A 218,455-nucleotide genomic window follows, 5' to 3' on the forward strand; every position below is an offset into this window, starting at 1 on the left:
GGTGTGGGAGGTAGCGTGTGAGGTGTGGGAGGTAGCGTGTGAGGTGTGGGAGGTAGCGAGGGAGTGTGTGAGGTGTGTGAGGTAGCGTGTGAGGTGTGTAAGGTAGTGTGTGAGGTAGCGCGTGAGGTGTGTGAGGTAGCGCGTGAGGTGTGTGAGGTAGCGCGTGAGGTGTGTGAGGTAGCGCGTGAGGTGTGTGAGGTAGCGCGTGAGGTGTGTGAGGTAGCGCGTGAGGTGTGTGAGGTAGCGCGTGAGGTGTGTGAGGTAGCCCGTGAGGTGTGTGAGGTGGTGTGTGAGGTAGCGCGTGAGGTGTGGGAGGTGTGGGAGGTAGCGAGGGAGGTGTGTGAGGTGTGTGAGGTAGCGAGGGAGGTGTGTGAGGTGTGTGATGTAGCGCGTGAGGTGTGGGAGGTAGCGTGTGAGGTAGCGCGTGAGGTGTGTGAGGTAGCGAGGGAGGTGTGTGAGGTGTGGGAGGTAGCGCGTGAGGTGTGGGAGGTAGCGCGTGAGGTGTGGGAGGTAGCGCGTGAGGTGTGGGAGGTAGCGTGGGAGGTGTGGGAGGTAGCGCGTGAGGTGTGGGAGGTACGAAAATTAACCATGGTTTTACTACAGTTAAAACAAAAAAAACATGGTTACTGTAGTAAAACCATAGTAACTCCAAAATAACAATGGTTTTGACAATCATGTTTTTTAAAAACCATAGTAAAACCATAGTTAGTGTAGTAAAACCATGGTTTTGCTGATAGTAATCAATACACCAAGAAAAAAACATGGTTACTACACTTTTACCACAATATAACCATGGTTAATTTTTGTAAGAGGTAGCGCGTGAGGTGTGGGAGGAAGCGAGGGAGGTGTGTGAGGTGTGGGAGGTAGCGTGTGAGGTGTGTGAGGTACGAAAATTAACCATGGTTTTACTACAGTACAGTTAAAACCAAAAAAACATGGTTACTGTAGTAAAACCATAGTAACTCCAAAATAACAATGGTTTTGACAATCATGTTTTTTTAAAAACCATAGTAAAACCATAGTTAGTGTAGTAAAACCATGGTTTTGCTGATAGTAATCAATACACCAAAAAAACATGGTAACTACACTTTTACCACAATATAACCATGGTTAATTTTCGCAAAATGTAGCGCGGGAGATGTGGGAGATAGCCCATGAGATGTGTGAGGTGTGTGATGTAGCGCGTGAGGTGTGTGAGGTAGCGTGTGAGGTGTGGGAGGTAGAGCGTGAGGTGTGTGAGGTAGCGTGTGAGGTGTGGGAGGTAGCGCGTGAGGTGTGTGAGGTAGCGCGTGAGGTGTGTGAGGTAGCGTGTGAGGTGTGGGAGGTAGCGCGTGAGGCGCACGAAAGTGTGGGAGGTAGTGAGGGAGCTCTCCCTCACACGCAAAGATTTTACCCCATCTGGCTTTTTGTCAACATGTTGTTTAAGATGAAGACATTGCCTGTGTATTGTTGAGAAAATGTTCGGCCAATTTATATGAAATAACAATAAAATTCCAATAAAAAAGGGTTTGGGCGAACATCCTCATATTACAATACTATAATACAATGCCCCATGTTGTACTACTATAAAAAGCAATATCGCTACCAGTCAGAGAGATAACAAATACGTGTATTTTGAATTAAAGACATTGTAGAATCAAATTTTGTTTTGTATGGGATTGGAAACTCAATACCGCCCCTCTGTGGTTGCAGTGCTGAATTTGGTTATGTGATACACTACTACATGTTTGACCAGTCTCAACTGAAAATAACCTGCACTGACAGATCTTAAAATATGCCAGTGCCATTGTTTTGTCTCAAGCATCGTCTTTTTCTAAGACATGTTTAATAATGGAGTCATTCTTCGCTTGGGGTGGCGAATGAGAGGCAAAAATTGTAAAAATGCTTGTTTTCTATTAATAAAATGTAATGTTTGAAGTAGAAAGACAGTAATACCACAGACAAATTAGCCTAAATCCAGTTTGTTCTAAAATGGAGGCTGCCATCATGATGATTTCAAGATCAGGAGACATTTACGAAATATTAACAAGTATGTATTTATCAAAATTTTTATTAAAATATTTAAAATCTGCAAGTTATAAACATAACACCACAGACACTTATAAAGCACGACACATGAAATTGTCAGAAATTTCGCTAACTTTAAAGAAATTAATAAGAAAGAATGCACTCACCATGCACACCTCAGATACATCAACCAGCACCTGCAGTGACCTTTACACAGAGGAATTAGTCCAAATAGATTTCCCCCTTTTCTTAAAGGGACAACATCCATTGCTGTAACACCACAGACATGAGTTTGGGGGACACTACTTTTTTCTTAAATATTACAGAATATATACATTTTAAAACAATTTAATAAAATTGTACGTGTTAAATTACATTTATATTCACAATATAACCACTTAATGTGTTAAAAATGTCATATTGTTGCAATTACAATCCATGCTACCTCTCTAAGGTATTGCGGGAGCATGCATATTTTGTTACAAATGCAATCTCTCAAACTCAACTAAATATGTATTTTAAAACAAAAAAAAACGTGATAGTGCACTAATTGTGTTTATCCTACATAATTCAAACATGGAAACCTTTAATAATTTATTGTTATTTAAAGTTTATTTCAACTCTTGTAAATTATTATCCTGGCTAACACCAGACCAGTCTCACAGAGAATCCTTTCATTTATACCAGATGACGTATGTAATTCGTCAATTCAAGCATCAACAACTTTTATCGGGTACGTGCGCACACAGCTGAAAGCTATGCAACTAAACCGGTAGCTGTGTATTGATATTGAAAAGCAACACAACTGTGGCACTGTGACAACCATAGTAGGTAGGCTACAGGCATAATGACAATATGATATAAATGGTAAGTGGTATTTATTAATAAGTTAAATGGACTTTGTCGATGACGATGCACTGAAAAAAATAATTCATTCAGTTTATTCAATTTTTTTAAGGTAAGTGGTTGCAATCAATTTATTTAAGGTACATTTAAACAACAACAAAAAAAATGTTTGTTTAAATGTAGCTTAAATAAATTGATTGCAACCACTTACCTTAAATTTTTTTTAAATTGAATGAATAATTTTTTCCAGTGTGCCTTGCAGGTAGGTCCTATAAAACTCTGTGGCTATCATGTCTTGCCATATCCAAACATGCTTCTTGGATATAAGAATTGTTTAAAGCCAAAAGTTGCTCTTTTTAGAATAAACTTGCGTTCAAAACTACTTAGAATACTGTCTAAGGCTGCATCGAAAAGTATTTTTGCATCTGCTGCTTTGTTGGATAAACAAAACTGCTTCAGTGTGTCGCATAGACGTCGTCATCGTCTTGCTGCCCCCTCCCCGTTCTGTGATTGGTTCCATAGGGACATCATTTGCCACCACAAATAAAGATTGACACAAAAAATGCTTAAACATCTTAATTTGTCTAAAGCCTAAATCCTGGCTAAGCCTTTAAAATCAGGCCTATATAGACAAAAGTATTGGCTGCTCCTCTGGGATCTACATTATATGGTTTCCTTTTAAAAGTTTAAAAACTACATACACGTTGATCTATACGCAAAGCGAAGGAAGAGGAATTTGACATCAACAGTTCAACTAACCTGCTTTTTAATCTAGTGATAAACCAGTTGTCATCAGGAATGTACAACCCCAAATCAGAAAACTTGGGACACTGTAGAAATTGTGAGTAAAAAAGGAATAGAATAATTTTCAAATCTCATAAACTCATTTATTCACAATAGAATATAAATAACACATCAAATGTAGAAAGTGAGACATTTTGAAATGTCATGCCAAATATTAGCTCATTTTGAATTTCATGAGCTACACATTCCAAAAAAGTTGGGACAGGTAGCAATAAGAGGCCAGAAAAGTTAAATGTACATATAAGGAACAGCTGGAGGAGGACCAATGTTTAGGAATAGGAATGTTGTCCCATTCTTATCTAAAACAGGGTTCTAGTTGCTCAACTGTCTTAGGTCTTCTTTGTCGCATCTTCCTCTTTGTGATGCACCAAATGTTTTCTGTGGGTGACAGATCTGGACTGCAGGCTGGCCATTTCAGTACTCAGATCCTTCTTCTATGCAGTCTTGACGTTGTAATTGATGCAGTATGTGGTCTGGCATTGTCATGTTGGAAAATACAAGGTCTTCCCTGAGAGACGACGTCTGAATGGGAGCATATGTTGCTCTAAAACTTGGATAAACCTTTCAGCATTGATGGTGCCTTTCCAGATGTGTAAGCTGCCCATGCCACACGCACTCATGCAACCCCAAACCATCAGAGATGGAGGTTTCTGAAATGAGCGCTAATAACAACTTGGGATGTCATTGTCCTCTTTGGTCCGGATGAAATGGCGTCCCAGTTTTCCAAAAAGAACTTCAAATTTTGATTCGTCTGACCACAGAACAGTTTTCCACTTTGCCAAAGACTATTTTAAATGAGCCTTGGCCCAGAGAAACCGCCTGCGCTTCTGGGTCATGTTTAGATATGGCTTCTTGTTTGACCTATAGAGTTTTAGCCGACTAAGGCGAATGTCACGGTGGATTGTGTTCACCGACAATGTTTTCTGAAAGTATTCAAGAGCCCATGTTATGATTTCCATTACAGTAGCATTCCTGTATGTGATGCAGTGCCATCTAAGAGCCCGAAGATCATCAACAAGGCCGCCTTAATGCACGGGCTTACCTGGGCTGAAGCCCAGGGGCCTCCCAAGTTCAGGGGCCTCCCATGTTCGCGTTCATGATGAGCTGAAAAGGTCATATTGTTTTGTAATTTGTCAGGTTTTCTGTCAATCACTCTAATTGCACGTTGCATGGCTGCTGATTGGTCCGTGGTAACTTACCATGAAATAAAATATCAGACGTAACAGATTTTTCCATTCCGCATAATGTAATTAAGTGCGCGTTGTCAACTTGGCATTCCTGCATGTTAGATTGAGTGTGAACGAGAAACGGGAAATAATACACCATCAAATGAAAGAGAAATTTCAGAAATTTCATAATAAGCACTAGTGAGGTGCAGGTCTCTCTCTCTCTCTCTTTCGCGCGCGCGCTCACTCTCTCTGTGCTCGTGCAGCTGAGTCTCTGGCAAGCAGAAGTCTCTCTAAACGTGCACAAAAAACTGTGCCGCCAAATAAAGAAAGGAGTTCCCGCACATAATGCTGTTGGTTGTTATAAAGTTTAAGTTTACTCGCGTTTATATCAGTGACGCGTGCGCAGCTGGAGCGATGTAGTTTGACGCGAAGATAGCTCACAGTACACATCTGTTGGTTTAGAAAGACGAGAAAGAGACGCAACGGTAAAGGTGCAAGTCTAAAGTAAAGAGCGACAAGACCATCTCACATGATCATCCCCTGATAGCACCATTCATATATTTATAATCTCATTATCTAAAGATCTTATATACAGGTATGTTCCCTGTCTGGTTTGTGCATATTCATATTTGTTCGTTTTACATGCTTATGTATGCATAAATACTAAATACAATGCATACTATATCTTCAATACCCTACAAAATAAATAACTGATTAAAAAACAAAATTCTGTCTATAAAGACTTATCTTTTGTTATCATTAATGCATTTTCACTTTAAAACTAACTTTAACTTATTATATTTTTAAAACTATTTGTGAGCATTTAGTTAGTGAGTCGCAATTTTCTGCAAATTTGTATATTCCAAAAACAATAAAAACATCAAGCTTATAAACATATATACTTTCCCACATTTTGGTTTTATTATCACCACAAGTTGCTGTGTGTGTGGGTGTTAAATAAAGTGTCTTGTGTTTATGCTCAAGTGGGCTCAGTGATATGTTAATAACAATATATTATGGTGTTTTCTGGGTCAAAGAGGGAAAACTCACTGTTGTATGTCTCAAAAGAAACTAATGCATTTTGTGATGTAGATTACTTAGATATTACACTTAAAAAAAATCAAACTATAAATTTAGGGGATGGGGGGCCTCCAAAACCTTTCAGCCCCAGGGCCTCACATTAGGTTAAGGCGGCCCTGATCATCAAGTATGGTTTTCCAGCCTTGACCCTTACGCACAGAGATTGTTCCAGATTCTCTCAATCTTTGGATGATATTATGCACTGTAGATGATGATAACTTCAAACTCTTTGCAATTTTTCTCTGAGAAATGTTTCACCGCAGCATTGGGGGAATTGGTGATTCTCTGCCCATCTTGAGACACTGCCACTCTGACAGGCTATTTTATACCCAATCATGTTGCCAATTGACCTAATAAGTTGCAAATTAGTCCTTAAGCTGTTCCTTATATGTACATTTAAATTTTCCGGCCTCTTATTGCTACCTGTCCCAACTTTTTTTGGAATGTGTAACTATCATGAAATCCAAAATGAGCCAATATTTGGCATGACATTTCAAAATGTCTCACTTTCTACATTTGATATGTTATTTATAATCTATTGTGAATAAAATAAAAGTTTATGAGATTTGTAAATCATTCCATTCCTTTTTTACTCACAATTTCTACAGTGTCCCAACTTTTTCAGATTTGGGTTTGTAGCAATATATGCAGAAATGGCATTAAGAATCAATAAACATGTTTATCTATTCCAGTTACTCCAACCAAAACAAATATTCTAACATACAACATTTTAAAAAAAATCATATTTGTCGCAACAATTTTGGAAAGGACCTTTTATGTGCCAAAATGACTTCTACCCTGTGTACAAATCATTGGGTTTTGGTGATGATTGTTTGTGTTAGAGCCTGCAAGTCATAACAAAGGTGTTCAGCTGGCCTGGGTTCAGTCCTGGGCTTTATGAAGACAAGTCAAGTTCTTCCACACCTTGATTTGTACAAAGGAGCACTGTCATGTTGGAATTAAAAGGTGCTCTGCGTAATCTGTGTTTACTTCACTCAAATTAGCACCAGAACCGTAACACTAAACACATAGGGGTGGTTTCCCGGACAGAGATCAGCTTAAACCAGGACTAGGCCTTAGTTTAATTAGGAAATATAATTAGTTTTAATAAACATGCCTTACTAAAACCCTACTTGCGTGCATTTTGAAGCAAAAGAAAGGGCACAGGTGTATTTTAAGATATGTCAGTGCAAGTTGTTTTCAGTTTGGAGAGCTCTTACTTTTATTTTAGTCTAGGACTAGTCTAATGAGAAACCACCCCATATTGTTTTATAGAGACAGAGCGCAGCGTGACATAACCTGAAAACTAGGAGGAAACGTAGTCGGCGATCCACTTTTTTCTCCTTAAAGGCTGGGTTTTACGACTCAACAGCTTATAAAAACTTATTTCTGGATATTTTGGCTTGTTAGCTGTACATCTTGTCACACAGAAGCTTTTAGGCATTTTTCTGTTTTTTTTATAAGCCAGGAGGCGGCCTCTCGCAATACAAAGTCAATGGAGACGGTTGGATTTGTTTCCCCCCCGGTGGGCGTGGTTTTTAAATTTGCATAACTGCGCTCTGTCTCTATTGTATTCTAAGAGCATTAAACTAACAAACATTAATCTTTAATAACAATCATACTTGTTGGTACTCCCTGCACTTACTAAACTACATTCCACAAATCAACAGATGATTTAATATTTTGGCTAAACGTATGTGGTTTTTAAACAAGGCCCAGTGTGTGAGACTTCTGCACGCATACACTGGAATACTTCACAGAAAATGAAACTCATTTACTCACCCGCCGCTTGGCGCTTCAGTGTGGTTTCTTCATTTGTGACAGTGTATTGTGAGGGTTACACGCAGGGGCGCCATGCTTTTTTTAAGAGGGCACAGTGTGCACAGCTCACAGAAATGTGTGCATACACAGACATCAAACGAAATATTATAGAGCTTTCAGTCTTTTCCATGGCACTTACATTTCTAACAATTTGAGCGCATCTGCCTAATGCAAAACCTCAAAAATAAACGTGTTGACTAACTTTTATATCAAATACTATTCAATCGGACTAATGACATATTGGCATCATATTTGCATCTTAAACGGCATGTTTTGTTTATTTACGTTTGGTTTAATGACTTGTTTAATTGTGTCATATGCATTTTGCACACTGAAGCGCCAAGCGGCGGGTGAGTAAATCATTTTCTGTGAATTATTCCAGTGTATGCGTGCAGAAGTCTCACACACTGGGCCTTGTTTAAAAACCACATACGTTTAGCCAAAATATTAAATCATCTGTTGATTTGTGGAATGTAGTTTAGTAAGTGCAGGGAGTACCAACAAGTATGATCCAATTAATGTAATTTAACCCATAAACAACGAAAATGACATAAGCTATAGCCACGTGATTGAGTTTTACGTTCAATAATATTTAAAAAATATATGTTTAGATAAAATTATTAGAGGAATGGATTTTTGCATTCAATTTTACCTCATAAGCATGTGTGATTCCTCGCCCCCGAGAACTTTGGCGTTGTACCAAGAAGATGAATCTAAATCTCTACTAATTTAACGTTGAGACGGCCACATTTTGAACCATACATTTTCTACACAAAGGAGGTTAACTGCACCGTACTGGGGTTTAGAAATGTTGTGAGGGTTTCTTACACGTTTTAATTCCTCAGATAGTAAAATGCAACAGCAAGAGCTCGTGAGCTCGCTCTGATGCTATGACGTCTGCGACTGCGTGGACTGCAGCGCCTACCGCTAAAATAAAGTAATGTAACACGATCAAAACACTATCAAAATGGCAAAAATCTCTGAAAAGTGACAACGATGGAGCACAGAATTAATAATATTTTGCATATTAATCAGATTAAAAGACAAGTAACAGATTAATGGACGCCTCTTTGATTTTTTATGGGCATGCCTCTGGTTAAGTAGGAGCACATGTAAAAGTTGATATCTTCTGAAGTCAGGTGAAATCTCTGTGTAAAGAACAGATACAAATTACCTTAAATTATTACTCCCTTTTTAATGAACTTCTTCTCAAGGATTTTCATGACAAGCTCTCTGTCTGTGCCACACTGTAAATAGAGTGAAACTATAACAAATACCTTTTTAAACACTGAAAAAAAAATGGTTTCCCATGATAATTTTTTTTTTAATAATAAAAAACCTTTTTGGATCTAAGTAATTCAATTATGGATACCGGTTTTCTTAATTCCATCATGTGATACGTGTGAGTTTGAATCAAAGGTGTATGCGTGTATTTAAAGGTGGGCAATATTTTCTTTACTTTGTTCCTGTGTAGCTCAACCCTGCTCCTCATGAGCTACAAAGACAAAGAAGAAACACGATAAATGTTAACCTTGATGCACTGTAAGTTACTTTGGATAAAAGCGTCCACCAAATGCATAAATGTAGATTTTTATGTCACATGATGTTCCACACTTCATTAAAAGTTCTAGCTTATTTAAAACTGTCTGTACTGACGTGGAATACTGAAGGAATGCAAACATGCACGTATGTTGTTTTGCTGTCAGCACAGGTTTCATTGTAGTTTATGACATGCATTATTGGACAGATAAAATAACAAAAACAATCCCTAAAACAAAACATTGTCTGCATTGCGTACGTTTTAGACTGTACAATTTGCATATTTAAAAAAATGTAAAAATTCTGGCACTGCAGGATTTGATAAGTAAATAACCAAAGTCCTGTCACCTTATATGTTTAGGAAAAGCTAAGACCTTTGGATCATATTTCAAAACATTAACAAAAAATAAGAACCACCTTAAATTTTTGATCTCACAGAAAGTCGTGTTATAGTCGCAAAAATTGTATTAATTTATTTGTGTCCATAGCACGAAATTCAGCATTTTTCGTGCCTTGAGCACGGATGTCTTTTTCGTGTCACTTGCACGGCTTTCTATAAATAGTTTTTCGTGTGCGTGGCACGACTTTCTTTATCGTGTCATTTAATGTTTTGTTTTCTCTTTTTTTTACCTTATTTTTAAATCATTGTCACTTGGGGTTAGATTTGGGTTTTGGATGGGATGTATTGGTTTCTATTTCTAGTTCTAGTGATTCTAACCCCAAAAATAAGAAAATAGGAAAAAACTATGAAATAAACAATACATAAAATGAAACGAAACGAAAGTTGTGCTACGCATACGAAAAACTTATTATTTATAAAAATTTATCAAAAATGAACCCCTGCACATTTTTCCCATATACTGCTGTATGTACATTATACTGTTACCATTTATTGACTGATTGTTTTGTTTTATGTTTGTTTCTATTGTTGTATTTATGCCAAGTGCGATTGTTTGTACCATTTTATTTGCAAATAAGAAAATCAAAAGTGCAAATTGTAAAAAAATTTTTAATAAAGATTTAAGTTGTTCTCTTGCATGTGACAAAAAATATATAAAATGTATAATTTATAAAAAAACGGTGTTGCATTTTATTACATTAATTATTATATTATACAATTCTACAAATAATATTACAGTTTTTAAAGTACAAAAATTAAGTTATTTACAGTGACAAACAGAAGTTTAAAACTATAGTTTCATCAAGCCTAAGACGCCAGTTTAACCGTTGAGTTCATGCTTAATCCAAGTCCTAGATAGAGAGGTTTAGTGAATGTAGTTTGGACTCTGTGAATGAGTGTCATTGTATCAGAAACATTGTAGAAAGACAAGACGCCTGCGCTGTGATCTACATCCACTCCTATTTTACAACAGTTGCTTATTACTGGAAGATCTGTGACTTTTTTATTATGACAGAATGAGAATCTGGAAGGAGAGCAGAATAATCTCCAGGACTGATCATTATATCCAAATCGGCATTCATCACCCATTCCCTTTCGACCGATGCTCTTATATGACACTGATATAGACACGGCATTACTCCGAGTCAATTCAACTTCACAGTAACAGTGATCGCTCACGCTCTCTTTACACAACACTTGCTTCCAACCATGAAATCTGTCAGGATGTTCGGGGTATTTATAGGTGGTGTCCGTGTCTGTAATCGCTCTGTTCCCTTCAGACAGACGAAAGTTTTTATTTACTGTGTTTAGATCCAGAGTGAAGTGACGGAAATCTGGTAAAGATAAAGATATAATCTTATTAGTGTATGTGTCAGGATTAATATAACACTTTACTGAGATCAATAACTCATCTTCATGTTGATCACAATCAAACTTACATCTGAGAAAATTCTCTCGGTTTTCATCTAGTGTACTGGAAATGATTTGACATTTTATCACTATGAAAACAAAAAGACATCTGCCGTGTTAAATCCATGTCAAGAGTAAATTAAACCGATATTTATTGAATGAATAAATTATTGTGAAACAATGTACCTGTACTAGATATCATTTTGATTTCCTCTCTACAGAAACTCTGCAGTTTGTCTCTGAGTTTATTAAGAGATTTGTCAACATCATCATAACAGAGGAGAGTACTGACATCGATTCTGGGTAATTCTGAAGATCCAGAGACAGAAAGAGACTTGCAGCTCTACACAAAGAAACAAAAGATCAAATTACTTTACAAAACATCTTAAAAATATAAATGTTCATCTGTCAGCACAAAGTCAGGGTGGTTTACCCGGGCTTTATTGTGCAAAACAGTTATGCTTGCAAACACAGCTGAGGGAAATGTTAAAGACGTTTGTCTTGTTTCTTACCTGGAGGACATGAATTTGATCGTGATTTTGTGAAAGCTTCTCCAACTCAGCTTTTCTCCTCCTCAGATCTTTAATCTCCTGCTCCAGCTGTTTCAAGAGACCTTCAGCTTGACTCACAACAGCCTTTTCCTGATCTCTGATCAGCTGTGTCACCTCAGAGCGACTTCTCTCAATGCATGAGATGAGTTCAGTAAAGATCTTCTCACTCTTCTCCACTGCTGTCTGTGCAGAACGCTGTCACGACACAAACAATTCATTCATTTACATTTACTGAACATTTACGCACTTTTATCCAAAGCGACTACAATATTTATATATTCACTTCTTCTAAACACTCACCTTATGTGACTCTACAGCTTCTTTTAACTTCTCAAGTTCTTGCTCTCGCTGTTGAATCTTCTGCTGAACTTTTTTTTGCATTTGCCCCAAATGACCCTGTTGGACATTTAAAAAAAAAAAAAACTTTGAAACTTTAAACATCAGCAGCATACATTTTATGCATGTTTTGGTGTGAAGCATTTATAGAAATGTTCAAAAATAATATAATTTATAAAATGTAACTTGTATATACCTGTATCTTGGTCATTTTTGACACAGCTGTTACAGTGTGATGATTTCTGTGTTTATCTGTCATAAAAATACATTATTGGATAGTCAGTCAGTAAATCTCCAAACTTATTGTGTCATCTCCTGAAGTCGTCCTGTGTCATAAATCAAATTGTATTTCTTACCTTTAACTGAATTCTCATGTTGATGTTGACAATTAACACACGGCTCAGTGCAGACGTCACATCTCACATCATCTTGATTTGTAATCTTCTTCAGTTTCTGCACCATTTCAGCCAACAATACATTTGTAAATAAAACAGGTCTTGAAGCGAAGCTCTTTCTGCACTGTGGGCACCTGCAGGCTCCACTTTGTCCATCGTGATTCCAGTAGCATCCAATGCATCTCATACAGTAATTGTGTCCACATGGTATGGTCACTGGATCCTTGAGTAGATCAAGACAGATGGAGCATCTGAACTGCTCCTCAGCCCATAAAATACTGCTGTCTGCCATTTCACATGAGAGAAAGAGTTGTGTGAAGTACAGACTGAGTGAACGGGTTATATATCTCACCGTGTGTTTGTCTATGAAACAGGTTTTTTTCTGTTGGGCGTGTTGCAGATGTTTTTATTTACTGAACAGTCAATCAAATAATCCAGAGGAATGAAGTTTCTTACATAAGGTTCTTGTAAAGGCATTCAAATAAAAGCTATGCATTATTAAGTGTGCTGTTGTACCGGTGACAGCAATCTCTGCAGAAGAAGAAGAAATACATTTCACTATACACTATAGACACAAATGTTTGAGAAAATTGCATTTTAGTCACGAAATTTAAAAAATATTTTAGTTTAGTTTATTAAACTCTTTTAATATACAATATCCCTTAAATTCAAGTCCAAAGAATTTAAAAAATATTTATAAAAAAATGATGTGATGAGTACCCGTATTGCACCTGAATATTTGGATTTTTTATGCTTGGTCAAAGAATAAAAACTGATGACACATCTATGTGTTAAACAAGGGTCAGGATTTAATCTTTTAATCTTAATAATGTTGTTTTGTAGTGAAAACACCGGTGACGTCTGTGTACAGTGTGTGCTTTTACAATAATGATGTCATCTGTATCCGTGCATGTCAAATATGCAGTTTGATGTGTGAAGTCAGTCATGAAGCCTTGCGTTATCAGATTTTCAAGTACACTACAGTTTCAGCCTGGTCTCACGTAGTATTTACACATAACTTTAAAAAACATTTGTATGTTTAAATAGATACTAAAACGTACGATGTAGACGTATTTGCAACATTTAAATGAAGCATTATTATGTTAGCTAAAAACTTAAACTTAAAACATTTATGTATTTTTAATTCCATAAAGATTGCTGTATAATTTCCTTCAACCATTTTAGCGTTACCACCTTAACCCTATCCCAAACCTTAACCCCTAAACCCAAACCCTTTTTATTCAAAATGTTTAAATACATAATGTATTCTTTTTATATTATGCAACGTAGCGGACAGATATGTTTAGGAACATTTTAGTAACAATAGCAAAAATATAGCATTCAAAAGATATTTTAAGTCACTACAGTTCTACGCTAAAGTGACCAGATGTCCCCGTTTTCCAGTCCCATTTTTGGCTGTTCTGTCCCTGGAAAAGTCCCCATTTTACAGCACGTCCAACAAAACCAGCAAATACACTGAAAAACCTGATCAGCATGTAGCATGTAGTACCAGACCGGAGCAATCATGTAATGATTCTTTTCACCAGCAGAGGGGGCCGCGAGCTACACTGATTTCTTAGTTACGCGCCACTGATTTAGCGAAGAAGAATTTACTATGAGACACGTAGGCTGCGTCCGAAACCGCATACTGTATAGTAGGTACTGAATTAGATGAAGTACCTACTTAATTGCCGTTAAAACAGTAGGTACTGTATAGTATGAATCCTGGTAGTATGAATGAGATTCGGACGTACTACATCCGCCATCTTGCTACATCACGTGACATACGTCATCATCACGTCATGTCATTTCAGCGCGAAAACAGCCGCGTGCCTCTTCTTCTTCGTTGGATAACTCCTCGTCCGGGGCATCATGGGATAGTGAAGCGTCCATCGTATGCACACTGCAAAAAGTAGTAGGTCATCCAGGTACTTTTCGCATACTGTTTTTCGAATACTATGTATTCGGACATACTACTCGCCTCGCCTACTGCTTTTCGCGTACTATATAGTATGTAGTAGGCGGTTTCAGACGCAGCAATGAACTTAAGTTGTCATAAGATATGAAAAAAGTCATCGGGGGTTAAGGTAACTACTCATGTTAAATTAAAATAATAAACCAATGTAGTGAACTGAACACAGTATGGTTCTGTGCATTTGTTTTGTGTATGCTAAATGTGTTTACATTTTGCATTATTCCTTCTGTTCTTTAGGTTTACAATGCTATGAAATAAGCTGAAGTAGTACCTTAGAAGTAAGTTTTGATGAGGTATGTCATATTTGTGCACGGAATAAAAAAAAGGAAAAAATAGATTCAGGTTACAGAAATTGTTCAATGAATTGAATTAGAAACACTAAAAAAATTACTTTCTAAGCATTTTTTCGTGTTTTCAGTACAAATATAAAAAAATCTTAAAACAGGATTCATTTCCTTGATGACCAAAATGCATTTTTTTTAAATTTCAAACGTACACCAACGGATACGACGCAAATATGTCACAGGACGCAAAGAGCCAATGAGCATTTGATATCACTGTCGTAAAGCTTTTTGAGGCGCGAAATTTGAATTCAAATTTATATTAGCCTAGCGATCTGACTTTACGATGGCTGATGAGAACTCAGATCAAGATCGCTGAATTAAAGGCTGAATTTGGATTCTTCCTCGCAATCGTATGAATTTTAAAGATGTGGATTGCAGCAAATGAAAATAAGTAACATCTTTTGTGAATTTTGGTGTAATTGTTGCTTAATAGTAATAATAACGTATTGCATTGATAGAAGACAGCATAGGAGAATGCGTTTTTGTGTGTCATGGCAAAGAAACTAAATATAAAAAAATAGTTAAAGGCGCTCTAAGCGAATTGAAGCGTTTTAGACCATAAAACATTTTTTGTTACATACCGGAAACATCTCCTCACTATCTGCTTGCTGCCTGTCCGCTGATCAAACTGTAAAAAACCGCAATCTCTGTAGACAGCCCAGGCTTCACAAATGGCAATATCAACAAGTGGCCAAACCTAGCATCACAAAACAAAACAAAGTATTCGAGCCAATATACGACAAAAAGGATTTGGGGGTGGGGGGTTCGCATGAAAGCACGAAAGGAAGGGGGAGGGGGAGGAGTTAGCTACGCTCCGTCTGTTTGAAAACAGTTCAAACGTCAACAATAACTAACGTCTCGCAGATTCGCTTAGCGAGCCTTTAAATACAGAAATGTTATTAATTTTAAAGTTTTAATATGTTCAATTTTGTGAAATTCTCTGAATATCCTAATCATTTCATTAGGTAAATGGGTCTTAAATGATTAAGTCAGAAAATATGATTGAAAACACGTCTTTAATATGAGTAAGAAATGCCAAAGCCCGCAATTTTAATATTTATGAATAGGAATAACTTACATACAAATTTGTACGTTTGTAAAGCTGTAAATATAAAAATTAATGTACGTATTAGTCCTGTCAAAACGTCAATATTATACGTTTCAGTGTGTTTTAAACGTAAGTAAATGTACGTATACAACCACACTGAAATGTAAAAATACACACGTATTCTCTTGAGATCACGTTGTCTATTAGGACCTTTCTTTTACTGTCTATGATTAGGACGTTTTTGAAGTGTGCTGTCTCAGTTACAGCTTTTGTACATTTATTCTCATTATTGCATACATTAAGTTCATTGTGCAATTGGTCAAAGAACATCTGGTTTACATTTATGCGTGGAGAATGCCATGCTGAAATATGAGAAAATGACGTATTGCCACACTCACCTATGGTACACCGTTAAAGGTAAAAAGTTGACTAAGCAAAGACATAGAACTTATTTAACCTCCTAAGACCTGTATGTCTACATATGTGGACATGAATGTTTTTTATGTTTGTTTGCATCATAATACTTAATTCTGTGTAAGTGGAACCTGTTGTACACAAACATGGACAAATACACTGCTTTATGTTCTTAGAAAACAACTTGGTTATTATATTTATTGGTTCTTCCTAACCCCAAAATACCTGGTAGAAATCTGAAAAAAAAGACAAAACAAAACCCAGGTCTTGGGAAGTTAAGTTAAGCTCAGTAAACAGAACTCAAAATAGTGATCTTAAAAACTCTACTTGTTCATATTAGTAGAAAAACTGATTGACTAAAATTTCTCAACTAACTGTCACTTAAAATTGCAAGTTGCGTTGTAAAATTTGACTAAAGCTTGGAAACGCAATGACTTTAAAATTCTAAGTAAAGCTTACTATTATTTTTTGGGGCCGTGTCCTGGATAAGGTTTAGATTAATCCAGGACTTAGTTACATTAGGATATTTAAGTAGTTTTTACAAACAAACCTTACAAATAAACACTATTGGTGTGCCTATTGAGACAAAACAACGGCCCTGATATGTTAAGATATGTCTGTACAAAGTGTTTATAAATTAAAACAGCTCAAATATGCATTTTAGTCTGGGACTGCCCTGTCCGGGAAACCGCCCCATAAGATGGCAAACCTTCATAAACAATGTAAATCTATTCATTAAGTATAATTAACTAGTGGTGACTCAGAAGAGTTACTTAGTTTAAACTGTTAATAGGTTGACTGAATAAAAACACTCCTTCAATTTACACTGTTAAAAGTTAAAGGTGAAACTTAAAAAATAACTTCAGTTGGTAAATCCTAAACTTGCTACTGTAACTTGCTAAACAGCTAACTTGGTGTTCATAAACTGTAGTGTACTTGAAAATCTGATAATGCAAGGCTTCATGACTGACTTCTCCACAAAAACACACATCAAACTGCATATTTGACATGCACGGATACCATTGACATCATTATTGTAAAAGCACACACTGTACTGTACACTGGACGGTGTTTTCACTACAAAACAACATTATTAAGATTAAAAGATTATACCCCTGACCTTTGTTTAACACATCATGTGTCATCAGTTTTTATTCTTTGACCAAGCATAAAATCAAAATATTCAGCTGCAAGGGTGTATGGAGCGAGATATGCGTCTTTATTACATGTGATAAGTTAAATGATCTGAGAGAAATAAAACTATTTGAAAGAAAAAGTTATCACACTGATAGCAAAGAAGCATTTCGTGAGAAAAAAAAGAATATTTGAGAGAAAAAGTTTTCATACCAATAGCAAAAATAATAATATTTGAGACTAAAAAAAAGTTTTGAGAGAAAGTATTTTTTCATGATAGAACATAAAAATATAAATTTGAAAAAAATCTCTCAAGTATATGTTTTTTGCTATAAGTGTGTAAACATTTTCTCTAAAAAAAAGTGTTTCTATCAAAACGCTTTTCTTTGCTCTCGTGTCAGGATTTCGCTTTCTCTGTGAAAATTGTGTCATGGGCGGGGCCACGTTCCTATTGGCCAGTCGGGTAAGCATCGTCTTGTCTTGGGAATCGAACTGAATCATTACACCGTTGTTCGGTTCACCTAGATAGATGCCGTCTCTGCTTTTAATTGAGCACGGACACTCTAATGTTTGAGTAAGATGATGACACACAACTCGATGGATAGCTGGCTGAGCAAGTTCACAGCACTGAAGATTAAACATTAAAAAATGAAATGGTACTCTTATTCATGAATGAATGTGTATTATATTATTAGCTTGCTAATCGCTAATTAGCCATCATGCTAGGTAAACTTGCAAATGCCAAATGAATGTTTTGATTCACTCCTTATTTAGTGAGTAGTGATCTAGTTTCTACCTTTGCACTTCCTAGCCTCAAAGCACCTGAAGAGTAACTGCTTGTTCATCATATACAACCTCCTGTATAACTTTCAACCAACGTTATAGTGCATGGAAGGTGGCAATGCCACCCGTCCCGTGAAACACGGAATCGTCCCGTATTTACAGGCAAAATGACGAGTATCAAATCAATACGGGAAGCGATTTGTCCCGTATTTTACATATACTCTTAAAACGAATGTGTTAAATTGGGACATCTTTCTTATAAGGACAACACATCTAGTGTTTTATTTACATGAACTCAAAATCAATACGAAATAACACATAATGTGTTGAATAGTTTAACACAAAACAATGTGTTAAAATTAACACACACAGTGTTGTTACAAACATGTAAATGTGAATGAATGAATGAATGAATGAATGAATGAATGAATGAATTGTTTGTCTGTGTTGTGACAGTGTTCACAGACAGCAGTGGAGAAGAGTGAGAAGATCTTTACTGAACTCATCTCATGCATTGAGAGAAGTCACTTTGAGGTGACACAGCTGATCAGAGATCATGAGAAGACGAGCTAAAGGTCTCTTGAAACAGCTGGAGCAGGAGATTAAAGATCTGAGGAGGAGAAAATGTTCATTGTTATTCTGTGACAATAAATAAGTAAATTTAACCTAATGTTGGGAGACATGTTGACCAATCACCCACTGTATGTATATTAGCCAACAACCCTGAGTTTTACAACAACCAATCAGTACCAAATTCCTATATGCTTTGTCTCTCTGGATATTTAAGGGAATGGTTCAGCGGGTCTTTCTGTACATGGAAACTCACCCCCATGATGCTGTGTCTTTGATACAGCATCATGTATTTTATTTTACTTTGAGAAATCTGTAACCAGTTATTCATCATTTGCCAGGTATGCATTATTCTCATTTGATTATATTTGTTTCCTCGTATTTGAATTGGAATGTAAATTGGCTTCTGAATTATGTTTTTCCTACCTGGTCAATAAATTGTTATGTTTGATTTTATTCTGTGATGCTCTGTAAATGGATCGGCCCAATCCCAGTTAGATAGTGAATAATACATCGGCTGAGGATTTGTGAGATACGAATAGCAATTGGCGTTAGTTTAAGTGTACTTAGAAGTGTGGAGGCTGTGTTTCCGTTTAGAGTAACATTTCTGATTACTCTAAATAGGGTCAGCCTCAACCTCTGTTTATTTCAATATTATTCTATTCATTAATTTTGATTAGAAATAATTATTGTAATAATTAAGTGTCACCTCTAAGGGGACTAGTATGTTTAAAGTTGAGCACGCAGAGAGCGGCCACTTAAGCGTATAGTCCAACCTCTGGCAGCGACCAACACTGATTCGCTTACGACCGTTGACCAGTATATTAATTATGAGGCCCGTACTAGGATCATGTGCGACTGTGAGAACCGAATGAACAAGTGTAAAAACAGAGCTTTATCAGAATAAATAAACAAAAATCCATCTAAATTCTGTAAGTTTTAAAAGTAATAATCAATCCGATTTGTAATATAATATAAACTAAATTTTTGTCTTTGGAGTCAGATAAGAGATAAATATAACTAAATTACGTAACGCCAAAACGTGATCTGCAAAGCGCCGGAATAGACCGAACGCGCTATAATCCTTCGCCATGCCGTTTGGTTTCCGCCATTGGGCTAACGGATGGATGGTATATTGTTCACCCCCTTGCAAGCATAACTGTTTTGCCCAATAAAGCACTGGTAAACCACCCTGACATTGTGCTGACAGATGAACAACACTCATATTTGTCAGATGTTTTGTAAAGTAATTTGATCTTTTGTTTGTTTGTGTAGAGCTGCAAGTCTCTTTCTGTCTCTGGATCTTCAGAATTACCCAGAATCGATGTCAGTACTCTTCTCTCTTATGATGATGTTGACAAATCTCTTAATAAACTCAGAGACAAACTGCAGAGTTTCTGTAGAGAGGAAATCAAAATGATATCTAGTACAGGTACATTGTTTCACAATCATTTATTCATTCAATATAATATCGGTTTAATTTTCTCTTGACATGGCTTTAACACGGCAGATATCTTTTTGTTTTCATAGTGATAAAATGTCAAATCGTTTCCAGTCCACTAGATGAAAACCGAGAGGATTTTCTCAGATGTAAGTTTAAAACTATTTGATCTAACAAACAGATTATGATCAAGATGGAAATGAGTTATTGATCTTAGTAAAGTGTTATATTAATCCCGACACATACAGTAATAAGATTATATCTTTATCTTTACCAGATTTCCGTCACTTCACTCTGGATCTAAACACAGTAAATAAAAACTTTCGTCTGTCTGAAGGGAACAGAGCGATTACAGACACGGACACCACCTATAAATACCCCGAACATCCCGACAGATTTCATGGTTGGAAGCAAGTGTTGTGTAAAGAGAGCGTGAGCGATCACGGTTACTGTGAAGTTGAACTGACTCGGGGTAATGCCGTGTCTATATCAGTGTCATATAAGAGCATCGGTCGAAAGGGAATGGGTGATGAATGCAGATTTGGATATAATGATCAGTCCTGGAGATTATTCTGCTCTCCTTCCAGATTCTCATTCTGTCATAATAAAAAAGTCACAGATCTTCCAGTAATAAGCAACTGTTGTAAAATAGGAGTGGATGTAGATCACAGCGCAGGCATTTTGTCTTTCTACAATGTTTCTGATACAATGACACTCATTCACAGAGTCCAAACTACATTCACTAAACCTCTCTATCTAGGGCTTGGATTAAGCATGAACTCAACGGTTAAACTGGCATCTTTAACAATTTAAAAGATATAGAGATCATGTAAATAATGTTGGCATTAAATGTAATGTAAATGCAATATGATGTGATAAGTCTTTATCATATTTACAAATATGTCACAACTTCAGTGTTACACACACTTCTTAACATTTCATATACAGCATACAGATAATCCTCATATTGTGGAAATTAATTATTAATGATGCAAAATGTTATTAATGCTGCAGGATTTACACTTTAATCTTTTATTTTTGAATATACATAAATTGTAAATAAATAAATGTAAATGCAACATGATATATTTTTTTTTCTGGCTTTTTTATTTGCCAACACATAACTGAGTACAAGAACAACTTAAACCATCACTATATTCTCATGATTTGTTATTAGCATTGTTCTAAAATATGATCCAAATGTCTTAACTGGCATCGCCACACTGCTAGCACAACAACATATAAATATGTATTACAGAAGATACGTCAATACATTGCTAACATGAACTACTAATGAGCAATATAGTTTATCAACATATATTACCACAGACATCGGTTGTATGGCTTAATAATAACAATAAGTTAATATTCAAAATATTCTTGGCATGCCCTTACCTTAGTCACATACAAAGCAAACCAGGACTGCCTGTGGTTGCTGGCATCACTGTTGTCAGTGCCAGTAATCCCTTTGTCAAAGTTGTTTTGCCAGTCATAAGATCACAGATCCGAGGCCTCATTTATAAAATGCAGTGTAAACCAGCCTAAATTTGATCCGGTGTTTACAGAAATTTTGTGGGTTAAACTCAAAATGACAAATTTCTCAACTGCACATTCGAAAACTTAGCATCATACTATTCACAGCTAGTATTACTGTTAACTAGAAAAAGGCAAAAATATAGACCGTGGCAAAATGTATCATGACGGAAAACTAAAAACGCCACAGCTTCAGTTTGCAAAGCACTTTTGAAGTATATGGGGATAACTAATATTAGCTCATTTAAGACGGCAAATATTCTTATATATTTTGCAGACATGACTGCACTCAAACAGGCAAGCAAACAAATGAAAACATTAGCAAAAAAATACCTTATGAGCTTTCAGGCTGGATATTTGATGAAACAATGATTTTAAGTTTGCAGCTGCCTCTGCTAGGAAGGAAGTGAAACATGAAAACAAATCTTGTCCAGCAAGCTCTATATCGTAAATATGTATGTATTGTTTTTGTGAGTCAACAAAGATGTCTTTTGTCTTATTTGCTTTGTTCCAGTTTCTAATTAGCAGTACACCATTATGTGTCAGTCAACAGAAACTATTGAAATAGATCAGTAAATTCTTTACTGTTACACCTTCTCACAGGTATGAGAAAGGTTTAACAATAGCAGTAGATTATTTTGATTGTTTTACAAATATATTTATCAAATAATACTGTCAGTCAAACCTCTTAACTCCGCCCCCTGAGTGCAGTGAGCTGAAGTTGCACAGCAGAGCAGCTTAAAGTCTTGCAACGGTAAACAAATATCTTGTTGGAGTCGGGTGTGCCTCATAAATCTTGAAAAGTGAAACCTCTGGCTCTTTGATCGCCCCCTGGTGGCTGGCTGTAGTACAAGTCATAAACCCCGCCCTCTACATTTAAACGAATGGGACTCTGCTCTAAATAAAAAAAATATTTACACTTCCAATAAAAGTTTCTGAAAGATGGTTTGTAAATCACGCTGATATATGTTCAAGTGTTCATTGTTGTGATAAGTTTCATTTTAGCTAGTAATTTGATGCTGTAGAAACGGGGAGTGTCGTTATTATTGGCGTGGTTGAATTGGACGCGTGAGCGTTTGGGCAGAAGTTTAATACGGCGGCTCCGCTTCTCACTCCACGGATGATACCTTTTGCGCATGCCTTTGCTCCAAACTGATATTTTACATAACATGGCGGTGACCATGGTCGGACATTTTTAGCTTCAATTCATTACAATGGAGCGAGGCGACGTCGCGTCGTCCATCTTTTTTAACAGTCTATGGTTGGAGTACAATGCTGTCTCATTACGAAAGAAACACTAGTATGTCTCTAACGGAGCATGTTTTATAAATTTGAGCAGAGCCGGATTATCCATAGACAAGATTGGGCGAGTGGGCAATCAGGGGACACTAAGGGCTCCTAACTGTGACCAAATGTAGATTTTGATACAGCGCGAGCAGTTTTGCATGTGCAGGGCACTCATGACAACAATACGAAATGCAGGATCGGGTTTTTACCACTTCTTTGCATGACGCGTCTCAATCGTTTAACCGATGGGTCTACTCAGCCCGGGTAAAGTTAACACTCAGACTCACGGGACGACGCGCCTGTACGGGTTTAAAATTAGACATTGCAGAGATGAAAGATAGAGAGAACTTCTAGCAAACATTAACACCAAAAACATTACAGATCAGAAAGGTCTTAGACATCAGATGCCCAGTTAAGGAAAACTGGATAGAAGACGAGAAACGTGTAAAGGATACAATAATGTATATGTATAAACACATGACTGCAAATACTGTAGGCCTACAGTACAGACAACCACCCAGGAGGCAAAACGTTCCTTCCTAGTCAGAAAATATGACTGAAAACATGCAATTAATATGAGTAAGAAACGCCAATGCCCGCGATTTTAATATTTATGAATAGGAATAATTTACGTACAAATTTGTACGTTTGTAAAGCTGTAAATACGTAAATCATTTACCACTGAAGTTATTTTTTAAGTTTCACCTTTAACCTTTAAATGTGTTTATTCAGTCAACATATTAACAGTTCAACCTAAGTAACACTTCTGAGTCACCACATAATTATACTTAATGAATATATTTACATAGTTTATTAAGGTTTGCCAGCTATGGTGCGGTTTTCCGACATGGCAATCCCAGACTAAAATGCATGTTTGAGCTATCTTAATTTATAAACACCATTGTTCTGTCTCAAGAGGCACACCAATATTGTTTTTTGTAAGGTTTGTTTGTAAAAACTACTTAACTAGGGGTAGTCCTGGATTAATCTAAACCCTGTACAGGAAACCTCCCTGAAAAGTAATACAATGCTTTACTTAGAATTTTAAAGTAATTCGGTTTCCACGCTTTAGTAAAATCAGCTAATTATATTTTACAATGCAACTTGCAATTGTAACTCTTTCCCCGCCATTGACGAGTTATCTGGTCAGTTAAGAGAAAACGCTTCCCTGCCAATTCCGCAACTTTTACAACCCGGAAGTAACGCCTCACGTGAAAGAGAAAGACCTCCGTGTTTGTTTTAAAGGTCGCTATTCATCTGATTTCTATCAAAAGCCCTTCACAAAAATGGAATTATCTCAGCTTTTTGCTGTAAATATGTTGTTTTTGAAGAAACCTACCCATGTTTAAGAGGTGATTAAAACAGAACTAATAAAGGTAGGATGGAACGTTTTTTTTTTTTTTTTGCTTGAAAGCAGAGGGTCTGATCTTTAATTTGATGTATTGTATGTTTATTTATCTAAAAAAGAACATTTTCTGGAAGGCATTAAACTTTTGTGAAAATCATGAAACTTGGCAACTTTTTTTTAAATGCCCCAGAAATTTGACTAAATGTAAGGGTGTTTGTCTGTGTGTCTGTCTGTGTGTGCGCGCGCGTGCGTGCCTGTTTGTGATTTTGTCTTTTTGTGTGTGTCTGTGTCTTTATGTGTGTGTAAGTTTTACTGTGTCTTTGTGCGTGTGTGTGTGTGTGTGAGAGTCTGTGTGTGTGTGTGTGTGTGTGTACCTGGTAATTATCACGTTGTGGGGACCAATTGTCCCCACAAAGATAGGAATACCAGTGTTTTTGTGACCTTGTGGGGACATTTTGATGTCCCCATGAGGAAACAAGCTTATAAATCAAACAAGATGATGTTTATTGAAAATCTAAGGTACAAGAAAGGTTTTTGTGATGGTTGGGGTTAGGGAATGGGGCAGGTAAGGGGAATAGAATATACAGTTTGTATGGTATAAAATGCATTACGTCTATGGAATGTCCCCACAAAACATGGAAACCAGAATGTGTGTGTGTGTGTGTGTGTGTGTGTGTGTGTGGGGGGGGGGGGGGGGGGGCGGGGGGGGTGGGCATGCACACACCTGTGTGAGCATTTCACATCTTTGTTTTGCATCTGTGGCTGTTTTTTGCCAAATTCTGTCAAAAAATAGTCATACCTTTGTGTGTGTGTGTGTCTGTTTGTGTGTGATTGAGCATGTCTTTTCTATATTTCTGCATTTGTGCTCTAGTACCAGGCCTACCTTTCTGTGTCAAAATTTTCAGATTTATTCTGGATGCATTGATTTTATTTGATGAATAACAAGAATTCTTTTTTTTGCATTTCCGATTCATTTCAATAGGGGTCATTTTTACCCCCAAAGGGCCTCTTTTGGTGATTTTTTTACACCTCTTTAGAACGACCGAATCAGGCCCAGCTTTTTTTATATGAATCTTGACAGATAATCTGGAAAAGTCACAACATCTTATTCCACTGAGATGAAGGGAACCATGTTTTTTAATTAAATAAAAGTGGCTTAGGGGTAAGATTGACCCCGTGGGACTTATTAGGGTTAATGATGATATTGATCAAATGTAGCCTGTGCTTTTTTACTTACTATTATTTATCTTAAAGATAAGTTGTTATAACTTATAAAATATAGTTGAAATAAGTCAACATCATTAAATACATTGTAGCAACTAATCTCTTCAAGATAAATACATTCAAATGACTTGTAAATCTGATTTGATTAAACAAAACATTGAAGGCAGCAAATAATTTTTTACAATGCAGTTATGGTCTAAAGCAGAATAAGCTCTTTGTTTTGTCATGACTCACGTTCACACAACAATCCTAGTCAATTACCTTAAGTTTCCCTAATGACATTTGCATATACAAACAAATGGTTCATTTAATATTTGTTTTCCAACTATTTTACCAGTAAGATATGATTCACTGATGCACTTGACACAATGACATCATATCGTATGATTTTGATCTAAAGTACTGAACTGTGGTGGGGAAATGCAGAGACACTACACAGAATGTTGACAAGTGGTGAGTTGCTATAACTCATTAAAACAAGTTTAAATAGGGGAACATTTGGGTTTTGGAAAAAAAATAGTTTAGGGGAAACAGCTTTGATGAGGAGATGTAAACAGACTATTTTTACACATCAAGATACACTTCCGTATACATTAAAGGCGTAACAGTAAATCTATCATCTTATTCTTTGTTCACACAGAGCAACACAATAATTTACCACTATTGTTAAACCTTCTCATACCTTTGAAAAGGTGTAACCATTAAGGATTATTGATCTATTTCAATAGTTTTTGTTGACTGACACATAATGCAGTTTTACTAATCATTAGAAACAAATAAAACAAACAACATCTTTGTTCACTTACAAAAACAATACATACAGATTTATGATAGAGAGCTTGCTGGACAAGATGTGTTTTCATCTTTCACTTCCTTCCTAGCACAGACAAACCTCAGTACTCAAAGGGGTGACAGAGATAGAGCCAATAAACTAATGAAATTAAACATCACCGGTTGTTTAGCTAACTTACTCAGCAGACGTAAGAAAACTGTCTGTAGCAATTTAATTTCAATTACATTTTATTTATATAGCTATTTCCACAATTGTTCAGCTGTTTCAATGCAGCTTTACATGAATAAAAACAGGAGAAAACAAAGAAAAATCAGAGGACAACAAAAGTAGCGAAGTACAGCGGCTTAAGATCTATTCAGATGGGATTAGTTTTACGGGGGTAGATGGCGTAATGTAATTTTACCACAGGACGTCTGTAATATTGATGATCAATTTGCACAGGATTAGAAATCTCAGTAAACATTCAGAAATGGGAGGTGTAACTTGATTGCACATCTCTCTAGTCGCACGTGCACATTACTTTGCTTCCTGATATCACATGTGCAAACAACATGACACAGACGAGAAAAACTCGAAACACTGTGTTTAATTTCAGTTTGGGGAGAACGTCAGTTTCAGAATCAGTTCTGTGGCTCTGAAAAGTGATTTTGACTTTTTTAAAGTCTGTGTCATGGTATTCAGGAACTGAGTTTCCACTGACTTGTTTTTCCGCCTAGAACGCAGGTAAATGCTTCTTTAAGCGCTTTTATGTTTGAAAGAAACCCGCAAAATAACAGGAAATTATTAAATTTACAATATATTTTTACAGCTGATCTATTCGCACTGGATTAGTATTACCTGAGGTAATTTCTCCAGAACTTTTCTAAGTTCTAAGTTAAGTTAATGTCAGTTGACTCCTTAGGGGTTGAAAAAACTCCTAGAAGAAAAACCCTGTGGGAAAAAATTCATTGTGAGAAAAAATGCTTGAGAGAGAGCCAGACATAAACCCCATTCATACAGAGCTTTGGTCCCAGAAAATACCAGTAACATTTCTGTGTGAACCAAACACGTCCCGTAAATCTTCTGGGATCGTTGCCGGAAAGAGTAAGATACACGGAAAACCCTCTGTGTGAACAAGAAGCCGAAACAATGCCGTTTTGGGTGTCGTAGTGATGAAGAGCGTCATCACAACAAAAGTAATGGTTCAGCTCTTTAAAGCGTGAGATTAACATGCATATCAACATTCGCAGGAAGAAATGTTGCAAACTAGATCGAAGAAGTTATCAGGAATTGATGAATGAGACGCATAAATAATAACGCGCGTGACATTGTGAGGACGCGCGTCTCACGGCAACATGAAGTTGGTTCAACTCTTTAAAATGAGGGATTTACATGTAATACAACATTCACAATGAGAAATGTCAGCAAACTGGACTGATGTAGATCAGCTTGTCACTTACTGTGCTAAAGCGGAGATCATTCAGCAGCATAATAAAAAAATTAAAGTTAAACGAAGAGGTTTATAGTCGCTGGAGACTTAGGCGATCCAGTAGTAAAAATATATACTAACTCTTTTCCCGCCATTAACGAGTTAACTTGTCAATTAAGAGAAAATGCCTCCAATGGCGAGTTTTTCTGGCAATATGGCAATCCAAAAACACAATTATCTCAGCTTTTTGCTTAAAATTTTGTATTTTGTAAACCTACCCATATTTGATAAAAAAATAATAAATAAATGTAGGATGAAACTTTTTTGTTTGAAAGCAGAGGTTCTGTTCTTTCATTTGATATTTGATATTGTATGTTTATACACTCATCTAAAGGATTATTAAAAACACCTGTTCAATTTCTGTTCAATCAACCAATAACATAGCAGTTGCTTCAATGCATTTAGGGGTGTGGTCGTGGTCAAGATAATCTCCTGAACTCCAAACTAAATGTCAGAATGGGAAAGACAGGTGATTTAAGCAATTTTGAGCGTGGCATGGTTGTTGGTCCCGGACGGGCCGGTCTGAGTATTTCACAATCTGCTCAATTACTGGGATTTTCACGCACAACCATTTCAAGGGTTTAGAAAGAATGGTGTGCAAAGGGAAAAACATCCAGTATGCGGCAGTCCTGTGGGCGAAAATCCCTTGTTGATGCTAGAGGTCAGAGGAAAATGGGCCGACTGATTCAAGCTGATAGAAGAGCAACTTTGACCGAAATAACCACTCGTTACAACCGAGGTATGCAGCAAAGCATTTGTGAAGCCACAACACGCACAACCTTGAGGCAGATGGGCTACAACAGCAGAAGACCCCACTGGGTACAAATAGGAAAACGAGGCTACAATTTGCACAAGCTCACCAAAATTTGACAATTGAAGACTGGAAAAATGTTGCCTGGTCTGATGAGTCTCGATTTCTGTTGAGACATTCAGATGGTAGAGTCAGAGTTTGGCGTAAACAGAATGAGAACATGGATCCATAATGCCTTGTTACCACTGTGCAGGCTGGTGGTGGTGGTGTAATGGTGTGGGGGATGTTTTCTTGGCACACTTTAGGCCCCTTAGTGCCAATTGGGCATCGTTTAAATGCCACGGCCTACCTGAGCATTGTTTCTGACAATGTCCATCCCTTAATGACCACCATGTACCCATCCTCTGATGCCTACTTCCAGCAGGATAATGCACCATGTCACAAAGCTTGAATCATTTTAAATTGGTTTCTTGAACATGACAATGAGTTCACTGTACTAAAATGGCCTCCACAGTCTCCAGATCTCAACCCAATAGAGCATCTTTGGCATGTGGTGGAACGGGAGCTTCATGCCCTGGATGTGCATCCCACAAATCTCCATCAACTGCAAGATGCTATCCTATCAATATGGGCCAACATTTCTAAAGAATGCTTTCAGCACCTTGTTGAATCAATGCCACGTAGAATTAAGGCAGTTCTGAAGGCAAAAGGGGGTCAAACACAGTATTAGTATGGTGTTCCTAATAATCCTTTAGGTGAGTGTATATCAGGGCCATTGTTTTGTCTCAAGAGGCACACACCAATATTGTTTTTTGTAAGGTTTGTTTATAAAAACTACTTAAATGTTCTAATATAACAGGAAACCACCCCAAAAAGTAATACAATGCTTTACTTAGAATTTTAAAGTCATTCGGTTTTCATGCTTTCGTAAAAGCAGCTAATTAAATTTTACAATGCAACTTGCAATTTTAAGTGAAGGTTAGTTGAAACATTTAAGTCAACCAGTTTTTCTAGTAATATGAACAAGTAGAGTTGTTAAGATAACTATTTAAGTGCTGTTCACTTAGCTTAAATAAGTTGCTTAGTCAACTTTTTACCTTTAACAGTGTACTATTGTTTAGTGTGGTAATGCGTAATTTTCTCATATTTCACTATGGCACAATGTGTGCTCAACACAGGAATGTAAACCAGTTGTTCTTTGACCAGTTGCACAATGAACATATTGTAGGCAATAATAAGTCATTGTACTCTCAGAATAAAGGTACAAAAGCTGTAACTGAGACTGTACACTTCACAAACGTCCTAATACACTGTATGTGCTATTTAGGTACATATATGTGTACATTTGTTCATTGATTTAATGTTGTTGTGTTTTTTTTTTCATTTTTAGCTGATAATGGTATAGCTGTCTTCTAGGGGGACTTTAGACAAATTCATTGCAGCAAACAAAACTGGAACAAAAGAGTATCTGTTTAAAACACATATAACATGATGGGTTGTTTTAACCCATTGTTGGATCAAATATAACATTTTCTGGGTTTATTTCAACCCAGCTGCTGGGCTCGTCCCTTTTTGACCCAAAGCTGGTTTAAAAATAAACCAGCATTTTTTAGAATCTCTTCACAGTATATCCAGAAGAGATGAAGTAACAAAAACAAACATGATTTGATGTTTTTATTTGATTAACTAAAAATACCCAATTTTAGATGACGTAATCTCACATTTTGTCTATCCTTAATGTGTAGTCCATTAATAAATGCAGTCCATTTTACCATAAATAATATTAAGTTGAAATGACTTGTAAATCTGAGTTAATTAAACAAAACATTTAAGGCAGCAAATCATTTTTTACAATGCAGTTAGGCCTAAAGCAGAGTGCGCTCTTTGTTTATGACTCACTTTCACACAACAATCCTGGACAATTACCTTAAGTTTCCCTAATGACATTTGCTAATGACACTGTTTTCCAACTATTTTTACCAGTAAGATATGATTCACTAATGCAATTGATACAATGACATCAGCAGTGTTGTGCTCGTGAACGAACGCTCTCTCAGTTTATTGTCTTTCAATAGGGTGCCAGATTCCTATAGTCTTCCAGGCGAAAACCCGGCTAAAACACACTGTAAACAGGCCTTAATGTGTAGCGGAAAAACACCCAATCTGGCAACACGCCACCAGTCAGTGTTTCGCAGCTGCATGGTCATCAAAACAACACTGACTCTGGACTCTGCTGAAATCCCTGCCGTGCCACTCATAGGGCCCTATTTTAACGATCTGAAACGCAAGTGCGAAGCGCAAAGCGCAAGTGACTTTGTGGGCGGATCTTGGGCACTGTTGCTATTTTCCCGGCGGGAGAAATAACTCTTGCGCCAGGCGCAAATCAATAAGGGGTTGGTCTGAAGTAGGTTCATTATTCATAGGTGTGGTTTGGGCGTAACGTCAGCGTCGGTTAAACAGGCGTGGGAGGAAATAGCCGCAATTGTCTCATCAGCTGGCATCCCCATCGTTGCGCCAAGCGCTACAATGATGTCAGGAGACGGAGGAGTCCCAAGCTTGCCAGCATAAATCGGGCACGCCGTGTAACGGGAGGTGGATCTGCCTCTACACAGATCTGCGTCCACCCTCACCACTGAAAGGGTTTGGGGGCTTTGAAATCGGACCCAAGAAACGCAAGCAAGGTCCAACCCCAAAGAACACTTACAAATCAAGTTCATATACATTAAGGTTTCTTATGAAAACATTTTAATTATTATTTACATAAAATAATCGTAATACAGCCACACAACAAACTTATGAAAATATTTTAATCGTTATTTGCATGAGAATTTTAACGCAGCCACACAAAATAAATAAAAACTATCACCACAATGCTCACCACAATGATTTCCCTTATCTAATGTGTTAATATTTTTTTATTGTAACAAATTATGATTTGCAAAAATAACTGTTGCATCTGTGTAGATTAGATAATCAAAGTGGAACACGCCTCCTTTTTTGCGCTGAACCGCCCAGGGAGCGCAAGTTCATTCCCTAGTTTGCCAACGTGCGTCTGTGGAGGGAAAAACCCGCTGTGCGCCGGTGCAAAATACGAATGATACATGCGTCACTGACAAAGTCAATTGCGCTGGCTGCAAGATAGGGCCCATAGTGTTTAACATTAAATAACATCATATTTGTCCTAAACCGTTAACAATTAACATAGGCTGCTAACGCATATTCTGGATCTTGAAATAGACTCTAAGTTCACGCTATTTAACGTGCACGTGAGGTGTGCAATATCTGCGAGTTGTCCTACACGCGAGGCCTCGCAGCGCAGCGCTTCTCGCCCCGATTGCGACCCCTTGAAGCACCCGGCTAGCCTTTCAAGGTATGTGCAAGCAAATATAAAAATAAAAGACAGTCAATGCTAATGTAAACCCTGGTTGGATAAGGATTTAAAGCAGACATATCATGCTTTTAAATCTGTCCTTTTTACATATAAATCTTCTATTTGTGGTCTATGTAAAGTGAAACTGCAATGCTTGGGTCTGAATTCCTCATTATTATAGCCCCACAGGCCCCCTTTCTACCCCTTTTCTGATGTGCATCTGAGAGCAACTCGTTTTGGTACTGTCTTTTTAAATGCACGTCATACCCTGCCCCCTCTCCAGGTTGCAGAGGTGACACTCGGTTAAACTCCACCCCGTTCGGCCATTTTTGTAGTTTTATAGCAGAGATACGATTATCTAGCTGCACAGAAACTTTTTATTTACTCGTTATTCACAAAATGTCAACAACGGAAGACTTGTCCATCCAGCCTTATATGTTCGCGCCAGAGTCGGAAACGGACTGAGAGGAAAATGAAGACGACGAACCTGCAGAACAACGTCTTCATATGGAGGTATCGCAATGGTGTGAGGCTGCAGCCTCCGGAGGTCGCATATCTAGGCTGCATACGTCATCAAGACGGTCTTATTTCAGAATATTAACAATTATAAAGTTTACTATTATTCTTAGTTAATCGTAAGTTGTTGTAATATGCTCATGACTTGCAAATGTGATGCTCAGTTAACTTAAACCAGGCTTGATGCCCAAAAGCGATCTCCGCAGGCTACAGCCTTCGGAGTGAGAAACAGCACTGCTAAACCATGACCACCGTGTACTTTACTTTTTTACTTTAAGTTATAAACTGCTTACCGAAGTGCTCTGCTCGTCGTCTCCAAAGAAAGAAGTAATTGACCCCTCAATCAGACGAAGTCTATCGGCAAATCCTTCTTTATACTGGCGGAGATTGGTGAAGTAGTTATCCTTAAAGTGCCTCGGGCACACAAAAATGACTTTACCCACAGATGTGAGTACATTTCTTACGCTCTCGTAACTTCTGCATCCTTGAGCTTGGACTACAATATCGCAGCGAGAAATATAAAATGGCGGATTGCTCGTAGTGTTGGGCTGGAAGTCGATGTCCTTATTTAGCAGTTCCGCTGCAAATACTGTGACGTAATTGTTCAAAAAACGTAATAGATAATAGAAAAATCAGAACCGGTTGGAAAATATGACCAAAACAGAATATAAAGATATCAACAAAGCACCTGAAGAGACTAATTTCAACTTTTATGTACTTATAAACACTACAAATATACAACAAAATGCATTTAAGAGCCAAGAAAGTGGATTTAGCATGATATGTCTCCTTTAAAGTTGGATATGAAGAGGAAATCTGACGCATTCAGCTTCAGTGTTAAAACTGATAAAATAATTGCTGTCTGCGGTTCTATATGGGCTATAATGGCAATAAGTTTTGAAAAATAATATGGGAAAAAATAACTATAAATTAGTTCATTTTTGGAACTGTGAACTAGTTCAAAATTTTGAAATATGAACTATGAACTGAACTAGTTCTTTTACAATTTGTGAACGGTGAACTGAACTAGTTCATGTAGAAAGTGAACTTTCCCAACACTGGACATCAGATTTCGATCTAAAGTACTGCACCGTGGTGGGGAAATGCAGAGACACTACATTGAAATTTTTTGCTGCCATACATTTTAAAGTTTCATTATTAATAAATCTCAAGAAGAAAGTCAACTCATTGTTTTGTATGTTGACTAGTGGTAAGTTACTATAACTCATTTAAACAACTTTAAATAGGCGAAAATTTGGGTTTAGGGAAAAGGTTAGTTTAGGCGGAAAAGTTTTGAACAGCTTTGATAAAGAGATGTAAACAGACTATTTTTACATATCAAGATACACTTCCGTATACATTAAAGGTGTAACAGTAAATATATCATCTTATTCTTTGTTTACAAACAGCAACATAATAAAATTAGCTGAAATTATGCAGCTGGTTGCCAGTAACTTACTGTAGAAGATAAAGACAGAAAATGTTTCATGTTCATTTAATTTGTACAAACTGTTGCCAGTAAATAACATACATGTAAAATCTACAGTAAGTTCATGACAACCAGCTGCCAGTAATACTGTAATTTCTACACATTTTTTACAGTGTATTGTTAAACCTTCTCATACCTGTGAGAAGGTGTAACCGTAAGGGATTTACTGATCTATTTCCATAGTTTCTGTTGACTGACACATAATGAAGTTTTACTGAACAAAACAAATAAAACAAAAGAAATATTTGTTCACTTACAAAAACAATACATACATATTTATAATATAGAGCTTGCTGGACAAGATGTGTTTTCGTGTTTCACTTCCTTCCTAGCACAGACAAACCTCAGTACTCAAAGGAGTCACCAAGATAGAGCCAACAAACTAATCAAATTAAATATCATCTGTAGTTTAGCTAACTTACTAAGCAGACTCTAAATATGCAAAATATGATGAGCCCATGGCAACTGGCCCACCTTTACAGGTACTTACCCAGGCACCAACTGTGAGCCAATGGTATCGCTTCTTCTGTTTCTCTTCCTGGATCTACCCCTGACCACCACCACCAACTCTATGTCGTAGTTCACCCTTGAGTAGGTTGGCTCTGCCAATCCACCTCTCGCTCCATTCAGATCCACTGGGAAGCTGTTTCAGCCTGTTCTGTAACCTTGCCTAACAGCTGTTTTCTGGCCATACCTTTTAATACCCAGCATCCCCAGGGTTCTCCAGAGTGACTGCCCAGCAAAACCTCTACAGCCGACCTCCACTGGTAAATTCCAGGGCTTCCATCCATTTTGCTGGCTCTCAAGGATAATGTCTTGATATTTATTGCACTTATGCTGATGAGCCTCCTTCATTCTTTCTTCTCCGAGTACTGTTGGCTCTCTAAGCACCACCTGCTTAGTGCCCCTAGACCAGAGGACAACATCCGGTCTGAGGCTGGTGTGTGCTATCTCCTCTGGGAATTATAGCCGCCTCTTTAGATCTGTCTGCATCTTCCAGTCATTTGCTGAGGCCAAGACACCTCTACTCCTACGCCCTGTTGCAATGCCATAGATATGTACACTAGATGTCACCTTGGCTACGGCAGTTCATTGGACCGAATGCTTCAACTAGAGCTGCCATCTTGAAACAGGGGAATCCCGCATCAGCAGTAATGTTGCTGTTACAGCATAAATAATACCGCCAAAATGATAAAGTTCACTGCCAGGCGATATATTTTTTTATCAGGGGTCCCTTTCAAAGCCTACAGGTAATGGCCAGTTTGGACTACAGCCCTTTATTTCCCAATTGAATGATGTCAATAAAAGAGTTTTTGACCAAACACCGCCCACAGGAATACGTCAGTTGCCAGCTCAAACGGCTCTGATAAACTAAGCTGCTGTCAAATCACAACACACTAAACACTAAAGGGACTTCATAGCCTATAACAAGGAAGACATCAGCCCGTTTTTAGGACAGTGAAAAAACAAAGCGCTATAGAGATAAGTAAATTGTATGAATAATACTGCGTTTTTTTAACACTTGAAATATGAACACATGTTATATTGCTCACTGTAAACACAATCAAAGCTACAAAAACACAGGAAGAACTGGGCCATTAAAGAAAGCGGTTGGTAGTCATCGGCGAGAATTAAGGGGGTCGCACACAGGACGGGCAGCTCAGGGCTGCGCCGTTCTAAAAAATTGGACACATGGTTTTCTATGAGTATACGACTCAGACTCGGACTCGAGCTGTGCGACTCGTAAACAATGTTTATTTTTAGGAAACGTCTGATGAGCTCGCTGTCATAACAGTCCCTCCGTTACCTTCAACCTGCCCAGGACGTTACACGTGATGTATCTGCTCCGCGTGCGCAGCCGCGAACATACATGTCGACTGCACCAGCCGCTGCTGTGCCATTCATCTGAAGCTTTGGGTAGTGATGTGACGGATCCGCGGTTCGGCTCGCATGCGATTCGCGGATTAATATGCAATTTAAATAGGGTAAGTTTATCATTAACGTGTTTCTAAGGCTTGCAATTGTTTAAATGGTTAAACAATTTAACCGCAAAAAGGTGCTCAAGTGAGCAGATTTCTGTACGCACATGCGGTTAAGTGTGTCCGGTCCAGCTCCAGTCAGGTCCAGAGTTGCGCTACTTTGTGTCATACTGTAGTCCATTAACATACATTTGCTGAATAGAGCAATGAAAAACAATGTAACGTTTTTATGTGAAGCGACTGCGGCATCTTCTTCCTGAAGCGCTGTTTGGAATTCGCCCTCTGCCTGTGTTTGAGCACGCGTTTAAGTGCCCTCAGTAGTGCACATACAGAGAGAAGTGTTTCAAAAGTTAAGCCAACATAAAATCTTTCTTTTCTTGACAGGGCACATACACACAAAATGATCTCACAGTATTCTTTTTCTTATAAAAACATTTTTGTTTATGTCTTAAGAAACCAGTCAGAAACCAGTTTGGGCGAATTTGTTCTTAAAGAGACAGTAACCTCAACCCAAGACAATCAGAAAATTACTTCTATTGCTCTAAAAATAATAATAATAATATTTAATTTGTACAATAAAGACAGTGTTATTATCCATTTAATTTAATTTATGTACCTAATGCTAATTTTAGACCCTACTTAATGAGCAACTTTGTTCTTTTTTATAAATGTTTAGAATTTCTTTATTTGTTATTAGAGTTTTATTTGTTACAACGAGACTTGACTTGGACTCGAGCTCAAAGACTTCAGACTTGACTCGGACTCAAGCTCAGAGACTTGTGAGCATCTCTGGTAGACGCTATCTGACGAAGCTCGCGCTATTTAATGTGCCCTTCCGGTTTACGATGTACAGTATACCTCCGAGTTGTCCTAGACGTGACTCGACGCGATGCTAAGCTTCACGGCCGATGTGCGACCCCCTTAAGGCGATCCAGTAGTAAAAAATTTCTGGAAGACATTAAACTTTTGCGAAAATCATTAAAAAAGGCTGCCGCTGGTTGGCAACTTAAAAAAAAAATGCTGGTGGGGAAAGAGTTAAGTACTACATATTAAAAGCAGTTGCTGGTCACTGGTCAGACATCAGCTGGACATCATGATGATGGGAGCCCAGTAGATCACTGGTGTGATGAGGTTTACGGCAGCAGGAACTGGGTCTGTTAGCCTCAGAATCCTCAGGTTTGAGGACTTGACAGGGAAATAGAAACAAACGTCACGTCAGGCTCTAAGCACACTTATGTACTCATGCTTGTCTGCTTGTATAGTGGCAAAAAAGTCTAAGCTTGAATCTTCATAAGAAAAATACTCAGAAGACAAACGTTCCAGGTGCCAAACAAAAATTACTTTATTTGCTCAAGCCAACTGTAGCACTACGCCACCCCTTCAACATTAATTGAAAGAGAATACCTTGTTTAATGCACAGGCACAAAGTCAAAACCCTTTGGACTACTCAAAGTACAACAAAAAAGGTTTATTACAAATGATAGGGCAAAAATAATATACACAATTAAACAGACATGAAAGGATTTATTTAAATAAATTAATACCAAAATTAATCTCAGCTCTTAAAGATGTTAACCACCAGCTCAAAGCTCTCTATAGTAGCTGGTTCTTTTGTGTGTGGAAAACCTTCAAGGTATTAGGAAACATCAATTTCTTAATGACAGTAAAAAGAAAGAACCAAAAAAATCAATGGAAATAAACACCACAATTCAAATAGAAAACAACTCAAAACATAACCCTTCACTCATAACTTCAAAGAAAACCACAGCAAACATGGATCCCATACCCCAAAGGGATACACACACAGAATACAAGCACGGGTCGAGCTAATGACATAAGGCTGGGAAGATGGTCATCAATAAAAAAGAAACAAAGAAAAAAAAGATAACAGAACCCCAGCCAACCGGACTCGTACACAAACAGTTCACAATGTACACTTGCTGCCACCATGCAGCACACTTCTGAGACCGGCCGACCAGGGAACTAAACAAAAACAACACGGGAGAAACAGCAATCAACTTAACTAAAACAGAAAAAACAAACAAAAATTAACAATACATCATTTATTTTATTCAAACATTAACATTTTCTTAAACACCGTTACCAACTGCCCCATTTCATTTATTAGCTTAAAAGTAAGAAAACCAAAAACACAACTTTACCTTTATCAGCTACCCAAAAAGCAGCCAATCAGCATTCCAGGTTTTATCCACATCTAAAACACTACAAAAACACTAAACATTTAAAACCATGGTTACCAACTGTACACTCATTTTTATTTAAAAATATTAAATACATTTACCTTCATTGGCAAATAGCAGATATAACAATCAGTTGGTTTTTTGAACATTTATCCAGATCAGAGTATCAAAAACACCTTTCCAAAGAGAAATTCAAAATTAAACCTTTCATGCAATCTTATTTAAAAAACTAAGCAAAGCCCATATATTTACCTACACAGGCAGCAGTCAACATACCCAGTTAGCATTACTCAATTCATCTGCATCTAAATAAACAACCAGAATTTTCCCATACAATCAAAATAAATCCCCTTAAATAAACAATTCAACCAAAACAAAAATAATAAACTTGGCCTACCTCATCTGGGGCAAATTCACCACATAGCCAAACAAAGCAGCACCATCCCATGTGCTTTCAAAACAAGGCCCACATTTCAAGGCCTCTTGCCCAGTGCCTGCTTAAAAAGTCTTGGACTAATTAGCCAACCACACCCCCGTACTGATAGGCCTTGCCTGGCTACATTCTATCCCCCCCAAATGAATCGGCGACCCGACGATAACAATAAATAAATTCCCAAAATAACAAATTTATTCTTTAATCTGAATCTTCACTAACTGCTGCCACAGATCTTGGTAATCTATAAGGGTTTGAATGTTGACCTGCTGTACTTCTCTTTGGACGCCCCAAGCTCAACGGCTGCTCCCCAGAGACAAGCAAACACTCGGAGTGGTCCTCACTACCAGCACTTAAAGGGACAACCTCATCATCATTATGCAATACTACAATCGACACAGAATCACTATCCGAGGCAGAATCCCTCTCCAATGCAGAGTCAGTACCAGCCCCTCCGTTAGACACTTCACTAAGAACAGGAGGGCCCACATCTGACGCTCCAGGTTCATAAAATGCCTTACGCATTTCTGACCGATGCACCTGCTTCTCCGGCCCTTCCCGAGACAGCGGAGCGACCGAATATACTGCACTCTGCTCACCTGGTGCCCGAACAACCTTATATAAACATGAATCATACATGTCCTGGATTTTATTCCGCCCACGTTGATGGTTTCTTAAATAAACCAACTCACCCTCACAAAACCCTTTATCATTTATCCTACTCTTATGGCGCTGGTTACGTCGGGCAACCCTATCACTCAGCCTTTTTTGCACTTCCCCATATGCCACCTGGAGTCTATCCTGATGCTCCACAATCCACCTTTCAGGTACTTCCACTGTCATCTCCAATTGATTATTCAACAAAAAATCAACTGGCAATCTGGGTTCCGATCCAAACATAAGGAAATGTGGACTTACCCCTGTGGACTGATGCACTGTGGTGTTATATGCATAGACAAGCTGCGGCAAATGTTGAGGCCACTGCTTCTTTTTTTCAGGAGGTAAAGAACGCAATAGGTCATGTAGGGTTCGATTAAAACGTTCGCACTGCCCATTACCCTGTGGGTGGTAAGGGGTAGTGCGACTTTTCTGTATACCATACAGTTTACACAACTGGCGGATAAGATTGCTCTCAAAATTTCGTCCCTGATCAGAATGAAGGCGACGAGGCACTCCAAACAACTGAAACCAATTGCGGACCAAAACTTGAGCTACCGTACTTGCTCGCTGATCCCTTGTAGGAATAGCCTGAGTGAACTTAGAAAAAACATCTGTCAACACCAACACATTCTCTCTTCCATCACTCGCCGGCTCCAACATAGTAAAATCTACTGCTAGAATGTCATGGGGCTGGGACGCTTGCAGTGTACCCATAAAAGACCTCACCTTTGGTTGGACAGCTTTAGCCAGAACACACCTTTGGCACTCACGGCACCACTGCTCCACATCCTTCAACATTCCTGGCCAATAGCAACGACGCTTAACCAAATCAACAGTCCTATCTACCCCTTGGTGCCCATGACCATCATGTAAACTCGTAAACACCTCCTTTTGAAGGTTTTGAGGTAGCAATAACTGATAGATCTCTTGGTGGCCATCAGGTGAATGAATTAAACGATAAAGGCACCCATCCTTCACACGCAATCGATCCCATTGCCTAGACAACTCTTTCACTGCTCGACCCATTTCCACCAACTCTGAAGCCTGCAGAGGGGTACCCCCATCCCAAGCCTTCATAACAGGGCCAATAACAGGGTCTGCCTGTTGCAAAGACCGCAAATCTGATTGGGAGCGTCCAGGCAGTGCAGCGATTTCATTAATGCTTACCACCGCCTGTTCCAGAGGATGTATACCAACCTGCTCTCGTAGCGCTAATGGGACCTCTATACCTGGAAAAACATCTTTCATACTCTGACGAGATAATGCGTCTGCGTTTTGATTAACCCTACCAGGGCGATATTTTATAACAAAATTGAAAGAAGCCAACATGGATAGCCATCGTTGCTCCAGGGCACCCAACTTTGATGTCTGCAGATGACAGAGGGGGTTGTTGTCAGTATAAACCACAAACTCGTTTCCCAAAAGATATTCTCTGAATTTTTCACATACTGCCCATTTGAGAGCCAAACACTCCAACTTCATCGAGCTATAGTTCTCCATATTCCTCTCAGTCTTCCGTAAGCCTCTACTCGCATAGGCAATCGGGCGGAGCTTTCCCCCCTGCTCTTGGGACAACACTGCCCCCAGCCCCTGATGACTCGCATCAATCTCCAAAACAAATGGTTTCTTAAAATCAGCATAAGCAAGCACGGGTGCTGTAACAAGTTTTGTCTTCAACGTCTGAAAGCTGTACTCACACTCAGAATCCCACAGGGGACCCAATGGCAACCGTGGGGTTTTCCCTTTTCTCCTGTTACCACTCAATTTGGTTACCAGTGCATGCAGGGGCCTCGCTAGCTTGGCAAACCCCTCGATAAAACGTCGATAATAACTGGCGAACCCTAAAAATGATCGAAGGCCTGCCAAATGCTCTGGGCGACCCCAATCATTCACTGCTGCCACTTTCCCAGGGTCAGTAGCAACCCCCTGTTGGGATACAACATGACCTAGGTACTTTACCTGCTTCTGAAAAAAACTACACTTGTTTAGCTTAATCTTGAGACCCTCATGTTGCAACCGGACAAATACCTCTTCCAAACGTACCAAATGCTCTTGCACGGTAGACGAAAAAACAATAATATCGTCTAAGTACAATAACAAAGATTGGAACCGCCTATCTCCAAACATACGCTCCATGAGTCTCTGGAACGTTGCTGGGGCATTACAAAGCCCAAAAGGCATCCGATTGAACTCAAATAAGCCAAATGGGGTACAAAAAGCAGTCTTTGGTTTATCAGCCTCAGCCACTTGTACCTGATTGTACCCACTGGCTAGATCTAAAGTGGAAAACCACATTGCCCCAGTCAATGCATCCAGAGACTCTTCAATTCTAGGCAACGGGTATGCATCTTTCCTAGTCTTTGCATTAAGCTGCCGATAATCGACACACATCCTAATTGTTCCATCCTTTTTTTGTACCAAGACAATAGGAGAGGAATAAGGACTACTACTCTCCCTTATCACTTTACTATCCAGAAGCTGTTGGATATGGGCTCGCACTGACTCATACTGAGAAGGAGGGATTCGCCTATATGGCTGTCGAACTGGTTTATCATCCACCACAGGGATCTCATGTGTAATTAGTGATGAGCACCCTATGTCACCCTCACTTACAGAAAAGAGGGACTGGTACTTATTCAAAAGATGATTTGCCTGTCCTACTTCCTGTTCTGTCAGCCCTTCAAAATTAGAGCACTTTACCTCATCAACAGATACTTGTTCAGCCATCTGGAGATGAACATGGGCTGTATAAATATTCTCAGGAGAAATTGTTAAATTGGGCCCTTGGGTTTTTACTACTTTCACCACCTGAACAGTGCCTATAGTATGACGAGGTGCTACCCATACATCTACACTACCTACATTAACAATGGGGGCATATACTAACCCTCCCTCAGCATAGACTACAGATGGAGACAAAAGCAAGCCTTCTGGAAGAGCATTTTCTTCAGGCCCTAAAGGTTCTAACAAAAATTCAACTACAGCACCTGAAACCTGAGGACAAGTTACCGGGACCATGGTCATAGTAGCTGCAGCAACACAAATTGGGGCCTTACCCTGTGTTCTTACCTTATAAATAGAAGCGGGGCCTGAAATGGCTTCAATCTGTTGGCAACAACGAAGTGCCTGTCTCCAGGCAGGAGCAGCCGTTCGCACCTGAGGGACCTGAAAAAGCTCTGCACCATGTTTGTCAAATAAAATGGAGTAACATTCCTGAATAATATTCATACCTAGCACTGCAGGGATTTTTTCTTTCTGGGCATGCATACTGGGGGAACATGCGTCTTTTACAATCAAAATGCCTTTACTGGGTAAAGTAACACCAAATATACTAACATCCAGTTCTACATATCCCACACATGGAATATCCATGCCATTGGCAGCTTTCAAAGCCAACCATGCACACTCTTGAAGCCCCCCTTTACCCAAATCTGAAAAATTAAAATTAAAATAACTTTCAGTGACAGTGGTAACCATGGAGCCTGTGTCTAATAAACACAAAACATCAACAGTTCCCATTTTGACCCGCAAAGTTGGACAAGATCCTACCAAACTTGAAACTATACCTTGATCCAATTCTGAGCCCAATGTCCCCATCTCCAGCGTGTGGCTCTGCACCCTGGGGGGCACTAGTTTTCCGCCCCTGGTAACACACCAAAAGCTGTGCCAACACTGGAGTTTGGGACATCAGGAACACCAGTTTGAACTATATTAGTACAATATCTAGCAATATGGCCACCTTGATTACATTTAACACATATTGGTTGACCATCAGGTGTTCGACGGAACCTAGTACTTCTAGGGGGCCTAGTTACATTACTAGAACTTCCCTCTGTATTACTTAAGGTTTTCAAAATCAAATCCAGTTGTGCTTGTTGGCGTACAACCATATCTTTTAGCTCTGCAAACTCCGAACTAACCATTCTATTCTCTTCGCATGTAACAATAGCTTGGGTTTCCAGTGAGTGAGGAGCTACTCTACTAGGTCTATTTCGGATAGGTTGCCCCTCCTCCACCCACCGCATTGCCTCTTTGCGTAATTCAAGAAGCGTCCACAAAGGATTTTGCCTTACCAGTCTTTTAAGCTCCCTACGGAGAGTATGATCATATACATTCTCACAGAACTGGTCCCGTAGAACCACCTGATGGTCAGACATAGCATTAGGGTTAGCTTTTCGGATCCTATCCATCAAATCCATCAAAGCATGAGAAAACTCTTGAAAAGACTCCCCTTCTTTTTGCTTTCTATCAAAAAATTGTTGTTGTAAGGTAACATAAGAAAAGGAAGAACAATACAACTCACGCAAAACACTAAAAATCTGAGTTGAGTTCTCTCTAACTTCCGTAGACCTAAATTTAATTTCAGTCCGAGCTTCCCCCTCTAAATGATCATAAACAAACACAGCTTTGTCCCACTCTGACATGTGTCTCCCTCTAATACAACTTTCCACCTCTTCAATCCAATCTTCAATAGGCAGAGATCCCACTTTACCAGAAAATTTGGGACATTTTCTCTCCCTAGGCAAGTACAAAGCTTGTTCCCTCCTTTGTCCATTACCCTCAAGTGTTGAACTTGAAACACCACCTGCTGAAGCTCCATTTTGTGTCTGTTGTTTCAGTCTCTCATTTTCCACACGCAGTTGCTCCAACTGTTCCCGTAAGTTATCCAGCTCCTCTGCCATTGCTACAGCAGACTATCAGCTTACACAACAGCAGATCCTGTCCAGTGACAATATCAAGGTCCCACGAAGTCAATCGCTGTTTCTCCCTACAAAAACAATACCAAACAAAAAACACTACCTACTTCCCAGCCTACCAAAGAAATAAGTACATCTATACTGATCCGCCCTGCCGACTACGCCAAATTGTAGCACTACGCCACCCCTTCAACATTAATTGAAAGAGAATACCTTGTTTAATGCACAGGCACAAAGTCAAAACCCTTTGGACTACTCAAAGTACAACAAAAAAGGTTTATTACAAATGATAGGGCAAAAATAATATACACAATTAAACAGACATGAAAGGATTTATTTAAATAAATTAATACCAAAATTAATCTCAGCTCTTAAAGATGTTAACCACCAGCTCAAAGCTCTCTATAGTAGCTGGTTCTTTTGTGTGTGGAAAACCTTCAAGGTATTAGGAAACATCAATTTCTTAATGACAGTAAAAAGAAAGAACCAAAAAAATCAATGGAAATAAACACCACAATTCAAATAGAAAACAACTCAAAACATAACCCTTCACTCATAACTTCAAAGAAAACCACAGCAAACATGGATCCCATACCCCAAAGGGATACACACACAGAATACAAGCACGGGTCGAGCTAATGACATAAGGCTGGGAAGATGGTCATCAATAAAAAAGAAACAAAAAGAAAAAAAAGATAACAGAACCCCAGCCAACCGGACTCGTACACAAACAGTTCACAATGTACACTTGCTGCCACCATGCAGCACACTTCTGAGACCGGCCGACCAGGGAACTAAACAAAAACAACACGGGAGAAACAGCAATCAACTTAACTAAAACAGAAAAAACAAACAAAAATTAACAATACATCATTTATTTTATTCAAACATTAACATTTTCTTAAACACCGTTACCAACTGCCCCATTTCATTTATTAGCTTAAAAGTAAGAAAACCAAAAACACAACTTTACCTTTATCAGCTACCCAAAAAGCAGCCAATCAGCATTCCAGGTTTTATCCACATCTAAAACACTACAAAAACACTAAACATTTAAAACCATGGTTACCAACTGTACACTCATTTTTATTTAAAAATATTAAATACATTTACCTTCATTGGCAAATAGCAGATATAACAATCAGTTGGTTTTTTGAACATTTATCCAGATCAGAGTATCAAAAACACCTTTCCAAAGAGAAATTCAAAATTAAACCTTTCATGCAATCTTATTTAAAAAACTAAGCAAAGCCCATATATTTACCTACACAGGCAGCAGTCAACATACCCAGTTAGCATTACTCAATTCATCTGCATCTAAATAAACAACCAGAATTTTCCCATACAATCAAAATAAATCCCCTTAAATAAACAATTCAACCAAAACAAAAATAATAAACTTGGCCTACCTCATCTGGGGCAAATTCACCACATAGCCAAACAAAGCAGCACCATCCCATGTGCTTTCAAAACAAGGCCCACATTTCAAGGCCTCTTGCCCAGTGCCTGCTTAAAAAGTCTTGGACTAATTAGCCAACCACACCCCCGTACTGATAGGCCTTGCCTGGCTACACAACAAAGCATTTTTATTAAATTATCGTAAGATCAAATGTAGTATGGTTTCTACGAAGCATTTTTTTATGAGGCCCTTGGGCACTTTAAATTAATTATGAAACGAAAGTTAACTTAGGAAATGAAAGTCAAGCAAGAAATCAAAATGAAATGTTTAACTGGGTGTCATCATATCCTTGTGTAGAAACAATAGGCCAAGAATAATATTGATACAGTGTATGAGAAGAAATATACCCAACAAAAAACTAAAATACTTGCTGCAGGTTTTTGGAAATATAAGTATTGCTGCTCGTAAAGGATTTAAACATTGACAGGTGCTTTTTTATGTGTCAGTGACATTAATTAGGCATCGTTTAAATTTTAAGATAATTTGTGATTTAAAGATTTGACATCTATGCACGTTTTCTGTGCTCACGTTTGTTTTATGAATCACACATACACAATTTTGAGAAATGATCCTGAGATTTCTATACAGCATTTTATAAATGAGGCCTCGGATCTGTGATCTTATGACTGGCAAAACAACTTGTTTGACAAAGGGATTACTGGCACTGACAACAGTGATGCCAGCAACCACAGGCAGCCCTGGTAAGGGCATGCCAAGAATACTTTGAAAATTAACTTATTGTTATTATTAAGCCATACAACCGATATCTGTTGTAATATATGTTGATAAACTATATTGCTCATTGTTAGTTCATGTTAGCAATGTATTGACGTATCTTCTGTAATACATATTTATATGTTGTTGTGCTAGCAGTGTGGCAATGCCAGTTAAGACATTTGGATCATATTTTAGAACAATGCTAATAACAAATCATGAGAATATAGTGATGGTTTAAGTTGTTCTTGTACTCAGTTATGTGTGGGCAAAAAAAGCCAGTAGAAAAATATATCATGTTGCATTTACATTAATTTATTTACAATTTTAGGTACATTAAAAAAATAAAAATTTTAAGTTGAAAACCTGTACATTTTGCAGCATTAATAATTAATTTCCACAATATGAGGATTATCTGTATGCTGTATATGAAATGTTAAGAAGTGTATGTAACACTGAATTTGTTACATATTTGTAAATATGATAAAGACTTATCACATCATATTGCATTTACATTACATTTAGGCATTTAGGACAAAATTATTTACATGATCTCTATATCTTTTAAATGGTTAAAGACGCCAGTTTAACCGTTGAGTTCATGCTTAATCCAAGCCCTAGATAGAGAGGTTTAGTGAATGTAGTTTGGACTCTGTGAATGAGTGTCATTGTATCAGAAACATTGTAGAAAGACAAGACGCCTGCGCTGTGATCTACATCCAATCCTATTTTACAACAGTTGCTTATTACTGGAAGATCGGTGACTTTTTTATTATGACAGAATGAGAATCTGGAAGGAGAGCAGAATAATCTCCAGGACTGATCATTATATCCAAATCGGCATTCATCACCCATTCCCTTTCGACCGATGCTCTTATATGACACTGATATAGACACGGCATTACCCCGAGTCAGTTCAACTTCACAGTAACCGTGATCGCTCACGCTCTCTTTACACAACACTTGCTTCCAACCATGAAATCTGTCAGGATGTTCGGGGTATTTATAGGTGGTGTCCGTGTCTGTAATCGCTCTGTTCCCTTCAGACAGACGAAAGTTTTTATTTACTGTGTTTAGATCCAGAGTGAAGTGACGGAAATCTGGTAAAGATAAAGATATAATCTTATTACTGTATGTGTCGGGATTAATATAACACTTTACTAAGATCAATAACTCATCTCCATGTTGATCATAATCTGTTTGTTAGATTAAATAGTTTTAAACTTACATCTGAGAAAATCCTCTCGGTTTTCATCTAGTGGACTGGAAACGATTTGACATTTTATCACTATGAAAACAAAAAGATATCTGCCGTGTTAAATCCATGTCAAGAGAAAATTAAACCGATATTATATTGAATGAATAAATGATTGTGAAACAATGTACCTGTACTAGATATCATTTTGATTTCCTCTCTACAGAAACTTTGCAGTTTGTCTCTGAGTTTATTAAGAGATTTGTCAACATCATCATAAGAGAGGAGAGTACTGACATCGATTCTGGGTAATTCTGAAGATCCAGAGACAGAAAGAGATTTGCAGCTCTACACAAACAAACAAAAGATCAAATTACTTTACAAAACATCTTACAAACATGAGTGTGGTTCATCAACAAAATGCAGGAGCGTTTACCAGGGCTTTGCTTTTAAGACTTTCTCAATAGCTTCATTATAAAACAGTTATGCTTACAAACACAGCTGAGGGAAATGTTAAAGACGTTTGTCTTGTTTCTTACCTGGAGGACGTGAATTTGATCCTTATTTTGTGAAAGCTCCTCCAACTCGACTTTTCTCCTCCTCAGATCTTTAATCTCCTGCTCCAACTGTTTCAAGAGACCTTCAGCTTGACTCACAACCGTCTTTTCCTGATCTCTGATCAGCTGTGTCACCTCAAAGTGACTTCTCTCAATGCATGAGTTGAGTTCAGTAAAGATCTTCTCACTCTTCTCCACTGCTGTCTGTGCAGAACGCTGTCACGACACAAACGATTCATTCATTTACATTTACTGAACATTTACGCACTTTTATCCAAAGCGACTTAAAGTGCAATACAATATTCACTTCTCCTAAACACTCACCTTATGTGACTCTACAGCTTCTTTTAACTTCTCAAGTTCTTGCTCTCGCTGTTGAATCTTCTGCTGAACGTTTTTTTGCATTTGCCCCAAATGACCCTGTTGGAGAACAAAACAAACCTTAGAAATCTATGCATTCAGTGTTGTTTTATGATTGATTATGTGTAACATTTACAGAAATTTATTATATGTAAAATGTAACTTTATACCTGTATCTTGGTCATTTTTGTCCCAGATGGGACAGTGTGATGATTTCTGTGTTCATCTGTCATACAAATGCATTATTGGTTAGTCAGTCAGTGAACCTCCAGAAATGTATTGTGTTGACGATAAATCATCTCCTGAAATCATCCGGTGTCATAAATCAAATTGTATTTCTTACCTGAATTCTCATCTTGATTTGTAATCTTCTTCAGTTTCTGCACCATTTCAGCCAACAATACATTTGTAAATAAAACAGGTCTTGAAGCAAAGCTCTTTCTGCACTGTGGGCACCTGTAAGCTCCACTTTGTCCATCGTGATTCCAATAGCATCCAATGCATCTCATACAGTAATTGTGTCCACATGGTATGGTCACTGGATCCTTGAGTAGATCAAGACAGATGGAGCATCTGAACTGCTCCTCAGCCCATAAAATACTGCTGTCTGCCATTTCACGAGAGAGAGAGAGTTGTGTGAAGTACAGACTGATTGAACGGCTTATATACCTCCCTGGGTACATGCTTGAACAACAGGTTTTTCATATGGGAGGGTTCTCAGACGATTTGATCTGTATGACTCACATTGTTTGGTACACTGCCCACACACTAAGGCATGCGGGTTATTGCATAAAATGTGTATTTCACAGATAGACTAACTGCATATCTGTGAACTAATGGCCTACAACTAAACTCAGTGATGTCATCAAGCGGATGTCGCAGAAAACATGATGTACTAATATATGTGGTGGTGTGATGCTGTCTGTGCCACCCCTACTGAAAAATCCAGCTAAGACCAGCATAAGCTGCTGAGCTGGTTTTAGCTGGTCTCCCAGCTTGGTTTTAGCTGGTGTAGCAAGCTGGTCTAGCTGGACTAAGCTGGTCAGCCTTGAAGCTTAGACCACCTACTTCCACCTTAAACCAGCATGAAAATTCATGAAGTTGATGTTTTGGGTTCATAAAATGAAACATAACACAATCTACATATTTGGTACCAATATGTACCTCTGAAGTACTAATGTAACTTCTTTACATGCAAAGGTTTACTTTATAAAAGCGCATACGGGTTTAAAACGCGCGCACACAGAGGCATAAAGCGCACGTGTCTGAAACACGCACAATGATGCTCTCCACCAGTCTATTTATAACATTAATGCATTCTACTGTATTCACAGTTACAGCAGTCGAGCTATTTATAGAAATAGTAAGGTTGATTTGATCAGCAGGCTCTTCCTGACGAGACGATTGGGACTTTTAAAGGGAATTTTTTTTTAACTGGAATGTAAACCAGCTGTACAATTAACTTATTGTATGCTATGCAATAATGAGACGTTGCACTCCCAGAATAAATCTGTCACTGCGACTTTACAAAGGTGTTATTACTATTTAAGTGTTTGGTACCAGTCTGTGCTTTTAACTTCTTTAACTCTGGGACCCTGTACCGGGTCCAGAATTATCTTATTTTGATTTAATATAAAATATTCCTGTAATTTGTAATGGTCTATCATGGACCCAGTACCACATATGAGATACTGTTTGAAAGCTTAGAGTCTCTACTTTCTGCAGATATGCACCACTTTGAGATATCTTTTACTGTAAGAAAGTTATTAACACTTAATTTACACTATCACCCCCCCACAATTTTTTATATGATTTTAATATTCACGTATTTCATATTTTTCAAGTATGACCAACATAGGCAAGTCTTATATCAAATGAAAGCTCTCATTCTCAGGAATAAGGCTACATCGTTATTTTTGTTCTATTATTATCACATATTCAACAATCGTCGAATGAATAATGAGGTAAAATATGGTCTTTTGTAAAACTCAGGAAACCTGAGTGTGAACTGCCTCAGATAGCACAGATAGCCACAAATGCTACACCATCTTTTATCTTAGGTCCTACTCTAAACAATGAGTCCATTCACAGCATTTTCTTTGGTTGTGTTCATTAATAATCCCTTGCTATTTATTATATGTGCAAAACAAAAAATTAATATTTATATGAAAAATGTATTTTCACACCCTTCAGTAAAATGAGAATAACTTTTGAATGCGACATGCTAAAGAGTTCATTCTTTTTTTGGGTGTTTACTGTCTGCTGCTGGTAACAACCAGAACTGTCTGCAGTCTGCTAGAGCACACAGAACCAGAGTTATACACTTCAAAGACAGTATTTACAACATAAAAAAAGAAAATTTGGTGTTTCATCATATGAAAAACAACATAAATAACAATACTTGTCACAAACAGCAGCTTTTTATTTAACTTCAAAGGGTTTTCTTTAAAATTATATAAAGATATTGCATTTATTCCACTGTATGTGGTTATGGGAGCACTTCAAAGATTTTTAGGCAGAAATTTAATAGAAAAAGGGTATTATTCCTCCCTTCAGTTGGAGTAAAATAACTTTTGGATTTATTATGATAGAGAAAAAATTCCTTTTTCCTCTGTAAGCTGGCAATTGCTGGAATCAAACAAAACTGTCTGTAGGTTTCGTTACCACTCAGGGCCAGAGTTATACACTTTTAAATACAGACTTTAGAAAAAAAACATCAAAAAGCGCCTAATTATTTTTGTGTTTATTAGAGGACTGACAACACATACAACCATGTTGACCACTTTTAACAGTGTTTTATGTAATTTCAAAGGGTTTCCTGTAAAATGATACCAAACTTTTGTATGTGCACCACTGCATGTGGGTATGGGAAGCTTTTGAAATTGGGTAGGCCAAATCCAGGCGGAAATCCCCAAAATAGCCTCAGAGTGTAAGAAGTTAAAGTATACTAATATGCACTTTTTAGGTATTGCTGAACTTTTTAAAAGCGTACCGCCCCAGTAAAAGCTTTTTATGTTTTCTCTGAGGGTGTGCAGGTGTCATTTCACACATACTCAGACAGCAGGTGTCATCTGCTTTCTGCGTACTGATGTCTGCTGTCCGTTCTCACTTACTCAAACATAAAAGTTGTTTACTAACTAACAATTACATAGTGTAAATTTCAACATTGAGTAACATCAGCAGGTCATCGGGTTAAATGAGTCATTTAAGATTATAATACTGATTATATAGGCTACTGATGACATATCCTCCCTAAATAAACATAGAATTGTTGCAAATTGTTGTCACAATGGATCTGCTAAGATGAGCATAGCAGTGTAGTTTAAAAACAGACTTTAAAAAAGATATAAGAAATCAAGTAGCTAATTGCATTAAAATAATAAGGTGTGTAAGTAGATTACTTAAGCTTCACAACATTATTGTTTATTAAATACAATGTTTAATTTTTATAAAATATACCTATATTTAGAAAAATGTATGCGGTTGCTTATTTTATCTGAGGCTGGCACATATAATTATAGATACCTAGTGCTTTCCTAACAGGTAAGTGTCTTTCTTTATATAACATAATGCCTGAAAAGAAAGGTGAGAAGAACAAAAGTTGATGGCAATATTTGTAAAATATATATTATATATATACCCTAATACATTTAGTGACGTCATTAAACGGAAGTTCCTTCTATTCAAAGGGGCTTTGTTCACATATTCATACAATTAATCCAATTAAATAAATAATTAAATAATAAACGACTTCATTCTGGGGGGGACTTGTTCCTTTTTCTGTCGCTGGGGTGGTACCCTAAAAGGTGCCTTATGGTACCTTTATGGGTATACAACAAATTGTAATGTTGTACGCTATGGGGTACAATATTATACCCTAAGGACCAATTGTGTACCTTAAGGAACAATTTTGTACCAGTTAAATTTTAGGGGTACAAAACAGTTAACTGTACCTTTAAAGGTACACAATAGATCCTTGAGGAACAGTAATGTACCTCAAAAGGTACAACATTGTATTATGTTTATATACCTGTAAAGGTACAAAACGGTACCTTGGGGTACCACCCCAGCGACAAAAAAAGGTACAGTTTTGAACTTTTTTTTTCTGACAGTGTAGCTTACATTTTTTTTTGCTGCCTTAAAAGGTATAAGCAAGACAGACTATTTTCACATATAGCCTAGGGATAGCCATACTTCCATTAAAGGCATTGAAAGAGTACACCTGTCAGAATTGGCAGGACTGATTTAACTTATTACACTCTAAAAAAACGGTGCTATATAGCACCAAAAGTGGTTCTTTGCTCGTAATCATATGTAACCCTATTGTTATGATACTTTGTACAATCTTACTGCTGCACAGAAGATCCTTGACTCTCAGTGTTAGACTTATAGTATGAATTATACTGACCCTTTTTCTATGGTTATGTCAATGCTTTACCACTGAAGAAAACATATACATGTATAAGCCTCCAAAATGTATTACACCACTTAGTGTTTGAAAGGTAAGAGAATGTAAAGTTTATTTAAAGAAAACAAAATAAAGTAAACCAAAAAGATATAAACAAATGAAATAAACTGGGTAAAAATAAACAATTATTTGAAAATGATTCTCACATAAAAAAACAAAATACCTCGTAGTATTCTTAGAAGTAAATCACTCTTCAACAAGCTCTGTGCTTCAAGGTACAGATAATATATCAACTGGGTTTCCTTCAAAATGAACCCCGAACATTTGTTTCAAGCCCAATAAAAACAGCAATAGGCTATTTCCACAGATTAAACACCAAAACAGTTAGTAAATAAAATAACAGTTTAGAAATCTGGCATACAAAACCCGTTTCATTCACAATAGTTAAAGGAACCGATTGGAAAATACCGATTCAATGTTCGATTCCTTTGAACGATTCTTTTGTTCAGACGACTCACTTTTGAATAAAATGATCAAGGTCCGAAATTCCCCAAAATACCGAAAACTCCGAGTGAGATTTGCTTGTAGGGGTGCAAGTAAACGTTACTGAGACACTTTTAAAATGTTCATCAATCGCAGAGGAAGACTTAACTGTTAGGCCTGATTTCAGTACTCACGAATCACGATCCATACGACACGATCCATACGACACGATCCATACGACACGATCCAGTGACAAATGCCGATCGTCCGATGTTGTTTCACTCAAGAAAAACTCTGTTCAAGAGACAAACAAATGTTGACACACGTGCAGATAAGGGGACTCCAGAGTTGCAGTGAGTCGAGTAATAGAGGATTCGTCCAGCTACTGATCTCACGTGGCTGCCACCCGAAACCTTGCTCCACGTGCAGAATGCGGACACGCAAAAGTCGTATGGACACAGTAAATGAACTCGGCTGGGTCGCTAAACACTGTCACTTCAAAGTTTCTCTTAAGCAAAATAAAGAAACACAGTTTGTCATCAATTTCTTAAGCTCCGTGAGCACAACGCCCATACATCGTTCCCCTTGTCTTCTTCTCTCCTTTTCTCTCTCTCGCGCTCTCTCTAGCATATCCAGTATCGCCCTCTATGGGAGAAAACAGTCTCTTCACATCACACTGGAGCGTATTCTGATTGGATACCATGAACAACATATTCAACAGGGAAAATAAGAAGACAAAACAACATTTCCATTTTACACAGTATATTAAAAACAAATACAATAGAAAAGAAACTTTAGTAACAAACATTTACATTTTTTTAAGGGTGTTACACATAGAAGAACAGTTTTTAGTGCCATATAGCACCGGTGAAGCACCAGTGAAGCACCTGTGTAGAACCATATAGTGCTATCTAGAACCATATGTGGTGCTATATGGCCCCTATTTGGTTCTACACAGGTGCAACACAGGTGCTTCACCGGTGCTATATGGGACTAAAAACGGTTCTTCTATGATTACGAGCAAAGAACCACTTTTGGTGCTATATAGCACCGTTTGTTTTTAGAGTGTTAGTTCCTGTTTACACATAATCGTTTACTGTAAATTAATCAATCAGTCAACTAAAAATGCTGGGTAATTTCCTCATACGGAAAAAAATAAATGTATTCGGCCAAAAGTAGGTCTTAAACATAATACATTCAAACTGACCATCAGAAGACCACCTTTAACCCCCACTGTACTGGATACATGACTCTACCAATAGTACCAATATGTAGTACCTCTGAAGTGCTAATGCAACTTCTTTACGTGTTTACTTTTTAAAAGCGCATACGGGTCCGAAACGCGTACACACAGGTGCACGCGCGTGTCTGGATGCTCTCTACCAGTCTCTTTATAATTCATGACAACTGTCATTAAATGCTTTCAGATTGTATTTACAGTTACAGCAGTCAAATGATTTGTGGAAACAGTAAGGTGGATTTGATCAACAGGCTCTTCCTGACAAGACGATTGGGACTTTTAGAGGGATTTTTTTAACTGACTGCAACTAATTGATTAACAATGATCCCCATTTAAACAAGCCAAGGTGACGCTAACTCTGCCCAAAGAGTCCTTTACCGTGTCGATTGCATAAGACTCAAACTTTTTCAGCGTGTGGCCCCCTTTGTGTACGGTGCATTCCTTCGTGGCCCCCCCAAAGAAAATGTATGTAAAAAAACCTGTTCTTAAACTTCACATTTTATTTAAACAAAACATTAAACTATACAAAGTAGTGCTGCCTTATTTTTTTAGGTTTAATTTCACAGAATTCATGATAAATTAATGTATTTTATAAAAATGTCATAAAACTGGGGCCCCCCTGGCACCATCTCGTGGCCCCCCTGGGGGCCCCGGACCCCAGTTGGAGAACCACTGGCATAAGACACGCACCCCTGCGCGCACACACACACGTGCATAAAAAGCTCCAAATCGCGCATACAGCGATGCGTTATTCAGTACACTCTTAATGAATGTGTTAAAATCAATTACGTAGTGTCAATTTCAACCGATACCCACAATGGTAGAAAAACAGGTGAGTACAGAAACATCAGCAGGTCATCAGGTTAAATGAGTCATTTAAGATTTTATTACTCACTATACTGATGATATATCCTCCCTAAGTAAAAATAAATTGTTGCAATTTGTTTCACAATGGATCTGCTAAGGTGAGCATAGCAGTAGTTCAAAAGCAGACTTTAAAGAAATCAAGTGTAAGAAATCAAGTAAGTCCTATTACATTAAAATATAAGGTGTGTAAGTAGATTACTTAAGCTACACATCATTCATATTGTTTATCAAATACAATGTTTAATTTGTATAAAATATACCTATATTTAGATAAATATATGCGGTTGCCCATTTTATCTGGCTGGCAGATATATTGATAGACACCATAAGTAGTGCTTGCCTTTACCATGAACTATTGTACAGGTATATGGTACAGGTAAGTGTCTTTCTTTATATTAGCCTACATAATGCCTGAAAAGACGTGTGAGAAGAATAAAAGAAGATGGCTACATTTGTAAAAAAAAATCTAATTTTAGCATGAACTGATGCTAATGTGATCCCACATTTTGTCTATCATTAAAGAATATTATGCAATATAGTTTATAGTTAATATAGTTATAGTTTAATATAATGATATTCATATTTATTCATTTATATGTAGAGTGTACTTTTTGTTTTTTTCAGAGTGTAGCCTAATCACTGACTCATTGGGTTAATTACTGTAAAATTTCCCTAATGGCATCTAGAAATAAATTGTTCAAATAACCAGAATAGTCTTCAGTCTATATTTAGAGTAAGATACTTCCGTACCCTAATAAATTTAGTGACGTCATACAGTTCCTTGTATTCAAAGGGGCTTTGTTCAAATATTCATACAACTGACCCAATTAAATAATATTAGACAACTTCATTCTAAAGTGGGGTAGGGGGACTCTAGCGTACCTTTTTTGCTGCCTCATGGTTTAATCAAACTGGCAAACTGAACCAAGATAGACTATTTTCACATATAGCCTAAGGGATACTTCCATTAAAGGCACGTAACAAGTACACCAGAATTGGCAGGACTGATTTATTTTATTAGTTCCTGTTTACACATAATCGTTTACTGTTAATCAGTAAACTAAAAATGCTGGGTAATTTTCCTCGTATGGAAAAAAATTATTTGGTCAAAAGTCTTTTAATTAAATATATTTTTTAATTAGAAAATATATTTAATTTTAACCTTTACATATACATTTCAAATTTTACCCATACGGCAAAAATATATTTTTTCCTGGCCAAATATAAAATATAAAATTACAAGTATATGGTTGCAATTGAAAATATATTTAATTTTAATTATTTCAAACCTGTTTTGTTTACAGGTTTGTAACATACAAAGTTTTCTTCAAATGTGAATATAAATGCCTTAAAATATAAAAAAATGTATTGGCGAAAAAAAAAATTTTTGTAAACATATTTCTAAATATATATTTCCGTACACATATATATATATATATTTGGCCATTTTTTGTATATTTTGAATTTAAATATATTTCAAATACTATTTTGCTGTATGGGTCAATACAACATTGAGTCAAAAAGCAACAGAGCTGTTTAGTTAAAAGGGGGTTGTGTAACAGTCAGTTACATGAAAAGGTACACTCTAAAAAAAATCCGTACAAAAACGGAAAAAGTACTGTGTAAATATGAAGGAACTTTCCGTATTTATGTTTTACAGGCGTTTATCTGTTTTTTATAACATGTTGCATTATGGGTGCAACAACTCCTGCTGCAATCTTTCACTTTTGCCTCTCTATCACCATCTCTGTTTGAAACCTAAAATTACAACTTGCTTGCAGAGTTATTTTCTAACATGGATGATGTTTAACTTCTAAACAACTGCTGTTAGAACAAGATAGAAGTGTTCAACTATTCCAGCATACATATGTGATTTAGTAGACAAATCTTCTTTCTGACGTGACGTGTAAGTCAAATGGATATTTACCACAACATTTATAACATTAAATCTACAGTTTGTGTTTGTTTTAGATTCATTTGAAGTCACCACTATGGTGATTAGTGTTCCCTTTAGTTAGGCTTTTGTCCCTTGACCTTCCAGAACTGACTCTGCTCTTTAAACATTGCAATAATGTATTTTTGCTTGTAGCAATTACAGCTTGTTTGTTGCTTGAGGAAGGAGAATTGTCTATGATGTCATCTAAGCTTGGTTGTTTTTATGTTATGCTACCTAGCATTTAAATATGAAATAATAAAATAAGAATAAAGAACTGAAATGTATAAGAGTGACACTCTATGCTGATCTAAAAACACACTGTATTGAATAAGATTGCTGCAGATGTGTCAGCTGTGGTTTTTGCTTCAGAGACATCAACACTTTGGATACAAATCTCAACAATGGTGAGAGTAAATGTTTTCCACAATCCTGGTACCCAGCATGCATTGCGGCATGAAGCTTTGTTGTTGATTGTCATTGTTGCGTTTCATAGGCGGATTGAAGTGTCCCTAAAGGCTACGGACAATGTTCTGAAAATCTACGGACAGTGTTCTATAAATCTACAGAATGTTCAATTTTTGAATAAACAGAAATGTCTGTAAACATAACGGAAAATGTGCAGTTAATTTTCTGCCAGGACATTATCCGTTTTTTTACGGATTATTTTTTTAGAGTGTAGACTCCTTACTAGCCCTAACTATAGTTGGTCAGACTAGTCCTTAAGACCCTTGAATGGCTAAGGTGCGGTATTGTTTTTTGTAAAGTATGTTTGTAAAAACTTTAATGTCCTAATAAAACTAAAGCCTTGTCCTAGATAAATCTAAACCCTATGCAGGAAACTGCCCCTGTATGTTTTAAGCATCTGGCCACTGCAGTTTAGCTAACTTACTCATGAGAGTTTAGAAAACTGGTCATAGCAATAAATGTATAGTAGTTTATGCTAAAGCACATCTGATAATGCAATACACACTTACATTTATTCATTTGGCAGATGCTTTTATCCAAAACGACTTACAAATTAGCATTTGATAATTTGTCTAAGAAGCCAACAAGAAGAAACTGAACTATAAATTCTATTGGGTAAATATTACACAAAAAAACATGTTGGGTTAATAAATAAACCTATGCTGGGTTGTTTCAATGCAATGCAACCCAAAATAGGTTTGTTTATTTATAACTCAAGATGAGTTAAAAATAACCCATCAGAATTTACAGTGTGTAAAAACTGTCACCTAATAAATAGTTTGAAAGCTAACGGCGCCAAATTATTTGCTTGCAAGACGGAAAGAAAACTGCTTAACATGCTTTACATAATCTAAATACTATCAATAGCAGAAGACTCAACGACAATATTTAAACATCTGTTTAGTAAAATCTGAATACTGAAACTAAGGAGATGTGACAAGATATATAAAAAATATATTTCAAGTGCAAAACACTTTTCTCTGTAGTAGCCTAAGTGGATTAGCTTTCTGCTTCTTATACTTTGGCACTTAATGCAGATAATAAACTAATCAGTGTTTTTTTTTATGCAACACCAGCACAAATCGCATGGTAATTTAACTTTTATATTAAAGGTGTTACATATCTAGCCCCTAAGCTTTGGAATGATTTACCAAATAATGTTCGAGAATCAGACACAGATGATCAATTTAAGTCTAAGCTAAAGACATTCTTCTTTAACAAAGTATTCACATAAAATGTCAAGTAAATGTACCTATCCCGCAATAGCTAGTTTGTCCAGAACAAAGCATTCACATAACTCATCTGGGTAATATACTTATGCTGCAATAGGTAGCCTGTCTGGAAGCGAGCAGATTTTAAACCACAATACTGTATGACACTTGCATTACATGCGAACGGCCCCTACACTAATAGGATTCTGTTTGTCTTCGAGGACAATAAGACAAACAGACCCAGTTCTTGCTGCTGTGAAGTTCATCACATCACTGATCTACTGGCTGTCCTTCAACGTGATGCCCAGCCGGTCCCCGACCAACGACCACCGGCTGAACCAGTTTAATCCCCTTACCCGTTTCCTATCCCTATCGTGTTTATATATATACATATATATTAATCTCTCACAGGGTTTTTCTCCTAGGGTTTTTTCATCTCCGGGAGAGTCAGCCAACATTGGCTTAACTTAGCACTTTACTGTATACGTTACATTATTTCTACACTCGCTTGTATGGTTTATTCTTAGCCGCCGTTGTCTTCTTCTTATATTATCTATAGATTATTCTGTGTTTTCCCTACATCTATTCATGTAAAACTGCTTTGAAACAATTAACAATTGTGAAAAGCGCTATATAAATAAAACTGAATTGAAATGGCATTAGATTCCAACACATCAAATGTCTTTTGTATGCAAACCTTTTTTTGTATGCTTTTTACAATCTAACCTATAAATAGACTATTAAGCTTAAGGTGTTGGAGCTGTCAACTAATGCATTAACTTGGAAGCTTTGTCTCTCTTTTGTATTGACATTGAGCCTCAGGTGATGAGCAGAAATGCAGATTACTGTAATATTGAGCCAAACATGCTGATCAGAAGAGAAAACCTCTTCCTTATAATCTTCCTTATAATATAATGAAGGTGAGGTGCATACCAGGAATCCGCCTCCTCTTCATTGTTTAATTTACACTGAAAAATGTTGTGCTACCTTACATTTTGAGGTTTAATCAAACTGGATATTTGGAATATATAACAAAAATTCACTAAACACTTTATGTTTAAAAAATCTGACAGAATCTAATGTCATCCTATAGACGGTTTCGGCAGTAACAACATAAACGGCTCTCTTGGAACAAATGTAACTTCCGGTAAACTCCGCAAAGATTCAATAACAACAAAGTCCTTTAAGATTAGTTTATTCTGATAACAAGCAAAATAAACATCAAGTAGATTACCTTAGTTCAAATCAAGCATATTAAGTAACTACACTGGAGTGTGTTTCCCAAAACTTAGTTAGCAACTAGTTATTCATAGTTCATAGTCATGTGTGCAGGATCGTGATGGTACACATGTTTTGTGTGACAGCACATGGCCTTTTGTTTGGGTAGTGTGACAGCACATGGACTTTTGTTTGGGTAGTGTGCTGCCATGTCTTTTCTCTGCCCCGCCCCCTTGAAGCCTTGTTAATTATTAATTATTGGTTCCCTGCTGAAAAAAACAGCATCAAACCAGCATGGAAATTATGCTGGTCTATGCTGGTTTGCTAGGGTGGCCATTCGTGCCAGTTCCGCCGGACACATCCCAAACAGGATTTTGGGTGCGTTCTCCCAAAGTCGCGTTGGTAGACCGCATACGTCATCAAGGTTTAATATTTCGGGTTCCATTTCAGAAAAGCAACCATTACATTTCAAGGTAACAATGAAACTACAATGATTGTATGTCTTAAAAGAAATAAATCTTAATTTTCTAATGTATTTTAACTGAAATGTGAGATCGGGGTGATGACGTATGTGTATCCGGAGAACGCACCCGAAATCCTGTTCGGGACATGTCCAGTGGAACTGGCACGAATGGCCACCCTAGCAAACCAGCACCAAAACACAACATATGCTGGTCTTGCTGGTATGCTGTTTTTTTAACTCCCCGCACCTGACCTTCCCACATTATCTTCTTGTTTAGTTTCTCTCTATTTCTATGCCCTTGTATCTCTTGTCCATTGCAATTCATTTTGCATGTTGTTTCAGTCTGTGCTCGAGTCAAGTCTATTTTAGTGTTTGATCTGCCCTACTGAAAAATCCAGCCAAGACCAGCAAAAGTTGGTAGCTGGTTTTAGCTGGTTTAAGGTGGCAGGAGCTGGTGGGTCAGCTGGTCTTCCAGCCTGACCAGCTAAGTCGAGCTATCCCTACTAAAAAAATCCAGCAAAGACCAGCATAAACTGGTAGCTGGTTTAAGGTGGCAGTAGATAGTCTAAGCTGGTTCTTTCAGCCTGGCAAACTGGTCAAGCTGGTGGGTCAGCTGGTCCTCCAGCCTGACGAGCTAAGTCCAGAACAAAACACAACTAGACCAGCTTAAAAAGTGACCAAAACACAGCTAGACCAGCTTGCTACACCAGCAATACCAGTTAAAACAGGCTGGGAGACCAGCTTAAACCAGCTCACCAGCTTATGGTGGTCTTAGCTGGATTTTTCAGTAGGGTTCTTCCCGTCTAGTTCTTGTTTATGTATTTGCTCCCGAGCTCGTGGGTCTTTTGTTTCTGTTGTGGTCTCCGTTTACCCGTCATCGCCTGCACTTGGGTTCTCTCTTGAAATTCATGACAACAACAACTATGAACATTGTACAAAAAAGTTCAAGTGTAAAAGTAGAGCTCTTAAACTTCTTTTGTTTATAACTGTTTAACTTTCATAAATTGTTACATTTCAAGTATACACATCAAATAGCCAGTCTTCTACAAATGACTAACAGTGCACTTCATGTTTTCTTTTTTTATATATTTTAAAGATATATAGGATAAACCGGCTTTCCATTGTACACTAAATCCAGACATGACTGTCGGGAGTTCGCCCCTAGTGGCAGTCGTAATGAAATTTAAGTTTAATCATAAATCTGTGTGATGGGAGATAAACTCATTCCAGCAATTTTTTAATTTACGAATGTATTTATACTCTATGACTTAAGTAATTCATCGTTTTTAAAGTTTTAGCCTACTGATAAAGTAAAACAAAAAAGGATGAATAATTTTAACCTTGCACACAGTGTTTTAATTTGAACACATTGAAATACATCACCGTACTTATCGGCGTGTTACATCTATGTTTATCTTTAATGCATCCAAAGCACGAATTGTATCAGGTAATTACGCACCCACAGATGGTTGGCACCCCACGCAGTCCCTTTCGACTCTCTTTCCGTGTTTTCGGCCGTAATTTGTCGTGTGGGCCTACAGTGTAAAGGTAAAAGTAACCACGTTGATTTTAAATCAGACAAAGATGACCGGCGGGCCGGATAAAGATGATTGGAGGGCCGCACTTGTTGACTAACCCTGGTGTAAATATTGTACAGGCCTACATGTGTATGAAAGAGACCGTTGCTTCACTTTACCAGCAGAGGTCGCTGTTGGACTGCAATAGAGCTCATTCCTAATCCTGTACATAACTTTATTCCTCCATCATGAAATCTTGTAATCCTCTTTTTTCTTTATTTTTCAAATATGTGAGATCTGTCTGCCAGGCTCTAATATCAGAAACTGTAAACAAATCGAAATATATGTAGTTAGGCTATGATGTGTTTTTAACCTCAGTTCTCAAAGGGTACCAAGTTTAAATTGAAGCATAAGCGTCACTTTAGCCACTTCCATAAACTGTACTGACTAGTCTTTAGTTAGTCATTTTTTTTATATAGACTGGTCCTGTACAGGCCATGCCTAATCTCATCTCTGACTGCTGGTCTTCAATCATCATTATTGGATAAACTTTTTAGTGTTTATGGTATTAACATAAAATTAACCTAAAAAATAACCAAAGAGTTTGGATATTTTTCCTATTTAAAACTTGACTCGTCTGTAGTTACTTTATGTACTAAGACCGCCGTAAAATTAAAAGTTGCTATTTTTAGTGATATTACACACTGCCCAAAAATAGTCCCCTGCCATTTGAAAGTTACTAAGGGGACTATTTTCGGCTGGTGCGTAATATCATTGCGCCTCCTGCAGCCATTTTACAGCAGCAAAGTCTTTGATTATTACGCCAGAATAAGAGTATAGTTCCTAGACATATCTAGAAAATCACAACTTTTAATTTTACGTCGGTCTTAGTACACGATTTATCTACAGAAGAGTCAAGTTTTAAATAGGAAAAATATTGAAACTCTTTGGTTATTGTTTTAGCGCGATGCTAATGGTCTAATCAGATTCAATGGATTATGCTAAGCTATGCTAAAAGTAGTAAGGCCAGACCAGAGACCGGCTGAATGGATTCCAAAAAGGTAAAAATCAAACGTTTAACTGGAAACTGGAGCTGGAAATGAGCATATTTTCAAAAAAAAGTGGAGTGTCCCTTTAAAGAAAATTAAGTCACAAACATAATTTTTAAAATTACAATCTGGGCATGGTACAAACTGTACTTTTGACTCAAATTAGTATTTTAAAAAAGATGTTTGGGCGGTTTTGGTAAATAACCGTAGTAGTTCAACTCCGCTGTGTCTTAAATTGAACAAATCTTTGTTGTATATTCAGCTTTTTTACTTTGGATAGATTACAATGCAGCCCACAGTTTTCCTCAAGGGGGCAGTGTTGTTCCAGGGTCTAAAATCAACCTCAGGATGAGATGTACAATGTGATACTGTTACAGTCAGATGAGGGATATTTACCAATGGACAAATTATTACAAATGATGTCTACTTAGCCACTCAACAATTCTGCTGCAAATATCCTCCATTATGAAACAGAATGATAGTAGGTCAACGTTTGTGGACTTCTTTGAACTTTGCACTTTTATGCTCCATAGCTATCTTGTATCTTAGCAACAACGAGTTATGCATTAACCTCCTACAATCAGACCGTATTGATCTCACAGTCAGAATGATCTTTAATGGCTTTAGCGATAGCTAAGTATATTTACAATTGACATTTCTCCTGCCCGTCTATAATCTTTGGTCTAAAAAAGGTATCAGCATAATGTTGCTTCTTATCAATCGTTACAATCACTACAATGCTCTAAAATGCTGAGTACGTAGACAGCTCACTAAGTTTTGGAACAGAGCCTTATGCTGTTTAATAAACCTGAAAAGTACTAGTGGAAATATTTAACAAGTTCTTCAGAGGTCCCACGCTGTGTTTTATTTTCAGACATTCACACATCATCATAAACCAGCGTCTCACTGGAGATGTAATGATAGTGAGACATTTTCTACCCTGGGTTCAACAGCATCCATCACTCCTCCCTGGGCATCATGGGAAATGTGTTCTCTGTGTTAACAAAGACCTTTCTAAAAATACTCTCTCGACTGACAGAGCTAATGTTTTAGGCATGTTAAACTGAACTGGATCTCAACTGAGAGCAAGGAAAACATTGATAAATGCAATATTAAAATACAAACGATACCCACCGTGACCCATGTAAATAATATTGATTGTATATGTCCAAATTCTGTATAATTGTGTAACTGATAATTGCTTTTGTTAATGCATTTAATTTACCTACTTTATTTATACTACTTAACCACATATTGCTAGAACAACTCGTAAATGTAATTAGTATCATCAGTCACTTCTCATACAAGTTAGTTAGTACAATCCTGCAACCCGTGATATTTCACAGGAGGGTCGGATGATGCCAGGTGGGTTTAGCAGAGGTCTTTGTGTTTGGGAATGTTCTCTGGTTTGACTGATGAAAGGATGTTACTATTGGGAAACCTCAAAGGCGGTGTGGCCGTCTTTCACCAGCCTCCTATAATTACCTCAATAACCTCCCACAGACTTTAGAATGAGCTCTCAGATATTGATTTCCTTGAAACAAATGGTGCCTTCCAACTCTGGATGCTCCTGTGTGAATTTATTTATCGTTTCTTTTAAACATGAGCAATCCCTGGTCCAAAAATCCTGCAGGAATGCCAGTGTAATTCCAAGCATAATTTGAAACTGATCCAAAAGGAATTCTTTAAAAAAAGATCCTGCTGGATTAACTGAAATTTCCAAGGATTCTTAGAAGCTTCCTCTTTGATCCCTTTAGGATTTCATGCAAGTGATGTTTATAATTAAAGTATTTTTTGTTTAAATATAATAAACAGCAGCATTCAGGTGAACATATTCAAAGTTATTGTAAAATATAAAATTTTATATGACATCTTATAAAAAACTTTTAAAGGATTTTGTTTACACACTTGTTTTAGTCAAGAGCTGGATGCATCAGTCGGGATTTCGGAAAACATTGGACAAGTCAAAAACACATCCATAAATGTTTCTGCAAGAGAATGACATTGTATGTTTTACATGCACACCAGTGGCGGCCGCTGAAGACTTTTTTTGAGGGCGCTCGATGCGAAATTCGTCAAACATGTATGTAGCCCATCATGTGTGTGGTTCGTAATTTCAAAATATGTGTTCTCCGCGTCAAGTGAACATGTGTGCATCACATGTCTTGTAAATATAAGCGCTTGCTGCAGACGCGTCTAAAGGGTTTATGATAAAAGAGACGTTCGCGTTTGCCAAATACTCGCATAATCTCATGCGTAATCAGAGTTTACTGTTAAGGGAGTGTCTTGCGTGTATTTTGTAAACGTGAGCGTCTCTTTTATCATAAACGGTTTTGACGCGTGTGCAGCAGGCACTTATTTTGACTAAACCCGTGATGCACATGGTTCACATGATGCAACAAACACATATTTTGAAAACACAAGCAACACACGACACTCCGAACACTTATTTTGAATTTGTGCCCCTCGGTCACGAGCTGCCACTGATGCATACTTTATATCTGCAAAAAAAATGCATGTGTAAAAGTGTAAATAAAGCCTTTGATTTCATAAGGTGTTAATTAGTTTCTTTTTTATTATTAAAATATGGTATCAGTATAATGAAAATTAAACATTTTCAAACAGAGCTCTTATAATTTTATTCTGGAGACGTCAGCTGATGCGATGAATGTGAGAAGTGAAATCAGAGAACTTTGTTAAAGTGATAATGAGCTACAAAATTATTTCATTAATCTTATCTCACATCTTTATCCTCCCATACCCTCCCTGACAGCAGGCTGCGGACCGAAATTACAAACCAAAATGGCCGCCCATGACTCATCAGATTTTGTTTAGGTTTTTCTGAAAGCTGATTGGCTTTGAAATCCAGTGGCTTTAATTTGGCACATACAGAGAAGCACATTTCAAAGGTTGTTAGTATATCAGTTTGTTTGGGTAGCTTATTTGTTATTTGCTTGGAAATTAGACCTATGAAAATCTGGTTTCCCTTTTAATAATTTACATGTTAAATATACATAATATAAGTAAAGTTAATTGTACATAATTTTACATTTACATAAGTGCAATGTGGGACTTTGAGAAGCATCTCTTGACAGAAATCCTATATAATACACCACTACATTATCAGCAGTTAATAAAGACCTTACAAAATTAACCGTAATTTTTATTACAAGTCGCCATTTTGCACCATCATGTTTCTACAGTAGCCTTAAATGGACAAACTATAGATCGCATGTTGTCACTACATTGACTTGTTTGTTTTGTGGCAGCTACCGTAGCCTCAATATGCGTTTCGAAAAGGAGGGGTGAGCTGAGCCATTGGTTGCAATTCACAATATCACCATTAGATGCCACTTAAAGTCCAACATTGCACCTTTAATTTAAATAATATTAAAGGGACATTCCACTTTAAAAAAAAAAAATGTGCTCATTTTCCAGCTCCCCTACAGTTAAACATTTGATTCTTACCGTTTTGGAATCCATTCAGCTGACCTCTGGGTCTGGGGGTACCACTTTTAGCATAGCTTAGCACAATCCATTGAATCTGATTAGACCATTAGCATTGCGCTATAAATAATCAAAGACTTTTTCAAACTCTCAAACTGGCGTAATAATCAGTGACTTTGCTACTGTAACATGGCTGCAGCAGGCGTAGTGATATTACCCACTGCCCGAAAATAGTCCCCTTGGTTACTTTCAATAGCAGGGGGCTATTTTCGGGCAGTGCGTAATATCACTACGCCTGCTGCAGCCATGTTACAGCAGCAAAGTCACTGATTATTACGCCAGGATGAGAGTATAGTTCCTAGATATATCTGCCTAGAAAATCGCAACTTTTAATTTTCTGTCGGTCTTAGTACACGATGTAACTACAGAAGAGTCAAGTTTTAAAAAGGAAAAATTTCGAAACTCTTTGGTTATTTTTTAACGTGATGCTAATGGTCTAATCAGATTCAATGGATTGTGCTAAGCTATGCTAAAAGTGCAAGTAAATTCTTTCTTATTATTACTTACTTATAAAGACAAGACATAGTTGTGCTAATGCAATCATAAATGCTGTCATTTATTTCAATGCAGGCACAGAGTATGAACAGACCAATGACTGTATCAAAACTGCTTTACGAAATACATACTGTACAAACTAACTTTATGGTCAACATTAACTACTTCCAAAATTTCTCAATCGACACCCACCTAACTTACAAATCCAACATCCTGGTAACATGTGTGATCGTCTCATAAATAGGATCATTTCAACATCAAGACAGCATATGCCTTTAAAATAGATGATGTGACTCAACTAATGAATCATCGAAAACTTCTGGTCTGTATTGTATGTTAGTTAAAGCGAGTTTTTGTTCTGCATTCTTCTTCTGTGAGACAAAAGTCTGCATCTCCTGCACAGACCCGAGGGCAAACGTCTTAATGTGGACAAGCTGTGTTTCTACCATTGGGACGTTTTCTCATTTGCAGTTTCTAAGTTGCAGGAAAGATTCCTCTGAGGGAATTATTTAAAATGATCATCTTTTGTTCCCTTGGGGAGAAACCAAAGACCGAGCTTTTATTTACACCATAACAATAGGAGAAAACAAATCATCTACCATACCATGACTGTCCAGAACAATTGTATAAATTCTACCCTAAAATCAGCCCATTTATAAATGTTGTCATGCCTGTTTATGCAGCTATATTGATATATGTAAATTAATATATGTATTATTGTTATACTATATGAAGAGCTTATGCAAAAGCTAAGCCACCTCTATCTAAAATGGACCTTAATAAATTGCGAATGTGGCAGACACATAATTCGTACGTATTTTACAAGGTAGTTTGTATTAATTCGTACGACCACATTAGTAAATTTTGGTACTATTTGCTTTCACCCCTTTGGCGTCCTTAATTATAATATTATTATTATTATTATTATTATTATTATTTGTTACATTTATATAGTGCCTTTTTGCAGACCTCAAAGCGATTTACATATATAATCGTTCGTTTTTTTATACAATTTACTTCGTATGAGTTTATACGAATTAGCCAACTAGTAAACAATGTATGAATTCTCATGAGATCAGGCAGGCGCCTCCTAATATGTGATTCAGTTTCTTCATTTTTACATTCTGATATTCATTCTTTGCAACGTTTCTAGTTGAATCTTTAGTGATTTTGCAAACTGTTTCCTATGTCTCATCTGAAGAAGTGGATTTTTTTTGCATGCACTTAGAGGGTTTTGCAGTGACAGTCAAATTTGTTAAATATCAATGAAATACAAAAGTGACATTTGTAAAAAAAAATACATTGTCATTAAAGTGAATTATTGAACGTAAACATAAGAGCCTGATTAAAAAAATGTACAGTACAAAAAAACATGTCAGACACATTCTTCATATGTCGTCTACTAAAAAGGTTTACAAAATAATATTTACCTAAATGCTGCAAGTTTCCTTACGCATTTTAGCTTTTTTAGCTTAAGTTGCTATTTGGTTTCTAAATGCAAAACACATACAGTTTATATGACCAGAGTCTTGACGATCATTTTATATACAGTACATGTAAAAACTGCAAGTAAAGTATATAAGCCTATATATAAGGTTTTAGAAGACTAATTGCTTATGCTGATACGAATGTAAAACTCTTTTTTAAAGTGGTTTGATATATTTTTAGCTCCTTCTTTCAGACTCCTCCAATCACTCCTCACTCTATCACTGAGGACTCAAAGGAGGTGTTGTGTCAAAGGTCAACCATAGTATACCATGACCTTTAACATTTGGGTTTCAACATGTGGAGTCACATTTTTAGTACTGACAGATGAAACCAGACCTCATTTGAAATAAAAACCTCTTGAATTAATGCTCGACTTGTTCTGCTCGTTTTTAAGTGACCAAAGGTTGGGTATATAATTTATTATGAACTTCTCCAGTGAAAGCAGATTCTAACTCTATAAGTATTTCAGTGTGAACTATTTATTTAATTCAGTGTTGTTAATGTTATAAAAATGTAACATTATCATCAGTTTGAAAGACACCATAGATCATAAAATAACCATGATATGCAACACAAATGTAAAGATGATGTGCTTCAATAGGATCATAAGATCACAGGGTTACTGTATATTATAACTTTAACAACACTGCATCAACTTGCTGATACAGCTGGAAAAAAAATGACTTTAACAACACCCTAAAAAAAATAATTCAACTTAAAGGTGCAGTGTGTAATTTTTAGAAGGATCTTTTGACAGAAATGCAAAATATTATACAAAACCATATTATCAGGGGTGTATAAAGACCTTTCATAATGAACCGTTATGTGTTTGTTATCTTAGAATGAGACGTTTTTATTTACATACACCGAGGGTCCCCCTTACATGGAAGTCGCCATTTTGGGCCGCCATGTTTCTACAGAAGCCCTTAACAAACTTTTTTTACTAAGTTGTCTCCAACGATGACATGTTTGTCCGGTGGTGGCTACAGTAGCTTCTCTATGTGTTTCAAAAGCAAGGGGTGAGCAGTGGACTGAGCCGTTGGTTGCAATTCACTACCTCACCACTAGATGCCACTAAAATGTACACACTGCACCTTTAAAAATGCACTTTATGTGAAAAATTTTAAGGGACACTTTTTTAATAATTTTCCCGTTCCCCTAGAGTTAAACATTTGATGTTTTACCATTTTGGAATCCATTCAGCTGATCTCCAGGTCTGGTGGTACCACTTTTAGCATAGCTTAGCACAATCCATTGAATCTGATTAGAAATAACCAAAAGTTTCGAAATTTTTCCAATTCAAAACATGACTCTTCTGTAGTTACATCGTGTACTAAGACCAACGGAAAATTAAAAGTTGTGATTTTCTAGGCCGATATGACTAGGAACTATACTCTCATTCTGGCGTAATAATCAAGGACTTTGCTGCCGTACCATGGCTGCAGGAGGCAGAATGATATTACGCAGCATCCAAAAATAAGTTGGCACCCTTGGTAACTTTCAATATTAACTTAAAATTTCCCGTCGGTCTTAGTACACAATGTAAATACAGAAAAGTCAAGTTTTAAATAGGAAAAATATCGAAACTCTTTGGTTATTGTTTAGGCGCGATGCTAATGGTCTAATCAGATTCAATGGATTATGCTAAAAGTGTTAGCGCCAGACCCGGAGATCGGCTGAATGGATTCCAAAACGGGGCAGCTGGAAAATAAGCCTTATTAAAAAAAAGTTAAGTGTCCCTTAATAAAGTTGAAAGAATTAACTTTTCAACTTTATGTGTTATCAATTGAAGTAATTTTTTAAGTTGATCCAACTTTTCACTCACAGTGAACTTATAGAATTTGTTTTCAAACACACTTGACTTTTACAGTATTTAGCAATATTTACTTTAGCTCATGCCTGCTGTTGTAAACCACCAATAGCTTTATGGGTACGATGCCAGGTCACACCTGAACTGAGTCAAATTGACAGGTACATTCATAGATTCTCTTGAGCTTAGTCACCATGTAAACATCACAGTTTTGTAATGAATGTGGCTCTTTCACAACTCCCATATAAGAAACCTTTAAGAGCTCCACGTGTGCCTTGGTTGTTTTTAAAACTTTCACAGGGTAATCCCCCGATCACCGTTTTAGCTTTCCATCTCTCAACACCGGCTTTCTTTCAGACAGTACAGTAGTGTCTCGTGTTGCCCTTTTAAGTGTGGCAGCTAAAACTACAACTTATGGAAAATGAAATGCTTTACAAGCTTTGCACACAGTAAGAACATCAGCTTGTTTGGCAAAAGATCAGAGAGATTTACTGTATGTCTCATGTCAAAACAAAACTTCAAGGGTTTATTTCACAGATGGCACCTCTGTAAGCTTTCTAACACAGAAGTTACATTATAAACCCAATATAGAAGTTATCAATAATTATTATTAAATACAATAATTATGGGACAATAGCTAAATCGCTTTATATGATTTATAAATTTCAAATAAAAATAAAACTATCCCTCATGAATTTTGTACTTGTTTTTACCGTATTGTAATTATGTTGTTGTAGCGCTTTGGTTGTGTGAAAAGCGCAATATAATAAATCAAACTTTTGTACCATCTTGTACCTTTTTTCTGAGAGTGTAAGCAACCATCAGCAATCATTGATAGGCCGATATTAATAGCTTCCTCAAATAAAATAATAAAAAATGTGTTTTGCCTTTACAGTGTATTGCTTTGAATATAAACCGTGTCATGTCATACAGGGCCCTTTGAACCAGGAAACAGTGACTCTGTAACAAACCGGTTTGTTTTGCCCTGCAGTAACAGAAATGCTATCTCTGAAGCCTTCGAGATGTTTAATAACGCTGCCTTGCTAATTTTAGGTGAACTCCAAGCTAATAAAATCTCTCTAAGAGGGCCAAAAAACACAAACCAGAGACTTGCAAGCCTCCAGGGTACCAAATGATGACAAAACAGATACAATATCCTGGTGAACAAATAAACTCTCAAGTGAATCCTGCACAGGTGAGGTTGAATAGAATTCCCCTTTCCATATGTAAAGCGCTTTAAGGGGCGATTCACATATCGCGTCTTTTGTGCACTCAAGTTTGTAATTTCAAATGTAGGCGAACGGCATGCGCGCTCATAATGGAAGCGATGTGGTGCGTCGCGCTTGTTTCTTTCCAGGTGCATCCGCACCGCATAAAGATAAAAACATTTCAAATTTTCACAATGCCGCAAGAGCACCACAGGTCATGTGACAAAACCCTACGTGCCTAGCGCTTTTCACACGTTTTTAGGTGCGACATGTGAACAGCCCCTTAAGGTGCATTGTGTAACTTTAAGAGGGATTTATTGACAGAAATGCAAAATAGATACATATTAAACATGTTTTTATTATCTTAGAATGAGCTGTTTTATCTGCAAACACCACGGGCCCCCTTACATGAAAGTTGCTGTCATGTTTCTACAGAGCACGTTTCGTTCCTACGTTGTCGCGTTAACCAATCAGGAGCTTACTCTACTAGAGCGCAGTCGCAGAAGCCCCTCCAATGACGCAAATTTCCATGTGAAAGTCTCGATGACTAGAATTTAACGTGTGGCTTTCATGCGCGAATGAAGCGAGTAAACTCAAAATGTTCAAACGGCAAACTAGACGCGGTAAACGCAAATTTGACGCCTCAAACGTGGCTGGTGTGAATCCACGGTCAGATGACGACATGTTTGTGCTGTGGCAGCTACTATATGCGTTTTGAAATTGAGGGATGAGCTGGTTGCAATTAATAATCTCACCACTAGATGCTGCTAAAATTTACACAAAACACCTTTACATGCTGCAGAAAGTGCTATAGACCGTTTCAGCAGTAACAACATAAACAAGCGGCTGTCGCGGTCCGCACGTAACTTCCGGTAAACTCCGCTAAGCATAAATAACAACAAAGTTCTTTAAACGTAGTTTATTTATATAACAAGCAAAAAACAACACATAGATTACCTAGGAAACCAAAACATTTGTTATTTTCGACGAGGCATTCGTTCAAGAGATCAGTTTAGTAACAAGTCAGACCATTAAAAAAACGAAACCGGAAGTAAGGTTCGGATCCAGACGTGTATCACGTGCGTCCGATGAAACCGTCTATATAAATGTAACAAATTATTCAATACACTTCCAAAATAAAATTGAGATGATATAATACCTTGGTATCTTCCAAGAAAGAAAACAATCTCCTGCCTAAATACTTACACATAATATATATATACATTGATAAGCGCTAAAATGGGTTTTTCGCACCAAGCATTTTAATGGGCTTTGGAAATTATATTTTTGGCTTTAGTTGCAGGAGCTTGAAATCTTTTAAAGCATGAAGGAAAACTCAGACTGTTAAACATGTCACATACAGAACAAACATTATCCACCAAAAATTCAGTTTCTAAAAAGTAATACTGGACTCAAATTCAATTTGTCTCCCGGGTCACATGATTCTATCTTATTAAGGGGCATGTCAAAATGTTCAGGCTAAATTGTAATTTTTAGCTCACTGTGACCCCGTGACATCTCTTTGTGACCTCTTCTGGCTGTCAGACTGACCTGAGAACAGTATTAGACAGGAGCTGTGAGGGCCAGGATAATCAGCTTTGTCCCTCACTCAACTGCACCTTTAATAAGACTATTGATCTCAGGAACCATCGAGCTGACAGTGGATCAGGGGACGACGGCCTGTTTACAGGATTTCATTTGTCTGGAAACAATCGCTGTTATTAAGAACTGGTGCATGTGCAAAATGACTGAAAGAGTAGACAATAACTACAGTACTATTCAAATATTAAATTTCAACATTTGAACAGCATAGGAACATGAGTGCATGAAAGTGAATGAAATATATTATTTCAACAACAATCATTTATTCTCAAACACTAGTTACGAGGAGACGCCTGTCTTCTGCCTCAGGCAAGAGAATTTGGAAGAATTCAGCACACTGTTACATAACCACCTCAATCACACAGATGTGATTAGTTTTTCTCCGAAAAAACGTAACTATGACACATCTCTTTCATAACACCCGCTGTCAGTAAGACTAAATGTGGAGGAGAGCGAGGGAGGCTGAAACTCAGAGTGGGTCAAACATATAAGACTAAACCAAGAGATTTAAACCAAATAGGCTTTGGCTGTGGAACTAAATGTAATGTTCCAGCTGGAAGAGCATCATAACTAACCATAACAGTTATAACCACCACAACAATCCCGATCATAACATTACAATCACAACCATCACAATCATAACCATCACAACAATCCAACTAGTAACCATCACAATCATATCCATTACAACCATCATACTCATAACCATCAGAACAATCCAAATAGTAACCATCACACTCCTAACCATCAGAACAATCTAAATAGTAACCATCACAATTATAAAAAACACAACGATCACAATCATAACCATCACAATAATAACTATCTTAACCACCAGAATCATAAGTAACCATCACAATCACCAAAACAATAATCATCACAACCATCACAATCTATAACCATTATGACCAACACAAAAATAACCATCATAACCACCAAAATCATAAACATCACAATAATCAAAACAATAATCATCACAACCTATAACTATCACAACCAACAACATAATAACCACCAAAATTATAACCATCACAATCACCTAAATGATAACAACAACAACCATCACAATCAAATCCATCACAACAATCCAAATAGTAACCATCACAATCACAACCATCACAACTATCACACTCATAACCATCAAACAATCCAAACAGTAACCATCACTATCATAACCATCACAACAATCCAAATAGTAACTATCCCAATCATAACCATCACAACAGTCACAATAATAACCATCACAAACATCACAATCATATAACCATCACAACAGTCACACTCCAAATCATCAGAACAATCCAAACAGTAACCATCACAATTATAACAATCACAATCATAACCATCACAAAAATAACTATCTTAACCCAATCACCAAAATAATCAGCATTATAACCATCACAATCACTAAAAAAATAATCATCACAACCATCACAATCTATAACCACCACGACCAACACAATAATAACCATCATAACCACCAAAATCAGAAACATCACAATAATCAAAAAATTACCATCACATCCTATAACTATCACAACCAACACAATAATAACCATAATAACCACCAAAATTATAACAATCACCAAAACAAGAATCATCACAAACATCACAATAATAACCAGCATAACCAACACAATAATAACCAGCATAACCACCAAAATTATAACCATCTCAATCACCAAAACAATAATTATCACAAACATCACAATCTATCACTGTCACAACCAACACAATAATAACAACCATAACCACCAAAATTATAACCATCACAATCACCAAAATAATAATTATATTAACCAAACCATCACAATCAAATCCATCACAGCAATCCTAGTAATAAACATCACAATCAAAACCATTGCAACAATCACAATCATAACCATAACTACCAAAATTATAACCATCACAATCACCGAAACAATAATCATCACAACATCATAATCTATAACTATCACAATCAACACAATAATAACCATCATAACCACCACAATTAAAAAAACATCACAATCACCAAAACCATAATCATCAAAACGATCACAAACTATAACTATCCCAATCAACACAATTATAACCATCATAACCACCAAAATTATAACCATCACAATCACCAAAACAATAATCATCACAAACATCACAATCTATCATTATCACAACCAACACAATAATAACAACCATAACCACCAAAATTATAATCATCACAATCACCAAAATAATAATTATAACAACCATCACAATCAAATCCATCACAACAATCCTAGTAATAAACATCACAATCAAAACCATTGCAACAATCACAATCATAACCATCACAATCACAAAAAAACAATAATCATCACAATCGTCATAATCTATAACTATCACAATCAACACAATAATAACCAGCATAAACACCAAAATCATAACAATCACCAAAATAATGGTTATAACCACCATCACAATCATAACATTCACGGCCATCACAATCTATAACCATCATGCCTATCACAATCATAACCATCACAACAATCACAAATTATCTCCTGTGCTACAAATCTTCTGTGCTTTCCCAAACTAAAGCTGCTCCCATTGGACGCTGTCCACCAAATACTGATGTATGAGTCAAAACAGTGGCTCAGTGTATTCCTGGAAGAGAAATAAATCATTTCACTTTAATATCTCAACAGCCATAAGATCAAAAGACTTTTGCTGCACCACCCTGCTCCTTAAATTTTACTCATCAGATAAAGACCCCAGTATTCTCAATTTGTCACAAACTGTGCTCATATTTGCCAAGATATTACTGAGTATACACTTAACAGATTTCGTATTTCAGTATGATATATCCAAACACATTCAATTTATCAGTCAGTACTTTAACTGTATGTCAAAAATTTACTCATTTGTGAATTGCATACAGGTGAAATGTACTGTCAGTCTGGTGGATTTGCTCACACAGCCACATTGTTAACCTGCCAATCCATAACGTTGGAAAAGTGTGAACTGCTATAAAACTTGAGCATAAGTAATACGAATTTTTAAGGATACTTTTTCTTAATTTTGTCAATGTAGCTACTTTCAGTGTCAAGGAAAATGATTTTACCAAATATATTGCAGTTTAGAGTCAAAAATGCCATGCAGCAATGTGCGATAACTGCCAAATAGACACATTTACTATAAGTAAATGTAATTTCTTTAATTCTTTAGAAAATATCAGTAACTACATACAGTATGTTTACTAATAAGATAAAGTGTGGAGAAGTCTTTAACTTCATTTACAAGTGTCTAGGACTTTCACAATATCCCACACAATCAGGTTTATTGACTTGGCTTACAAGAGGCACACAGCGGCCGCCGATCGGCTAAAGAGCATACGTTCACCTCTTACTCCATCAATCAATCATCTGTTACCGGCCTTCGGAAACATAAATAAGCAACTTGTCAACAAGCTCCAGGGAGAAACAGAACTGTATCATGAATCTATATGGGTTAGGGGCTAGGGGGGGGGGTATTTGGACGGAGAAAATGAAGTCCCTTTTAACAGCTGCAAAAATGTGCAGATTGATCCAAAATAAAGTATTTTACTCACTATTTTCCCACTCGGTTCGAGTGCTTAATTAATGCATTGTGTACATTTGTTAGAAACCGTGCATAACTAAATAAAGGCTCTCATCTTTTTAATGGTTAAAAATGTTTTTCTCAATGTTTGCAGCTTAACTCAGACAACACAGAGACTCCTGTATGAAAAAGAAAAGCAGTAAAAGAGCAGAAAAGAATGAGAAAGGGAGGAAAATGTGGCTGTGTAACTTAACTTAAAGTGGCTGAATTTCTAACCCCTCCATGAAATCCCTCACAGGAGGTCGGCGGAGCAGCAGCAACAGAGTAATCTTTTCAAAAGACTGGATATGAGCGCACGCCAAGAAAGAAAGCCAACTATTTTTTTCATTTGGACCTGGCCCGCCAATGACCCTCCCGTCAGAAAGAGATGGAGCTTTAAAAAACAAAAGTGCTGGCACGTAACCGAACGAGTGGGTTGGGGGAACCGCATGTGTAGTGTGACAAACATCTGCGTCGGCTTCCTGCAGAGCAGAAGCAACAATGAACAGTTGATATTGTTTAAGTTAAACAAGAACGGTTGACGCTAGCCATGCAGTGTAAACAGACGATTCGCTCCTCTTTCAGATTAGATATCCTTCCTTTTAAAACACATCTCCACCGAGGACTTTCTTTGAGTCGCTGCCAAACTGACAAAGAGGGTTTTGAGCAAATAAAGTTACACACAAGTGAAAAAACCTGGAGAGAGGGCAGGACACGTGCTTGGGCGTTTGAGGCTGCCGTGGTTTTGCAGATCCTACAAAAACACACATAAAATTCAACAAGCAGGAGCCAGATATCTTGTGTGTGTGTGATGTACTGAAGCTTTGGAATGACTCAGGAGTTCCAATGACCGGCCCCATTTTTTACAGGGAGGAGGAGTCGACAGAGAAGCCCTCCGGTGTTCCCGCTTAAAACAGTGCACGTATCTGCCAGACGTCTGCCCTCAATTATCCTCCCACAAAGCTGCTAGAATCCTGTCAAGAAGAAAAAAATTCGACCGGGCGGGATGTTTGATGTTGCCACGCAATGTTTGACAGAGAACAGGACGGGTTTGAGAAGAAAGGTCTGTGTGAACTTGCCTGCCCCTGTTCAACATTTGGAAACAAGACTCGAGGAAACAATCCAATGGATTAAAAGCAGCTGTTCAGTTGAAAAAACATCATTTTAAATAGGGCCGCATGTGCCAAAAGAGTCAAACAATGTCACACGCTTACGGGGTGTCCTGAGTTAAACTATAGTTTAACAAAAATCTATGGTTGTGCTACAAAAATGGTTACCCTTTAATCGGGCATACACATCATACGCATCACATTCTTCGCTTAATATTACTTGTTGGATTTAACGTTTAAGGCAAATTTCTTAGCTCTAGTTTAATTTTTTTATTTGCGCGGAAGATGAGTTTGAGGCAAATAGCGCATGTTTGCGGCAATCGCCACCCAATTTTCTGCATTTTGCATTTTGTCTTTGCAATGACTTTGTTTGTAATCTACTTGCGCAAATCGTTAAATTATCATTTGGTGTGTACGCCCCATCAAAAGTGAAAGTTGGATCTACTTAAACAAATTACTTTAATTGGTAAAACTTAAAAAATGTAAGCTTTTTTAAAGGAATAGTACATTTAAAAAAAAAATCCAGATAATTTACTCACCACCATGTCATCCAAAATGTTGATGTCTTTCTTTGTTCAATCGAGAAGAAATTATGTTTTTTGAGGAAAACATTGCAGGATTATACTCATTTTAATGGACTTTAATAGAGCCCAACACTTAACAGTTTTTTCAACGGAGTTTCAAAGGACTATAAACGATCCCAAACGAGGCATAAGGGTCTTATCTAGCAAAACGATTATCATTTGTGACAAGAAAAAACGCTTAGGTTACTCACGTAACCCCGGTTCCCTGAAATAACGGGAACGAAGCATTGCGTCAGTTTGCTGACGCTATGGGGGGAAACTCCTGTTTACTCCGTGATTGAAGCCTATTGGTTAACGTCTGTAGAAAATACAGACCAATGACGTTTGAGCCCGCGCGGGGGCGTGGCACACGTCCCTATATAAGCCGGTGAAATACGTCAAGAGCTCATTATTATTCGACTGAAGCGCGCAGCCGAATAACACTCGCTGCGTAGACGTTTGTAGCACGGCCAGCGACGCAATGCTTCGTTCCCGTTATTTCAGGGAACCGGGGTTACGTGAGTAACCTAAGCGTTCCCTTTCAATATGGTTCACTTCGCATTGCGTCAGTTTGCTGACGCTATGGGGGAACGTAATCCCATCCCGCCGTGCATACACAACGGACTGAGGTGCCCTTACCGGAGAGACACTGCATGTGGCCATAACCCAGCATATACATAGCTCTAGCGAGCGCAAGTGTAAGCACCATATATGAGACAGTAATACGCATACAGTGAAGTTTCTAAACGCACCATGATGCATATACAATAGAGCACAAGACGGCGGGTTCTCCGAGCGCGCCGCGAGCTGTGCATGAATTATTAATAGGTAGCCATGACGGTGAGCTAACAACGCACCGTGAAGGCATACAGAAACGCAGTCGCGTGAATCATTAAGCCGATAAGACCTGTGCTTGTAAGGCAGGGACATCCAGGCTATAAAATCTGACAAACGTAGACGGCGAGGACCAGCCGGCCGCGTTACAAATGTCAACGATAGAAATCCCCGTAGACCAAGCCCAAGATGAAGCCATACCCCTCGTGGAGTGAGCTTTTAAACCAACTGGACAATGTTCATTCAGGGAGGCGTAAGCCAAAGCAATGGCTTCGACGATCCATTTAGATAGCCTCTGTTTAGTGAGCGGCATACCTAAGGAATGTTGCGCGAAGCTTACGAACAGCTGATCTGACTTGCGGTATGAGGCAGAACGGTCCGTGTATATTCTTAACGCTCTGACGGGGCAGAGCGTGTTCGGGGTTTGTTCGCCGTCCGCCGTCGGAAGGGCGAGAAGTGAAACCACCTGAACTCTAAATGGCGTGGTCAAAACTTTAGGAATGTATCCCGCTCTCGGTCTAAGGATCACTTTGCTATCGTTAGGACCGAATTTCCAGACACGACGGGTCAATTGAAAACGCGTGTAAATCGCCCACTCGTTTAACCGATGCCAACGCCAGGAGGAGAGCGGTTTTAAACGAGAGAGCGCGCAGGTCAGCCTGTTCGAGGGGCTCGAAAGGGGGACCGCGCAGCGCTTTCAGGACCGTGGACAGATCCCAAGACGGGACCGTGTTAGGTCGCGGTGGGTTTAGTCTGCGAGCGCCTCTGAGGAATTTAATGATGAGATCATGTTTTCCCACGGTGCGACCGGCGATAAGGGCGTGATTCGCCGTTATCGCCGCCACATACACTTTAAGCGTCGAGGGCGCGCGACCGCTGTCCAGCATTTCCTGCAGAAAGGAGAGAATATGCTCCACTTCACAGGTGTTTGGGTTTAAGTCTTTCGTCGTGCACCAGTCAGAAAAAATAGACCACTTTTGAGCGTAAAGGCGCCTGGTAGATGGGGCCCTAGCTTCAGTTAGAGTATTTAACACTCGTCCTGAAAGGCGTGATGGTTGCCGTTCAGAGACCAAACGTGTAGATTCCATAGCTCCGGCTGTGGATGCCATATCGTCCCTCTCGCCTGAGATAGGAGGTCTTTCCTCAGCGGTACTGGCCATGGTGCTGATGTTTTCAGCTGCCATAGGTCGGGGAGCCACGGTTGATTGTGCCAAAACGGGGCGACCAGAATTATCGCGCATTTCGTCTCTCTTATCCTCTGAAGGACCTGTGGTAACAGAGCCACCGGAGGAAAAGCATACAGAAGACACGCCGGCCATGCTTGCGACAGGGCATCGTGATGTCTCGAGAAGAAGATCGGGCAATGCGCGTTCTCGTCTGATGCAAACAGATCGATCTCCGCCCGGCCGAAGACGGTCCATATTCTCTCGACCGTCTGAGGATGCAGTCTCCATTCTCCCGGCGGCGGACCGTTGCGCGAGAGAATGTCTGCACCCGTATTGGCTACACCCGGTACGTGAGTCGCCTTTAACGAACGTACGTTCGCGTGAGCCCATAATAAAAGCTGTTTCGCCAGCCTGGATAGGGAGCGAGATCTCAGCCCTCCTTGGTGGTTTATGAACGAAACCACCGTCATACTGTCCGACCGCACTAGAACGTGTTGATGTTGGAGTTTCGGTCGAAAGTGTCGTAGCGCCAAGATAACCGCCCACATCTCGAGGTGGTTGATATGTAGCTGAGACAACTGGTTGTTCCACGCACCGAAGGCGAGCTCGCCGTCGCAGTGAGCGCCCCAACCCGTCGCAGACGCATCCGTAGTCACCACTTTCCTCCTGCTCACGGAGCCGAGCTCCGTGCCCGAGAGGAAAAGGTGAGGGGATGTCCATATCGAAAGCGCTTTCACGCAGCTGTACGTGATTTTGATTAATAAGCGGCCCGACAACCAAGCACGGGGCGGAACTTTCGCTTTCAACCAAAACTGAAGCGGCCTCATGAACAGCATTCCCAACGGTATTAGTGGGGATGCTGCTGCCATCAGACCCAGCATTTTTTGGAATCGTTTGAGAGGGAGATGTGAACCCGCTTTGAACGATGCCGCCTCGCGTCTGACCGTGAGCGCGCGTTCCTGTGTAAGCCATGCCCGCATCTTTAATGAGTCGAGCGTCGTGCCTAAGAACGCGATTCGCTGCGTGGGGGTGAGCAAACTCTTCTGGAGGTTGATTTTGAACCCCAAATTCTCCAAATGCTGGAGTACAACGGTCTTGTGCGCAGTAATTTCCCTCTCTGACTGTGCTAGAATAAGCCAATCGTCGAGGTAATTCAATATGCGAATGCCGCTCTGTCTGAGAGGGGCGAGAGCCGCATCCGCACATTTGGTAAATGTGCGTGGTGCCAGAGATAATCCGAAGGGCAGAACTTTGTACTGGTATGCTGTCCCGTCGAACGCGAATCTTAGGAACGGCCTGTGACGTGGCGCTATCGGAATGTGAAAGTAAGCGTCTTTCAGATCCACTGATATGAACCAATCGCCCGGTCGAATTAACGCCATGATTCGTCTGGCTGTAAGCATTTTGAACGGCCGTTTGGCAAGAGCGCGATTCAAAACGCGTAGATCCAATATCGGTCTGAGGCCGCCGTCTTTCTTTGGAACGAGAAAATAACGACTGTAAAAGCCTGATTCGCTTTGATCCGCCGGGACCGTCTCTATCGCGTCTTTTAGTAATAAAGAACGCACCTCTTCCCTGAGGATCTGTACACGATCGTCTGGGACAGTGGTGTAGAGAACGCCGCGAAACCGGGGTGGTCTCCGGGCGAATTGAAGTGAATAACCGTGTTGGATTACGTTTAGAATCCAGCCCGGCATACCGGGGGTGGATTGCCAAACGTGAAATTTGACGGCGAGCGTCGATATGCTTATGGACGTTAAGCCGTGTGTGTGTGTTTGTGTGTACAGAGGAGGAAATTTGCTCTTTTTGTGAAAAGGTAAAAATTTTTGTTCCGCTGTTACAGCGAGGGTGTGTCCAGAGCCCGAGGGGACTGAAACACGCAGAACTTTCGAGGGCGGGCCGGCCGAAGCGGGACCAGAGCCTCTTTTCCTCCTCAGACTCTCTTCAGGGAGGCGGCGCCGGCGTCGGGTCCAGCGTAATCCGAGGACGGGGACCGCGGCGTCGAGGCGGGCCAGCCGGTCGTGCAGGACGCTGGCGCTTGACCTCCGGTTCAGCTCTCTGCTGGGGCTGAGCTGGTGCTGGCTTAGGGCGTTGAGCTGGCGGCGGTTTTGGGCGGCCGGTCTCAGACGCTGAGGCAGATCGTTTTGGTAGAAAATGCCGCATAGCCTGCGACGATTTCTGTGCCTCAGTGAAGCGCTGGGTGAACCCCTCCACAGCGGAGCCGAAGAGCCCCGACGGTGACACGGGCGAGTCAAGAAGGGCAACCCGATCCGTGTTCTTTATCTCCGTCAAGTTCAGCCACAGATGTCTCTCCAGAACAACCAGGCTGGCCATGGCTCTTCCTACAGCCTGAGTGGCGACTTTAGTGGCGCGAAGGGCCAGATCAGTCGCGCTGCGCAGGTTCTGAAAGGTCGACGGGTCCGGACCTGCCTCGTCCATGTCACGGAGGAGTTTTGCCTGGTATACCTGCAGCACCGCCATCGTATGGAGAGCGGATGCAGCGTGGCCGTCGGCGGCGTAGGATTTCGACGCCAGGGTCGATGTCAGGCGACAGGGCTTTGACGGGTGGTTCAACTTCGCCCTCCATCCGCCGGCTGAAGACGGGCAGAGATGGGCGGCGACAGTTTCCTCGAGCGACGGCATCTTGGAGTAGCCGTGTTCGTCGGCGCCGTCCACTACGGAGAGGACGTGGGAGACGGCGCTCTGAGCTCGGGTGGAGTGGGGAGCACGCCAAGATTTGGTGAGCTCCTGGTGAACCTCAGGGAAAAACGGCGCCTGCCGTTGGCGGGACGATTGACGGCGCCCGGGCTGCAGAAACCACTCGTCCAACCGGCTGAGTTGAGGCTCTGACGGCGGCGACCACTTGATGTTGAGCTCCGCCGTAGCTTGCGTCAAGATGCGGATGAGCTCAGAGTCGTGAGGACGCGACTCGGTAGGTTCATCAGCGGCGGCTGCGTGGGCGTCGTCATCCGAAGCCGCCCAATCCTCTAACTCCTCAGAGGATGACATCACTTCCAAGTTGTCACCGGACCCAAAGGAAACCATGCCGCTAGCACTCGGCAGGGGGCGCAGGTCCTCATGGGCGGAGGTGACAGGGTGACGGCGGGGAGACAGAGCACGCGGGGGATGAGCGACATTATCTCAACGCGCTTCTGCTCTTTTAGAAAACTCTCTTTTAGGCTCACCGGAAAGCGGCAGGGGAACACGCTGGTGTGTTGCAGTGCTGGGATCGACGGCGAGTAAGGGCTTCTTCTTCGGAGCAGCGAGAAGGTTCGCGCTGAAGGAGAAAAGTAATGAGCTCTTGACGTATTTCACCGGCTTATATAGGGACGTGTGCCACGCCCCCGCGCGGGCTCAAACGTCATTGGTCTGTATTTTCTACAGACGTTAACCAATAGGCTTCAATCACGGAGTAAACAGGAGTTTCCCCCCATAGCGTCAGCAAACTGACGCAATGCGAAGTGAACCGTATTGAAAGGGAACTGTTAAGTGTTGAGTTAAGTATTAAATGTTGGGCTCTATTTAAGTCCATTAAAATGAGAAAAATCCTGCAATGTTTTCCTCAAAAAACATAATTTCTTCTGGACTGAACAAAGAAAGACATCAACTTTTTGGATGACAAGGTGGTGAGTAAATTATCTGGATTTTTCCTTTAACTTAAAAAAATACAAGTTAGAAATGTTAAATTTTTTACTGAGCAAATTTTTTTAAGCTAATCCAACTTTCACTTTTTACAGTGTAGTGTAGTACCTTTAATCAACGTGCAAAAAAAAAACACAGTTACTTCAAAAAAGTAAATAGTTAATTTTTTTAAGAGATGAAGATGATTTTAAGCCGTGATTAACAAAGACTTGTTTATGTTTTTTAACAAACAGCAAGAGGTTTGTATTCAAATGATGTTGCCCTACTGAGCGAAAACATATTATCACAGTGCTTTAAATAATTATGTGTTTATTTAGTTAAATCTCAACATGAAGGCACAATCAAAATCCTTTTAACAACACATTGCTTGTCTTTAGCAGTCTGCTTTTTTTCAAAAAAGGAAATGTTTGCTTTTGTAATCTTTCATCAAAATAATAACTTTCTTTACTGTACTGTACCTCGGAAATGACCTTCAGCTGATGTCAACCATCTGACTCATGTCTGGAGTGAAACGTCCATTTTTAACCTACCCCAAAAAATAGCAGCTAAATAATAAAGTTATGAAGGAGTCAAGAGAGTCGAATGCTGCTCTGATGGAAACATTTTAGATTTTGGAATTAATTTACAACTGCAAGAAATCCACATTCACCCTCTTAAGGTTAGCTTGAAGCAAAAGATTTTTATAATGATAAATGCAATGCATTTTATTTGTTGCATATGTTTCAATTAACCATTAAAGAGCACCTATTGTCCGATTCACCTTTTTTACATTTCCTTTTGTGTATAAGTGTCTATTAGTATGTTAACAATATGCAAAAGGTACAAACCCCAAAGTAAACAATGACGTAAATTATCGTCTCCAATGTAAATCTCTTTTCTCGGACTACAACAAACACACGGATTGTAGGCAACAGTTTACTTCCTGGGATTGTTGATGTAAACAAGACCGATATTATCATAATTCCTCCCGCTTCGGACTCACAGCCTGTAAGTTAACTCCTGTTAGCAACTGAATCTTTCAAACATGGTAAGGAGCGTCACGTTTCCTGCTGACGTCAGAGGTATTCAGGCCAATCACAACGTACAGATTGTACGCATTGTTGGCGTGTTGCTATTTTGAGGCAACAAAAACCTGCTCTATAGTGTTTTTGTTATTTAATGAGCGCGTTAGAAATATGTGCCTATAAATGGGACGACAACGCGGGTTTGCTTATCACGCACATGGATGCGCAGTAGCACAAAAAGCTTTTAGGCCGTGCACATGGCACATAAATAATTTTCCCATCCTTAAATTAGCAATAGTGGGTCCGGACATGCCCGTTTAGACCGTGCGCTTTAGACAATGCGCTTAGATCGTTAAAATAGGGCCCATAATATTGTGCAAATTGCTAACACTTCTACAGACTTTCACTGCATACACTGTAAAAAATTACTCTGGAGGGTGTTAAATTTAACCCATGAAAATTAGTTATAATTTAATTAAGTATATAAGCTAGCAAGTAAAATAAAAAATAATGGGTATATTCTACCTTCACTATCCAATTTTTAACAGTAATAACTGCAATACTAAAAAAATAAGTAACATATACCCCAAAATATTGGCCTTAGCACCGCAAAGTGCGCATGAATCAACATCCAGGCGGGACTCGAGTCACCATTTTTTCATATCATATCGGCGGGAGAACTGCGGTTTGTTGACAGGTAAGTTTTTATTTAACTTGTTGAAATCATCATGAATGGAAATGTTAAGTTGGTTAACTGTAAAATCTACCAGAAGTTTAGTCATTTGCGTGCTTCTCTGTCTCTGTTGTTGACGGATTGATAGGTTAGAATATGTCAGTCAGGTTAGCTTTGAATGAAACATCGCCCAGTTCTTGCACCTGCGAATACGAATAAATATCCATATTTATGATTAAAATATTAACTTCCATTATTATTATTTACATGTCTGAATCTCGTGAACAGCGGAGCTGCTCAATATGAGTGGTTGAACTTGAGCAAGCCACGTGACGAGAGAGAGCAGCGGACGGTTGATGTACGATACAGACGGGAGGGCGTCGAGCAGACAAACAAACAACGGTAAAGCTGTCGATGCTAGATAATTACTGTAAAAGTTTTCTTGCATTTATCTGTTAATATATTGAGTTTTGTTTTAGAAGGGATCCATTTATGAAGCCATTTTATTATTATTATTATTATTATCATTTACGTGTAATGACACGAACTGAGCGGAAGCAATTGCAGGTGAAAACACAATGTTTATTTATAAACACAGAGAGAGAAATGACACAAGCAGGAAATGTCCGGTGTTGTTGGCAATGGTGACGAGGACTACGGTGGTAGGTGGTTATTGAGTGCGGCGTTGGTGGAGTGGTGAGCAGTGGTGAATCCAGACTGTACACGGAACATCCACACGGAGACGACGACGACAATAAACAATCCACAATGCAACTCGTAATCCAAGACTGAGACGTAGAACCACACAACACGAGGACCAAACAGAAAGTGATCATCTGGCAGGGAACAGAGAGTCATGTGAGTATTTATGGAGGAGATGTAATGATGAGCAGCTGGAGCGAGGCAATCAACACACAGGTGAGCGGCATCAGCCTAACGAGCACATGGCAGAGCTGTGAGTAACAAACACACACACAAACATGACACGGAGGAAACAGTGGATTTCCTACCGTGACAGTACCCCCTCCCCTAGGAACGCCCCTTGACGTTCCCAGCCTGCTTTACCTGTTGATTGTAAACATCAATAAGGCGGTGATCCAGTATGTCCCGAGCAGGAACCCACCTTCTCTCCTCCGGACCGTAACCTTCCCAATCCACCAAGTACTGAAATCCGCGTCCCCTCCGTCTGGAGTCCAGAATACGATTAACCGAATAAGTCGGTTCCCCATTAACGAGACGAGGCGGGGGGGGGAACCGGGGCAGGCGGATTAAGACGGGAAAAAATCACCGGTTTAATTTTGGAGACGTGGAACACAGGGTGAACCCTCCTGTACGCCGGAGGAAGGCTCAGACGCACTGTTACCGGATTAATGATCTTGGTAACAGAAAACGGGCCAATAAATTTGGGAGCAAGTTTATTCGAGACGGAACGCATCGGAATGTTCTGGGTAGAAAGCCACACTCTTTGACCGACGACGTAACGGGGAGGCTTCGACCGGTGGCGATCGGCCTTAGCCTTGGTGCGCGACCTCACCTGGAGCAGAGCTCTACGAGCTCTGGTCCAGGTGCGGTGACACCTCTGGACTAATGCGTGTGCGGAGGGGACCGAAACCTCGGATTCCAGACTAGAAAAATTTGGTGGTTGGTAACCTAGACTACACTTAAAAGGAGACATGCCCGTGGATGACACTGGCAGAGAGTTGTGTGCGTACTCCACAACTGAGAGTTGTTGACTCCAGGACGAAGGATTCTTGGAAACCAAACATCGTAACACCCTCTCGACATCCTGATTGGCTCGCTCGGTTTGGCCATTGCTCTGGGGATGGAACCCTGAAGAAAGACTAACAGTCGCTCCTAGCAATTTGCAAAACTCACGCCAAAATTTGGATACGAATTGGGGACCTCTGTCAGAGACCACGTCTGTCGGGAGGCCATGTATACGGAAGACGTGGTCAATGACAGTTACCGCTGTTTCCTTGGCTGAAGGTAATTTGGGCAAGGGAATAAAGTGAGTCGCCTTCGAGAACCGGTCCACTACGGTTAAAATCACCGTATTACCCTGGGAGGGTGGGAGGGCGGTAATAAAGTCTAGCGAGATGTGGGACCAGGGTCTCGAAGGGACTGACAGCGGTAAAAGTAACCCATCTGGAGGACGATTGGAAGTCTTACCAGTGGCACAAACCGAGCAAGCCAAGACGAAATCGTGAGTGTCACGAGCCATACCTGGCCACCAGAATCGTTGCTTAACTAGGAATCTAGTCCTACTAACCCCTGGATGACAGGCAACACTGGAACCATGACCCCACTGAAGGACATCTGACCGTAACTCCTCCGGCACAAATAAGCGGTTCGGTGGGCAACGGGCCGGGGGCGTTACCCCTTCTAAGGCTGTCAACACCTTCGATTCGACCTCCCATCTGAGCGCGGAGATAATGATGGTCTCCGGTAAAATCCGCTCGGGAGTGGCAGTACGATCGGAACGCTCAAAAAGGCGGGATAAAGCATCGGGTTTGATGTTCTTGGAGCCCGGTCGGTAAGAAAGAGTAAAATCGAAACGACCGAAAAACAAAGCCCACCGAGCCTGCCTGGAGTTAAGTCTTTTGGCGGTTCTAATGTATTCGAGATTCTTATGGTCCGTCCATACAATAAAGGGTACCCCTGACCCTTCAAGCCAGTGACGCCATTCTTCCAGTGCTAACTTGACTGCCAACAACTCTCGATTGCCAATGTCATAATTAACTTCCGCAGGAGATAAGCGATGAGAAAAATACGCGCAAGGATGAACCTTTCCGTCTGAGGATGCGCGCTGGGAAAGCACTGCTCCTACCCCCACCTCTGACGCATCGACCTCCACTATGAATTGACGTGTGCGATCAGGTGAGACGAGAATGGGAGCTGAAACAAAGCAGCTTTTCAGTTTGGCAAACGCAGCCTCGGCTGCGTCTGACCACCTGAACGTCAAACTAGGGGAGGTCAAGGCGGTCAGAGGTGCGGCTAGTTGGCTGAAATTGCGAATGAAACGCCGGTAAAAATTGGTGAACCCCAGAAATCTCTGCAGGGCCTTGCGAGACTCTGGGGATGGCCAATCAACCACAGCCTTAACCTTCTCAGGATCCATGCGAACACCCTCAGTCGAAATGATGTGTCCTAGAAAAGAAACAGACTGTGCATGAAAAACGCATTTTTCCGCCTTGACAAAAAGCCCATTCTCTAGCAACCGCAGAAGCACTCGTCGTACGTGTTGCAAATGTTCCTGGAGAGATGAAGAAAAAATCAGTATGTCATCCAGGTAAACATAAATAAACTGATCTACCATGTCTCGCAACACGTCATTAACGAGTGCTTGGAAGACTGCTGGCGAGTTTGTGAGACCGAAAGGCATCACGCAGTACTCAAAATGGCCACGAGGGGTGTTAAAAGCAGTCTTCCATTCATCCCCCTTCCTGATGCGAACCAAATGATAAGCGTTACGTAAGTCCAATTTAGTGAAGAGAGACGCTCCCTGCAACCTCTCGAAGGCTGAAGACATCAACGGCAAAGGATAAGTATTCTTTACCGTTATGTTATTCAGCCCTCGGTAATCAATACAAGGTCGCAAGGATCCGTCCTTCTTCCCCACAAAAAAGAACCCCGCCCCCGCTGGAGAAGAGGAAGGACGAATGAACCCCGTTGCCAGAGAATCAGAAATGTATTTCTCCATGGCCTCCATCTCAGGAACGGATAGAGAGTATAACTTGCCTTTAGGCGGAAACGTACCTGGCAATAAATCTATGGCACAGTCATAGGGACGATGAGGAGGGAGAGAATCAGCCCGAGACTTACTGAACACCTCCTTCAGGTCGTGGTACTCCGCGGGCACGTTAGCCAAATCCACTGCTTCCCCCTGAAACACAGACTCAGAAACAGTAAGACACGCAGAGACAAGACAAGACTTATGACACTCCTCGCTCCAGCTGGTGACTGAGCCCAGTCTCCAGTCGACCTTAGGGTTATGGGTATGGAGCCAGGGATGACCAAGGACGATGGGAGAGAGTGAGATGTCTGTAACAAAAAAGGAGATCTTCTCGGTATGGTTGCCTGAGGTGATAAGAGTGATGGGGGCAGTGGTGTGACTGATGGTGGGTAATTCCTGTCCATTGAGAGCGAAGGGTGCAATCTGGTGAGTAAGTGGGATGACGGGGATTTGTAGCTTACGTGCAAGTGAAAAGTCAATGAAATTCCCCTCTGCCCCGGAGTCCAGTAGTGCGTGGTCGGTGTGTGATTTGGTGGACCACCGTAGTTTCACCGGAAGGAGAGTTGATGTCGTCGAGGTCTTGCGAGCAGAGATCCCGCCCGATAGTAGCCTCCGTCTTACTATCGGGCTTGGTCTTTTACCGGACATCTCTGGCAGTTATGACCCGTCTCGCCACAGTACAAACAAAGACCAAGGGATCTCCGCCGGTTCCTCTCCTCCCGGGAAAGCCGAGCTCTACCCACCTGCATGGGCTCAGGATCGGGGAGAACGTTGCTAGGCATCTTTCTGGGAGGGCTGGACGACTCAGGTCGGCGCTGTATGCTGGTAGGTCTCCGTCTACGGTCCGCTACGGTCAGCCTAGCGTCGACCCGGATAGCCAGATCCACCAGCCCGTTGAGAGATGTGGGTAGTTCAGAGGTGACGATCTCCCGCTGGATACGCTCCGAAAGCCCATGCAGGAAATGATCCCACTGCGCCTCCTCGTTCCACTTACACTCCGCCGCCAGGGTCCGGAACTCGATCGCGTAGTCAGATACAGTTCGGTTCTCTTGTCTTAGCTCGGTGAGGAGGCGAGCAGCTTCTCTCCCGGCGACGGAGCGGTCGAACACCCTCTTCATTTCCTCAGATAAGAGGGTGAACGAAGAACAGCAGACGTCATTATTCTCCCACACCGCCGTCCCCCAGAGGGCAGCCTTGCCCTTCAGTAGGGAGAGAGTAAACGCCACCTTGGTCTCCTCGAGGAAGAACGATCGGGGCTGTTGAGCGAAGTGCAGAGAACAGTGAGACAGAAATGTACGGCAATAATTAGGCTCACCGGAGTATTTCTCAGGGATCGGTAATCGGGGCTCCGGATGAAAGCCACCCCCTGGAGGAGAAGATGGTGCGGGCGGTGTGGGTGGCGCAGTGGGAAGCGAAGGATGAGAGGAACGCTGAGAGAGCTCGGACACCTTCGTCACCATTGCATGGACGGCCTTTCGCATTTCGTTGATCGACTGGTCCTGAAGATCCATCCGAGCCAGAGTTCGCTGGAGAAATTCCTCCAGCGTGGCCGTGGGTTGGTCTCCTGCTGCTTCCATGTATGGCCAGATGATTCTGTAATGACACGAACTGAGCGGAAGCAATTGCAGGTGAAAACACAATGTTTATTTATAAACACAGAGAGAGAAATGACACAAGCAGGAAATGTCCGGTGTTGTTGGCAATGGTGACGAGGACTACGGTGGTAGGTGGTTATTGAGTGCGGCGTTGGTGGAGTGGTGAGCAGTGGTGAATCCAGACTGTACACGGAACATCCACACGGAGACGACGACGACAATAAACAATCCACAATGCAACTCGTAATCCAAGACTGAGACGTAGAACCACACAACACGAGGACCAAACAGAAAGTGATCATCTGGCAGGGAACAGAGAGTCATGTGAGTATTTATGGAGGAGATGTAATGATGAGCAGCTGGAGCGAGGCAATCAACACACAGGTGAGCGGCATCAGCCTAACGAGCACATGGCAGAGCTGTGAGTAACAAACACACACACAAACATGACACGGAGGAAACAGTGGATTTCCTACCGTGACATTACGGATATATACTTAACGTTGCCTTTCGCTTTTTAATGTCTGTTCAAAAAAGTATTTCGGAGTTCATATGTTATATATGAGACTTGTATATGAAGTTGAATCACTTAAAATTGAATGTAAGTACTTCTTGTTAGTGTTCAATGTTTTATGCACGTGTACTGTGAGTTATAGCATAATATGAAGTTGTATTTTTGCACTTAATAAGTTTTAAATGAAGTTGAAATGTTTGTTTGTATCGATATAGCATGCTAGTCTACTGAGGTAAATGAGATCAGTTTTTCCTCTCATATTATTGTCTTCTTTAATTTTCTAATGATAACGTGAAGAACAGTATTTAGGAATCTTGCTTTTAATGGTTTTTAACATCTCATGAAGCCTTGGTTTATTTTGTTTTATGAAATAATATGTTCAAGAAGCTTTATGTAAAACTATGATATGTTGTATTTCACTTGAAATGTATTGGGGTTATTATACGTCCAATAATTAGTTTTAAATGTTTACAGAATGTTATTTGGTCAATAAAGCAAGCAATTTATGCAATCTTGTGCATGACTATTTTCTTATTCAACCCTCTCTGAATAAGTAATATGTAATGTTTCTTAATGGCTTATCATTATTAATAATAATTTAATAGATCTGTGCCTTAATACCAATAGGGTTAATGTTATTCATTTTTTTATAAGTAATTAGTTATGAAAAAAATAGGTAGACCTTACCTAATTTTTTTTACTTTATCGTAGTAATTAAATTTAGGTACTTTTTAATCAAATATATAGGATATAATTTACTCAAACAAAGTGAGTGCAAATTGTTACAACAATTTTTTTGAGTAAATTCTATAGGTTGTTTTTTACAGTGTAGTTTTCACATTACGTGTGATATTGATGAACATCATGCTATTAAATGCAGCGTTGATACTGTTAGTTTAGACAAGCATTTGTTCCTCAATAGATACTGTATGAAATAATGAAGCACATCGCTATTGTCTAGCAGAGTTTCTGCTACCTCCCATGAGAGCAATGCAAGAATCTGTGAGTCAAATAATCAGCTATTGTTTGGTTGAGTGCTTCATCATCCTAAATCAAATCTTTATGTAAACATGTTGAGCAATATTAATGACGCAGCGCTGTGTAAGAGGAGGTGAAATTCTGTTCAGCTGACTGTTCCCAACAACAGGAAGAAATAGGTTTGTGCTCCAGGAATATTCTGGGGGGCCTTTTTCAAGGGTTTGGCTCATGCAACAACCTCCTCTGTAACGTTCAACAACAGAACCAGATAGTTTGTGTATATAACTGCTGTGGACACTGTCAAATATCAATGTCTGAGCTAAAAGAGGTTTAAATGGGACTAGGTTTTAATTTTGCAGGACCATGATATGAAAAGGATAAGTGGGAATTCTGATCTTGTCGACTGTTGGTTAAAGGTCCCATCAATCACAGATAATAAACAACATTGTTTGGCTTTCTGTGGCATACATGTGGGCTGTGAAGCTCTTTGATGTAATCTCTCATCACCATTGGACATGTATAGATGTTACCATAGAAACATCTCGGCTTAAGGAATATTGGAATGTGGAATCCAAACTCTAAATCAGGAAAAAAAGGAAAAGTTACAAACCACATAATATTAAGTATAATGAATATGCATTACAATTAATAGTATTAACCCTTTCAGACCTGGGGCCTCATTTATAAAGCGTGCCTATGTGTCACAGGTAGGGGTGGACCCAGATGTAAATAAGGTCACGCCCCTTTCTCCACCTCGAGGAGATTCCCAAAGCCACCCCAATGACCAGACACACAAGGTAAGCATAAAATTAAAATATCCTTTATTAAATTACTTAAAAATATTAAATAGGGAAGGGGAAACGGGGGACTTAAAACAATGGCCACTCTAGGCTCTCCTCCACCACCACTGTATCTTCACACAGTCCATTCTCCTCATGTTCCTTCTCGTTTTCCACAGGCGGCCACTAGGACACAAATGACACTGTTACTTGGGCTTCGGGTATTGCTCACCGGCTCTGCTGCTTACAGCACTCTGGGTAGGTATCACGTTCACAGTTTGCTCTTCAATGATTCACTCTCGTTCTGTTCTCTCTCCACAGGTGGCCGCTAGAACACAAAGGCACTGTTGCTGAGACTTCGAGTAATTCTCACCGGCTCTGCTGCTTACAGCTTTCTGGGTAGGTATCACGTTCACAGTTTGCTCTTCAATAATTCACTCTCGTTCTGCTCTCTCTCTACAGGTGGCCGCTAGGACACAAAGACACCGTTACTGAGACTTCGAGTATTTCTCACCGGCGCTGCTGTTTACAGCTTTCTGGGTAGGTATGGTTTCTCCTCCGTAGGTCAGCAGAGGGGCGAAGGTCACACACCACCTCACCGGGTCGAGCGCTGCCCTATCTCCAATGCCCATAGGCCGATCGATTCCTAGACGGGGGCGCCCCTTTTCGCAGAGACCACGGGGCGGCGGACCCTTTCGCCTCTGACTCTGCGACAAAACAGACACAGGTAAGTTCACACCACGAATATTTCCAATATTTACTCACGGTCACGGGCAGCTCTTAGTCTGCGTCCCTTCGTACTCCAAACAGCACACTACTTATAGTAACAGTTATTTCTGTAGTCGTTGGCCTCTCCGTCCTCTGCCCAGTGGAAGAAAATGGATGATGCGGGGCTTCGTCTACAAGACACACAGCAACCCACAGCAATATACACAGCACCACTCCAAACGTGAAAAGGATTTAATACACAGTCTCACTCACCACACTATAAGTGCACCACAACAAGGGAAGCGCCCGGTGTCCTCCACTGCGCTTGGGCTACGATAAGGCGATGGGAAATACGACCACAATAAGTCTCGTTGCGGTGGCTGTTTGAAGTTATACTTCTAACGGCTCGCCCACCACACTCTTATAGGGGTAGGGCCGCCCTCCTTCTCCTGGAGGTTTCCAATAGTTACACAAGTTAACTTTTGCCAGTTACTCCACACAAAAAGGGTATACTCACGGCGAATAGCCTTTGTTTACGTTGTACCAGAAGGTCAATTTTCTTCCTGCTTTACTCCTTCAATATTGGTTAGAACAAGTTCCTTTTTACCCATAGGATTTTCCTGTTTACTCCAGCAGATCCACAATCAAGACTGCAACGAGAGAGAGAGAGAACCACAGACAGCCACCACGTCCAACGATGAGCACAGCTCCGTTTCCCAGCACACACTAAGCACAGGCTTGACAGCACAATGCTCTCTTCGGGGTGCTCCTTTTCTCCACTCACGTATCGCCTTTCTTTCACCCCAGGCAGCTCCTGTCTTCTTTCCGCGCGCTTCAAGCGCAGCCCGGATCAACAGAGCCTGCGGGCTCTTCAAAAGGTACGTAGTTACCTCTCCTGCCCTAAGCAGAGGAGCTCTCCCCGTGTCAATCCCCCTCTCCTGCCCGAACTCCCGAACTGTGATCTAACTGTGCTTTATATACTCCTCTCTGTACTTCAGTCATCCAATTGCCCAGCGATCTCTTCAACTAGGCACAGCTGTGCCCAATCGGCTGATTACAGCCTCCGCGAATCTGCCGGATGTCCGGTGTTTCCGTTCTTCGGTCTGGGCGGAAACATCCGGGCGGAACCAAAGTTTCCCGACTTTTGGTTCCGCCCAAAAGATCGTCACCTTGTGACATATGCACAGATTTGATTTTAAAGTGTGCATATGCAAAAATCCACAACTGTTTTTCATGTGGAAAAGTACTTAGCGCCACGTCAGGGTCTAAGCAGACGTATGCACTTTTGCTTAACCGATTGCTGCAGGTTTTTGTAAATGAAAGCTTTTCTTGCTGTGCGTAAAAGATTTAAACATTGACAAGTGCTCTTTTATTTGTCTATGACATTAATTAGGCATCGTTTAAAGGCGGAGATCTGAAAATGCACGGTTGTGCACAAGTTTAAGTTCATTTGCAATTTATAGACTTCACATCTGAAAGAAAGAGGTATGCGTGTTTTCTGCGCATACGTTCGGTTTATGAATCACACAAACACATTTTTGATAAATGATCGTAAGATCAAATGTAGGATGGTTTTACGCAGCATTTTATAAATGTGGCCCCTGATTTTGTAACCATTCTGGGATAAATATTGAATTGATATTAACCCTTTCTCCAAGCATAATATTAAGTATAATGAATATGCATAACTGAGAGTGTTAACCCTTTCAGACCTGATTTTGTTACTATTCTTGGAAGAACATTAGATTGATATTAACCCTTCTTCAATATAGAAATGGGTTTAAAATAAAAAATATTTTTCCATGTCTACTACACCACTGGTTCTTAACGTTATTCCTGGAGGCCCACTGCCCTGCATGTTTTGTATGTCTCTTTTATCTGGCAGACTCAGTTCAGTTCATTGAGATCTCTTCTAATTAGCTGATGATTTGAATCAGGTGTGTTAAATAAGGGAGACATACAAAATGTGCAGGGCAGTGGGCCTTGAGGAATAACGTTAAGAACCACTGTACTACACTGAGAAAAAAATATTTGTTCAATTTACTAAATTTTTTTAAGGTAAGTGGTTGCAATCAATTTATTTAAACTACATTTAAACAAAAAATTGAAAAATAAAATACAAACTTTTGTTTAAATGTAGCTTAAATAAATTGATTGCAACCAGTAAATTGAATGAATATGTTTTTTCAGTGCATAATAGATTTCAAGATTAACAATAGACACCACGATTAATGCAACATAAAAGTGCAATATACATGTGACCTCAACAGCATTTTAAATGGCTTTTAATTTTTATGTGTTTTTTAGTTTCCTAAATTTCTCTAAGTGAATCCTGATGAGTGACGAAAGACAGCAGGTTTGTCCAGCACACCTGGACTTAGTAACTTGCACCTGGAATCCCTCAGTACAGCTGGCCGGCAAAGTATGTGGAAAACACATATTCAACAAAAATAATACAAAACTACATTTGAAAATGTGGAAAACAGAAACAATCATAGCTGTTATGGTTAAAATGATATTTGTACAACATATTTTAATGTCCAAATCTGAGTGGATTATATGAAACTTTTTATAAAATAGCACAAAAAAAATATGCCAAAAACAGCTTAACACTGCTTCAGACGGCCAATAACAATCAATGGCTACATTCATAATAATAGAATAAGGGTCTTAACAAGTTAAACATAAATGTGTTCAGTTTATAGCCGGGCACACATGTATGTGATGTAAGACTGACTTTCAAAATTTTCAACTAGTATAATCTTTTATGCAATCATGATGATGCTTGGAAAAGTATTTAAGCACTGATACTGGACACCAAATTCTGCGTCTTCACTTTTAAAAACAGACAGAAATCCAAACCCAAATGATGCCATTCTTGTATTGTGTCACTGTGATGAACAGGCTGTAATTCAGAGCAGCTTGTGCAGGCAGTTCTGTGTGTCTCAGGCAATCTGTTGAGACGAGCAGACGCAACACATGCATGTGACATGGATGAGTAATGCATTTATGCAGAACATGTGCTGATGCAATTCATCGGATGATGCAAGATCTGTGAGTCCCGGGGGTGCGGGGAACACTTGCTGTCAATATACAGACTTCAAGGATGGAGACTGAACCATTGATGAATGAATCTCATGAAAGCTGTCAGGGACATATTTTGGGTCAAACTCAAAATGAAGCTTTTAGTTTCCACCATTTTGCTAAATATTTAACATACTGTAATCATTACTTTAATGTTGAAAATTACTTTCATTTTAATACAGCATTTACAGTAATACATCAGTTTTAAATGTTATTGTGTATGATCATATTCATTAGTGAAAATAAATTATTGGTTGATTCTCACGAAATAAGACTTATGAGGTGTCATGAAACATTTTGATAAAAAAAAGTAAATGCAAAGTAAGAGTATCAAAATAAGAAGCATACAGTTACAAACATCTCTTCATGTACTATTTTGCACATGATTTCAAACGACATACAAACCAATTTTGTTTTTTTTCCACATTAAAGGGGAAAATGTTCATTACCGCAACGTGTCCATGACTGGATTTGGGTTCTTTGACATGGAAATATTTATAAATAAAAAATCTAAAAAATAAAATGTTTCAGTGCATGTTATACTATAAACATTTACAGTAAAGAAACATGTGTTATTTGGTGATCATTGGTAAATGTAAAGACAATAATAAGAAATATAAATGTGTCTAATACCAACTTTCTCATCCTCCGCAACAATTTTCAATCATTGTTTAAGCACTCAAGGAACTAACATTTTCAAAAAAAAAATTGTTGTAAGGGACATAATTTACTGTGACACTCAAGACGGCTACCAGGTAAGCAGTTCTTATTTTTTCTCTCCAGATAAAAGTTAAAATATTGTTTGTCATAGTACCTTGACAACTTTTTAGTTCTCATTACCGAAACATGAGTTTGTAAATGCGTATATTTAATGTAATATCATGTTGCGGTAATGATCATTTTTGATAATGATAATCTAAAAAATTTAAATAATTATATAGGAAATATTTTTAAATCCTCTAAAATAATGCATTTCGTACCTCAATCTTTTATGTGCAACAAAAAAAATGGCTTCAGGGGCTTTTTAAAAATTCTGATGCTGGACACCTTCTAAATCTGGATTTCGTGAGAATCACCAAAAGGTGTTTTATTTCCTTTATGCAATACTCAATTAAATATGATTTTTCATTTCCGTCTTTTAATTTTGATTAAACCTATAGAAAAACCTACACTCCCGTTTGTTTTTAAATGTCCATGTTGTGTGAGACACATTTAAAGCTCTTTACACAGAAATATAAAGCAATCCATTGCAGCTGCTTTCTGCTGTAGAACGGTTGCCATGGTAACTACAAGGACAGTCGCTATCGACCTCATGGTTTTTCTTTGAACAGATGCTCCAGTGATGCTGCGCAGGAGGATGGAGTTAAATTGATATATTTATGTTAGTTGTTTATTAGATGTATCTAATGGAACTGGATTAATGTTCAAAGATGCTTCATTGAACACTAAGTTAATTCTGTCCACAGCAGGTTGTGTAATTATAATTTTACATTGTGGGGCTTCATTAAAATGTAGGCGTTGTTCCAAATCATAATGAGCAACCACGCTGTCTACAGCCTACATAGGCAACATCCAGCTGATATGCATGCTGACATGGAAATGATGCAAATTTCTAACAAATAAGAAATAAAAATACATAACGCACAGAAATATTGGATAGTTTATAATCACTATTACTCCTGCTTTGTCCGTGATTTGGAGTGGATCTGCACTTGTCGCAATGCATTATGGGATTACCTTGTCTGTGATGGATGCATGCTGTGCTGCTTTACAGTTTGGCCAAATGAAGATTAGAATAATGATTAACATCAGGATTCTCCTATAATCATTTGCGTATAAGCTCATTGGGTTGTCAAGTGTTAGGAGAGCTGCAATTAAAAAAGCTTAATATAATAAAAGAGTTTTTCAATGAATGAAATATTCTCAAAAGACTCATTAACGTTTGATTAAATGGCCGATGAGAAAGTCTTCATCTTTGAGGTATTGAAAAGATTTCTATTGATTAACACGGTCAAAAGAATATTACAACAATGATCATGATCATGTTATCTACAACATTTATTAACTTACATTGAAGAGTTTATGTACACAACTGTAATTATACTCATGAATGGAGGGGGGTGTAGACTTCAATTTTGCACTAATCAGTTTCCACTTTAGGCAATCGAGACATCATTTTCCCTTCATTAAGATGTAATTTGTTGTTGTGAAGCAGACAGAACCCTTTGACACAAAATGTATTTCCATCCCAACCTCCCTTTTGGATTTTGTAAATTAATTTGTGTATAAATAAAGACATTCGGTTTCAAATGAGATTCAAGCACAAAATGACTCACCTCTGAATAAAAGAAAACCAATTTGCCTGAAGCGGTATAAAGGTTTTTTGCAACTAGAACTGAATGGCTTTATTTAACTCACATTGTCATCACGTCACAACACTACAGGTTATTAAGTTACCATGTAAAGACTGTGTAAGGTGAAATTAAATATGTGCATATTTGTTAATAACCACCCAGCCACATTTGAATGATAAAAACGTAATCAAATAAGTAAATAAAATAAGCAATCAAAATCTGAGAAAAATAAATGCTGGGGGCGTGTCCACTGTCTGCGCTGAAACCACGCCCACTCACGGGAAAGGTGCAATCTCTAACAATTTTCAAATACTGCTACAACCTGAATGGATCCTTATGATTGTGTAAGGGGCGGGGCCATGCTCAGTGGCTCCAGTGTGTCATTGAGGCACCGTTTTAGCCCCACCCAAATAATTCTAAACAGAAATAGGAAATGTTACTGGACGGAAATACTCTATTCGTTACACCAATAAATAAATTATTAACCTGGTCTGTTAATCAAAGTTATTAAATCTCTCTTGTGCCTTTAATACATTTCTAATAATTCTGTTTAAGCAGTTCTCTGTTAAAAAATTTTTTACTAATTGTGAGAAAAAATTGTGTAAAATAATTATTAACATTCTTTTAAAATGAATGTGCATTTTTTATTATTACATTTAATTATTTATACTAAGTTGTCACTGTATTAACTGTAGACACAAGCATTAGACACACAAAACCCACATCAGTTCATTGCTCTTCAAATATTTCCCAGTGTTTTATTCCCAAGGTTTCATGTCCATCCTTTTCTGACTGTTGCTATGGTGACAAGACTGAGGCAGCCATGGATGTGCAGCTTCAACACATGCAACAGCATGAAACTGAATGTAGCTACTGCAGGAGTGTTCTGTTTCTATCTTAAAAAATGAGTAAAAAATAAATATGGATGGACATTAAAGGGACACAAGACAGCATTTTTATGTTAATAAATCATCTTCGTAAGTCGGTATATGGTTAAATGACTCATTACATGACGAATGAAGACTCTCTCGCCCGCCCCTACCGTCGGTAGGAAGAATACCCCACTTGCAAGTTCGCTGTATCCGACCCGGTGTCCTTCAGTCTCGTATAGTCTTAGATATAGAACGCATTTACTCCCAGACACTAGGGGGAGCTAGTAGAGAAATAATACTCAGACTTGCCTTGTGTGCCTTTAAAACCTAAAAATACAAACATGGGAAGCGTAATAATAGCTTTGATGTGAATATTGAATCTCTAACAAGGCCTCTGGTATCAAGGTTCATTAGAATTCAGTTCATTCTCTAATCAGCCTCACTTCAACAATACTTGCTCTTTGAAATGTTAAACAGCAGCATCTTCTTTATCTGTGCCATGACTTTAAATAAGCAAACTGAGGAAGGTGATTCATTATCATCATCATCATAATCATCACTTAATTACATTATAGGACTACCAGGCAATAAAACAATACCATGTGCATTTAGATGGAGCCTATATAGTGGACCATAACAGAGTCGTGGACATGAGTGTGACAGACTGCATACTGTAATCTTTACTGTACTTCGTGGCTGCACATTTTAAAGGTGACATAGAATGATTGAACGGGGTATTTATCCTTGTTCTGTGATGTGACATGTAGAGAAAAATGTTTTTGTTTAGGTCTGTAATGCCTTAGAAGCTTCCTAAAAACCTCTCTCAGATAGATCTTTTAAGGTGGGGGAATTTAAACAAGTGGTTTTGCACCAATTTGGCTCCTCCTACTGGCTTAAATTGCAATCTCATTACTGATTGGCTGACTTTGCTGCCACTCAAAAAATATAGCCAATTATTTTTAAGTGGAGGGGCAGTGTGATGCCTGTGATGTCATAAGCATCAGTTTTTCAGATTGGGCTGTTTTCTGGCTGACATTTCTAAAAGAGGAATTTCTATGAGACTGAGATGTTTAGCATGTTTTGCACTTTTTGTATTTTTGTGAATGTGGGTAAACTACCATTATTCAACAAAGACAAGGTAAAAATGGTTTTTCATTCTCTGTCCCCTTTAATATTTTACAACATTGTCGTCAGCAATGTTCCCTCTAAGCTGCGCGCGTGCGCGGGCCGCGCAGGCCAGCCAAAGTGGCCGCGCAATAGATTTGTCAGACCGCGCACATTTTTCAGACCGCACATAAACATTGATGCATTTGCTGTTGTAAAAGAATTAAGAGAGAGAGAAGGCGAGTGTTCTAGAAGGAGAATTAACTTTCAACCAATCGCTGATCTTGCTACGGTGACAGACACTTTTATGAGCCAATGGTAGCAGCGCATTCAGTTCACACAGGTGACGCTGCCAGCACGCACGAGCACAGAGTGAGAGCGAGCCAGATGAGCAGCTGCACGGGTCGATCTCAAGAAACTAAAATATTTATTAAGAGGAAAAAGTTCAGATTCAAAACAGTGATTTAAAACAAATTATTGGATTCCTGAAGTGATGCGATAACTTGGAAAAGCTGTCGCTAGAGTGAGGAGAGAGCAAAATAGAGAATTAGAACGGAGGCAGATGCAGAATCACAGAGCATCAAAACACTGCGAATGAACTTCTTCTTTTAAATAAGAAGTTAAAATGTATGCTTTGGTGAGTTATATTCTAAATATTAACTTGACATTGTGGCATAAGTGTTGCAAATTTGGCAGCAAACTATGAGTTTTATTAGTTTGTTTACATTGGCCGTTGGTATATAACGAACGAGCTGAAGCTATTTACATTTGAAAGTTAACGGTCAAGTAACGTAAATGTGATTAAAAAATAAAATTTTAAGTGTCAATATGTTCAATAAGTGTTGAAACCCTGAGTTAGGTTGTTATTTGAAATGTTTACATGATGCTTATTGATAAATCTGTTGAACTGAAGATTAATTACTGTTCTGCCTTGTGTTTTTACAAGGCTGGGTTTTTTTGTGAGAATTTCGAACATCTGTAAAGTTCTCCTGCTCCATCTTGGACACGCGAGACAATTAAGTATATACTGAAGGTGTATACAAAAAGGCGAGACAACCAGAGCTGTGCTTTGAATTCATCAGAACTGGTAGGAGGATATTTTTCCTTTTTGTTTCGGACAACTACTAGGACGTGAATTCGCTGAAACTTCATTTTCCGTATTTTCTTGGATTTTCTTTAAAGGACACTGACTTTGAACTGAACTTTGAACTATATAAAGGAACAAACGGTCCTTTGAACCGAATCAATTGATTCATGAATTCAACCCAACAGAGTCATTTAAGTGAATCATGAATTTGGATTACAAAAAAAATGAAACAGTGTTACACTTTTACAAGTATTTTATTTATTTATTTATTTGCACTGTAGTATATGAGAACTGATTTTCAGCTTGAGGTGAACGGTTCAATCTGCTAAACCCAGGTACCTGGTAAATTCAAAGAGAGTGTTAATTACATGTATTGGGATTTATACACAGGCCCACATTGAACATTATACGTGTGTATACACTAAACCCCGTTACACGCTACACTGTCATCTCTTTGAATCTCCTATGGTTAACGCAGGCTCGTGTTCATTTTCGGCAGGTCGTGTGGTTGCGAATTCCTCACAGTACTGAAATGTGTGCTCAGAAAAAAAATAATTTGCTCAGTGCTGAAAAAAATTAGAGGGAACATTGGTCGTCAGATGTAGTGACAATGCCGATTGGTCGACTCAATGTCAATAGAAAAAAATCATATAACAGATAAAGTGAACATGATACTGTACCAAACCAGCAAAGATGATCAAACCAATGTTTTCGGTTTGCATGAAATCAATATATCACTGACTTCAGATCTGTTGTATACAACAACATTGAGCCATGTTAGAGTAATTCACACACCTGCTGTGAGTGGCCTTCTGTCAGAGTGTCAAATTAGATGAGTAAACATATTACATGTTTACAGAGCTGAGGGATGAAAAAACAAAAAAACACATAAGTCAGGTGTCAAAGAGACAAAGATGACATTTCTGTGAGTTAATTCTCAAACATGTTCAGTGAATGTGGCAAAGAAAATAACAAAACACAAAAAAACAAAAACAAAGCACCCCTAGCCTATTATATATTCCCCTGACGGTTCCTCTTCTGATAGCTGAAATCTTTTATAGTTCAATCTTAAACTTCTGTCTTTACCTGTTGGAGAGACCATCTAATACAATTCCAGATCTTCTAGAGAAATTAGGAAATAATCATGAATCACTGAATGGTTCATGATTGTGCACTTATATAATTCTTTGCAGGTTTTGAACTATTCTAAAAAAGCATCTACTGGTCTTTACAACTTTTATAATTTATAATATGTATTATATATAAAATTTTTGTTATTTTCATTACAATCGCATATGTGAGTCACCTCAATCTGGCATTTACGATGAAAATACACTTTCACTACAGCGCATGTACTGAAAACGTCTCAGGTTACGTATGTAACCCTTGTTTCCTGAGAAGGGAACGAGACGCTGCGTCTCCCTGGCCATACTTCCGGCGTGTCTGTACACCCACTTCAGCATATGCCAGATAAAGTGGGCGTTCCTTTCTGCCGTATTTATGCTCTCTGGTTTCCGTCTACGATGTCATTCCAACCATTGGTCGAATTTTATATACATACTCAGACGCCGTCACGCTGTAGGGGTTCCCCATAACGTCAGCTCTGAAGTTCCCTCAAAAGGGAACCACTTTAGCCACATTATGGTCAGAAACAAACTCTACGCAAATAAACTGCCTTAAGCTTCCCACAACACAATAACAACACCAAATACAGCAATACAGGTATCACTGCTTTCAAAGCTGCTAATGAGTGTGAACAGGTACACATGTGCATGTCACCTTTGTGTTAGCAGTCATAAGATTCATTAAAAAAGGCCAAGTACAGTCGGTCTGACAGCTTCAGAGGCGCTTGTCCTGTGTGTTTACCTCAGCTAGATTTAGTCTATTCTAGCAACAACGCTAACACCTTTCATGTGACTGTAACATAACCGAATTAAATTGGGCAAACATGAAAAGTTGAAACAGCACTGCAGAGGGTTTCTCACAATCAAGAATTAAATGCATACGCAGTATAAACCTCTTTATCAAATTTAAGATTCCTCTATATCATACATACATTTTTCCTCAAAATGTATGTATATGGTATGAATATTGAGTTTTTACTCTCAATGGCTTCTCTTTGTCATGCGTATAAATATCTACAGTACAGAGGAAGATGTTTGTTCATGACGAATGTCAAACCGTCCAGCTTCACATTATTGTACACACTAAGCTCTGGTGTGGATAGAATGGTCAGGAACATTTATTTCATTATGAGGAGATGGTGGGCACAAGACCTTGACCTGCACAAATGAATGAGATGTCACTTTTGTTTAACGCCTGTCCACATAAACAAATTGGGGAATGCAGGGGTTCTCATCACTGTATGTCTGCAGAAAAACAAGAGAAATTGAATAGATCTCAGCTCACTACAACACTTAAATCCTTAACAGCTTTTCTCTGAATCTGTAAATGAGCAAAATTATTCAGTGAATCTCAACTTAGATACATTACAAAAAGATATATGGACTTTCCTATCTTGGTCGGCCTTCCTCCATATCTGCATGTGAAATAGTTTTTATATAGTATATATGAGATGACACAAAGTCAATAAATGTGGTCATATAGCTTTCTCGTATTCACAAAACTCCACATCACCCTACTATTGTTCTCCATCCTTTCAACAAGACAGAGGATGTGTTGCCATGGCGACAGCACACCCTGATCATCGGCACTGCTGCAGGGCCATCTCAAAGGCCAACACACAGCTAACCTCCACCCAAAGCCGTTCTGAAGAACATCTCTATCTGTTGTTTTCCAATCCTTCAGTGTCTTTCCTGTCTTATTCTGTTCTTGGCCTTTGATCAAAGACAAGCCGGACTCTTGTGACAGATAGGAAGTGCTTGAGGCCAGCATAAGAGCCTGCTGTTTCCTCAGGGTCCTAAAGATGACCTCTGCCATTGTTGAAGATCTAAAATCCACAATGACCAGACAGGGGATCTTTAATCTGCATCGTGGCTCTGTATGACAGTCCCTTCTTAAATAACGTGTTTAATATATAATGCATACACATAACAAACAACAAGCATTTAACTCTTTCCCCGCCAGCGTACTTAAAAAAAAGTTGAGAGCACCAGCTTTTTTATGATTTTTACAAAAGTTTAATGTTCTTCTTTAAATATATAAATGTACAATATATCAAATGAAAGAACAGACCCTCTGCTTTAAAAAAAAAAAAAAACGTTTCATCCTACCTTCATTAGTTCTCTTTGTATCACCTCGCAAATATGGGTTTCTTCAAAAACACAAAATTCAATTTTTGTGAAGGACTCTGATAAAGATCAGATTCAGAGCGATCCTCAAAACATACCCGGACATAAAGCTGTTTGCCCTAGGGCGATACTTCCGGGTTTTATAATATTGCGTAAAAGCGCTAAAGGTGGTATTACGGATTGCCAAAATTACTCGTCATTGGCAAAGAAGCGTTTTTTTTCTTAGTTTACGAGTTAACTCGTCAATGATGGGGAAAGAGTTAAAAGCAGTTGAAAATGTCAGGCAGATGCTAACCGTCCTTGCCAGCATCTCTTCAGCTAAGCATTTTGGTTGCTATGATACTACTGTTTTGTTTATCAGATGTTGTACGATACGCCGGTTGGTTGTTGTGGTATTTGTCCAGCCCCTTCTCCACTGTGATTGGACGACTGAGTGAAAAGTGACATTGGCGAGCTTTGGAAAAATTGGGAAAAATGCAAAGCGCTGCCAAAACACGCCACCGCCAGCTGCAGGGCGTTTTTGAGAACCTAACTTTCCTAACCTTCCATTGGAAATAATTGAAAACATACGCCGCCACAGGCGAAAACGCCTTGGTGTACACGCCCACTAATGGAAGCGCTGCGCTTTAAAAAATGTTCAACTTTGGGTAAAACACTCAGCTCGTCCAATCACAGTGGAGGAGGGGCAGATCAAATACCACAACAACCAACCGCATCGTACAATGACTGATAAACAAAACAGAAGTATTATAGCAACCAAAGCACTTAAGTGAAGAAACGCTGGCAAGCACCCACAGTTTGCGTCCGTCTGGGTTTGTTTAAACGCTTATTTGTAGGCTACATGAACCATACGTTTGTGCTCTTATTTTGATTGATTTATAAAAGCAAAGATTTAATTTCACTTCACTAATGTTTACAAAATGAACAATGCTGACAATCAAGAAAATCTATGATTATATGAATAGTCAGCATTCTCTACACATCTCTATTTTTGCATGCAGTCACTTCCCACACTGAGCTCTCTTGGATCATATAAGGTCAACGTCTCTGACTTCAGCAGAAAAAAAACAACAAGATTCATCAGTCCATGTAAGGGCAGACGTGCATGAGATCCAGTCTGCAAGCCATTTATTGCAGAGCTCCACAAATAATTCAGAGTTAAAGTGAATCAGAGTTGAGCTCCAGGGTAAGAACATTACATTCATAACATCACGACAGAGGGGGGAAACAGTGTGAGCAAATACTAAATCAAAATCATCTCATTTGGTATGGACAAATATTTTTGTTCTTACTAACCAGGTGTATTTTTCTAGATTCAAATAAATCTAATTTAAAATTTTTTAATAAACATTTGGAATCGCAAACAAAGTTTGATATCTGACCTCTTATATGGGGCCGACCTCAGCGAGATGCGTCATTTGACGTCATGGACAAGATGGCGGCTAGCTTTTCGAAACCTTATGTGAACTGTAAACCAATTTTTTTTTAGAATATAATATGTATAAACATGAACGTAATTTTTTTCTAGATTCGAATTAATTTCATTTTAAATTTTCTAATAAACGTTTGAAACTGCAAACAAAGTGTGATATCTGACCTCTAAATTTGGGGCCGACATCAGCGAGATGCGTCATTTGACGTCATAAACAAGATGGCGGCTAGCTCTTTAAAAACTTATGTGAACTGTGAATGAACAATTTATTCAGTATGTAATATGTATAAACATGAGCATTAAAATATTTAGTAAAGTAATGCTTACATTTTAATACCTATAAAGCGATAACATAGCAAGTTAAAAATAGTATGTTATTAAAGGATAAGTCAATTTTCTAAAAATAATTCAGATAATTTACTCACCACCATGTCATCCAAAATGTTGATGACTTTCTTTGTTCAGTCGAGAGGAAATTATGTTTTTTAAGGAAAACAATCCAGGATTTTTCTCATTTTAATGGACTTAAATGGACACCAACACGTAACACTTAACTAAACACTTAACAGTTTTTTTCAAAAGACTCGAAACGATAAACGATTTCAAACGAGGCATAAGGGTCTTATCTAGCGAAACGATTGTCATTCTTGACACAAAAAATATAAAATAAGCACTTTTAAACCACAACTTCTTGTCTAGGTCCGGTCCTGTGATGCGCCAGCGCAACCTCAAGCAAAACATCAAGTCAAGAGGTCAAGGAGGACGTACGCGAAACTACGCCCCAGTTTTCACAAGTGTGGAGAAAGAGGACCGTTCCGACGTTGTTGTATGTCGTATGATACTAATTAATGTCTTTGTGTCAGTTTATTGTTTAAAATGGTCCAGAAATGTGCATTTCATAAATGTAACACGTGACCTTTCTACGTCATTACGCAAAAACGTGAGGTCGCGCTGGCTCGTCACACAGCCGGAGGAAGAAGAGAATTTGTGGTTTAAAAGTGCATATTTTTTATTTTTCGTGTCAAAAATGGGATCGTTTAGAATCATTTGAAACTCCGTTGAAAAAAAACTGTTAAGTGTTGAGTTAAGTGTTAAGTGTTGGGGTCCATTAAAGTCCATTAAAATGAGAAAAATCCTGGAATGTTTTCCTCAAAAAATATAATTTCTTCATGACTGAACAAAGACATCAACATTTTGGATGACATGGTGGTTAGTAAATTATCTGTTTTTTTTTGTTTTTTTTTAGAAAATTGACTAATCCTTTAAGTTTTCCAGCCCTTACCAACCAAATGGGAATGTACTAAAATATATAATGCAAAACACATTTAATTAGTGCTTGTATTGTGTACAACCTCCGGTTTCATCTGAAACGCGGCTAATAAATGGATGACTTCAGATCTACACACATGGACTAAAAGCCACACAATGTGATTTCGATCTGTAAGTAAAATGATATTATGAATGAGAAGAGATATAAGAGCAGTGCATTAGTGATGTGTTGTAGTCAGATCCTCATTCCTGTGAAGGGTTAAGCAGCTCAGAGTTTTCTCTCATTTCCTGCTCATCTCCATCTGAACAAACAAACGACTGACCTGACAGTACACACTGGGCAAAAGCGAAAGGAGGGGGGCATTCGTGACAGGAATGAGAGCAAGAGGACACCCATGTGACCATGAAAAAGCTGCAGTGTGCAGACGGGTGGGGTGGGCTGTTAAGAGCCATGACTGCAGTTTCAGCACAACAATTCCAGGAAATGGAGGCCGACTGAAACACAGTACTCATTTCAGTCTATTCACTTTCATCACCACGTGACCTGTGGCCATTTTACTGTACTTCATTACTTAATTTACTGTATCTGCAGTACTGTGCGCACTGCAGCATGCATTAACAAATGTGCATTTCCTTAACACAGCTATTGGTTCATAATCAGCTTTCATTTTTAATGAATTATCCAGGAGTTTGACAAAGATGTAATACTCACAAACTTATTTTTTATTTGTTATCCAGAATGACATGACAATGCAACATTATTTCATACATAATATTAGATCATGGCGGCTCGTGACTGCTCTTCCGAGGGGCGCAAATTCAAAATATGTGTTGCGAGTGTCATGTGTGTTGGGAGTGTTTTCAAAATATGTGTTTGTTGCGTCATGTGAACCATGTGCATCACGTGTTTCGTCAAAATAAGTGCCTGCTGCACACGCGTCAAAACCGTTTATGATAAAAGAGATGCTCATGTTCACAAACGTATCTGGCAAACGTGAGCGTCTCTTTTATCATAAACCCTTTAGATGCGTCTGCAGCAGGCACTGAGACTAAATCTTACATTTAGTCAAAGGAAGGCGTAGTATAAAGGGTTGACTTGTTTCTATGGAATAATAAAATTGACGAGACATTGCCGTGTCTAATGCACACGCGAGCACTAGGCTTTCTTATATTATATAATAATTTTGTTTATGTGCAGGTTTGTTGGGTCTGCACGTGACGCATGCATCTTTAGGGACAGTGCACTTATAAATGTGTGAGAGGAGAGAAAGCTCTCATTTTTCATCTATACGCTGGCGGCAGTAAATATGACTTTGTAACCATAGCGACGTGACATCTCAACTATCAATGTGGTTAACCGCATACACGAGGACGCACAGCGTAGCTGCACCTGGTTCCAGTATTAGATGGTGCAACAGGCATAACATTTTTCACAAAGCCGGACGTAGTTAAGCCTGACGTAATGCTTACACCCAACTTTTATGTCTTGCTGGTGCAACTGGTCCCTGATCTTTTACAAGTTTAGTTTATTGTGCTCTTACTTTATATTAAAAGTCAAAGCATGTTTTATATAGCACATTTTATTCTACCGTCTTTAAGAGGTGGTTTCCTCAACAAGATTTAGATTAATCGAAGACTAGGCCTTATCCTGCTGAAAAAACAGCATACCAGCAAGACCACCATATGTTGTGTTTTGGTGCTGGTTTGCTGGTGACCTATGAATTATGCTGGTATGTGCTGTGTTTTTCAGCGGGGTAGTTATAAGGACATTTAAGCAGTTTTTACAAACAAAACTTACAAAAAAACTGATATATGCACTGATATATGTTTTAATAGTTTGCCTGCGCATTCAGATCTTAATGATTAATGGTAAACAAACTTGCTGTCCTCGAAGGGAGCTCTGCAGCTGAGCTTTGAACCTTCAGAGAGAGCGACCTGAGGCCAGGGCTCGAGCCCCAAGAACTAAACAGAGGAAGAAACAGAGCAATGAAGGAGGAGATGGGGAGGAGGAGGGATGCCAGAAAAATTGCAGCTGGACCCGGAGGTCTAAAGACTGCCTTATATGCACCCATAATGATGATTGACAGACCGGAATGTTTAGGCTCCTCTCGAACCTACGTTAAGAACCACAATAAGATAGGGCTGCCTAATGATTAGTCACGACTAATCGTTTGCAGAATAAAAGTTTTTGTTTATATTATTATTATTTACAGTAATGGCGCTTTTCCGTTGCATAGTACCCCACGGTTTAGTTTAGTTTGGGTCGGGTCAGCTCACCTCACTTTGGGGTGGTTAGCTTTTCCATCGAGTTAAGTATCACTTCGTAGTGGGAGGGATTATAGGCGTGTCGTTATATTTGCGCTGCATACTGCTGTGACATCATACAAGTGAGAGCGCCGTCGTATATTCCCATACATTTATTCATTTCTCAGTTTGCCACAAAATTAAAATTGACCACCACAAATAGATGTTTGCACATCGCGTTTATCACTACCTCTGTTTCATATGACAATTTCTGTTCAAACACCCGTGGCGTCATTTGACGGCGTTGAGCCTCATTTAAGTTGCATTAAAGCATATATTTGGACGTGCGCATCGTGAATGTTCTGCCACAAACTGCAGGAATGGAAAAAACCTGTTATGGTGTTCCTGATTCTCAACCTGTGGATGTTTTTATCGCTAAAAGGGAGTTTGGGAACTTAGCAGAGCATAGAAGACAAGTTTGCTTGAGACAGCGCAAGCTAGCACTAAAGGTAAAGCTAATCTTTACGTGACGATTCTCTCAGACTAATCAGTGATCTACAGTGTTTTCGCGTCACGTTTGGTATCAGCTCAGGCCGCTTGGAACCCCAACCGAGTTGGTACGAAAAAGTATTGGGTACCACGTTGTGCACCTAATGGAAAAGCTCCCAAAAGTAAGCTGACCCGACCCAAACTAAACCAAACAGTGGGGTACTATCACTATGCAATGGAAAAGCGCCATAAGTGTCTTAAAGGATTAGTCCATTTTCCTAAAAGAAAAATCCAGATAATTTAATCACCACCATGTCATCCAAAATGTTGATGTCTTTCTTTGTTCAGTCGAGAAGAAATTATGTTTTTTGAGGAAAACATTGCAGGATTTTTCTAATTTTAATGGACTTTAATAGAGCCCAACATTTAATACTTAAAGGCGGAGTCCACGATGTTTGAAAAACGGTTTGGAGAAGGAAACGGGCCGACTACCAAAACACACTTATAGCCAAATCAAATCAAATCAAATGCCGGGTTGCGTATGTGTGGGGTGGGTCTATCAACAGAAGGTCCAGATTCTATTGGGGTAGGGGCGTGTTTGTTAAATGTTGGGCTCTATTAAAGTCCATTAAAATGAGAAAAATCCTGCAATGTTTTCCTCAAAAAACACAATTTCTTCTCGACTGAACAAAGAAAGACATCAACATTTTGGATGACATGGTGGTGAGTAAATTATCTGGATTTTTTTTTTAAGAAAATGGAATATTACTTTAAATCCACAAACATATTTTTAAAAAATCACAAATTAATCCTAAAATCAGTAGAAATAAAAATAAAATTCCCTACAGTTCCAGAATCTAGATTATGAGTTGTAACACATACATTTTTAATCAAATACAAACATAGATAATATTTTTTTCAGAGGCATTTATGTGTGCTTGAAACGCTTTTACATAAAGTGATTTTCATGTGACATGAACTACTTTCGATAGCTCTTTAATTTTTTTCCCAGTCATAGCTGATCTCTGCTGCAGTTTTGGCCTAGATTGCTTCAAAGGACTTCTCTGGTTATCTGGGACAGACCACATCCAACAACAGTCACACAAAAAAAACAGACTGCCATTGATTTGAGTGGACCAGAAAAATACAGGGTTCTGGTACTATTCTAGCAATGTGATTAAAGCAACAAATATGCCTGCCTACATTTTATTTGTGACAACGTGACATGGATACAGCTTTGACTTCAAAAGTAAAATGCTTCAAAATTCATAGTAAGTGTTCTGTATGGCATCTGGATAGATTTTGGATTGCAATGACGTGTGAAATCAAGCGTTCACATACCTCTAGAGACATTTGTAAGTTAAATGAATGAAGAAAGACTCTTTAAATTCAAATCTGTTTCATAAAACCTGTTTGTTCAAAAGGTTGTGCACATTTTCACATTAAGGAACGCATATTTCAAGGCTTATTGTCTCTTTAGTATTTTAAGCAAGCAAGAAACCCATGAAACTGTTTCATCATACAGTTGAGCTCCGAGTTTCATCATACAGTCGATGTGCACTTGAGCTTTGAAGCGTTCTCTAGATGTTCAGCTCCCTTGCTGTTTAGCTCTCTCAGCTTTCAGCTCTGCCGGCTGACTCCAGACCTGTGAAATTACATGAGCTGTGCTTTAGCTCCAGGGCCTCGGGGGTGAATGGGAGGTGTGGGCATCAGAGGAAAACCACCTGCTCCTCAACGACCCATCGCAGCCCATTCAACCCTGATCACAGCACATCTATTAGACTGTAAAGCTTTCAGAATCTTGTGAAGAGTTTCATATAATCCCTCTTCTTTGTTTCAGCCTCACCTCCATATTTTCTTTCTTTTCTCTACTGTGCATTTATCCTGTTTCTCCCCGAGGGCTTGTTAAGACATCGCCCAGGTCTGAAACGAAGGTGGAGCCGAGGGTACGGATTGTTTGGAGCGGTCGGTTGTGGGGACACAGAAGCGAAGCCCGCAGGCTATTTCTCTGTGGATATTGTAAACCTTCACAGGAGGGATTATGAAGAAGAAAGACGTTGAATGGAAGAGACGAGCCTCGTATAGAAAGACGCAAATAGTATTTATACCACTTGTCATCGTTTTGGTGATATTAATGTGCGTGTACTTTCACTTACTTTTGTCTATTCCCTGGGACAGTTACGCATCACTCCCTTTACTCTAACGTATTTGTGTCTCTTTATGCTTATGCCGAGTAAACATCTTTAACTATTTTTTTAAGCATGCTTTATTGTTTGATGTTGGAGAGGTTTTCTGCTATATGCATCTTTGTGGCATTACAGCACTTTATTGAATACAGTAGGTTTGTTAAACAAATGTATTTTGAAAGTAAAAATAGTTCAAGTTAAAATAGTAAGTGTATTATTAACTGGCTGCAGGTCTATAACCACTAGACTGTTTTATATATTTTCACATTTGGTTTCCTCTCATCTACACATTCTCACCTGACCAGGCCTCATTTATCCACACACACATGCTAAGATTTGTCCACACAGATTTTGTGGTTGAGTTTTTGTGTAGTCTATTACAGGACCGGACAGACGGATCGGGCAGCATGGTACAGATGTTCATAGACAGAAACATCCAGAGGGGTTTAAACACGAAGCCCATATGAACCAGGTGCTGGGGTGAGTGGATTGTTTTCAGTGTAACGTAGCAACACCGCTAAGAGACGGAAGTCAAACAGCCCGAGAGACATTTATCCAGCCAGCAGATCCCACGCAACCACAGGAACATGACAAACCATTTGAAGATTGAAATGTTTGAAGATCAAGAAAGTAATAAATGTGTGTCTGCACTGTTAAAAATTTCTGTAAAAAATAACAGTATTACTGGCAGCTGTTTTCCAGTAACTTACTGTAGAATAATATTTATGTTATTTACTGGAAACAGTTCGTGCAAAGTTAAATGAACATTAAACATTAACAAGTCTTAATCTTTACGCACTGCAAAAAAAACTTTTCTTAGTATTTTTGTCTTGTTTTCAGTAAAAATATCTTAAAATTCTTAAATTAAGATGCTTTTTCTTGATGAGCAAAACGACTCAAGAAAATAAGTCTACTTTTTGGACCAAAAATATCAAATTTAAGTGATTTTGTGCATAAAACAATTAAGCCAAAAAATCTGCCAATGGGGTAAGGGAGAAAATCTTGAACATTTTTCTTAAACACTAATTTCAATGATATTTTTGGTCTAAAAACTAGACTTATTTTCTTGGGTCGTTTTTTTTTTTAAAACTTTGTTTTGCATGTAAATCTTTTTTAAGTTTTGGCTTAAAAAAGTTGACATAACTTATAAATTCAAGTTGAAATTGTTTAACTTAACTTTCATTTAAAATGAAAAAAAAATGTGTTGATTTGACAAAAATGCTGCGAATTTTTTACATTGCATGTTAAAGTGCCTATATTATGAAAAACTCACTTTTTCTGGGTTTTGTGCTGTTCTTTTGTGTCTCTGTTGCTTCCACACACATACAAACTTGGAAAAAAATCCATCCATGCTGTTTTGAGTGAGATCCAGGTTTCTGAAGGTCCTCTGCCTTGAGTCTCAGATTGCACAGTTTCAAACTTAGCTCCATTGTGACGTAACTAGCCTTGTCGTCACATTCCGTTAGAATTTTCCGGCCCACCACCCCACTCGCAGGTCTCCACCCACCAGGTAGCTAGACAGCACAGAGCAGTCACTTCGCTGATATCCTCTATACTGTTATCATGTCTCACGGAAATAACAGCGCTATTTGGATATTATGGATTATACTCCCCCTAATTTTAATTTTAAAAAAGTTTTATCGCATGTTTATTGGAACCTAAAGTGTAATCTCATATACAGTTTGTTACAACGTAAATAGTCCTCAGATTGTAGGCAATATTATGCTAGTTAGTTTGCAGCGTGGTTTGTCCTACAAAGCCAGTGACCAGCTACCATAGTTTTCGAAAGGAAAAAAAATTATCTGCTTTAGTTTACAATTCTACATGAACTTACTAAGTAATAGTGTTTTGCCAAACTAACCAAGTCCAGGCCTTGACCCGGCTTTTCCAACAAGGCTAACGTACCCCCAAGTCTCTTATCACTTGCCCAAGATACAGCAGACCTCCCGCTAGCAATTAGCATACTGTCCACAAGCAGTATACATCCCCCGACGGGTCTTAATTACTGTAATTTGCGAAAATAATGCGTTTGAAAATGTTTTATAACGGGAATATGTTATCATTGTCCAGGGAAAACGAGTGTATTGTTGAGACTGCTACATCACAATTGTGTAATCTGGTAGATGCCATTTTAAGTAATCAAAAATCCGCACAGAAATTTTGTATCGACGCATCCTTAGAAATAATGATTTGCAATGGTTAACGTAGAAATTTGGTTCCAACCATGGATTAAAGGGGACATATCATGAAAATCAGACTTCTTCCATGTTTAAGTGAAATAATTGGGTCCCCAGTGCTTCTTTCAACCTAGAAAATGTGAAAAAAAAAACACCAAGTAAACCATTCTCTGCAAGCATGTGAAAATATAGGTAATTGAAATTTGGCTCCCCTTGTGATGTCGGAAGGGATAATACCGCCCCTTAATCTGCACTATCCAACAACGGCACTGCCATTTAGTGCAGAGATCAGCTCATTTGCATTTAACAGAACACACCCAAAATGGCACATTTTTGCTCACACCTACAAAGTGGCAATTTTAACATGTTATAACAAATTATCTTTATGGGATTTTGAGCTAAAACTTTAGATACTTACTCTGGGGACACCAAAGTTTTATTGGACATCTAAAAAAAAAGATCTTGTGAAATGTCCCCTTTAAAAGTACCCTGCATTTTTATAGTGTGTGATGTATGAAACCAAACACAACACATATTTAATGTACAACACTATCATTGTAAGGATAAAATCAACATTAAACATTACATTAAAATGTGGATACCATTAAAACTATACAATTAAACAAAAGTCTAATTTTAGCCAGCCGATGGTAGCAGAGGATTGCACTGACATAATAAATCACCAGAAAGCATTTGCAGTAGGGAAACAAAACACCTTTTGTACAGCTTGACTTTTGACTATAAGTGAACATGGAAAATCTGTAAGTCTCTGAAGAAACGGCCCTCACGATACAATTACAGTCTGTCATTTACAGAGTATTTGACTCCGGTTCCAAGACAGGCCCCTGAAATCGCTTCCATGTGTGAGAGTTGAACAGAGAGGCAGATCTCTGCGGGTTTACTTTGTCTGAAAGCTCTTGGCAGCCTGGTGAAGATTCCTGAAAGCCAGTGCAAGATGGCGTCACCGTGAGTCAGAAGCACTCGGGCGCCCTGGACGAACTTCCTGCTGGAAGTCTGAGCGTTAGATCTCAGGTTTCTCCAGCCAGGATATGAGTCAGACTTTATTCACCCATCCATCTGAGGCCGGGATCCACCTCTTCTCGCTTTCCAGCTGCCAGGGAGCACAGACCCACTGCTGCAACTTTCATTTCTCCACTCAATTATTTAATAAAGGAGTGGCCGAACTTCAAACGCAGGCGCCTAGGATGAAGTCATTCTCATTTTTTCATCCCGTCTCAATTGCTGTCTTAAAAGCCTTGGAGACTTTACCAGAACCGGAGACTTTATCTCATAATGAAAAAGTGATGCATCCCTCTATACAGTATACTTATTTGTGTACAAGGTTTCATAATACACTGTATTGTGAAAGACACACAAACAGTGCTGTTTAAAGACATCATGCAACAACTACAATTTTATAATGTTATGAGATTAATGTTTAAAATATAATAATATGAACAGAGAAATCATAATATGTGATTATATTTGTCATCTTAGCCAGGATGAAAGACATCTCAGCAAGCGATTTTGCATTTGAAAGACATCCAATAGCCGTCCAGATGTCTAGGCTAAAATACATTTGGGCTGTCAGTGAAAAATTAAATAGACGCCCAAAAATAAATTAAATTAAATTAAAAATAAATAAAACCAAACATTGTTAGCACTGTTGACTTTGCTTACATGATGGAATAGCATACATCTCACAAGTAATGTATAGGCATGTAACCAAATTCAAGATTATTTCAGCTAGAAGTGGGTTACTCATAGTCTGATCTCAGGTCTGTACTCAGGGTTCCCACACTTTAGTTAACTTCAAATTTAAGGACCTTTCAAGGACTTTCCAGGTCCAATTCCCTCAAATTCAAGAACTAAATGTGGGACACATTTCAAGTGAGAGTGAGGTTACATCGTGTTAACTTTTAAGATTCATTGTTACAGTTCCCTTTCGAGGGAACTCGCGCTGCGTCACTGCAATGACACTGCGAGGACGCCTCCAGGGGTAAGTGCGTCTGAATGTGTATATCAAATTCAACCAATGGTGTGGCTTAACGACAAAGACAGGGTGATGCAGAGGCCAGGAAGTATATCGCTATCTGAAATATTGCCAAAGACGGCGTTACAGGGACGCAGGAAGTATTGCAAGGGAGAGGCAGCGTCTCATTCCCTTCTCAGGGAACAACAGTTACATACGTAACCCAAGATGTTTTCATGTGTCAAACACAACTATGCAAAAAAGCATTTTGGTATGAATCAACATTCGCATACATAAGATATGAGCCTTTAAAGCGAACAGTTTAGCACGTGTGCTTAAAAGTCTAGAATGTTTATGATATTATTCTACACTACACAGGGAATAATATGGAGTTTTTTTTTTCAGAAAACTTCTTGCATAAAATAGATTTTAGCACTTTTAATGACCTGTATCTATGTATGTATATTTTCAAAAACTTCCCAGAGCCTTGAATTCTTTCCCACCAGATTCACAAACTTTCAAAGATTTCAAGGACCCATGGGAACACTGTGTACTGTAGTTAACCTAGATGGTTATTGCATGCTGGGATACTTTTCTATTGTGGTATATTACAGTTTTTACATAAAGATCGGTACCACTGATGAATATATCACAGGCAGTGGGTGACTTGCAAAGTATTGTATTTAGCCCATCGTGTGTGTGGCTACTCATGTCAAAATATGTGTTCGGTGCGTCATGTGAACCTATATACATCATGTGTCATGTCAAAATAAGTGTCTGCTGCAGATGCTTCGAAGGGGTTTATGACAAAAGAGACGCTCGCGTTGGCCAGATACTCGCAAAAACTTCATGTGTAATCAGAGTTTAGTGTAAGGTTAACCCGGATTTCCACCGACTGCGGAGCGGCTGCAGATCAGCTCCGCTGCGTTACGTCTCCGCACTCTGCCGTCCGTCAATACCCACCAGTTCCGTTTTTGTTGCAGAGCGGCTGCGTGCTGAAGTGACGAGGACTCATGAGGTCTCGCAAATTCACGTGATGATCGCGCGATACCTAGTTCTGTCTCTGCCCATTATGCCGTTGAATTATGACGTTTTTACAAACCAGCCCAGATCACAACACGAGATCTCGCGTAGACAGAGCAGTACATCAAATCCATCCAAAATTCAAAAAATAAGAAGGCTGCTAAAACATTTATATATGATCTATCTTTAATGTATTTATTTGAAACTCCCCCTGGCTCTGTTCCTGTCTATTATTTGTTGCTTTATTTGTGTGTGTTTGTAATGTTTGTATTGAAAAGATTTAATAAAAAAAAACACGAGTTCTCGTGAATTCAGGTATGATCACGCGATAAAGTCATGGCTCCGCCCTGCGGAGCTGTCCGGCATCCGTCAAAAATAGAAGCTCTGCGTATTTGTGCCGGAGGGCTGCGTATGGCCGGAGCTGTGACGGATTCAGAGCGCAGTCAGTGGAAATACACACATTGACTTGAATGGAAACCAATTGACTCCGCCACCGTTCCGCAACGGATCCGCAGCCGTTCCGCAGTCAGTGGAAATCTGAGGTTAGTGTCTTGGCACGCAGGCACGTATTTTGACATGACGCATGATGCAAAAAAGTTCACATGATGCACCAAACACCTATTTAGACATGACGAGCCACACATGACACTCCGAAAACATCAAATTCGCGCTCCTTGGAAGAAAAGTCACCGGTCGCCTAAATGTAAATATATGACAAACACTCAGGTTGTCCTACATACTGTTTCACGTTTTTAACATATCTAAAGAAAATAAAAAATTCTGCTCTTGGATATCCAGTTTACTAGCTACTAAATACTTCAAACAAGACAAAACAAAAAGATTTGATTATTTTTTCCTCAAAAGCACTTAACCTGGTCGGAGCAGACGCACTCTAAGTGACCCAAGTTCGAATGCCGGCTTGGGGTCCTTTGCTGATCACACACCACTTTCCTGTCGTCTCCCTAAATACTATCTATCAAATAAAGGCAAAAAATGGCCCAAACATGCACCTAACCTGGTAAACATGAATGACTTTGACACGTTATCTTGTGTGTTAAATTGGTCCAGTTTGATTAAAAGCAACACCAAATAAGCAACTGCAGTTGGTTTCCAAACATCACGTCATCAGAACCTGGCACCGGTCACATGCAGCAGATGGCAGAATAAATTAAATGTATCTAATGAACCAAGACTGGCACGTTGGCATCAGCTGCCAGTTTTACTGTATCTGCAATTGGCTTTTATTTAAACAGTGAATTTTCCATGGATTAAGCCAGATCCATAGCAACAGCGTGCCATTCACACGCAGCAATCCCTGCGGTTTCAACAAAAGAAACGAAAAGAAAAAAAATGGCCACAGAGGGACCCGTGGCTATTCTGAGGCGGTCGTGTGACAAGGGTTCACATTGACACGGTTTGCTAAATTAAGCGCTGCAGTCGCTCAGAGGGGGAAGTTCGTCTCGCTCGCTATTCTTCGGCTCTACGGTGTCATTGTTCAGACAGGAAACGACACAGAGATGTAGTCACGTATTAGACGACACACTATTTTAAGTAGGTTAAGGGCACAAAGCACACCACTCATTAAACCACCCTGTTCAAGTAAACTCAAGTTAAATACTGAGAAATCCTCTCGGCAGTATTATAATATTTTCTGTAAGTACATCGTGGGCCCAATGCACATGTTTGCATGCTCTGTCCTCTAAGATGCACATGAATGAGGTTTATCTACAGATGATGTCACAAAATGTTTGACATTGAGGAATACAAATCTGATCAATGCCTGTGTTTGACCTCAGAAGGGAAGTACAATCGTGTGTACAGGCCAGTTCTTTTTTTTCAACATAATGGAGCTCTTGGTTGTTTTGTAACATTGCTTCATAAATACATCAGAAACAGATGTGAGTTCTCAAGAGACTTCAACAAAAGTCGTTGCATTTAATCTCAATGCTGTCTAAGAAAAACATTTGAGATTTTTTGTGATTTTTCTTTCCTATGGGGAGACATCCACCCCCCTCTTTATTCTGGGCAACAATTGACACCATTTAAAAAAGGAAAAGTCAAATCCTGTTTCCTCCGGCTAACAGCTTCATTCAGTCATTCAACCTCTCTCTCTCATTTGCTCTCTCTCTCGGCTTGTTTTCAAGTGAGTCACAAAGAATGGTTGCACGCGCACACACACACACAAACCCCTCAGCTTTAATTCCAGGAAGCAGCTGGAGCACATGATGATGATAGCTTATATCTCGCCTGTGAATCACACCTCTGTTTTGACTCCTGCTTTTTCTGTCCTCAGATTCAGGCACGGCTGCGTCTCCAGAGGGCCGGGGTGGGGTGTGGTGGTGGGTGACGGGGTTGTGAAGGGGAAGGGTGGTGGTGGTGGTTTATTACACGGCTGCGGGGGGATCAGATGAGATTCGGACAGGTCCAGACTCAACACCCGCGCATGCTTATTGTACTGCAGCTGTGCTTTAACACAGATGGCAGAGAAAGAGACTGTGATTACAATACAATTATAGCTTCTCACTGTACACTGATTGTATTTAACAATACGAGAAGTAGCAGACATTATTTCGTGGTTTTAAACTGTAATTTTGATCTATCAATCGAATGTTGTTTAACAAAGGGTGGGAAGAATAAAACCGAATAAAACAAAATGAATAAAAAAGCTAAAAATGCACTTTAGGATCTGTAAACAAAATACATTGTGGTGTCTTTTGCACACAAACAGAAATTTCACATTGTGCACATACAATACATTGCATACATGTAGTTTTTTGTTTTAATACTACTTTACTTTACTATTAATTTACTCATTTAATTCACTTCTTGATGTTTACCTAAATAGTAACACTTTACAAAATTTTATTTTAACACTTTACAATAAGGTTGCATTTTTTAACATCAGTTAATATAAAATATCCTAAAATAAACAATAGTATTGGCATTAACATTAACTCATTTTAATAAACTACAGACGGTTTCAGCAGTAACAACATAAACAAGTGGCTTTCGTGGTCAACACGTAACTTCCGGTAAACTCCGCTAAGAATTAATAACAACAAAGTACTTTAAACGTAGTTTATTTATATAACAAGCAAAATCCTTAGATTACCTAGGAAACCAAAACATTCGTTATTTTCGACGACGAGGTATTTGTTCATGAGATCAGTTTAGCAACTAGTCAGATCATTAAAAAAACTGAAACCAGAAGTAAAGTTTGGACCAAACGCATGTGCGTCCAATGAAACTGTATATTGCTCATTGTTTGTTTGTGTTAGCTAATGCATTTACTTGTTAACAAATTCAAACTTATTGTAAAGTGTTACAAAATGAAACAATTGAAGGTCCAGTGTGTTTTTTAGCAGTATCTAGTGGTGAGATATGGAGCCAGAATGATCTCAATAATAATTCACACAAAAACATGGTGCACACATGCGTAGCCCACCAAGAGCGCAGCACTCAAGGAGTTCAGCCTTGCACACCTTTTACGCAATCTGGCTTAATTAAAACAGAAATGAAGCTTAACACATCATCAATCAAGCATGGCGAACGAAGAGTGGGATACATGTTTAAGTATTGTATTGTTTTATAAAGTAATATTGCTAAAATAACACACATTTCCGTTTGTAGTTAAGCCAGATTGCGCAAAAGGTGTGCAAAAGCTGAGTTTCTTGAGGGCTGCGCTCTTGGCGGGTTATGATTGGTTGAATGGTGAGCTCGCATCTGATCAGCTAAAGAGTACGAGTGACCCACATTGGAGAAGCGCGCTACCAGGAAAGTCTTAAAAAACACAAACACGAAAACAAGGCGATTCACACATGAAAAAGACGGTTCGCATATTAACAGTAACGATAAACTTTTCGCACACAGTTAAACATTTGTGTTTTTAGTTTGTGAAACGTATTTTATGAATATTTATTTTTATTTTGTGCATGTGAATCATTTTTTGTGAATATATAAATATATATTTTGTGCCGGTGAATTAGGTTTCATGCATGTAAATTTGGCTTCGCGTGTGTGCATTGTTTTTTGCGTGAATTATTATTGAGATCATTCTGGCTCCATAGTGAGATTGCAAATTGCAACCAACACTTCAGTCCACAGCTCACCACTTAATTAAAAAAACATACACAACGTAGGGACGACACGCGCACTGTAGGGTTACTGTAGAAACATGGCGGTGACTTCCATGTAAGGGGACCCGCAGTGTATGTAGATAAAAACGGCTCATTCTAAGGTAATAAAACAATACAGTTCCTAACGTAAGGTCTTTAAACACTACTGATAATATAGTTATGTATATTATATTGCATTTCTGTCAAGAGATCCTCCAAAAAGTCCCACATTGCACCTTTAACCCTTATGTGTTGTTGGGGCCAGTCTTAATTTGGCCATAACTTTTTCTGTGTTTCAGCAAATGGAATGATTTTTGGTGACAAATCTTATATTTACACATATTTTAATAAAATGCTTTGAAATTTAAAAAAAAACTAAACAATATACCGTGGACAAATTTACTACACTTTCGTGTTGTTAGTGGCCAAAAATGGCCACTAAATTAAACTGCTGTTAAAATGTATCAGATGAATTTTTTCACCAACTTTTTGCATAAATCTGTTAATCAACCTCAGTACTGAACAAAACTTCCAAATGTTTATAAAAAATTCATGATTTTAACTCTTTAATTGCCAAGTTTGTAAGTGGTGTCACTGATTTAGGAACAAACCCACAAAATTACAGATTTTCAATATAAAAAGTGATTGTGGACTGGACTTTCTTTTACCTTTTTCACAGTCTTGGGCATGTAAAAAATTAGTAAAAATATTGGCTTTGATGCATTTTTAGTTTTTGTGCATCATCATATTTTTTTCTCCCTCATCTATGGTTTGTGGCCATTTTTGCCCCATTGACTTCCATTATAACCAAATTTTAATTGCAGAGCCATGACACCTTATTATCATGCATTTTTGACTTTGTGGTTTTTCCTTTTGCAAAGAGGTAAAATTTGTCATTTTTACTGTTGATCGCCACGTGGCACCATTAACCCTTTAATAGGCCTGTGCAAAAAACAGAGCTTAAATTCTGGCTTGTACACAGAGTTAAATGCAAAAGGAAAAACCACCAACAATCAAGAATGCATGATTATATGGTGTCAAAAAACGTGGTTATAATGAAAGTGGCCACTAACAACTCGAAAGGGAAGTGAATTTGAACAATGCGCAAGTGTTAAAGTTACAGCAAATCAACTTGCATTTTTCATGAGAATATTTAACTTTTGTAACACGTCTGTAAAAGTAGGACGTCTGGTAGCACACATCAATGCACACACACAGACTGATGTAGAACACACACTCGACGGGCAGCTTTGATTTAGAGCTCTAGTGAGGGGGTTTAAAGGGGATTTCTGTATGGTGGGGGCTAACGCAGGGGAAATGCGATCGGTCGACGGCCTTACACTGGAATGGCGGAAATCCTGCTGTGATTGTGTTGTGTTTGCTCATGCACACAGAGAGCTTTCAGCTCAGGAATGTGACCTACATTCTCTTTATGAGGCCGAGCTACAGAAAACACACACATGCGGTTATCACATTTACATCAAACACAGACAAAACTAAAGTGTTTCATTCGGTGAAAAATGATCATGAGCTTCAATTGTTAACTTTAATAAAACTATTGTATTGGTATTAAAGTTGCGCCAGACACAACCGACCATAGTGAATTTTAGGGCGGGGTTACCTGCATGGTCAAAAAACAGATGTGGGATCAGAATGAAATAGTTTGGACTTGAAAGCACACAGTATTTTTGCATAAACCTGTAGGATGATTATGGAAAGTCTGGAGGTAGGAAAGGGTTAACGGTGAGGGAGGGTGGGCCGACTGCTGACTCACAGCATTAACAGATCTTTCAGACCCCAACCCTTCAGATTCAAGGGGCAGTCGGTGCGATTTTCCAGGAACAACACAAGAACAAAAATACTCTGGAGTTCAGTGAACCTGTGCGCACACACAACACAAACTCACAAATCAACACACACCCATCACGGCTCCTTAACTAAAAGTCCATGGTTCCTGCCTGGTTCCGATCACATAGAAAAGAATCAACAAAGCTCTCCTTCAAAGTCAATATGTGAATGTACAGTATAATAATCAGCCTGATCTCACGAATGTTCGTGTTATAGTCTAGCTTTCATTGTCACGGATCTCTGCATTTTTCCGTGACCGTACCACAAACTTTCTTTTCTGGGTCAGTTTCATGTATTGGTATTGTCTTATTTTTTTTCCATTTTTGCTTGGGCTTGTGATTCGAACGACTTTCTGTTACATAAAATGACATCCTAACCCAAACCCAACTCTAACTCTAACGTCAGGAGACAATTGTTTAAAAATCCGGAAAAAAATAGTATAAACCAACAGTTAAAGTGAGATCCTAAGTCAAACCCCAAATCCAACCCCAAACTCAACCGACAATGGTTTAAAAATAGGAAAAACAATTGAGTAACCAATACGTGAAACTGACACGGAAAAGGAAGTCCGTGGTACGGACACGGAAAAATGCGGACAAAGATAAATGAGCAAAATATTCCATGCCTATACCACAGAAATTTGTGAGATCAGGTTGATTATAATGTAGGTTATACGTAGGATTGTAGGTTGTTTTTACATGGTCATCTTCTTTGATAATGCAGACATGCACTAATGCCCATACACTTAAGAGTCAGTGGATTTGTCTTCTTCTTACATCCCCCCATACCTTCCCTTCTCCATCTCTTCTTAATCCTATTATCCTGAAATGTGTGTCTCTACAGTTGTCATCCATTAGCATTGTGAGGTCTGTAAAATCCTCCTAAATACTGTAAACCACCACTGTAGTCCAGTTAACACAAGTGACATGCACTTTTACAATCACAAACAGTATGCATACTATGTTTACCTGTGACTGCACTGCTGAATTGGTACAGAATGTTCCAGCATATTTCATATGCGACCGCAGGCGTTGCAGTCAACATGCGTGTTCATTCCAGTCATGTTTGAGCATCTCCACGTGTCATGCCACACACACCCACATGATGATGTAAGTGCTGTTCACACAGCCAAAATCATACATTCAATCACAACTACAAACACTCTGATGATTGAGTAACAATGTACTGTCATCTGTCAAAGTAATGTCTGACGTGAAAGAAACAACATCCTGACTTTCATCCGCTGATGGTGGCATCGCTAAAAACACTGAAAGCAAAAACAGCTACAGAAACAATACACTTGTACATACTGTAAATAAAACGAAGGGGAAAAACTTCCGGTATACTTTGTTGTGGATGATGTAGTCAAACCTTACAGAAATTTGGCAGTAACACTTTACTTGAAGGGGTGTGCATAAGACTGACATGACACCTTCATAATCATGACATGACACTTGCATGAACATAAAGGAGCTTTTATGACAACTGTCATTAAGTGTCATTTGTTTATCATTTGTCAAATATGTCTTTGTTATGACGACTTGATATGAAGAGTTTCGTTGCAAAACGAGATAACAGTTTTTAACATTTTTGTCAAAACATGTTTATTATTATGTTATCATGTTATTATTTTGATTTATGGTGCTACTTAGCTGTATTTCTTAAGTTATGAAGGTTTAAATCAAAACAAACCAACTGCAGTTGAATTGATATTAATTGGAATGCACAACCAAAAAACGAGATTTCTGAAAAAAACTCGTTTTGCAAGAAACTCTTCTTATAAAACAATACATTATACAACTTCTCATAAATCTGGCATAAACATGACATAGCAGAATAATTATCAAACTTAAGAAACAACCTAGCTTTATGGGTTAACATTACATTAAACTGTCATTTAAATATCATTAAGTTTTAATACTCCGTCAAATAATTTGTACGTCAAATTATATTTGTACTACTGTAGTTGAGGTCAAGAAAAATATTTGTGATGCTGTTATAAAACTATTTGACAGATTATTAAAACTTAATGACATTTTAATGACAAATTTAATTTGTATCACTGTTAAAAAGTGGTCAGTTATGATGTCTTGGTAATGTCAAGTTGTCATGACAAGTTATAATCTATTAGTTAATGTCAAGTTGTTATAACAAAGACATCTCAAACTAGGGGTGTCCTTGACTAAGGATTTACATATTCGAATCAGAATTGTCGAATCTTTCCATAGTCGACCGATAGTCAAATCATCTATGTTTGTGTGCATGAGTTGGAACGGGGCCAGACCAGGTACAAATTGGTAACTTTTATTTTCTTTCACAAGCAGCACACATAAAAACTTTCTGATAAAGTGACCAAAACTGTCTTTCAAGTAATAAACGAAGACAAATCTGACGATGCATTTATATATATATTTAAGGTAAAATGTAAGGCAACATTTGTTTAAAGGGATAGTTCGGCCAAAAACGATATTAAACCCATGATTTACTCACCCCCAAGCTGTCCAAGTTGCATATGTGCATCGTTTTTCAGACAAACACATTTTCGGATATTTTAGAAAATATTTTAGATCTTTCTGTTGATTAAATGTAAAGTTATGGGGTCCAGCCATAGTCCACGACCTTCAAGTCCAAAAAAAGTGCGTCCATCCTTCACAAATTAAATCCAAACGGCTCCAGGATGATAAACAAAGGTCTTCTGAGGGTAATCCGCGCGGTGTTGTTGTAGAAATATCCATATTTAAAATTTTATTTACGTAATTAACTACCTTCCGGTAGCGCCGCCATCTTAGACTCAGGAGAGAGTATTAGCGTAGTGTACGCACTTTTCTTAGTGACGTATGACAAATTCGGAGGGCGGGGGGACAAAGCAGCAGCAGAGAAACCTCCATACGCTGCGTAAGCACTCATCCTGAATGCGGACGTGACTAAGATGGCATAACATTTTAAAGCCACGATCTACAGAACATCACACAAAAATACATTTTGATAACTAAACCTAAAAAAATAACAAAGGTGATCCTGCCTTGGAAACTCCGGCTACAATTAAGTGTTTTTATTTAATTTGGAGATCAAAGCATCAAAGCAGTCATGACCAAAAAAAACCCGACAAATGAGAAATGACAAATAATTTGTGATTGTGACTGCAAATGATAAAAAATAATCTTTATATACAATTCATTAAACTTTAATTTATAACAAGAAAAACACTGAAATTAATGATTTCATAGACACTACACGTTATTATTTAGCACAGAAATACCTGCTTTGACTTTGATCATCTCTGTATTAACTTTAGATACAGAAAGACCGGATGATATTATTTATTTCAGGAATCTCTTTGCTATCATTTGAAAGTGAGCACCGACCCACCATAATATTAAATCACAAGAAAGACATTCGTGTCAGGCAGAAATAGGTTCGGTGCAGACACTAGTTTTCGTTTCATCACCGAAATAAAAAAAAAAAAGGCTTACCTGTTTTGTAGTTTAACTTTTGACAAGATAACCACTCTGTTTTAAATACATTTTAAAAACTTATACTCGTCGAAAAACATCCGTTTTTTAATGTTTAGTTTGATGAACTCCTAAATATGAGACGCAGAGCACCTAGCCCGTTCGTCTAAATAACATGCGCAAGCATGGCCAGCACGCAATAGCGCAACATCGATACAACAAAAAGCTATCCAAAATGTACAGACTTAAATTAGATCAGAATTTATGTTTATAATAAATAAAAAAAAATAAATAAAAGAAGTAACAAAGTGCAGAACAAATATGCAAAATGCCTCAAGTGCACGGAAACAAAACACAAGCCAAATAGTTTGTAATGGTTTTGTTCTGTTTTCTGTGTATTTTTGTATTTTGGACTTTTATTTTGATACTCTGCTCTGTTCTGACTTTTATTTTGATATTCATCATGCCATGTTTCAGTTCACACTTCCTGTCTGTTTTGTATATAAGTCACTTCCTGTTCACCTGTTCCCGGCTGATTATTACATCGCCAAATCCTGTCTGTTTATCCTGCCTGTATTCTGTTCTGTTTAATCTGTTTATCTGTTACCTGGATCTGCCTGTGTCTTTGACTTCTGCCTGTGTTTTGGATTTAATGCTTGATTGCCGCCTGCCCTGATATTGTGCCTGTCTTTGGATTTTGATTTGGATTTACCTTTGGATTTGTTTGCTGGCCCTTATTGGGATTTTACAATAAACACCTTTTGCATATGGATTCCCCTTCTCTTCGCTTTCATTAAAGCAATCCGTTACAGAATAATCAGCCATAACCCGGAATCCAGCGAAGGTCAGTAACTTCCCACCAGCAACATGAAACCTGTTTTTGCACTACTTGCACTTCGTCAGAACCACCGCCGCATTGAGGATTATGTTCAGGACTTTTTGGATTTAAGTTACCAAGTACACTTTGACGATACCGCGCTCAAAAATCTGTTTTACAATGCCCTTGATGAACACTTACGTTTGTGGATGCCACGGGACATGGATTTATGGTCACTTGAGGAGTACATTGACTTTGCACTGTTGTTATGTGGTTCACCGTTCACTGTGGGTGTTGGGGATACACCTCCGGTGAGCGCACATAACACGCCACGCCATGTCCTGCCTGTTATGCCCACACCTGTACCAGTTATGCCTGTTCTGTCCACGCCTGTTCACAAAATGGCCGCCACCATGCCTGCTCCCAAAATGGGCGCCACCCTGCCTGTCCCTAAAATGGCCGCCATCCTGCCTGTTCCCAAAATGGCCGCCATCCTGCCTGTCTCTGCACTTGCACCTGTTTTGGAGAGAGCTACTGTTATCCCTGCACCTGAATTACAGAGAGCCATCGTCACCACCACACCTGCACTCATGAGGGCTACTACCCACCCAGCACCTGACGTCCAGATGGCCACCCTGCCTGAACCGACGACCACAGAGGTATGTCTCATGCACTCTGTTATTTCTGAATTTGCCATAGCCCTGTGGTGCGTCTGGTCTGCCTGCTGCTCGTTTGTCCCCTGTGTTTCTCAAGGCCCTGAACCCGAACCCCTGGACTCATTTGATCTGCTTGATTCATCCGACCCATCTGATTCATCCGATCCATCTGATTCATCCGGCTCATCTGATTCATTCGATTCATCTGATTCATCCGACTGCTCTGATTTCATCGACTCCTATGATTCATCTGATCTGCCCGTCTCATCTGATCTGCCCGTCTCATCTGATCTGCCCGTCTCATCTGATCTGCCCGTCTCATCTGATCTGCCCGTCTCATCTGATCTGCCCGTCTCATCTGATCTGCCCGTCTCATCTGATCTGCCCGACTCATCTGATCTGCCCGACTCATCTGATCTGCCCGACTCATCTGATCTGCCCGACTCATCTGATCTGCCCGTCCTGCCTGATTCGTCTGTCCTGCCTGATTCGTCTGTCCTGCCTGATTCGTCTGTCCTGCCTGATTCGTCTGTCCTGCCTGATTCGTCTGTCCCGTCTGGTTCGTCTGGCTTACCTGGCTCACCTGTCCCGTCTGATTCACCTGGCTCAACTGACTCATCTGATTCGTCTGGTCCACCATCTGGAATATCATCACCCTGGTCCACGGAAGCTTTCCCAAGTTTTTTTTGGGGGGGGGTAGTACCCGGACACAGGAAGGAGGCAGAGGACACCAAGGCGGAGGCCGAAGTGTGCTCTGACCCTTCCTTTCCTTGTGTTCCAGGTCTATCCCTGCCTCATGATCTAGCTCCATGTCTGCCCCATGACCCAGGTCCCAGCCTGCCCCATGACCCAGGTCCCAGCCTGCCCCATGACCCAGGTCCCAGCCTGCCCCATGACCCGGGCCCACGCCTGCCCCATGACCCGGGCCCACGCCTGCCCCATGACCCGGGCCCACGCCTGCCCCATGACCCGGGCCCACGCCTGCCCCATGACCCGGGCCCACGCCTGCCCCATGACCCGGGCCCACGCCTGCCCCATGACCCGGGCCCACGCCTGCCCCATGACCCGGGCCCACGCCTGCCCCATGACCCGGGCCCACGCCTGCCCCATGACCCGGGCCCACGCCTGCCCCATGACCCGGGCCCACGCCTGCCCCATGACCCGGGCCCACGCCTGCCCCATGACCCGGGCCCACGCCTGCCCCATGACCCGGGCCCACGCCTGCCCCATGACCCGGGCCCACGCCTGCCCCATGACCCGGGCCCACGCCTGCCCCATGACCCGGGCCCACGCCGGCCTCATGACCCAGGACCTCTCCTGAACTGCCCTGCCTTGCCAAGAGGTCCTGGCCCGCCCGCCCACCCTCCATTTGGACTTTGTTATTTGTATGTTGGGCTCCGGGAGTCGCCCTTTAGAGGGGGGGTTCTGTAATGGTTTTGTTCTGTTTTCTGTGTATTTTTGTATTTTGGACTTTTATTTTGATACTCTGCTCTGTTCTGACTTTTATTTTGATATTCATCATGCCATGTTTCAGTTCACACTTCCTGTCTGTTTTGTATATAAGTCACTTCCTGTTCACCTGTTCCCGGCTGATTATTACATCACCAAATCCTGTCTGTTTATCCTGCCTGTATTCTGTTCTGTTTAATCTGTTTATCTGTTACCTGGATCTGCCTGTGTCTTTGACTTCTGCCTGTGTTTTGGATTTAATGCTTGATTGCCGCCTGCCCTGATATTGTGCCTGTCTTTGGATTTTGATTTGGATTTACCTTTGGATTTGTTTGCTGGCCCTTATTGGGATTTTACAATAAACACCTTTTGCATATGGATTCCCCTTCTCTTCGCTTTCATTAAAGCAATCCGTTACATAGTTAAATCAGATAACCCAAAGTGATTTATAAATAAAATAAAATATAGAAATTATTAAAAGAACGAAAGGCATAATATAATTTGCCAGCTTTGTCTTTTAAATGTAGAAACAAAGAGGCAATAGTTTATAAACATAGAAACCTCTTATAGACGTGTCGACCGGTCACAGGGGTTGTTGGATTTATTAACGCATTTTAAAAATATTTATTGAAAGCTGCTACTTCACATATTATTTGCAGCATTATCATAATATGCTGTATATTAATATATTGTGAGAAAGCTGTTATATGTGAAATCAGATATAGGGCCCTATCTTGCACCCAGCGCAATTGACTTTGTCAGTGACGCATGTATCATTCGTATTTTGCGCCGGCGCACAGCGGGGTTTTTCCCTCCACAGATGCACGTCAGCAAACTAGGGAATGAACTTGCGCTCCCTGGGCGGTTCAGCGCAAAAAGGAGGCGTGTTGCGGCGCAACCCATCTCTTATGCTATTTTGCAGTTTCAAAGAACAATTGCGCTACTAACCAAAAAAAACTAGTCTAAAGTCAGTGGCGCGTTGCGCGTGGTTCAATATGCTATTTTAAGGGCGCATGCTTGACCATAATGTATAGCGTGCACAACGCGCATTGCTTATCTAATCTACACAGATGCAACAGTTATTTTTGCAAATCATAAATTGTTACAATAAAAAATATTAATACACGAGATAAGGGGAATCATAGTGGTGAGCATTGTGGTGATAGTTTTTATTTATTCTCATGCAAATAACGATTAAAATATTTTCATAACTTTGTTGTGTGGCTGTATTACGTTTATTTTATGTAAATAATAATTAAAATGTTTTCATAAGAAACCTTAATGTATATGAACTTGATTTGTAAGAGTACTTTGGGGTTGGACCTTGGTTGCGTTTCTTGGGTCCGATTTCAAAGCCCCCAAACCCTTTCAGCGGTGAGGGTGGACGCAGCGATGTCCTCTGCTGGCGTCAAGTCCTGAGGCAGATCCACCTCCCGTTACACGGCGTGCCCGATTTATGCTGGCAAGCGTGGGATTCCCCCGTACAAGGACGTCGGTCTCCTCGGCTGTGAACCGCTCCTGGCGTGCGCCTGGTAAATCTGCATAATAATAGCAACCCGCCATGGAACTTGCGCCCTTGCGTTTAAAGGGAATGTTGGCTAGCGTTCTGATTGGTTTATTTGACGTTACGCCCAAACCACACCTATGAATAATGAACCTACTTCAGACCAACCCCTTATTGATTTGCGCCCGGCGCAAGAGTTATTTCTCACGCCGGGAAAATAGCAACAGCGCCCAAGATCCGCCCACAAACTCACTTGCGCGTTGCGCTTCGCACTTGCGTTTCAGATCGTTAAAATAGAGCCCAATGTGTGCACCCATATACGGCCAAAATTGAATGATCCTCATTTCATAACACATCTGCGACAATTCGACTGTGAGATTGGTAGTCGAATCAGGCTTCTCCTATCGATGCATCGAATCTTCGACTATTCGGGGTCACCCCATCTCAAACAATGTCATCTTTGCATTAAAAATGACATAATTTAACAAATGACACACAAAAAAACATAAAATCTCCTTCATGTTCATGACACTTGTCATATCATGATTATGAAGGTGTTATGTCAGTCTTATGAACACCCCTTGAAGTGTTTCCAATTTGGCACACTTTTTTGTTATTTGATAGAAGCTAGATCACCTAAATTGACATGGACAGGATGGGTGACAATCCCTCACCAAACTACATAAACTAAAAGAGATTATAATCCAGACTACAATGAAAGTTCATTTCCAACCGAGTCCTAGATGCTAAGCAATACTTGCATTTGTTTTGCAGGACAACAATTATCAACATCTCATTTCCCATGTTGTGCATGGCCCGAAGTAAACAGAGCTCGATCTTCAATAACATCGGTTTTCCCCAAAGCGATCGACTGACATCTGCCTCTAAAAACAGCATCAATAGATGTCAATTATCTGTCTTAACACTGGTAACTCCTCAAACTCTTTCATCACCTTCAACTTTGAATTCTCAAAAGTGCGTGATTGTGTTGCTTTGTGAATACAGAACAACAAAGTGTTTCCTGTTAAAGCAATGAACCACAACAGACTGCATGAGAGTTAAGCTCATACTACTGCATGCATTTACTTCAGATACTGAACAAGGGTGAAAATAAAGATAAATCAGAAAACATAAGTGACCATGTCATAAGTAGCACGGGTAAACAGTGGCAAAAAAAGTATGTGAACCCATAGGAATAAACAGTTTTAAAAAAATAAAAAGAGTTTAAATGTGTGGTATAGGGCTGCTTTGATTGATAAAAAAGACACTAAAACATTTTAAGATTGCTGTCCTTAAGAAGCATCAGCTCGTGGGTTCTTCTTTACTTCATTGAGTATTCTGCGTTGTGCCTTAGGAGTCATCTTGGCAGGATGCCCACTTAAACTGTCTCAACTTATAGACAATTTGTCTAACTGTCGACTGATGGATGTCTAAACATTTTGAGATTGTTTTGTATCCCTTTTCAGCCTTATGAAGTGCAACAACTCTTGATCAGATATCACATCATTGGAACTGGCACACATCTCTGTTCATGAGTCTACCATACGTAATTCTTTGGACAGGCAAGGTGTCTATGGCAGAACACCATGGAGAAAGCCCCTGCTCTCCTGAAAAACATTGCTGTGAGTCTGAAGTTTGCAAAAGAGCACATTGGCAAACCTCAGTGCTCCTGGGAAAATATTTTATGGACTGATGAAACAAAAGTCGAATTGTTTGCACTATGGCACAGCTTACCAACATCAAACATCATGCCAACAGTGAAGTATGGTGGAGGGAACATCATGATTTGGGCATGCTTTGCTGCCTCAGGGCCTGGACAACTTGCCATCATCGATAAGTTTAACAAAAAAAATCCTATAGGATAATGTCAGGGTGGCTGTCCACCAGTTGAAGCTCAGTGGAAGTCGGTTGACGCAGCAGGACAATGACCTTAAGCATCGAAATAAATCCACCACAGACTGGCTTAAGAAAAACAAAATGCGTCATTTGTAATGGCCAAGTCAAAGCCCAGACCTTAACCTCATAGAAATGACCTCAAGAGTTGTGGTTCATACCACAAATATGTCTGAGTTGAAGCAGTTTGGTAAAGGGGAATTGTGCAAAAATTCCTTCAGAACGATGTGCAATTCTGATTCAGAACTACTGAAAGTGCTTGCTTGAAGTAATTGCTGCCAAAGGAGGTGCAATAGCTATTAAATCCAAGGGTTCACTTATTTTTTCCTCCAGCGCTGTGAATGTTTAATGGGTGTTTTCAAAAAAGACACAAGAAACTAGAATTATTTGTGTGTTGTCAGCTTATGCACATTGTGTTTTGTTTATTGTTGTGACCTAGATGAGGATCAGATCACATTTTATGGCAAATCACAAAAGAAAACCAGTTCATTCCCAGGGGTTCACATACTTTTTCTTGCCACTGTATTTGTAGCAATAGCCAACAATACATTGTATGAGTCAAAATTATAGATTTTTATGCCAAAAATCATTAGGATATAAAGTAAAGATCATGTTCCATTAAGATATTTAGTAAATTTCCTACTGTAAATATATTTTTAAAAAATTATTTATTATTAGCAATAATAATGTGTTGCTAAGGACTTCATTTGGACAACTTTTTCTCAATATTTAGATTTTCTTGCACCCTCAGATTCCTGATTTTCAAATAGTTCCAAATATTGTCCTATCCAGTGATTATTTATTCACTTATTTATTCAATTTAGAAAAATGTACCCTTACTATTGGTTTTGTGGTCGAGGATCACAAATCACAAATCTTTAATTTGCCAGTTGTTTCCTATAAACAAGATAAGATTCAATAAAAATAGCAAAATGAGATGTACTGTATGCTTACAAGTAACCACACTCTAAGAAAGGATGTTTTCATTTTTTACACACTTTTTTGTGTTATGCTTTTAACATATTATGTGTAATTTTAACACATTATGTGTCATTTTGTGTTGATTTTGTGTCAAAGGTTGTGTTAAAACTAACACAAAATGTGTTGTTTCAATAATATGAGATGTGTGGATTCTGGGACAATGCATGTAGTGTGTTGTCCCTAAACTAACACTGGTGTGTCCGTTTTAACACATAATTTTTTGTTGTAAAGCTCTATAGACCAATTTAGAGTAGACGTCACAGTTACGTCCACTCCAGCTGCGCGCGCAATGCGGTTGCAGAAAAACAGTGGAAATGAATTAGACACGAGTGAAAAGAGCAAGATAACTCACTGGAAAATGTCCGGTTGTGCTGTTAAGTGTCAGAATAAGAATGCCAAAAAAGATGGCTTTCATTTTTATAGAATACCATCGTCAAAGACATCATTTGAAGATAAACGTAGGTGTTTATGATTACAATAAGCCCTTAAATGGACAGAATGGAGCGAGGAAATCATCTGGAAATCTTTTAATAATTAGAATAGAAAATAAGTAGAGAAGATTTCCGGTGTTCTGTCGAAGTCTGTTCCCTCCATGTGTTTCTTATAGCGTTTTTATCACGTTACAATTATAATTTATTAAGGAAGAAATAATAGAAAACTGGAAAATTATGAAATATTTAATAAACGCTATTATATATAATACGTGATAGTATTGCTTTTACATGTACTTTAGCGATTCAGACTGTAAAAATATTTGATTTAGCAAAAAAGAACAATACATATACATTACATACATGCATATCAGTAGCCAAGCCATTTAAACTTTTTATCTATCTAAAAAATAAACGTAACGTGGTTAAAACGCTATAAGAAACATTGCACTAAAGGGAAACATATAGGAATCAGACTTCGACAGAACACCGGATCCATAAAAATCACGGTTTAATGCTAAAACACTTCACAACCCTACTGCGGAGCAGTCACTTTCTGCAACCAGTTTGGCTCCGCCCACAAAAAACGTCATCTCTGTTTGCAAACACGAAATTGGTCTATACTTATATAACTCTATACTGAGAACAGTTAGTGATAATTAACGATCAATGTCGTTTTTGACGGCCAATAAATAAAGTCTAAAGTCTTTGGTTGACAAACTGGACTTTCTGTAAATATTTTTCTATCAGATAATAGCCGGGAACTTAGAGAAGATCAAAGTCACACTATTTTGTTATTGTAGCCTAATTTAGATTAAAGTTCAACCTCACATTATTTGTCATTTAACCAAAAACTCCCAGTGAAAATTTTTCAGTCACTTAACAGAGATGTGAAAGGTCACAGCATTAATATCAGTCTGCTAAAGGATACTGGAGGTGGGTTGTGTAAAACAGAAACCTTTAAAATGAAAGTGTGTTATCAATAAAAATAGACACATTGTCAAAGCTGCAAAGCAACTAAAACAAATTAACATGTGTTAATATTCACATTTATTTGATTAATGACAAAAAATGACTTTTTGAATTTACTTATATTTGTGAATTTTACTTATCTCTCATTAAGCCCTAATTTCCTGTATATGTTATAAATGACCCCAGAAATTAATAGAGTGATTACAAAAAATATACATTTTTAATGATACAAATAATATATACATTTTTGGTTTACTTCCCATCTATACATTAAAGCTGTGTTTTGGGAGATATTAAGTATTTTGGGACCTGTTGACCTCTAAATTCCTCAACTACACCATTATCTTACCTGTAAATTATAAAATTTTTATGAAAAATTCACATAAATTATGATCTAAATTTGATTTAAATTGTTTTTAGATATTGATCTAGATGTTATGTGTTGAATATTACAGTTTAGGAAATAAATCATTTTGACCAGCAGAGGCCCATAGAGACCCATTCATTTCACTGGATGTGGCCAACTGCTCAAATCACTACTTTAGTGATACATTTTGTGAATTTATGTTTATATAAACATTAGAAAGGACATTAAAATAAATATATTTCAAAAAGTAGATTTTTTTGTAGTTTTTGATGCATTTTGAAATGTCTGTTTTTACAAAATGCCACAGACATTTGACTAAATGTAAGTGTGTGTGTGCACGTGCCCACCCGTGTGTGTGTGAGTCCATGTGTGTGCATGTTTGTTTGTGTCTTTATGTGTGTGTCTGTGTCTTAATTTGTGTGTAAGTTTTACTCCGACTTTGTGTGTATGTGTGTGTGAGCCTGTGTGTGTGTTTGTGCACGCGCACATGTGTGTGTGTGTGTGTGTGTGTGTGTGTGTGTGTGTGTGTGTGTGTGTGTGTGTGTGTGTGTGTGTGTGTGTGTGTGTGTGTGTGTGTGTGTGTGTGATTGAGCATGTTTTTTCTATATTGCATGTGCTCTAGTAACAGGCCTACCTTTCTGTGTTGAAATTTTCAGATTTATTCTGGATGCATTGATTTTTTTTGACAATTAAAAATAAAAACATTATTTTTATGCATTTCCCATTTTCAATTGGGATAATTTTACCCCCAAAGGCTTCTTTTGGTAAGTTTTTTACACATCTTTAGAACGACCAAATTAAAGGAGCATTTCACCCAAACATTAATCTTTATTGAAAGTGTGTTATATTTGTAGGTGAAATGTAACATACATTTAGAATTTGGTGCCTATTTGACCGAGAAAAGGGGTGTTTGTAGTCTCACTCCCTCAACAAAGATATTGCACTTCCTTCTTTCAATGATGCAAAATGATGATTTTTACATCATTGAAAGAAGGAAGTGCAACACTGAAATCTGTATTTCTCCTGTCTCAGCGGCAACTGAGAAAATGATGCACGACCATTCAAAAACATGTCTGGGGTTCTAACTATACAAAGCTTAATGCAAATGGGTGAAGTGTCCCTTTAAGCCCAGTTTTTGGTATATGAATATTGACAGATAGTCTAAAAAAGTCAAAAAATCTTATTCCACTGAGATGAAGGGAACCATGTTTTTGAACTAAAGAAAATTGTCTTGAGGATAAGATTGACCCCAAGGGACTTATAAGGGGTTAATCAAGATTATGCCATGTTGTGACGTTAAAAGGTAGAGTTTGAATTGAATTCATCCATCGAGAATTGATCGGATCGTTGGAAGTTGAGTCATGTTGCTATTTGCAAATTGCTGCAATCTTTCCCGAGAAACCCCACCCGCCCGACATACCTCGTGACCGGAAGTAAAGAGAGATCGTTTCGAGGAGGGAAGCAGATTTGCGTTTTTGATTAAAGATTATGAGGGCACATCAATTTCATTGTGACAAAGTTTATTTGATAAAAACAAATGTCATAATTCTACAAATCTTTACGTAAGATCATCAACACCTGTCATTGTAAAAACAACATCAGTAAAGCACCTCTGTATTAAAACAACAACTGCAGAACAACTTGTGGTTGGAAAACAAAGCTCACAACTCAAGTTCTCCAACTGAAGTCTGCTATGTAAAGCAGTGGTTGTGTCCATGTGACCCACTTAGACCCTCTAGCTTGCCAAATTTCCCTCTGTAATGGGAGAAGAGCTCAATTACAAAGCCTCTCATCGAACCAAAGAGTAAAACACACCAGCTGAAAAAGAGTCTGACCTTCAGAGATCAGTTTGTGCTGGAAAGAATGTTTAACCCCAAACCTGCCAAACCAATCCAATCGAATCAAATCACTGGCTGCACTTTAAACGGGGTAAGAAGAGAAATCCCCTGCACCAAACACATTAAAGGAACATTAGACGATGAGGAGAAGATAAAGAGCTCAGGTTGAGCTCTGACTCATTGGGGAATACCTCGTCTGATAGCTCTGATCAGGGTTATTTTCTGCAACACAGTGCAAGCGGTACCAAATACATCACGCCATGTATAAGACATGTTTACCCATTACCCAAAATAATGCTACAAAAGTGAACTTCCTCTCCCAATGTTGTGGCATATTCAACGTGAGTTTGTCTTGTGTACAAAACTTTACCATTTGACATCAAGATTGCATGATCGTGAAACACCATTTAAACATGTTTATCTATCATAACATTTTAATAAAATACAGAAGAAACTCTGAATCTCAAGTACAGAGTCAGCAAAGATGCAGTTATGTTCCTTTTCTGCTTTCGGCCAGGAATCGGGCCTCTGTAACAGTTACACATTGATAGGAAGTTGCGCAAGACAAAAGAAAAACTGACTTCCAAACAGCACAAACCGCTCAGTGCTGATGCAATGAGATTACTGTTAAATGACGGATGCTTCCGGGTGTGTATGAGCAGATTGTCGTTAGTGTAGCGGGAGGGGAAATACAAGCCTGGAGGCAAAAAAATCTGTCTGCTGACTGTGAGTTTAGAGGAACACATTACTGAGATGACAAAAGGGAAAACATCTACACAGATGTACCTTTAGCATTTATAAAAGTTAAGTTTTTGTAATCATTGACATAAATAATTTAGCAAATTGGGTGCCAAAATATTTTACTATGCGCAACAACTGTAAATCATTGCATTTCTTGTAAATCCGGGAGTACAGCAGGAACGGCACACCGAAATTTTCACTCATGTTGTCAGTCAGTTCAATGCCTGTAGATTTCTCCTACGTAACCTACTTTCAGATGATCCTTATTTCCTGACACATGAAAGATGTGCTGCGCTTACAAAGCGTGCCATCTCTAAAAAGCATCATCAAAAGGATGCTGCTCCGATTCCCTCAGTTGCCATGGAAACGGCTCACTTCAGGGAGTCTGTGGGAGGCGAGCATGTGCTTTCGTGCAGCTGGTTGTCACGGAGACAGATACGGCGACTTTCAGATGCATTCATCGGGAGAAGAGATGATGAATTCAGTGCGAGTTATTTCTCCTCGACTGGAATGAAAATAATGTCATTGAATGAAGACGTCCGTGTGCCAAGGTCAGGCTGTTTCTCTGGCGTTTAAGCTGTTACTGCATGTTAAGCAAATGCCCATGAAAAGTCCAAAGTCGTATATACTGTATACTGTCTGTAGCTAATCTCTATTTTAAGAAGCTAAAAATTTCACAATATTTTGCTGGAACACTACAGATGGAAGATGGCTGTTTGTTATTCGTAACGGATATTGCAAAATGAGTTTTCACTTTAAAACAAATAAGAATAAATCCAGCCTTCAGCAGATTACTCATCTAACAAGATTTACAACAAAAACTTCCTTCTTAACACATGATGGTGAATGATAAACGGGCCAGTTTAACAGCTTTCGTCAGTCAATCTAAAGTCACAAAGAGGCCATATGTCATCAAAGTATTTGAACAGTGGCAGCCGGTCAATAGTGGGCGCTGGGGTGCCGCCCCCTTAAAGTTGGCCAGTGAGGAAAGCTACTTGAACATTTGATAAAATAAATCCATACTGAGTTTGTTGTGTGTGTGTCATATGTGTGTGTCTGGGGTGCCACCCAAACGAGTGTGTATAGGTCAGTACATTTGTTAAAAGCATGTGATTTGAGGCTGAGCTCTTATTGGCTGGTTTTAGATCCGCCTTGGGGCACAGCACTGTGCGCCCCAAACCCTCCCACTTTTGTTTACATAGCATCCTGTCAGCCAACTCCGTTTGCCAATCAATATTGGTTTTATATGTATATCTGATTGGATCATTCTCAGAGTCTCATAACCATGTTGCAGATTGTCATGTAACTGATAGCTACTGATCAGTGCAGGCAAGTAAAATATCTTGATTTGTGATTTTATTGTTACAAACTCACTCTTTACAAAGCATACAGTTGAAGAAAAAATGCAGTCTGTGTACTTTACCACTTCTTGTGGCAAACTGAGTTGGCTAGCAGGATGCTATGTAAGTCATGCCTTTTATTGTTTTCCCTGTTTGCTGTTTTTAAAGTCTGAATGTGTGATAGACTCTGCAGCAAAAGCTTGATTTTGAGTTTTTTTTCGCCCCCCCCAAACATTTGTATTTAAAGTCCTCCATCTAAACCTGACTTTTATGAGCACATCTCTGTTATATCCAACAGGCTCAATGCATTTTTCCATGTTTAAGTGCTATAATTGGGTCCCCAGTGCTCCTATCAACCTAGAAAATGTGAAAAGATCAACTCAGTAACTTAGTTTTGGTAAACCATTCTCTGCGAACATGTAAAAAAATAGGTAATTGGAATTTGGTTCCCCTTGTGATGTCAGAAGGAGATAATACCGCCCCTTAATCTGCACTATCCAACCACCGCACTGCCATTAAGTGCAGAGACCAACTCATTTGCATTTAACAGGACACACTCAAAATGGCAAATTTTTGCTCACACCTACAAAGTGGCAATTTTACCATGCTATAATAAATTATCTATATGATATTTTGAGCTAAAACTTCACAATCTAGGGACACCAAAGATTTATTTTACGTCCTAAAAAGGTCTTTTTTTAAATGTCCCCTTTCATACACAGTTGCATGGTGACCTGTATTGTGTTATTTGCATTTAAGCACTGATTTGCTCTACATAAGAGGTATTTATACTGGTCGAAACTTCCTTTTGACCATACAGTAGGATAAAGTGGGTCATGTAGTCATTTAACTGCTTTGGTAAATGATGCCAAATCAGTTTAGTGCAATTAAAAACTAGAAATTATGGTTTTAATATCTTACCATCAGAGCACAATCAATTGATTATATAAGAAAGATACATAATAATTTATACAGTAGGTGCGGTTTCTATTCACTGTTTCACACCTGAAAGCCATTCACGGCAATCTTTCACACCAGACACAACATTCCCTCGTCAATTCAATTATTCATTTTTTTTATAGAAACCATTCAGTACTTCATGCTTTACGCCTACCTTTGACTAGACGCAATATTTAGTCTCACACGTACCATGGGTTTTACGACGAGGTGTGATGGGTCATGTGCTTTATTGAACACAACACGTGTCAATCTTACTACAACCTCCGAAACCTTCAGGGAGAAAATAAACAAGTCGGTTAAAAACCACAACGTGACAAATGTTCTGCTCACACTGTGTCATATGACACGGAGGGAAGTGGTGGTTTATGTACACCATGACCAGATTAAAGCAACCAATCGCTTTTCTGCTCAGACTTCCCTTTGTGTGTGTGTGTTGCCTTGAGCATGTACACGTGTGTTTGTGTGTATGTGTTTGTGTCGCTGCTTCTCAGTTCCTTGAATGATCCATATCTGCAAATAACCTGGCCAAAGGGTAAACATTGTGTCGTTGCCAAGTTAAGATGAGTACGCAGTACTGTATTTGAATGATTAATCATGCAGGAATGCACCATAACAAAAGCGGACGCAGGGTGTGACTGAATGTACAAGGCGCTAAGATACACTTCTGAGAATGTGACGTTTGTGTGAATACACTGATGTGCTTGTTCTCATAACACTCACCTTCACCACCTGTCGCCTTCACCTCCGTAAACTTTTAGTCAACCAACTGTTCTTGTTAGCACCAGGAAGTCGACCTGACATTGTTTTGTTTCAAACAAAGGGACAGTTGTGAAACCAAACAAATACTGGCACCAAGTCAAAACAATATGTGGAAGCAAGGTTAAAGTAGCTTTATGTCGGTTTCTGTCAGTCTAATGTTGTTAATGTGACAAAGTGTAAGCTGTTAAAAGGGATACTGTAGTTCACCCAAAAATGAAACTTCTGTCATCATTTCTTCACTCTCATGTATTTACAAACCACAAATGAAGATATTTTGACTAATGTTTGAAACCAAACCGATCATGAGCCCCATTCATATCCATAGTCTTCCTTTTTCCCAGTATGGACGTTAATGGGGCCCATTTGGTTTGAAAAATTCCTTAAAATATCTTCATTTGTGGTCATCAAAACAAAGAAATGTACACAGGTTTGTAACTACATGAGATTGAGTAAATGATGACAGAATTTTTATTTTTGGGTGAACTGTCCCTTTAAAGTTTTCCACAGCTGGGAAAACAAATAAATACCCAAAACGACAAGTTCAAACTGTAAACAAGGTGTCGGTTTCATGGTTCTCACAAAAACTTGTTCTGTCGGATTTGTTGATGCTATAACGCTAACCGGGTGACAGATCTTTATTGCCGTAGGGTTAACAATGAGTTGTTTTAAGTGCTCTGACCTGTTATGACATGTCTATGTCATTACTTTCCCCTAGAGTTACGCAACAACGACAACGTGACTCCAACTAAATGGTATTTCTTGCATGAATGTCAACAGGCGTTTGTGTTTGGGCGAGCCCCAAACTGTCTTGACAGAGGAGATACAGAGAGAGAGAAAGAGAGAGAGAGATATTTATCTGTACAGGACCCGGGGATGAACACTGCAAGTACTGGCAAGGGAAGCATTGTGTCAACAAATGCGGGCAAACTCGTTTAACAGTTTGACACTTATTCAGCACAGCAGTCTATCCGAAATATGTAGGTTAGGTGCTGTGTGTGTGTGTTACACAATAACACAGCTCAGAAACAGAAGTACACGACTGCTTAGCCAGCATGTTGCAAAATTTTTACACACACATGCATTAATGTGTTGCTGTATTTGTAACAAACCACCATTCGAGACGCTAAAAAAATTCTCATTTAATTTCTGTGCAAACTAAAACAAACTCAGCAAGATTGCCCTCAAACTTTTCTGTCCTGGCCTGAAAGAGAGCAAAACAGATGTAGATATATGGAAATGAGACCAATTCCAAAATGATTAAGCAGAATTTGGGCTTCATCAAAATTGAAGATTGCATGAATTATCAATGAGTGCGTTTACATGCACAGTCTTATGCTGATATGCTTAAAGAGCACCAATAATCCGATTCACGATTTTACATTTCCTTTGGTGTCTAAGTGTGTATTAGTACATGTTAACGACATGACGCGAGTTATCGTCTCCAACGTTAATCTCTTTTCTTGGACTACAACAAACACACGGATTGTAGGCAACAGTTTTCCTGCTTTCCAGTTACTTCCTGGGATTGGTGATGTAGACAAGACCGACATTATCATAATTCCTCATGTTTCGGACTCACAGCTTGTAAATTAACTCCTGTTAGCATTGCATTTTGAGCGAATCTTTCAAACATGGTAAGGAGCGTCACATCACATTTCCGGCTGACGTCAGAGGTATTCAGGCCAATTACAACTTACAGATTAGCTGGCCAATCAGGGACAGTTTTGTACAAAATCCATGCGTTTCAGGAAGACAGGGACATCTGGAGCTACAAAAATGTACGGTATGTGGAAAATAATGTGTTTTTTGAAACCATAAACTACACTAACACATAGTAGTATACCAAATACACAAAATAATGTTGTTTTTTAGAAATGAAATTGGTGCTGTTTAATAAACATGTAAACGCATAAAACAGTTTTCTTTGATCAGGGAAAGCCCATAAACGATATAAGCAAAACCAATCGCCACTGGTTTTTTTTTTTGCTCATTAACCAGATTTCGCGTTGCATGTAAACACATTAACTGTCATTCTCGCAGTTTTGTTCATGTGCACATGAAAGATAAAAGTCACACATTGAAGTAAAACAATAACGCATAAAAGTCTGTGCTCGACTCAAGCAGTTGGAAATAAAAGCTCATGTTACATTTCTGCAGACATGAGAAGTTATACAACAGTATAGTTTAAGACAGATTTCACGTCGTCTTTTTGAACAACTATTACGTACTACAGTATAGGCAGCGACGTCACTGCCTGCGAGAAATCGGACAAATCTCCAAATCCAATGTAAACGCAGTTTTCTTCACAAAGCCCATAAAATCTTTAATAAAACTAAAATATAAAATGAAATTGTGATAATGTTATGGCGTAATATTTGCCATATGAAGTCCAAATCAAGTCTGAAGTTATGCCAGCCTTTGCTCATTTACGTTTAAATCATTTATGTGGCATTATTTTTCATACCGCTACATCTTCCCCGCTTACAGTGGATGTTTTAGTCTACACTGAACTGTTGGGTCTTAGTTGACATAAACCAGATGGATGTTCTGCGTTTTACCCCAGTTTTCCCACGCTGTTTTGTGTATGTAATGCGAGTTTCTGCTCTGCAGGACTTCAGCCATATCTCAATCTCAATTACAGATAAACATCCCAACTGAAAAAACAAAACAACTCTGTGGAAACGATTTCATCATAGCATTGAGAAGTCTTACATTCATCTGGTGCTTTACAAGACACTTTGGCAGTCCTAGCAGAACATGCGGCATATTTTGTACTACGATATCTTGATTACAGACCTACATAACAGATGATATCTTTATTCATTTAGAGCTAAATACACACACTGTACAGTACATGTTGACATAATGGTGTCAAGCAAAAATGATCTGGGATGTAGCCACGTCCCCTTTGTGCCTTGCACACATAAGGTTTGTAATTGCCTTGTACACTGTAAAGTAAAAATGGAGAAGACTTAAAAACCAAAAAAAAAACTATCTTTGGCACTGAAGAACTGAAACTCAGAAAAACAAAAGCTATCCAAACAAGCGAAATCCAACTGAGGAGCTGAAGATCAGGAAAATCAAGGCCAATCTCTCTGAAGTTTGCTCATGTTACCAAATAAAGTATTGAAAGTGCTGAACAGGTTGTTTAAGAAGCTTAAAAAAAAGAAAACATAGACTGTGAGAAAACATATGGCAAGAATATAATATGTGTTGAACATCTGGGGAAAAAGACTTTCTGCTTTGGGAGGAGTGATTTTCATGTGTTTGTCTTCATAATGCATAATTCAAAAGTCTGGGGTTTGGCCAAGTAGTCTTGAGAAAAAAGTTGTGTTTTTCCTCCTCTGGTGAGTAACTGACACCCATATCGTGTTATATCACATCAATGCAGTTTCCAACCTAATCTGTTTTACTTTCACTTACACAGTGCTTTCGTTTTTATATATTATGTTCCCCTATTGATTATAAATGGCATCTCAGATCAAACCCAGATATCCCATGATGCACCTGGCTAAAAACACCAAGTCTGTGTCTGAAATATCCCACGTAATACTCTTATTCACTATTCCCTACATTTGTGCATATGAATAAGTGAATGAAAACGAGTGAGTGAATTCACAAACACTGCGGGCGCCATCTTGTCTACAGACACGGGAGTTCATTGCCAAGTGCCTTACAGTGAAGGGGTAGCGTTTCGAATGCACTCGATAATGTCCTTATACTTTTCGACACCACTACAAAATGGCTGTCCCCTCAAATAGTGCACAAACGTAACACACTTTACCAAAAAGATTTATTTACCGTATTTTCCGGAATATAAGTCGCTCCAGAGTATAAGTTGCATCAGTCGTGTGATGTTGGGGTCAGGGGCGGGTTTCGTTAATGTTTTTATGATAATTGTATGTTTTTGTACAATTGACTTCGGAAGAATTCATACGAATTAGCCAACTTGTAAAAGATCAGGCTTGACACGATGGTGAGTTAATAATGACAGATGTGTATTTTTGTGAACTGTTCCTTTAAAAGTGCCTTATATTTCACAACATCAAGCCCTCCCTTTTGCTTCCTCTTGGTTTAACCGCATGTACCGTCCTCAACCTAACTGCAAAACAGGCCTCAAGACACACAGATCTATAAAAGTAAAACTGGTCAAAGTCCAGAGTCTGTTTTAACAGTAGAGAGCGGTAACTAACGTAAAGTCATTACTGATAAGTCTAAGCCAATGATTACATGAACTACCAGGAAACGGAGATAAATCCAGACTGCCCGTGTAATCTCGTCTCTCCTCATTTATCTCTCCATTCTGTTTTTAGAGTACAGAGAGTCAATAGGATTTGATTGCAAGAACGAGTTCTCGCTCGAAGCGCATGTGTCCCACGTTCAATTACTTTGATCTCGGGTGGAACAAACGCCGGTTTACTGTCCCTCTTATCTCAATGAGGTACAAAGCAAATCAATCGGCAGGGAGAAGAACAATCTGTCACAACAGACCAAAGAGACAAGCGTTTTGATTTTATTTGCTTTAATGTAAGCTCTTCCTGACTACACAAATGTACGAATTTTCACAGGGCGATTCGTACGTATTTTACGAGGTGGTTAATTCGTAAGACCACATTTGTGCATTTGTATGATTTGCTTTTGTGCCGTGACGTTGGATTTCACTTCATTGCTTTTCTTATAATATATGTACGTATTTGTATGATTCACCTCGTACGTAAATTTGACAAATTAGCAAACTTATTAAAGCAACACTATGTAGTTTCCATGTAAAAATGACTTACAGCTCCCCCATGTGGTTGAAAAGCGCAACAGTGTCTGGTATCAGACACTTTTCTGTAGGCACGGGGAGGGGCGGGGCTGTGTGCTCTACCCTCCACCGCCACTTTCAGAGTGTGCTTGTAGCAGCTAGGAGGCTGCTCAGGTTGCAGCAACAGTACAATTTGTCCAGTTAAAAGTTGTTCTATCACTGAAATAATTTTGGAGACATTATTTAAAGGTAAAAAAAACTACATAGTGTTGCTTTAAAAGTTTGTAAAAAAAGAATGCCTGTAAGATCAGGCTGCAATAACACACATCATTCCTTCAAATAACTTTATGAAAAATAAATGTTGACATATTTAAATCTATGTATTATTTACTATATTAAGCATACTTGCATACAATTGTACTAACCACGCATGTACTAGTAATATTATCAGCATAATGCTGCGTTCACACCAGCCACGGTAGAGGCATCAATGTTAAGTCAATGTAAAGACTCAATGACGCGCGTCTGGTCTTGCGCATGTAGTTCGCACAAATGCCGCGAATGAGCGTTGCCCCAGAAAACACGCGAGTTGAAAAATCGGAACTTTGGCGGAAAAACATGCCGCGTTAAGCAATCAGTAGCTTGCTTTAGTAGTGAGGCGATTACAGGAAGCGAGCGGAGTCGCAGACGCCCCTCCCATAACGCGAATTTCTAAGTGAATGTCTCGATGACTAGAATTTCAAGCACAAATGAAGCAAGTACACTCAAAATGTTTAAACATCCAATTACACGCGGTAGATGTAAATTTGATGCCTCAAACGCATCTGGTGTGAACCCACAGTTATGCTACATAAATACCAAACGTGGGGCATCGCGTTACTTGCTCTAGATTACTCGCAGGATTTATCTTCGTGTCATTTTTAGCTCGAGTTGAATATTTTCAACTTGGGAGAAGACGCGTTTGAGGCGCATAGCACGTGTTTTCGAGGCAAACGCACCGCCCATATCGCGTCATTCACTTCGCCCCATGCGAGGCACGTCTGATCGCATCTTTGCATTGACTTTGTATGTAATCTACACCCAAAAATCATTCAACTCACGTCTGGTGTGAACCAACAGTAAGAGTTGGCTAATTTGTATGAATTTGTACAAAGTTAATGGTGCAAAAACGTACAATTATCATTAAAAAAACAATAACAAAACCCCTAACCCCAATGTCACAAGGTCAAGGCAAATCAAATCCCTTAAAAATGTACGAATGTGGTTGTACTAATAAATACAATTAGCCACCTTGTAAAATTCATACGAATTGCTATTACATAGCGTTGAATACTACAGTAGTATTAACCATTCAATAGTTAATCTCTCAGTTTTAAAATTCTACTTTCTAATTGCAACCTCCATTCAAACGTAATTCACATTTAAATGCAGCACAGCCCTGTTGGGAGTCATAAAGCTCTTAAGAGTGAGTGAGGTCACAAACCATATAAGCTTAAAGCAAACACAAGCTTTTAGCTGATGGGATGTCCCGAATGATTGTCAACAAGCGGCTATTTCGGGCTTCTTCACGGTTCAGTCACATTGTGAGTTTATCCTTCTGTTGTGGGAGCGCTGGTTCAGCAGATTAGTGACCAGCGGATGTGATGCGTGGAAACTGAGAGGCGTAGATGAATGGCCTTTGACATCAAACCAGTTCTCTGAAGACAAATTCAATACGGAAAAAAACGAGGTCTGTTATTTCGACACACTATTAACATCAACACAAAATCAATACGGACCCTACGTGTATATATAGTACTTTCTTAACGCACACTCCTGCTGATATTCTGAATGATTCTCTGGTGCACATTATTATTATTTCATGTTGTTGCATTATAGCAAAAAAACAGTCATCTGGTGTTTGTCTTAGAAGTAAACAGAAATATTACATCATGGAAACGCATCACATTATTACTGTAACGGATATTGTGAAATTATATTGACTTTTAACTTACCAGTGTGTGATCAGTATGTATTTTCATTAAAATGCAAATGAGAAGATTTTGGGACACTTTGTTCAGTCTTTGCTGTACAAACACGCTGGCTTCTCTTTCCCTTGAGGGGTTTGCTTTTTATAATGTTGTTCGCACCCAGCGAGCGTTAAATTACTACGCTCCATATATCAGATGGTTTTGACTTTGAGGACGGGTCTGAACCCTTCTCAGACTTCAAAGAAATCCATTGCACAAACAAACAGAGTTTGTTTATCACAAAGATTGGTTGAGTTCACCGTTTAATAAAAAAGCACATAGAAAGAATTTATGCCTCATGTCTCTGATCTAAAGAGAAACTATTTTTTAATAATTACTGAGTTGTTGTTGTGATGTTTGAAGACTTTCAGTAAGGTCAAAGAGAGAAACTTTAGACATCTCATACAATAACAACAGAACATAGTGATGGAATCGTTTTTTTTTTTTTTCTATTTAAACCTGAATGAACCAGAATGCGCATGTGAACTCCTTTTACAAAAAGTCAGATTTTGTAGGTTCTGTTGAAGCACTTAAGATTTCTTTGGAAGACTTTTTAAATCATGCTGGTAAACACAACCATTAAGTTTAGTTTAAATGGTCCTGGCATTGAAGCCAAAGGCAACATATTAAAGCATTCTGTTATTTACATTATAAATAAAAAATTGCTGTTTTGGAAAAAAATCATTCTACTGTAATATTATGGTACTTTATCGTTTGTGATGTATTCCAGCATTTGACAGTTAAAGGATTACTCATGTGATTTGGTATTGTGACCTTACATATTATGTTATCGTGATGAAAGGTCACGTGTTACATATATGTAACGCGCATTTGGAGATCATTTAAAACAATAAACTGACACAAAGACATGAATTAGTATCATTCCACATACAACAAAGTCGGAACGGTCCTCTTTCTCCACAATTGACCTAAGGCTAAGCCACGCCCCTCTCCACACACTCCGACAAACAATCAACATTCTGTGGCAGGTGTTATGGCAGCTGTCACAGTAGGAGAAATTTCACAGGAGGGATTGATGATTTTTGGAGACAGAAAGACTATATATCATCTCGAAGACACCAAAAGGGCCTTAACTATGCATTGGAGGGTTATATTATTAATTTTACATACAGCAAACATCTCCTCACTATCTGCTTGCTTCCTGTCCGCTGATCAAACTGTAAAAAAACGCGATCTCTGTAGACAGCCCAGCCTCCACAAACTGCAATAATAACAAACTGGCCAAACCTACACCAGAAACCATAACAAAGTATTCTAACCAATAAACGCAAAGAAGGATTTGGGGGTTGGGTTTGGGCGCGTTCATGAAAGCACGGAAAGGAAGGGGAAGGAGTTAACTACGCTCAGTTTGTTTGAAAACACATTTCAAAAATCAACACACAGATTCGCTTAGAACGCCTTTAATGAAGCTAAGTGACATGTTGTACAACGCAGCTAGACGCTAACGTTAACGTTTTCTAATGTTAGGCTAATGTTACGTTAGAGATGTTAAAGATAACGTTCAAATACGTTGTTGACTTAGCTTAGAACAGAGACATCCTTGTTTAATTTATCCACGGTTAGTTGGTGTTGTGGTCTACCGCATAACTGAATCCAGAGAAGACACATACAGTAACGCTATCTCGGTTGAAATGTGGCTTGGGAAAAGGTAAAAAATACACAACGTTGCCCAGCCTCTCGGGATAACTAGTGTCGGAGTTGCATGCACACCGTTTGACCATTTTAAACTTAAGTGCATTTAAACTTTGCTAGATGAGATACTTATGCCTCGATTGGGATTGTTCAGAGTCTTTTAAAGCTGCATTGTACACTGTAAAAAAATTCTGTAGAAATTACAGAATTACTGGGTATTACTACACTGTAAAGAATTTCTGTAGAAATATTATTACTGGGTATTACTGGCAACTAGCTGCCAGTAACTTACTGTAGATTTTACATTTATGTTATTTACTGGCAACAGTTTGTTCAAAGTTAAATGAACATGAAACATTTTCAGTCTTTATCTTCTACAGTAAGTTACTGACAACCAGCTGCATAATTACAGCAAATTGTTTACAGTGATAGCAACTAGTTGCCAGTAACTTACTGTAGATTTTACATGTATGTTATTTACTGGCAACAGTTTGTTTAAAGTTAAATGAACATTAAACATTTTTAGTCTTTATCTTCTAAAGTAAGTTACTGGCAACCAGCTGCATAATTACAGCAAAAATTTTTTACAGTGATTGCCATTTTAAATTGCATTATAACTGCAAACTGTTAAGGTTCACTAAAGTCTGTCATATGGAGAAAAATCCTGGAATGTTTTCTCAAAAAACTTAATTTCTTCTTGATTGAAAGTGGAATAATTCTTTTAAAAAGGTTTTCTGGATTTAAAAGATGTCCTGACAAACTAATGCAATAATGGGGGTTCCCTGGACACGGCTTATCCTGGTTCCAGACTAAAATGCATGTTTGACCTGGCTTAATTTAAAAACATCTTGCACTGACATATCTTAATTTTGTCTCAAAATGCACATCAGCAAAGTTTTTCAAAAGATATGTTTGTAAAACTACTTAAATGTCCTAAAGGCCTAGTCCTGAATTATTCTAAACTGGGAAACTGCCCAAATATGTATTAAAGGGGACATTTCACAAGACTTTTTAAGAAGTCAAATTAATCTTTGGTGTCCCCAGAGTATATATAAAGCTTTAGCTCAAAATACCATATAGATGATTTATTATAGCATGTTAAAATTGCTACTTTTTAGGCGTTGATCTCTGCACTAAATGGCAGAGCTGTGGTTGTATAGTGCAGATTAGGGGTGGTATTATCCCCTTCTGACATCACAAGGGGAGCCAAATTTCAATGACCTATTTTTTTCACATGCTTGCAGAGAATGGTTTACCAAAACTAAGTTACTGAGTTGATCTTTTCACATTTTCTAGGTTTATAGAAACACTGGGGACCCTCAGATTTTCATGATATGTCCCTTTTAATATTATACAAGAATATCTTGTAAAGTTATAACATTTAGTCCAATTGTTTGTTCAGACATCTTATGTGAGGTCTTGTTCTCATAAAATTGTTTTAATAAAGGAATAATGAAATAAAAAATGTTAATAATAATTGACAATTTGGAGCAGGCACAGTGATTAAACAATAAACCAAACTCAAATTAGCTCAATTTTGGAAGGTTAGTTAAGTTGAGATGAATCTTTATTGTCATTGCATATGTTTATACAACAAAATTCTGCTGGAGCAATTAATTTTGCAGCATTCAAAACAATAAAACAATAAGAATAATAAAACAGTAAATAAAACAAGACACCATTCAAGAGTCAAATTAAGCCAAGAGTAAAAATAAGGACAAACAAAGGAGGTAAAATGATTTAGCGGGTTAACCTCAGGAAGGACAAAGAAATAATTAAGGACCCAAGAGTAGATGAGAAAAAGAAATGTGTGTATAACCTGACCACAACCTCCACACCAACACAACTACGCAATTTTTTTGTGATCTGATTGGTGTAGAGAAAGAGAGAGGCATGTCTAAATTATTTCAAGTAGATTAATCAGTCACACTGATCCAGAATCAGGCCATTACATTATACGTTTACACATATTTATATATCTATAAAAAAAATATATATATATATTTATATATCTATAAAAAATATATATATATATATATATATTTATATATCTATAAAAAAAAAAAAATATATATATATATATATATATATATATATATATATATATATATATATTTACATAAGATGGTTGTATTTCAAGAGATCAGGGACAGTTAGATCAGGGGCAAACAACAAAACCTGACACACAAGAGAGTAAAGGTTTCTGAGCAACAACACAAACACACACAAACCAAGAGAAAGAGAGAATAAAGGCACTGGGTTGCTAAACACAATGAATCTCTGTGCTATTATTGGAAGCTGGCACTTGGGTTTCAAAGCAACATGTCGTTTTGTTGTTCGTTACCTGGTTTCTTTCAACCTGCTGTCAGCATTAAATCCCATCCTGCACACAAAGTGCTTGACAAGTCTGAGAGCAGATAACACAAACTAAACACTTAAAGGGATAGTTCACCCAAAAATAAATAATATGTCATCATTGACTCACTCTTATGTTGTTAAAACCTATAGAAGTTTCTTTATTCTAAAGAAGATATTTTTGATAAATGGTGGGAGGAACAATACCATCATTTGCAATAGAAAACACACCAATTCTGAGTAAAAGTTTTCATCTCTGTAGTCTATATCTATGAGCTGTCACTGAACTGGAGTTATTTTGGGCTCTCTTCTTTACTCCCCTTCCACCTCCACAATCTCCAGCTGACAAACTGATGCCCACGAGCCAAACCATCAGCAAGACCTTCGTCAACTGTTTGTAATCCAAACAGTAAATCTAAACTGAAAGACATAAACATGTGCTGTTTGCAATAAGCATGTACTGTTAGTTATACTGTTAGTCTAACGTCCTGAGATGTCATTCAGAGGTTTGTATAAAATTCCAGCTATTCCAATGTAGGCAGCTAGCTATACAATCTAAAAGCATGATGCAAAATCATTTACATTCATGCTTTAAATGTTTGTGTCTTCCATAACACCATATTACACAGTGTTTTATTGATGTTTAGAGATTATCGGTTTTCCTCAGGCACTCTCAGGTTCTGTATTGATGAGGGTAATGAGGTAATGCGCTCTGAACCTGTGAAGCGACGTCACCGTCAGCATTAATTAATTTGATTACATAACCATTATTAACAACCCTACAGCAGATAACAGAGGAGAATACGGAAAAATACTGCAACTTATGCAACACAGAGGCAATCAGACACAGACCGACACAGGCAAACAGACTGACAGAGACAGATACATGCACACAGACACAGTCTGACAGAAAAAGGCAAACAGACAGGCAAACAGACAGACACAGGCAAAGAGACACATACAGACACAGGCACACAGACACAGTCAGACAGAAAAAGGCAAACCTACAAGCACAGGCAAAAGGACACAGACAGAAACGGGCAAACAGACTGACAGACAGACACAGGCAAACAGTTTGACACAAGCAGACAAAAACCGACTGACATATACAGACACATGACACAGACAGACACAGTCAGATGGAAAAAAGGCAAACAGACACAGCCAAACAGACTGACACAGACAGACACAGGCAAAGCGACACATACAGACAAAGGCACACAGACACAGTCAGACAGAAAGAGGAAAACAGACTGGCACAAGCAAACCGACACAGGCAATCAGACTGACACAGACAGACACAGGCAAACAGTTTGACAAAAGCAGACAAAACTGACTGACACATACAGACACATGCACACAGACACATACAGACACAGTCAGATGGAAAAAGGCAAACAGACACAGCCAAACAGACTGACACAGACAGACACAGGCAAAGCGACACATACAGACAAAGGCAAACAGACAGACACAGGCACACAGAAACAGTCAGACAGAAAGAGGCAAACAGACTAGCACAGGCAAACAGACACAGGCAAACAGTTTGACACAAGCAGACAAAAACCGACTGACACATACAGACACATGCACATAGACACAGACAGACACAGTCAGATGGAAAAAGGCAAACAGACTGACACAGACAGACACAAGCAAAGCGACACATACAGACAAAGGCAAACAGACAGACACAGGCACACAGACACAGGCAAACCAACACAGGCAAACAGACTGACACAGACAGACACAGGCAAAAGTACACAGACAGAAACAGGCAAACAGTTGGACACAAGCAGACAAAGACTGACTGACACAGACAGACACATGCACACAGACACAGTCAGACACATGCACACAGACACAGTCAGACAGAAAAAGGCAAACAGACATAGGCAAACAGACTGACATAGACATGACACAGGCAATGCGACACAGAAAGACACGGGCACACAGACACAGTCAGACAGACATAACCATAAGAGCATATTACACAGTGTATTATTGATGTTTAGACACAGGAAAACTGACAAACACAGGCACACAGTCTGTTACATTTAAGGACACCTTTATGTGCTTTATAAGCTTTTAAACATGGCTGAAAACGGCAGGCAGACGCCGGCGTAAAAGCTTTGGTGTCCACGCTGCCTTAAAGTAAAAATATAAGTGCAAATTTAATTCATATTATGACTCATGGGTTTTCCTGAATGTTCTCTTAAATAAGAATCTCCACCTCATACCACCTGCCTCTGTGACTAAAAGCAGAAATAGAAAATCTTTGACATGAACTAAAAGCTGTAAAAACGGCTACTTAAAAACAGAACAAACTCTCAAGAAAAACCTTGACAGGCAAAATAACTTAGGCAGGGAACCTGAAGGACTTAACTGTAGCATCTCATAGTCAGACATAATTTAGTTGAGCATGTTTCTGGTAGATACCTATTGCAATTTAAAGGCGACATATCATGAAAATCAGACTTTTTCCATGTTTAAGTGCTATAATTGGGTCCCCAGTGCTATAAAATATGAAAAAAATCAACCCAGTAACTTAGTTTTGGTAAACCATTCTCAGCAAGGATGTGAAAAAATAGGTCATTGAAATTTGGCTCCTCTTGTGATGTCAGAAGGAGATAATACCACCCCTTAATCTGCACTATCCAACCACAGCACTGCCATTTATTGCACATTTAAAAGCACACACCCAAAATATCATATTTTTGCTCACACATACAAAGTGGCAATCTTAACATGATATTATAAATTATCTATATAATATTAGTAAAAGGTTTTTTTACATCTTAAAAAAAGTATTGTGAAAGTCCCCTTTAAGTGTTGATTTCTGCATTATATTCCATCAACAAATCTCTTTTAATCAAGAAAATATACTGTAGGTTAAACTGGCCAGGAATCTGTGTGTGTAATATAATTTTCCAATTTTCTTTCCAAGACAATTGTAGACAGGATCGATGCTTATGTTGACATCATCATGAAATGTTCCAGAACAAACAGCATTCTGTTCCAGCCAGAACAAAGGGATTCGTTTATTGTTGTGTACGTGTTTGTCCAGCTCTCTGGATCTAATTGTGAAGTCATGTAAAATTGCTCTTTGTTTCCCAGTGAAAAACTCATCTGGTTTTAAGCCATGCAAGAGGAGAACTGCTACAGTTACATTTATAAAGTTTCACATATGGTTTTATGATGCATGACAAAATCGAAATTGTTTACATTCTGACATAAGTCCTCCTCTTCTTGTCTGTTCAAACTAGGGGTTTCCCCCAATTTATGGGTCTCACCATGTCAAAGCTACTGCAGGTTGATACCTCCTCAAACCTCATTGACAAACATAACGGTAACACGGCAGACAAAACAAGATCCTGTAAAAAAGATTGTTTTACCTTGAATAAAGGAGACATGTGATCAAAATCGTGATGAGAACGCTAAGATATTTATGTTGCATATAGGCAATATTAACTTTTTAGCTCACCGTCTCTAATCCATCGTTCACTTAGAGAACCACAGTGGATGTGATTAATCCTTTGTACAAAATCTTTATCGTATCATGGGATAAACGTGATGCTGAACATTTCTACATGATTGCATAAACAAAGTTATCTGCATGCACCACCGTCTCTGTTAATACCATCTCACACAGTTTCTTATACGTCAGACACTCCAGGGCTTTGGGTGACATCATGTTAACGCTTCACTATTTTGTTAATGAATGCTATTATCTGAACATCTCAAGAGATTGTGACAACACAAGACTGGACATGTCCCACTATACACTGAGTGTTTCCCAGCTAATATGATTGAAGTAATGATGAAATAATGATGATTACTTTTAATTGAGAAAGTATAAAGGACAATACAGCACAGTGTTTATACAAATAACTGATTAGTGATGTAACTCATCATTAATTATGAAATGCCACTCCCACCTCACCTGAGAATGTAGGTGAGGTTCTTTCTCAGACAATTAATAGCACAGAAAAATGAGGAAATGATCATGTACTATATAGAGATCACAGGTAGCTGTATATAGAGATCACATATCAAATATTGCAAAACAAAACCCGAGCTGTTTATAAAAGGAAATAAAAACAAAAATAGCACAGATAATACAAACAATTCAGCAACAAGACACGTGAATTCACACGTCATTTACAAATATTTATTCAGTCTGATACATTGAAATATGCTATTGTTGTATTCTTGAAATTTCATTGACTGGTAAGAATCAGAAACGGTACGAGATTTGGTTATTCATGAATCATGACGACAAAAGTGCATAATTGATTAGACCCCAGCAAGCAATTTTGGGGCTATCACTGAAAGTTAAATATAGGCATCTAGCCAAAAAATAAATAAAAATAAATGAATGAAACTTTGTAATCACAGTTGACTTTGCTTACATGATGGAATATCATGCAAACCACAAGTTACTTTGGCAAAAACAACATCAAACACCAAATTCACATTTATTTTGGCTAGAAGTTGGATACTCATGGTCTGTAGTTAACCTAGACTACAAAATAATGGCTATTGCTTGCTGGGATGTGTATGGTGTGATCCCCATCAAATGAACAGGTAACTTGGATAACTGCTGTTTTTATTCCCAATTGGAGGGAAGAAGTTTGCGGTGTCTATCTATGCACCTACCGTATGTCTTACCGCTATGATTCAATGATCTGAAACTGGCGATGTTAAAAAGACAATTATGCAAACAGATTATACAATCGTGGAACCAATAATGTGTTGGAAGATCTCTTGCATAACCACTATAACACATGCACTGCACTTTCAGGCAACACAATCTAATTACATTCTAATTAACATCAGATTTGCATATCCTGAAGAAAACAGAAGAACTGACATTGCAAGACCATGAGAGGTTTGATGTGAATTTCTTCCTGCTGAATGAATTGATCTACTAAAATAACATTGGAATGGTGAGTAAAATTCGGAATGCACAGATCCAAAATTTTGGTGCTTATGCAGAAATTCGATTACTTGAATTGACATCTACCGATACCGATACATACTGCTAGTTTTGCTTTTTACTGCTCGTTTCAAATTATTATGCCATAAAATCCTGAAGTGGAAGTATAGTCCATTTTATACCCGTACGTAATGCAATTTTTGTCATCAGAAGAGTGCACTTGTACTGTATGCGCACAACCAGATTTTTGTAACCTCCCGTACATCGTAACAGCAGTACGAGGAGGACATCGTACAGGAGTACAATTCCCTCCAGGAATGCCCACCCCTGCATTAGACGCAAGGGCATTGTGACAAATTGCAATACCTCTTGTGGTCTACATACCGAATTAAAAAATCCGGCCCTTTTGATAGCCAACATGATCACATGGAAAGTCGTGTTATAGTCAGTGTTGTTTTCGTCTACGATGACGATAACGAAATGATTTCGTTGACGCACCTATTTTTTATGACGCTAACGTGACGATGACTAGCTAAAAATGTGTCTAAGGTGACGAAAACATGACAAGACGCTTTCGAGTTTTCGTTGACGAGACGAGACGGAACGAAAATTATTATTCTGACGTTCACAATGCATGTCATTTCTGCCAATTTTGCGTGAAATATGTCTGTTTTAGCTAAAAAGTATCAACAATGGTGCCGCTTCCTATCCTTGTTTTGGGTCAACACAGTCTCACTCACGCCCACCACCCAGCTACCGCCATGCCGCGCACCAGATTTCACACAACAACAACACACCTGCGGCTGTGGCGAGTTCGAAGGAGTGTGAAGGTGACGCCAATAAACGGAAACGACGAGCTGATTTATGGACATACTTTCAGTATAATCCATCAGAAAGAAAAACGGAATGCATATTGGGAGACGACGGTAAATGTGATCACAAACTAGGTGGGAAGAATACCACCAACCTCAAGCGGCACCTGAAGGCTCATCACGCTAATATTCTTTAAATGTAACTAGTCAGTAGTCAGTAACTAGACCGTTAACATATCATATACATTCAATTTTACTCGACATTCGGCTTGTGACACATTTTATGGTAAGCTTAAGGTTTTACATGTATCTACTTGTCAAATCTAAGCCAAGTTCCAATACTTTTTGTGAAATAACAAGGCAAGGCCCGCGTTTCTCAACTTTATAAGTTGAGGCCTAAATTGACTAAAACTTGACTAAAACCTTTTTGTGTTTTCCTTGACTAAAACTTGACTAAAACTATCAAGTTTATAAGTGACTAAAATGTGACTTAAACTAAAATGCATTTTTGTCCAAAAGTCTAAGACTAACACTAAAACTAAATGGGCTGCCAAAAACAACACTTGTTATAGTCACGCAAAATTTTAATAATTTATTCGTGTCCATGGCATGAAATTCAGCTTTTTTCATGCTTTGAGCATGAATGTCTTTCGCGACAATCAAATTTCTATAAATAGTTTCTAGTGTCCGTAACACGACTTTCTTTTTTTGCGTCATTTTATGTATTGTTTTCTCCCTTTTTTTCCTATTTTTAAATCATTGTCGCTTGGTGTTGGGGTTAAATTTGGGGTTTGGGTTAGGATTTACTTTCAAGCATTGATTTCTACATATTTTTCTTCCACTATTTAAACTATTGTCGCCTAGAGTTGGGGTTAGAGTTGGGGTTTGGGTTAGGATGTCTAAAAATGTAACAGAAAGTGATTCTAACCCCAAGCAACAATGGTAAGAAAATAGAAAAACACTATGAGAAAACAATACATAAAATGAAACGAAAAAGAGAGTCGTGCCACGGACACAAGAAATATTTATAGAAATTTTGGAGAGTTTCACGAAAAAAAGGCATAAAAAAGATTAATTTTGTTCCATAGACACGAATAAATTAATCAAATTTTGCGTGACTATAGCAAGACTTTCCGTGATATCAGTCTGGCCAGGATATAATCTGCCCTGATGATCAGCTGTTTTAACTAATAAGCCGATGTCCGATAGTAGAAAAAAAACTTTTATATGCGAATACCGATTATAGGCCATTATATCGGTGCATCCCTAATTAAAATGCAAACATTTCAGTGTTAATGGAAGAAATCTAATAAGAAAAACAGAATGTCAATAGTGTGTTGATAAGACTTTCAGTTTTACTTCAAAGTATATTGTTGATTCAGACCTCTTCTTAACGTTTCTCATGATGTAACACCTTTACCTTTGTGAGATTTTCAGTTCAACAGTATGTCTGTCCATCGGTTCTCAATGTTTCCTGAGAACCTCGAGTGGAATTTTCAACCGAGATCTGCAGGATTGTGAAGATAATCCTGAAGATAAACCCAGCCCAAGGCCGATAGCCCCCCTCGTGCCAGATTCTGCCCCACCCCGCTCACTATCCAGCTCCTAAGGCACCACAGGCCTTAAAATATCAGCATGCATCAGCGCTTTTATCTGCGTCCCCTGGCAAGTTCAGACACTGCAGCAGCTGGTGCGCAACTTACAGGAAAATAAAGCCGTCGCCGCTGTACATAAACTGACATGAATTCTTCCATGCCACGAGTTAGTCATTCAGAGGCTCTGGATGTGAACTCAAGTACTAAAATGATTTGGAAGGAGGTCGATTATAAACGTTAAGTTAATAAACCAATGAGGTTATTTTGGATTTCTGGTCACAAACTCATCTAAGCCGACTTTAAAGGGACACTCCACTTTTTTTGAAAATATGCTCATTTTCAAGCTCCCCTAGAGTTAAACATTTGATTTTTACCTTTTTGGAATCCATTCAGCTGATCTGGCGCTACCACTATTAGCATAGCTTAGCACAATCCATTAAATCTGATAAGACAATTAGCATCATGCAACAAAAATAACCAAAGTTTCGATATTTTTCCTATTTAAAACTTTACTCTTCTGTAGTTACATTGTGTACTAAGGCCGACAAACATTTAAAAGTTGCGATTTTCTAGGCAGATATATCTTGGAACTATACTCTTATTCTGGCGTAATAATTAAGGACTTTGCTGCCATAACATGGCTGCAGGAGGCGCATTGATGTTACGCAACAGCCAAAAAAAGTCCCGTTAGTAACTTTTAATGGCAGGGGACTATTTTCGGGCATTAAACCACTTGTATATTTTCAAGTGGAGTGTCTCTTTAATGACAATCTTCATGAAAGATTAACCAGAGTTTCATAACTGTTTACAATGTTGTTTCAAAGCAGCTTTAAACGAAAATAGAAACAGCAGAACCATAAAAAAATAAAAATTTTAATATTTTACAAATGAAAAGTGAACAAAGGAGGGAAAAGTGATAGATGTCTTTGATACAAGAGCAGAAATTTCAGCTCATGTTTTCGTAGTATTTTAAAAGTTATATTTTTTACCTTTTTGGTCTCTTTTTGGCTACTTGATATTGTTTTTTTGCTTTACACAACGGATAATTAATTGACCTTTTCTTTCTTTATTATACATTTTCGATAATCTAAAACATAACATAAAACTTTAAAAAGGTCTAAGAAAGAAAGTCTATGTTGGGACTGAGTTTGCTCCACATTTTCGTACATTTTATTAAATATTTGATTAAATAAAATAATTTTTTATTACATTTATTAAATAAATTAAATAAATATTTAAATTATTGGTGTGTTTAATTGTTCTATTGGTTACTTTATGCTGATTTGAATAAAATCTTTTGTTTTTACTTTTTATGGGCCTATTACATGTGGGTGAATGTGCTTAGTTAAATGTTACAATGCAAAGACGTTGGCTGTGTACATTTGTCACGTCAGAAGGGAAAAAATATCCAGTCTGGACGGCACAACTGTTATTCATGTCTTGCATACTGGGTCGGGGCGCAGAATTTTCCAGAAACAGCTGCGGACTTTGCACCAGCACATCGGGATTTCTCTCTTTCCTTCTCATCTTTCACTGCATTGTTGGGTTTGTGCCAAAGCTCACTAACAAACACACCCACCGGTTTCACTAAACACACACCCTCATATGACTCAATGCCTATTGAGTGAACGTCAACTATGTCATCGGAAAAGGAGTTAAAAAGCTTTTGGCCTAGTTTATAAGGTATGAGTCACTTCAGGTGGACTCAATGATTAAAGGAACAGTTTATTTCCATTGAAAACACTGAGGATTACTAAAGAATCTTAATCCATCTTTTCCCAACAAACCATTACAAAAAACGCAACAGATTTATATAATTAAGTCATGACCAACTCATCTAAAAATGTATGAAAGTGAACAGATGCACATTTGAATCTGTCAGCATAGACGTTTGGACAACATGAGGATGAATACACAATGAAAGTTTTCATTGTTTGGGTTCATGTTACACAACTTTACACTTACTTTTGTATTAGTCACTGACTCACTGCATTTATCATATCAAGCTACACAACGTCAAGGAAATGACTTGACCGATTTTGTACTTTTGCCCCAGTAAAACCATTTAAGGGTAATGTCACACCAAAGCCTTCAGTTATTGTATTCATGCACCTGTGCACGGGTGAAGAGGCTCCGCCCACACCAAACTTTTTTCTGTTCTTGTCATGCCCTGTGATTGTGTAACGCTCTTCACAGGACTCTTTTCACTGCACACCTGTTAGTGACATGCAATGACAGAACTCTACAAGCGTCTATTTTGGCGCCGAAACTAAGCTCGGCACAACAAAGAGAGGGAGGAGACGTACTGACAAAACTTACTGAAGAACAGCGGTGACCCTGAGGGGAGGAACAGCAGATCTAAAGTCTTTGATATATAGCACGTTGAGACACTGGTCGGTTCACTCCTACTTGTTACATAGCACAATGCTATAATCCATCTGTGTCTTTTCTGTTCTGTGAATCAGTCTGTTTACGCAATTTGATGATCTGGATGAGGATAAAACAAGTGCCATATCCCCTAGAAAACCCCATAGTAGCAACGCCCTGGCAACTCCTCACAAGTTTTACATTTAAACATTTTTACAATTTATCTTCATTGAAGCACTTCCCCAAATTATAACACTTTTTCTCTTCATTATCATAAAGTTTCCACTCCAGCTTGGATTGAAACTCAACCAGAGGGGTTTATTTCTCACTATGCTACAGCAATGGTCATGACATAAGAGCATAAGCCGTCTCCTGAATGTTATTAGTTTCTCTTGCAGTCCAGCGTGGCCGGGAGCTGACAGACAGGAATAGCTGCTCTCGTATTACAGCCTCTATGGGATTTGGCACCTCACAGCAGTGTTATGAGACTCGAAACAAGCGTCAAAGTGGAACGCCCAAATGTCTTGCAGCTATTTAAAGCCACACATTCTCCAAGAGTTACCTTTACAAATCAGTCCCGAGTACAGAAGACAAAATTAGAACTGGTGACCTCAATCTTCATGAAATCTGATAGACATCCCGAACAGTCACATTTCAGACATATCTTCTTTAAAATGGAAACATCCAGGAGTCTAAAAGTGTGTGTTGGGAGGGGGTGATGTTCAGTGTGGTTATACATAGACTCCAACTTATCCTTAAAGGTCAATCATCAAAATAAAAACAGAAAATATACATACAAGCTAAAGTTCTGCATGAAATATTACATCAAATGTGACAAGCTTATAAACATAAACATGCATAGACAGGGTACAAGTTGAATTTATCAATCAACTTCTTTAAGCGTTCTTCTTAACTTTAACTTCTTTTATTTACATTCTTCTTACGTCGACCTGCATCTGGTCACACTGCATTCTTTATAATGCTGATCTTTTGTGACGCTACCTCAGAACCTTACCAAATAAAGTAAAATCTTTGAACGCAGCTTAATTGAGGCTTTCTATTTATTTTGAATCAGCACAACACCACCTATGTAAAAAAAACAGCATAAAGTTGGTTTTGTAAGTCAATTCAACCTACTATTTTAAGTTTTGGCTTGTGAAAAGTTGACATAACTTATAAAATCAAGTTGAAATTGTAACACAATATATGTTGATGTTTTTTACAAGTGTACAGTAGTGGCTGCACCTTCAAAATTCCTATAAAACCATCAAACACACCAGCTGGGTCCAGTTAAAACCACTTTAAGCTGGTTTCAACTGGTTTTAATGTTTCAACAGAGAACACACTTAAAAATAAAGGTGCTTGTAATTTACAGTGTATCATAGGAATGCATAACGATTAATCCCAATTAATCTATAGCAGAATAAAAGTTTTTGTATATACATATACATATATATACATATACATATATATACATATACATATATATATATATATATATATATATATATATATATATATACACATATACATACATATACATATACATATACATATATATACATATACATATACATATATATACAAAATAATTACACACAATGCACACATATATTATGCAAAAACAACTTTTATTTTGTATGCAATTATTCACGATTTATCTTTTGACAGTCCTAATTTTTTCTCAAAATTATACATGGATGTGTCCATATTTATATTTTATTTATATATACATAATTATTATACACGGTTCACACACATATGATGTAAACAAAAACATTTATTCTGCTATAGATTAATTGCGATTAATCGTTATGCATCCCTATGATATACTGTAAAATAAAAGCACCTTTATTTTTAAGTGTTTTCCCTGTTGAAACATTAAAACCAGGTGAAACCAGCTTTAATTGGTTTTAACTGGACCAAGCTGGTGTGTTTGGTAAACAAAAACTTTTATTCTGCTATAGATTAATCGCGATTAATCGGTACGCAACCCTTTAATATACTGTAAAACAAAAAAATTTGGCTTTATGGTTCCATAAACCTTTAATATCTGAAGAACCTTTCTGTTTAGGGATGCTTAACAATTAATCGTGATTAATCGTTAGCAGAATGAAAGTTTTTGTTTACATCATATATGTGTGTGACCTGTGTATAATAACTTTGTATAAATAAATGTACACAAATGCATGTATATGTTTTAGAAATGTTTACATGTGTATATACATTTGTATATTTATGTATAATTTATATTATATATATAAATATAAATACTTAATATATAAAAAAAAATTCTTAAAATTATACATGAATGTGTTCATATTTATATATATACATATTTATTATACACAGTTTACACACATATGTGATGTAAACAAAAACTTTTATTCTGCTAACGATTAATTGCGATTAATTGTTTAGGATCCCTATTTCTGTTTCCAAAAAGTTTCTTTGTAGTAAAAAATGTTCTTTAAATTATAAAAAGGTATGAAAGTATGAATTTCTTTTTGAGGAAGCACCGCTGTGAAAAACCTTTAAAGCATCAAGAGTGTAGGTTTGGATCAGTGCCAATATACAACCCCTTAATGTGCACGCTTTGCAAAATTACTGATTTGGGGCTTCCGTTATTTTGCTCTGTACTGGAAAGACCCAACCCACCTCAATATCCTCTCACAACCTAGCATTTAAGTGGGGATTTTTTACATATGCCCAGATCTTAAGCCAACACAACCTAATTGCCAGTTAAAGTTCCAGGCTTTCCGAGCACTACAGAAGAAAAGACTCCATTTCAGTACAGAAGTGGGGCCAAAGTCTAAAGGGAGCTTTGATTGATGAAAAATTCCAAGGTGTCCTCAATTCAGGATTTGTGGGCGACCTTGTTTTTGCCTGGCAGGCCTAAAATTAACCAGTGCATCGTCTATACTGGGATTTGGTGAATGTGGACCAGGTTCTTTTTTTGGCGCAGCCCTGTCTTTGCCTCCTTCAATGAATATCTACCGCGCATGTGGTGTGCTGGATTTATCATGGGCTAATTAAAGAGACGGACTGTGGATTTCTCTTCTGTGCCGTCACATTTATGTCCTTCATTGATAATGGAGTGATCAGCGTGAGTCTTTTATAAAAAGAATAATATAATGACCTATATCGAACAGAACAGGTGGCCTAGAATCGCAGTAGCACTAGTGCTCATTAAAGTAGAAGCTTTGCAACCACATGTAGTCCGAATGCAACTGCTTACATGCATTCATTTGTAATGATTTGGACAGTTAGGCCTAAAATATATGCAAACGTGTAAAGTCAAACAAACTAGCTACAAAAGCTTGATTTCATGTGCTATTGTATTCAGAGAATTGACGCAATAAAAAACCATGTGCCGCAAGTATTAGCATGATCGGTCTCTTACATGTTGAATAACAAACAGAAACAGAGATCTGAAGGAAACTACACAATAACGCACCTTAAGTACGATATGGGACACATTGGTGGAAGCTTCTCGTATCTGCCCTGGCACGAGTAAGGGGGTAATTATTACCTCAGCAGTATAAACAGAACTGAAATGAGATGTGTCTGCCTCAGTCTCTGTGATGTCTTGTGTTTGAGACTCTGTGGGGATTTTCCAGGATCTAAAATTCATCATGTCGGATGCGTTTCCTGCTGCCCTTCCGTTCGTATGCATCTAATAACAGAGAACTGAAGGTTGAATAAAAAATCACCAGAAACAAAAATTCATCCATATACTCAACTTGATGTCACAACCCCTTTTGGTACAAAGATGATGATGAATTTTCATACGGATCTGTTCAATAACAGATAATACATAAAAACCAGATGCTAAAGTTTGGAGATAAACTTTATGTTGGCTTAACAAAGCCTGGCCTGAATGTGTACAACTGTTTGAAAGAAGTTTAGTTTAGTAGTCTACCAGGCTGTTAGCATGTTTAAGTATGAAGCTATTTAACATAATGCTAACATGCTTTATCATGAAGCTAGCATGATGATAACATTATTTAACATGACATTAACATGATTTAGCACAAAGCTAGCAGGATTTAGGTTGAAGCTAGCATGATTTAGATTTAATATATAATATATTAAAATAGATATATAGATTATATCTAATAATAAATTTAAGTGCAACGTCAGCAACATCAAGGCTTTCTTAAGCCAACATAATAAGCTTAGATACAACAACATTATGTTGGCTTTGTTAAGTCAACATAAAAATACATTTGGGATTGGGAACAAACGGTAAGGAAATAACAATTACAGTTTTGGTCATGAAACATCTGGACAATTACTTAAGCCAAAACATAATAAAATGAAGCAACTGGGTAAGACAAAACAGAACAGGTTTTGCTGGAAGTGGACAAAACACCCAACACAAAGAAGAGCAGTTTTCATTATGAGACGCTACTTCACCATCACTACTATAGGTAAACACAGATGATGGCTGATGTAACTTCTGTTGTGGGAACCGACAGATAAATCACCTTGTGGGATGAGTCTGGTCCCTCAAAACACACACACGCACACACACACCACACAACAAAAACACAGCCCTACCCTTCTGTCTGTTATTGAATCCTGTGTACAAGGTGCACTGTCGTTTCAGATAAGAAAACCGTCCTCTTTCCCACACTTGTGCCCATAAAATGTTTATAACACAGCATGAGCTTGCTGAACCTAAATGCATGTCATTGAAAAAGAGTTTTGTGCTTTTATCAGCTCGCTAACACCTGCACATCATTGATCCTGTCGACTAAATAAATGACACTTTTACAATTGCCATGAAACCTTAGTTTTACAGGATATATTTGTGAGCACTTTAAGGCCTATACTCCAGACGTACACGGGTATTTTTTATAAACAGAGCTTTTCCCTACTTCGTAAAAATAAGCTCTACGTCTACATAAACAAACAAAAACCCGGTATAAAGTGCTGTCAAGAGTAAGCCAAACCAACAGATGATGATATATCCCTAACCGTAAAGACATTTTGGCCAATCAGAAACCATTGCAGAGTCTCACCTTGCCATAAACAACGTTACAAACCAAAAAACTCAAGTTTCAATGGCTACGTGGCAACGCTGCAATCAGTTTCTGAAAATCTTCACCCTAGCAGGTGTTTTCATAAAAGTTCGGTTTCATTCACCCAATGCGTTTGTGTGTGTTTGTGTGTGTCACTTAAAGGTGATCTAAGTGAATTCACGCGTTTTAGCCAATACATTTTTTTTTGTTTCATATAGCAAACATCTCCTCACTATCTGCTAACTGCCTGTCCCCTGAACACACTGTAAAATACACGATCTCTGTAGACAGCCCAGGCTCCACAAACTGCAACAAAAACAAAGTGGTCAAACCTACCACCACGAAACATAAAGTGTTCCAGCCAATAAACATCAAGAACTTGGGATTGGGCGCGTTCATGACTCGTTCAGAAAGCACGGAAGGGAGGGGGAGGAGTTAGCTACGCTCCGTTTTGTTTGACTTCGAACGTCAACAAGAAGTGATGTCACTCAGATTTGCTTAGATCGCCTTTAATAGTTTATTGAAAATGTAAATACACATTTACACATAAACACCTTACTTGTCAAATGTCTTAAAAATAGGCACCAAAGCAATGTTTGTGGTAACCGTGGTATAAAAGGAATAATTGACTCCGGTCCTTTGAATTATTTGAAAATAATGCACTCCCGCAGTGTAACCGCATTGCACCTAGGGTGTGCATTATTTTCTTATATTTCAAAGGACCGGAGTCAATTATTCCTTACTTACCCCCCTTTTAAAATACGAACGTATTGTCATTGGAATGTGTTGTATAATAACAGTATCAATGTGTAACACATGATCACACGCTATACTGTGTCTATCAGAAAACGATTAACCTTAATATCAAGACTAATATTTTCTAGTAGACGGGCATTTATAAAATTACAGTTTTGTACGAAAATGTTGTCTAAATTTACAAAAGGCATAAATTGCTAAATTATTAAAATTATTCACCTTCATATCAGAACTAATATTTTCCAGTAGACGGGCATTTATAAAATTACAGTTTTGTACAAAAATTTAGTTAAAATTTACAAAAGGCATAAATTGCTAATTTCTTTGGTGCTTGTCAAAACATAAGGTCTACAAACTGGGAGGTATAAGATGGTGTCAGGTTGGCCCAGATTTATGACAATTTATGAAATACATTAATTTATTATAAATTCTGTGTATTTAAATATTATGGGTTGGTTTCCCAGACTGGGATTAGACTAGTCCTAGATTAAAATAAATGTAAAAGCTGTCCAAACTGAAAACAAGTTACACTAACATATCTTAAAATACATCGGTGCCCTTTGTTTTGTTTCAAAATGCACACAAGTAATGTTTTTAGTAAGGCATGTTTGTTTAAACTAGTTATATTTTCTTATTAAACTAAGGCCTAGTCCTGGCATAAGCTTATATCTGTCCAGGAAACTACCCCTAAAAAATATAAAACTACTTACCAACAGCACTAAATTTTTTTGAGATTGTAAAGGGAGATTAAATCCTGACATATCTAATTAAGGCTTCCAGGTATAACGCTGTCTCAATACTGATGTCATGACTGACTGTACTGTGGTGAATGTGTAAGTCATAAATCCATAAAATGTAATTGGTTCCATGTAACAATTTTATACACTAGATATATTATTTGTACTTTTTACTTTTATGCACTGTGGTCGACAAATATGACTTCCGGAAGACGCACCCGAAATCCTGGCCAGGACGCGTCTGGGAAGAATGGCATGTATGGCCACCCTAGTTGACATGACTTGTAAATCTGAGTCGATTTAACAAAAAAAATTAAGGCAGCAAAGATTTTTTTTTACAGTGCATGAATTTTCTTGGGGGGGGTGCCCTACATGTGAAAAGTTTGAGAACCAATTGATTCTCGTAATTTTTGCATAAAAGTAAAAAGCACAAATGATATATCTACTGTATAATACATTGTTACATGGAACCAATTAAATTTTATGGATCTATGACTTACACATTCACCACAGTACAGTCAGTCATGACATCAGTATTGAGACAGTGTTTTCCCTCAAAGCCTTAATTAGAAATGTCAGGATTTAAATCTCTTTTACTCTCAAACATCCCAAACCAAGAGTGAGTAAGTGCAATGATAAATGAAACTAACCAGTGGTTTCAGTGTAACCACAGCAAACAGGCAGGGCTGGAAAACACATAGGAGAACCAGGAGTGTCTGCTGGATACGGGCCAATGACAGCACAGCCGGGCCTTTTGTGCTGAGTTGTGAAATGTAAATTGTTTTCTAAAGTAGTTCTCACTAAATGACACAAAATGACTTGTTGACAGAGCTTGTGCCGAGGACACCAGAAAAACTACATTCCTACATTAAACATGATGTGGTTTTGTGACAGAACGGCAGTAAGAGAGAGTATGAAATGTACAACAGTTTAGATCAGGGGTCTCCAGCATGGTGCCCAAGGGTCGGAGTCTGTGAGGTGGCCGCCAAAGCACATTCTATTAAATGTCTCAATTGTAATATTAATTTTTTACATCTTTTTTTTATATTAGCTAGGCTTGGTTTACGTATGTTAATATTTTAAACAATGATAAAAACATATCTACAAGTAAAATAAAATAAAATCAACAAGTAAAGTAAATAAGTTTTGAGTAGACTATATCAAAAAGTAGCCCTCCAGATTGTTTAATCAATTGTTTAGATTATAACCTTAATCTTAAATCTGTTTGAATTAGTATCATCCTAAAAGAAAAGTTTTTGAGACACCTCAATAAATTTGTCAATAATTTTTCTTGATTCTGTTATTGTTTATACAGAACTGCATTGCAAAAGCATTTGTAATGCAAATGCAAATTTCTTTACACAATCATATATTTTAAATAAAAATCTTATGGTTGGTTTAGAGGCTCATCATGTTATGAATCATTTTAATTAAATGTATACAATAACATTATTTGTTATATAGAGGCCCTGTCATTGGTTAACCTTTAGTTTGAGTTTGTCTTGACATTTCAATGTTTTACTGCATTACAGTGTATTTCTGAGCCAATAAGAACGCAGTATCCAGGTTCAAAGGTCGGTTTGGTTTAATAGTAGACATAAGAGTGTGCTGTCATCGTCAGAGTCGATGTACGGAAACAGGACACTGATTAACCCATAAGCACATAATCTTATCTCCTTAAATCACACAACATTAGGAAGCTAAATGTACTTGCAACCCTTATATTATCAGGATTTTTTCTGACTTCATGAGACATTTACATAAATCATCTCTGAAAATCAATTCAATTTAGTAAATTTATCATAAATTGCAAAGCCTAGCATAATGTGGATTGTTGTTGACACGAACAACAAAACATATTGGAGACACTTAAATTTATCTCACTATACACAACACATAGTTTTACTTGCTGTCTGCAGTTCTACCAGAACAGACTTGCAAAAAAATGACTGGTTTTGTCCGAGCCCTCACTATCACGTCTGCATGGTTGTTTTCTCTTGGTCTCTGCTGTCAAGGGAAGCAGTAAAGCTCAGAAGATTGATGTTCCCGGTATTAAAAACGACACAGAGCGCCGTGATACCCTGTGTTTACTACACGTCTGTCACCAGGCAACGGCACGGCTCGTGTTATGGCAAAACCAGGGCTGCGGTGACGAGGGACGCATGCAGGACTCATAAACACGTCCGTAAAATCCACAGAAAAATCAACAGAGACTCACAACATGCAAAACACTTAATAAACTGATTGTTTAGTGGTGCTTACCTGAAAAAAAATCAACATGCCACAACAATGCCGAGGGATTGAGGGTTGTATTGGTCCAGTTCAAAAGATCACAAATGTCTGTGCTTGATTACAAATATCTTCCTTTGTATTCAGCAAGACAAAAAAATGTAGGTTTGGAACAACGTGAGGGCAAGTCATTTATGAAAAAAAATACTCCTTAAATACTTACATTTAGGGATTTAAATAATCCCTAACCGGAAGTATAAGCAACAATAAAAGTAAAACTATTTTTTTATCTGCTCTGGGTATAATAATCAGCTGTGCCACATTGCACAAATGGACGATTCTCGCGAAATTAGACTTATGAGGTGCTATGAAACATTTTGATAAAAAAAGTAAATGCAAAGTAAGAGTATCAAAATAAGAAACATACAAACGCGTCTTTGTGTACTATTTTGCACATGATATCAAATGACATCATACAAACCAATTTTGTTGCTTTTCCACATTTAAAAGGAAAATTTTCATTACCGCAACGTGTCCATGACTGGATTTGGGTTCTTTGACATGGAAATATTTATAATTAAAAGAAAATCTAAAAAAAATAAAACGCTTCAGTCCATGTTGTACTATAAACATTTACAGTAAAGAAACATGTGGTATTTGTTGATTATTGGTAAATGTAAAGACAATAATAAGGAATATAAATGTGTCCAAGACAAATTTTCTCATCCTCCGCAACAATTTTCATTCATTGTTTAAGCTCCAATGAACTAACATTTAAAAAAAAAAAATGTTGTAAGGGACATAATTGACTGTGACACACAAGATGGCTACCAGGTAAGCAGTTCTTATTTTTTTCTCTCCAGATAAAAGCTGAAATTTTGTTTGTCGTAGTACCTAGACAACTTTTTAGTTCTCATTACCGAAACATGAGTTTGTAAATGCATATATTTAATGTAATATCATGTTGCGGTAATGATAATTTTTATAATGATAATCTAAAAAATGTAAATAATTCTATAGGAAATATTTTTTTTAAATAATGATTAGTTCAGACCTTAATTTTATATGTGCAAAAAAATTGGCTTCAAGGGCTTTTAAAAAATTCTGATGCTGGACACCTTCTAAGTCTTAACACTGAAACCTGTACACAGTAGCTGTATTACTTTTTAATTGATGTACCTTTGTCGTATTTATCTACTGTCCATTTGCATAAAGAACATCAATAATATAAAGGAACACATCCGCATACGGTACTAAAATGGAAACGCATTTTAGGAGCTTGGGTACAAAGGTTAGGTTAACACTCACAAAACACTGATCAAAGACGCAAACAGCTGTTTATCTTTCAAACTTGCAAGCTGTGGAAAATACATTTGTGGGCCAGGCCACAGCTGAGCCTGCCACAAGAGTTATTTTGAGACTTTCCCAATGCACCGTGCTCTCTATTTCACTAGTTTCCTAATTCGGCATTGTCATGCCTTGACAAACTAGGCTTTAAGATCCTTACTTTGCCGTTCCAATTCCAAAAGCTATCTTTGATTGAGACGGTTGGGCTTCATCTACACACTACTAGTAATCTATCACTAAATAATGAGCGGTTTGCTTTTCAAGCATGCCTGTTCCAGTAACCGATCTTTTGAAACCACTAATGGCAAATGCATCTCCAAATAAGCCTCACTTGAGGTTTTATTTGGATCAAGACCATTTGCTGATGGAGAAATATGTGACGTCCAGTATTTGTCATGGGGTTGATGTCTTTGTTGTTTTTGGTGCATAAAATGCTTGGATGTATTAACATGCATAACACTCTTACAGGTCTAGCTAGTTTGTAAAGGCATTTTACTACCTCAAATACCAAACAAGGGTAAAATAAGCACAGTGACTTGGGAATTCCAGAGCCGACCATGTGACAACTTGTGGTTTTACAAGCTAATGTGATATTGCATTTCTCTGCGCATGCGTACGATCGTGCAGAAAACAGATTTACGTCTGTCCATTCTTGCCAAAATATACAGGAAGTGCATTTCAATGGTAGGGCGAAATGTGATGTTTGAGTTCAAAACAACTCTTGCTGCTAATGAGACATGAATAAATGACCTGGAATGCTAAATTCTAAGCAAAACTTCAAAAGATATCACAGATGACAAGATAAACACGTGTAAACTACAGTACAGTAACCGGAATTGCAGCATTAACCATGTGACCACATGTTGTTTTACAAGCGACTGTTCATTGCATTTCTCTCTGAGCTCTGCACATGTGATTTATATTCATGCAACCTTACTGCACCATTGCACTATTCGTAATAAATGGTTTCCTTTACATTTACATTTTCTGAAAGTATGTATTGTTTGTAAATATTAAAAAAAAACTCGATTGCATGGTTTTAAACAATGACTATTTGAAGAAAAAATGCAAGATACTTTGAGTAACTAAGTTGACATATGTAAAAGACTGTGCTAGTCAATAGTAGTCACACACACACACACACACACACACACACTCAGTCACAGTCGTTTCACACAACTCCACCCATGTCTGACTTGGCAGTTTCCTGCATGAAGCACTCGTACCACATCCAAACACAACACAAAGAACTGCTTATGGTAACTATTTACATTTCAATGCCTATATGTCATTGCTTTGAATTACAGTAGCAAAAACAAGCAGCCGCTCCAAAACGTAATTACATATCAATGTTTACTGATGAGTGTACTGTAACGCTAAGACTTTAAATACAACCCATGACCTGGTTAAAATAAATAACTGAGCCCTCCACTGTAACCACATATTCGAGATGATGCACACTGGATGTATTCCCTTAACTATGCGTCACAGCAGTAAGAATCCCTCGTGCCCAGAGCGAAAGGCGAGTCAGATCAAAGAATTTTGGCCTCAGAAAAAGCAAACAGAGACTCTACGTTAATACAAGATCAGAAAATGTATTTGGCAATTTTAAACAAGTGCATACAAGTACAGCTAGAAGCATTTTTCAATGTTTGCCAAGTGCTCGTAGAGTTGCATTAGTCACATCCTACGTTTAACAGGAACTGCCACCATAACCAAAAATACATCAAGAAATCGTTAAACATTGACAAAGAAGAACGCAGTCCGTTATAATGAGTACATACCTTTTATCTTCAAAAAATATAGAAACACAATGTAATCAAAAAAATGTACAGCAATGTTTACGAAGAATTCACGTCCCTTATGTTCATTATATACATGTCCGTTAGTTTCTGTTCGGATGGTATGCGTATGTGATATTCGTATTTATATGTTTATATAGATCAATATTTTTTTGAATATTTTCAAAAAGGTAAATGAAAATATATGCCATGACGTAATCAAGGGTCCCTCTCCTTTTTTACTTTGACGTCCCCTGCGAGTATGGTGGCTATTTCGCCCTGCATGAACGCCCAAGGTACGTTTGAGCCCACCAGCGGGCATTTCTCACCGCTCGGACAGTACACTTCTCCGGTGGCGCCTTGCTGTTTGATGCTCTCCCGGGAGCACGGGAAGCAAAACTTGTGCGATGGCACAGAGGGACACTGGACAAAGTGCGTGTCTTCCAGTCTCTCGTGGCACAGCGTGCAGCACAGCGGAATGCTGTTGGGAACAGACGAGTCCGGAATGCTCTGAGGATGACCCGGATCCATGTTCGGCCCGTGCGGCGTGGCGCTAGACCGTGCCAGTCGCTGATGGTTGGGGGACAGCGGGCTGCTGCTGTTCCTGCGCGTCGTAGAGTGGACCTGGTTGGCGTCCTTCGGCGAGCTGTTGCCACCGGCGTTATCTGCGGCCAAAATGAGTGCCGCCATGGGAGACTGTCCGTTCTGAGCCACAGTGCCTGCGGCCTCTGGCGGGGTGGTGCGAGGGTGCGGCGATAACGTGGATGGCAGGGTGGCGAAGCTAGGGGTCGGCACAGGTGGCATTTTTAAGCCGTCTCCTGGCGCCGGAAGCCACGGCTGTCCGTCCCCATTAATCTTTACGTTGCCCTCTCCGTCTGGCTCTGGAGAAGCTTTCCTCTTTAAATTCTTGGGATGTTTGCCTCTATCTGCAAGAGCGCATACAAGGTGAGTTAATATTGCATGCTATAGTAAAAAGCACAGCGTGCAGTATAACCGGATTGCTGTAACACAAAGCCAGCACAAAGCTGCCTTTATGCATAACAACCCTGCAGACGCAGTGATGCATTGTAGTGCCAGACGTAACAATGAGGCTGGCTGCAAATGCGCCACATGCAAATACACGATCAGCGGAAATTTCCCTGCAGCTGACTCATGCCACAGTGCTCTCATTCAAACCAGGCCATTTATGAGGCAACAATACAATCCCACCCAACCACTGCTGTACACACACACACCTATATAACAAATGATTGAAACATGCACATAAAAAAATATGAATGTAAACTAAATCTATTTGACTAGACTATTTAAGGAAAATACTTTTGATAACACTAAAATTATACACTATTTTTTTTACACACACACACATTATACATATATTTCATACTACATATATGGGAAAAATACACTGACCCTCCAACAATATGATAAATACACATAGTAAATATATACACTAGACTCAATTACATGCTATATATTACTAGACTATACACATGTTTTATATATATATATATATTGATAGTGAAAGTATAAAAGAGAGTAAACACACCAGATTTTGAGGCAGGAGTGCTGCTACTGCTGCTTTCATACACCCTTTGCTGCATGTGCTCCTTCTTGAATCTGTTATCGTACGGGTTCATCGTCATCAGATCCCGAACCGTTTTGTTCTTGTTCAACCAGTCTTCCCGGCTCTTATGGCTATCGCTGATCTCTGGTGTCATGCTGTCAGGTCGGTGTTTGTCCTTCTCGTGCTCCGTGCTAGAGACGGAGGCTGGCCGCTTATTTCCGAGCTCCGCGGGATTAAGACCCGCCATCTGCGGCGGTCTGCCGTTCATCATCCCGCCGTTCACCAAAGGCACTAAATTGGGCGGAACGGCGCTATTCCTGCGCGGGTTCGGACTCTGGCGGTTGAGCTCCGGAGGATCGTCTGGTTTTGAGAATCCGTTTGGCACGGGGATGCCATTCGCCTGCCGCGCGGACTGATACTCAGGTCCCAGTCTAGGCGGGCGATCGTAACGATCGAGAGGCTGCGGCGGGCGCGAGCCCGGGTCTCCCGGCGCGTGAATCTCTTTCCCCGACAACTGTTTAACGGGTCCCGACTGTCTGCCATCCTGAAAGCCGTGAGCTCGCTTGAGCTGCCTCGCCGTTTCGATGACAAACTCGATCCTGTCGGCCCCTTCGTAGTTCACACATCCTCTGCACACGGGCTCAGTAAAATCCCAGATCATAGCCCACGGCATGCGAGGCAAGTCGCATAAATAACACGACTGCCTGCGCGAGGCAGCTACCGCTGCGGACGACATCGGTTTTTTTTGTTTAAACACCCCTGAAATAAAGCAGAATCCTCTGTTAAATGTCCGTGGATGCCGTAAAAACGATATAACTTCCTATCGCGGCCGCACAAGTTGAAACAATTAAGTTACAAAGACAACTTCATAGTAGCGTGCACTTTACTACGACGCGCGCGCTATCTGTCTCACTCACTCACTCACTCACTACAGCGGCCAGGCTGGAGCTCAATGTGGAGCAGTGACGTCACCAACCAGCTCCCGCCGTATCGACTCGGTTCTTCGACAGAACTCCCCCTGCGGCGCATGCGCTTTGGCGCTCGCTGCTGTTTAACAGCTTGACGTGAGGCCAGAGAGAGCTGCTGTGACCGCCCGACAGAAACACTTTCGCAATCCACGCATACGAAACAACTCGAAGTTGAACGTTTTGTCGCTGACGTTGGAGAACAATAATATGCAAATCGTGCGCTCGGAGGGTGAGAGTTTGTTTTTAAATGTAATACGTTACAGGGTTTCCACAGTCAGGGAATTTACATTTTATTGTGATTGCCAAGTCATGTACATGATAAAGTCAATTAGATTTCTGTAGTGAGTATAATTATTTTCTAGACTACAAAATTATTGTTTGTTTAACATGCATTAAAGTAACAACATCTAAACGTCCTTAAGATATGTATTTTTACTGAAAAACAATGATTTTGTGCAGGTTTAAATATTAAAAGCTTAATAAAAGATAAAAAAAATTGTAAATATAATGTTTATTAATTTGTTAATGGAAACCCTGTTTTGGTTAATACATATTATTTTAAACGTTTTTCAATAGTCGTTTAAATAGCATTGCGAAAAAATACTTTATGCTGCCTAATGGTAAATACTCAAATTTAGTGAATTGTATAAATACAGCTCATGTGTATTTGCAAGCATTTTAAATAGCAACAAAGTAGGCCTACTTCTGCTTTTACTGGAAACCCCCCAAATTTCAGTTCTGAGCCGTGTACAGAAATCCCAACACACCACTATATTTCACAATAAGTCCACCTTTAAAATGATATTAAATAAACCCTTACAATAAAAGTTTTGGGCATTGCATTTTTGACAGTCATACCCATATCCGTCATAAGGAAATATTATGCAACAACACACACACACACACAAAGCTTGCCCTCCAAACAGCCTTACTCTGTTTCTGTCGTTTACTTGGGTGTGCACATTTGGGGCTATCAGGTCTGGGCACATAGTGTCCAACCTACCCAATAAATAGCCCAGTGTGCTTTTGTAGGGCCTTCCCTTGTGTTTTGGATCCGTTCCAATTGAGTGCAGCTTCAGGGCTCTTCGGGTGAAGCAATGCGTCTGAAATCTGCAGACACAAGGCAGGATGTGTTTGTGCAAGCCCTCGTGACGTTGGAAAGAGGAAGTAAGATGTTTAGTCACGTACCCACAGCTCGCCTCGCCCTTCTCAACGATCAAATCCTTTGGCTCACGGCCAGGGCTTATTTTCAACCGCGATGCACTTCGGCTCCCTAATGAAACTACAGCGCGGTGGCGTGCTTTGTACCCTTGAAACTGTAAATATTGTCTCTGCTTTCCAGCCTGACAACTAATTCCTCCTGCATTAACCTTTGCATTCTGGTCAGGCTTATCAGATTTCACATCAACACATTGCGGTGTCACTCAAGGGCAATGTCGATGAAATATTAGCCAGGAGAAGGGCATTTGCTTGACATTGTTTTGTAAATGGATCATGACTCAGCATTTCTAAGGCACTATTTCAAACATCAAAATGTGGGCAAAGAAAGCACAAGGTGGAAAAAGTGCCTATGCCAATGATTTTTAATGTCACAGTGTCATTGTGGTGAAAAATATTATCAACGTTCGGTTCGTGCTTGATGTATACTGTATAAATGTGTTACCTTCTGCATAAACACATTGCATCAGACATTTTTCATTGCTTTTACTTTCCAAGCCTCTAAAGCTGTTTAATATCAGTTAAAAATCAAAGAGTTAAATTCATTTCCACCCAGACACATTGACAAAAAAGCAGACGGCCTTAAACAACACAAGTCTCGGCTATAAAACGAGAGGGCATGCCGAAACGTGTACATGCTTTACGCCTCACTGAAGTGTGTCAAGTGAACCCGCTGTCATTTTACCCTGTTTTTCCAAGCGCAGACGGTCTGTGAAATCTCTTTTCCTCCTTTTGATTGGCTGTAAATTTCTCAGGAAATGGTAACCATGGCAACTTGTGCGCTCACCAGGATAGCCCCACTGACAGGCAACATCCTGTTTACCGCGTTGCTATTTTTTCTCTCCACCTCATGAATTCAACTGTGAATATTTTTGTTTTGTTTGACTATTGTGTAACCTCAGTTTTGTGATTACTAATCCTTGTGTTGTTATGTAAAGTTTATATTATCTTTTGAAATATGTATTTTACTTTTTAAAGGATTATTATTGTTTGGTCTGGTTGTATATGTATATTTGTGCTTTGTGTATTTTTTAACCATAACTTGTCTAATAAACATATTTTGATTCTGAAAAATATAAGTTACAGTAGATTTATTTTGTTAATATGTTAAAAAATAATGGAAAATATTTTTTCCATAACTGAAAATTCCCAAACAGCCGCATATATTCATCTCATTTAAATAATTTCCTCATCTATACAAAAAGTAAGTTCATTCACATTTTATACGGCGCAAACAGCAAACATTTCGTGACACAGAGGAGGAAGAGCAATTATAAAATGGAGGAATTCAGTCAAAATGGAGGCCCGGGCAGAAAAAATGTGTTCGGCGTCTGGAATCTAGGGCTCGAGGCTGCAGAGGTGATGTCATTGGAGCAGGGGAGCTCAGAGAAAAACAAGTCTCTTTCTTTATTCAGATCCTCTTTGCCGTCCCAGCAGGGGTGGGGTGAGATGGAGGGAGGGTGGATTGGCAGGCAGCCGTGGAAAGGGGCTGCTGGGAAATGGTGAAAGATGCCAAGCCGGCTCTGTAGCCAACATTAGTGGCTCACATCTTTGTTCTCTGAAACCTGGTGTGCTGCCAAACGCCTCGTTTTAGCTCCCCGCCATGATTACACTGGATGTAGGCCAATTCCTGAGAGCTGCAATCCTCTCTCTCTCTCTCTCGCTCGCTCGCTCGCCTTCAAAGGCTTACTGCCAAACATGCAGCAGTTTCCATGGCGACGGCGAGTGGAACATAAAAAGTAAGTAATGATTCAGGCAGAGCGCCAGATGTGCCACATGTGCAACAGTTATAAAAAACATGATGAAGAAGAAAAGGCCAGAGACTAGTCTGGTAATTATGCTGCTAGAGCAGTTAAAAATCACTAGAAAAGAGATGCTAAATATAAGTGTAACATCAAAATCGCTTGATTGCAGTTTGGATAGGATGTCAACTCCATTCAAGTTTAAATCACTAACCCTAAATATATGCAATAGCGATGCTTGCCTTTGCATACAACAGCTTGATTGGGTAAGCTAAATATTTAGTTGGAATTTCCCAGTGTTAAGCACATTGTGATAAATACTCTCTCGTCGCCTGTGCAAAAGCTTTTCAAAACCATGCTGTCATTGACAGATGAAAAGTGATGTGGTTTCCTGTCAAAAACCCCTGTCATTTCCACATACAGCGTGACATGCCCTTTAAAAGCTCGCATTTAAATATTATAATTGAGGTACAGGAAATACACGTCTGACTCAAAAACGGCTTGTGGAGCCAAAACAGAGTTTCTGCATAATCGCCTCAGATTTCAGCGGTTAGCAGTAAAATAGTTCAACATCAGCCATTTAAAATGAATCCACTGTGATTCATTCATCTGTATATGTTTTTAATGTAGTGTTTTCCACAATTTTATAAGTAAACACTAAATGTGGCCCTCCATTGTGTGTCAGACACAACTAAACACATTATTTTCCATTCAGCAAACATCTGCAGCAAATCTGGGCAACATTTTCTCCATTCTGAATCACATCAGGGGATGCACAATGCTAATGTAAACACATGTCAGACGTGACTGTGAATGATGGCTGGATTTTGTGACTATTATTGCACAGGGAACTAATAAGGAAGAATTATATCCTCGTTTCTGATCAAAGATTCCAGACATCAAAGCTGGTGGTAGAAAACAATTATAAAATGAAACCTATGCACAAAATAAATGTTTGCTAGAGAGCATGCATGAATTAAAGCGATGGAGCTTATTCACTAATAAACACTTAAAGGAAAACACCACCGTTTTTCAATATTTTACTTTGTTCTTACCTCAACTTAGATGAATTAATACATACCTATCTTTTTTCAATGCGAGCACTTTTAATATTTGTATAGCGCCTCGTTAATGTGTTAGCATTTAGCCTAGCCCCATTCATTCCTTAGGATCCAAACAGGGATGAATTTAAAAGCCACCAAACACTTTCATGTTTTCCCTATTTAAAGACTGCTACATGAGTAGTTACACGAGTAAGTATGGTGGCACAAAATAAAACTTTTGTTTGGAGCCATAGGAATGAATGGTGTAAGGCTAAATGCTAACACATTCAAGAAGCGCTGTACAAAGATTAAAAGTGCACACATTGAAAAAAGATAAGTATGTATTAATTCATCTAAAAAACATTAGTAAAATATTGGTATTTTCCTTTAAAGGAATAGTCAATTTTCTTAAAAGAAAAATCCAGATAATTTACTCACCACCATGTCATCCAAAATGTTGTTGTCTTTCTTTGTTCAGTCGAGAAGAAATTATGTTTTTTGAGGAAAACATTGCAGGATTTTTCTCATTTTAATGGACTTTAATAGAGCCCAACATTTAATACTTAACTCAACACTTAACAGTTTTTTTCAACAGAGTTTCAAAGGACTCTAAACGATCCCAAACGAGGCATAAGAGTCTTATCTAGCGAAACGATTGTCATTTTTGAAAATATGCACATTTAAACCACAACTTCTCGTCTAGATCCGGTCGTGATGCGCCAGCGTGACCCCACGCAATACGTCATGACGTCCAGAGGTCACAGAGGACGAACGCGAAACTACGCCCCAGTGTTTACAAGTGTTGAAAAAGAGGATCGTTCCACCGTTGTTGTATGTGAAATGATACTAATTAATATCTTTGTGTCAGTTTATCGTTTACAATGGTCCGCAAATTTGCGTTTCAGATATGTAACACGTGACCTCTCTACGTCACTACGCATTTACGTTATAACCGGAGATAGACGCGAAGTTGTGGTTTAAAAGTGAATTTTTTTTTTCTTGTCAAAAATGACAATCGTTTTGCTAGATAAGACTCTTATGCCTCGTTTGGGATCGTTTAGAGTCCTTTGAAACTCCGTTGAAAAAAAACTGTTAAGTGTTGAGTTAAGTATTAAATGTTGGGCTCTATTAAAGTCCATTAAAATGAGAAAAATCCTGCAATGTTTTCCTCAAAAAACATAATATCTTCTCGACTGAACAAAGAAAGACATCAACATTTTGGATGACATGGTGGTGAGTAAATTATCTGGTTTTTCTTTTTAGAAAATGGACTAATCCTTTAAGATGATTTTTTTTGTATGCTAGATGCCAAACTTCTCTATGTTGATAAAGTAAGAAGAGTGTTCGGGTGAGTTTGCAGGAATAATATATCTACAGCTCTGTGGAAATCAGATGTGGGTGGTTTGTCTTATTTCACACTTTCAGTTTCGCATGCATTAATGGAACAAGCCCTTTCTCAACATATGAATCACCCCGAAAGTATTTTTGCCTATTTAACTGCAGGGACATTTTGTAATGTGCTTTCACTGTCACAAAGGTAATCATAATAACCGGGTATTTTTTTAGTACGGTTTAGTCAGCATGCGTTTCCTATTGCTCAACTTCAAATTACTGAATAATTAATGTTCAATTAACTCTATTTTAAAACCATAACACTTAATCATGAATGCCAGTAATGATATATCATTCATCACTTCAGACGGCACACCCTGTAAAAGCTATTGTGAAAGTCATGAGCTCAGTTGCATGCATCTTCAGAAGTCAGGCTGCAATGGTGATTGAAAAGGAAAAAGTTTGAAATAAGTATGAATCACTGTTTTATCTAATTCGGATAAACCCCTTCCTAAATGGCACCTAGAAAAAACTGATTGGTTTCTTTAAATCCCTTCAAATCATCGCTTTCTGTCTAAGTGGGCTGCAGGTTAAAACCTACTAGCTGTATCTTTGAGCTTCATCGATGTCAGATACATCTGAAACTCTCATCGTCTATCTTATCTTACACAAAGTAAAAGTTGATCAGAAGGAATCAGTACGGCATTAATTATCTCTCTCTTTTTGGATCTTTTCAAGTGTGTCAAAGCTGCTGGAGATCACTGTCACACCCAACCATCGCTATGACTGTCACCACTGAAGAAGGAATCGGAGAAAGAGAGAAAATGTGTCACGAGCGTCCATAACACGGCGGATATGGCTGTCTGGCCCCGCTCGCTTATACACTTCAAAGTATAAAACAGATTTTTCTCAGAAGCGGGTGACAGAATTAAATTGAGAGAGGTACTTGAAAGGGAATGTTATGGTGTGTAGTGTGCACCCTCGGACTGTTTGAATAATCTCTCTATGGGTTGCTTTCATCTGTGGCCACGGTTGTCATCACCCGTGCTACTGACACCACAGCTCTGGCAAATGTTATCGGGGTTATCAGTCACTGATTTAACAATGAATGTCTTGTCATACTGTATGTGATAGTCTCACTTAGACGGATCCAACAGGATACATTCTAGTCTATTTTGCACAAAACAGAAAGAAAAGTAAAGGAACCAATCCAATCGCAGCTTTTGTTTTATGATGTTGGTTTGAGAAAGCCAACATGTGGTTATTTTATGTGCAGCTTAGGGTCAGCGAAATCTGAAAGAGATGATACTACACTGACTGAATGGTAAACAAGTCATCATGCAGAAAAAAAATGTGCAGACTTTGTGATGTGAATAATACAATTTTTGTCTGTGATTTGGAAAAAAAAAATTCAGAGGTACATTTATATTTATGCATTTGGCAGATGATTTTATCCAAAGTGATTTATAGGGCAATATTACAATATATATTTTTTGTGCTTAAAGCAATACTCCAGCCAAATATCAAAATGATCCCATGATTTATTCACCCTCAAGCAATCTGAGATACATATGTCCAACATCTTTCAGATTAACACATTTGAAGTTATTTTAGTATTGTCCTTGCTCTTCCAAGCTTATAATGGTAGAAAACTGGGATTGAGGAACAACAACTGATTTTGAAGCCCATAAAAGTGCATCCATCCTTCACAGAAGAAATTCAGACGGCTCCAAGGGGTTAATAAAGATCTTTTGTTGGTAATCAATGCGATTTTGTAAGAAAAATATCCATATTTTAAACTTTACAAACTATAATAATTAGCTTCTGGTAACAACGCCATTTTGGACTCTCTACCTACCTATGGTAATGAACGCTCACTAAAACTCTCTTGTGAATTGTATCCAAGTTGGCTCTGTTACCAAAAGCTAGTTATAACAGTTTTTTTTTTTACGAAAAATTGCATCGATTACTCACAGAAGACCTTTATTAAGCCCCAATGATTAGCTCTTAAGGATAGATTTTTTTGTTTCCTGATCCCTGTTTTCTTCCATTATAAAGCTTGGAAAAGCAAGGACATTTACTAAAATAACTCCAAATGTGCTCGTCATGGGGTAATTTTGTTATTTTGCTGGAAAATCCCTTTAAAAGCCAATTTCTGATACGTATTCACAAAAGCAACTCATTCATGTGTTTTAAAAGTCAGCCATAGATATATTTATACATAGATGCCCCATAAAAGTGACACTCCACTCCACAAAATAGACTAATTTTCCAGCTCCCCTAGAGTTAAACATTTGATTTTTAACGTTTTGGAATCCATTCAGCTGATCTCCGGGTCTGGCACTACCACTTTTAGCATATTCTAGCATAATTCATTGAATCTGATTAGACCATTAGCATCGCACAAAAAATAACCAAAGAGTTTCGATATTTTTTCTATTTAAAACTTGACTCTTCTGTAGTTACATCGTAAGACCAACAGAAAATTAAAAAGTTGTCATTTTCTAGGCCGATATGACTAGGAACTATACTCTCATTCCGTAATAATCAAGGAATTTGCTGCCGCACCACGGGTGCAGGAGGCACAATGATATTGTGCAGTGCCAGAAAATAGTCCCCTGCTATTGAAAGTTACCAAGGGGACTATTTTCGGATGCTGCTTATATCAATCTCCAAACTCTTTGGTTGTTTTAGAGCGCGATGCTAATGGTCTAATCAGATTCAATGGATTATGCTAAGCTATGCTAAAAGTGGCACAGCCAGACTCGGAGATCAGCTGAATGGATTCCAAAACGGTAAAAATCAAATGTTTATCTCCAGGGGAGCTGGAAAATTAGCATATTTTAAAAAAAAGTGGAGTGTCCTTTTAAAGGCTGTTTGGTGGACGCATCTATGGAGCAGTCAAAAGTGGAGCCGTTGTTTAACATACACATGAGGTGCTTTCGTGAAAACACGTAGGAGAAAAAGTATTCTAGTCTGTTTGAATGATTTTTTTTACCTCATTCTCAGGCAGCAGACATCTTCATCATCCATGACGGCAGGCTGATGGAGTCTGACCTTCCCCAGAGAAAGATGCTCACAAGCCCCAGACGTGACACACTCTCAGACAGACAGGCTGAAAAAATATCAACAATCAAATACATATGTATTTGACTGAATCCCACTGAGCTGTTTGAAGTTTGAACAGGATGAACACTCATGAAATCCGTTTTTTACAAACCCGACCCAAATCATATAAATATGTGGTTGAGATCAAATTAAAATTGCTATTCAGATTTATGGGAACGGAGTAGTTTTATGTCATCTGGGATGCAATCTGTGCATACTCAAAACACAACAGAACCGCAAAATGTGTGTGTATGAGTGACATTCGCTGTGATGTGTGAGCAGTTTCGGACAGTATCATATAATATAGTACGTAAGTACTCTAAATAAAGTAATGTCTTTGGTGCAAGTCTGTAAAACCTTTTTAATCATCTACTAGATGAAAATATGACCTAGGAAAGTTATGCATTGACATTCAATACTTAGGATTTGGGTTCTTTCTCGAATCACGTGGCATCTCCAAACAAACGCAGTTATACCAGGAAGAAGTCAAAGAGGTAACAAGTGTGCAGAGATCACCGGATTACATATTAACTAAAGTCACCTTGCACCCAGGTCTCCGGTCATCGTTCTGGTTTATCTACCCTCTTTATATGTACAGGTAAGTCATTGGACACAAAGGCCACGAGGTTGAACAAAGCTTGGGTTGTTTGACTGTGTCAGGCGATCGGCCACACCCAGAGTGATGACAGAAGCAGAGACGGCCAGATGAATGCAGGGCCACATCAGCAGAGATGAGCACATAATGGGCGTGTGGCTTTGCATTTGACATAGCTGGAGTTCAGCAGGAGTTCAGCCTGATTTCCATTATTCATGTGACCCACATGCACTATTTTGTGGAGGAAGGTGGTTTATCTATAGATCTATGGGAGAGGGAAATTGTGTGTGTGTGTGTGTGCGGGTGTAGAGATGCACAAACAATACTGTTGTGTTGCATAAACATAACCTCACAGCTGTCGTTGTAAGTGAGTTAGACTGCAATGTAGGAAGTAGGTACATTAAATGAAAATAATACATTCAGCCATGAACACTACTGTATGAATGACACTGGACTCTTAAAGGTGCTCTAAGCGAATTGACGCGTTTTAGACCATAAAACATTTTTTGTTACATACAGCAAACATCTCTTCACTATCTGCTTGCTGCCTGTCCGCTGATCAAACTGTAAAAAAACGCGATCTCTGTAGACAGCCCAGGCTTCACAAACGGCAATAACAACACAGTGGCCAAACCTACAAACAGAAACTGTAACAAAGTGTTCCAGCCAATAAACGACAAGAAGGGTTTGGGGGTGGGGGTTGGGCGCGTTCATGAAAGCACGGAAGGGAGGGGGAGGAGTTAGCTACGCTCCGTCTGTTTGAAAACAATTCAAACGTCAACAAAAAACTAACGTCTCCCAGATTCGCTTAGAACGCCTTTAAAGGGATAGTTCACCCAAAAATGAAAATTTTGTCATCATTTACTCACTCTCATGTCGTTACAAACCCATATAAATTTCTTTGTTCTGATGAATACAAAAGAAGATATTTTGAGGAATGTCTGTTACCAAACCGTTCGTGGACCCCATTGACTTCCATAGTAGGAAAAAAGAAAATAACAAATGTTTTGGTTTCCTAATTAATCTATGTGTTGTTTATTTTGCTGGTTATATAAATAAACTACGTTTAGAGAACTTTGTTGTTATTTATTCTTAACAGAGTTTACCAGAAGTTACGTGTTGACCACGAAAGCCACTCGTTTATGTTGTAAAACATTTCTATATATATATATATATATATATATATATATATATATATATATATATATATATATATATATATATATATATATATATATATATATATATATATATATATATACACATACATACACACACACACATACACATACACATACACAAATACATATACAAGGTTATTTTACACAGTACTCAAACACAAACACACACACACACACACACACACACACACACACACACATATGATGTGACAAAAACTTTTATTCTGCAAACAATTAAGGGTTTTGCAGTCCTAAAACATTATATACATACATTTTACACAGTAACATTAGCTCAGTGTAATGCTGCGTTCAGACTAGCCCCGGTAGAGGCGTCAAACGCGAGGGATTGCAATGTTAAGTCAATGTGAAGACGTGTTAACGCACGTCTGGAGGTCTTGCGGCACGAATAAGGCATTTAGCCTGGCGCACGCATCTAGTTCACGTGAATGCCGCGAATTGAGCATTGCTGCGGGAAACGCACGAGTTGAAACGCTGTGTTAACCAATCAGGAGCTCTCTCTATTAGTGACGTGATTATAGAAAGCGAGCGGAGTCGCAGAAGCCCCTCCCATGACGCGAATTTCCACGTGAATGCCTCTATGACTACAATTTAACACACAAATGAAGCGAGTAAACTCAAAATGTTTTCAAAACGGGAATTTGACGCCTCAAATGCGGCTGGTGTGAACCCACAGTAATAGTTGATACGCTTTAGATATAATATATTTAATGAAGGTTATTTACTGTTGTTATTGATTCTGTGTGGAAGTCTACTGGAAGTTGGGTTTAGTCCACAAAAGCCATTTATTTATGTTGTTGCTGCTACAACCGTCTATATGCGTATAACTGTGTATATAAGACATAAAATCTTGAGGCATCAGAGACGTTTAAGCAAAAAATAAAAAAGTTTGTTTAATGCTTGTATTCAAACAGCAGCCCGCATTTTGTTATCAACCGTCATAATGTCTCTGTCAAGCATATAAAAGTCTGAATAGATACAATAAAACAAATGTCTATAGTTAACATGATACATTACACCTGTGATTAACACCTCCAGATGGGAATCAACTTCACACCTCACTAAAAATAACCGTCACACCTGTAATTACAAGAGTCATTATAAAAAAATGAAACTCTTTTGAGAAAATCGTTACCAGCATTTGTATCAAGAAGTTATCAATGAATTGTAACAATTATTAGTGCGCATTAAGCATTCAAATGCTTGTCAGGGCTGTTGGATATAGACAGTGGTTTGTCCTCATGATTTTACTTTCTGATAAACAAACAGTTAAGAGTTGCATTCTCAATAGAGCTTAACCGTTTTTACAGTCGCTGTGAAAGTGAGAAAGCCAGAAAAACTGGGCCAGCGGTAGATATATGAGCGCAGTAAGGGAAGTCCGAAAGAAAATTCCCCACCCAGTTAAACCACACGGCCATGTCAGCGACGCATGACCTCATGGAAGGATTTGCTTTGTTATCGCTGAAACATTTAAACCGGCACATTCCCCCTCCCCCTCAAACACACACACACACACACAAACACAGTCAACTGAGTTCAATGAGTGTTGAAACAGAAAATAAACAAAAGGGTTACAAGGTTACACATAAACAATGAAATGGCAGAAAACATGCATTTACACTTTTAGAAATGACTTTTAACTCTCATTGTGTTCTCAAATACACTCAACTCTGTATCAATCTGTTTTGATAGATAGATAGATAGATAGATAGATAGATAGATAGATAGATAGATAGATAGATAGATAGATAGATAGATAGATAGATAGATAGATAGATAGACAGATAGACAGATAGATAGATAGAGTTTTGCAGTATTTTACTATGTTCTTCCCTCAACTTCGACAAATTTAGTTACACAAGTAAGTATGGTGGCTAAGCGGATAAAAATGAGACCTATATTGCATGGCAGAAGAGCACTTAGGGGGCGTGCACACCAAAACTTTTAAATGCGGCTTAAAACGCCTGGAGGATGCCGAATGCCAGCTGTTTTTCAGCTGAGTGCCAGCTTTCTTCAGCTGAGCACTTTAGTAGCTATGATAATTGAGCTGTGAGCTTGTTGTGATATTTGTCCTGCCCTTCCTCCAATGTGATTGGACGGCCGTGTGAGAACTGATATTGAAGAGCGGAGCTTTTCACCCAAAGTTGAATCTCTCTCAAGCGCCGACTTTCAGCGTGGAAAAAATCCCCCAGCTGATGGATGTTTTGAAAAACGCTGCGCTTCCATTGGAACCAATTAAAAACATGCACCGGCCGCGGGCGTAAACGCTTTGGTGTGCACGCCCCCTTAGTTTGCAGCTGAGAAGTAGTGATGATGTTACTGTGCGCCGAAGTTGAAGTGCTGCAAACTAAGTGCTCTTCCACCATACAATATAGTTCTCCATTTTTTTATCCACTTACTTACTCGTGTAACTACTCATGTAATAGTAGGGCTGGGCAAAACAAATCTATTTTTCGATTAATCAGTTTTTTTTAACGTGGTCGATTCAGAATCGATTCTCAAAGAGCAGAATCGATTTTTTTTTTTCATATTTATTTCTGCAAACATTGAACGAAAGATTAACATTAATCGTATTACTAGTCTTCTTCACTAGATGTCACCCTCTTTTTTGCCTAGCACATGTTACCAAGGAGCAAGAGGCAAGCCTGTCATTCATTCATTCAGTGCTTAAAATGGCGGTTTCAGGTGCTTCGTCGATTTTATTAATTACCCACTTGTAACCTGCTGTTCACTGTTCTTTTTATTAATATAGTATTTGTATTAAATCTATATTCATTGAGAAGTATAAAAAACGGTCTGAGAACCAGAATCGAAAATTGAATCGAGAATCGAAATCGAATTGATTTGGTAGCTTGTGAATCGAAATCGAATCGATCTGGAAAATCTGAATACCCATCTGATACCCAGCCCTATGTAATACTCTTTAAATAGGGAAAACATGGAAGTGTTTAGTGGTCTCTAAATTCATCCCTGTTTGGATCCTAAGGAATGAATGGGGCTAGGCTAAATGCTAACACGTTCATGACACGCTATACAATGATTAAGGGGAAACATTGACAAAAGAGAGGTATGTATTAATTTGTCTTATTTGAGAGAAGACCATATATATATTATATATATATATAAATCAGCTCAACTTTGCTTGTTTGGAAACAGGATAAATTCTGGAAAGCTAATAAAAACTGGAATAAAAATATCTGGTGAGACAGTGGGTGGGACATTACACTCCCAATCACAATGATTAACCAAGATAACCTGCGGTCATCAATAAAAAGTTAACCCTTAACTGTGTAAACTATGCTGACAATAACCAATTTTTGAATGATTTGTCATCACTTAAAATCTTAGACATTTGTGTTGTTTGCTGAGGTAAGCACACTGCTAGTAGTGCTCAAACTTTGGTGTTTCTGTAAATGTTAACCCTGCACTTAAAAAAAAAAAAAATGCAGCATGAAGTTAAAACAACTTGGTTTTGCGAGTCAATTCAACCTACTATTTTAAGATTTGACAAAACAAGTTGAAATTGTTTAACTTAATTTAACAAAAATATATGTTGCATTTTTTACAGTGTGTATGCTTTAAAGGGCACATATTACGCCCAGTTTTACAAGACATAATAAGTCTTAGGTGTGCCTGGAATGTGTCTGTGAAGTTTCAGCTCAAAATACACCACAGATCATTTGTTATAGTGTGTCCAAAATGCCCCTATTTGGGTGGGAGCAAATATGCGCTGTTTTCAAGTACCTTTACATGCAAATGAGCTACAGCCCTCACTCCCTTACCAGCAGAGAGTAGGTACGTCTACATGCAACCAAATAATCCGTTTGTAATCGTATTGATGGCTCAATCGTATTGAAAATCCTTCATGTAAACACCTTAATCAATACGATGGAGGTCGATCGGATGTTAATTTTGATTGTATTGTAGTCCGATCTGTGATCCGATCTTTAGGAGAAAAGTACGCATGTAAAAGCGTAATTCTTAGTATTTTATAAATCGGCTGCAAAAATACATTGTGCACATGCGCAGAAAATGTGTGTGTTTACGTCTTATATTTATCTCTTATTTACATCTCATAATTCTTGTCACAGAAACATACAATAGCTAGGCAATGGGATTCTTTGGGCTAGTTTTGAATGTCCATTGGGCTGGTTTTGATACACAAAGCTGGCTGTGCGCTTGCGCAGATGTTCGGTTCAGATTACATAAAAAGTACATGTAAACGAACATTTTAATCAAATCGAAATGTTTAGGGTGCACGTAAACTTTGGCGTCATAACATCATTCAATCAGATTTAATTCAGTCGGCTTTTGGTTAAAAATAAATCTGATTCCTGTAAATACATTTAGAAAGCTTTTAAGTAAAATTAACCAGTCAGTCAGTGGCCATGGTTGGGGCTTTGTTTGTGTGACATCACATTAACAAGAGAATCAAAGCAGCATAATGATACTGCTTTGGTTTAGCTCATTCCCCGCCAGCCATTTTTTTAAAGTTGCCCGCCAGCATTTTTTTGTGATTTTCAAAAGTTTCACAAAATGCCTTCCAGACAATTTTTCTTCTAAAAATATATAAACGTACATATATCAAATGAAAAAAACCAGACCCTCTGCTTTCAAACAAACAATAAACAAACAGGAAAAAAAATTCTCTGCTTATAAACTCTAAAATATGGGTATTCTTCTTAAAAAATACAAATTTTTAAGCCAAAAGCTTAAATAATTTAATTTTTGTGAAGTAATTTGTTAGAGATCAGATTCAGAACGATTATCTAAACAAAAAGAGTTTAAAATTAGTAAATAACGTTTTGGCTTAAAAAAAATCATAAATTGGGTAAGTATGGATAATCGCAGTATTGCAGATTAACATAAATATTATTCAGAAACACGTTATTTTAATGCAAATGTTTTCTCGTAATTGACGACATAACTCGTCAATGGCGCGGAAAGAGTTAATGGGAATTAAGAAAGAAGAAAATTGTGGATTTTATTATTTGTAGGGTTGTTGTGTTCAAACACTGCCAACACACATTTACGAGGTGTTTACAAAAACCTCGTAAAAGTGGATTTTGCATAACGTGCCCTTCATTAAACATCATGCTTCATATCAATGAGGTAAAGGTTAACGGTCATAGAGTTTCACTCATCTTTATTTCAAATCATTTTCCCAGCAGCTTAAAATTCACCAGTTAACAAACATCTCTGTCATGGAAACCAGGGAATTCTCATAAGCCAAGGAATCTTACTGAATACAGAATGCCAAACGTGGATGTCCAAGTCACCCAGGCAACTTCTCATATACACCTTAATGTAATGAACATCTCACATTATTCATCCACCCGTGCATTATTGAATCTGAAAAATTGTATAATAACCTTCTTCTGTGTTTCTGTAAAAGGCTCTGTAAATCTATAATTTACACTTTTCAGGGAAAATTACCTACATATATTTTACATACAGATGTCTCTACACAAGAATGGTAACAGCGCAAAAAGTCATGGAACCCAGAAAACATTAATACTGATAAAAATGTATACCTTCTAATGCACTGTAAGTTGCTTTGGATAGAAGCGTCCACCTAATGCATAAATATAAATTTAAGGATAGCAAAGTATTGTAGTGTTGTATAAAGGGTTAATGTGTTTTTCCATCAAGTGCATTTAAGTGGGCAGACAGTGTGACCGACTCACAGTGAGTAAATGCAGGGCCACACGGAGCATGCTCAGTACTGCGGTAGGATTACACATGACAGGACTCTCACATCTGCTGATGCAGAGATCCGCCGCCCCACTCCCTCTGGGTGGATTTCCATTCAGTCTAGTGAGCAGCCCAGTCGATTTAGTGTGCAAAAATACAATAAAACATCCAGCATGGATTGCACTGCGCCTCCCTGTGCACACGCATTAAAATACGGCCTGGATCAAAGCAGGGTACGGACGGGTTTTGCATACTCGATCTGTATGCAAACAGGTCAGTGTCAGCGTGATGTCGGCAAGCATGCACTTGTTTACTTTATTCAAGCGCATGAGTCAAGCGTGCATACATGAGTCACATACAGGATGAGTGATGATTCAGACTGTGAATGCATTCTCTCCTGACCTCATAACCCTGTGGCTCGACTCTTAAAGGGGAAGTATCTTGTTTCCATTTTAGGTACAAGCCCATAGAATAGTGATGTGGGTTAAGTTAGTCATGAGGTTGACATTAGAGATTCCTCCATAGTAGAAACCACAAAATCTATAAGCAAACCTGAAGATGCTGATACATACAAACAAACAAACAAACACACACACACACACACACACACACACACACACACACACATATTCCGCAACTCCAAAAAAGCTCTGATGGGAGGGGAAATATTTGCGGGTAATTTACTAAAAATAACACAGGTGCAACAGCTCATTTTCATTTGAACTGTCTGGAGGAATAAGAAGTTTTGAAACACCTGGTATTGTGTGACTTCTGCTAGTGAATCCTCTTTCATTTCCTCCAGCAAATTAAAAATAACGTAGCTTGGCAAACAATATTTTTGAATAGGTTTCTCTTGCATTCCAAATAAATTGATGTGGAAAATCCTCTCGCTTCTACGATGCGCTCTCTGAACTCCTAGCAGCAATAATTGCTGCCATTCTGTGGCAAAGTTGTTTAAGACATGCTTTTTCGGCGTAAAATAATGGCACAAATTGCGTTGCGTAAATAACTGACATACTCTCCTCTCATAAATTTTGCGTGTGAAAAGGAAACTTATGGAAATGCATATGCAATAAAAGGTCAGTCACAAAAATAACTAGACCACATCTTTTAAGCGCTTATTATCCACTGTGCGTCTTTAGTCATTCCCGACAGTCGTTATTTAACGGCAAAATTATGGTTTGCACCATAGACATGTAAAAAAGGCTAGATGTCTCGTCACGCTGGCCAATGGAGGTCGACGTCAGCACCTGGCAGCCATCTTGTCTCAGTCAGCTAGCTCACTTGTAGCATTGTGTTTTAATGGTGCATGTACTTTTAAACAAACATAACTTGCAAAATTTTCTACTGATTTCCAAAAGGTTTGGTTTGTTATAAACGTCAGAGATGTACTTATGACACTGCATACTTATGAATAATGTTCATGAAACATGTTCAACCATTCAAAATTATAGCCATTTAATATCGCTTGTAAGAAACCAAACCATTTGAAAATCGGTAGAAAATTGAGCAAGTTATGTTTTTTTTTTTTTTACACGCACCATAAAAACACAATGTTATGAGTGAGCGAGCCGACTGAGACAAGATGGCCGCCGGTGATGAGGTTAGAGACTCCGCCGTAACACATCTAGCCTTTATTATACATATCTATGGTTTGCACTGGCGGTAGATGTTATTAATTCTGTCCCTTTATGTTTTCACCTAAACTTCATGGGATCAAAATGGGTTACAAAGCTTTTCACCCAGGTTTGTTATACATTTGTGTGTACACTTAAACATCTATAAAATGAGATGTGCACTTGGTCTGTTATGCAACAATGGATCAACAAATAATTCACCAAAAATAAAATACTGCCATCGTTTACTCATCATCATGATGATGCTACAAACCCATATGACTTTACTCCCACAGAACACATGATAAAAAGTCTGCCTGCTTTATCCCTTCAATGAAAGTCATCCATATACGAAATCATTACAATATGACCTTCAAAAAGACAATGTGCAACTAGATATTAGCAATGAAACTATCATTTACGCCAAAAACAATAATAATATCTATGGAGGATGAGCGAAACTAAGCCACTGGCTTAGCTAATTTAAGCTTCTTAAAGGAAAACACCACAATTTTTCAATATTCTTACCTCAACTTAGACAAATGAATACTATCTTTTTTCTATGCATGCACTTAACCTTTGTACAGCGTGTCATGAAAGTGTTAGCATTAGCCTAGCCCCATTCATTCCTTAGGATCCAAACAGGAATTAATTTCATATGTCCATTTTAGGACATATGAAATGTTGATGCTGTAATACAGATTTCTGTAAACGTATAAAACAGGACTACATGCTTTCGAATGAGACTACTGGTGGCATATTTTGTTTGAAAACAATGAAGGAAAACCTGAAAGAGTTCAAAGGGTTCGAAGATAACAAAAAAAATCCAACATCAAACCAAAGTACTGTAATGAAATCATTTTAAAATAATTATTTATTTGACATCATAACAAATAAAATGTACTGCATTGCAAGAACAAGAAAGGAAGTCACATGTGGAGGAAATACAAGAAGTGAAAGTAAATAACAGCCAATACATCAGCAGAAGTTGACACAGAGCCGCCGAGGGGCGGAGTTTGGCACTCACGCTGAGCTTTGATTGACATGATAGAGGGAGGGGGATTGAGTCAAAGCGAGGCCACTGTAAGCTGTGCCGGTTCTGTGCACCAACAGGAACAAAAAGGTCACAGTTTAAGCAGATAAATATGAGGGGGGAGTCAGCTGATGCCTGCAGCTGTGCTGGGAACATCAATTTGAGCCTTGTTCTGCTTCTCCCCCTCCATAACACACTGATTTATGAAAGTAGGCCATCTGCATCAAAGCTCATGGCTGTGGAGTCTCCTGGAGTCATGAGTTCGCTCTGTTTACATCAGCACGCTACACAGCACAGCGCCGCATTGCACAATCGCCAATGGCAACCATGCAGTTATATAAAGCCCAGTCTGCATGCATGTCGATCAAAACATGAAAATAGCTTATAGAGATGCTTTTATGCTTGAACTGTGCTTTACTATTTAAAAAACAACAGTGTTTATAAAACTAAACAGACAGGACTGTGGTAAACTGTAATGCATACCATCTTACATCCGTGTGTTGCACACTTTAGCAAAGTAAAAGTAACACACTGATGAAAATCTATGGATTGAATGTAACGCAAGTGTTCTTGTAAAAGCGCCAACTGAATGCATGAATGTAAATGCAGTTCAGTCTGCCCAGATTCTCTCCCTTACTGCTTGGCTACAAATCAACCTCTACATTGAGATCTGGAATCAATCTGTTGGTTTGTGGAAAAGGTGGAAGGCTCATGAATGCTTATATTGTTTCTTTCTCTTCTCTGGGGTTGGCACATCGTGCAGAATGAACAGGCATCGTGAGAGGCATTATTCAGCTTTTCTTGGGGCTGAAATGTGCATTGTAAATATTTGCACGTGTAAGGTTTAAATGTGCTGCTTTCAGCATTAAGCAAGCAGGGTACAGCTACCACGAAGCGCATGTCGACTCTCAGCAATGAGTTTATTTTTAAATAAGCTATTTTTTCTGCGCCTGTGGATGTGAACAAAAACTCAAATTGTGCTGCTTGTGGAGGACGGGTTTTATATTACTTCTCTAATTAATTGGCAGACGTACGGTTTTATAAGAGTTTGGATGCAAAACCCTCTATGTGCGCCTTGTATGTTTTCAAAAATAGTAACAGTATTTTACTTTAACAGCAATAAAAAAGGTTATTAGTCAGTAATTGAAATTAGAGATGCACCGATATATCGGCCAAAATTCAAAAACCAAAAATTTCGGCAGATACTGTAGTTTAAAAACATCCAATAGTCATGGCTGATATATTCTGTCAATCAAAAGAGAACAGGAAAACACAATGTATTTGAGCTCTGTGTATAGAAAATGTAAAGACACATCACTAGTTTAATGTTCAATATTAAATGGTCATTTTTTTTAAATGTATAACATTCAAAACATTGAATCTTCAGAATTTAGTTAAAGGTGCCAAAAAATGCATTAAAATAATGTTTAAATTCTTCTCTGATATCTACATAGAAGGTATGTGGCTTTATAAAGTGCAAATATCCCAAAACGGCTTTACATGTCCATTTACAACTCTAGGATTTGTCTCCAGAATGAAATGGTTGATTTTACCTTATTTGAAAGAGTAGTGAATAATAATGTTGAGCTCTGCTCTGACTGGCGTACATCACAATTGTAATGTCACAGTTGGTCTAATGTTGAGATTGGCCTGTCTTCCAGCGATCTTTTGAATCTACGTGGTTTACATAAGGAGGAGGAAACAATCTTGTTTGAGGCTCACAATATGTCATTACCATGTACAGAACACTTAATATTCATTTATGCCTAGGTAAATTTTACAGCACCGTTAATGCAAGTTAATAACTACCAAACTATCGGTATGGACAGATATCAGTCTGAATAATCGGCTATTGGTACAAAAAGTTAAATTGCTGAATCTCTTATTGAAATGCCTTATTTTCACAAATGTTATGTTATTTATTTCTTTGGTATTTAACAAATACTGTCTGTCTTTTGCTGCAAAACCCTCTAAGTTCATGCAAGCTTTTTGGCAAACACCTCTAATCTGGACATGACATAGTAAACAGCTGCACAATCTCTAAATAACATATAAATTAAATGAAAGAACTGAACCAAACATTTTGTAAATAAAGCTAAAATTCATTACACTTCCTGTAACCAGATAAAGCCGCTTGTGGCTTATTGGACAATAAAGAGCACCTATTGTCCGATTCACGTTTTTAAATTTTCTTTGGTGTGTAAGTGTGTATTATTACATGTTAACGGTATGCAAAAGGTACATACCCCAAAGTAAAAACGATGACGCGAGTTATCGTCTCCAACACAAATCCAACACAAGTTTACTTCCTGGGATTGGTGACGACAAGACCGACATTATCATAATTCCTCCTGCTTTGACACACAGCCTGTAAGTTAACTCCTGTTAACATCGCATTGTGACTGAATCTTTCAAACATAGTAAGGAGCGCCATATTTCTGGCTGTTGTGAGAGGTATTCAGTCCAATTACAACGTACAGATTAGCAGATTAGCCTAACCCAATCAGGGACACTTGAGCTTTTCAAATCCTTGCATTTCAGGAAGAGAGTGAAATCTGGAGCTACAAAAATGTGTGGTATGTGGAAAATAACGCGTTTTTTAACCATTAACCATGCGGACATATTGTATTATACCAAATACACAAAATAACGTTAGCAATAAAATAGGTGCACTTTAACAACTGAAATCTGACTCATACTATGTGCATTGTGCACCGTCTGTCAAACAATTTTTCTTCCGTGCATTTTAAAGACTTTGCTGAAAGAGAGACATGGGCTGCGTCCGAAACTGCCTAGTTCCATACTTTATAGTAGGCAAAAAGCAGTAGGCAAATTCCGAATTCTATGTCCGAATTCATAGTATTCGAAAAACAGTAAGGCGAAAAGAATCCGGATGACCTACTACTTCCGGCAAGATCCTGAACGTAGTACGTCCGAATTTATTTATACTATCCATATTCATACTATAGTACTGTTTTAATGGTCGATGAGAAGGTACTTCATCTGATTCAGTACCTACTGTCACAGTATGCGATTTCGGACGCAGCCATGGTGTTTAACGCATTCTGGCAACAACCTAAATTTCTGAATGGACTGAAGCCTGGAATTAAGCAGATTTGAAGTGAAAGTATTTGATGAAAGTATAATACATGCAGAAAGCATTCTGTCAATATCATCATCTCATTTTTGACGGAGGTGGGGTTTAGCGGCTTCTGCATCTGAGCTCTTCATATATAAATATTGATATATAAACATCATATAGGCTGGGATTGTAACAAATTATTAAAGTAACAAACTAGCAACAAGGTAATGACCTTTCAAGAACTCACAGCACCTTTACAGTTAACAAATCTGAAAATGAACATTCAAATCCAACACTGTGACGTCTGCTCTTTCCAAAAATCTTCAAAATTGAACATCTGAATGTGTTATTACTGTCAAGCAGTCTCACAGTTACTCTAAATTACAAACCCAGGCATTTGAAACATGGACATCTCTTGTACCCTGGCGAGATATGAAGCAAATGTCTCTCAAACTCATAAAAGAAGATAAATCATCGCTTTGGAATGAATCATGTCAGAATTTCTGGGCTGTCTGCCTCTCATGAGGTCACACAAACACACATACACACAGTGTGAAATAGATTATGAAACCATGCGGTGTCCCACGTGGATTTCATCATCTAACTTCACTCTCGCAGGTGTTTTCCCCAGCAAAAGCTATTTCTGTGATAACACAATACAACGGCTGTTTCAAATTCCCCTCGAACCAAACAGATCATGTGATGGATCATAGCTCGCACATATTTTCTGATGTTTTGGCACATGATTGCAGGGAATCGAATAGAGAGAGAAAAGAAACGGTGAGCCTAATGCAGGAGCCTTATGTCGTGCAAATAAGTCATCAGGAAAATCATGCATTCTTCTCAAAATGAGTAACATTCACTGATGTGAAAATGCTAAAGATAAAAGCCATTCCCACTTGGTTTTTTACCGTCTCTTCATATTCACCTCGTTCTCGTCTCGTTCACATGCAGACATTGCTACTTCAATCAATGCATAACTCAGCTGTTACTTGGCAACATGGTACCAGCGGCCACATTTAGCTTGGTCGCCATGACGACCGGATTCACAAACACGGAATGTTGGAATGATGTCTTAGTGCCGGGCATGATCCACAAGGGAACTGTTACAGATTGCTTTAATATACAAAATGAAGAATTACAGTAAAACAATAATTAGGTTCAGGGTATATATGTTAGTGCATAAGTAATAGGCAGTAATGCAAGAAATATTTAATTAGACAGACGGAAAATTAAAAGTTGTGATTTTCTAGGCAGATATGGCTAGGAACTATACTCTCATTCTGGGTTAATAATCAAAGACTTTGTTGCCGTACCATGGCTACAGCAGGCGCAATGATATTATGCAGCGCCCGAAAATAGTCCCCCCGGTAACTTTTAATTTTCCGTCGGTCTTTGTACACGATGTAACTACAGAAGAGTCAAGTTTTAAAAAGGAAAAATATCAAAACTCTAGTCATTTTTGAGCACGATGCTACTAGTCTAATCAGATTCAATGGATTATGCTAAGCTATGCTAAAAGTGATACCGCCAGACCCGGAGATCAGCTGAATGGATTCTAAAATGGTAAAAATCAAGTGTTTAACTCTAGGAGAGTGTCCTTTAACATTTTATTTCACATTTATTTGTATAGCGCTTTCACAGTTTACACTGTACAATACACATAAAGCAACAAATTAAGAAAATAAATTATAGATCAGTTTATAGGCCACGCTGGCTTGAAGTCCTTGCAAGGGCCGGTTTCATCTTTCCATGTGTTGGGAGGATTTTTTATCTGACAATTCATCTGACAATTCTCACAAAACAACATTTTGGGCTCATATGTAAAGGTAAGAAATATTACGCTTAAAGGATTATTTATATTATTAAATTAAACCTACTTTTTAGGATCTAAATGTCTGACTTTATTTTCAAGACATATTGGGATATTTTCCTACTAATTTTATGATAAAGCAAAATATATATGACATTTCTTTAAAAAAAACAACAACATTGTAATAGACAACCAAATTATGTGTTGGGTGGTTTCAAGAAAAAAATGTGACAAAAAAAATGCTGGGTTGGTTTAACCCATAGTGGGATAACAACAAACTAGTAGTAGGTTCATTTATAACCCAGTGTTTTTTATTCCAATATATACCCCAGCATTTTTAAAAGTGCATGAAAATAAGATCACAATGCAAAACATAACATAAATTAAATTGATTATGAATTTTATTTGCATGTTAACAATTATGAAATGAATAACACTTTACAATAAGGTTGTATTAGTAGTAAACATAAGTAAATGCATTTACTAACATTTTCAGCATGTATTAATTATTGTTAATGTTAGTTAATGTTAATACAGTTATTCGTGTTAGTTCATGGTGCATTAATTAATGTTAACAGTTACAATGCCTGGTTTGATAAATGATAAATGAATAAAGGTCAAAGAAATAATCCAACCAAAAAGTCCAATCTTAAGTAAAAATGAACCTAACTTACATATTCCGCAGATCTGTGCTAATGAACTAAACAGAAAATAAAAAATTAAAATAATTGATGCATGAAACTAATAAATCCTTTCCAAAAACAACAGGATTTTTTAAATCGAACCTGATTCCTTCCTGAAGTCTTTTATATGTCAACTGTGCCTACGCTTTAAGACTCAGATGAAAATATAATATCACGGACACACTAACAATATCAGACATCACCGATCGGCTTTAACACAAGGCTGAACAGATGATGTCATCCATAAAGCCACATCTCAAAGGAAATTACATCATTACTTCCTGTCCTTGGCTTCTATGCCATTCAAGATGGGTGAAACACTTAAAATGCTCACACAACTCAGTTTCAGTCGATATCAATTGAGTGTAAAGTTCAGTCACTTCCTCCACCAAACTAAAGTTGTCTTCTCTGACCTAATTTAATGGATCATAAGAGGACCACAAGGTTGAAGCAGAGGAAGAGCTCAGGTTTTCTGGTCAGACATTCGTATCCCCTTCCAACAGCAAGATCGGCTTTCCGAAAACCTCTGTTTTAAATCTGTTTGCACAGGTCACATGACAACAACAACAAATCTCTAACAGACTCTAAGCCCATACTGCAGCCAATATACTCCACGTTACAAACAAATTTACAGTAAATATTGGGACGCTGTGAATAACTTCCAAATGTTGCGATTTAGTGTTGGAAACCCAATAATTGTTCAAGTAAAGATGCTAATTTTCCTAAATATTGTACATCGTGTGGTCTGAACAGCAGACAGACAGTTCGAGAAACATCAGAGCTGTGATGTGCAGAGGCCGCAGCTGTTGAAAGGTCAAACTTACACAAGAGATTCGAAGCAATAGTTAGTTACAGATGTGCTCAAGTGACATTGAGGTCAAACAGTGGGCCTCGCCACAAGATTTCCGCCTTGATCTCTTTGAATAAAGCCGCTACGCGTGGAGCAAGTATGTGCCTTCCAAGCAGCTTTGAAAGTGTGTGGGAGAGACAAAGTGGAGAGAGGCCGAGTTTAGTGCATCTGTCAACAAAACATGTGGGATGCTTTTCTCTGTACGCATAAGGTCACGGCCCTTCGGCACGGAAACAGGCCTTCAGAATGCATCAGAGACTATGAAAAACAATCTTATTTCTGTCCTCCATCAGAAGGCTAAACAAAAAAATAACGATCTATACCGATAACATCAGAGATAAATTGCTCACCACACAAACAAAAGCCATGAAACACTGCTGAAAGCCGGATATCATGATGCAAAACACGAGGGTGGCCTCCATATTTAACTCCAATAGACTTTTCATTCAGGATATTTGCGAATGGGAATCACAGACTTAACCTACGGAGCAACTTTTCTGTTTACTGCCCATCACTAAAATAAAACAACGTGACTGATTTGGATTGCAAACTACAGATGACAGCATGTAGCTAACAAATTGCAACTTAAAATAGTAGGTTGTATTGACTGGCAAAACCAAGTTGTTTTAACTCCATGCTGCATTTTTTTACAGTGTGCGTATTGGTTAGCTCATGACAGAACTCGTAAATCTATAATAAAGCACACACCAAATTGGTTAAAACTTAGTTAAAAAGAACAATATAAATGGTTAAAAGCTAATTTGCATTGATTCATGGGACCGTATTTGTACGTTTTGTTTTTGCTAACTTTAAGGGTGAGGTTTTATTGTTGTTATTTTTTTCTAATAATCATACGTTTTTTAACGATTCACTTCGTATGAATTAATACAAATAAACCAACTCGTAAAATACGTATGAACGGTGTTGGGAAAAGTTACATATAAAAGTAATGCATTACAATATTAAGTTACTCCCCAAATAAGTAACTAATTGCGTTACTAAGTTACTTTTCATGGAAAGTAATGCTTCCGCTACTTAGTTACTTTTCATGGAAAGTAATGCTTACGCTACTTAGTTACTTTTCATGGAAAGTAATGCTTCCGCTACTTAGTTACTTTTCATGGAAAGTAATGCTTCCGCTACTTAGTTACTTTTCATGGAAAGTAATGCTTCCGTTACTTAGTTACTTTTCATGGAAAGTAATGCTTAAGTTACTTTTGTGTTACTTTTTCTTATTTGGCTGAGGCTTGATCTCTTTTAGGCCTTGCAGGTGTTTTTTTATGACTGAGAAGTTCTGCATTCAGGAATTGCATATTATAAAATAGTAGGTTGTATGGACTGGCAAAACCAAGTTGTTTTAACTCCAATAGTTTCTTAAACTATTCCTGCTCAGGTGCGCACACATATATAGAGTGCGTAATTCTACGTGACTACGTTCAGTTTAATTTAGTACATTAATCTTTTTTAAATTGAATTAATTAAACTGAAAAGTAACTCGCATTACTTTTTAAAAAGTAAAAAAAAATTTATGTGTTACTTTACTTGTTACTTCAGAGAAGTAATATTATAACGTAATGCACGTTACCTGTAATGCGTTACCCCCAACACTGCGTATGAATTCTCATGAAATTATGCTGGGAGTACAGAGTCACTTCCAGCTTCAGAAATTGTTTCGGGAGAGACAGAACACTAGAGGTTTTTATTTTATTTTTTAGATGTTTTTGCATGCTGTGAGAGATTTAGAGCAATCATCAATAAGAATATTTTTCGTCTCTTGCTTTGCAAACTGTAGCCCAAGAGACAATTTCAGAAAACACAGATCAAAGCAAATTTGTTTTCTACAAGCACCGCCTATCTGGGGTTAACGTGTACGTCTGCATCGATCAACGGTCTTACAATGGTCAGATAGTGTGGAGCGGATTGGGTGTTTCTGACAGAGCTTCGCATTCATGAGCTAACAGATCGTCCATTCATCCATTCAGCAGTCTTCAGTGTCTCTCTGATCGCTCGACTCCAACAGCAGCTGAAATCTAAAACTACACGGAGGCGATCACATGCTCTCATCCCTTCATGAGACAGGGCGAGCAGGAAGAGAGAGCTCATTGTTGACGATAACATTACCCGTCCGCTGCTTTGAGACTGAATGATGACTCCCCGAAACACATCCGAAAAGTGTTTGCCTTCCTAAGGTTTCACACCCTGACCTGCCAACAAAAGTACTATGAAAAATTATTATTGGATATATTCAATCAAACTAGATCAGAATCAAGGGTGTACAGAGAGGTTTAAAGCCCGTTGCTATGCAGTTGCTGTGTGTGGTTGGCAGGGGGTTGCTATGGGGTTAATACGATGTTGTACTCTGTTGCTAAGGTTTTCCAAGTGGGTTAAACATGTGGCTATGTGGTTACTAGGATGATTTATGCGGTTGCTAAGGTTTTCTGAGTGGCTTAAACGTGTTGCTATATGGTTACTAGGGCGGTTTATGCAGTTGCTAAGGTTTTCTGAGTGGCTTAAACGTGTCGCTATATGGTTACTAGGGCGGTTTATGCGGTTGCTAAGGTTTTCCGAGTGGCTTAAACGTGTGGCTATGTGGTTACTAGGATGATTTATGTGGTTGCTAAGGTTTTCCAAGTGGCTTAAACATGTGGCTACGTGGTTACTAGGGCGGTTTATGCGGTTGCTATCGTTTTCCGAGTGGTTTAAATGTGTTGCTATGCGGTTACTAGGATGTTTTGTTTAGTTGCTAAGGTTTTCCGAGTGGCTTAAATGTGTCGCTATGCCGTTACTTGCACGTTTTTTGCGGTTGCTTAGGTTTTCAGAGTGGCTTAAACGTGTTTCTATGTGGTTACTAGGACGTTTTATGCGGTTGCGAAGGTTTTCTGAGTGGCTTAAACATGTCAATATGCTGTTACTAGGACGTTTTATTCGGTTGCTAAGGTTTTCCGAGTGGCTTAAACGTGTTGCAATGCGGTTTCTAGGACATTTTATTCGGTTGCTAAGGTTTTCCGAGTGGCTTAAATGTGTCGCTATGCCGTTACTTGCACGTTTATGCGGTTGCTAAGGTTTTCAGAGTGGCTTAAACGTGTTTCTATGTGGTTACTAGGACGTTTTATGCGGTTGCGAAGGTTTTCTGAGTGGCTTAAACATGTCAATATGCTGTTACTAGGACGTTTTATTCGGTTGCTAAGGTTTTCCGAGTGGCTTAAACGTGTTGCAATGCGGTTTCTAGGACATTTTATTCGGTTGCTAAGGTTTTTAGAGTGGGTTAAACATGTCTCTATGCGGTTATTAGGACGGTTTATGCGGTTGCTTAAGTTTTCCGAGTGGCTTAAATGTGTCGCTATGCGGTTACTTGCACTTTTTATGCGTTTGCTAAGGTTTTCCAAATGGCTTAAACGTGTTGCTATGTGGTTACTAGGACGTTTTATTCGGTTGCTAAGGTTTTCCGAGTGGCTAAAACGTGTTGCGATGCGGTTTCTAGGACATTTTATTCGGTTGCTAAGGTTTTTAGAGTGGCTTAACCTCTTCAACCCTGAGGACCCTGTCCCGGGTCCAGAATTTCGTATTTTGACTTAATATAAAAGATTCTTTTAATCTTTGATGCTCCGTCATTGACCCCAGTAACACATATGAGATACTGTTTGAAAGCTTAGAGTCTCTACTTTCTGCAGATATGCATCACTTTGACACATCTTTTACTGTAAGAAAGTTATTTACACTTAATTTACACTATCACCCCCCCAATATTTTATTATATCATTTAATATTTACATATTTCATATTTTTCAAAAATGACAAACATGGGCAAGTCTTATATCAAATGAAAGCTCTCATTCTCAGGAATAAGGCTACAGCATTATTTTTGTTCTATTATTATCACATATCCAACAATCATCGAATTAATAATAAGGTAAAAAATGGTCTTTTGTAAACATATGTGAAACTTGAGTGTGGACTGCCTCAGATAGCACAGATAGCCACAAATGATACACCATCTTTTATCTTAGGTCCTACTCTAAACAATGAGTCCATCCACAGCATTTTCTTTGGTTGTGTGCATAATTAATCCCTTGCTATTTATTATATGTGCAAAACAAAAAATTAATATTTATATGAAAAATGTATTTTCACACCCTTTAGTAAAATGAGAATAACTTTTGAATGCGACATGCTAAAGAGTTCATTCCTTTTTTGGGTGTTTACTGTCTGCTGCTGCTAACAACCAGAACTGTCTGCTAGAGCACCCAGAACCAGAGTTATACACTATCAAAGACAGTGTTTACAACATAAAAAAGAAAATTTGGTGTTTTATCATATGAAAAACAACATAAATAACAATATTTGTCACAAACAGCAGCTTTTTATGTAACTTCAAAGGGTTTTCTTTAAAATGATATAAAGAAACTGCATTTATTCCACTGTATGTGGTTATGGGAGCACTTCAAATGTTCTTAGGCAGAAATTGTATACAAAAAGGGTATTATTCCTCCCTTCAGTTGGAGTAAAATAACTTTTGCATAGATTATGATAGAGAAAAAAAATCATTTTTCCTCTGTAAGCTGACAATTGCTGGAATCAAACAAAACTGTCTGCAGGGAGCTGAGATACCCAGGGCCAGAGTTATATACTTTCAAATAAAAACTTTAGAAAAAAACATCAAAAAGCGCCTATTTATTTTTGTGTTTATTAGAGGACTGATATCACATACAACCATGTTGAGCACTTTTAACAGTGTTTTATGTAACTTCAAAGGGTTACCTGCAAAATGATACCAAACTTTTGTATGTAAACCTCTGCATGTGGGTATGGGATGCTTTTCAAATTGGGTAGGCCAAATCCAAGCGAAAATCCCCAAAATAGCTTCAGGGTGTAAGAAGTTAAACATGTCTCTATGCAGTTACTAGAACGGTTTATGCGGTTGCTTAAGTTTTCAGAGTGGCTAAAACGTGTTGCGATGCGGTTACTAGGACGTTTTATTCGGTTGCTAAGGTTTTCCGAGTGGCTAAAACGTGTTGTGATGCGGTTTCTAGGACATTTTATTCGGTTGCTAAGGTTTTTAGAGTGGCTTAAACATGTCTCTATGCAGTTACTAGAACGGTTTATGCGGTTGCTTAAGTTTTCCGAGTGGCTTAAATGTGTCGCTGTGCGGTTACTTGCACATTTTATGCAGTTGCAAAGGTTTTCCGAGTGGCTTAAACGTGTTGCAATGCGGTTACTCTGACATTTTATTTGGTTGCTAAGGTTTTCCGAGTTGCTTAAACGTGTTGCGATGCGGTTTCTAGGACGTTATATGCGGTTGGCAAGGTTTTCCGAGTGGCTTAAACTTGTGGCTACATGGTTACTAGGAGGTTTTATGCGGTTGCTAAGGTTTTCAGAGTGGCTAAACGTGTTGCGATGCGGTTACTAGGACATTTTATGCGTTTGCTGAGGTTTTCTGGGTGGCTTAAACGTGTTGCTATGCAGTTTTCTAGGACGATGTATGCGGTTGCTAAGGTTTTCCGAATGGCTTAAACGTGTTGCGTTGCAGATACTAGGACGTTTTATGCAGTTGCTAAGTTTTCCAAAGTGGCTTAAACGTGTTGCTATGCAGTTACAAGGACATTTTATGCAGTTAATAAGGTTTTCCGAGTGGCTTAAAGGCATTGCTATGCAGTTACTTGGAAGTGTTAATCACAAGAATCTCATCTTTTAAATATGTGTGACATGTTTAGCTTTTTGTTTTTGAGTTGTTTTATGTCAAATAATGTTCCCACTGAAATGTTCCTCCCACTGTACATTAGAACGCCAAGGGGTTAAATTCAGAGATGGGAGCTATACAAGTAATCTGATACCACAATATAAATGCGCATACCCCATGTCGGTTTTGTCGATATCGTGTGGCCATAATTGTTAGCAGTTTTTGAAAAACGTCTTGTCCCAAGTATAAACATCACAAATATTGCCAGCTTGTGCCAGTATTTCAGATCTTTCACTAACCAGAACTCAATCCCATTGTGTAACTCTCAACACCGCTAACGCACCACAGTGTTCCAGTTTTGCTTCCTCTCGCTGCTGGATTTACGCTCCACTGTTTTTTCCTGTCTAGCGTGTTAGGATGGCCGCCTCAGAGCTGCTTTCACTTCCCCCATACATTATTTACATTTTTCCCCTGACGGCTCGGCTCAGAAAATCAGGGCATGAGGAAATAAGAGCTTGGCTTGCGTGGAGGTCCTGAGTCTCAAACCACACCCACCGGCCCTCCGCTCCCCTCTCACGAGGCCCGACAAAAATACATTACGACTGGTGCCGTGACAACGGGAAAAGAGCGAGACCCGCCCCTGTCATCAATCCCCCTGACACGTTTCCTGAGGGCCAGGATTTCATACAAGTCAATGCAGCACCTACAGTATGCAAAACAAGAGCGCCTGTCTTGGGATATCAAAAGCAGCTCTCGCCATGAGACCGGAAGACGGTTAAAGGAAAAATGAAACCGGAGAGACAAAGAGTTGTGTTTATTCAACCTACTGCTCCGAAACAAAAGAAGGGAAGAGAAAGAAAAAAAACGTTCCTGTGGGACCTTTTGTCGTATTAGATGATGTTGACAATCACTTGAGTTTTATATAATCTCTTTCTTTTTGATGTAGTACAAAAACATCTTTGCCTGTAATGTTTTATTGTCTCATTATTCTCCGTGTCTCTCACATGGAGTTGTGTAATGATCTGTCCGTGTGGATAACCATCAACAATGCAGTGACTCACGGGGTGAGGGGTAAATGATTCGTCTGATTTAAAGTGGGTTAAAGCTGTGAATGGCATTCCTGCAGTGTGAATAGAGTCATGTTTACCCCAGATACTCTTTCCACCAATCAGCGTGTCATTGAGATTTTTGAAATGCGACACTATCCTGACGTTCACAGCACGTGGCATCAAGCTGACCTGAATTGAGCAGCGCTCTTTAAACTCTTTTTAAATAATGATGCATTTCAATGACATTAATGTCATCCTGGCTTCCTACACTGCTCATTGAAGTCTCACTTTGTAATATTAAAGTAATACTGTACTAAATTAAATGGATAACTGTACTTTACTCCTTTTATATCTAGACAAAGACCAGTTTATATGTGCATCATTCACAAATCTTTACTCCTGCATATTTTGGCTAAATGTTTAAATCCTTTCAGATTATTTTGCCTTGTCCTGAGCCCAAACAGTGAAATGTAAAGACTAGAGATTTGTGCACTGATTCAAGCGTTGACCCAGTCGAACATGTCAGCGCAGCTGTTTGCAGGCTAAGCACGTACACGACTCTTTATTTTTAGGAAGTGCCCAGGATTTTTCCCCCTCCCCTGTGAATTTTTTGCAGCACATGACATGGGGCTTAGGACCGCTTTGGTAATTAAAATCCCCCCGCCGATGCCCCTGCTATTCACCACCATTATTATTAGCACAACTGCAACTCGGTTTACGTTTTCTCATCGCCTGCTTTGGCACGAAGGACCTCAGCTTTTCTCCTTGGTTGCACCGTGATCCGTTTCGAGCCCTTACGGTCGCCCACTCTCTCGTCACGTAAGCACGGCTGACATCGAGGACTGAACGGCGACAAACAGCAATGCCTGCTGTAATCTTTTGGCCTCTGTTGTGAAGTTTGTGCATAGCTGTAAGAGCAAATGCCAAATAACAGAGGCTATATTTGCAGCTTGCATGCAGGATAAAAATATAACACAGTTTTCACATTACAAAGTTAAATGTAAGGTTTACTGTTACATTTTATAAACTCTGTACAGTTATTATATGCATTTACAAGCATGTTTACCTGCCTGTTCTTCAAGGTTTTGTGGTTAATTGTATTTATTTGGCATTCATGAATTTATCAGTGATGACACCATCATTGTGGTTTTGGTAGTCCAGTAAAAGCACTAATAGTAAACAGGTCAACATTAAGAAGTGCTAGTGAGTTTTTCACACAGACTGAAGCAACAGTGCCCCCTGTTGAAACCATCGCAGTGTTTATTTACCAGTAAAACAAGCAGGCACTACAGCTTAGTCTGGCACAAATCCCTAGAAAGTGCCCAACATGCAATGCTGAATGTCACAGATTATTAATTAGGTAATGATGACATCACTGGGTAACTTTCCAATAGCAAAGGCTTGAGTGTTTTAAAAAAGGAAATTATGATGCTGCTGTGTTATGCTCATAATTATTATTATTTTCCCAGTAAAAGTAAATTCGCCTCCCAGTATCTTCCACTACAGACGTCTGCAACCCATAATAAATTCAACAGGAGTTTAGCTTTACTTTTTTAATTTAAAGGAATAGTTCATCAAAATTTTAAAGTGCACCTATTTTATTGCAAAAAACAACATTATTTTGTGTGTTTGGTATAATACAATGTGTTCGCGTGGCTTATGGCTTAAAAAAACATTATTTTTACATACATTTTGTAGCTTCAGATTCCTGAAACGCACAGATTTAAAAATCTTTGCGTCCCTGATTGGCCAGCTGATCTCTTTGTTGTGATTGGCCTGAATACCTGTGACATCAGCCAGAAATGTGACGCTCCTTACCATGTTTGAAAGATTCTGTCACAATGCAATGCTAAAAGGAGTTAATTTACAGGCTGTGAGTCTGAAGCGGGAGAAATTATGATAATGTCAGTCTTGTCTACATCACCAATCCCAGGAAGTAAACTGTTGCCTACAATCCGTGTGTTTATTGTAGTCCAAGAAAAGAGATTTACGTTGGAGGCAATAACTCGCGTTTACTTTGGGGTTTGTACATTTTGCATATCGTTAACATGTACTAATACACACTTACACACCAAAAGACATTTAAAAACATAAATCGGACTAGAGATAGACCGATATATCGGCCGGCTGATATTTGCGAGTTTTATGTGTATCGGCATTGGCCGATACGTGGCTGCTGGAAGCCACAAGCGATTGCAGGTCATGTAACTAAAAACAACAAACCTTTCCATGACAACATCGAAAAAATACCTTTCCATGACAACATCGAAAAAATACCTTTCCATGACAACATCGAAAAAATAGACACAAGTAATGTTTTTAGTAAGGCATGTTTGTTGGTAAAACTATACTAGTCAACATTTCAACTGGATCAAAAAAGTTCTTCAAATTTGTCTCAAGACAATAACATGTATTGTTTAAAATTTTAGACGACTTTTAGGAAAGGTTTTGATCCACTTGAAATGTTGACTAGTGTAGTTATATTTCCTAATCAAACTAAGCTCTAGTCCTAGTTTAAAATAATTCCTGTCCGGGAAACCACCACTATATATATTTGTAGTAGTAAAGTGCTAGAAATCAATATCCTTTGCTGATAGTTCCTCGTCATTGTGGAGAGTGCAGTTCATGGTTCCATAGCACCCTCACCTGTTTTTACTATTTGTTAAATATAGTTTTTATTTAAGTTCAATAAAAGTTACTTTTTTAAATTGAGACTTGTAACATTTGGCATCATTATTGTGTCATTTTTATGATGTAAATTGAGTGAGCAAAAGCAGTATCGGCTCTAAATATTGGCTCAAGAAAAGCCTGTATCGGCAGCCTGTATCGGTCATCTGCTAAGGCCGATGAAACAAAAATCGGAATCGGCACTGAAAAATCCATATTGGTCGATCCCTAAATCGGACAATAGATGTTCTTTAAGTTCCGTCAATATTTACTATACCCTTATAAATCACCAAATAACTTATTGTACAGAACGCTTAATATTTTTCCACACACACACACAGACTAGACAGTACATTGACAAACTTTCATTTTGGGGGAAAGTATTCCTTTAAGAACAAACATTGCAGCTGCTCGCCTTTTAACATGTCGTTTTTAAAAAGACACAAGAGGAGACGTTTTGGTATGAGCTCATGAGTTCATGGAAAACACGCCGTCTGTCATTATGTTTTTATTCCACAGTTCTTGGCTGCAGTCGACATTCAATTTTTTTTATTTCTCTTTCAACAAAAGTATTTTCCAGTTCCTGTCTCTTGGCGGCAAACTACACCTTCCAAACACTGTAAAAAGAGAGTAAAAACCCAGCTGCAGACCAGGATAAAAATAATTAGACCTCTGTTTGTCTTCCAGCAGGAACGTTTCCAACCCAACCGAGCCCTTTTCCTCTGCCACGCTCATAATAAGCCCTCTAATGCTTTACTGGTGTGTTCATACAGATATAAACAGCTAAATACTGTCCTTCGAAATAAAAATAATTCACTAGAAGAGGAGATAAAAAACAACTTTTATTCATACAAAAGTTGCACCATTACTCTCCTATGTAGTTCATTGGGATCGCAGCTCATTTTTGGGGTTTAAAACCAGGAGTGAAGGAAACACAAAGCAGCTAATATAATACATATATGCATTATATAACTTGGTTATAGGTGAAATCCAGACTAAAGTCTTATAATCACACGATGAAAGGAGCATTAGTGTTTGATTTGAACCATTTTACATTGATTTCAATCTTTGACATGACCTTACTCAGTCATTATTAAAGATATCAAGATTACATTTTCACAGAATGTTCTTTACATTATGTAGGATGTGTTTATGTCGAAAACAGTTAATAACAAATAAATGACTTTTAACTTGGTTTTTACAGACTGGGACACATATATTTCCGCTTATTTTCACAGAATTAATAAATCTTGGTAATTAGTAATGTGTTAGTTCATGTTAGTTTACTGTGCATTACGTTAACAGATATAACATTTGTAGAAGAATTGTTCACTGTTCGTTTATGCCAACTAATATAGTAAACGTTAGTGTACGTATCACGTCAACACAATCACCATTTTACACAACTGGTTTTGTTAGTATCAACCTTATTTTATCATTGGTTACCAGTTGAACAATATATGAAACAGATAAGCACAGCAAGTGTTCATCAGGCCTACCTGCATTTGCAGTAATGATGCGACACCTGATCGAAGTGACGCGGCGGAAGTGACGCATCTGCGTGAATCTTCTGTATTAAAATAAATAAATAAAAGAGCACCGATCTGTATTACATTAAATAGCCTATTCTTGTTCCTCGTGGCTGATTTATCGCTTATGTATTTGCGTGCTACAGAACAAAAAACTGACGTTTTTGCTAATCTTAATTATGTAAAAGGGTATAAAGAAATTTTTATTTAATTAAATTTGAAAAAGATTTGTAAAATGTATACAAACATATATACACATAAATTATCGTTAAATATTTATATGTATTTTCATAGAAATTTAAAAAATACAAAAAATATATAATAAAGATGTATACACATTTTATAATATTTATACAAAAATGTTTATGTACCGTTTTTTGCTTTTCATTTACTAATTGCTTATTTAGTGCTACAAAGACTTTATAGGGAAATATTTTCTGGTTTGCCCCAGCTCACATTAAGTGTCCAGTAAATATGTAGAGACTCTACATTCCCCAAATAATACTTTTGATGTGGACTTTATAAAGTCCACAAACTGCTGTCTCATAAAAGCTTTTGCCAGCTGTGCTCATGACGTGGCATTTTGCTGAGACTGCACTAATACACAGTGCACTGCTGATCCACGGCCTGTGCAACGTGACATCACCAGTAGTATAGGCTTTACTCAGAAGAGGACCAAATGGTTGAGGGCAGCATTTGGCACAATGATTCATTTTCTTTTTTTACAAACACAAACCTAATTCCTCAAAACCGTGATTATGTAAAAACTTGATTGCTGATAATAAATAAGACAAATGAATCCATGATCAACTCTGTCATGGCATGAAGGGTGTCCAAGTACTGCCCAAATTTTTCAGTGCATTTGGAGACTCCATGCAATTCTCATGTCTATGATTGGAGTAAATTGTTAGAAAAGAATCAGAATGAAAATATTAGAAATATTTTAAGCATAATAAATGCTAACTAAACATCAAAGCTTCTGGAAAATCAAGTAAACCGAAGATGGATTTTTTTTCAATTTTGCTGTTTTTTCACAGTAAATCATTTAATTACCAACAAGTACTAGATTCCTTACTTGTAATGTTATCTTAACCTAAATCCAGTTTACTTGCAGCCATGCATTAACCAGCATTCACTTCTTTACCACAGCTGACCAATCTACAACAAAACATCTTAAAACATGAAGGGGCGATTTCCCGGATAGGGATTAGACTAGTTCTAGACTAAAATAAATGTAACAGCTGTCCAAACTGAAAACAACTTGCACTGACATCTTTAAATACATCAGTGCCCTTTGTTTTACCTCAAAGGCAAAGTAAAGTTTTTAGTAAAGCATGTTTGTTAAAGAAGACTAGTTCTATTTCCTAATTAAACTAAGGCCTAGTCCTGTCTTAAAATAATCCCTGTCCGGGAAACCACCTCTATGGGGCAGACAGGGATTAGCTTAATCCAGGACTAGGATTTAGTTTAATTAGGAAATAGAACTAGTTTTAACAAACATGCCTTACTAAAAATATAACCTGTGTGCAATTTGAGGCAAAACAAAGTGCCCTGATGTATTTTATGACAGTGTTTCTCAACCCTGGTCCTCAAGGACCCCCTTCCAGAATGTTTTAGAAGTCTCCTTAATTAACACACCTGATTTAAATTATTAGCTTGTTGGGGAGACATTCTGGAAGGAGGGTGAGGAGTTAGTTCAGGTGTTTTAAATTGGGAGACATCTAAAACTTTCTGGAAGGGGGTCCTTGAGGACCAGGGTTGAGAAACACTGCTTTATGATATGTCAGTGCAAGTTGTTTTCAGTTTGGACAGCTCTAAAAATGTTTTAGTCTAGGACTAGTCTAATCCCTGTCCGCGAAACCGCCCCTATATGATGTAAATGTTCTGTATTTCAATTGAGAAATAGCATGTGATTTTCAGTAAGCTTTTAGTTGGAGTAAACCACAAGAAACAAATTTTTATTACTTCACTAATTATTTATTACTTTACTAATTATTTTATTACTTTAATTATTATTACTTTTCATTACTTAAATGATTGCAGATGATTTTACTAGATTCATTATTTTATAAATAACTTCCTGCATTTTAAGAACGGTTTACATGTTTGTGCTGCAGATTTATACATGTATTCCAGCTATAACCAATGTACAGATATATAAGGTATGTTTTTTTTTTTTAGGGTGAATTGTTTATAGCGACCACAATATTTACTACCGTAGACCCCCCCAATATAATACTGTCAAAATGCAATGCGTCACACTTGACTCAATGATGAAGTGCAGTTTGAAAGAGCCTGTCATTTCACTTTACTCTTGTAGAGTGAATATTTGCCTTTGTCGTTTCTATATTTTTGCATTCAATAAAAAAAGTAAAATTGAGTGCAGTTTAAGAGGATTTGAACTACAAATGTGTTTCCACTGCCCTCTAGAGGAAAAGCACTGCATTTCAGAGATTGACATCATCAAAAGCTCAGCACAAGCAGATTATATATCAAATACAGACTCAAGTCTCAGGATGTATTGATTACGTTTTATTTTTATGAATACAAAAGGCAAATCTTTATACAAATTACAAAACAATTTCATACATTTCAAAAAGTGATTTGAATAGAAGAACATAACTCTGAAGAGCGATCCATATGCATTAAACTACTAACATGTGGATGAACAGAGTCTAAAATGACACTTGAGTCCATAACATATAAAATGACCTTTAATGCACACAGTCAAGCATCAGTAGACAATGTTTTAACTCGCTTGAAAACATAAAGCCTCTAATTTAAAGTTGTCATTTAGATCACTCCTGGAATTATATAACATTCACCCTATGTAAATGAACTGATAACGCAAACTACAAAGCAAAGTGCAGAACCAAAAATACGGTAAGCATCATGAAGAAAAAAAGACAGTTGGGATACACAATCACTTCACATGACAGGCTGATGTTTTGTTCAGTAGGTCCACACACCTGAGCATCATGAGAAACACTCATTCGACATCATCCTCTTCTAGGCTTTGAGCACTTACTATTCGCTGTAAAGAGAGATGAACATTTATCAGTCACAATGAAAAAAAACCGGAATGACTATGTGTTCCCAGAACAGCTAAGAAGCTTCACATTTTCGCTTTTTAAACCCAGTGGGATGCTGGCCTGGTTTACTTCATCGTAAGGGTTACTGTAACTTTGATTACAATAACACAATTATGTGAACATCAACATCATGCCAAAAAGGCTGTCGACAGAACTGAACCCAGAACAGCACAAATAAAAATTAAATGTCCAAGAGGTGAAATAGTCACAGGTCACTGCAAAAAGACCCTTAACTTTGGATAGTTCTTGGTTTCTCTTGCATTCTTACTTGTCCCAAAAGCTACAAGGCAGCAACAGGGGGGTTTAAAGAATGCAATGAATGCATTTAAGTATGCGGCAGATTTGTTGTGTACTCACCTGGCTGATTGACGGTAGCTTTGTAAGAAGCATTTGGAACACAGGTGCTGGCAACGTCTGCTGTAGCACCTGGAGAAGCTGCTGGGGTTGACCGCACACAGCAATGGCATTGGTCAGGTGATCCACACCCTTCTCAAAGTCTCCTGATGGACATTTTAAAAATGCATCACTTCATGACAGTCAAAAGCGTCCCACCATACACTCCCACTAAAACATCTAAGGTGGACATCTCACCCTGCGCCAATAATTCCTCTCCCAACTGAATCTCTTCAAGGAAAAACTTCTGCACGGCTCCGGCATCTTTTAGATCTGGTAACTGAAAAGAAAAGCATACTATAAAATTATTGCAAGAGTAAAATATTAAATAGGTTTATTTGGGAGAAATGAAATCAATTTCTCTTCCTCTATTTGTTTTCAAATGGTAAAATGTGAATTTTGCGATTGTGTCTTAAAGTCCTTACGATTTTCAGATCAATATGTGACGCCTGCGGGGTCTCGTGAAGGGATTTTGCCCCGTAGAACCCCACAATCACCAGATTGTAACGGTGATGTAACGTTACTCATACATAATCTCGCAATCATGCAAATTAATGAACACGAGATAAGACTTAACGTTACCTGGCCAAGTCCAGATGTTTCTCCAGCAGCTCTTTGCTTTTGCCTACCTGCAAAAATTAAACAAAACAGCACAACGGTTTACAAAAAAAAACAATAAACAATTAAACTCAAAGTTAATGAATACAACAAGACTTAATCACTTTTAATTAAATCAAAGACTAACGTTAATGTGAGATCATCAAATCAGAAACGACGATTTAACCACGTGACGACAATACTGTTTTAGGTTTTTTTACAATGACGGATTATTACCTCAGTATGACTTTCTAGTAGTAATTTCTGCAGAATCGTACTTCTCAAACAACCCGCACGACTTAACCTAATTCACTGTGCAAAACCATAAGTCTCGGAGATCTAATCGGTCAGTTAAGACTCACGTTCGCGCAGTCTGGTTTTGAAGTTCGGATCGCTTCGTCGTTTTCTGTCGAAATAGATACAATACCCGATGAACATCGCGCCGCAGACGCCCGCGGCAATCGCACTCGATCTGCCGCCCATCATCGCCGATCCGGTAACGAAAGAAACGTCTCGCGCTGCTCTTCTACTGTGGAGATCCACGTGCTCGTGCAGAGAGCAGCGGAAGGACCCCTATGAGTGACGAAAGCACACCGGGGTGTCACTGCAGACGCCTGAAAGATGGCGTTTAAAAAAAAGAAACATTTTACATTACAGTAACACTTAATAAATTGTGTTGTTATTACATATCCGGCAGTGTTAAATTAAAAAAATACTGTAGGTTAACTGGTAGAGCGTAATGTTCGCAATGGGTTCGATTGCCAGAGTAAATACAGGTAGGCATAGCTTGAATGCACTATAAGTCACGTGTTTAAAATAATACACGACAATAGAAATTTGATTATAAATATATCTTTAAACCTATGCATTAATTAATTCTATGTTGACAATAAGTAACTTTTGTGCATTTATTTTGGCACTGAATTTGAGTAAGTAAAGTGATTT

General features: G+C 38.4%; 3 protein-coding genes, 3 long non-coding RNA genes and 1 other non-coding gene across 12 annotated transcripts; 1 reads left to right on the forward strand and 6 right to left on the reverse strand.

The window, feature by feature from the left end:
• Nucleotides 1–10,275: 10,275 nt before the first annotated feature.
• On the reverse strand, nt 10,276–49,137 carry LOC135786705 (tripartite motif-containing protein 16-like protein). Of its 3 annotated transcripts, none has more exons than XM_065296224.2 (7): nt 12,320–12,891; nt 12,160–12,215; nt 11,928–12,023; nt 11,589–11,822; nt 11,263–11,419; nt 11,106–11,165; nt 10,276–11,000 (listed from the first exon to the last, which is right to left on the reverse strand). In XM_065296224.2, exons 1-7 carry the CDS (start codon nt 12,648–12,650, stop codon nt 10,474–10,476), a joined length of 1,461 nt encoding a protein of 486 aa, XP_065152296.1. In that variant the 5' UTR covers nt 12,651–12,891; the 3' UTR covers nt 10,276–10,473. The 3 variants fall into 3 exon arrangements, with proteins under 3 accessions (XP_065152296.1, XP_065152295.1, XP_065152294.1); XM_065296223.2 differs by lacking the exon at nt 12,320–12,891 and adding an exon at nt 48,445–49,137 and having other exon boundaries at nt 10,277–11,000; XM_065296222.2 differs by lacking the exons at nt 10,276–11,000; nt 11,106–11,165; nt 11,263–11,419; ... (2 more) ...; nt 12,160–12,215; nt 12,320–12,891 and adding exons at nt 46,284–47,089; nt 47,218–47,277; nt 47,376–47,532; ... (2 more) ...; nt 48,272–48,327; nt 48,445–49,134.
• On the forward strand, nt 19,621–21,001 carry LOC135787499 (uncharacterized). The gene is made up of 3 exons (XR_012335562.1): nt 19,621–20,058; nt 20,157–20,216; nt 20,345–21,001. It is a non-coding gene; the product is annotated as an uncharacterized lncRNA (long non-coding RNA).
• Nucleotides 49,138–93,261: 44,124 nt separating the features above from the next.
• LOC141281316 (uncharacterized) lies at nt 93,262–95,125 on the reverse strand. The gene is made up of 2 exons (XR_012335530.1): nt 93,749–95,125; nt 93,262–93,703 (listed from the first exon to the last, which is right to left on the reverse strand). It is a non-coding gene; the product is annotated as an uncharacterized lncRNA (long non-coding RNA).
• Nucleotides 95,126–96,298: 1,173 nt separating this feature from the next.
• On the reverse strand, nt 96,299–209,950 carry LOC135786707 (uncharacterized). Of its 4 annotated transcripts, none has more exons than XR_010546983.2 (3): nt 208,483–209,950; nt 185,832–185,948; nt 96,299–96,896 (listed from the first exon to the last, which is right to left on the reverse strand). It is a non-coding gene; the product is annotated as an uncharacterized lncRNA (long non-coding RNA). The 4 variants fall into 4 exon arrangements; XR_012335545.1 differs by lacking the exon at nt 96,299–96,896 and adding an exon at nt 103,236–103,304; XR_010546984.2 differs by lacking the exon at nt 96,299–96,896 and adding an exon at nt 120,328–120,952.
• irf2bp2a (interferon regulatory factor 2 binding protein 2a) lies at nt 174,758–177,553 on the reverse strand. Its single transcript, XM_065296225.2, has 2 exons — nt 176,513–177,553; nt 174,758–175,889 (listed from the first exon to the last, which is right to left on the reverse strand). The coding sequence occupies exons 1-2, from the start codon at nt 177,264–177,266 to the stop codon at nt 175,183–175,185; spliced, it is 1,461 nt and encodes a 486-aa protein (XP_065152297.1). The 5' UTR covers nt 177,267–177,553; the 3' UTR covers nt 174,758–175,182.
• Nucleotides 209,951–215,945: 5,995 nt separating the features above from the next.
• Nucleotides 215,946–218,094, reverse strand: tomm20a (translocase of outer mitochondrial membrane 20). The gene is made up of 5 exons (XM_065296226.1): nt 217,873–218,094; nt 217,496–217,542; nt 217,112–217,193; nt 216,878–217,020; nt 215,946–216,462 (listed from the first exon to the last, which is right to left on the reverse strand). Exons 1-5 carry the CDS (start codon nt 217,994–217,996, stop codon nt 216,418–216,420), a joined length of 441 nt encoding a protein of 146 aa, XP_065152298.1. The 5' UTR covers nt 217,997–218,094; the 3' UTR covers nt 215,946–216,417.
• On the reverse strand, nt 216,704–216,836 carry LOC135787705 (small nucleolar RNA SNORA14). Its single transcript, XR_010547172.1, has one exon. It is a non-coding gene; the product is annotated as a small nucleolar RNA SNORA14 (small nucleolar RNA).
• Nucleotides 218,095–218,455: the final 361 nt, after the last annotated feature.

Source organism: Paramisgurnus dabryanus, chromosome 20 (assembly GCF_030506205.2).
Source record: "Paramisgurnus dabryanus chromosome 20, PD_genome_1.1, whole genome shotgun sequence".
NCBI classification, from domain to species: Eukaryota; Metazoa; Chordata; class Actinopteri; order Cypriniformes; family Cobitidae; genus Paramisgurnus; species Paramisgurnus dabryanus.

What these genes read in the sequence shown, in the direction of transcription:
- LOC135786705 (XM_065296222.2), bottom strand. Translation starts at nt 48,784, where the DNA reads ATGTACCCAGGGAGGTATATAAGCCGTTCAATCAGTCTGTACTTCACA. An exon ending in CAAAAATGACCAAGATACAG is followed by an intron (nt 48,162 to 48,271) that starts GTATAAAGTTAC and finishes GTTCTCCAACAG; the next exon opens with GGTCATTTGGGGCAAATGCA. An exon ending in ATCAAATTCACGTCCTCCAG is followed by an intron (nt 47,533 to 47,723) that starts GTAAGAAACAAG and finishes TTGTTTGTGTAG; the next exon opens with AGCTGCAAATCTCTTTCTGT.
- irf2bp2a (XM_065296225.2), bottom strand. Translation starts at nt 177,266, where the DNA reads ATGTCGTCCGCAGCGGTAGCTGCCTCGCGCAGGCAGTCGTGTTATTTA. An exon ending in CACTCCTGCCTCAAAATCTG is followed by an intron (nt 175,890 to 176,512) that starts GTGTGTTTACTC and finishes GCGCTCTTGCAG; the next exon opens with ATAGAGGCAAACATCCCAAG.
- tomm20a (XM_065296226.1), bottom strand. Translation starts at nt 217,996, where the DNA reads ATGATGGGCGGCAGATCGAGTGCGATTGCCGCGGGCGTCTGCGGCGCG. An exon ending in AAACATCTGGACTTGGCCAG is followed by an intron (nt 217,194 to 217,495) that starts GTAACGTTAAGT and finishes TTTTCTTTTCAG; the next exon opens with TTACCAGATCTAAAAGATGC. An exon ending in AGCTACCGTCAATCAGCCAG is followed by an intron (nt 216,463 to 216,877) that starts GTGAGTACACAA and finishes CTCTCTTTACAG; the next exon opens with CGAATAGTAAGTGCTCAAAG.